Genomic DNA, 288,358 nt, shown 5'->3' with positions numbered 1-288,358 from the left:
TTTTGGTTATAAATTGGTACCCGAACACGTGGAGACACGTTCATTATATCGTTCTGAATGTCCAGGAATAGAACAGGTAATTCACAAAAAAGCACTCACCCACCCACACAAAAAGACACAAAAAAGTATCAATTATCGCCACTTATCTGTGGAGGCCAGCTACTCTTGACCAAAAAAAAAAAAAAAAAAACAATATTTAATTTGAAATGGAAACCAATTATTTTTTCTACTTTTCCTCTTCGTCGTTGCTTCATTTGTTTGCCAGGGCAAAATACAATTGTGGCTGGAATTATTCGATGCTAACCTCAATTTACCACCGGCCATTGATATTACACCGCAGCCCCCCGAATTATTTGAATTACGCGTGGTTATATTTGGTGTCAGCGATGTGGTCTTGGATGAACGGAATATCTTTGGCAATGCCATGAGCGATATCTATGTTAAGGGGTAAGTGGATTTGGATATATTTAATAACGTTGTCTGGACAGGGAAAGTAACTGCGAATTTGAGCCAAGAAATTAATATGTCGAAGATTAACCATCAAAAAATTTTAAGTAATGACCCAATTATTTTATATTTTATTTATAATTATATATGGGTATTTCAATGGTGCAGTGGGAATGGATAATTCGTTAAGAACGTAACATTGATTAAGAAATATTGGTATGATTCCAAGAGAAGGTGTTTCCTAGCTTCTTTACCAAAGAAAGAGTGCTTCCCTGATCTCGAGACACTTTCCATAGGAAAGGGCGCCTATTAAGACCCTATCCAAATGAAAAGGCGCCCCTTAAGACCCTTCCCAAAGAAAAGGGCGCCTTATAAGACCCTTTCCAAAGAAAATAGCGCCTCTTAAGACCCTCCTAAAGACCCATTCCAATTTTTTTACGAAAATTTTCATAGAAAAGAGTGCTTCTTAAGACCCTTTCCATAGGAAAGGGTGCTTCTTAAGACCCTTTTCATAGGAAAGGGTGCTTCTTAAGACCCTTTCCATAGGAAAGGTTGCTTCTTAAGACCCTTTCCATAGGAAGGGTACTTCTTAAAACCCCTTTCCAAAGGAATGGGTACTTCTTAAAACCCCTTTCCAAAGGAATGGGTACTTCTTAAAACCCCTTTCCAAAGGAATGGGTGCTTCTTAAGACCCCTTTTAGAAGGAATGGGTGCTTCTTAAGACCCCTTTCCAACGGAAAGGGTGCTTCTTTAGACCCCTTTCCAAAGGAAAGGGTGCGTCTTGAGACCCCTTCCCAAAGGAAAGGGTGCTTCTTAAAACCCCTTTCCAAAGGAAAGGGTGCCCCTTAAGATCCCTTTCCAAAGGAAAGGGTGCCTCTTAAGATCCCTTTCCAAAGGAAAGGGTGCCTCTTAAGACCCCTTTCCAAAGGAAAGGGTGCTTCTTAAGACCCCTTTCCAAACGAAAAGGTGCTTCTTAAGACCCCTTTCCAAAGGAAAGGGTGCTTCTTAAGACCCCTTTCCAAACGAAAAGGTGCTTCTTAAGACCCCTTTCCAAAGGAAGAGGTGCTTCTTAAGACCCCTTTTCAAAGGAAAGGGTGCTTCTTAAGACCCCTTTTCAAAGGAAAGGGTGCTTCTTAAGACTCCTTTTCAAAGGAAAGGGTGCTTCTTAAGACTCCTTTTCAAAGGAAAGGGTGCTTCTTAAGACCCCTTTCCGAAAGGGTCCATTTTGAGACCCCTTTCCAAAGGAAAGGGTGCTTCTTCGAACTTCTTTCCCAAGGAAAGGGTGCTTCTTAAGACCCCTTTTCAAAGGAAAGGGTGCTTCTTAAGACCCCTTTCCAAAGGAAAGGGTGCTTCTTAAGACCCCTTTCCAAAGGAAATGGTCCATCTTAAGACCCCTTTCAGAAAGGGTCCAACTTAAGACCCCTTTTCGAAAGGGTCCATCTTAAGACCCCTTTCCGAAAGGGTCCATCTTAAGACCCCTTTCCGAAAGGGTTCGTCTTAAGACCCCTTTCCGAAAGGGTCCATCTTAAGACCCCTTTTCGAATAGGTCCATCTTCCGAAAGGGTCCATCTTAAGACCCCTTTCCGAAAGGGTCCATCTTAAGACCCATTTCCGAAAGGGTCCATCTTAAGACCCTTTTCCAAAGGAAAGGGTGCTTCTTCGGACTCCTTTCCCAAGGAAAGGGTGCTTCTTAAGACCCCTTTCCAAAGGAAAGGGTGCTCTTTAAGGCCCCTTTCCAGAGGAAATGGTGCTTTTTAAGACCCCATTCCAAAGGTAAGGCTGCTTCTTAAGAACCCTTTCCAAAGGAATGGGTGCTTCTTAAGAACCCTTTCCAAAGGAAATAGTGTTTAAGACCCCTTTCCAAAGAAAAGAGTGTTTCTAAGACCACTTTCCAAAGAAAAGTGTGCCTCTTAAGACCCCTTTCCAAAGGAAAGGTTGCTTCTTAGGACCCCTTTCCAAGGGAAAGGGAAAGGGTGTTTCTTAAGATTCCTTTCCAAAGGAAACGGTGCTTTTTAAGACCCTTTTCCAAGAGAAAGTGTGCTTGTTAAGACCCTTTTCCAAGAGAAACTGCGCTTTTTAAAATCCCTTTTCCAAAGGGAAGGGTATTTCTAAGACCTCCTTCCAAAGGAAAGGGTATTTCTAAGACCCCTTTCCAAAGGAAAGGGTGTTTGTAAGACCCCTTTTCAAAGGAAAGGGTGCTTCTTAAGACCACTTTCCAAAGGAAATGATGCTTCTTAAAATCTTTTCCAAAGGAAAGGGTGCTTCTTAAGACCCCTTTCCAAGGGAATGGGTGCTTCTTCGAAAGGGTCCATCTTAAGACCCCTTTCCGAAAGGGTCCATCTTAAGACCCCTTTCCAAAGGAAAGGGTGCTTCTTAAGACCCTTTCCGAAAGGGTCCATCTTAAGACCCCTTTCCGAAAGGGTCCATCTTAAGACCCCTTTCCGAAAGGGTCCATCTTAAGACCCCTTTCCGAAAGGGTCCATCTTAAGACCCCTTTCCAAAGGAAAGGGTGCTTCTTCGGACTCCTTTCCCAAGAAAAGGGTGCTTCTTAAGACCTCTTTCCAAAGGAAAGGGTGCTTTTTACCACCCCTTTCCAAAGGAAAGGGTGCTTTTTAAGACCCCTTTCCAAAGAAAGGGTGCTTTTTAAGACCCCTTTCCAAAGGAAAGGGTGCTTTTTAGACCCCTTTCCAAAGGAAAGGGTGCTTCTTAAGACACTTTCCCAAGGAAAGGGTGATTCTTAAGACTCCTTTCCCAAGGCAAGGGTGATTCTTAAGACACCTTTCCAAAGGAAAGGGTGCTTTTTAAAACCTATTTCCAAAGGAAAGGGTGCTTTTTAAGACCACTTTCCAAAGGAAAGGGTGCTTTTTAAAACCCATTTCCAAAGGAAAGAGTGCTTTTTAAGACCCCTTTCCAAAGGAAAGGGTGCTTTTTAAGACCCCTTTCCAAAGGAAAGGGTGCTTTTTAAGACCCCTTTCCAAAGGAAAGGGTGCTTTTTAAGACCCCTTTCCAAAGGAAAGGGTGCTTTTTAAGACCCCTTTCCAAAGGAAAGGGTGCTTTTTAAGACCCCTTTCCAAAGGAAAGGGTGCTTTTTAAGACCCCTTTCCAAAGGAAGGGGTATTTCTAAGACCCCTTTCCAAAGGAAATAGTGCTTCTTAAGAGCGCTTTCCGAAGGGAAGAGTGCTTCTTAAGAGCGCTTTCCGAAGGGAAGAGTGCTTCTTAAGAGCGCTTTCCGAAGGGAAGAGTGCTTCTTAAGAGCGCTTTCCGAAGGGAAGAGTGCTTCTTAAAGTCCCAATCCAAAAGAAAGGGTGCTACTTAAGACCCCTTTCCAAAGGAAATGATGCTTCTTAAAATCATTTCCGTAGGAAAAGGTTCTTTAAGACCCCTTTCCAAAGGGTGCTTCTTAAGAACCCTTTCCAAAGGGTGCTTCTGAAGACCCCTTTCCAAAAGAGAGGGTGGTTCTTAAGACCCCTTTCCAAAGGAAGGGGTATTTCTAAGACCCCTTTCCAAAGGAAATAGTGCTTCTTAAGAGCGCTTTCCGAAGGGAAGAGTGCTTCTTAAAGTCCCAATCCAAAAGAAAGGGTGCTACTTAAGACCCCTTTCCAAAGGAAATGATGCTTCTTAAAATAATTTCCGTAGAAAAAGGTTCTTCTTAAGATAATTTCCAAATGATCGCTATTGCCTTCTCTGTAGGTTGACAGTTGAGGCTTTATATATGTAGGCATCACTAGCCTATGAATGACCCCATGGAAATACCCATAAGGTCATGCAAATTCAGTTCACTTTCAATAAAATTCTTGAAAATCGTATAAAATTTGTGGGGAGGAGATTGATTTCGTTATGATTGATTTTTGACATTATCTTTGTTTTACCTTTGTATCTATTTTTGTGTTTTTGTATGTGTATTTGTAAGTAAATATGTGTTTCATTGTTTGTTTGCCTATTCCTCCACAGCTGGTGTTCTAATCCAGATGAAGCCCAAACTACAGATATCCATTACCGATCACTGAATGGTGAGGGCAAATTTAATTGGCGCATGATATTCCCATTAAAATATTCAAGTATTGAAGATATGGTAAGTGTTTGTGTGTGTGTGGAGGAGGTCACCAAAATGAAGTTGATTATAATACAGTGGAATTAATCTATACTTAATAGGACAGAAAATTATTGTTGTTGTTTTATTCTTAGTGTTGACAAAAATGTATGTGAGAATGTAAGGGAAACTTAAAAGACAAAGGGTGGGTGTATTATTCTTTTGTTCCACTGTATTTTTTAATAAAATATTTTATTCGCTTTATTTTTGTATATATTTTTTGGTAAGGTAAAATTACAACAAATTAATGAGAACTAATTAAATTTAATTGTAATGTTGGGGGTGGTATTTAGCCAAGTACAAGTCGTAAAGGTGGGAGTTTTTAGATTTGAATTGGTAGTTCCAAAATGAGAATGAAGCAATAAAGCAAAGGATGTGATAATTAGTGCTAGGCAAGAAACTGAACAAAAAGGATCAAATAGCAAATATTTGAGCGGAATTTCAAATAATTAAAAACCGGTAAAAGATGAAACAAAATTATTTTTTCTTCTACAAAAAAAAAAAAAAAAAAAAACTAGGAATATCCCTTAAGCCTTGATGTCCTTACAAGCACAAGGATATGTTATGGTGACAAGAAGATATGAATTCTTTATAACAGAGATTAAATTTATTTTTCTTTTTTGGCTTGAATATAACAAAATAAAGGTAAGCAATAATTATTAGAATTAATGAGAAACCTTGAGCAGGTGAATGAAAGGAAATCACATTCTCTCTCTCCCCCCTTTTGGTGGCAAAGAATTTATCACATAATTATATTTATTGCTCAAAACAAAGTTAGGTTTACCCAACATGGATGCGTATATACATATGTATGTGTATAGATACATATGTATGTACATATAAATGAACATGATTATGAATTGCTTTTTGTTTATTTCTTTTTCTCCTCGCCTGTCTCTCTCTCTAGATGGTCGTCAAACGCAAGGCCGGTCTAATGGACGAGTATCTTGGCAAACAGCCACCCAAACTCTCTTTGCAAATCTGGGATGATGACATTATATCTCAGGATGATTTTCTTGGTTCTTTGGAAATTAATCTTTCGAATTTTCCTCAACCTTTTGACACAGCAAAGAAATGCCAATTAACTGAAAATTATAATTTGTCCGGCACATTAAATAGTCCACTAAAACCTGGCCAGCGAGCTTGTCCCAGAGGTTCTGGAAAGATGCTAAATCTTTTCCGTGAAAAGAAAGTTCGAGGTTGGTTTCCTGTACGTGGAATTATACCCGAATTGAATTATCAATTGGGTTTGGCGGGAAAAATTGAATTGGAAATGGAGCTGTTAAACGAAAAGGAAGCTGCAACATATCCTGTTGGTTTGGGTAGAAATCCACCAAATGCCTTACCAGAACCAAAGTGAGTATATTTGATTATAAAACAAAGTGGGATGTTTATTAGATAAATCGTCCGATTAGTAAACTTAACACATCCAACGTTTGAGTAAAGTGTTGGGCGTTGAGCAAAAAACAACAACAACAGGGCGACGCCGACACCAAAGTCCAGCGTTAATATATTTTCCGGCATATATTTCAAATGAATTTGAATTTTTCGGCATCATGCCGAACAGTCTAAAAACGGCTAAAACGACACATAGCTTTACCCAAACGTTGGATGTGTTTTTAGCTTTATATTCGCTCCAAGCAGAACACATCGTTGTACCACAAAAATAGTTTTAAAGGCTAGGTTTAAAGGCCCATCTGAGGTATAAATGTCTAACCTGGTCTGGCTGAATCTATAACAAAGACAGATAAGTGAGGTTAGATGAGCTGCTAAACAAAAGCGTCGTGGCATGTAGTGTGATCCCAATTCACATGGCGAGCATGTGTTTGGTATCGTGACATCAATTCGGGACCAATACGAATTAAGGCTGCGGCTTCGTCGGGATATTTTTAATTGAGCTAAAATCACTCGTGTTTACCTTGGCGACAGACGTTCTTCTTCTGCGATGGATGGAGGGTGGTCCCCAAGTACGGCATTCAGCCTGTACCTCTGTACTGCCTGCGCATCTTTACCAGTGTGAATGCTATCCAAGCCCGCCTGATTGACTCGCTGGTCTAGAGGTTCTCGTTTATACGTTTGGACCTCTCGTGTCTAGGTGGGGGAAGCCTGTCCATTAAATCGTGGTAGGGATGCTCACTGCGATAATACTCAAGCAGGCACTGAATCGACAGCATCATGTTGTGTTGATGCACCGGTAAAACCTTCACCCTCTCATGAAGATGGTCCACTGGTGTCATAGGGAGGCACCCTGTTACAGTCCTCAGGTCGGTATTCTGGCAGGTTTGAATATTCTTCCACTGTCTAGCGCTTAGACGTGGGCGATAGTCGTGTTCGTGGCACTAGAAACCTAAACCAAAGCTAAAGGGTTTAGTTCTTAGTCGTCGCTAAAGTGTTGTTATTGTTTATGTCCGTATTTGTTGTTGTTGTAACAGTGTTTGTTATTATGTTTGTTCTTCTGTTCAATCTGGCTCTGGGTCTATCTCTAGTTCCAGGATAGTGGCTGCTTTGATAGGATGTAACCACAGATCCACTGGAGTTAGATGAGTAGGTTTGGCTGGGCAGTTGAAAAGGTGTTTTGTGACGTGCGGGCCCATGCCGCATACTGGCCAGATGTCTTGCAGGGCGCGATCGATTTTACGCCCAATAAGAATTTAGGCGACTGAAATATCCCGAGCGTAGTTGAGCCAAAACTACTCTGGTTTGTCGTGGCAGCTGACGCTCCTCAGCTGCGATAGATGGGTGCTGTACTCCGAGTACTTTATTCACACTATAATTGCTTAAGACCTTGGCAAATGCGTCCGTGTGAATGCTATTCAAACCTGCTTGATATGCTTGTTGATCTAGGGGTTCTCTCCTGTATCGTTGGACCTCTCCCTCTAGAGCATGGATATCCTTCCTGATCTGCCTGAATGTGTCGGGCCTACCCACAGGATGGTGATTGGGATGGCTCACACGGTAACATTCAAGCAGGTACTGCAACGAAATCATCTCATTGTGTTGCTTTACTGGAAGAATCTTTGCCTCCTCATGTAGATGGTTCACTGCAGATTTGAGGAGGCAACCTGTTGCTGTTCTCAGGGCGGCATTCCGGCAAGTTTGAATAATTTTCCAATTCGTATCACACAATCTCGGGGACCAGATTATGCTCCGCATAGCTTACCACAGACAGACCTATCGCGTTATATGTGGTCAACAAAGTTTCCTTATCTGTACCCCAAGTGCTGCCGGCTAGGAACTTGAGGACCTTGTTCCTACTTTTCAGTTTGTCGCAGATAGCTGTGGCGTGCGCGCACGACGTGAAAGTAGTGTCAAATGTGACCCCTAAAATTTTGGGTCAGTTTGTGGTCGGAATTCTGCTACCGTCGACCACGACATTCAATTCTCTTCCAAACTGCGCTGTCCATGTGGTGAACAGAGTGGATTTTGATTTTGTGGCGGAAATCTGCATATTCCTCGAATGGAAAAAGCTACCCGCCGCCAGGATCGTCCAATCATCCGCATACGTTACGATTTCGATACCGTGTGGAGGGGGCGGAATACAGGAGAGGTAGAGGTTAAACAGGGGGAACTCCCTGTTTCACTCTACGGACTTCTTCCTGAATTCCACGTACGACTGGCGTCCACACATATAATTGACTATCCAACGTTTCAAACTTGGCCGGAGGGTTGTCTACTCAATGTCCTCAAACAGCGTGGAGTGCCGGACTGTATCAAAGGCTTTTGATAAGTCAAGCGCCCCCATCACTGTTCTATCGCACGGCCGTCTCTGATTGAGTCCTTGACAAATATGTGTGGTAATGGTGTGCAGCGCAGTTGTCGTGCTGTGCTGCTTACGGAATCCATGCTGATGATCGGCAACTTGATAGCTATTTCTGATACTGGGGAGGACTAAGGCCTCAAGGGTCTTTGCTACGGGCGACAAAAGCGAAATCGGTCTGTACGATTCACTTTTGCTGGCATCCTTGCCGGGCTTGCGTAGTGGGACCACCCTGCCCATTTTCCACACTTCGGGAACAATGAGGGTGGATAGCGACAGTTGAGAACTTTAGTGAGATACTCCACTCTCGGCTCATCCATCTGCTTCAGCATTACCATGCGTATTTGTTGTTGTGTCGTGTTTTCCAGTGTCACGAACACGACAATTGCCCACATCTGTTATCGCTAAAATTTGCATACCATGCTGGCGCCGCATATTTTACCACAGACCGGCCTATTGCTTTGTGAGTGGTTAACATGGTTTCTTTGTCAGCACCAGACAGCGACTTGAGGACTTTGTTCCTACTTCTGATCTTATCGCAAAATAGCTGTGTCTTGCGCGGACGACTTAAACATGCTATCGAACGTTAAATCCAAAATTGTTGGATTGTCGGAATCAGTGCAGCTTCGATCAATATGTTCATTGGGAGCCTCATTTCAGCCGCCCAAGTGGTGAACAGTGTGTCACTGGATGTAGCGGCAGATATTTTCATAGTCCTCAGATGGAAGAACTGCACTAGGTCAGCTATGTAGACATTTAACCTATCACATATATCATCAACGATAGGATCCGATGCTAAGATCGTACAATCATACGCATATATTACGATTTAAATCGTGTCTGAAGGGTGTGTAATTTCAGAAAGGTAGAGGTTAAATGGTTCCAGTTCATCAACAGGACTTCGATACCATCAACCATGCCAAGCCGTTCGAGGCGTGTTTAAAAAGTTGGATAATCAACTATATGCGCGGACGACAGTCGTTTGTGAAGTTCAGAAACAAAAAAGTCCAAATCCCGTAGAGTAAAACAACGAGTTCCCCATGGCAGTGGAGAAGTTTGAAAATGTTCTGAAAAATGTTATGCACGATAGCTCTTGAAGGCATACCAGGCAGGCATAGATGAGGTTCAAATATGGACTCTATCCTCCTTCGGGTATCTCCTACACAAAATTTCGGAAAAGTTCAGTTTAGCACCTGCTCGAGAATCGCTTTGATTTGTGTTGTAATAACTTTTAGACCCATACCTACATATACCTCCGTATACCCAGGACGTGTGTGGTGAAAAAAGTAGAACATGTATTCTTATGAAAACTACCGAAATACATCGAGCGTATACTTGCAAGTTGAACAAATTCAACTATGACAGAACGTTTTGTATGCATGTATGTGTGTGTTTTGTATTTTGAAATCAAAAGCCCAACAAAACCTGAAATCCAATTAATGGAAAATTGCAATGGAAAATTATTTATTATACGAACGAAAACATTTAAATAAGTTTTGGTCGCGGATTTGGTGTTTTAAATGTGATTTTGTACTCAACGTATTTAGGTAATACGGAAATATTTGTGTACGTCCCGTCGTTATTTAGGTTTAGCAGTTATTCGCTCCCACCATTACGACAGTATAAGTTATTTTTGGCCTACGTATTGTTATACCCTCAGCATTTATGCTAACGAGGGTATATACACTTTCATACGGGCAAAAAGTGCCTCACCGAAATAATGGTTTTAGACCCCAAGTATGTTTGGACGAAATGCGTTTCAGAAAATTTGGAGTCGATTTAGCAATGTCCGTCCGTCTGTCTGCCTGGCTAGTGCGCACGATAACTTTCGAACGGATTAACCTATTCGGTCCAAAATTTGGCTTTCGTAATATTTTGACCAAACTTAGTTTAAGTTCGAAGATGGGCCATATCGATCCACTTCTTCAGGTACCTCCCCCAAAAGTTCGAAAATGTTCGGAAAATTTGTGCGCACAATAACTCTTGAAGGGAGTAACCGATTTAGTCCATGCTTTGCACATCCTGAAATTTCTACCAGACTTAGATGAGGTTCCAATATGGACCCAATCAGTCCACTCCTTCGGGTACCTCCCACACAAAATTTTTGAAAAGTTCTGTTTAGGACCAGCTCTCGAATCACTTTAATTTTGGTTGTAACAGCTTGTATTCACTGCCCCCACACGACGGTACAAGTTTCATCAGGGCAAGCCCATAATTCCTGACAAAGTAGAGTTAAGGTTTAAAAAAAAACCTATGACACCGTGTGTAGTTGTTGGAGCACAATATAACTCTCGAACGGATCTGCCGATTCGGTCCAAAATTTGGCCTTCGTAATATTTTGTTTAAACTTAGTTTCAGTTCATAGATATAGCCTTATCTACCTACTCCTTCAGGTACCTCCCCCACAAAAGTTCAAAAATTTTCGGATAAATTGTGTGCACGGTAACTCTTGAAGGGAGTAATCGATTTGGTCCACACTTTACACATCCTAATATATCTACCAGGTATAGATGAGGTTCGAATATGGACTATATTTATCCACTCTCATGGGTACCTCCCACACGAAATTTGGGATAGGTTCACTTTAAGACCTGCTCTCGGATCACTTTGATTTTTGTTGAAGCAAATTGGAATACGATAGTACAAGTTTTTTCAGGGGCAAGAAAATACTTCCTGAGAAGACAGCCCAAAAGCTGTAAAAATCCCTATGGCACCGTATATAGTGGTTGAAGAGCACGTAAATCTCGAACTGGTCAACCGGTTTGGTCGGAAATTTGGCCTTCGACATATTTTGTCCAAACTTAGTTTCAGTTCAAAGATGGGCAATACTGGTCCACCACTTCCAATACCCTCCCCAAAATTTAAAAAATGGCACTAAAACTGTATGCACGATACACTTTTTTGAACGGGGTAACCAATTTGGTCCAAACTTTCGATCTTCTAATATGTTGTCCAAATTTAGTTTAACTTCCAAAACTGAGCCATATTGGTCCTCTCCTTAAGGTACCTTCCCTGCAAAAGTTCAACATTTTTATACCCTCAGCATTTATGCTAACGAGGGTATATACACTTTCATACGGGCAAAATGTGCCTCATCGAAATAATGGTTTTAGAACCCAAGTATGTTTGGACGAAATGTGTTTCAGACAATTTGGAGTCGATTGAGCAATGTCCGTCCGTCTGTCTGTCTGGCTGGAGCGCACGATAACTCTCGAACGGATGAACCGAATCGGTTGAAATTTTGGCTTTCGTAATATTTTGCCCAAACTTAGTTTAAGTTCGAAGATGGGCTATATCGGTCCACTCCTTCTTCGTACTTTGCCTATCGTGAAATGTGTACCAGACTTAGATGAGGTTTTAATATGGACTCAATCGGTCCACTCCTTCGGGTACCTCCCACACAAAATTTCGGAAAAGTTCAGTTTAGGGCCATCTCTCAAATCGCTTTGATTTTTGTTTTAGCAACTTGTATTCACTGCCCCCATACGACGGTACAAGTTTCATTAGGGGCAAGTCCATACTTCCTGAAAAAACAGCCTGAAAGTTGCACAAAACCCCTATGACGCCGTGTGAGGTGGTTGGAGCGCAAGATAACTCTAGAACGGATCTGCCGATTCGGTCCAAAATTTGGCCTAAGTAACATTTTGTCCAAACATAGTTTACGTTTGAAGATAAGCCATATCGGTCCACTCCTTCAGGTACCTCCCCCACAAAAGTTCAAAAATGTTCCGAAAATTTGTTCATACGGTAACTCTTGAAGAGGTACCTCCCACACAAAATTTCGGATAAGTTCACTTTAAGACCTGTTATCCAATCATTTTGATTTTTGTTGAATCAACTTGCATTCGCTGCCTCAAACACGATGGTAGGCGTTTTTTCAGGGGCAAGTCCATACTTCATGAGCAAACATTCCGAAGGCTGTAAAAAATCCCTATGGCACCATATGTAGTGGCTGGAGATCCACTTTATGGTCAATGTAAATCCATTCCTTTTTATATCTCCTCCGCAAAACTGTTCATCTCTAATCCTAATGAACATTTTTGTCGGTTCAAATTCCCAAAATTGTTAAACACTCCTAAATACATACGTTTTTTTGGATAAAAAATTGTTTCAATATATACAGGCTGAGGGTATATCTCTGTCGGCAAAACCCACTGATACTTTTTTACTTGTTGTTTAAGTGCCATTTAGGGTCTGTTCGAAGATCCTTCGGAAATGTTTACCGTTGCAATTCGTTGTGGTCCTGTTTACAGTGATATTATGTTTTCCGTGGACATGTTCATGCTTCCTGGCCAACTGGTCCAAATGTGGATGCGATATCTATCGAACAGATAAGACTCCCAAAATAAGATTCACTTTCATAATGGACTATGTCGGTCCATTCCTTCAAGTACCCCCTCCGCAACACTTTTGAACATTAATCCTAATCCACATTTTTGTCTGAAAGTGTTCAAAAAGGGTCTAAATACATTCGATCTGTCCGTAGATGAAATTTTCAATTCACATAGGCTGAGGGTATAGCTCTGTCGGCAAAGCAGACTGATACGTTTTTACTTGTTTTGTCTAAACTTAGTTAAAAATCAAAGATGGGCAATATCGGTTCAAGGCTTCCGGTACCTCCCTAATATTTGTTCCATATTTGAAAATGGTCTACATTCGTCTCCTCTTTAGGGTACCTCCCCCCACAAAAGTTCAAAATGTTTGTTTATGTGCTCAAAGTGTTTCGAGATCCTTTGGAGATTTATACTTATGCTACTCGTTGTGGTCCCGTTTACAGGGATATTATGTTTTTCGTGGGCAAGTCCATGCTTCCCAACATATTGGTCCAAACGCTTTAAGTTATATGTTATCCAACTGAAATGACTTAATTCATACGGTGTCCAACTGAAATGACTAATGGACGCGATACGTATCGAAAAGAAATGATTCCCAAAGTAAGATCCACTTCCAAAATGGACTATGTCGCCCAATCCGCTCAGACCTCCGCAACACTTTTGAGCATTATCCTTAATCGATTTTTTTGTCGCAAGATGTAATATCTAAAAAGGACCACACAATTCTGAAATCCTTGTTAATAAATATTTTTTGGCGACAAGAATTTTGGTTTTGTAGCCGATATTCGATCTGCACTTAGATGAAAGTTTCAATTCACACAAGCTGAGGGTATATATCTGTCGGCAAAGCCGACTGATACTTTTTTACTTGATTTTTTTTTTTAATTTGGAATCTATTCATAGGAACTTTAGGTCCACTGGACTTCTGTTAAATATTTTTTGTGTTCTCATTCCAGACGACCGCCCTCTTCCTTCAACCCCTTGACAAACCCCTGGAAAGGCTTCACAAGAATTGTTGCTCCAAATGTAATGAAATATTTAATTGTTATTGGACTCTTGGCCCTCTTGGGATTCTTTATATTTTTATTTATTGTGAATTTTCCTATGATTTTGGAGCAATGGACTTATTGATGTTGTTGTTGTTTATATTTGTGATTTTTAATATTATTAATAAATAAAAAAATATTAATAACAAATAATACTAATAAAAAATAATTATTAAAAATTTATGTTTGTTTTCAATTTTTTTGTATTAAAGTACATTTTTATAGATTATTAAATTTAAATGCCCATACAATTAACAATTTAAGTATTAAGTAAAAAAAGCAAATTTCCTTTCATGTCGAGGAAATAAATCCTTTAATATGTTTTTTAATGTTTTTTTCAAGGATGTAAAATCAAATTCAGTATTATACATTATAACTAATGATTTCCGATTTTGTTGCCTAAATAGCCATAGATTAAAATAACAAATAACTAACAGGTAAACATTTATATAATTTTGTAGCAAGGACATGTTGAATATTATTTAACATAGACATACATAACACATTATACACATACATACATAACACGCCGCACTTCAAACAACAAAACTGTGTGAAATATTTATTTACATGTAAATACAATTGTTATTCATTTTTATATGTAAATACCAATAGTGGTAGTTATAGAAGTGAATACCAACCGGTATCCTTGTTTATTTTTTCAATAGAAAAAAGTACAAAGTATAATAGGGTGTTACACATTGTACATGGATAAAATAAATGGACGCTTCTGCAAATCGAAGTTTTCTTATTGCACATAAAACCAAACTGGCTTCCTAAGTGGCCGGCATAATAAAGATAAACTTTTTTATTGTTCCGTTTAAAAATAAAACCATAGTTGCATTTTTAAAGAATAAAAAACAAAGGATATGCGGCTACACAGGTGTATACATATGAACTTGTGTGAGTGAGCATTCAATAGAAAAGCTATGAAAAGAAAACCAACAGACAAGAAACAAATAAAGAAAACTATAAGGGGCTTGCCGCCCTACACTCTGCATATACTTTTTACAAAAAAATATAATGTGACACCCGTGTGGGGTTTGCTAGATCCTCCATCGGGACCCTCCCATTGCCGAATTGGGGAACGTTCATCATAAATTTCTATGGCGGACATCGGGGAAATAAAATACCCGGGGGTGACCAAAATCTAGCCTAAGGGTCGGCAGCTGGTCCCTTAGTACAAATGGCAGGCAGAGGCTGAGACAGCTGGAATGGCTGCATTTGAAATACAGAAGGCGCTGTGGGATCCACAACTTCGGCTTCTGGACAGCGAAAAACTTACACAACAGCGACTGTATCCACATTGGGCGGCTGTAAGCAGCGTCTGACCCAAATCGAGCGGCTGAACACAGGAAAGGAAAACTACATATAAACCCTTCAGAAGGCAACGGGAAACCACTGAAGTACTCTTCCTTGAAAATCATACATTATGAAGCCTACAATAAATAACACACGGCCCTCAGTCTCCGGCCAAACGAGGGTGCTAAGAATCCCCGGAGGTAAAACCAAACATAACCTAAACAATCTGAACCTGGAATGTAAGGAGTCTTTTTGAAATCGGAAAGCTTAATAACACCATAAGTGAGATGAAAAGACTCAATATAGATATACTTGGAATAAGTGAAACATAGTGGGAAGAATGTGGAGATTTCAAGTCACAAAATACTCATGTAGTATACCACTCAGGGAATTTAGATGGACATCGCCGAAAAGGCGTTGCAGTAATTATGAAAGACGGTATAGCTGCATGTGTTGCTGGATATGTTCCGATGTCAGACAGAGCTATGCTTGTTAAAATTGATGCTAGCCCACTTAATATAAATATTATACAAGTTTATGCCCCAATAAGTGATTCAAGTTCGGAGGAAATTGAGCAATTCTACCAAAGACTAGAACAGCTATTAAAAATGACAAAACCTCACGAAATAACCATAATACAAGGTGATTTCAATGCAAAAGTCGGAAATGATGAAATACGTGGCATTAAAGGAAGATATGGACTGGGAAGAAGAAACGATTGAGGGGACAGACTAGTAGAATTCTGCCAAGAACACAAAATGACAGTAACAAATACCCTTTTTCACCTACATCCAAGAAGGCTATATACTTGGAAATCTCCAAGAGACAATAAGGACAACATTATACGGAATCAAATCGATTATATAATAATAAACAGCCGATATTGCACAAGTGTAACAAAATGCTCGACGTTCCCAGGAGCAGACGTTCCGTCTGACCACAAACTATTGTTGGCCAATTTAAAAATTAAAATCTCTGCCGTCCGAAAGACGAGAAAAAATCGAAGGCCAAAAATTAACGTAGAAAAACTTAAAGACCCCTTAATAAAAAGAGATATAAAAGAGCGGGTAAATTCCACACTGGAGAACATCGATAGAGGAGACCTTGAAAATATTTGGAATAATATAAAATGCAAAATTAATTCAATTACAAGAAATAATTTAGGAAATCAACCCCAACAAAAACAAGAAGAATGGATTACTGACGAAATTAGGGAGCTTCGTCTAGAACGTAGTAAATATCGAAATACTAATTTTGAAAAATACTGGGAAATTAATAAGGAAATTCGCAATGCAACCAGAACAGCAAAAAAATGCAATCTTACAACAGAAATGCCAAGAGATTGAAGTGCTACAAAACATGCACGATGACTTTAACTTACACAAAAAGTTAAAAAAAGCTGCTGGAATACACAGGAATTCATCATCAGGAGTATTATTAGATGAAAATAATGAAGCTGCATTTGAAATATCCGACAGAATGTTTACAGATGACGAGAGGTCCACATATGATTTTAATCAACCCGCTCTGACCGGAACTCATATAGAAAAGAACGAGGTCGAATACGCAATTGCTTCACTTAAAGATAGAAAAGCAGTTGGTCCCGACGAAATTCCTTCAGAAATTTTAAAGCTAATAGATGGAGAAAACATAGACATGTTAGTCACACTTTTTAACCACATATATGATAGTGGTCAATATCCACAAGACTGACTAAAATCGATTTTCATAACCATACCAAAGAAAAAGAATGCAAAGAAATGCGATGAATATAGGCTTATAAGTCTAATGAACCACGCCCTAAAAATTTTCCTGAGAATTATCCATAGAAGAATTTATGCAAAATGCGAACTTCATATGGGCAAGTCACAATTTGGTTTCAAAGAAGGAATGGGTACCAGAGAAGCGCTACTAAGCAAACATTCGCTGATCCAAAACTGTCGTGAAGTGCAAAAAGACATTTTTATATGTTTCGTAGATTATGCGAAAGCTTTCGATACTGTCCAGCACCACAAGTTAATCGATATACTACTATCAATTGGGATAGATGGGAAAGAAATTCAATGTATAAAAAATCTATACTGGAACCAAAATGCATGCATTGATGTTAACGGCGAACTCACCGACGAAATCGCAATATAAATGGGCGTCAGCCAGGTCTGTATATTATCGCCTCTTTTATTCAATATTTACTCCCAAAAAATATTCACGGAGGCCTTGCAAAATGAGAAAATGGGAATACGAACAAATGGTGTTCTTATAAATAACATACGATATGCAGACGACACGACAATTCTAGCAAGCAGTCTAAATGGCCTACAAAAAGCAATAGACAAACTTACAACGGTAAGCGAATTATATGGGCTTAAAATTAACATCACAAAAACAAAATACATGATTATCAGTAGAAAGAACACATATAATAACACATCGCTGACAATCCATAACACAGAAATTGAAAAAGTAACTACCTTCAAATATTGGGAGTATTGATAAATGACAAATGGGACATATCACATGAAATTCAATGTCGAATAGAGATGGCCAGAGGAGCATTTTATAAATACAATAAATTACTAACAAGTCATGATATGGGGCTTCAAACAAAAGTTAGATTTGTGAAATGTTACGTATGGTCTGTACTACTATATGCAGCAGAGACATGGACAATTAAAGCCAAAGATGAAAAAAACTAGAGGCATTTGAACTATGGATCTATAGAAGAATCTTAAAAATACCCTGGACGGATCGAGTAACTAACAATGAAGTTTTAAGAAGAATGAACGAGGATCGACAATTGATTAAAACGATAAAAAATAGGAAAATCTCATATTTCGGCCACATTATGAGAAATGATAAATACCAACTCATCCAAACAATTCTCAAAGGGAAAATTGAAGGAAGACCCAGTAGAGGAAGAAGAGAACTCTCCTGGCTTAAAAATATTCAAGATTGGACTGGCTACGATGACGAAAGGAACTTGTTTAGGGCGGCCAAAAATAGAGAACTGCCGACAATATAAATAACAAAAATATATATAAGAAAATATTTATATATTATGAAATCTATATATATAAAAATGGTGTAAAAAATGTATAGTAATTCATAAAATGAGAACGGCTAGGCCGATTTCTGTAAACATTTTTGTAAGTTATTCGTATTTTCGAGGAGAAGGTCTTTACTGAAGAAAATTTTGGAAAATCTCTCTGGAAAAGTCGGAAAATTGGAAAAATCGAAAATTGAGTTTTTGAATGAAATTTTATTCCTTAATAGCGAGACGAAGTTCGCCGGGTCCGCTAGTGTAATATAATTATTGTAAAACGATTTAATGTATGATCGCTTATATCCGAACAACGGATGGGCAAATAAAAGAAGAAGAAGATAATGTGACAATAAACAAGTAAAGAAGTATTAGCCGGCTTTGTCGACAGAGATATACCCTCAGCCTGTGTGGATTGAAACACTTTTTTTCCAAAAAAAAAAAACTATGAACCGACAAAAATATGGATTGGATTAACGTTCAAAAGTGTTGCAGGGCATATCGTTAGATATCGTGCCCATCTGTCATTTCGGTTGGTCAGCATATAATTTAGAGCTTTTCGTCCATTATATCAAGAACCATGTACTTGCCTACGAAAAAATAATATCGCTAGGAAAACCTTCGGTCAAAATTTCCAAAGGATGCTCAAACATACCCTTAACCACACAAAAATGTTGAACATTTGTGTGGGTGGTACCCAAGGAGTGCACCAATAGGACCCACTTTTGAACATAAACTAAGTTTGGACAAAATATTGACGTTTATGAGATATAGCGCATATCATTTTAGCGAATATTTCCGAACTTCTGTGGGGGAGGTACCGGAAGGAGTTTTCACAGCTTTTAACCCAGTCAAAATAGGGGGAAATAGCAAAAATTCCCCCAAAGCTGAATTTTGGTGGAGAGCTAGGGTTTACCATTAGAAGCAACTTCCTAAAAGTCCCCATCGATCCCATGTGTGCAAAAACAGTTATTCGGGTTCAAAGGTCATTTTTGGAGGCATTAATCAGTTTTTTTTTTGATTTTCCTCAAGAACGTTAAAGCTTAGCAAAAGCCGACTAAAGTAAAAGTTGTACATTCAACAATTGTTCTTTATGATTTTTTAAAAAAACTTACAATTTTCGCGATATCGCGATCTAAAGGTCAAATTAAAAATTAACCGCGTTAGTACATTATGAATCGGTTGAAATAACTACACTATGTGTTAGGTATTTCCAAAAGCTTTCAAACGATGTCCACTTTGCAGTAATCGGTTCAGTAGAACCGGGTCTAACCCGGTTTTTAAATCTGGCCTTTCGGGTCGAATAACCGGTGAACCGGATCCACCGCTCATGAACATAATACATTTCCGTAATCAGCGCATTAAACCATACCGGCCGACAAAACTTTAAAAAAATCGGGCAGTTTACATTGGGGTCATTCCAGTTGGGCTTTCGATTACGTATGTGGATTAAAAGGGGTATTTATACCCTCAGCCTTTAGGCTATGAAGGGTATATACACTTTCATACGGGCAAAATGTGCCTCATCGAAATAATGGTTTTAGACCCCAAGTATGTTTGGACGAAATGTGTTTCAGACAATTTGGAGTCGATTGAGCAATGTCCGTCCGTCTGTCTGTCTGTCTGTCTGGCTGGCTGGAGCGCACGATAACTCTCGAACGGATAAACCGATTCGGTTCAAATTTTGGCTTTCGTAATATTTTGCCCAAACTTAGTTTAAGTTCGAAGATGAGCTATATCGGTCCACTCCTTCCGGTACCTCCCCCACAAAAGTTCGGAAATGTTCGGAAAATTTGTGCGCACGATAACTCTTGAAGGGAGTAACCGATTTGGTCCATACTTTGCCCATCGTGGAGCCTGGTACACGCTTAGATCAGGTTTTAATATGGACTCAATCGGTCCACTCCGTCGGGTACCTCCCACACAAAATTTTGGAAAAGTTCAGTTTAGGACCATCTCTCGAATCGCTTTGATTTTTGCTTTAGCTACTTGTATTCACTGCCCTCCATACGACGGTAAAAGTTTCATCAGGGGCAAGTCCATACTTCCTGAGAAAATAGCCTGAAAGTTGCAAAAAACCCCTATGACACCGTGTGAGGAGGTTGGAGGGCAAAATAACTCTCGAACGGATCTGCCGATTCGGTCCAAAGTTTGGCCTTAGTAATATTTTGTCCAAACATAGTTTAAGTTCGAAGATAAGCCATATCGGTCCACTCCTTCAGGTACCTCCCCCACAAAAGTTCAAAAATGTTCGGAAAAATTGTGCGTACGATAACTCTTGAAGAGAGTGACCGAATTGGACCATACTTTACACATCCTAATATATCTAACAGATATAGATCAGGTTCAAATATGGACTATATTTGTCCACTCCATCCGATACCTCCCACACAAAATTTCGGATACATGTTCACTTTAAGACCTGCTTTCGAATCACTTTGATTTTTGTTGAAGCAACTTGCATTCGCTGCCTCAATTGCGATGGTAAAAGTTGTTTCAGGGGCAAGTCCATACTTCTTGAGCAAACAGCCCGAAGGGTGTAAAAACCCCCTATGGCACCATATGTAGTGGCTGGAGATCCACTTCCATAATGGTCAATGTCGATCAAACATTTTTGTCGGTTCAAACGCCCAAAATTTTTAAAACCCCCTAAATACATACGTTTTTTGGGAAAAAAAGTTTCAATATATTGAGGCTGAGGGTATATCTCTGTCGGCAAAGCCGACTGATACTTTTTTACTTGTTTTGCATAAAATGACTCTAACATGGAATAACTCTATTAATCACGCTCCGATTTTGTTGGAATTTTTATACCCTCAGCATTTATGCTAACGAGGGTATATACACTTTCATACGGGCAAAATGTGCCTCATCAAAATAACGGTTTTATACCCCAAGTCGGAGTCGATTTAGCAATGTCCGTCCGTCCGTCTGTCTGTCTGGCTGGCTGGCTGGTGCGCACGATAACTCTCGAACGGGTAAACCGATTTGGTCCAAAAGGTGGCTATCGCAATATTTTGTCCAAACTTAGTTTAAGTTCGAAGATGGGTTATATCTGTCCACTCCTTCCGGTACTTCCCCCACAAAAGTTTGAAAATGTTCGGAAAATTTGTGCGCACGATAACTCCTGAAGGGAATAACCGACTTGGTCCATACTTTGCACATCGTGATATTTCTACCAAGCTTAGATGAGATTCCAATATGGACATAATCGGTCCACGCCTTCGGGTACCTCCTACACAAACTTTCGGAAAAGTTCAGTTTAGGACCTGCTCTCGAATCGCTTTGATTTTTGTTGCAACAACTTGTATTCACTGCCCCCCATACGACGGTACCAATTTCATCAGGGGCAAGTCCATACTTCCTGAGAAATTAGCCTAAAAGTTGCAAAGAGCCCCTACGACACCGTGTGTAGCGGTTGGGGTGCAAGATAACCCTCGAACGGATCTGCACATCCGGTCCAAAATTTGGCCTTGGTAATATTTTGTCCAAACATAGTTTAAGTTCAAAGATAAGCCATATCGGTCCCCTCCTTCAGGTACCTCCCCCACAAAAGTTCAAAAGTGTTCGGAAAAATTGTGCGCACGATAATTCTGACCGATTTGGTCCATACTTTACACATCCTAATATATCTACCAGATATAGACAGGTTCGAATATGGACTATATTTGTACACTCCTTCGTGTACCTCCCACAGAAAATTTTGGATAAGTTCACTTTAGGACCTGGCCTTGAATCACTTTGATTTTTGTTGAAACGATTTACATTCGCTACCTCCATTACGACGGTAAAAGTTATTTTAGGGGCAAGTCCATATTTCTTGGAAAAACAGCCCGAAAGGTGTAAAAAACCCCAATGCCACGACAACTCTCGAACTGTTCAACCGATTTGGTCCAACATTTGGTCTTCGTCATTTTATATCCAGACATACATCCCCAATATTTCAAAAATGTCACTAAAATGCTAGGACGATATCACTTGAATGGGGCAACCAATTTGGTCCAAACTTTGGATCTTCAAATATTTTGTCAAAATTTAGTTTAACTTCGGTCCTCCCTAAGGGTACCTCCCCCACAAAGGTTCAACTTTTGTGTCTTTGTGCAGTTAATTCCTAATCCACATTTTTGTCGGCAAGTTCAAATGTCCAAAATGAGCCACAAAATTCTGAAGAGACCTTAAATACATTCGATCTGTCCGTGGTGAAAGTTTCACTTTACATTGGCTGAGGGTATATATCTGTCGGCAAAGCCGACTGACATTTTTTTATTTGTTTGCGGGGTGGAAAATTCCTTTTGGGGATGAAAGCCCTTGGTGAGTACATACAGAACCCCGAAGGACAGATCCGCCGTTGGGTCGAACTTCTGCGTTATAGCGTGATGAATATTTTGCTGGAGACCCTATGAGCCGTCCGGATCCAGCGTTATATCTTTGTTCGCTGCTGTTTAAGCTTATTTTTAAGATGACCTTTCTGCAGCCAAATCAAATGAGGATTTTTTCGTAGAGAATTTTGACCTCCTTACTCGCTTCCTTCAATGTCCTTTTCGTCCTTTATTTCAAGAACCGCAATAAAAGTACCACCAGATGACATTTTACAGCTAGAGTTAAGACAAAATTGATTTAAAATTTTAAATCACGAAAATTAAATCCAAGACCACTGTGCAAAATTGTTTTCTATTTTTTATTATATAGCTGACGTAGGGGATGAATGATACCAAGGAACGGTCTTGACTGGCTTTAACATGGCAAAGCCCAGGACTTATCTTGGTCCCTCATTCATCTTAAGAGGACATTGACCTCCCCGTGGTGTCACCTGGGGAGCTGCCTTTAACGCCCGCTAAAGGTAGTGAGCTAACATGTGCCGCGCGTTCACCTATAAGAACGATAAAAACTTGGGTTGGGCGTTGGGCTAGTAACTCACCCCGTCAAAACAGCTTACTATGGAAAAAAACAAAGAAAAAGAAGAAAAACAAACCCCTCTAAAGTTGACGACCCCCGCAAACGTATTAAGGACCATGATCAGCGAATCTGCACCTGGAATGTCAGGACTCTTTACAGAGTAGGTGCAGTTTAAGCATTGGCGGATGTACTTGACATGTACAATGCTGATATTATCGCCTTACAGGAAGTGCGATGGAATCGGGCAGACGTAAAGATCACAAAAGATTACGCAATGTATTATAGCTGCCATGAAACGAAGCATGAGCTAGGTGTTGGATTTATGGTAAACCGGAGGCTTAAAAGTCTTGTATCCAGTTTTACTCCGGTTGATGAGAGAATTGCCACAATCCGTATAAAAGCAAAGTTTTTTAACATCAGTCTCATCTGCGCCCATGCTCCGACCGAAGAGAAAGGCGAACAGACCAAGGATATATTCTACGAGCGCCTAGAGAGAGTGTACGATCGCTGCCCTGGCCACGACATTAAGATAGTTCTAGGAGATTTTAATGCTAAAATTGGAAGGGAAAATATATTCGGTCCCACGGTCGGCAAATTCAGTCTTCATGAGGTAACGTCCGACAACGGAATGAGGCTGATTGATTTAGCAGCGGAAAAGAACATGGTAGTGAGCAGCACCAGATTCCCACACCTCGACATACACAAGGCTACGTGGATATCCCCGGATGGGAAAACAAAAAATCAGATTGATCATGTTGTGGTAGATGGAAGCGTACTGAGGATCTGGAAGGAGCACTTTATGAAGCTTTTGATATCGAATATGGGTGGCGATGAAGATACCCCAGAACCAATCGTAAATGACAATGTTGAATGTCTACCACCTAGCCAAGGCGAGGTTACGACAGCCATCAATCGGCTGAAAAACAATAAGGCAGCAGGAACTGAGGGACTTCCCGCCGAATTGTTCAAGACCGGTGGCGAAATGCTGGTAAGGAGTATGCATCAGCTAATTTGCGAAATTTGGCAGGAAGAAAGCATACCCAACGATTGGAACCTCAGCCTACTATGCCCCGTACATAAGAAAGGAGACAAAACGGTTTGTGCAAATTACCGAGGTATAAGTCTCCTTCCCATCGCATATAAAGTGTTGTCGAGCATACTGTGTGAACGGTTAAAACCCATGGTCAATGAAATAATCGGGTCATACCAATGCGGTTTTAGACCTGGTAAGTCGACAATTGACCAAATCTTCACACTTCGCCAAATATTGGAGAAGACCCACGAAAGACATATCGACACATACCACCTATTCGTCGACTATAGGGCCGCGTTCGACAGCCCAATTAGAGCAAAGGCGTTTCAAGCCATGTCTGAGTTTGGCATCCCTGCAAAACTAATTCGACTATGCAGGATGACATTGGCTATCTTGTGTCAGCGGTTAAAATAGGAAAGAACCTCTCCGAGCCTTTCAACACAAAACGAGGTTTCAGACAAGGTGACAGTCTATCGTGTGACCTATTTAATATCCTACTGGAAAAGGTCACACGAGATGCGAATATATGTACATATACGGCCAGAGACAAAAACAGCACGATATACAATAAAGATGTAATGTTGCTTGCATACGCAGATGCCGTAACAGCCACCTTTGCAAAAATTGAAAAAGAGTCTGCCAAAGTGGGTCTGGCAGTCAACGGCGATAAGACGAAGTTTATGCTATCAACACGCAAGTCATCCAGTAGACTCGGACAAACTGTGGATGTTGATAATTATAAATTTGAGATAGTAAATGACTTTATCTACCTCGGCACCGCCATAAATAAAACCAACAATATAAGCCTTGAAATAAAGAGAAGAATAATCTTGGCCAACAGATGCTACTTTGGTCTAAATACACAGTTTAAAAGCAAAACCACCACTCGTCAAACAAGACTTACACTTTACCGGACACTGATACTACCCGTTCTTTTGTATGGATCTGAAGCATGGATACTTGCGAAAGCAGATGAGGCAGAACTTGGTGTGTTTGAGAGAAAAATTCTTCGAAAGATTTATGGACCAATATGCGTTGAAGGCGAATACCGACGTCCTATGAACCACGAGCTATACCAGCCGACCGACGAACGATTGCGTTGGTTTGGCCATGTCAGCAGGATGGATAAAGATGCCCCCGCCAAAAAGGCATTTGAATACGAGCCACTCGACGGTATACGCCCCAAGGGAAGGCCAAAACTCCAATGGAAAGACCAAATTGAAGAAGATATTACAAAACATGGCGTCCAAAATTGGAGAAGTAAGGCAAAAGATCGGTGCGTTTGGAAATCTATTCTTAGTTCGGCTTATGGAACAAGACGTTCTGTTTAGTATAAAAGCCATCTAAGTAAGTAAGCTGATAAAACAGCAAAAACTTCAAATGAAGATTATTTTCTATTTGGGTCAATATTAACGAAGTTATGAGTATTTCTTTGCGCATACTTTTTACAGAATTCGAGTTATTCAAGTCGCGATATCTCCGAAACCGTTAGTCACGGTTCCTTATATTCACTTTTAGAGTATTAATTGGATAGGGATAATTCGATCTGTTGCAACAGATTCTCTTCCCCTCTTAATAAACCCGGTAATCCTCTAGGAAATCATCTTCAGTTGTGGACTGCAGAGTCATTTCTAAGGACAGATACAAGAAGGATTGTATCTTCTCATGTGAGACATATCTGCCCACCTGTTATTTTGGCCTAAAAACGGACTACATTGATTTTATCAATTATCTATTATATTCTAAATGGGTCTAAATCTTGCCTTGGTGTCTGCTTCTCCCAAGGATGGCTGCTTAGCATTGAGTTCTCCTTCCATAAGAACAAACTTCACCCACTAAGCTCAATACAAATAAGGAATGAAAATCATACACCTGGCAGTTATTTTCAGGCCGACAATATAAGGTGCAAGGAATACCGCCCTAGAAAGTCTGACGACACAGGATTTCCGATCACCAGTGTTGATGAAGATGCGTATGGTAGTGATATTTATTTTTAACAAGTAAAAAAGTATCAGTCGGCTTTGCCGACAGAGGTATACCCTCAGCATGTGTATATTGAAAAAATTTTTTCCCAAAATACGTATGTATTTAGGGGGTTTTAAAAAATTTGGGCGTTTGTTGATTAGGATTAAAGATAAAAAGTTTTGAGGAGGAGATACTAAAAGGAATGGATCGACATTGACCATTATGAAAGTAGATCTACAGCCACAACATATGGTGTCATAAGGGGTTTTTACACTCTTCGGGGTGTTTGCTCAAGAAGTATGGACTTGCCCCTAAAAAAAACTTTTAATATCGTAATTGAGGCAGCGAATGCAAGTTGCTTCAACAAAAATCAAAGTGATTCGATATCAGGTCTTAAAGTGAACTTATCCGAAAATTTTGTGTGGGAGGTACCGGATGGAGTGGACAAATATAGTCCATATTTGACGCTGATCTATATCTGGTAGATATATTAGGATGTGTAAAGTATAGACCAATTCGGCCATTCCCTTCAAGAGTTACCGTACGAACAATTTTTCCGAATATTTTTGAACTTTTGTGGGGAAGGTACCCGAAGGAGTGGACCGATATGGGTTATCTTCAAACTTAAACTATGTTTGGACAAAATATTACTAAAGCCATATTTTGGACCGAATCGGCAGATCCGTTCGAGAGTTATCTTGCGCTCCATCCACCTCACACGGTGTCATAGGGGTTTTTCATCAACTTTCATGCTATTTTCTCAGGAAGTATGGACTTGCCCCTGATGAAACTTGTACCGTCGTATGTAGGGCAGTGAATACAAGTTGCTAAAACAAAAATCTAAGCGATTCGAGAGATGGCCCTAAACTGAACTTTTCCGAAATTTTGTGTGGGAAGCACCCGAAGGAGTGGACCTATTGAGACCGTATTGGAACCTCATATTACTCTGGTAGAAAGTTTACGTCATACATAGTATGGACCAAATCGGTCACTCGCTTCAAGAGTTATCGTGCGCACAAACTTTCCGAACATTTTCGAACTTTTGTGGGGGAGGTATCGGAAGGAGTGGACCGATGTAGCTCATCTTCGAACTTAAACTAAGTTTGGACAAAATATTACGAAAGCCAAAATTTGAACCGAATCGGTTCATCCGTTCGAGAGTTATCGCGCGCTCCAGCCAGCAGGACAGACAGACAGACGGACAGACAGACGGACGGACATGGCTAGATCGACTCCAAATTGTCTGAAACACATCTCGTCCAAACATACTTGGGGTCTAAAACCATTATTTCGATGAGGCACATTTTCATCGTATCAAAGTGTATATACCCTCCTTAGCCTAAAGGCTGAGGGTATAATAAGCATTGCAATCCCTCATACATCACCACCTACCCTGTATAGTATAGGAAGAGGCATTTGTCTATGGCATTTGTCTATGGTAAATTTCTTATGTTCAGCTTATGTTCGGCCACAGGAAGAACGTTTCCGTGCATGGCATTCACACTATACTTTAAATTACTTGTGAAATTGTATCAGTGTGAATGTCATTGATCTGTAGATCATGAATATCTTTCCTGACGTGTCCACAGGACTGTGATAGGTTCTGTAGGTAAACTTTTCGTCTCCTCATGTTACAGTCCTCACGTCAGCATTCTTGTAGGTTTAAATTTCTTCCACTGGATAGCGCCAAAGAGAGTAGTAGGATTCCTTCTTCTTATAACCTCTTCTTATAGCTCAGTCCGAAAGGTGTTTCGATACCTTTTATGTGACTGAAATTCTCACGTGTTTGGACGACTTTGAAGAATTTTGTATTGTCTTTTCGGAGATCTGAACTTGTAATGTATTAAATTTATTCTTCAATTCCAACGAAATTCCCAAATTCTTGATGCAGGGTATGTCTAGGCAAACAAACCATAAAATGTGAAACACCAAAAATATCCACTTATTCTCTTTTAAAAATAAACAAAGTGACAGCAAGTTGTTTACGTGTATGTACACAAATGTTTGTATGTGTTTGAGCTGTGTCCTGACCGGTATATTCACGGTTTGTTTTTATGTGGGAAAAGTCTATTTGCCACTTTATGTAAATGACTCTAAGAACCATTTTGGTGTGACAACGCACTAGCCAGCAAGTGGATGCACGCTGGCACAAATGAAATCCAAAGCAGAGGAGAAAAAACTGTCAACTATTAATTTCACAATAAAATGGCCCATCTCACTTTCCTCAAACGATTCACTTATATTCTTCATACACGTTCGTGTGTGTGTGCTTATGGTTGTCTACGTGTTAGTGTGTGCGATAGCCAGAACACACTTGAGAAATCTCTTGTGTGTGTGTGTATCTGTCTGTCAGCAGTCCAATGGGTGTCTCGTACGGTGAAAAATAATAAAAAAAAGCAACAGTCACAAATCGTTCGCATCAAATGGACTACAGCTGTGGGTTGGATGCGAGGGGCTATGAGAGAAGGAAAAAACTTTAGAGTAAAAAACAAGTGAGAAAGTATCAGTCAGCTGAGCCGACAGAAATATACCCTCAGCCTCGAACAATACTTCTAATGTCAAAAAGGGTTTTTTGAGTATTTCGACCAATGTTGCCAAAAATTTAAAAACTATCCCAGAGTCCTTAAACTTCACTCTTTCCTTACTTTGTGTGGCAGGTACCCCATGTAGACAATATTCGTACATTATTTAAGGATGTAAGATGTACGATGTACAACGTTTGGACTTAATCGATTTCTCCCTTCGAGGGTTATCTTACGTGCTATCCAGTGTAGCTGGCAGGGCTCTCTTAGGAAGTGCACTTTTTCCAAATTTTGTGTGGGAGGTACCCGAAGGAGTGGATCGATATCGTCCATATTCCAAACTGATACATGACTAGATGAAATAATAAGATGTGCAAAGTTTGGAGCAACCAGAAACCAGAGTTTAAAATAGCTCCGGAGATATATCTTCTCCTTAGTAAACTGCCTGCTGCTATCTACGGGGTTTGGACGTAATGTCCCTAAATTTCAGGTATGACTGACGGCCGCACATATACTTGGTGACCCAAAGTTTCAAACTAGATTGGAGGATTGTATTTTCGACATCCCCGAACAGTATAGCATGTCTGACCGTATCAAAGGTATTGGTCAGGTCCAATGCTAACATCACTGTTACGGCTTGTTCTGGTTAAGACCACGGCTTATATGTGTGAAAATGACCTGCATTGTTGTTGTACTACATTGCTTTCGGAACTCGTGTTGAAACTGGATAATACACTCTGATGTTGAGGATGAGTAATGCTTCAAGAATCCTCTCTACTGGTGACAAAAGTGAGATTGGCTTGTTTGTTTCAACTTTGGCGGCATTCTTGCATGGTTTCAGTAGTGGGACCACCCTGACCATTTTTCAGGCTTAGCGAACTATTAGGCTGGCTAAAGACAAGTTGAGGACTTTGCTCAAACACCAGACTTCTGGTTCATCCAACTGTTTTATCACTACCCTTGAAATTTCTTCAAGTCCAGGTGATTTAGTACCTCGCATAGCTTCGGCAACATAACTAATCGTAAGCTGTGGTGGTTCTTTCTAGACTGTAAGTCATCGTAAACTACGTAAAATACTCCTCGCCCGCTCGCTAGAGGCGTTATAAATAATTTGGCCATATCTCCGGATCCCTCACAACAATGCCGTTAAACATGCCAGAAGTCGGAACATAATTTTCCAAGGGTTTGATATCGCTTTAACCGTTGTCCACAATTACCTACCACCGCTAATGTAAATTCTCTGACTTTCTCTGACCGATTTTCGTGATTTTGAACGTCTTAGACGCATTATAACACCGAAATGGCTGAAATTAGGTATTTAGTCTTCGTTGTGACATGACATTAAAATTAGAAGAAGCATATGTTTGGCCCAACAGTTGGGAAATTCAGTCTCCAAAGTGAAACTTCTGACAACGGTATGAGGCTGATAAACTTTGCATGGACAAAAAATGGTAGTTAGCAGCACCAGATTTAAGCATCTCGACATTCATAAGGGCACCTGGCTGTCTCCGTATCAGAAAACAGGAAATCAAATTGATCACGTTGTGATATGTTGAGCAAACATAGACTCGGACCACTACCTTGTTGCAGCAAAGGTATGTACCCGGTTAAACGTAGCGAAAAAAGTACGGACAGACACAACACGAAAGTTAGACATCGGTAAACTGCAATCACAATAGATAGCCACAGTATATTCCTAAATCAAAGCACTCCTCGTCCCGATAATATATCAACACAATGGTAAAGTATTGTCCACTCCAGGCAAACAGCCGCAAAATCCATACCTGGATACCAGAGACCTCCACCAAGGAATCCATGGTATGACCAGGAGTGTCGTGCTGCTACCGAAAAGTAAAATGCGGCATATAGGGCTACTCTACAATAAGTAGCAATGTGCAGCGCACTAGAGAGGTAACGGGAGAAAAGGAGAGAGGACAAACGTTTTTTTCCGCAGGTCTGTAGAGACCAGCAAGGTATTTTTTTGTTATTGATACAGATAGCGTGCTCAGGATATTGAAAGAGCATTTTCCAAACTATTGGTATCAAATAGTAGCGAAGGCGAGTGATGGTATTGAATGTATACCACCCGGCCAAGATGAGGTAAAGACAGCAATAAACCGGCTGAAAAATAATAAGGCAGCACGAGCTGATGGCCTACCAGCCGAGCTGTTTAAAACCGGAGGCGACACGCTGCTAAAGTATATGCATCAGCTAGTTAGCACCATCTGGAAGGAAGACTGCGTACCCGACGATTGGAACCTGAGAATCTTGTGTCCTGTCAATGCAATAATTGGACCATACCAATGCGGCTTTAGACCTGGCAAGTCCACCATTGAACATATATTTGCCCTGCGCAAATCCTTGAGAAGTCCCAAGAGATGCAGATCTACACCTACCACCTTTTTGTCGATTACAAAGCAGCCTTTGACAGCCCCCTACGTTCAAAGGTATTCCAAGCCATGTCTGAATTTGGTATCTCCGCAATACTCATTCGGCTTTGTAAAATGACTTTACTTGACACTCGATCTTTAGTTAACATAGGAAAGAAACTCTACGAAGAGTTTAGTACCAAAGAGTTTAGTCGCCTTTCGTGCGATCTCTTCAATATTCTGCTAGAAAAGGTTATACGAGAGGCAAACGTTAAAAGAAATGGCACAATATACACCGATATCCACATGTTACTTGCTTATGCTGACGATATAGACATCATGGGTCGATCAGTAAAATAAATAACTGATACCTTTATGAAGGTCGAAAGAGAATCTGCTAAAGTGGGTCTGGCGGTAAACGGCGAGAAGACAAAGTTAATGGTGTCGTCGCGCAATGCGTCCAGAGAGCTCGGACCAACTGTTGAAGTTGGCTCCTATCATTTTGAGGTAGTAAAAGACTTCGTATACCTCGGCACCCCGGTAAACACAACAAACAACATCAGTTGTGAAATAAATCATTTTAAAAACTGAGAAGCCAATTGATAATTCCCTTCGCCGGGATGAAATCATGATATTGGTAGCGATCAGTAAAATTTTGCAACACTGTCAGTTCGTTTTGAAAAACACGACTCTCTGTAATAGAGGGTAATAAATGAAGTTGAGCCAATGGGGGAATACTCCACTCAAACAATAGAAAACTAAAATAACGCTTTACAAAACCCTGATACTACCTTGATGTATTGTTCCGAAGCCTGTGAACTTGTGCAAGCAGACAAGGCAGTATTTGGTGTGTTTGAGAGAAAAATTCTTCGAAATATCTACGGACCAATTTACGTTCACGGTGAATATCGACGTCGTATGAACCACGAGCTGTATCTGCTATACAACTACACATAGATAAACGTATCGAGATGCAACGATCGCGTTGGCTAGGCCATGTCATAAGAATCAACGATGATGTACCCGCTAAAAAGGCGTATAAACACGTCGCACATGGTGGTGCACGCAGAACTGGCAGGCCAAGGCTTCGAGGGAGCAAAAAAGTGGAAGAAGAGATGACAAGGCGAAGCAACAAATAGCGGGAATATGAGATCTTGTCTTAGTTCGGCTTATGAAACAAATGTTCTGTAATGGGCCAATTAAGTAAGTAAGTAAAGTAAGTAAGTACACCATAATATGGAGGGCATAATTAAATTTATCATTCCGTTAAAACCATTTAAAAATTGTTCGGAGACCCTATATATGATCAGCGTAAAATTAAGTCGATATAAAGATGACAGCCTGTCCGTCTGTTAAAATCAAGATTCGCAATTGTTATACCCTCAGCATTTATGCTAACTAGGGTATATACACTTTCCTACGGGCAAAATGTGCCTCATCGAAATAATGATTTTAGACCCCAAGTACGTTTGGACGAAATGTGTTTCAGACAATTTGGAGTCGATTGAGCAATGTCCGTCCGTCTGTCTGTCTGGCTGGCTGGTGCGCAAGATAACTTTCGTACGGATCAATGTATTCGGTCCAAAATATGGCTTTCGTAATATTTTGTCCAAACTTAGTTTAAGTTCGAAGATGGGTTATATCCATTCCTTCCGGTACCTACCTCACAAAAGTTCGAAATGTTCGGAAAATTTTTACTTACGATAACTCTTGAAGGAAGTAACCGATTTAGTCCATAATTTGCAACTCGTAAAATGTCTACCAGAGGTTCCAATATGGACTCAATCGGTCCACTACTTCGGGTACCTCCAACACAAAATTTCGGATAAGTTCAGTTTAGGACCTGCGCTCGAATCGCTTTGATTTTTGTTTTAGCAACTTGTATTCACTGCCCCCCCCCCCACACGACATTACAAGTTTCATCAGGGTCAAGTCCATACTTCCTGAGAAAATAGCCTGAAAGTTGCACAAGACCCCTATGACACCGTGTGAGGTGGTTGGAGCGCAAGATAACCCTCGAACGGATCTACAGATTGGGTCCAAAATTTGGCCTTTGTAATATTTTGTCCAAACATAGTTTAAGTTCGAAGATAAGCCATATCAGTCCACTCCTTCAGGTACCTCACCCACAAAATTTCAAAAATGTTCGGAACAATTGTTCGTACGGTAACTTTTGAAGGGAGTGGCCGAATTGGTCCATACTTTACACATCCTAATATATCTACCAGATATAGATCAGGTTCAAATATGGACTATATTTGTCCACATCATCCAGTACCTCCCAAACAAAATTTCGGATAAGTTCACTTTAAGACCTGCTATCGCATCACTTTGATTTTTGTTGAAGCAACTTGCATTCGCTGCCTCAATTACGATGGTAAAAGTTTTTTTCACGGGCAAATCCACACTTCGTGAGCAAACAGCCCGAAGGGTGTAAAAATCCCCTATGGCACCACATGTAGTGGCTGGAGATTCACTTCCATAATGGTCAATATCGATCCATTCCTTTAAGTATTTTCTCCGCAAAACTTTTGCTCTTTAATCCTAATCAACATTTTTGTCGGTTCATACACCCAACATTTTTAAAATCCTCTAAATACATACTTTTTTTGGCAAACAATTGTTTCAATATACACAGGCTGAGGATATATCTCTGTCAGCAGAGAGCTTTGTAATTTGGTATAGAAGTTTCTATTATTCGTAGGATGTTTGTTATTAAAAAATGGGCTCGGTATTTTGAAGGTCTTAGTCTCAGTACCTCCCGATTTTCTGTATTTTGAAGGTTTTGGCCTTATTAACACACCGGAATAGCTGAAATTAAGTATTTAGTCTTCATTGGGGGTGTAAAACTTTCCACCTGGAATTAATCGGTATAGGCCCATGTCTTCATATAGCCTCCATAGAATGGTATCTCCTGATTTTCTGTATTTTGAAGGTTTTAGCCTTATTAACACACCGGAATTATAGACATTTGGTATTTAGTCTTCGTTGGGGTGTAAAACTTTCCACCTGAAATATGTCGGCGTAGGTCCACGTTTTTATATACCCCTAGAGAACAGTACTTCCCGATTTTTGGTATTTTGAAGGTTTTAGCCTTATTAACACTCCGCAATAGCTGAAATTTGGTATTTAGTCTTCGTTGGAGGCTTAAAACTTTCCTACTGAAATATGTCGACGTAGGTCAACTTTTTATATAGTTCGCAGAGGACAGTACCTCCTGATTTTTGATATTTTGAAGGTATTAGCCTTATTAACACTCCGGAATAGCTGAAATTTGGTATTTAGTCTTCGTTAGGTGTACAAAACTTTCCACCTGAAATTTGTCGACATAGGTTCACGTTTTTATATATTCCCCATAGAACGGTACCTCCCGATTGTCTGTATTTTGAGGGCTTTAGCCTTATTAACACACCGGAATAGCTGAAATTTGGTATTTAGTCTTCGTGGGGGTGTAAAACTTTTCACCTAAAATTTGTCGGCATTGATCTACGTTTTCATTTAGCCCCCTTAGAAAAGTACTTCCCGATTTGCGGTATTTTTGAAGGTTGTGTCCTCGATATCCCACCGAAATTACTGAAATTTGGTAGTTAGTTTTCGTTAGCGGTACAAAATTTTCCACCTGAAATTTATCTGTATATGTCCACGCCTTCGTATAGCACCCATAGAACGGTACCTCCCGATTTTGTTTTTTGAAGTTTTTAGCCTTATTAACACACCGGAATAGCTGAAATTTGATATTTAGTCTTCGTTGGGGGTGTAAACCTTTCCACATGAAATTTGTCGGCATAGGTCCACGTCCCATAGCCCCACATCCTAGATGTTTTAAAACAAGAAATTTAATCTCTGGATTTCACTACAGATCAGTTTCTATAAAAACGTAAATATTCCAAGAAACTCCCATTTTGACCCCACGTTATTTTGTGTGTTCAACTTGTTATCAAAAGGATAAAATCCCCTTTCGTTTTTAATTATATTCATATTAAGTGGCAAGGGAGCGTGTCGAAATAGATACGACAATAGACTGACCATCCATTTCCCCCCTAGCCCCTTTAACCCATTAGCAGAGACTTTTCTATTATCAGTACGTGATAGCGAGAAAAACAAACACACACCGATACAAAGGAATGACAACTTGTTGCCTCTATTGTTGTTAGGAATGAACAACCGCAAATAATCAGTTACAAGTTTTCCATACTGGAGAACGCACCATAAGAATTTCGGCAAAAAAAGAAGATACGCACATCAAGTAAACTACACAAAAAACATATGTTAAAGTGAACGGAAACGGATATAAGAGATGTTTTGAAAAATTTATATTGTGTAAATAATGAAAAATTGCTTGGTTGTTTGAAAATAAAGGAGTTGAAAGCTACTTCTTCTCTCTTCTTTACATCGTGTGATGAAATTTGCATAAACAACATCATAAAGTGAAGTGTCAAGAAAACAAATTGAAGTCAGTGAAAAACGGGAAAATGTCAGTTATGTAGAAGGAAATGCGACATATTTGGGTGTATATATAAGTGTGTGTGTTTTTGGAATAAAGTAAAGGATCACACTTCCTTTTGTTCTTTTTGTTGAAAATCATGTCATCATCAGCATGCACTTGCCGTGAGCAAAACATGCCATATCATTCTTTGTGTGCCAAGTGACAAATGATTTTTAGCAACACCTTGACATTCAAAAAGGAGAAGTACTTCCCCAGTAAAATTAAAAGGGTTATACTACTGAACAAACGCTTGCATCACCTTTCTTAGATCGAGTGGCAATTTTTTAATTAAACTGTCTTTGATAAGAATTTTCCTTGGCAAGTTAATTAATTGAAGTTGTTTTCGGCCAAACAGAAATACTTAACATTTTAGTTTGTCCTTCTTCTTAGTCATGTTGAAGACTCAAGTAACAACGGATATTTAAATTCAGGAACAAATCCTAGAAACATATGCTGTGTTGTGCCTCATAAATATTTATAAATAAATTTAATTAATCAACCCCCCCAAATGATGAAATCGGAAGTCAAGAAAAGTGATTTTATAAAATAATCTTTTTTAATCAAACTCCAACAAAAGAAAGAATTCAAATTAAATTTTAAGAAAATCCCTTAAAAAAGAAAGATAGCAAAAAGGAAAGAAAATTAAACACACATTCATTTATGGGTTTTATTCAATGGAAAATCTATTCGTTGACCTCTCATGAAATTGTGTCAAATCAATCGCGTATATATCTGTTGTCTATGTAAGAGGCGTACAGTACATCCTTTGGCTGCTGGCATTGTTCTATTATATGACACATCACACACAAGGAATCCATAGAAAAAGCGTGTGATTTTTGGAAGGATGTTTTTCTCGTAAACGCCCACAGCGTCATTGGACAGAAAAAGGAACATTGTATTGTGAGTATAATTTATGTTTATTTAAATTACACATTTCTAAGTAATAATTGAAAACCGGGAAAATTATACATAAAATATACACCTCAGGTCGAATGTACTTAGGGTATTTTCAGAATTTTTGGTCCTTTTTGGACATTTAAACTTGCCAACAAAAATGTGGTTTGGGATTACATTTCAAAAATGTAGAGGAGGAGATACTTAAAGAAATGGATCGACATAGTCCATTATGGAAGACAGACGGACGGACATTGCTCAATCGACTCCAAATTGCCTGAAACACATTTCGTCAAAACATACTCGTACTTGGGGTCTTAAACCATTATTTCGATGAGGCACATTTTGCCCGTATGAAAGTGTATATACCCTCGTTAGCATAAATGCTGAGGGTATAAAAATGAAATATAAAATGTAAAATACAAAATACAATATATAGAATATAAAAATAAAATATGAATTTCAAAATATAAAATATGACATATAAAAATATAATATAGAAAATATAATACTTAAAAAATATAATAGAAAATATAAAATATAATACTTAAAATATAAATTATAAAATTTAAAACATAAAATATAAAATAAAAAATGTAAAATAGAAAATATAAAATACAAAATATAAATAGGAAATGTAAAATACAAAATATGAAATATAAAATACAAAAATAATAGCCGATAGCCCTAGTTGCTAGTGCTTTTTTTATAATTTTTTATTATGATTTTTAATTGTAATAAATATTTCGAAAAAAAGTAAAAATAAATAAAATAAAAAATAAAATATTAAATAAAATAAAAACAAAATTATTTTTTTAAATAGTCTGGATTAATCCCATTGTTTTAAAATATTTTTTTTATTATTTCCTTAAGTCTATAGATACAATAATCCTTACAGACTATATATATGTATGTATATATATATATATATATATATATATATATATATATTATTTACATTTTTACATTTCATATTTGAATGATCAATAACTATCAGTTGAGATACAATATTAACTTTCGTTTTACAGAAACTCGATTTTCAGAAAAGTCGATTAAGTTGTAGAATTTGTTAAATTGTACTGAGGCGGCATAAGGGGTCATTATTACCAAAATTTGATGTATAGTAATTAATTTTGAGTAACTGGTATTTACGCGTTTGTCTGACGCGAACATTTAGAAAAATTCGATCCATAATAAAATCTGATGATATTTTACCTTCGAAGATGTTTCACAAAAATGTTACATTGAGCATATTAAAACAACTAATTTGTTAGTGGAGAATGTTTGGCATTGTTCGCCAAGGGGTAAGGCAGGGAAGACACAGGCTCTCATCAGTTCGCTTGGATCTCTCACTTTCATACGGGCAAAATGTGCCTCATCGAAATAATGGTTTTAGACCCCAAGGAAAGAAGGAAACCGTTTCAGACAGTTTGGAGTTGATTTAGACATGTCCGTCCGTCTGTCTGTCCGGCTGGAGCGCACGATAACTCTCGAATGGATCAACCGTTTCGGTCAAAAATTTGGCTTTCGTAATTTTTTGTCCAAACTTAGTTTAAGTTCGAAGATAGGCTATATCGGCCAACTCCTTGCGGTACCTCCCCCACAAAAGTTCGGAAATATTCGGAAAATTTGTGCGCACCATAACTCTTGAAGGGAGGAACCGATTTGATCCAAACATTGCACATCGTGAAATTTCTATCACACTTAGATTAGGTTTCAATATGGACTCAATCGGTCCACTCCTTCGGGTACCTCCCACAAAAAATTTCGGATAAGTTCAGTTTAGGACCTGCTCTCGAATCGCTTTGATTTTTGTTGCAACAACTTGTATTCACTGTCCCCCATACGACGGTACAAGTTTCATCAGGGGCAAGTCCATACTTCCTGAAAAAATAGACTGAAAGTTGCAAAAAACCCCAATAAAAGAGTGTGTAGTTGTCGGAGCGCAAGATAAATCTCGAACGGATCTGCCGATTCGGTCTAAAATTTGGCCTTCGTAAAATTTTGTCCAAACATAGTTTATGTTCGAAGATAAGCCATATCGGTACACTCCTTCAGGTACCTCCCCCACAAATGTTCAAAAGTGTTCGGAAAAAATGTGCGCACAATAACTCTTGAAGGGAGTGACCGATTTGACCCATAATTTTTTTGTTCACTCCTTCTGGTACCAATCACACAAAATTTCGGATAAGTTCACTTTAAGACCTGCTTCCGAATCACTTTGATTTTTGTTGAATCAACTTGCATTCGCTGCCTCAATTACGACGGTAAAAGTTTTTTTTAGTGGCAAGTCCATACTTCTTGAGAAAACCGCCCGAACGGTGTGAAAAACCCTATGGCACCATTTATAGTGGCACGATAACTATCGAACTGATCAACCGATTTGGTCCAAAATTTGGCCTTCGTCCCATTTTGTCCAAACTTTAGTTTCAGTTCAAAGATGGGCAATATGGGTCCACAGCTTCCGGTACTTCCCCCCATAACTTAAAGAAATGTCACTGAAATGGTATGCACTATGTCTCTTGAACGGGTCGACCAAATTGGTAAAAACTTTGGATCTCCTAACATTTTGTCCAAATTAAAATGAACTTCTAAAATGGCCTATATCGTTCCTCTCCTTGGGATACCTCCCCCACAAGTTCAACAAGTTTTTCGTATGCTTCCTGGCATACTGATCCAAAAGTTATACGATGACCCACTGAAATGACTAGTGGGAGCGATATCTATCGAAAAGATATGACTCCCAAAATAAGATCCACTTCGATAATGGATTATGCCGGTCCATTGCTTTAAGTTCCTCCTCCAAACACTTTAATCCTAATCCACATTTTTGTCGGCAAGTTTAAACCAGGGTTTCGGAGTCGAGGTATTTTTGGCTCGACTCCGACTCCGACTCCAGACGAGTTTTTTTCACGACTCCGACTCCGACTCCGGGTCGACTCCGAGATTAAAATCCTATACCACCAAAAATGAATAAAATTTCCACAAATTGTTAACTGTTTCCTATATTTTGGCCTATATAGGCTAATGTGTTAGTTTTTCCTTAAATATACATTACAAAGGATATTCGTTCGAATATATTCGAACATATCAATATTGTTTCTGCCGAATCTTACATTGAAATATAGCAAAGTTAGAACGTTTTTGTCGGTTTTCCTTTTTTGCACGAGTATATTCTGGACGGAATTCTTCCGCGTGAGAAAATCGTTAATCTTTCAAAATAAGTGAAAATGAAGGAGCAATACAAATCATAAGGACTACATGCAAAACAATTATAGACAATTCATGGCCAAGTTTCAAACTGGATGTAAGCCAACATTTTAGTGTGCTTAGCCTCAAAAGGAGACCCCCACTTGTAAAGTTCAATAACAGCCATTTTTCTTCATTTTTTCGGATAAAACTACGTAACTTTTTGGCAGTTTTGTTTTCTTCATCTGAAAGAGAAATATATTACGAAGTTTTGAGGCCATCTACGAAACCCTGTTTTTATTTTTGGTGTTGATGGTTTGGCTAAAGGGTTGCCAACTTTAGCTCGAAAACAAATAAACCAATTGTCATATAGTTTTGTGGCCGATTTCGAGAAAAACGCAGTTTATGCTGCAAACAAAATAAAATAAATTGTTCCAAACCAACACTCACACTAAGGCAATATTGTTCTGATCGACTTAAAAATTTGACTACCTATTCTATGATATTTATACATTCTACTTTTTTCTGAAATTTATACACATTTTGAACATTGGTGTGGAAATATTTGAGATATAGTGTGTATTCTTAACAGCACGTAGGCAGATGGAAGTTTTCGGGAACTGAAAAATTAGCACACCATGAGATTTCGTGCATGAAAATATTCTACAAAAATTTTGCTAGGAAAATTTTATGTAGGGTCGGTCCACTAGGACAAGATATCGATATTGCCATGTTTTCACTTCTTTATCACTTTTACCCGATCCTTTCTATGATTATATATTTGAATTTTAAATTGAATTTCGTATGTGATTGTGTAGAACACTCGGATACATATATCTGTTCCTGGTGGACAGATCCGGTTATTTGAATGTCTACATCTAAAGCCCTCATCGAGTATATAGAAAGAAAGGTTCCTCACTGAAAACATGTCATCTAAAAATGATGAAACAATATCTCCAAACTGAGATATAAAGCTATTTTCTCAATGATGGATGGGGGTCAATGAAAAAATGCATTATGTCATAAGTCAGCTATGGGATCCTTTGGGGTTCTCAATTGGGGATTTCATTCCGAAAAGGAATTTTTCCACCACTAGATCTTGAATTCCATTTTGTGCCACAGGGTATTCAGTAAGATTTCCCATAGAGACCACACTGTCTTTAATAGAAGACAAGGATGACTTCTCATAAAAAACTGGATGAGAATACCAATAGACCTTTGTGAGAAGAGCAGTAAGACTTCTGACGAAAGAGGTTACAGGTCCAATCTTAATTCGATTGTCATAGAGCAATACTTATGTTTGCAAAAATGTAAAGAATCAATTGGATCAATGAAATAGGGATGAATAGACTACACTTCAGAGGACAGTAAATATCATGTGAATCGTCTCTTAACTTAGTATAATATACCGTTTACATATATGTTTTCTTATACATTTCTTTTAAAATAAAAAATGATTTTTAAAAAAATGTTCTTGTTCCAAATTTTATGTTAAACGTGGAAAAAATTTTGCCCGGAGTCGGAGTCGAGTTATTTTTTTCGACTCAGACTCCGACTCCGACTCCAGCAAAATTGCTCGACTCCGACTCGTAGACTCCGGCGGAGGGTATATCTCTGTCGGAAAAGCCGACTGATACTTTTTTACTTGTTCTTTGGCAACTTCACACAATACCGGCGAAAGTGTTTGCAAACACAAGACAAACCTTCAACACTGTTATGTGTCGTTGAATTACAACGAAGGCAACATAACAAAATCATGTTGGTATACTTGTTACAGCTATAACCAACCATACAAACCGTGCCTTATCCCTTGGTAAAATATAAGATATAAAGTATAATTCATAATATATAAAATAAGTAGTGTATAAAAAAATTTTGAAATATTTTGTATTAAAAAAATATATGTATAATATTAAATAAAACAAGTAAGAAAAGTCTATAGTCGGACGGAGCCGACCATGGGATACCCTATACCACTATCCCTGGACAATCGCTCTCCACGGAACTTCTTGTCAATGATTGTGAAGATTAGTGCTTTTTTTCCATATGTAGGCTACTTTGCCAAATGTATGTGTCCACAAGGAATTAAAATATCGACCAAATATAATTTTTTTATATTTTTCATACAAAAGTAATGGTCCATTTCACCCGCTAAAGAATATCAGATCATCATTCAAAATTGTAGGCATCTTTTTCGACCTATACTCTTACCCGGTGCACAATTTCGTGACTATATAATAATAATTGTTCCACAAACATCCCAGGCGGGACAGGGGAGACTTCTCTCATATCAATGAGTGCACCCCGATTCATATTAGCTCAATGATATGGGACCTACTGTTTATCGCCGAGTCCGAACGGCGTGTCTAAGACACCACTTGTAGAGAAGTTGTACAAGGCTGAAATACTCAGAAAATGTCGCCAACATTACTGAGGGGTATTTTGCCACCGTTGAAAAGTGTTTTATGTTGACTGGCCGGGGAATCGAACCCATAACCTTTAGCGTGCAAGGCGGGTGTGCATACCATTGCACCACGGTGGCACCCCAATTTCGTGACTATTGATGTATAATTGCGACTTCTAGCGAGTTTATTATTACACTACAAACAAATAACGGAATATATTAGACTGTAACTCGGTTATCTGATCATGCACACCAACATTATTGGCATCAATTGAAAGGTCAAGCATTCCACTTTCAAGTATATCTCACTTGTCCGGAATGTCACTTCCAGGAATTAAAATATAAGCTGTATATTAAAAATTTTAACAATTTTCACGCAAAAGTTTTGGTCCATTTAACCCTTTAAATATTATCCGATCGCCATCTCAAATTGGTATATTGGTATACCACATTGGGGGTCTCCGACGAATATTGGCGGTGTTACATGAATTTTTACCAAAACAAACTTATAATACCCTTTTCGACATTGTGGTATAGGGTATAAAAATAAAATAAATTTATTCTTAGTGCCGCTTATGGAACAAACAATTGTTGTTGTAACAGTGTTTATTATTATGTTTGCATGTTCGTTCTTCTGTTCAATCTGGATCTTGGTCTATCTCCAGTTCCAGGAAAGTGGCTGCTTCGACAGATCCACTGGAGTTAGATGAGTAAGTTTGGCTGGGCAGTTGAAAAGGTGTTTTGTGTCGTGCGGGCCCATCCGCATACTGGGTAGATGTCTTGCACGGCGCGGTCGATTTCCGCCCAATAAGAATTTAGGCGACTGCAATATCCCGAGCGTAGTTGAGCCAAAAATACTCTAGTTTGTCGTGGCAGCTGACGCTCCTGCGATAGATGGGGGATGTATTTCGAGGACTTCATTCACACTATATTTGCTTATGGCCTTAGCAACTGCATCCGTGTGAATACTATTTAAACTAGCTTGATATGCCTGTTGATATAGGGGTTCTCTCCTATATTGTTGGACCTCCCTCTCTAGTTCATGAATATCCTTCCTGATATGCCTAAATGTGTCGGGCCTAGCCAGCAGATGGTGATTGGGATGGCTCACACGGTAACACCCAAGCAAGTACTGCAACGAAAGCATCTCAATGTGTTGCTTTACTGGAAGAATCTTTGCCTCCTCATGTAGATGGTCCACTAAAGACTTGAGGAGGCACCCTGTTGCTGTTCTCAGGACGGCATTCTGGCAGGTTTAAATCTTTTTCCAATTAGTATCACATAATCCCAGGGACCAAACCGGCGTCACATAGCTTACCACAGACCGACCTAACGCGTTATATGTGTCAACAAAATTTCTTTATCTGCACCCCAAGTGCTGCCGGTTAGGAACTTGAGGACCTTGTTCCTACTTTTCAGTTTGTCGCAGATAGCTGTGGCATGGCGCGCACGACGTGAAAGTAGTGTCGAATGTGACCCCTAAAATTTTGGGGCAATTTGTGGTCGGAATGCTGCTACCGTCGACCACGACATTCAGTTCTCTTCCAAACTGCGCTGTCCAATTTTTGTCGCCATCGCTGTTTCATGTCAATGACTTTGACTTTATTTTTATTGATTTTTATTGACATTATTTCTTTTATTATTTAATTTTTCTAAGAAGCAATACACACTATCTTGAAAAACTTAATTAAAACAATGATTGTGCATATAGAGGAACTCATAGCCTAGTGAAATTAATAATAGTGATACATAAGTATATTAATGTATGTGTAGAAAGTGTTATTGGTTTTTCTTTTTTCTTTTTAAATTTTATACATTAAAAATATGAGCAAAATAAGTTATGAACATCTCGTCATTTTTTCATCCGCACATGTAGGCACTGTGAATTATAGTCTCTGATCTGGCATTCATAAAATATACTTTTATCGCAGAGAGGGAAAATTATGTTATGATATAATTAATTTTACCAAATTTTTGCTAAAGCCAAAATATATAAATAAATTTATTGTTTGTTTAAATTACAGCCAAATGAGAAATAATTAGAAATAAACACCTTTCATTAAAGTAAACAATTATTACTATGTATTTTGAACATTTGTTTATGAATTTTCCTCTCAATTTAAGTCAGTTGATCGCTAAACTTTGAACCGTAAAATTGTTTTTCGCGTATTTCAATTTATCAGTAATTGCGGAAAACGTATAGAAAAATATCGTTTAAAAAACTTAGAGGACCACCTCAATATTAATAGAAAAATATCAAAAAATTGTTCAAAATAAGTGTTTAAACATGGTAATTAGAGTAAGTTTATTCTAGAACTTATTACGATGATAAATGGCTCTATTTCCATTTATTGTTACCGCTAGCAGAATTCGGACTATCACATCGTTGTCAACGGCATAAGAAGGTAAAGTGTATACTCTGCCAACTCTATTCTCCTTAGTCTCATCTAGCAGCATACTGAAGAAATCATAATATGTTTCACATCAGATAAAGGCAAAGTTTGGACAAACAATGCACTAGGAATACTCAGAAACAATGTGAATCATCATCACCTAAATAAATTCCTATGACGTTAATAATCGAATTAGGAATTGGCCAACATTTTGCCTCAAAATTCCTTTCATTCTATTGCGCTTCTTCATAAAAAGTTGAAATATGCAAATTTCATGAACAGTAGACAAATCCATCAAAAAACAAGGTAGGAAATTCCCCCCTGAACGAAACTGAAAAATTGATTATAACGACCGGCCAAAGATTCCCAAAGGAGTAATTGGCATGCATGTTTGAAGTGTGTGAGTGTGTATGTATGGCACACATTGTGTGCACGTGTTCCTGTTTTTGTGTGTTTCGTGATAGATAGGTTGCAATGAGTGGGTGTCCGTCCTATCGCTTGGTTTAGTTGATTGGCTTAATGACAAAAAAAAACTGTCATAGTTGGAAAATAAAAACTTTATATTTAACCAATAAAAAAGTGTAAATGGCAAACTAAAATTAACTACTTAAGTCATAAAACCATAAATGTAATTACCAGCAACTACCCAAAGGTGTTAAATGCATAATTTCGCTTTTTTACAATGAAAGGCCAATGGACCCAATCAAGGTCATACGTTTGAAAATGTAATAATGTGGCCGATTATTTGATATGCTACAAAAATATATATAGGAGAGCAAGAAAAGAGTAACAGTAAGATTTGCTGGCAGAGATACATATGCCATCGGCCTGTGAATGCAAAAAATAATAATAACATGAGGGGTGGACCTACATCTCTTATAAACGCATCACTAATTTAAACAAGTAAAAAGTCTTTAAGTTCAGCCGGGCCGAACGTTTTATACCCTCCACCATAAAATAGTCTTAATAAAAATGGAATAATTAGGGTCCTTTCACAATTTTAGGGAGAACAACTTTTCAACAATGGATAGAATCCTACTGCCTCCCACTATTGCTTAAATTACACTGTGAACACAAATATTGGGGCAGAGATAATTCCTTTTGGAGATGAAAGCCCTTGGTGTGTGTATATTAAAAACCCCGAAGGACAGATGCGTTATGGCGTGATGAAGTTTTTGCAAGAGACCCTGTAAGCCATCATGAATTAGCATTATATCTTTGTTTGTTGTTTTTGTAGAGCACTTAAGCAACAGTGAACAAAGATATAACGCTAATTCCTGATGGCCCACATGGTCTCTAACAAAAATTTCATCACGCCATAACGCGGAAGGTCGACTCACGGCGGATCTGTCCTTCGGGGTTCATAATATACTCACCAAGGCCTTTCTTATCCAAGAGGAATTTTCCGTGCCCCAGACTTTCACCTCCATTTTGTTGCACACTGTTATCTAATCTAATCTAAAAAATGTGTTCAGCTAGGTGAAAGGTACCACCTACGGGGATATATCAAAGAGTCAACCTATCTTTAAATTTTTTGGCGGAAAAGTTTTATAGCTGCAGGGAACTTCAAGAGTCAAATTGAGGGTAGTTTCATCAAAACAATGTAGACCATCAAAAATGGACAAATGTTGACGAATTTTAGTGAAGAAATTTCGTGACCACTGAAAATTCCCGAAAATCGGGAGGTACCGTTTTATGGGGGCTATACCAAAGCATGGACCTATGTTGACGATGTTTGGTGGAGATGTTTCATGGCCACTGAGAACCTCAAATGGCAAATTACAGCTAGTTCGGTTACAAATTGTGACTATAATTCTCAAAATACCGACAATCGGGAGGTACCGTTATATGGGGGCTATACCAAAACATGGACCTATGTTGACGATGTTTCGTGGAGATGTTTCATAACCACTGAGAACCTCAAATGTCAAATTACTGCTAGTTCTGTTAAAAATTGTAACTAAAATGCTCAAAATACCGAAAATCGGGAGGTACGGTTATAAGGGGGCCATGCCAAAACATGAACCTATGTTGACGATATTTTGTGGAGATGTTTCATGACCACTGAGAACCTCAAATGTCAAATTACAGATAGTTTGGTTACAAATTGTGGCTATAATTCTCAAAATACCGAAAATCGGGAGGTACCGTTATATGGGGACTATACCAAAACACGGACCTATGTCCATATCCTTTGGGATATAAGTTTGTTGATCACTAGGAACCCTAAGTGCCAAATTATACCTAATTCGGTCGGCAAATGTGGCGAATAACATCAAAATACCTCAAAACCGGAGATACCGTTATATGGGGGCTATACCAAAGAGTGGACCGATATAGCCCATCTTCGAACTTGACCTGCCTATGGAAAAAGACCCTCGGGTGTAATATTTCAGCACTCTATCTCAATTATTGCGGACGCTAGAGTGATTACAACAGGCGGACAGACGGACGGATGGACAGACGGACATGGCTAGATCGTCTTAGAATTTTATCCTTATCAAGAATACATACTTTATAGGGTCGCAAATGATTAGTTCGATGTGTTACAAACGGAATGACAAGCTTAATATACCCTCCATACTATGGTGGAGGGTATAAAAAAACATTTAATGTGACAGAATAAATTGCACAAGCAGCGGTCCTAATTTCATTGACAGATCCATTCAGCACAGTCCACACGAGTAAAACCCATAATAGTTCCTAAACTAGAATGACACCTTTCGTATCATTATCGCGGGAAGTATAAAGAGTAAATGCTAACGTTGTAGCGGAGACCACAAAGACCAGGTAGGGGTTACCAACATTTACGGAGCCAGCATGGCCAATGTTAGCGCCACGCAGTGCCAGAATATTCAAACCTGCCAGAATACGGACCTGAGGACTGCAACAGGGTGCCTCCTCATGACACCAGTGGACCATCTTTATGAGGAGGCGAAGGTATGACCGGTTTTCGATTTAATGGGCAGGCTTCCCCCACCCAGGCACGTTAGAAGAATTCTTCATCGATCATGATCGAGAGATAGAGGTCCAAAGGTATAAATAAGAAACTCTAGAGTCTAGACCAATGAGTCTATCAGGCAGATTTGGATAGCATTCACACTGATGTAGTCGCGCAGGCAGTACAGAGGTACAGTCTGAATGCCGTAGTTAGGAACCCCCATCCATCGCAACGGAAGAACGCCAGCTGCCAAGGCAAACACGAGTGGTTTTAGCCCAGTTAAGATCCAGATGATGCAGCCGCCTCAATTCGTATCGGGCACGAATTGATGCGAAGATACCCAACACATGTAGCCATTGGATTTGGACCACAAGACATTCTGCATTTGTTTAGCTGCCAAGCTAGCCCTACTCACCTGTCTCCTGATGAACGCAACCGGTCCAAGATGTAGAATTTTTGAGTCTGAATACAAGATAAGACTTTGTAAAGTTTACTTTAGATAGCTTTCGCGGTTCTTATTATAAGAGGATAACATTGTTCTTGGGATTCTTACCAATATCACTGTCTTACAAAAGTTGATCAAAAATTATGGAAGCGTTCTGATGTAAAAATTCTGTCCACCATAGTATCGAGGGTATATTAAATTTGTTTTCCGTTTGTAATGCATTGAAATAATTATCTGTAACCCTATAATATATATGGGGATTTCTGAGTGAAATCGAACACTTTTTCAAGATGAGGTTTTTAATTTCCTTTATTTTTTGCTGTGGTGATGCTGCTCATCAGCAAAACATTTTAGTATATATTCAGATTTTTTTGACCAACGGTTTCGTAGATTGAAAAAGTAAAATTTTGTAAAAACTACACTCTAAACTTTCTGTTCAATTTCACAATGATAATGATAGGCAACAAGATACGACACACAAATGTGTAATTCTCAACAGCTTTGTTGTTGTACGATTTTACGTAAAATGTGTTTAAAATTTACATATTTTGATTTGCGATTTTAGACACAATTTATTGTAATTTTACGCACTTTTTTATATAAATGTATGCAAAAGAACACAAATAATTTCTGACTATTGAACACATTCAGAAATTATTCATTTTGAATATGGAGACAAATTTGTTTTATTTATATAACAAGTAAAAAAGTGTCAGTCGGCTTTGCCGACAGATATACCCTCAGTCAATGTGAAGTGAAACTTTCACCTAGGAACACATCGAATGTAATTAAGGTCTCCCCAAAATTTTGTTCACAAAAATGTGGATTAGGAGTAAACTGCACTAAGACACAAATTTTGAACTTTTGTGGGGGAGGTACCCTTAGGGAGGCCGATATGGGCCATTTTAGAAGTTAAACTAAATTTTGACAAAATATTAGGAGATCCAAAGTTTGGACCAAATTGGTTGCCCCATTCAAATGATCTCGTCCTAGCATTTTAGTGACATTTTTTAAATATTGGGGAGAAGTACCGGAAGTTGTGGACCGGTATTGACCTATGAAACTAAGTTTGGATATAATATGACGAAGACCAAATGTTGGACCAAATCGGTTGATCAGTTCGAGAGTTATCGTGCTCTCCGACAGCCACATATGGTGACATAGGGATTTTTTACACTTTCGGGCTGTTTTCCCAAGAAATATGAACTTGCCCCTGAAAAAACGTTTAATGTCGTAATGGAGGTAGCGAATGCAAATCGCTTTAACAAAAATCAAAGTGATTCGCGAGTAGGTCTTAAAGTGAACTTATCCGGAATTTTTTGTGAGAGTTACCAGAAGGAGTAGGCAAATATGCTATATTCGAACCTGACCTATACCTGGTAGATATATTAGGATGTGCAAAGTATGTACATCGGTCACTCCCTTCAGGAGTTATCGTGCGCACAATTTTTCCGAAAATTTTTGAATTTTTGTGGGGGAGGTACCTGAAGGAGTGGACCGATATGGCTTATATACCTTATACTAGCAAATGCCCGCTACTTCGTATGCGGAAAGGAAACGAAATATATATAAACAATATTTAATACCGGAATGGTGAATACTGCAGATTCTGTTGTACTAAGACCTATTTTTATTACCAATATTTTTTTCGATTGTGGTCAGAATTTACAAAAAAAAAAAAATCTGCCGTATCGCATCCCTACACAACTACCATATTTTTTATTTCGAATTTCCAAAACTAAGTATCATATTGCAAATTTCAGATTTGACTCCTGGTTTTAACCCTTCACTAACACAGCATTCCCTTCCAGTACGAATTTCCAAACACTAAACTTTATCTCACCCTTTCGCCCAGAACCCGAATAGGTCCGTTAAATTTTCGGCATTCAAAATGGTCATAAAAATCCACGTTTTCGTATATCCCCGTATAACGGTACCTCTCGACTTAGTGTATTTTAAAAGAAGAACAAATCTATATTGTCCAATTTTCTTTAAATTTGGACCTTGAATACTCAGAGGATATAAAAGTTTAATTTAAAAAATCTCCACTTCAATCCACGTTTATTAGAAAAGATATTTTGAAGATTTAGAGTATTTTGAAGATCTTCTGCACATTTTCCAACCGAAATTCGGAATTTGTGGCATGAAGGGCTAGAAAACTTCTTTACAAAAAATTGTAGTTAATGTGCACGGGTAAGTCAACCGTATATAACGGAAAATTTTTTGGAGGCATACCTTCTAGTTAACAAAATTGTCGCATTGGACCACGTTTTCAAATTTACATACCAAAGCGGTCAGAACAATAAACATTTTTTGAAAAGATACTTCACGTTTGGCTACTTAATCTCAGTACATTATTTAGAATCTCCTTGGCGTTAACATCAAATCAATGGAACAATATTCAGTACAATTTTTCAAACTCAGAACTTTGTCTCAAATTTTAGATTGACCTTCATAACAAATATTTTTCCATTTCGTATTTTTTGTACAAATAGGTACCCAACTTTTCGTACACATAGGTAAACGTTTCAAAAATTACTTCAACATATATCCTAACCCTAATTCACTTTTCCAGTCTTACCAGTTCCCCTGAAACCCATTTGAGGACTATTTAGTAGTTTTTGTATAAATAAGTACGAATTTTCAAAACGTCCTTTCTACCTCTACTCTAAACACCCTAATACCGAATTTCAAAATTCCAGTTCTACCCTTTACAAAATCACAAATTGTACAAAATTCTATACCATATAGCAACTACCAAAAGGTACCAAATGTTGTACCATTTAGCACTTTTCGTACACGATTTTCCAAAATGTATTTTCATATCTCAGCTATATCCGTTCACCTAAACGCAAATTATAGCCAATGTAGTTCCATTTAGCACTTTTCCATAAGTACGAATTTCCAAAACTACGTCAATCCTACACTCCAACAATAATCTGTTCACGCAAATACAAATTATAGCGAATTTCGTACCATTTAGTACTTCTTCGTGCACATTAGTACGATTTTCCAAAGCTACCTCTATATCTCAATTCTATATTCCAACAGTAATCTTAATTCCAAATTTCAGGATTCCAGCTCTTCAAATCCAAATCATACTAAACTCACTACCATTTACGACTTTTCGACCTTTGGCACATCTTTCTTACTATCCATCAGTGACCCTCATTAGAAAATTCAGGATTCCAGCTCAATCTATTCACCCAAATCCAAATTGTACTAAATTTAGTACCATTTAAAACTTTTCATGCACTTATAGTTCGAATTTCCAAAAACCTTTCTTTGTTACTCTCCACCAGTGACCCTAATTTCAAATTTCAGGATTCTAGCTCCATCCGTTCACCCAAATCAAAATTGTACTAAATTTAGTACCATTTAGTACTTTTCGTACCCTTGTAATTCGAATTTCCAAAAACCTTTCTTTTTTACTCTCCATCAGTGACCTTCATTCCAAATTTCAGGGTTCCAGCTCTGTTCGTTCACCAAAACCCAAATTGTACTAAATTTAGTACCATTTATTACTTTTTGTAACTTATAGTTCGAATTCCAAAAACCTTTTATTTTTACTCTTCATCAGTGATCCTCATTCCAAATTTCAGGATTCCAGCTCTATCCGTTCACCCAAATCCAAATTGTACTAAATTTAGTACCATTTAGTACTTTTCGTGCACTTATAGTTCAAATTTCTAAAAACCTTTTTTGTTACTCTCCATCAGTGACCCTCATTACAAATTTCAGGATTCAAGCTCAATCCGTTCACCCAAATCAAAATTGTACTAAATTTAGTACCATTTAGAACCTTTCGTGCAGTTTTAGTTCGAAATTCCAATAACCTTTCTTTGTAACTCTTCACCAGTGACCCTAATTTCAAATTTCAGGATTCCAGCTCTATCCGTTCACACAAATCCAAATTGTACTAAATTTAGTACCACTTAGTACTGTTCGTACCCTTATAATTCGAATTTACAAAAACTTTTCATTGTTAGTCTTCATCAGTGATCCTCATTCCAAATGTCTGTATTCCAGCTCAATCCCACCCAAATCAAAATTGTACTAAATTTAGTACCATTTAGTACTTTTCGTACCCTTATAGTTCGAATTTCCATAAACCTTTCATTGTTACTCTTCATCAGTGACCCTAATTCCAAATGTTTGTATTCCAGCTCTATCCGTTCATCCAAATCCAAATTGTACTGTATTTAGTACCATTTAGTACTTTTCGTATACTTTTAATTCGAATTTCCAAAAACCTTCCTTTTTTACACTCCATCAGTGACCTTAATTCCAAATTTCAGGATTCCAGCTCTATTCGTTCACCCAAACCCAAATTGTACTAAATTTAGTACCATTTATTACTTTTCGTACACTTATAGTTCGAGTTCCAAAAACCTTTCATTTTTACTCTTCATCAGTGATCCGCATTCCAAATTTCAGGATTCCAGCCCTATCCGTTCACCCAAATCCAAATTGTACTAAATTTAGTACCATTTAGTACTTTTCGTTCACTTATAGTTCGAATTTCTTAAAACCTTTCTTTTTTACTCTCCATCAGTGACCCTCATTCCAAATTTCAGGATTCCAGTCCTATCCGTTCACCCAAATCAAAATTGTACTAAATTTAGTACCATTTAGTACTATTCGTGCACTTATAGTTCGAATTTCCAAAAACCTTTTTTGTTACTCTTCATCAGTGACCCTAATTTCAAATTTCAGGATTCCAGCTCTATCCTTTCACACAAATCCAAATTGTACTAAAATTAGTACCATTTAGTACTTTTCGTACCGTTGTAGTTCGAATTTCCAAAAACCCTTTGGTACATCTTTCTAACTCTCCATCAGTGACCCTCATTCCAAATTTCAGAATTCTAGCTCTTACCGTTTGTCTAATACAAAGGGTACCATATTTAGTACCTTTTAGTACTTTTCGTACACTTCTAGGTCGAATTTCCAAAAACCCAGCCTTATCTCACCCCTACACACCAACAGCAACCTACACCCAAAATTTCAACTTTCTAGCTTCAGCGGTTTCGTCTGGGCGTTGATGAATCAGTCAGTCAATCAGTCAGTCAGTCAGTCACTCACCTCACTACTCTTTTATATATATAGACTAGCAAAGTGCCCGCCACTTCGTATGCGGAAAGGATATAAAAAACAAATAAACAGTATAAAATATGAAAATGGCGAACACTGAAAATTTTATTGCACTAATACCAATTTTAATCAATATTTATTTTTATTTTAGTTCTGTTCGAATCCTCTTTAGTTCGTTTTGCAAAAAGATCAGCAGTATCTCACCCTTACATATTAACAGCGAGACGAACTTTGAACACCAATACTCACCTTAAATCCAAAGAATACAGATTCCAGCACTGTCTCTACACCCAACAACAAATTTAATGCCATTAAGTACTCTTCGTACCCATAAGTACGATTTACCAAAACTACCTCAAACTTTCACTTCAACAGTAACCTTAATTCAAAAAACAGGATTTCAGCGCAATCCGTGCACTCAAATCCAAATTGTACCATTTGGTATATTTCGTGCCCATAAGTACGAATTTCAAAAACTACCTCCACGTCTCAATCCTACACTCCCACCGTAGTCATACCAAATTCCAGGATTTTCAGCTCTATCCGCTCCCTCATATACCCACTGTACCAAATTTGGTACCATTTAGTACTTTTCGTACCCATAAGTACGAATTTGCAAAACTACCTTAATCCTATACTCCAACAGTAATCTCAATTCCAAATTTAAGAATTTCAGGTCTATTCGTTCACTCAAATCCAAATTGTAAAAAATTTAATACCATTTAGTACTTTTCTTAACCATAAGTACGAATTTCCAAAACTACCTCAATCCTACTCTTCAACAATAATCTCAATTCCAAATTTTATGATTCCAGATTCCAAATCCCAATTGTCCGAAATTTAGTACTTTTCTTAACCATAAGTAAGCATTTTCAAAACTACCACAATCCTACAATCCAACAAAAATCTCAATTCCACATTTCAGGTTTCCAGTTTTATCCATTCACCCAAATCCCCATTGAACAAAATTTAGTACCATTTAGTACTTTTTGTACTCTAAGTACGAATTTCCAAAACTCCTTAGTTCTACACTCCAACAGTAATGTCAATTCTGAATTTCAGGATTCCAGCTCTATCCGTTCACCCAAATCCAATATGTACTATATATAGTACCATTTAGCACTGTTCGTACACATAAGTACGAATTTCCAAGACTACCTCAATTCTATACTTCAACAGTAATCTCAATTACGAATTCAGGATTCGTTCACTCAAATCCCCATCGAACCAAATTTTGTACCGTTTATTACTTTGGTCACTTCATTAGTGACCGTTAGTCCAAATTTGAGGAATCAAGCTCTATCCGTCCACCCAAATACAAATTGTACTAAATTTACTACCACTTAGTACTGTTCGTACACATAAGTACGAATTTCCAAAACTTCCTCAATCCTACACTCCACCAGTAGTCTCAACTCCAAATTTCGAGATTCCAACTCTATCCGTTCACCCAAATCGTAATTGTACCAAATTTAGTACCATTTTGTACTTTTCGTACCCATAAGTAGGAATATTCAAAACTACTTTCGTTCTACTCTCCATGAATAGCCTTAGTTCAAAATTTCAGGATTCCAGTTTCATCCGTCGGCCCAAATCGTAATTGTACCCAATTTAGTATCATTTAGTACCCATAAATACGAATTTTCGCTTCCGTTCTACTCTCTAACAGCAGCCTTAATTCAAATTTCAGGATTCCAGCTCTATCCGTTCGCTCAAATCGTAATTGTACGAAATTTAGTACCAATTAGTACGTTTCGTACCCATAGGTACGAATTTTCAAAACTACTTTCATGCTACTCTCCAACAGTAGCCTTAGTTCAAAATTTCAGGATTCCAGCTCTATCCGTTCGCCCAAATCGTAATTGTACCAAATTTAGTACCATTTAGTAATTTTCGTACCCATAAGTACGAATTTTCAAAACTACTTTCGTTCTACTCTCCAACAGCAGCCTATGTTCAAAATTTCAGGATTCCAGCTCCATCCGTTCGCCCAAATCGTAATTGTACCAAATTTAGAACAATTTAATACTTTTCGTACCCATAAGTACGAATTTTCAAAACTACTTCCATTACACCCTCAAACTGTATCTTTAATCCAAAATTTCAGGATTCCAGCACTACCCGTTCGCTTAAATCATAATTGTACCAAATTTAGTATCATTTAGTACATTACGTATCCATAAGTACGAATTTTCAAAACAACTTCCATTCTACTCTCCAACAGTAGCCTTAGTTCAAAATTTCAGGATTCCAGCTCTATCCGTTCGCCCAAATCGTAATTGTACCAAATTTAGTACCATTAGTACGTTTCAATTTTCAAAACTACTTCCATTTTACCCTCCAACTGCAGCCTTAATTCAAAATTTTAGGATTCCAGCTCTATCCGCTCAGCCTAAATCCAAATTGTACAAAATTTAGTACATGTCGTACGCATAAGTACGAATTTTCAAAACTGCTTCCATTCTACTCTCTAACAGCAGCCTTAATTCAAATTTCAGGATTCCAGCTCTATCCGTTCGCCCAAATCATAATTGTACCAAATTTAGTACCATTTAGTACTTTTCGTACCCATATGTACGAATTTTCAAAACTGCTTCCATTCTACTCTTTAACATCAGGATTCCAACTCTATCCGTTCGCCAGAATCATAATTGCACCAATTTTAGTATCATTTAGTACTTTTCGTACCCATACGTACGAGTTTTCAAAACTACTTCCATGCTACCCTCCAACTGTAGCCTTAATTCACAAATTTCAGAATTCCAGCTCTATCCGTTCAACCTATATCCAAATTGTACCAAATTTAGTACCATTTAGTACTTTTCGTACCCATAAGTACGAATTTTCAAAACTACACACTTCCATATTACTCTCCAACAGTAGCCTTCGTTCAAAATTTCAGGATTCCAACTCTATCCGTTTGCCCAAATCATAAGTGTACCAAATTTAGTACCATGTAGTACTTTTCCTACCCATAAGTACGAATTTTCAAAACTACGTCCATTATACTCTCCAACAGTAGCCTTAATTCAAAATTTCAGGATTCCAGCTCCATCCGTTCGCCCAAATCGTAATTGTACCAAATTTAGTACAATTTAGTACTTTTCGTACCCATAAGTACGAATTTTCAAAACTACTTCCATGCTACCCTCCAACTTTAGCCTTAATTCAAAAATTTCAGGATTCCAGCTCTATCTGTTCAACCTATATCCAAATTGTACCAAATTTAGTACCATTTAGTACTTTTCGTATCCATAAGTACGAATTTTTAAAACTACTTCCATATTACTCTCCAACAGTAGCCTTCGTTCAAAATTTCAGGATTCCAACTCTATCCGTTCGCACAAATCATAAGTGTACCAAATTTAGTACCATTTAGTACTCTCGTACACATTTGTACACTTTTCCTAAACCAGCGCCTTATGTCAACCGTACCTTTTAACCTTGATTCTCACACCAAATTTCAACCGTTAACCTTTATCCGTTCACAAAATACGAATTGGTACCAAATTTAGTACACTTTAGTACTTTTCGTACACTTATAGTTTGAATTTCTAAAAACCCTTTAGCACATCTTTCCTACACTCCATCAGTGACCTTCGTTCCAAATTTCAAAGTTCTAGCTCTACCGATTCGCCAAATACAAACGGTACCATATTTAGTACCTTTTAGTACTTTTCGTACCCTTCCAGTTCGAATTTCCAAAAACCCAGCCTTATCTGACCCCTTCGTACCAAGAGTGATCCACACCCAAAATTTCAGGATTCTAGCTTCAGCCGTTTCGTCTGGGCGTTGATGAATCAATCAGTCAATCAGTCAGTCAGTCAGTCAGTGACTGAGTCACTCTACTCTTTTATTAATATAGATACCCTCTTTAGCCTAAAGGCTGAGGGTATAAAAATAGTAATCATTCGAAACCCACTTTCCACAATAGTACTTAAAATTTTTGTAATTAATCGTAGTTTAATACACACAAATTTTGAACAAAATCGAAAAGTACAATCATTTATCAATGATTTTAATTTATTTTAATTTTTAAATCGTGCAAAATTCGTTACAATTTTTTTAGATAGCTGATAAAACGACAAAAAATACAAAAACAGATTTTTTCTGTTTGTACCAATATGTACCAAAATGAGTATTTCTTTGCACATATATGCAATACATACAACGTTGGTTGTGATTTCGAGTCTCCGACAACATTAAGCTTATTGTAAATAATAAATCGTATATATTTAGAAAAATGTGTATAAATAAAAACACCAAATTCATCTCTCTTGGATCGTTGGAATGGGTTCAGATGCTGATGAAATGATCGGATCTTTCACGACTTCCTTTGCATGGGTTCAAATGCTGATGAAAAGATCGGATCTGTCACGACTTCCTTTCCATTGGTTCAAATGCTAATAAAAAATCGGATCTTTCACAACATCGTTTAAACCAATGAAAAAGATGCCAGGAAATCACGTCATGGTATGGAACCCCTTCCTTCAAATTTTGCTGGGTTATTACACACCTCCTAAAAAATCAACAAAAAATCACAGTGATTTTCATTGCAATTTTCAACGAATAATTTAGAGTGTACCTTATAAAACAATGTCATACATGGTGCGCCTTAACTAACTTTAAATGAAAACCGCTTACACCTGGGAAGTTTTTGAGAATTTTCAAACAGCAATGTTTATAGGTGAGAAAAATCCAAAAACAAGAAAAAATCGCTGGAGGGTTTTTTAAATAAATCGCGGTCAAAATTCACATTTTTAAGTTTATTTTAAGTTTTCACCCTTTTGCTTAGAAACCGCAAGTCCTATCGAAATGGGGCTAAAGAAAATGTTGTAGGTGTGAAAATTCTCTAGAGGATTGAACGTTATGATTTGTTCTTAGGTTTTACCATTTTTGCCATAGATGTTCTGGTCACAAAACATAAAAAAACAAAAAAAGCAAAAGAAAAGAAAAACAAATCCCTCTAAAGTTGACGGCCCCCGCAAACGTTTTAAGGACCATGATCTGCGAATCTGCACCTGGAATGTTCGCAGTCTTTATAGAGAAGGTGCAGTTTACGCATTGGCAGATGTACTTGAAAAGTACAAGGCCGACTGCCATACAGGAAATACGATGGATTGGGAAAGGCGTCACAACAACACCTAAAGGTGACGCACTGTATTATAGCTGCCATGACACAAAGCATGAGTTTGGTTGCGGATTTGTAGTTGGTCGGAGGTATAAACATCTGGTCTCCAGCTTCACACCAGTGAATGAAAGACTTGCTACAATTCGAATAAAAGCAAAATTCTTCAACATCAGCTTTATTTGCGCTCATGCTCCCACTGAAGACAAGGACGAACTGACCAAAGATATATTTTATGAGCGCTTAGAAGAAACATGTGACCGTTATCCTGCCCATGACATTAAAATTATCCTAGGCGCTTTTAATGCCAAAATTGGAAAGAAAAATATCTTTGGCAAAACAGTCGGGAATTTCAGTCTCCGCAGTGAAACATCTGACAATGGTATGAGGCCGGTAAACTTTGCAGCTGCAAAAAACATGGTAGTTTGCAGTACCAGATTTCATCATCTCGATATTCATAAGGGCACCTGGCTGTCTCCAGATCAAAGAACAAGTAAACAAATTGATCATGTTGTGGTAGATGGAAGACATTCATCGAGCGTGTTGGATGTACGATCGTTCCGAGGCGCAAACATTGATTCGGACCACTACCTTGTTGCAGCAAAGGTACGTACCCGTCTAAACGTTGCAAATAAAGTAAGGCAGACACAACGCGGAAGTTGGACATCGATAGGCTGCAAACACAACATATATCCACAGCATATTCCACTCAACTAGCCCAATTGCTTAATGAAGGCGCTTCTCGTCCCGATAACATAACAACACAATGGCAAAATATTGCCCACTCCATGCAAACAGCCGCAAAATCCATACTTGGATACCAGAGACCTCCACCAAGGAATCCATGGTATGACCAGGAGTGTCGTGCTGCTACCGAAGAGAAAAAATGCGGCATATAGGGCTACTCTACAATCAGTAGCAACGTAGCGCACGAGAGAGATATCGGGAGAAACGTGTTTTTTCCGCAGAAAAAAGAGAGAGATGGAAAAGGGGAGTGTGAACAAATCGAGATAAACAGGAGACAGAATTAAGTCCGAAAATTCTACCAAAGAGTGAATCATCAAACTGGTGGCTTTGGAACTGGCACATCCTCCTGTAGAGACCAACAAGGTAATCTGGTAACTGATGCAGACAGTGTGCTAAGTATATGGAAAGAGCATTTTTCCAAACTGTTGGTATCCAATAGCAGCGAAGACGACGTAATTGTTTCCTATGTTGTACCATATTCTAGATATATAAGTTTAAGTTGGGAAATTGCAGTCATGACATTGTTGCATAAGGAGGCGATACATTCAATGCATTGTCCCAATTTGAACTTCTATATCTCAATAACGGTAAAACCTACGAAATTATCATAAATGTCAGTCTTGTAGAAACTCTTCATAGCTACAACATTTTCTTTCGTTCCATTTCGAAAGGACCTGCGGTTTCCATAAAAATTTGGCGAAAACCTAACAAACGCCTAAAAATGCCGACTTGAATCGCGTTTTATTTAAAAAGCGCTCCGGCGATTTTTTTTATTTTTCTCATCTATGAACATTGTAGTTTCAGAAACCGCAAAAACTTCTCATGTGTAAGTACCTTCCATTTAAAGTAGCTTCAAGAGCACTGTGAAGTGTATTGAACTTCTTCTAAGAGAATTAATTCAAAGCATTAGTTAATGTCGAAGTAAAACTTTCTGTTTCGAACTAAACTTTAGTTGCGTTTCAACCTCCAAATGCTAGAACGAACACAATTAATCAAACAATGTCCAAATATAGGGTATCTCATCCATTGATGTTTTTATTTCCATTCTCTCTAGGATTCCAATTGTTATTGATAGCAATTCAAACTTTATACATACACGTATATGTATGTTCATATACAGTACACAGTACGATTCTTCGTTGCAATAATGAAAGCCATGAAATTTGCTTATGACTAATAACTGCCTTTTTGGTTTTGTTGACACAGGGTTATCGCAAGTCATTCTATTTACATTTGCTGACTGAGTTCGGCAACAGCGAAAAGTGGAGATAACACGGACATACATAGTAGGCATCATAGACAACAAAGCACTGTTGACAGAGTTAATTCAAATTAATTGGCATTTAATACCAACTAATTAAAGTGTAATAATCACAGTTAGGTCTCTCTCACTCATGCGTCTCATTGTTTGATAACATTTCCCCTTGTATTCCATCAATATTGTAACCGTTTTTGTTTCTTTCCATTTCCTATTTACAGATTTATTACTTGATTTCCCCCAAAATAAGTGTCCATGTCGTTTAAAGAGTACACACCGTTGAAAATGCCAAACCTATTAAATCATTTGTATAACGGCAATGGTGCAATTGCACCGGAATTGGTGGAATCTCAACCACATTTAATGAAGAATGCTTTAAAAGCTAGAAGGCAGAGGAATAAGGTAAGTAGAGTTAGGAGAACGAAATATAAATTGTTTAATTGTTTTTAATTTTGTTTATAGTTTTGGTTGATATCCATGATCATTGAAAGAACTCGCCCTAAGGCAAGAACCACAGAATTGGAGGATGTGGAAACACCATTGGACTCAACATCACCAAATGAACAATCTTCAATTATGGATGAAGTTTGTCTATTGCGCGATAGTCCATTTCGTATATTGAGGGTAAGTGAAAGATGATTTCAAAAATAAAAAGAATTAAATTATTTATCTGTAATATTAAAATATGTTTGGATGAAGAAGGTTTGGGAAAAGCAGTAAAAGAGTATCAGTCGGCTTTGCCGAAAGAGATATACCCTCAGCCTGTGTAAATTGAAACACTTTTTCCCCGAAAAAAGTTATGTATTTAGGGGGTTTCACAATTTTGGGCGTATGAATCGACAAAAATGTTTATAAGGATTAAAGTTCAAAAGTTTTGCGGAGAAGTACTTAAAGGAATGGTCCGACATAGACCACGAGGGTGCCATAGGGAATTTTACACCCTTCGGGCTGTTTTCTCAAGAAGTATGGACTTGCCTCTGAAAAAACTTTTACCATTGTAATTGAGGCAGCGAATGTAAGTTGCTTCAGAAAAATCAAACTGATTCGATAGCAGTAGAGTTGTGTAGTTCCGGAACGAACTAGTTCCAAGGAACTATTGGAACTATATCGTTGTTGCTGTTTGTTCGCTTCAATTTAATTACTTGTATGTCAATTCATCCACTAAGCAATGAAAACATTTCGGTCTCGGAACTATTTGGAACGAAAAAAAAACAAAAAGAGCGACGAAAGAGAAAGATTCGTTAAACTATTTCGGTCTCGGAACTATTTGGAATGAAAAGAACGATGAAAGAGAAAAATTCATTGAACTATATCGATCTCGGAACTATTTGGAACTATGGAACTACTTTAAGGAACTAGTTCCTTTTGGGAAAAGTAATTAGAAAGATCGATCCGTTCCGGGAACTAGAATTCCCAACTCTAGATAGCAGGTCTTAAAGTGAACTTATCCGAAATTTTGTGTGGGAGGTACCGGATGGAGTGGTCAATTATAGTCCATATTCGAACCTGATCTTTATCTGGTACATTTATAAGGATGTGTAAAGTATGTACCAAATCGGCCACTTCTTTGAAGAAAGTTCCTTCAAGAGATATCGCACAAGTTTTCCGAACATTTTCGAACTTTTAAGGGGGAAGTACCTGAAGGAGTGGACCCTAAACAGAACTTTTCCGATTTTTTTGTGGGAGGTACCCGAAGGAGTGGACCGATTGGGTCCATATTGAAACCTTATCTTAGTCTGGTACGCATTTCACGATGTGGAAAGTTTTTTTCCGAACATTTTCGAACTTTTATGGGGGAGGTACCGGAAGGAATGGACCGATATAATCCATCTTCGAACTTGAACTAAGTTTGGACAAAATATTACAAAAGCCAAATTTTGGAGTTAACTTGCGCTCCAACCACTACACACGGTGTCAAAGGGGTTTTTTGTAACTTTCATGCTATTCTCTCAGGAAGTATGGACTTGTCCCTGATTAAACTTATAGCGTCGTATTGGGGGCAGTGAATACAGGTTGCTACAACAAAAATTAAAGCGATTCGAGAGCAGGCCCTAAACTTGAACTTTCCGAAATTTTGTGTGGGGGGTACCCGAAGGAGTGGACCGATATTGGAACCGTATCTAAGTCTGGTACACATTTCACGATGTGCAAAGTATGGACCCAATTGGTTACTCTCTACACGAGTTATCGTACATACAACTTTTCCGAACATTTTGAACTTTTGTGGGGGAGGTAACGGAAGGAGAGGCCCGATATAACCCATCTTCGAACTTAAACTAAGTTTGGACAAAATATTACAAAAGCCAAATTTTGGATCTAATCGGTTGATCCGTTCGAGAGTTATCGTGAGCTCCAGCCAGACAAACCGACACACGTACGGAAATGGCTTAATCTACTCCAAAATGTCTGAAACGGATTTCGTCCAAAAATACTTGGGGTCTTAAACCATTATTTCGATGAGGCACATCGTTAGCATAAATGCTGAGGGTATAAAAATGTGCCTCATAAAATATTGGTTTTAGACCACAAGTATATTTGGACGAAATTCGTTTCAGACAATGTGGAATCGAGTCGGTCCGCCTGTCTGATGCGCCCCATAACTCTCGAACGAATCAACCGTACCACATTTTGCCCACCGTAGTGCCACCGTAGTGCAATGGTATGCACACCCGCCTTGCACGCAGAAGGTCGTGGGTTCGATTACCAGGCCAGGCAACATCAAAATACCCCTCAGTAATGTTGGCGACATTTCCTGAGTATTTCAGCCATATAAACTTCTCTATAAAGTGGTGTCGTAAGACACGCCGTTCGGACTCGCTGATAAACAGTAGGTCCCAAATCACTGAGCTAATGTGAACCGGGGTGCACTCATTGATATGAAAGAAGTCTCCCTTGTCCCGTCTGAGATGTTTGTGGAACAATTATATATATATACTAGCCGGCCCGGCCCGCCTTGCTGGCCCCTGAAACAGTTTTATGTTACCTTTTCTTAAGTCGATTGTGTCGTCCTTGTACCTTTTTATAATGTATACCTGATAAAGCTATAGCTATCGATATGTTGCCTTCTAATTTAAAGCTATCGATATGTTGCGTTCTAAATTTCCAATAAGATCAAAGCTTCCTTATGCATAACATCTGGTATTTCCATTGATTTTTAGCATATTTCAGAAATTGGGAGTGATCGGGTCTTAATGCTAAAATATGTAACACGGGTTGGTAAAACGGACACGTTCGTAAGTTTATATAGCCTATTTCCGCCAGTGGCCAACCCTGTACATCGTCTGAAAATGAATTGGAAATTGGTTCAGAAGTTTTGGAGATATAACGTATTCAAAAAATGGGCATGCTAAAAGTGTTTTAAAATAAGAAGGGCATGGGGGAGGTACCCCGTCCCCTCCGATTAAAAAAAATTCAATCCAAAAAAATGTATAGCCTATTTTCACCACGGGTGTTCATGGGTCACTGTACATTCTCGGAAATTTTAAAGAAAATGGGCTCAGTACTTTCAGAGATATAACATACTTAACAAAGTGGGCATGGTCGGGTCCTCCCAGTAGATTCTCTGTCATTTTCAAGAAAATCGGTTAAGCAAATTTTGATATATAAGCTATTTAAAAAAGTGGGCGTGGTCGGGTCTTTAGGCCCCAAATCAGTACCTAGGGTCGGAGACAAAACAACCATTGACTCGCAAATTAATTTTCTCTCCGATACGTTCGTCAATATTGTAAAAATAGAGTTTTTAAAAAGTAGGGCATGGGGAGGTACCCCTCCCCCTCCGAAATTCAACAAAATATATACCCTAATTTCACCAAGGGTCCTCCCAGTAGATTCTCTGAAATTTTGAAGAAAATCGGTTAAGCAGTTTTTGATATATAAGCTATTTAAAAAAGTGGGCGTGGTCGGGTCTTTAGGCTCCAAATTAGTACCTAGGATCAGAGACACAACAACCGTTGTCTCGCAAATTAATTTTCTCTCCGATACGTTCGTCCGTTTTTCTAAAATAGCGTTTTTAAAAAAAATAGGGCATAGGGGAGGTACCCCGTCCCCTCCGAAATGCAAAAAATATATAGGCTATTTTCACTACCGGTGTTCCCTGTACATTCTCTGAAATTTTCAAGAAAATCGGTTCCGCCGTTTTTGAGTCTATACGGAACATACAAACATACACACATTGTCTTTTATATATAAGAAGATATATAATATTTTGCCCAAACTCAGTCGAAGTTCCCGCACAACATGTCAACAATTTTCAGTAAAATGGTGTGAACGATAACACTCGAAGGGATTCGAATCGATTTGGTCCATACTTTGCACATCATATTATTCTTTCCAGGTATAGAACGAGTTCGAATATAGACTTCACGTACCTCCCACACAAAAATTCTGAAATTTGAAATTTATGGCAGATTCAGCAGCTTTTCCTTGCGGCTCCTTTTACGTACTATTTTTTGTGCACGGCATGCACTGGCTGAACCCTGGACTAGTATGTGTGGAGATAGTGTACAGCGTTCTTGTAGTGCTGCATATTATGATGTTCAGCTGCTGAATAGTTATTTCTGATGAGAGGGCCAAAAGCGAATACAATTTACCTTTGCTGACATCCCTGCCTGCCTTCAGTAGCGGAACCACAGTACATATTTTCCAGACTTTGGATACGATGTTGGTGGCTAGCTACATATTGAGAACATTGGTAAGATCCTCAACACATCCTTCCGAATCTAACGTTTTAGAGAATTTGGCGTTCCTAATGCCATTTTTAACATCATCCATTGTATATTGTGGCGGTTCCTTCTCGGCAGGAAGAGATCTAATGCGACGTAGTACTATACTCTTCGTCCTGTCATTTCTGGGGTGTTCCACAAACGGTCGATTAAAAGAGGTAGCCACGTACCTCTTCGGATCAGTCAGCGTAACGTTGTCAAACGTGGCTGAGGTCTCATCTTCTTTTATCTCAGGATTTGTCTGGCCAGTAGAGCTAGCCTCTGGTTATCACCTAAAAACGATTGCCACAACTCCTGATGAGCATTAAAGTACCCTAAGACCAGTCGGTTGTGAACTTGCAAAATTGGGGTAATTTTGGATATACTACATGTAGAACGGGATGTATGCGGTAAGCAACTCTCCCTCGGCAGTTCCACACGTGACAGAGCCAGGCTCAAGCGAGATAGGTCTGTATTGATTTAAAAAAAAATCTGCCGTATCTCAACAGCGAGTCACATTTTTTGAGGCATATTAATTAGGTACTTTCAGTCATCAGAAGGTAAAACATGCTTGTAAACAAATAAACCCAAGACCAATTTTAGAACCATTTAGTATTTTTTGTAAAACTCCGTGCGGAGTTGTTTTTTTTTTCTCTTTTTTGTCTCCCATCGGACGCCTCCCCAGGTGGTGGATAGGGGAACGCTCAATATATGATGGGTACCGCAAAAATAAAATATGTGGGGCGAACCAAAAGAAAAAAGGAAAAAGCAGTGTCTGTTCCCATATTGGGCGACTGCAAACAGCGTCTGTACTCCAGTGGAGCGGCTGAATACCGAGAAGGAAAACTGTAAACCCTTCAGAAGGCAACGGGAAACCATTGAAGTAATATCCCATGAAAATCATGCAACTATGGACACACATGAACAACGGCCCTCAATCTCCGGTCATACGAGGGTGCTAAGAATCCCCGGAGGTAAAACAAAACACACTCTGAATATTGGTACATGGAACGTGCGAAGTCTTTATGAATCTGGAAAGTTTGCTAATACCGTGAATGAAATGAATAAATTGAAAATCGATATTTTAGGAGTCTGCGAAACCTGGTGGCCTGACAGTGGAGACTTTGTCTCTGAAAATGTTAAAATGTATTATTCAGGAAATATGAATAAAAATCACAGGAACGGCGTTGGAGTTATTGTTAAAAAACATATAGCAAAATGTGTATCAGGCTTTATTCCCAAATCTGATAGAACAATGCTTATACAATTGGAAGCAAGACCACTAAAAATTAATATTATACAAGTATATGCACCTACCGCTGATAAAAGCAAAGAAGAAGTCGAAGAGTTTTACGAAGATATTAAATACTTAATGAACATGACTAAACACCATGAAATAACAATAGTTCAAGGCGACTTTAATGCTAAAGTGGGCCAAGATATAGTGCCCGGGATTACGGGAAAACATGGCCTAGGAGAGAGGAATGAAAGAGGCAGCAGAATGATCCAATTCTGCCAGGAACATAACATGAAAATTACAAACACAATGTTCTCCCTTCCCCCTAGAAGACTGTATACCTGGAAGTCACCCCAGGATAAACCAACAAACATAGTGAGGAATCAAATCGATTATATATTAATTAACAAACGCTATTCTTCTTTTGTAACAAAAACCTCTACGTATCCAGGAGCGGACGTCCCATCCGATCATGTATTACTGATGACAAAGCTACAAACAAAGCTAAGGACAAATATGAAGAAAAAAATACGTAAGAGAATTAACGTTGAGAAACTTGATGAGCCATCGACAAAAACAGAAATAAAAGCCCTCATAGGGCAAGAATTTAGTAAAATTGAAGGAATGGACAGTGAAAGCATATGGAAGTCGGTAAAACAATCGCTAAAATCAATAGCAGATAATAATTTAGGAAGCAATCCAAGAAAACGGAAGAATGAATGGATGACTGCAGAAATACTGGGCCTAATGGAAGAACGTCGAAAATATAAGAATTCCAACTACGAATTATATCATGAATTAAATAAAGAAGTACAATCTGCAATCAGAGCAGCGAAAAATGACAATCTTAACAAACAATGCCAGGAGATCGAAAGATTACAAGAACTTCATGACGATTTTAATCTCCACAAAAAAATTAAGGAAGCAGCGGGAATATATCGTAAATCACTGCCAAAAGTTCTATACAACAGCAACAATGAAGCTGTTTTTGATATTACGGAGAAAAAGGCTATATGGCAGAATTACATAACCTCTCTTTATACAGATGAAAACAGATCAAACTACGACATAATGGAACCCGAGCCACAAGTAGGAACTCCGATAACTAAACAAGAAACTGAAGCTGCTATTAAATCTTTAAAAATGAAGAAAGCATGTGGTCCAGATGAAATCCCATCCGAAATTCTTAAACTGATTGAAGGCGATAATATCAACATACTTGTAAGGCTTTTTAATTGCATATATGAAACCGGTAAATATCCACAGGACTGGCTAAAATCTACGTTCATAGCTATTCCTAAAAAAGGACATCCAAAAGCATGCAACGATTATAGACTAATTAGTCTTATGAGCCATGCCCTTAAAATTTTTCTCAAGATAATTCATGGCAGGATATATAAAAGATGTGAAAATGTTATGGGATTCTCTCAATTCGGCTTTAAAGAAGGAATGGGAACACGTGAAGCGCTTTTTTCAATTGAAGTTCTTCTTCAAAAATGTAAAAATGCTCAAAAAGACGTTTATATTTGCTTTATAGACTATGAAAAAGCATTTGATACAGTCAAACACGATAAACTTGTAGAAATCCTTGCATCTATTGGTATCGAAGAAAAGGAAATTCGCTGCATAAAAAGTTTATATTGGCAACAGACAGCACAGGTTGATGTTGAAGGAGAGATGACTGAAGATATAATAATATCTAAAGGTGTTAGGCAAGGATGTATATTGTCGCCTTTACTATTCAATGTATACTCCGAAAAAATATTTCAGGAATCATTTAAAGATGTTCAGAAAGGAATATTTGTAAATGGCGCTTTCATCAACAATATAAGATATGCAGACGACACAACAATCTTAGCTGACAGCATGTCAGGTCTTCAATATCTCTTAAATAGGCTGGTAGCACAAAGCGAGTTGTATGGGTTAAAAATCAATATTAAGAAAACAAAATATATGATTGTGAGCAAAGAAAACCGCTGTCCCCCTTTCACATTAACAATAAAAGATACAGCAGTAGAGAGAGTATACAGCTTTAAATATCTCGGTGCAGTGATAAATGACAAGCTGGATAACTCATCCGAAATAAGATGCCGAATTGAAATGGCGAGGGAAGCATTTATCAAGTACAAGAAAATCTTTACCAGCCATGATATAAACATAAAAACCAAGCTGCGATACATGAAAACATATGTATGGTCAGTTCTGTTATACGCTGTCGAAGTTTGGACCTTAAAGGCAACAGATATTAAAAAACTAGAAGCTTTTGAAATGTGGACATACAGAAGAATATTGAAAATTCCATGGACGCAGTTTGTTTCAAACAGTGAGGTACTGCAAAGGCTACACCAGGAAAAGGAAATAATCCATATAATAAAAAAACGAAAAACAGCTTATCTTGGTCATATAATGCGAAACAACAAATATAAGCTACTCCAAAATATAATCCGAACAAAAATTGAAGGAAGACCCACTAGAGGAAGAAAGGAAATGATATGGATTAATAACATACAGGAGTGGACTGGTATCCAAGATGTTGGGAATCTTCTGAGCGAAAGCCGAAACAGAGAGTCATTTGCTGAGATAATAAGAAATTTATAAAAACCAAAATGAAATTTATAATGTAACATATGTAATATGTATGTATATAATTGCATTGATCGCCAAAATTCGAAAAACGAATAGGCAAATAAAGAAGAAGAATAGTAAATATTTCCAATTCAATTTTAGCCATCTGCGACCCGCACATCAAATTTCAAAATTTGTAAGCATTTCAAAAAAACTCCTTATATTATCGTTCACGCAATAACAAAATGGTACCAAATTTAGTACTTTTCATACACCTGGGTATAACCTTAAAAAATTACCTTCTTTTAGCAACCATTTATAACAACCGCGAATCTCTTTCCTAGCTCTATCAGTTTTTCCAAACCCAATAACAGTAATTTACATATAAATACACAACAATGAATTTCCGAAACCTCCGCCTAAAATTTTAAAAAATTCCTGCTAACCCTTGCACAATAACAAATGTTATCAAGTACTGTACCATTTAATATTTTTCAAAAACCATTTCCATATTCTAACTCCACATACCAACAGTTACTCTAAGAACAAATTTTAGAATTCCAGCTCTGTTCCTACAACCGACACAACATTTAGACCGCTTTAATACTTTTCGTAAATTTATGGTACGTTTTTCTTAAAACACGTCCATGTACCAACGTTACACACCAATAATCACCCTAACTCCAGAAAGTACAAATTCCAGCTCTGTCCATAAACCCAACATCAAATTGAGTACCATTTATTAATTATCGTATACTTACGTTACGTGTTTCGACAACCACGTATCTCAACCCTACACTGACATTAATACAAAATAATAACAGTAATCTTAGTTCCAAATCTGTATCCGTTCATCCAATACCAAATGGTACCAAACTTAATACCATTTAGTACTCTTCGTACCCATAAGTACGATTTTCCAAAACTACCTGAATCATACACATCGATAGTAATCTTAATTCCCAATTTCAGAATTGCAGCATTTTCAACCAAATCATATTGTACCAAATTTAGTACTTTTCGTACCATAAGTACCGATTTCCAAAACTAATCCTACGCTCCAAAGAAATCTTAATTCCAAATTTCAGGGTTCCAGCTTTATCCGTTCACTCAAATCCAAATTGTACCAAATTTATTACAATTCAGTACTTTCCGTCCCATAAGTACGAAACTTCCTCAATCTTACAGTCCAACAGCAATATTAATTCCAAATTTCAGGATTCGTTCACCCAAATCCAAATTGTACCAAATTTAGTACCCTTTGCCCTCTTTAGTACAAGTTTCCAAACGATCCTCAATCCTACACCCCAATAGCAATCTTAATTCCAGATAATTCCGTGTACGATTCGTAACCATAAGTACGAATTTCCGAAACAACCTCAATCCTATAGTCCAACAGTGATTTTAATTCCAAATTTCCGGATTCAAGTTCTATCCGTTCACCCAAATCCGAATTGAACCAAATTTATTACCATTTAGTACCACTTAGTACTTTCCGTACCCATAAGTAGGAACTTCCAAAACTACCTCAATCCTACACCCCAATATCAATCTTAGTTCCAAATTTCAGCTCTATTCGTTTACCCAAATCTGAATTATACCAAATTTAGTACACTTTGTCTTCTTTAGTACAATTTCCAAACCAACACTCCCACAGTAATCTTAATTCCAAATTTAAGGATTCGAGCTCTGTCAGTACCATTTAGTAATTTTCGTACCAATAAGTAAAACTTTCCAATCCTTCACCCCTATCCGTACCATTTAGTACTTTTCGTACCAATGCAATTGGATTTGGTTGAACGGATAGAGTTGGAATGTTGAAATTTGGAATTAAGATTACTGTTGAAGTGTAGGATTCAGATATGGAGGTAGCTTTGGGCAGTTGTACTTATGTGTACGAAAAGTACTAAATGGTTACTAAATTTAGTACAACTTGGATTTGGGTGAACTGATAGAACTAGAATCCTGAAATTTGGAATTAAGATTGGTATTGGGGTGTAGGCTTTAGGTAGTTATGGAAATTCGTACTTATGGGTACGGAAAATACTATATGGTACTAAATTTGGTACAATTTTGTTTTGGGTGAACGGATAAAGCTGGAAACCTGAAATTTGGAACTAAGATTGCTATTGGGGCGTAGGATTGAGGTAGTTTTGGAAAATTTACTAAATTTTGTAACCATTTAGTACTTTGCGTACACATAAGTACAACTTCCCAAAGCTACCTCCATATCTAAATCCTACACTTGATTCCAAATTTCAGGTTTGCAGCTCTATCCATTCACCCAAATCCAACCAGGGTTTCGGAGTCGAGGTATTTTTGGCTCGACTCCGACTCCGACTCCAGGCGAGTTTTTTTCACGACTCCGACTCAGACTCCGGGTCGACTCCGAGAGTGAATTCCTATACCACTAAAAATGTATAAAATGTGCACAAGTTTTTAACTTTTTCCTATATTTTGGCCTATATAGGCTAAAGTGTTAGTTTTTCCTTACTTATTCATTAGAAAGGGCATTGGTTCGAATAAATTCGAACATTTCTGCCGAATCTTACATTGAAAAATAGCAAAGTTAGAAAGTTTTTGTCGGTTTTCATTTTTTTGCACGAGTATATTCTGGACGGGTTTCTTCCGCGCGGGAAAATCTTTAAGCTTTCAAAATGATGGGACAATACAAATCGTAAGGACTACATGCAATAAAAACTATAAGCAATTTACGATTTAGTGTGCTTAGCCATAAAAGGAGACCAATTTTAAAGCTCATTAAAATCCATTTTTCATGATTTTTTTCCGAGAAAACTACGTAACTTTTTGGCAGAATTTTTTTTTTTTTTTCATCTGAAAGAGAAAAATATTACGAAGGTTTGAGGTCGTCTACGAAAATTTGTTTTCATTAAAGCATTTTGCGGTGCCAACTCTATCTCGAAAACTAATAAACCAATTGTCATATATTTTTGTGGCCGATTTCGAGAAAAACAAGGTTTATATGCTGCATACAAAATAAAATAAATTGTTCCCATCCAACGCTCATACTGAGGCAATATTGTTCCGGTCGACTTAAAAATTTGACCACATATTCTATGCTATTTATACTTTCTACCTTTTTCTGAAATTTTTAAATAGGGATCACCCCTTAAACTAAAATTCAGCGCTGACATTTTGACCTTTGGTGTGGAGTGGATAATTTTATTGAAATATTTGAGATATATTGCATTTCAGCACGAAGGCAGATGGGTGTTTTCTGGAACTGAAAATTAGAAAACGATGAGATTTCGTGCATGAAAATATACTACAAAAATGTTGCTAGGAAAATTTTATGTAGTGTCGCTTCACTAGGACAAGTAATCTATGTTGTCATGTTTTTATTGTCCTTTATCACTTTTACCCGATCCTTCCTTATGAAAACTCTATGATTATGTATTTCATTGAATTTCGTATATGCAATTGTATGTGCAGAAAACTCTGACAGATTCTGTTATTTGAATATCTACATCTAAAGCCCTCATTGAGTATTTAATGAATCCTAGATGAAAGATTCGCCGTTTGTGAGGCTTCTGTTAACCAACAACGAATTTATGATGCCTAATTCAGAAGCGTTACCATCCGAATTTGATATATATGTAGTTAATAGATTATGCGAAATTTACCGAAATACATAAACATACGTTTTTTTGAGAAAGTAACGGGTAAAACTGATAACGGACAATTAAAACGTGACAATATCGATTTCTTGGATATGGGAAACCTACATATAATTTTCGGTGGAACATTTTTGCAGAAAATTTCATTTTGTTTTACTTTATGAGTTCAAGAACAAAAAGGACATGGAAGAAACTAAGCTAGTAGGACAGCATATTTGACATAAAGGTTCGTCATTCCATTTAACTGAAAGCATGTAATCTAAAAATGATGAAACAATATCTCCAAATATAGATATAAAGCTATTTTATCAATGATTGATGAGGGTCAATCAAAAAAATCATTATGTCATGACTCAGAAATTTCAGCTATGGGATCCTTTGGGGTTCTCAATTGGGGCTTTCATTCCCAAAATAATTTTCCTCCCCCAGATCTTAACTTCCGCTTTGTGTCACAGTGTATTCATTAAGATTTCCCATAGAGACCACAATGTTTTTAATAGAAGATAATGATGACTTCTCATAAAAAAACAAGATGAGAATATCAATAGACCTTTGTGAGAAGACCAGTAAGACTTCTGACGAAAGAGGTTAAAGGTCCAATCTTAATTCGATTGATAGAACTTTACTATTGTTTGCAAAAATGTGAAGAATCAATTGGATCAACAAAATAGGAATGAATAGACTACACTTCAGAGGATAGTAAATATCCTGTGAATTGTCCTTTAACTTAGTATAATATATAATTTGCATATATATTTTCTTTTACCTTTCTTTTAAAATAAATAATCATTTTAAAGAAATGTTCTTGTTCCAAATTTAAGGTTATATACCTATAACGTAGAAAAAAATTTTGCCCGGAGTCGGAGTCGAGTTATTTTTTTCGACTCAGACTCCGACTCCGACTCCAGCAAAATTGCTCGACTCCGACTCGTAGACTCCGACTCCGAAACCCTGAATCCAACTTGTACTAATTTTAGTACCATTTAGTACTTTGTGTATACACAAGTACGAATTTCCAAAACCATTTCCTCATATCGATACCACTTCCTAAACTTGATATCCATACCAAATATAAAGAGTCTAGCTATATCCTTTAAAAATACACAATTTATACAAAATTTAGTAACTTTTCGTACACTTTTAGTTCGAATTTCCAAAGCCTCTTTGGTACATCTTTCTAACTCTCAACTAATGAACCTCATTCTAAATATCAGAATTTGCCTAATACAAATAATATTTAGCACCTTTTAGTACTTTTCGTATCCTTCCAGCTCGAATTTCCAAAAACCCAGCCATATCTCACCTCTACACACCAACAGCAACACACACTCAATATTTCTTCTAGCTTCAGCAGTTTCGTCTGGGCAATGATCTGTCAGTCACTCACTTATCGTAGCATTGGGTGGTAAAAAGTCAAGCTTTATTGACTTAAGACCGCATACATGACAGTCGTAATTCAGTTGCCTAACCCCGAACATGTTATGAAAAAAAAAACAAATATTGAGAAAACATTTTCTTCCTCGTATGGGTTGACGTTATAACCGGTAGCAAAATTCAAATATATCACAAAAATCCGACGTTACAACCGATATGACGCTATAAGCGATGACGTTATAAGCGATATTTATTTCTGTGGAATATAAATACGGTGACCAATATTTTTGGATGAAAATAGAGTACACATACGAGGGCTACTACATAAGTTTCTGGGTTTGACAACAATGCCAGGCGCCATTTACCATTTCCATTGGAAAGCTTAACATTTTCTAGCATAAGCGTACTCAGTACGGTTTGACGTACCACGTATTGCGTTTTTTACAGGACTTGAAGAATTAATTTGCAAAAAAAATGTGGAATTTACTTGTGAACATTTACGTCCAACCATTTTTCACAATTTTCTACGTTATGACGAGAGCGATGAAGCAACATCCTATAGTTAGTAGTCAATAGGGTTTCGTAGCCTGAGGTGGAGTCGAGTAATTATGCTGTAGTCGGAGACTGAGTCGAAAAATAACTTGGCTCCAACTCCGGGCAACAATTTTTTCTACATTTATCAAAAATGAATTTCAAGAACTTTATTGGTCCAATTAATACTCTAAAGCAAACTTAAAATTCCATGACAATCGAATTAGAGTTTCAACTTAAGCGTGAATTTGCAAGCTGGGTCGATTTGGGCTGGGACGATAAGAAATGTATAAATATTTTGGAATATTTGTTTTAGATCAAACACATTCTTTATCAAGATTATGATCAATGGTATTCCAAGAAGATAATGGTCTTAAACTGCTTATATTCCCGAGCGAAGTGGGCAGGCTACTTCAGAATCTCTTACACAGAGTTTCAAATTTCGGTCATCTTGTATTTTTGTTATAATTGTAGAAGTTTTAAACAAGGAAGTTTTGTAGTTGTGTATTATATTCTACAAAAGTTATTTTCAAGGAACACCGCAGAAAATGGCCTACATATAGGAAAAAATTGGAAACTTGTATATATTTTATTCATTGAGTGCTATTATAAATTATCCTCGGGGTCGACTCCGGAATCGAAGTCGAAACAAAAATGGCTCGACTCCGAAACTTTTGTAGTCACGCATAGAAGGTTTTCCGTAAAGTAAATTGAGTTTTTGTGAAATTGATTGTAGAGGACCTCTATCCTTCCCGCTCTCTACCAAACATTCAATATATTTTACGGCAAACTTTGTACGTCCAAGCGAAGCGACATCATTTGTCAGACCAGGTGACACGATGGTTAAGTCTGTGACACATGCCGCTAATTCATCGGCTTACATCCCATACTGCATGAAAACCTGGCCGTAAAAAGGTTTCTTATCGATGGATTCCTTACCGATTGGTGCAAGAAATTTAAAAAAATAGACCGCTGTATAAACCATATCGATGCGTATAAGCCCGAAACAAAACAGCAATCGTCAGAACATGCGGTTGACACGTTCAAAAACCACGTTTTGGAGGTGTTTCAATAATTGGTTTGAGCGCGTGCAGAAGTGTTTAAATCAATAAACAGTGATTTGAAACGACTGATTTCATTTCAACAACGACAATATTTGGTTAAATTTCTGCCTAGGTTTCTCGGATTTCATTGTATTACCTTTGTATTCACATGTATTTGTAAAACAAATCAAAAATAGAGCACATAGAGTACATATGATGAAAATAGAGGACAAATAGAGTACGTTGGAAAAATAGAGTACGGACACCTAAAATAGGGTACTGTCCTTTATAATAGAGTACGGTTGGTCACCGTAAATATAAAGGACAGCAATTCGGGACTTTTGGATTTCGTCGCGATATGACGTTATAAACGACGACGTTATAAGCGATTTCGACTGTACAGCTAGCCAGATATCGGTGCTAAATTTCTGTGCAAGATCATGAATGATTTGAAGTGTTTTAGTGCTTCATAAACTCAAAAAACTTTTTTGTTGAATTATGCCAAACTCGTAGTAAATGAACTGTAACTCGTTGATTGATATATGCATAAACATTTGGTACAAGGTAAAGGAGAAGTCGTCGAAAAATAGCATTTGCTAACTCAGAAAACGCTTTTTTTAATTTTTTGACCGTTGAATGGACTTATATTTTGAAAAAAGTCTGATTACATTTAAATTTTTGTCAATTTTTTGTAAATTCCGCGAATACTGAGTAACATTTCACAAATTTTATATAATCTACTCACAGACGTCCCTTCGTGATAATTTTTAGTGGCAATTGTGCTCATAATAAATATTTAGCGGTTTTATAACAATTTATTCTTAAAAGCAGAAGTAAAACCGCGATATCATTTTTTCTGCAAAAACCAAGAATTTGCTCGCGAGCGGATTTGTACTGGGGATTTTTTTAACTTATGCACAGTGGTCTGACTTGTATGGGAAGGTGCGACAAAAATATTTATAATCGTCGGATCAATCTGAATTTTTCAGTATATGCTAAAAATAAGTAAGAAATATTTTAGCCAAAAAATCATCAATACGGGTCCCGTTTTTCCATGTAGCGGTACCACCGGTCAACTTCTTCTGTTTTGTTTTGTTAAATACCGTTACAAATTTCAAAAACAGTGCTGGAATATTAAAATATGATATGTTTAGAGACATATCAAAGTGATTCGATATCAGGTCTTAAAGTGAACTTATCCGAAATTTTGTTTGGGAGGTACTGGATGAAGTGAACAACTATAGTCCATATTTGAACCTGATCTTTATCTGGTAGATGTATTAGGATGTGTAAAGTATGGATCAATTCGGTCACTCCCTTCAAAAGTTACTGTACGAACAATTTTTCCGAACATTTTTGACATTTGTGGGGGAGGTACTGAAGGAGTAGACCGATATGGCATATCTTCGAACTTAAACTATGTTTGGACAAAATATTCCTAAGACTAAATTTTGGACCCAATCGGCAGATCCGTTCGAGAAATATCTTGCGCTCCAACCACTTCACACGGTGTCATAGGTTTTTTTTTTTTTTTGCAATTTTCGGGCTATTTTCTCAGGAAGTATGGACTTGCCCTTAATGAAACTTGTACCGTCGTATGGAGGGCAGTGAATACAAGTGGCTTAAATAAAAATCAAAGCGATTCGAGAGATGGATCTAAACTAAACTTTTCCGAAATTTTGTGTGGGAGGTACCAGAAGGAGTAGACCGATTGAGTCCATATGGAAACCTTATCTAAGTCTGGTACACATTTCACGATGGGCTAAGTATGGACCATATCGGTTATTCCCTTCAAGAGTTATCGTGCGCACAAATTTTCCGAACATTTTGTAACTTTTGTGTGGGAGGTACCGGAAGGAGTGGACCAATATAGCCCATCTTCGAACTTAAACTAAGTTTGGGCAAAATATTACGAAAGCCAAAATTTGAACCGAATCGGTTATTCCCTTCAAGAGTTATCGTGCGCACAAATTTTCCGAACATTTTTGAACTTTTGTGTGGGAGGTACCGGAAGGAGTGGACCAATATAGCCCATCTTCGAACTTAAACTAAGTTTGGGCAAAATATTACAAAAGCCAAAATTTGAACCGAATCGGTTAATCCGTTAGAGAGTTATCGTGCGCTCCAGCCAGCCAGACGGACAGACAGACGGACGGACATTGCTCAATCGACTCCAAATTGTCTGAAACACATTTCATCCAAACATACTTGGGGTCTAAAACCATTATTTCGATGAGGCACAGTTTGCCCGTATGAAAGTGTATATACCCTCGTTAGCATAAATGCTGAGGGTATAAAAAGAGAACGAACTTGAGAGCATTTAGCAAACAAGAGAGGAAACATCAGAGCAAATAATGGGAATGTTGGGAGAAATAGAAAAAATAATCTGCATCTCATGAAAATCTTACATGTTTTTGAAAAAAATAGTGGCTTTCGGATGGATATAAGAAACTGCGGTACCTGTACAGTATGAAAGATCTACATCATGAACGCAAATATGTAAAAATTCATGAAATGTTTTTTTTTCTTCGTAAGTATGAGTACAGTGGTCGAAATCACTGATCTAGCGGCTCGAAATTAGTAACTTGTACACGAATGAATATATGTTTCTGAAATTTTGCAGACACTCAGTCTGTGTCCATGGGTAATAATGGACTAAATATTTACAAGATCGGCTAATATTTTGGTATAACCCCCATATAACGGTAACTCCTGATATTCGGTATTTTGAGGATTTAAGTCATCCTTTCCTTCCAAATTAGTTGTAATTTGGTACTTAGGGTTTCTAGTGCTTACTCAAATTTTCTACCAAAAATTGTGGACATAGGTCCACGTTTGGGTATACGAGTAGGCCCCTTTTCAGTTTCCTCCTGATTTTCAGTATTTTAGGTGATTTAAGCTACATTTTCAGACCAAATTTGGTGTAATTTGGTATTTGGTGTTTCCAGTGAACGCAAACATTCTCCATCAAAAATTTTTGAAATGGGTCTACGTTTTGGTATTGCCCCCATATACCGGTACCTCCCAATATTCGGTATTTTGTGGATTTTATACACATTTTCAGTCCAAATAGCTGAATTTTGGAGCTTCTCGTTGGTTATGCATCTTCTCCACCAAAAATTGCGAACATAATTCCACGTTTTGATATAGCCCCCATATAACTGTACCGCCCGATTTTTGTTATTTTAGGATTTAAGCTACATTTTCCATGCATTTATCAGCGACATTTGAAGCTATTTGCAGCCAAATTGATTATTCGGAATCTAGAAAGTCCAATTTTTTTTGTCGAATAAGAATTGGACTGGACATTAGAGAACTTTTGTAGTTACGTTCCATTTAACAAAAGTATATTACGCTAAAAACCACATGAAAAATAATAATTTTGAACATTTATTGCTATATAACTATGTACCTCCAGGCTCCTAACAATTTTATTTCATTTAATATATGGTAAATTTCAAATTTCCTTTACAATTCCATTGAAAAAAAATTAAATTTTTTTTTTGCGAGCACATCCCCAATTTTTGGTACATGGGTTACGAAAAAAATCGTGGTTTCCAATCTGTTCGCGTTCACAAAATTGGATGCTGCGCTCAAAAGTTATCGGGGGTTTTATTCCCTTATAAAGAACAAATATTTAAAAATTCCATTTCTGCTGTAATAAGAAAATGTATATATAAAGCGTTAACAGCATTTAATATCTATCCGCAGATGCCTAAATATTTACTAAATGTATTTCTATTTTCGCGGAAAATCAAGAAATGCTGAAAAATCTTGGAGTAAGTTTTATTTATTCTAATTTAGAGTCCAAATAAAACTCGAAAAAAATAAATTAAAAATACGTACAGATTCTAGACAACGCGTAGAAAAATATGAGACCAACATTTTAACGATAGGATTTATAACAGCCATATTACAGCAACAACAAAAGACGAAAACTTATTGTTGGAATATTATTTCAAAAATATATTTTTTTGTTTAATACGAAAAATAGAAAAAACATTTTTGGGAGTTATTCTAAATTTCGATGCAAGGACTGACGGACTTCGCTGAAACTTCTTCAGGGAAAATGCGATGACAAACCCGAACGTGTATTTGCTTACTTTGATAAACAATAGGATTACGAAATAGAAAGTAATATTGAAATTACAACCAAAGAAAAAACATAAAAGTTAAAAAACGTATAATTCGCGAATTCGTTAAAATCAGTTAAGGCGCATGCGCATTTCAGATACAGCGAGTGCATCTCTATCAATATGTAGCGATTTTTCCACTTTTCATTCAGCGGCCAAAGTGTGCTGTCAGCTACATCTTACTGTTCAAAAAACCTTTATGTGGGTAAAAATTGCGCGATGTACATAAGATTATAAGGCGCATCCGATTTCAGTGACCGCCTATAAAAAATACGTCATTATAACAAATATTAAACAAATTCGTAAAGAACCGCGGATGTGCTACCAAATTCTATTTTGTACGAAATACGAATATTACTCCAGAATCTCGGTAATTTATGCCACACGGTTTTGGAAAATAATATAATCGCGTATAAAGGATTCCATTAATGTAAAAATAAGCAACGAAAATCGCGGTTCAATGCGCGGAATCATCAAAATATAATTTTGCAAAATTTCCTACCTTCAAGGTATCTATAACCGCCGTTTTAGTGGATGGATTTGAAAGCGGAAGGGTTCATTATATGCGGCGCGTAAAAAAACTAAAATCACGCGGGGTTCAATGGTACCTGAGTCACAGTTGTAAATTTTGAAGCCAAAAAATAGGTTTTTAAAGAAAATTTACGAACCAAAATTTCGACTTTGGACTCCTATTACTAGGGAGCTGTATGAAGCACACTCATGAGATATACATCAAACGACGTGAAATCACGAGTTCTACAATCCAATAAATAGTTTGGGTAGTTATCTGGTTGCGCCCTCCAATTATAAAAAAAATTCTAAAAACCCAGATTTCAAAACTTCAAAATGTCAACATCGATTTTAGGGGGATGCAGTGTATATATCGAAAAGAAATACATTAGAACCATGTTACCCAAGGGATATTCTTCAATTCTTTCTTTGAGCTCAGGTCTGAATTTTCCGTGGTTTGACCAGAAATCAAGAAAGAACACAAAAAAACTTGTAAACTTCAACACATTTTCACCCATTTCTTAATATTACCACCAACACAGCTTCCACATAAATTATTTGTTACGGTTCATTTTATGCGACCCCGGCTAAAACACTTCAATTAATATAAATATATTCATATTGTATAAAATATATTGACAGTTCGCCACTTATGAAATGGTGAACCTCAACTTCAATGATTGTAAAACATTTTTGAATATTACCATATACCCTCCTCTATAAATTAAAAATAAACTATGTAAGAAGTTAGACATTTTGCAACAATTTTCTTAAAATCTTATGCAGCAAAGTCTCTTGCATTTACAGAATAAAGTCATGGTAATGACGTTTTTGCTGGGTATTTCAAATTAGAACATTAAATTCCACCACTCCCGTTACTATTTGATTGTGCAGTAATAGGCTGATGCTATTTAGATGTCACAAAAGCCGGCTGATTGTTTTGTACTTCTTGTTTTATTCTTTCAGAACTAAAAAGTTTTTAAAATTTTTACCACTTTTACACATTTTACCAGAAAACCCGTTGCCGTACACAAAAAACTTGTAAAATTGTCTTTTAACAAAAATGGTGCTAAATGAAGCTCTCTTTAAAAACTTTTTACACGAAAAATGTAAGCCTGTAAAAAGTAGTAATATGGTTGCCGCCTTCTGATTGGCCAGTAGGCCGACTTTGATATTTGTTCCAGTTTCTCATTTTTCACAGTTCGCTCTTTTACTACTTTTACCATTAAAAATGTACGGGAACACACATAATCCCCGTATTCATGCACTCCCACCATTATTTTTCAATTTCTGGGAATAGTTATGCCGCAGTAATAATTATAGAGTTGGGTCATCTAGTTCCTAGTTCCTGCTACTAGTTCCAAAGCGTATGAGTAACATCATTAAATATAACGTGTGATAGTAAGTATACGCTATTTGTTCAAAGAAAAAAGGTGGGCCATTGGAACTGCGAAGTGAACGAGATAGTTCCATATAGTTCCTTTGGCACAACTCTAAATAATTATTTTTGTGCTTCCTGACCCCCACAAAAACAATTTCATGATTGAAAGTCTCAAGTTTTCTTCTTCTCTAAATTAAATTAATAAAATAGAAGTCAAGGTACTCTAAAACGGAAATGCACTTAAACAATTATCCCATTCAATCATTACGTACATACAACCATTCATATTTCAATATCTTTAATGGCAAATTATTAGTTTTCCATCCATCTTGCCATTTGAATTGGAATCATTAGAATCAATTTAAAGTTTATTGGTCTTGCAACTTCCCCAAGGGAGCCGATCAAATAGCATGTGACAATAAAATTAATGGCAATAAAGTAAACAGCAATCGAGAGACCTACCAAATTCAATAGCGTGACATTGAAATGCTAGACCTTCTAGACAAAAAAACCTTTTGCCAATAGTTTAGTGTTTGATCAACCTGTCTATGGAAAATTTTCTATGACCACAGTTGAAGGACCTTTCCGCGTGTAATAAAAAAAATAATATTCCTTGAAACCTATTTGTTATTCAAATTTTGTTACAAAATACATGTAAACGTGTTGTAAATATATATATTGTTGTAACCGCATATTTACGCATGTGTTTGGTTCACCTCTAGAGCCAACCAAAAAAAAAAAAAAAAAACATACGTATGTTTTGTGTGTCAAGTGAAGTGGCAATAATGTTATCTGACATCGCACCATCCGTCATTGATATTCGACATATTGGCAACATAAATACGTGAAGGATTTGTGCATAATCTGGCCAGTGCGGTTCATAGATTAGAGAAAAATTCATTTTGTCTGCTTATCGCAACATCTAAACAGCGCATAACCCAGTAAACACCATTAATTTCCAAAATGATTACTGAATTGTTTAAGGTAAGTTATGTTTACAGTTCCAAATGGGGTAAATGGTCGCTCAAAAATATTCTCTAAAAAATCCACGCTTGTGTGCCAAACGTTCGCTCAAAAATATTCTTTAAAAAATCCACGCTTGTGTGGCAAATGTTCGCTCAAAAATATTCTTTAAAAAATCCACGCTTGTGTGGCAAATGTTCGCTCAAAAATATTCTTTAAAAAATCCACGCTTGTGTGGCAAATGTTCGCTCAAAAATATTCTTTAAAAAATCCACGCTTGTGTGGCAAATGTTCGCTCAAAAATATTCTTTAAAAAATCCACGCTTGTGTGGCAAATGTTCGCTCAAAAATATTCTTTAAAAAATCCACGCTTGTGTGGCAAATGTTCGCTCAAAAATATTCTTTAAAAAATCCACGCTTGTGTGGCAAATGTTCGCTCAAAAATATTCTTTAAAAAATCCACGCTTGTGTGGCAAATGTTCGCTCAAAAATATTCTTTAAAAAATCCACGCTTGTGTGGCAAATGTTCGCTCAAAAATATTCTTTAAAAAATCCACGCTTGTGGTTGAAATGGTGGCTCAAAAATATTCTTTAAAAAATCCACGCTTGTGGTTGAAATGGTGGCTCAAAAATATTCTTTAAAAAATCCACGCTTGTGGTTGAAATGGTGGCTCAAAAATATTCTTTAAAAAATCCACGCTTGTGGTTGAAATGGTGGCTCAAAAATATTCTTTAAAAAATCCACGCTTGTGGTTGAAATGGTGGCTCAAAAATATTCTTTAAAAAATCCACGCTTGTGGTTGAAATGGTGGCTCAAAAATATTCTTTAAAAAATCCACGCTTGTGGTTGAAATGGTGGCTCAAAAATATTCTTTAAAAAATCCACGCTTGTGGTTGAAATGGTGGCTCAAAAATATTCTTTAAAAAATCCACGCTTGTGGTTGAAATGGTGGCTCAAAAATATTCTTTAAAAAATCCACGCTTGTGGTTGAAATGGTGGCTCAAAAATATTCTTTAAGAAATCCACGCTTGTGGTTGAAATGGTGGCTCAAAAATATTCTTTAAAAAATCCACGCTTGTGGTTGAAATGGTGGCTCAAAAATATTCTTTAAAAAATCCACGCTTGTGGTTGAAATGGTGGCTCAAAAATATTCTTTAAAAAATCCACGCTTGTGGTTGAAATGGTGGCTCAAAAATATTCTTTAAAAAATCCACGCTTGTGGTTGAAATGGTGGCTCAAAAATATTCTTTAAAAAATCCACGCTTGTGGTTGAAATGGTGGCTCAAAAATATTCTTTAAAAAATCCACGCTTGTGGTTGAAATGGTGGCTCAAAAATATTCTTTAAAAAATCCACGCTTGTGGTTGAAATGGTGGCTCAAAAATATTCTTTAAAAAATCCACGCTTGTGGTTGAAATGGTGGCTCAAAAATATTCTTTAAAAAATCCACGCTTGTGGTTGAAATGGTGGCTCAAAAATATTCTTTAAAAAATCCACGCTTGTGGTTGAAATGGTGGCTCAAAAATATTCTTTAAAAAATCCACGCTTGTGGTTGAAATGGTGGCTCAAAAATATTCTTTAAAAAATCCACGCTTGTGGTTGAAATGGTGGCTCAAAAATATTCTTTAAAAAATCCACGCTTGTGGTTGAAATGGTGGCTCAAAAATATTCTTTAAAAAATCCACGCTTGTGGTTGAAATGGTGGCTCAAAAATATTCTTTAAAAAATCCACGCTTGTGGTTGAAATGGTGGCTCAAAAATATTCTTTAAAAAATCCACGCTTGTGGTTGAAATGGTGGCTCAAAAATATTCTTTAAAAAATCCACGCTTGTGGTTGAAATGGTGGCTCAAAAATATTCTTTAAAAAATCCACGCTTGTGGTTGAAATGGTGGCTCAAAAATATTCTTTAAAAAATCCACGCTTGTGGTTGAAATGGTGGCTCAAAAATATTCTTTAAAAAATCCACGCTTGTGGTTGAAATGGTGGCTCAAAAATATTCTTTAAAAAATCCACGCTTGTGGTTGAAATGGTGGCTCAAAAATATTCTTTAAAAAATCCACGCTTGTGGTTGAAATGGTGGCTCAAAAATATTCTTTAAAAAATCCACGCTTGTGGTTGAAATGGTGGCTCAAAAATATTCTTTAAAAAATCCACGCTTGTGGTTGAAATGGTGGCTCAAAAATATTCTTTAAAAAATCCACGCTTGTGGTTGAAATGGTGGCTCAAAAATATTCTTTAAAAAATCCACGCTTGTGGTTGAAATGGTGGCTCAAAAATATTCTTTAAAAAATCCACGCTTGTGGTTGAAATGGTGGCTCAAAAATATTCTTTAAAAAATCCACGCTTGTGGTTGAAATGGTGGCTCAAAAATATTCTTTAAAAAATCCACGCTTGTGGTTGAAATGGTGGCTCAAAAATATTCTTTAAAAAATCCACGCTTGTGGTTGAAATGGTGGCTCAAAAATATTCTTTAAAAAATCCACGCTTGTGGTTGAAATGGTGGCTCAAAAATATTCTTTAAAAAATCCACGCTTGTGGTTGAAATGGTGGCTCAAAAATATTCTTTAAAAAATCCACGCTTGTGGTTGAAATGGTGGCTCAAAAATATTCTTTAAAAAATCCACGCCTGTGGTTGAAATGGTGGCTCAAAAATATTCTTTAAAAAATCCACGCCTGTGGTTGAAATGGTGGCTCAAAAATATTCTTTAAAAAATCCACGCCTGTGGTTGAAATGGTGGCTCAAAAATATTCTTTAAAAAATCCACGCCTGTGGTTGAAATGGTGGCTCAAAAATATTCTTTAAAAAATCCACGCCTGTGGTTGAAATGGTGGCTCAAAAATATTCTTTAAAAAATCCACGCCTGTGGTTGAAATGGTGGCTCAAAAATATTCTTTAAAAAATCCACGCCTGTGGTTGAAATGGTGGCTCAAAAATATTCTTTAAAAAATCCACGCCTGTGGTTGAAATGGTGGCTCAAAAATATTCTTTAAAAAATCCACGCCTGTGGTTGAAATGGTGGCTCAAAAATATTCTTTAAAAAATCCACGCCTGTGGTTGAAATGGTGGCTCAAAAATATTCTTTAAAAAATCCACGCCTGTGGTTGAAATGGTGGCTCAAAAATATTCTTTAAAAAATCCACGCCTGTGGTTGAAATGGTGGCTCAAAAATATTCTTTAAAAAATCCACGCCTGTGGTTGAAATGGTGGCTCAAAAATATTCTTTAAAAAATCCACGCCTGTGGTTGAAATGGTGGCTCAAAAATATTCTTTAAAAAATCCACGCCTGTGGTTGAAATGGTGGCTCAAAAATATTCTTTAAAAAATCCACGCCTGTGGTTGAAATGGTGGCTCAAAAATATTCTTTAAAAAATCCACGCCTGTGGTTGAAATGGTGGCTCAAAAATATTCTTTAAAAAATCCACGCCTGTGGTTGAAATGGTGGCTCAAAAATATTCTTTAAAAAATCCACGCCTGTGGTTGAAATGGTGGCTCAAAAATATTCTTTAAAAAATCCACGCCTGTGGTTGAAATGGTGGCTCAAAAATATTCTTTAAAAAATCCACGCCTGTGGTTGAAATGGTGGCTCAAAAATATTCTTTAAAAAATCCACGCCTGTGGTTGAAATGGTGGCTCAAAAATATTCTTTAAAAAATCCACGCCTGTGGTTGAAATGGTGGCTCAAAAATATTCTTTAAAAAATCCACGCCTGTGGTTGAAATGGTGGCTCAAAAATATTCTTTAAAAAATCCACGCCTGTGGTTGAAATGGTGGCTCAAAAATATTCTTTAAAAAATCCACGCCTGTGGTTGAAATGGTGGCTCAAAAATATTCTTTAAAAAATCCACGCCTGTGGTTGAAATGGTGGCTCAAAAATGTTCTTTAAAAAATCCACGCCTGTGGTTGAAATGGTGGCTCAAAAATATTCTTTAAAAAATCCACGCCTGTGGTTGAAATGGTGGCTCAAAAATATTCTTTAAAAAATCCACGCCTGTGGTTGAAATGGTGGCTCAAAAATATTCTTTAAAAAATCCACGCCTGTGGTTGAAATGGTGGCTCAAAAATATTCTTTAAAAAATCCACGCCTGTGGTTGAAATGGTGGCTCAAAAATATTCTCTAAAAATTCCACGCTTGTGGTTGAAATGGTGGCTCAAAAATATTCTCTAAAAAATCCACGCTTTTGCGGCTGAAATGGTGGCTCAAAAATATTCTTTAAAAAATCCACGCTTGTGGTTGAAATGGTGGCTCAAAAATATTCTTTAAAAAATCCACGCTTGTGGTTGAAATGGTGGCTCAAAAATATTCTTTAAAAAATCCACGCTTGTGGTTGAAATGGTGGCTCAAAAATATTCTTTAAAAAATCCACGCTTGTGGTTGAAATGGTGGCTCAAAAATATTCTTTGAAAAATCCAAGCTTGTGGTTGAAATGGTGGCTCAAAAATATTCCTTAAAAAATCTACGCTTGTGGTTGAAATATTGGCTCAAAAATGTTGTTTAAAAAATCCACGCTTGTGGTTGCAATGTTGGCTCAAAAATATTCTTTAAAAAATCCACGCTTGTGGCTGAAATGGTGGCTCAAAAATATTCTTTAAAAAATCCACGCTTGTGGTTGAAATGGTGGCTCAAAAATATTCTCTAAAAAATCCACGCTTTTGCGGCTGAAATGGTGGCTCAAAAATATTCTTTAAAAAATCCACGCTTGTGGTTGAAATGGTGGCTCAAAAATATTCTTTAAAAAATCCACGCTTGTGGTTGAAATGGTGGCTCAAAAATATTCTTTAAAAAATCCACGCTTGTGGTTGAAATGGTGGCTCAAAAATATTCTTTAAAAAATCCACGCTTGTGGTTGAAATGGTGGCTCAAAAATATTCTTTAAAAAATCCACGCTTGTGATTGAAATGGTGGCTCAAAAATATTCTTTAAAAAATCCACGCTTGTGGTTGAAATGGTGGCTCAAAAATATTCTTTAAAAAATCCACGCTTGTGGTTGAAATGGTGGCTCAAAAATATTCTTTAAAAAATCCACGCCTGTGGTTGAAATGGTGGCTCAAAAATATTCTTTAAAAAATCCACGCCTGTGGTTGAAATGGTGGCTCAAAAATATTCTTTAAAAAATCCACGCCTGTGGTTGAAATGGTGGCTCAAAAATATTCTTTAAAAAATCCACGCCTGTGGTTGAAATGGTGGCTCAAAAATATTCTTTAAAAAATCCACGCCTGTGGTTGAAATGGTGGCTCAAAAATATTCTTTAAAAAATCCACGCCTGTGGTTGAAATGGTGGCTCAAAAATATTCTTTAAAAAATCCACGCCTGTGGTTGAAATGGTGGCTCAAAAATATTCTTTAAAAAATCCACGCCTGTGGTTGAAATGGTGGCTCAAAAATATTCTTTAAAAAATCCACGCCTGTGGTTGAAATGGTGGCTCAAAAATATTCTTTAAAAAATCCACGCCTGTGGTTGAAATGGTGGCTCAAAAATATTCTTTAAAAAATCCACGCCTGTGGTTGAAATGGTGGCTCAAAAATATTCTTTAAAAAATCCACGCCTGTGGTTGAAATGGTGGCTCAAAAATATTCTTTAAAAAATCCACGCCTGTGGTTGAAATGGTGGCTCAAAAATATTCTTTAAAAAATCCACGCCTGTGGTTGAAATGGTGGCTCAAAAATATTCTTTAAAAAATCCACGCCTGTGGTTGAAATGGTGGCTCAAAAATATTCTTTAAAAAATCCACGCCTGTGGTTGAAATGGTGGCTCAAAAATATTCTTTAAAAAATCCACGCCTGTGGTTGAAATGGTGGCTCAAAAATATTCTTTAAAAAATCCACGCCTGTGGTTGAAATGGTGGCTCAAAAATATTCTTTAAAAAATCCACGCCTGTGGTTGAAATGGTGGCTCAAAAATATTCTTTAAAAAATCCACGCCTGTGGTTGAAATGGTGGCTCAAAAATATTCTTTAAAAAATCCACGCCTGTGGTTGAAATGGTGGCTCAAAAATATTCTTTAAAAAATCCACGCCTGTGGTTGAAATGGTGGCTCAAAAATATTCTTTAAAAAATCCACGCCTGTGGTTGAAATGGTGGCTCAAAAATATTCTTTAAAAAATCCACGCCTGTGGTTGAAATGGTGGCTCAAAAATATTCTTTAAAAAATCCACGCCTGTGGTTGAAATGGTGGCTCAAAAATATTCTTTAAAAAATCCACGCCTGTGGTTGAAATGGTGGCTCAAAAATATTCTTTAAAAAATCCACGCCTGTGGTTGAAATGGTGGCTCAAAAATGTTCTTTAAAAAATCCACGCCTGTGGTTGAAATGGTGGCTCAAAAATATTCTTTAAAAAATCCACGCCTGTGGTTGAAATGGTGGCTCAAAAATATTCTTTAAAAAATCCACGCCTGTGGTTGAAATGGTGGCTCAAAAATATTCTTTAAAAAATCCACGCCTGTGGTTGAAATGGTGGCTCAAAAATATTCTTTAAAAAATCCACGCCTGTGGTTGAAATGGTGGCTCAAAAATATTCTCTAAAAATTCCACGCTTGTGGTTGAAATGGTGGCTCAAAAATATTCTCTAAAAAATCCACGCTTTTGCGGCTGAAATGGTGGCTCAAAAATATTCTTTAAAAAATCCACGCTTGTGGTTGAAATGGTGGCTCAAAAATATTCTTTAAAAAATCCACGCTTGTGGTTGAAATGGTGGCTCAAAAATATTCTTTAAAAAATCCACGCTTGTGGTTGAAATGGTGGCTCAAAAATATTCTTTAAAAAATCCACGCTTGTGGTTGAAATGGTGGCTCAAAAATATTCTTTGAAAAATCCAAGCTTGTGGTTGAAATGGTGGCTCAAAAATATTCCTTAAAAAATCTACGCTTGTGGTTGAAATATTGGCTCAAAAATGTTGTTTAAAAAATCCACGCTTGTGGTTGCAATGTTGGCTCAAAAATATTCTTTAAAAAATCCACGCTTGTGGCTGAAATGGTGGCTCAAAAATATTCTTTAAAAAATCCACGCTTGTGGTTGAAATGGTGGCTCAAAAATATTCTCTAAAAAATCCACGCTTTTGCGGCTGAAATGGTGGCTCAAAAATATTCTTTAAAAAATCCACGCTTGTGGTTGAAATGGTGGCTCAAAAATATTCTTTAAAAAATCCACGCTTGTGGTTGAAATGGTGGCTCAAAAATATTCTTTAAAAAATCCACGCTTGTGGTTGAAATGGTGGCTCAAAAATATTCTTTAAAAAATCCACGCTTGTGGTTGAAATGGTGGCTCAAAAATATTCTTTAAAAAATCCACGCTTGTGATTGAAATGGTGGCTCAAAAATATTCTTTAAAAAATCCACGCCAGCGAGGCAAGTGATTGCCCAACAAATTCAATAAATTGTGTTTGCTGGTCTTTGAATGTGATTTCGAAATTCATCAGAAACTTTTAGATTCTAAATTTTACTTCATGTATGCTACCAGAATATCAAATGTCCGATGCCACATACATACATATACACGTTGTCATGTCTAGCATCATAAATAACATTGGCGTTATCTTCACGTATGCATGTGTGGTGGTAGAATTGCAATCTATGTTACTTAAGAAGCGACTTTGGCGGCATAAACTCTGCAATTCAACATAATCAGTTGTTTACTTACACAAGGTCAGCGATACGCTCACATATAAACTTTAAACATAAACATTTCACAACAATAAGAAAATTTCACCTAAAAGGCAATGAAATATGAGATGTTATGTATACGCCACAGAGTTTCTTACACATATACACACTCACTCAAACACATTCTCAAGTAGGTACATATTATTCAAATAAGTTATTGGCATTCGTGTAATAACAAAACAAAAACTCGCTATATGGCAGCAACAAATGTCTTTGTTCTTGCTTCCTTTGATTCAGAATGCCAAAATCAAAACAGAAGACCGAAAAACACCGTATGAGCAAGCACTTGAAAGGTAAAAGGAGAAGAAAAATGCCAAACATTCTTTATTTACCAACATTCAAAAGCAGCATTATTTGTTGCTGCCACCGCTCCTACAAAACTAACAACAAAGTCGTAGTTAATGCCGACAATGTCTTCGTGATATTTTCGGTTGTATTTCTTCTTATATTCACCACAACGACTACGAGCGGCTAGAGTAAATTTGAAAGCACAGAAGAGTTCGGTTCATTTGGGCGAGAAATCACAACACAACAGTCGTCCACTCTGCTCTGAGAACAAAAAGTATCCGTTTTCATCTTCACCGTTTGGTTGTCAAGTGACAGCCTATAAAAGCCATCAACATCCTGAACACGGTTTTAGTCGTACGCTGGATAACGTGTCGTCAATTATGAATACGGAAACGGAAACTGAAATTGAAAGTGATTAATTGGAAATATTGAAAAATAATTAAAAAAATATTAAACAACAAGTCAATTATTGAAAGCTATTAGAAAATATATTTTATAGATAAATAAAAATATATCAAATTTGAAATTGTTATTAATTTGAAAAAAAAAGAAAACAAAATATTAATTAAAAATTTACAACAAATAAGTGTAATTAATATTTGCTGAATGTACAAAAAATACTTGAATTTTTTTTTTCATTAAAAATAGTGATTCAAATATATTTGAAAAAGAAAAATTAATAATCTGTGTTGTAATTTGTAATATTAAATTTTTGTATAATTTAAAATTGGTGTTGAAAAAAGAAAAATAAAGAAACAACTGTTAATAAAAACAACTGTTAATTATAAAAATATAAGAAATTTATTTTTAGAAGAAAAGAAAAAAGTAATTTTTTTTCAAATAATTTGAAAATTCAAAATTGGCTACAAAATATTTGCGCAACACTTGTTTCTTTTTATACCCTACACCACTATGTGGGGAAGGTATTATAAGTTGGTTTTGGCCCAAAAAGTTTGTAACACATCGAAATAATGGCCGTAGACCCATGTTTATATATAACAAATGAATGGCTCGACGCGCTGAGTCGACCTGACGGTGCTCTTGAAACAACTTTGAATGAAATGAGCTTACATCTGGAAAGTTTTGGCTGATTCTGAAACTAAAATATTCATAGATGAGAAAAATCAAAAAACAAAAAAAAAATGCAGGAGCGCTTTTGAAATAAATCGCGATAAAAGTTCACATATTTAGGTTTCTTTTTAGATTTTGGCGATTTTGCTTAGAAATCGCAAGTCCTATCGAAATGGGATTAGGGAAAATGTTGTAACTGTGAAAATTCTCTACCAGATTGACCTTTATTATGTTTTGTAGTTTTTACCATTTTTGAGATATAGACGTTTAAATTGGGACAATGTACTGACTGTATTGCCTCCTTATAAAACAATGTCAGCACCCTAAACCCACTTGAAATTCAGTTACGTAACTTTTTACGCTTGCAATAATGCACCCGCCATAACACAAAGGTTCGACTCACGGCGGATCTGCCCTTCAGGGTTCTGTATGTCCACACCAAAGGCTTTCAGCTCCAAAATGAATTTTCCACCCCCCAGGTCATGATCAGAATTTTTTCACGCACAGAAATGTATCCTCACAAACGTTAAGAAACGGTTCACAAAATACGTTTTTTTTTGTTCCAGCACCATAACCGCTTAAAATGTCTAATGCATATTGGTCATATCTGATTGACAATTTAATGATATACATATACGGTTAATCGGTTCATAAAAACCGGATAAAAATTCGGTTTTAATATCAGAATAACCGGTTCCATAATTCGGATATCGGGATCTTTATTCCAAAAAATATTGAAATTAACGTGCTTAGCCAAACGAGATACAACTGTTTTAATAGCTCTGAGAATTCTAGGTCATCAATAGGTTAAACATAATATATTGAAATAAATAGATATAGGTCTTCCTGACCAAGATTCGGGTAAGTTTGAAAAACGACCGCTTAAACAAGATTTTATCGATTTTATGTCTTTGGGAACCGTACCTAAAATCTTCCGAGCGACATTTTTGTAGAATATTCCGAAGCTGAAAAATGTCATCTTGTGCCACTTTTATTGCGGTTCTTGAAATGAAGGACGAAAAGGACATCGAAGGAAGCGAGTAAGAAGGTCGAAATGTTCTACGAAAAAAATCCTCATTTGATTTGACTGAAGACATGTCATCTTAAATATAAGCTTTAACAACAGCGAACAAAGATATAACGCTGATTCCAGACGACTTTTAGGGTCTCCAGCAAAATATTCATCACGCCGTATCGCGAAAGTTCGACTCACGGCGAATCTGTCCTTCGGGGTTCTGTATATACTCACCAAGGGCTGCCATCTCCAATAGGAATTGTCCACCCCCCAAAATTTCGGTTCACAGTGTTATTTGTGTAAAACCAAAATATTAAGAACTTTATTACATTAACACAAATTATGAAAATTCTCAATTGAATTCAATCGCAACCATGCGTGTTTCCTCCGCTCTCCATTTAATCCAAGCTGAACTGTTCTTGCTACATCTGCATGGTAGAATAAGAAAAGGTAGCAGCAATACACAGCTGACTGAACTGGGTTGTAACGTTAGTGCCAAATTTCATATGACATTTTATACATTTATTTCTATTTCGATGTACATTAGGGACATATATTTTTTGAGAAAAAAAAATATATCATTCGGAAAAAACCATTTCCCAGAAACACTTCTTCATATCAATGATATGTAACCTCCTCCAAATTCGAACGATAAGCCGCGCAGTAAATCCCCGCTTTTAGAGGCGATACAACGTTTCTTAATATGTGAGGTATTTTATTAAAATTTAAAAAAATAAAGCCCTAATAAACATGTGCTTCTTTGATTTCTAAAACAAAACATTGAAACAGCTTCTCCTTTTTCTATGAATTTCCAGCGACCCCAAACTTTTCTGCAAGAATTCTACTTTCTGCGAGAATTTATGCATTTAGTGGAATGATGTGGAAACATACAAATTGAAAATGTAACGAATTTTCATTCATGTTTTCCAAAATATTCAACCAAATGTGAAAAATTATTAGTTTTTTAAATTCCAATAATTTATAGACATTTCCTTGTTTTGTTTACAAATACAAGTGGCAGTAACGTTACAAACAAAAACAACTTCCTTTGTGGTTGTTGTTCGAGTTGTATTTGTTGTAGTATTAACTTTACCTTGTATTCATCTGCTAAATGAGTTTGATATTGTCTTCCCATCACCCGTTATGTTTTCGACATGTACTCCAACAGCACTGCATTGGGAAATGTTCTTACCGAAAAAAATGTTCGCAAATTAAATACTTTTTACTTTATATTGACAAATTTTTGGAAATGTTAACACGCTTATCTCGTTTTGGAAAATGCCGCTGCCTGTAGAAAACTGATTTATGTACATACTCTCTCTAATAACTGCTAATAAAATGAAGCGAACGGAGTGCCTCTTTCACGACTCCGTTTGGACTCCGTTTGCTGTTAAATTTTGAAGAATTGCAGTGCCTTTTTCACGACTCCGTTGAACTGCATCCGGATGTTGTTAAAATGTGACAAGTTGATGTGATTCTTTGGATTGCATCCAAATGCAGATAAAATGTGAGGAATGGAGTGCTTTTTCACGACTCCTTTTGAACTGCATCAAAACATGCCGTGAAAGAAATAGTCCACATTGCACTACTTCCAATTTATTTTGCTGGGTAAATATTAAAAAGAACTGGACATCACAACATTAATATAATAAATAATAAATAATTAAAATAAAATTAATAAAATTACAGTTAAAATTAAAGCTAAATCACAGAACTGTTCCCTGTTCCTAATTGCAATGGAATACTGAAGTTTCGTATTATCTTTGTTTTCTTTGGTATTTATACATCGGGCAAGTCTTTGTTGAATTCTTAAACTTTCGAGTGTATATCCTTTATATTCCATCTTCTCTCTGTCAAGTATTCTGACATTATCTGACATAAAAAAACTTATTATCATAATAATCATCTGACCAAACAAGCCCATCAGTAGACATCAATAGTAAGCTTCTTTCATTTAAAGTTGGTTCAAGAGCACCGTGTCTGGCTATCTGTAGCCGTTCGTCCGTCTGTTCATCTTAATTTTGTAATCACGCTAGAGGTCGCAATATAGATAGAACCGTCACGAAATATTGGGTGTTGATGGGGATCCATGAGAATTCAGGGAGCGGAATGGACAAAAAACGTTTTTGGAGAAAAGGTCAAAGTTTTATTCTTATGCAAATATCTATTAGGAGTAGTTTTCTAAAAGCAATGCCGACAAAGGGCAGGTCGGCGTAAGTGGTAAGAAAACGGAGATATCACAATAGTCGCTAATCAAACCAAATTTTTCAGTTTTGGGATTTGAATTGTAATGACGAATATCGCAGCTTTTGCTGATGGTCTTTCGAAAACAAAGTCTGACAACGAAAGTAGAAAATCTCACCTTTACAATACACAGTGGATCCACCCATTGGCCAAAAATAAAAAAATTAATGTCAAAATTTTGGTACAAGATCTGGCAACTCTGACAGCTATGACATTGACCATTTTAAAAATATATTAATTTTTGTTTCTTTCGAACGCGATCTTCCTAAGAAGAGCTTCAAAAGTCGGAACATTTGACTAATATTTTTTGTTTTGAGTACAACCTATATTTTAAGTGCAAGTAAATATATTCAAAATATCGCGAAACTAATACGTATAGCAAAATATTATAGTGGATTTTAGAGGAGAAGGTAATTGCTTAATTTTCATTAAAAAATAGTGTTTTAGCGTGTTGTGGAATTCTAGTTAGCTGCATATTTTTTTAGTGTATTTTGTAATGCAAATTCGATCATATACTTTAATTTGATCTAAGGTTTTAGTCATGATGCCCACCAGTGCCCACCTCGGGAATAATTTTCCCAAAGTAGTTCATGGGTTTAAGATTATTCAGTAATAAAATCAGCTGCCATCTCGTGCCAGACTATAAATGGTGGGCTGCTGACTAAAGCTTCCCTAGAATAGGGTTTCTATGGATATATTAGCGTATAACTCTGTTATATGACCACGTACAGTAACATAATTGGTATCAGTGGCAAGATGAAGAAATTTTCTTCCAAATTTGTATTACGTTGGCGGTACGTGCCTTCCAGGAAGAACGCTATAAGCTCTATATTAAAAATATTACCAATTTTCAGACAAAAATATTGATTTTTTTTAATCCGCTAAATCGGTTGGATTTTATGTTGTTTTGGAGATTGCTTTGTTTCCCCAAGCCTATTTTTGCATCATAAGATAATCGGGACCTTTGTTCATGTCATTTTGTATTGTGGTTTCTTAAAACACTCTTCGCAGCAGCACACAGCTGCAACCGGCGCATTGGCTTGATTTTTACACTCTAAATATTTTTGGCCACTTTCTCCATACTAATGGATCCATTGTGCAATGGTGCGAAGTTGGTAGGTGTAGGTGCCCAAACAACGGAGATATCGGAGGTAATAAATCCCATTTTTCCATGTTTTTATAATCACGCAATTTTGATAGGATCGCCATGAAAAATTTTGATGTTGATGGGGGTCCTAGAGGGGAAAAAATTCTATTGATTTTGGTGATGGTTGGATCACATTCAGGGGTCGCAATGAAAAAAAAAATTATGTGGAGAAAAGTAGAAATGGAAGTAGAAAAATTCAATAATGTAAAGTAGGTTGGAGTATGTGGTCAAACAACGGAGATATAGCAGTAGTGGGTAAGGCATCCCAGTTTTCCATTTTTATACTCTCAGTATTCATGCTAACGAGGGTATATCACCAATATTTTTGAAAATTTAACATAGCTGAAGCCATGGTTTATCCCTTTAGAATACGCGACCTGTTATTGTTTAACATACACATTAAATATTTTTGGATAAAATGATATGTTTTTGGACGTGGCAAAAAATATTGGCCTTAAAAGATAATTTGCGTGGAAGCTGGGGCTATTTATACCCTCAGCATTTATGATAACGAAGGTATATACACTTTCATACAGGCAAAATGTGCCTCATCGAAATAACGGTTTTAGACCCCAAGTATGTTTGGACGAAATGTGTTTCAGACAATTTGGAGTCGATTGAGCAATGTCCGTCCGTCTGTTTGTCTGGCTGGCTGATGCGCACGATAACTTTCGAACGGATGAACCAATTTAGTCCAAAAGTTGCCTATCGCAATATTTTGTCCAAATTTAGTTTAAGTCCGAGGATGGGTTATATCGGTCCACTCCTTCCGGTACATCCCCCACAAAAGTTCGAAAATGTTCGGAAAATGTGTGCGCACGATAACTCTTGAAGGGAATAACCGACTTGGTCTATACTTTGCACATCGTGATATTTCTACCAAACTTTTTGTTGCAACAGCTTGTATTCACTCCCCCCATACGACGGTACAAGTTTCATTAGGGGCAAGTGCATACTTCCTGAGAAAAAAGCCTAAAAGTTGCAAAGAGCCCCTATGACGCCGTGTGTAGTGGTTGGAGCGCTAGATAATACTGGAATGGATCTGCAGATTCGGTCCAAAATTAGGCCTTCGTAATATTTTGTCCAAACATAGTTTAAATTCGAAGATAAGCCATATCGGTCCACTCCTTCATGGGCAAGTCCATATTTCCAAGGAAAACAGCCCAAAAGGTGTAAAAAATCCCTATGTCACCATATGTGGCTGTCGGAGAGCACGATAACTCTCGAACTGTTCAACCGATTTGGTCCAACATTTGGTCTTCGTCATATTATATCAAAACTTAGTTTCATGGGGCAATACCGGTCCACAACTTCCGGTACTTCTCCCCAATATTTAAAAAATTTCACTAAAATGCTAGGACGATATCACTTGAATGGGGCCAAACAATTTGGTCCAAACTTTGGATCTCCAAATATTTTTTCAAAATTTAGTTTTACTTCTAAAATGGCTCATATCGGTCCTCCCCATGGGTACCACCCCCACAAACGTTCAACATTTGTGTCTTAGTGCAGTTAATTCCTAATCCACATTTTTGTCGGCAAGTTTAAATGTCCAAAAAGGGCCACAAAATTCGATCTGTCCGTAGGTGAAAGTTTCACTTCACATTGGCTGAGGGTATATATCTGTCGGCAAAGCCGACTAACATTTTTTTACTTGTTTTATGTTAAAAATTTTCTTTTTTTGTTTTCTCTCGATTTGTGAGTAAACCACACTTCTCACGATTTTCCTGTCAAAATAAAAGTAGAAGCCAACAACATAAGGATAATTTCACTTATATATTTTTTTTTTTCAAAATTTGAAGCCAGATTTACAGTGTTTTTTGACATTTTCTTCTAATTTCGTTCCGCAAACAGGTTTTTCAAAAAATCATTTCGGAGGAATATATCGTAGATGTGCTCCCAACATTTTTTTTAATTTTTTTAAATGGAATTGCAAAAGAAATTTTGTTATTATAAAAGGCAGAGGATATAAAAATGTAAAAATTATATGGTAAAAACAAAATTTTCATTGCAATCATATTTGAAAAGAACTAACAAAAAATTTGCGAGCACGTTTATGCAATATCAAATTTTATTTGGTGGAAGAAATGACGAAGGGTGCCGCTATCTCACGATATATAACATGACGATCTAGCATTATCCGTTCACGCATGGCTTAATTTTTTTCTGGCATAGCGGCCGATTTTGGTCGACCCTTACGACCTTCGTTTTTTGGCTAGTGTCAACCACGATTGAATTCATTAAACCAGTTTTTCATAGTGTTATATGCTATATCAACATACAAAAATTTAATCTGATCTTGCCGTGATTATCCATGTCGAAAGTGGTGAAAAACAATCGGACGAAAATGTTCACAAGTAAATTCCATTTTTTGCAATGTGATTTTTCAAGTCACTGTAAACAACATAGCACAAGGTCGTAAGACAAACTGTCCTGAGCACGTATAGGATAAAAACAGTCAAAATGTCCAAAAAATATTTCAAATGGCCCAACTGGCAACAAGCGGTGTTGCCTAGGCCAGATAGTTTTCGTACAGCCATCGTGAGATATAATTTTATTCCATATTCAATATTTAAATGGAATAAAAGTTTTTATGGTCAATAATAAGCAAAAGTTCATTCATTCGTGCAAAAGAAATATTGTTTTGAGGATTTTGTTATCCATTACATAGTATTTGTTCAAAAAAGTGGTTTGTGCTTGACAGTTTATAATACTTAAATGAAATAAACGTTATTTTAGTCATTAATGGACAAATGTTAATTAATTTTCACAACAGAAAATCACTTTTGAAAAAAAAGCTCAGAATGTCTTAACCCTAGTACCCACATTTCGTAGAAGGCTGATGTTTTAACCAGAATATGGATCTAATTTTTCCAAAGTAATTTCACATCCTTTACGGGCTTACTATCCTACATAAAAAGAAATTGTTCGAAATGATCTCAAGTGTAAAATTATATATGTTACCACTCCTCAGACTCCAAGAGCAGGTAGTAATTTCAATAATAATATTTCATTGTTATTTATTTTTCACCAAAAAACGTTGCCTTTTAATTTTATCTGTCACCAAAAACATTTGTTTTTTAAAGGCATTTCATTACAAAGACAGGTTCCGAAATGACCCAAATCAGAAATTAAAACAAAAAGTCATGTCAACACTTCGTGTAAACAACGTTTTACTCTGTCGTCGTTATTAGAAATTCACTTCTCAAAGCAAAGCAATTTGTATTTCCTCTTTCTGGAGAATAAAAAATACGAATGTAAGTCTGGCCAAATGAAATGCTTGACATTGATATGAATTGTCATGGGACCCAAAAGGTTAAGGTTAGGAATAACTTAAAATGTTAAGATACTTATTTGTTGTTGTTGTTTTGTTCTATGTTTTTCTCTGAAACAAATGTATGCTTCTTAATTACTTTTTCTTCGTATTTTTCATTGGTATTATTTTTTTGGACACATATTGAAGGATGCTTCTTTCGTTTTGGTGCTGGCTCAAAATTACACAGAATTGTTAAATGAAAATGGTCCATTTTGCAGTCTGCATTTTTGGTTGATATTCATTGACATGAAAAAATAATTCTATGAATTGCACAATTTGCTTTTGTTGCCTTTCTTGATTTATGATCGAAATTTCTGTCACCATGATTGACAAGTTGGTTGGAAGTATGAGTTTTAAACATGAATTTCGAAAACGTTTTTAAATTCAATAACCCCTACAAGGATGCTGTGTAAAATGCAGGACAATGAGTATTTAATTTTGATAATTATTTTTAATTGTTGTTAATATTTTAATAATTCTTTTTTAGACAGATATTACAATAATCTTTCAGATGAATTATAAGCGGTCAAATTCGGTCTTGTAGCTGCAGAGAAATTTAAGGTCAAAGTTAAACTTTTAATTTTTTTACTATTTTTAATCAAAATATGATTATTTTTGTGGTTTTTATATCTTCCTATGTATAAAAGATGGTCTGACACCAACCAACTAACTAACTATAAAATTGCCAAAAAACTAAAAAAAAAATCGGAAACAAAAAAATTTAAATTTTTGAAAAATTAAAAAAAATACTTCTTGGGTTTTCATAAAACTTATATAACTCGTATAAAAACTCATATACTCAAAAATAATATTAATTTGTGTCAAAAAGCTGTAATTCATATAGGAAACGGTATAGAAAAACACACATTTTTATACCCTTAACATTTATGCTAACGAGGGTATATACTAGGTCGGGGCGATTTGAAAACTCTAATGAGCCCTTCGCGTTTCTGATTCCTGGGATTGAACTGAGCAAAAAAGTCCACTAGACCATAGGTCTACCGCGAAAATCGAGCCTCCCGATTTTGACTTTAAGTTTTTTATCCACGTTTTTTGGACATTTTAGCATTTAACGGCCAAACCATTGAGATTTTCGATCCAATACAAAGACAAAAATTGTAGCCATGACAGTGATTAAGAACTCTCTAATACATGAGAAGGTGCAAACTTTTCGGAAAATGTCAATGTGTTACAAAAGTTGACCAGAAAAATATTAAAGCGTTCTGATGCAAAATTCTATCGTGTTGGGATCCATGGCCAACGAAAATGCTTTTAGTTCGTTTGGGTCACTTCGTTTTATTTTTATATAACGGTAAAAGTAGTGAAAATCTGGGTTTCTTAAATTTTAAAATTTTTTTCACAACGGATTTCTATTTATCCTTCTTCCTTTTATGCCCGTAATTTCTACGTGTAGTTATCTATGAGTTCATAGATATCCCCCATGTAAGCAAAATTTCATAATTTCAATCCATATGTAACGTTACCGGGTCGAAAACGGCCGTGTTACTTACACCAAGGATTTTGCCTGGTTGATCGTTGCCAATGTGTTAAAAATTTTAAAACACTTATATGTGGCAATGTTTTTACGAAATCATGAATGAAAATCACCAATGTTACCATGTGCTTTCAAAATATACACGCCTCGGTAAATGGCACGTAGAAATTACCAAACGCGTAGGTAAAGATAACTAATAGGTAGCTACCTACCCGGCTACCTAGGGCTAGAAATTACGGGCATTAAAGGGGTGAATAATATCTTTCGAACAAGTTATTATTTTTTTTAATCGGTTCACAAATGTCTGAAAACCCCCACAAAAAAAACTATAACTGAATTTCTCACAATTTTTGAACAAAACAAAAAAAAACATATTTTTGAAAATTATGAGAAATTCAGTTATAGTTTCTTCTTGTGGGGGGTTTCGGGCAGAAACCACTATAACTTAGCCATTTGTGAACCGATAAAAAAAATAATAACTTGTTCGAAAAATATTATTCACCCCTTTAAAAGGAAGAAGGATAAATAGAAATCCGTTGTGAAAAAAGAAGATATGCCCGTTTAAATTTGAAAATGTAAGAAACCCAGATTTTCACTACTTTTACCGTTATACAAAAATAAAACGAAGTGACCCAAACGAACTAAAAGCATTTTCGTTGTCCATGGATCCCAACACGATAGAATTTTGCATCAGAACGCTTGAATATTTTTCTGGTCAACTTTTGTAGCACAGTGTAATTTATCGACATTTTCCGAAAAGTTTGCACCTTCTCAAGGCCAAAACTGCTGAAGGAGCGTTCCAATGCTTTTGTGATGTATTAAAGAGTTCTTAATCACTGTCTTGGCTACAATTTTTGTCTTTGTATTGGATCGAAAATCTCAATGGTTTGGCTGTTATATGCCAAAATGTCCACAAAACGTGGATAAAAAACTTAAAGTCAAAATCGGGAGGCTCGATTTTCACGGTAGACCTATGGTCTAGTGGACTTTTTTGCTCAGTTCAATCCCAGGAATCAGAAACGCGAAGGGCCCATTAAGGTTTTTTTCCATCCATACAAATCACCCCGCCCTAGTATATATACCTTCATACGACCAAAAATGTGCCTCATCGAAATAATGGTTTTAGACACTAGGTATGTTTGGACGAAATGTGTTTCAGACAATTTGGAGTCGATTTAGCAATGTCCGTCCGTCGGTCTGTCTGTCTGGCTGATGCGCACGATAACTCTCGAACGGATGAACCGATTTGGTCCAAAATTGGGCTTTCGTAATATTTTGTCCAAACTTAGTTTAAGTTCGAAGATGGGATATATCGGTCCTTTCCTTCCGGTACCTCCCCCACAAAAGTTCGAAAATGTTCGGAAAATTTGAGCGCACGATAACTCTTGAAGGGAGTGACCGATTTGGTCCATACTTTGTATATCGTAAATTTTCTACCAGAGTTAGATGAGCTTCCAATATGGACTCTATCGGTCCACTCTTTCGGGTACCTCCCACACAAAATTTCGGAAAAGTTCGGTTTAAGACCTGCTCTCGAATCGTTTTGATTTTTGTTGTAACAACTTGTATTCACGGCAAGCCCATACTTCCTGAAAAAATAGACTGAATATTACAAACAACCCCTATGGCACCGTGTGCAGTTGTTGGAGCGTAATATTAATCTCGAACGGATCTGCCAATTCGGTCCAAAATTTGGTCTTCGAAAAATTTTGTCCAAACATAGTTTAAGTTCGAAGATAAGCCATATCGGTCTACTCCTACAGGTACCTCCCCCACAAAGGTTCAAAAATATTGTGCACACGATAAATCTTAAAGGGAGTGACCGATTTAGTCCATACTTTACACATTCTAATATATCTACCAGGTATAAATCAGGTTCGAATATGGACTATATTTGTCCTACCCTTCGGTTGCCTCCCACACTAAATTTCGGATAAGTTCACTTTAAGACCTGCTCTCCAATTCCTTTGATTTTTTGTTGAAAAAAATTGCATTCACGATGGTACAAGTTTTTTCAGAGGCAAGTAAATACTTTCTGAGAAAATAGCCCGAAATTTATAAACGGTCAACGGATTTGATCCGAAATTTGGCCTTTGTCATATTTTGTCCGAACTTAGTTTCAGTTCGAAGATCGACAATACCGGTCCACAACTTCCAGTACTTCCACCCCAAAATTTAAAAAAATTCTTGAACACGGTATCTAATTTGGTCCAAACTTGGAATCTTCTAATATTTTGTCCAAATTTAGTTTAACTTCTAAAATGGCTCCTCTCATTAAGTTACCTCCTCTGTTAAACTTCAACATTTTTGTTTGTTCGAAGATCCTTTGGAAATGTATACCGATGCTATTGGCTGTGGTTCTGTTTACAGCGATATTATGTTTTCCGTGGACAAGTTCATGCTTTCTGGCATACTGGTCCAAATGTTATACGAAGACCCACTGAAATTCACTGAAATGACTCTCAAAATAAGGCACACTTCTATAATGGGCTTCCTTCAAGTACAACTTTAATCCTAATCCACATTTTTGTCGGTTCAAAAGGACCGTCTTAAAAGACGGTAAATACATTGGATCTGCCCGTATATGAAAGATTCAATTCCCATAGGCTGAGGGTATATATCTGTCGGAAAAGCCGACTGATACTTTTTTACTTGTCTACCCTTAATTTGGATTTTCAGTATTCTGACACCTATAGTAAAATCTTATGGCGGACATTTTTGTGGAATATATGAACTCGCTGCGACCCACCGTTAAAGAAGATTTAAAACCTTTTTTAAAACGGGTCCAAAAAGACCCCTATAGCGAAACGTTAGAGGGTTAACCTATTCCACAAAAATGTTCCTCAGAGCATTCTCAGTAATATTGCCAAAGAAACTATATACCTAAAAGGATTACGAGGAATCTTACTTTACATATTTCCTAAAAAGTTCACAAAGCGAAATATCGGACCCCCTATTTAGGTAACCTCCCGAAGTAAACTTTCAAAATCCCCATACACGTGCCTTCTATTTTTCGGTACTCTTTCATAATCTGCCCGATTTTACCTATATTTATTTTTTGTGTTGTACAGTATTATTATCATTATTATTGTTATTATAATTGTTATAACGATATTATGCCAGGATACAAGTACATACTTGCCTACGAAAGAAAAGCTTTATATACCCTCGTTTGCCTAATCAGGGTATAGAAAGCGGAAGAGGAAGCAGTACACAGTACAGGAATATTATAGGGCCCAAATTACCTATAACTGACCATATATTCTTTTTGTAGCAATATCAAAATCTGGACCGATTTTCATAAATTTTGTTAGGATTCGTTTTTTAGCCTGGCCCAGCAAAAATCCCCCTTATAAAAATTTACTACTAACCGATTATTTTAACAAGGCCATGTCGCTCGAAATATGTGGATATTTTTTGACTACTAAAATAAGTAGTTGTTTAAAGTCGTAACTACTTATTTTAGTAGTCAAAAACAACCATTTTTTAAGCGACATGCCCTTGTTAAACTAATGGGTTAGTAGCGGGTTTTACCTTACCTTACCTTATGTATGTACATTAGGCTGAACCAAAAAAAAACAGAATTTTTTTGCAACTCCTATTGCGACTTCTAGAGAATTTTCGTGAAAATGCATCGTTAGGGTGGCACGGGTTAACACCCGAGCGATGCATTTTCACGAAAATTCTCTAAAATCCGCAATTATGGCCCAATCGATGAAAAACAGTTAAACCGATCGCATAAAAAGGTCATATATAAGGTTTTTGAATTAAATGTAGAAAATTTAGGACGTAGGAGTTGCAAAAAAATTATGTTTTTTTTTTTGGTCAGCCTAATGTACACACATAAGGTAATGCTGGTTTAGTAGCACCTGATCCCTTAATTATCATAATTTTACCATATATTTTATAATGTAGTATACAGCCCTTGAGGCATCGTTATGAATGAAATAAATAAATGAAATAGTTTTCCTCCGTAACTGCCACTACAAACTAGGAAACATTTTATATTCTGGAGTTTGTCATGCTTCACCAAATTAGGTCAACTTGTTCATACCACAAACAAACAAAAAACGCCTTCATGTTAATTCTTTACATCAGCAGATCTTAAAAATCTCAAAAATATAAAATATTAATACAAAGATTAAATAAACTGAACATTATTTAAGGGTGAAATAAGCGCAAATATTTCGTCAAAATGCTATTGAAATTTTGAATAAATTAAATAAATTAATTACAAACACAAATAACCTGCAGCCAAACTAAATTAAAAAATACTGAATTTTGTGTGCAAAACGAGTGCAATTAAATACAGAAATCAAACTCTTACCTAAACAAGAAAATTATTTGAAAATAAAATAAAAAAATAAATAACAACAAAAACTACAACAAACAAAAGTGTACAAAAAAATATTCACCACCACCACCATAACAACATCCTGTTTATCAAACCGTGACGCAGCCCCGCAAGGCTTACCCTTGCTATCATCCACTTATGGTCTTAACAACCAACACCAATCTAACGGGTAGAATTTCACCCAACAACAATTGCAACAATTGCAGTAACTCGACCAGTTTTACGACACTGTCCCTGCCAACACCAACAGCAACGACTTGCATCAATGCGGCGACGGCGACTATGAAAAATTCCTCCAAACGTGATGTTATTGTACGGCCCATTCGTTGTTTAATTAACGGCTGTGCTCGTGGTGCTGAGCTGACAGTGGCAGCTCCATTTAAAATACCCACACACTGGACGAGAATGTTACGCATGACAAGCAGTCCGAAAATTATGATTGATGATTTGTTACAGGTAACAGAATAAAAAACAAACTGATATTGATTATTTTTTATAGTATTGTAAAGAAAAGTTTACTAATATTGATTGTATTGATATTGTATTGAATGTTCTGTTCAAAACCACACCACATGAGCTAAGTAATAAACAACTACAAAAAAACTGATAATTAAAAATTTAATAAGAGGAGGGCATATGCCCATCTTATGAACAAATCACTAATTTAAAAATATTATTTGTGTGACCAAAGAACTTTTAGAAATTTTGGGCATTTGTGCTATTTTTAGCCATAAGAAAAATCGTATAAAAATTGGTTTCACTTCAAAATGAAAAATTCTAAGTTTTTTTTTGTAAATATTCAGCTAGAAACACGAAGACAAAGACGAACTGACCAAAGATATATTTTATGAGCGCTTAGAAGAAACATATGACCGTTGTCCTTCCCATGACATTAAAATTATTTAAGCGATTTTAATGCCAAAATTGGAAAGGAAAATCTTTGGCCCAACAGTCGGAAAATTCAGTCTCCACAGTGAAACATCTGACTATGGTATAAGGCTGATAGACTTCGCAGCGGCAAAAACATTGTAGTTAACAGCACCGGAATTCAACATCTTGACATCCATAAGGGCACCTGGCTGTCTCCAGATCAGAAAACAAGAAATCAAAATGATCACGTTGTGACAGATGGAAGACATTCATCGAGCGTGTTGGATGTGCGTTCGTTCCGAAGAGCAAACATAGACTAGGATCACAACTTTGTTGCAGCAAAGGTACGCACCCGGTTAAACGTAGCAAACAAAGTACGAACAGACACAACACGAAAGTTAGACATCGGTAAGCTGCAATCGCAATAGATAGCCACAGCCTATTCCACTCAACTAGCCCAATTGCTTAATCAAAGCACTCCTCATCCCGATAGCATATCAGCGCAATGGCAAAGTATTGCCCACTCCATGCAAACAGCCGCAAAATCCATACTTGGATACCAGAGACCTTCACCAAGGAATCCATGGTATGATCAGGGGTGTCGTGCTGCTACCGAAGAGAAAAATCCAGGATATAGGCCTACTTTACAATCCGTAGCACGAGAGAGATATCGGGAGAAAAGGAGAGAGGAGAAACGTCATTTCCGCAGAAAAAAGGGAGATAGAAAAGCGGGAGTGTGAAAAAATCGAGATGTACAGGAACTAGAATGAAGCCCGAAAATTCTACCAAAGAGTCAAGCATTAAGCTGATGGCTTTGGTACATGCACATCCTCCTGTAGAGTAGAGTTGGGCAATCTCGTTCAATTGAAAGATCCGGATCACCATCTCGTTCAATGGACACCGGTAATTTCTTTGACAAAACTGCGTATACTTATTTTCACACGTTGGTTTTTATGAAGTTACTCATTCGTCTTTGAATGAGGACGGTGATCCGGATCGTTCAATTGAACGAGATTGCCCAACTCTACTGTAGAGACAAGCAAGGTAATTTGGTAACTGATACAGATACTGCGCTCAGGATATGGAAAGAACATTTTTCAAAACTGTTTGTATCCAATAGCAGCGAAGACGACGAAGATACCACAGTCCCAATCCCAGAAGATGGTATTGAATGTATACCACCCGCCAAGGTGAGGTAAAGACAGCAATAAATCGGCTGAAGGATAATAAGGCAGCAGGAACCGATGGCTACCAACCGAGCTATTCAAAACCGGAGGCGACACGCTGACGACGACTGGAACCTGAGTATCCTGTGCCCCGTCCACAAGAAAGGAGATAAGGCTGTATGCTCTAACTATAGGGGCATAAGTCTACTCCCTATTGCCTACAAGATCGTGTCAGGTATATTGTGCGAACGACTAAAGCCTATGGTCAACGAGATAATTGGACCATACCAATGCGGCTTTAGATCTGCCAAGTCCACCATTGACCAGATATTTACTTACTTAGTTGGCCCATTACAGAACATTTGTTCCATAGACCGAACTAAGAAGAGATCTCCATTTCTCTCTGTTTTTCACTTGACTTTTTGGAATACCGCACCTTTTCATTTCTTCATCCACTTGTATGATCCATCGAAGCTTAGGTCTGCCGATTCTGCGTGCACCGCCATGTGGCATGTATTCATACGCCTTTTTAGCGGGTTCATCATCGCTCATTCTCATGATATGGCCTAGCCAACGCAATCGTTGCATCTGGATACGTCTAACTATATGCATGTCTTTGTATAGCTTATATAGCTCGTGGTTCATACGACGTCGATATTCACCGTCAACGCAAATCGGCCCGTAGATCTTTCGAAGAATTTTTCTCTCAAACACACCAAGCACTGCCTTATCTGCTTGCGCAAGTACCCATGCTTCGGAGCCATACATTAGCACGGGTAGTATCAGCGTTTTGTATAGTGTTATTTTTGTTTGACGAGATGTGGCTTTGTTTTTAAATTGCTTATTTAGACCATAGTAGCATTTGTTTGCCAATACAATTCTTCTTCTTATTTCACAACTGATGTTGTTTGTTGTGTTTATGGCAGTGCCGTGGTAGACGAAGTCTTTAACTACCTCAAAATTGTACGTACCAACTTCCACAGTTGGTCCGAGCTCTATGGACGCTTTGCGCGTCGACACCATCAATTTGGTCTTTTCGCCGTTTACCGCCAGACCCACTTTCGCAGATTCTGCTTCGACCTTCCTAAAGGTATCAGTTACTTCCTTTACCCATGATGTCTATGTCATCAGCATAGGCAAGTAACATGTGGCTATTGGTGTAAATTGTGCCATTTCGTTTGACATTTGCAACTCGTATTACCTTTTCCAGCAAAATGTTGAGTAGGTCACACGAAAGGCTGTCTCCTTGTCTGAAACCTCTTTTGGTACAAAATTCTTCGGAGAGGTTCTTTCCAATTTTAACTGAGGACCTAGTATCAGTTAAAGTCATCTTACCAAGCCGGATGAGCTTTGCGGGGATACCAAATTCAGACATTGCGTGGAATACCTTTGATCGGAGGGGACTGTCGAATGCCGCTTTATAATCACAAAAAGGTGAAATGTGTTGATCTGCACCTCTTGGTCTTCTCCAGGATTTGCCGCGGGGTTAATATCTGGTCAATGGTGGATTTGCCAGGTCTTAAGCCGCGTTTGTATGACACAATTATTTCATTGACCATAGGTTTTCGTCGTTCGCACATTATCCCTGACACTATCTTGTAGGCAATAGGGGGAAGACTTATGCCCCTATAGTTTGAGCATACAGTCTTATCTCCTTTCTTGTGGATAGGGCACAGGATGCTCAGGTTCCAATCGTCGGGTACTCGTTCTTCCTGCCAGATGGTGCTAACTAGCTGATGAATACACCTTATCAGCGTGTCGCCTCCGGTTTTAAACAGCTCGGCTGGTAAGCCATCGGCTCCTGCTGCTTTATTATTCTTCAGCCGGTTGATTGCTATTTTTACCTCATTTTGGCCGTGCGGTATACATTCTATACCATCTTTTGAGATTGGATCTGTGGTATCATCGTCTTCGCTAATATTTTATACCAGCAGATTGGAGCAATGTTCCTTCCATATCCTGAGCACGCTATCTGTATCAGTTACCACATTACCTTGCTGGTCTCTACAGGCGGATGTGCTGTACCAAAGCCGTCAGTTTGATCTTTCACTCTTTAGTAGGACTTTCGGATTTCATTCTGGCTCGTGTACATCTCGATTTTTGCACACTGCCGTCTTTCCATTTCTCTCTTTTTCCTGGAGAAAAGACGTTTCTCCCCTCTCAATTTCCTCCGATACCATTCTCGTGCGCTACGCGTTGCTACTGATTGTACAGTAGCCCTATATGCAGCATTTTTCTCTTCGGTAGCAGCCCGACACTCCTGGTCATACCAAGGATTCCTTGGTGGAGGTCTCTGGTATCAAGTATGGATTTTGCGGCTGTTTGCATGGAATGGGCAATATTTTGCCATTATGCTGGTAAGTTATCGGGACGAGTAGTGTTTTCATTAAGCAATTTGGCTGATTGAGTGGAATATGTTGTGGCTATCTGTTGTGTTTGCAGCTTTCCGATATCCAACTTCCGCCTTGTATCTGTTCTTGCTTTATTTGCAACGTTCGGGTACGTACCTTTACTGCAACAAGGTGGTGGTCCAAATCTATGTTTGCTCCTCGAAACGATCGAACATCCAACACGCTCGATGAATGTCTTCCATCTATCACAACATGATCAATTTGATTACTTGTTCTTCGATCTGGAGACAGCCAGGTGCCCTTATGAATGTTAATATGCTTAAATCTGGTACTTCTAACTACCATGTTTCTTGCAGCTGCAAAGTCTATCAGCCTCATACCATTGTCAGATGTTTCACTGTGGAGACTGAACTTCCCGACTGTTGGGCCAAAGATATTCCCCTTTCCAATTTTGGCATTAAAATCGCCTAGAATAACACTATGCAACACTGAAAATGCAAACAACTTCTCGTATGCATTTTTTGAAAGTACATATTTAGACTACAAAAAATCTAGTAGGGTTTTTTCCTGTCAGATCCAGTTCGGATTTTATGGTCTCATCTAAACCGAGCTAAATCTACACTTTTTTGCATTCATCAGGCCTTTATCTCAGAAACGAATAGGAATTTGGCCTTGCTGTCTTTAGCAATATTGTAGCCCTAATCTAGTAGAATTTATCTCTTGAAGAAACCACATAAGAAAAACTCCATCTAGGGCATCAAAACCAATAAAATTTAGAAAATTTTACATAATAGCTGAAATTCTGGTCAGTATCGGCTAAACCGTTTGCAAAAATCTTCCAAATAAAGTTCTCAACAATTCTTTAGGACATTCTGAAACTCTCAAATGCTTACTTCATGTTGTTTCAGCGGTATTTTGCATCATATCTTTTACAACACGTATTTCAAACACAGTTCACACCAACAGTTTATTCTCGCATTTCGGATTTCACTACATTATTGACATTTTTATTAAATCGTAGTTGAAAAATGTACTGAAAACAACGGCATAGAGACATTTTACAACAATGACATGTTCTGAAGAGATGTGTATTACATTCCAGGGAATATTTTGTCAAAAGAAAATATTCAGAAAAAATTAACGGTTTTGGAGATACGGTGCGAAATGTATAAGAATTGTGGAATTTGTGCATATATTTTGAAATTTGAGGCAATAAATGTAGTTTTTTGAGTTAATAATTTCTCCAAATATTTAATTCTTGTCCTTATCTACAAGTTTGCTTTAGAGGTCAGAAGAAGATTTGCGTTGGTTTCAGAGATATAGCCCCGAATTTCTTTAAAAACTCAATATTTAACCATGTTTAGATGGGGCCATAAAATCCGAGCTGGATCTGACACAACAAAACCCAACTAGGGTTTCTGGTCGTTTGGGTCTGTACTTTCAAAAAATCCTCAGTTCGAATTGTTTGCACAAGATCACCTAAAAATGTTGCACAGTGTAATTTTAATGTCATATATCTTTGGTCTGTTCGTCCTTTTCTTCAGTGGGAGTATGAGCGCAAATAAAGCTGATGTTGAAGACTTTTGCTTTTAATCGAATTGCTGCGAGTCTTTCATTCACTGGGGTGAAGCTGGAGACCAGATGTTTTAACCTCTGACCAACTACAAATCCGCAACCAAAGTCATGCTTTGTGTAATGGCAGCTATAATACAGTGCGTCACCTTTAGGCGTTGTTGTGACGCCTTTCCCGTTCCATCGTATTTCCTGTATGTTTTTCTTTTCTTTCGTTCTTTCATAGTAGGCTGCTTTTTCTAGGGGAGGGTTACTAACACGACGCCCAAACCCAAGTTATTAACGTTCTTATGGGTGAACGCGCGGCATATGTTAGCTCACTACCTTTAACGGGTGTTATAGGCAGCTCCCCAGGTGACACCACGGGGAGGTCAGTGTCCACTTGAGATGAAAGAGGGATCAAGATAAATCCTGGGCTTTGCCAGGTTAAAGCCGATCAGGATCGTTCTTTGGTATCTTCCATCCATTACGTCATTATAACAAACAGAATTAAATAATGCATTACTGAACTTCAATGCATTTGGTGCGGAAACTTTTTTCGCGATAGAGGCACCGTATTTCATAGTAGTTTTTCATGCTCTACATTGCCATGTGGTGGTATTTTTCCTATTTGAAAATATTGCAAAAAAAGTTAAAACCCTAATGCCCATCCTATGAACAAATCACTCATTTAAAAAAATATTATTTGTGTAACTACAGAACTTTTAGAAATGTCGGACGTCTGTGAAATGACAAATTTTAACATATTTTGTACATATTCAGCTAGAAACACGGTTTCATTTTTTATACTTGTTGAATTTTCACATTTTAAGGTGTCATTGTTTTGTCATGACCATGAACTTTAAATAGCTGTCAATTTGTAAAACATTGCCTTAGAGTATTTAACCTAATCTAGTTGGTTTCACTTACACTAAGACAACATTTATTTGCCTTACCCTTACTTTTTATCTTAATTGACCAACAATTTTCTATGAAGTTGTTATACTTTCGGTCAAGTTAACTATTTGGTCTGTTGATTGTTGGTTTTAATAATTACTGTAATTTGTTTGCGTGAAATTGAAGTTGAAGTTGTTTTAACCCTTATTTGTTGGAAAAAGCGGGCATGAAAACGCATCATTAGTGATGTCAATCAACGGCGAAAATATGTCTATGACGTCGGCTATTTTAAAGTGATGTATGGCATTTTTTAAAGTCTTGATCAGAGTCCCGTGGATGTTCAGGAATATTTGGAATATAATATCATCAATTTTTTGCAAACAATTTCTTAGCCGTCTTTCAATTTGATAGAACAAATCAAGACTTAAAAGCTTTTTGGTAACATTCCAATACTTTTCATTACATAGTAGCTTGTTGTTATTTGTCCTACAAAATCAATATGTAACTGTTTAAATTGCATTGGTGCAGTGTTGCGTATGAGAAATGTAAACACTTAAATCTCTCACAACTCATACGCATTGGCATGCATTGAGCAGTTGTGTGTGTGTGTGTGTGTGTGGTTGAAGGGCGGCAATACATCTGTAGCAAAAATCTTTTAAAATATTACCATTGGCAATCAACATTCTTGGCAAATGGTCAAACTTGTAAAAACTAAGAAAATTGTATGGAGTCTTCACTGCGAGGAACCACCGTTTAAACACGGGGATGACCACCATATGACATTTTGACAGAATTAAAATTAAAACGTTATATCTCAAACAAAAACAAGTTAAATTGTCTTATACTAAATTGTTCAATTTTTTGTTAAAATTCTGCACACTATAAAGTTCAAATTGGGTGACGTAGGAGATGAAAGATACCAAGGAATGACCGGCTTTAAAGGGTTAACCCTAGTTGTACAGGCCAAAAAAATTAATTTTTCATGATTTTTCCAAAGAAACTGCCAATATTTTAGATAGATATTTCTTGTACCTGAAAGAGCACATCTTGAACTACTTCTGGATATTTTGTTGTTGAAAACATTGCTTAGTCTTGTGGTAAATGGCTACCTGTGAAACCTTTTTTTATAAAAGCTTTTTGCGGTGCTAACGGTATCACGAAAACGGTTTGGCCGATCTTCGTATATTTTTATGGGCGTTTTAAGAACCTAATATTCATGTCTTTAAGCGAAACAGAATTTAAAAAATGGATTTAAACAAATATTGAGCTGTCAAAGTCAAAATTTGCTAATTTTAACGAAAAAAATTGGTAGTATCAGTCCAAAATTCGGGCAAAAAAATTAAAATTATCTGTCTCGCTTAAAGACAAGCTTTTTATGTATATAATAAGCTCACCAAGCCATATGAAGATCGGTCGATTCGTTTTCGAGCTATCGTTGGCATCGACTTCAAAAAAGCCATTTCGAGAAACACGCGTTTAAAGTTTCCACGCTACATATAAAGCACCAAAAATTGTGCCCTTCCAATGCTCATATCTCAAGCAATTTTGCTCCGATCGTGTTGAAATTTATTGTGGCATACTCTATACTAGCTGTACTTCCAAATAATCCAAAACTATTTTTTCGATTTTATGAAAGTGACTTGTAGAGGTAACCCCTTAACTTGACAAAACCCAAGACTCATCTTGGTCCCTCATTCATCTCAAGTGGACACCGATCTCCTCGTGGTGCCACCTGGGGCTGACTTTAACACACGTTAAAGCTCCTGTTGGGTGATCGGCTAGTAACACAACCCTTAAAAAAAAAAAAAAAAAAAACATCACACTATGAAAAAACAAAGAACAACAAATCCCTCTAAAGTTAACGACCCCCTGCAATTGTTTTAAGTACCATCATATGCGAATCTGTACCTGGAATATAGTGTCAATATTATTGCTACACTGGAAATATGATGGATTAGGAAAGGCGTCACAACATAACCTAAAGGCGACGCACTCTATTATAGCTAGCATGACATAAACCATGAGTTTGGTTGCGGATTTGTAGTTTGTCGGAGGTTAAAACATCCGGATAAACGCAAAATTTTTCAACATCTGCTTAATTTGTGCGCATGCTGCTACTGCAGACAAGAACGAACAGACCAAAAATATATTTTACGAGCGCTTAGGAAAAACAAATTTAATGCCAAAATTGAAAAGGAGAATATATTTAGCCCAACAGTCGGGGAATTCAGTATCCACAGTGAAACATTGGGCAAAGGTATGAGGTAGCATATTCTGTCTGGCTGGCTGATGCGCACGATAACTCTCGAACGGATGAACCGATTTGGTCCAGAATTTGGCTTTCGTAATATTTTGTCCAAACTTACATAGTTTAAGTTCGAAGATGGATTATATCGGTACCTCCTCTACAAAAGAATAAAGTACCCGATTTGGTACATACTTTGCACATCATCAAATTTCTACCAGACTTAGATGATGTTCCAATATGGACTCAATCGGTCCACTCCTTCGGGTACCTTCCACACAAAATGTCGGAAAAGTTTAGTTTAGGACCTCCCCTCGAATCGCTTTGATTTTTGTTGTAGCAACTTCCATTCACTGTCCTCTATACGACAGTACAAGTTTCATCAGGGGCAAGTCCATACTTTCTGGGAAAATAGCCCGAGAGGTGCCAAAAACACCTATGACACCGTGTGTGAACGGATCTGCCGATTCGGTCCAAAATTTGGCCTTCATAATATTTTGTCCAAACTTAGTTTAAGTTCGAAGATAAGCCATATCAGTCCACTCCTCCAGGTACCTCCTCCCAAGACTTCAAAAATGTTCGGAAAAATTGTGCGCACGATAACTCTTGATGGTAGTGACCGATTAGGTCCATACTTTACACATCCCAATATATCAAGCAAATATATATCAGGTTCGAATATGGACTATATTTGTCAACTCCTTCGGGTACCTCCCACACAAAATTTTGGATATGTTCACTTTAAGAACTGCTCTGGAATCACTTTGATTTTTGTTGAAGCAACTTTCATTCGCTGGGGCAAGTTTCGTTCAGGGGCAAGTAAATACTTCTTGAGAAAACAGCCCTTAACATTTAAAAACCCTCTATGGCACCATGTAGTGGCAAGAGAGCACGACAACTCTCGAACTAAATACTGAGTTGATCCACATTTTGCATATCGTAATATTTCTTCGATTATTAGATGAAATTCGAAGGTGGTATTTGTAGATCCACTCCTTCTGGCACCTCCCCAACTTCTTCTTCTTTTCCGTTTAACTCCTTGAGGAGCATAGGGCCTCTACAAACAACCTCCAGGATGTTCTGTCATTTGCTAGTGCTTTTATTTCGCTCCATGATTTTCCAGTGCTTTCTAACTCCTTCATAAGACTTCTTTTGCAGGAGTTTTTAGGTCTTCCTTTTTCTCTGCTCCCTTGGGGATTCCAATCTAGGGCTTGCCGGCATAGTTCTTCGTTATTTTTCCTCAACGTGTGCCCTATCCACTTCCATTTTCTCCTTTGTATGATGGTTGTTAATGGATCGATACTGCACCTTTGGTAGAGATCGGAATTGGTTATGACATTTGGCCACCAAATTTTTAATATGTATCGAAGACATCGATTTGTAAATGACTGTAGCTTCGAACTTAATGCTATTGTTGTCAATCAGGTTTCACATCCGTAAAGCAATACTGATAGAACGTTCGAATTGAATATAGTTATTTGGGTATTCGTAGATATAACTGAGGAGTTTCAGATACATCGTAATTGATTGAAAGCTCCGTTAGCTTTGCCAATTCTATTTGCGATGTCGGCTTCTGCTCCGCCTTCGATTGCAATTATACTTCCGAGATAACAGAATTTCTCCACGAATTCAATCGGTTCGTCTCCAATAAAAAAGGGGTTTGGGTTTATGGATTTCGTGTTTATTGCTTTTGTTTTACTTATATTGATCTTAAGTCATGCTTTAGCTGACTCTGTTACTAGGTCATTTATTTTTGACTGCATATCGCTCCCCAACAATAATGCAAGCAACCCGGTTAAGGGTCTGTGCGAGAATCCCTTGAAAATGTTTACCTAGTGGTCCTGTTTACAGCGATATCATGTTCTTCGTAGGCAAGTACATGCTTCCTGATATAATTGTTCATGAAAGCTGTTCATCGGCAAAGCTGCATCGGCAATCTTTTTTAATTGTTCATCATTTTTTTTTTTTTTTTTTGCTTTTACTCAATAGAGCGAAAACGCGTCAGCCACTTTTCGGAATGGAATTCTCGGAAAAATTAAATTTAATTCATATATGTATGTACCCGCCTTGCACGCTGAAGGTCGTGGGTTCGATTCCCCGGCCAAGCAAAATCAAACAATTTTCAACAGTAACAAACTATCCCTCAGTAATGTTGGCGACATTTCCTGAGTATTTCAGCCATGTAAAACTTCTTTACAAGAGGTGTCTTAAGACACGCCGTTTGGACTCGGCAATAAACTGTACGTCCCATATCATTGAGCTAATATGAATCGGGGTGCACTCATTGATATGAGAGAAGTCTCCCTTGTCCCATCTGGGATGTTTGTGGAACAATTCTAATCATGTACACGGTGCGACTTAAAAAAATTTAAATGACACCTCGGGAGTTTTTGCTGTTTCTGAAACTACAATGTTCATAGATGAGAAAAATCAAAGAAACAAAAAAAAAAATCGCCGGAGGGATTTTCAAATAAATCGCGGTCAAAGTTCACGTTTTTAGAGCTTTTTTAGGTTTTCACGATTTTGCTTGGAAAGCGCAAGCCATATCGAAATGCGAATAAAACAAGTAAAAAAGTATCAGTCGGCTTTGCCGACAGAGATATACCCTCAGCCTGTGTATTTTGAAACAAAACAAGTATGAATGTATCAGTCAGCTGAGCCGACAGGGATGGAAAGGGCCGCAAAAAACTACATGTTGCAACAAAATTCAGAATGATCCAAGACGAGTGCATTTTTTTCAAACTTTGGGTAGGGTGTACCCATAGGAGTGATCCGATGTAGTACATATCCGGACCTAATACAAATCTGTAGGAAATATTTTTTTCTTTATTAGTCTATGGATATTTTCCTTACAGACTATATAATTAAATATGTTGTACTTAATTTTCTGAATTTAAATATATTACAATTTTACTTTTCAATTTACAGAGTTTGGGCTAAATCGATTTCTCTCTTAAAGGGTTATTTTACACATTAGCCAGTTTAGGTGGTGCCGGTAGGATTTTCTGGATCTTTTTGGGTCATTATCTCAGGAAGTATGAACTTTCCCACGAAAAAAAAAATTACAACGTCGTAACAGGGGCCGCAAGTGCAACCTGCTGCGTCACAAATTAATAAGATCAGAGAGGAGTTGTTAAACTATACTTTTTCCAAATTTTGTGTGGGAGGTACTCAAATGAGTGGACCGATATAGTCCATATTAGAACTCGATCTATGCCTGAAAGTAATATTACCAATAGCAAAGTTTGGCTCAATTCGGTTATTACCTCCTAGAGTTATCATGCCCACAATCTTGGTGAAAAATTTTGAACCTTTGTGGGGGAGGTACCGGAAGGAGTGGACCGATATGGTCTATCTTCGAATTTAAACTAAGTTTGGACAAAATATTGAAAGACACAGAATTTTAACCAAATATGTTGATCCGTTCGAGAGTTATCGTGCACTCCAACTACGACACATGGTATTATGTATATGGGTTGTTTGCAGTTTTCGTGCTAATTTCTGAGGATATATGGACTTGCTCATGAAAAATATTATATCGTCGTAATGGGGGTAGTGAATACAAGTGGCTGCAACAAAAATCAAAGCGATTCGAGAGCAGGCCTTAAACTGCACTTAAGCAAAATTTTGTGTGGGAGGTACCCGAAAGAGTGAACCAATAGGGTCCATATTGGAACCTCATCTATGTCTGGTAGAAATGTTACGATGTGCAAAGTATGGACTAATTCGGTTACTCCCTTCAAGAGTTATCGTACGGACAATTTTTCCGAACATTTTTGAACTTTTGTGGGGGAGGTACCTGAAGGAGTAGACCGATATGGCCTATCTTCGAACTTAAATCAAATCTGGGCAAAATATTTCAATACCCAAAATTTGAACCGAATCGATTGATCCGTTCGAGAGTTATCGTGCGCACCAGCCAGCCAGACAGACAGACAGACGGACGGACATTGCTAGATCTACTCAAAATTGTCTGAAACGGATATCGTACAAACATACTTGGGGTCTAAAACCATTATTTCGACGAGGCACATTTTTGGCCGTATCAAAGTGTAAATACCCTCTTTAGCCTAAAAGCTGAGGGTATAAAAATGTGTGTATTAAGGGGGTTTTAAAAATGTGGGCGTTTGAGCTGACAAAAATGTTGATTAGGCTTAAAGATTAAAAGTCTTGCGAAGGAGATACTAAAAGGGATGGATCGACATTGACCATTATGGAAGTGGATCTCCAGCCACGACATATGGTGCCGTAGGAGGTTTTTACACATTTCGGGCTGTTTGCTCAAGAAGTATGGACTTGCCCCTGAAAAAAATTTTTACCATCGTAATTGAGGCAGCGAATGCAAGTTGCTTCAACAAAAATCCAAATGATTCGATATCAGGTCTTAAAGTCAACTTATCCGAAATTTTGTGTGGGAGGTACCGGATGGAGTGGACAAATATAGTCCATATTTGAACATGATCTATATCTGGTAGATATATTAGGATGTGTAAAGTATCGTGCGCACAATTTTTCCGAACATTTTTGAACTTTTGTGGGGGAGGTACCTGAAGGTATGGACCGATATAGCTTATCTTCGAACTTAAACTATGTTTGGACAAAATATTACTAAGCCCAAATTTTGGACCGAATCGGCAGATCCGTTCTAGAGTTATCTTGCGCTCCAACCACCTCACACGGTGCCATAGGGGTTTTTTGCAACTTTCATGCTATTTTCTTAAGAAGTATCGACTTGCCGCTAATAAAACTTGTACCGTCGTATGGGGGACAGTGAATGCGAGTTGCTAAAACACAAATCAAACCGATTCGAGAGATGGCCCTAAACTGAACTTTTCCGAAATTTTGTGTGGGAGGTACCCGAAGGAGTGGACCGATTGAGTCCATATTGAAACCATATCTAAGTCTGGTACAAGTGTCACGATCTGCAAAGTATGGACCAAATCGGTTACTCCCTTCAAGAGTTATCATGCGCACAAATTTTGCAACAATTTTTGAACATTTGTGGGGGAGGTACCTGAAGGAGTGGACCTATATGGCCCATCTTCGAACATAAATCGAATCTGGACAAAATATTTCGATAACCAAAATTTGAACCGAATCGATTAATCCGTTCGAGAGTTATCGTGCGCACCAGCCAGCCAGACAGACGGACAGACAGACAGACGGACGGACATTGCTAGATCGACTCAAAATTGTCTGAAACGGATATCGTTCAAACATACTTGGGGTCTAAAACCATTATTTCGATGAGGCACATTTTGGTCGTATCAAAGTGTAAATACCCTCTTTAGCCTAAAAGCTGAGGGTATAAAAAGAACCCCATAGGCACCCCAGAAATTTGTCGGTATATGTCCAAGTTTTCATATAGCTACGGTGACCAACCGTACTCTATTATAGAGTACAGTACTCTATTTTGGGTGTCCGTCCTCTATTTTTTTAACGTACTCTATTTGTACTCTATTTTCATTGGACGTACTCTATGTCCTCTTTTTATACCCTACACCTCAATGAAGAAAGGGTATAATTTTGTTTTTCCGAAAATGTATGTTACACCGCGAAATATTCGTCGTAGGCATCCCTTTTGGTATAGCAAAATTTATATAGACGATATAAAGCAATTTTGAGACGTGTGTCCGTCTGTCCATTAACAATTGTAATCAAACTCCAGACCTCAATTATGGATCGATCGTCACTAACTTTTGTATGGAGGTCGGATTCCCACCTGAACAGAAACGATTATTTTTTGGTAGTAATCGTGAAATATTTAGGGAGTGAAGTGGAACAAAAAACAAATTATCCGATTTTTAAGAGGCAGTGTAGGTCGCAATGATGATCGGATTGACGCAAAATTTTAAGTAAGGTTTTGGTTTACGACAAAGACGAAGCTTGCAAATTAACACGATGATCACATAATATTTAGCGGGTGAAATATACCAAAAGTTTTGTGTGGAAATTGGTGAAATTTTTAGTATAATGATTACATCTTTATTCCTGGAAGATATGTTTCACCACTGTAAGTTATATTTAGAATGGGAGCTATTGACCTTTCCATTGATGCCGACTATGATAATATACGTGGTCAGATAACATGCAGTTTAATTGTGTGTCGTGTAACCGTGATTACAGTTTTATTTTAATAAAGACAAATTTTTACACGAAGTAAGAGGTTTGGTCAAGGAAAATGCCAATAATTTTGAAAAATAATTGGTTGGTATTTGTCGTTTTAAATTGACCATATCCAAATTTTGGGGGAATATTCCGACAAATTGAAAACCAACTCTTGACAATCCTTTGATGCAAATTTTATCATTTATAAATGGAGAACCCTAGGCAGAAATTAAACAAAATATTGTCTTGGTTTAAACAAAATCACTAGTTTTTCCGTTGATTTTAAAACTTTGGAAGGTAAGTTTTTAATAGCAAAAGCATTTAAGTTAGTTGAATATTTTATTAAAACATTACAAAATACCCGTCTTCTTTTTTAGCCTTTAACTTTTCATCAATCTGTATGTACTCTATTTTCATCCGAAAACATTGGTCACCGTACATATAGCCCCCATGGAAGGGTATTCCAATATTTTTAATGTTTATGCCTCAATATTCCACCGAAATTAGTCTTGGTTGGAGATTAAAAACTTTCCACTGGAAATTTGTCGGCATATGTCTAAATTTTCATATAGCCGCCGTAGAAGGGTACCTCAGGATTTTCGGTATTTTGAAGGCTGTGGTCTCCATATTCCATCGAAATGGCTGAAATTTGGCAGTTAGTCTTTATTGGAGGTTAACAGCTTTCCACCTGAAGTATGTCGGTAAAGGTGTACGTCTTTATATAGCCCCCACAGAACGGTACATCCCGATTATCGGTATTTTTAACGTAGTGGCCTCATTATGCCACCAAAATGGCTGTAATTTGCTATTTACTCTTCGTTCGAGCTACAAAACTTGTCTCCAGAAAGTTGTTGGTATAGCTCCACGTCTTTATATATGGCCCCCTAGCCCTCAAAAACCGGTTTTGTCCCCTGGTTTAACTGAATAACCGAAATAACGAAAATTGCTTATTTAGTCTTCGCTAGGTGTACAAAATATTGTAACATCTCTTGCAAAGAAAATCAGATAGTACAGGTCAACGTTTTGGTATAGCATAGTACATACCAGCCGATTTAAGATATGTTAAAGATTTTAGTCAATTTTTTTACCGAATTGGTTGTTAGTTGGAATTTTGTGCTTCAAGAAGATAGAAAACTTATTCACAAAAAACTATGTATGTATATCCTGGTTGTAGTCTAGCCCGCAAGAACATGTTTAGGCCAATTTTATATATTTCGAGCCTTTTTTGTCAAAATTTCGAACCGAGATCGATAATACAAAAGCTCAAGGAATAAGCCTTAACGTAAAGGAAGAACTTAGTACTTTCATCAACGAAAGAAAACTAATTGGTCCTACTTACTTCTATACAGTTCGTGGTGGAGGGTATAACTTAACGCCGTTCTTACTTTTTTAAATAATAAAATGCTTTAAGCATTTTACCCAAAGGTGTTTTAACATTCACAATTTTCCTTTGTCCATTTTTTTGAGAATAAAAGTTTCCGTCATATTTCCATTAATCTATATATATATAAAAGAGCTTAGTGATGACTGAGTGAGTGAGTGAGTGAGTGAGTGAGTGAGTGACATGTATATCATCGCCCAGACGAAACCGCTGAAGCTAGAAAGCTGAAATTTTGACTGTGGGTTGGTGTTGGTGTGTAGGCGTGAGATAAGGCTGGGTTTTTGGAAATTCGAACTAGAAGGGTACGAAAAGTACTAAAAGGTACTAAATATGGTACCCTTTGTATTAGGCAAACGGGAAGAGCTAAAATTCTGAAATTTGGAATGAGGGTCACTGATGGAGAGTTAGAAAGATGTACCAAAGGGTTTTTGGAAATTCGACCTATAAGTGTACGAAAAGTACTAAATTTAGTACCAATTGTATATTTTGAACGGATTTAGCTAGAAACTTGGAATTTGTTATGGAAATGAAGGTTGGGAAGTGGTGTTTATAGAAGGAAATGGTTTGTGAAATGCGTACTCATGTGTACGAAAAGTACTAAATGGTACTAAATTTAGTGCAATTTGGATTTGGGTGAAAGGATATAGCTGGAAACCTGAAATTTGGAATTAAGATTATTGACGGAGTATAGGATTGAGATATGGGGGCAGTTTTGGAAATCCATACTAATGTGTACGAAAAGTACTAAATGGTACTAAATTTAGTATAACGTGTATTAGGCAAGCGTAAAGAGCTACAATTTTGAAATTTGGAACGAGGGTAACCAATGGATAGTTAGAAAGATGTACCAAAGGGTTTTTGGAAATTCGACCATAAGTGTACGAAAAGTACTAAATTTAGTACCAATTGTATATTTTGAACGAATGTAGCTAGAAACTTGAAATTTGTTATGGAAATGGCGGTTGGGAAGTGGTGTTTATAAAAACAAATGGTTTCTGAAATTCTTACTCATGTGTACGAAAAGTAATAAATCGTACTAAATTTAGTACAATTTGAATTTGGGTGAAAGGATAGAGCTGGAAATTTGAAATTTAGAATTGAGATTGCTGACGGAGTATAGGATTAAGATATGGGGGTAGTTTTGGAAATTCGTACTTATGTGTACGAAAAGGTACTAAATTTAGTACAACTTGGATTTGGGTGAACGGATAGAGCTAGAAATCTGAAATTTGGAATTAAGATTACTGCCGGAGTATAGGATTGCGATATGTGGATAGTTTTCGAAATTCGTATTTATGTGTACAACAAGTTCTAAATGGTACTAAATTTTGTACAACTTGGATTTGGGTGAACGGTGTTGAAGTGTAAGATTGAGATATATGTGTAGTTTTGAAAATTCGTACTTATGTGTACAAAAAGTACTAAATGGTACTAAATTTGGAACAATTTGGAAGTGATTGAACGGATAAGCCTGGAAACCTGAAATTTTGAGTTAAGGTTACTGTTGCAAAGTAGGATTGAAGAAGATTTGGAAATTCGTAATGATGGGTACGAAGAATACTAAATGGTACTAAATTTGGTACAATTTAGATTTGGGCGAACGGATAGCGCTGGAATCCTAAAATTTGGAATTAAGATTACTGTTGGAGTATAGGTTTGAGGCAGAATTAAGTTTGGTACAATTTGGACTTGGGTGAACGAATAGAGCTGGTATCCTGAAATTTGGAATAAAGAGCACTGTTGGAGTGTAGGATTGAAGTAGTTTTGGAAATTTGTACTTATGGGTACGGAAAGTTCTAAATGGCGCCACATTTGATACAATTTCGGTGAACGGATAGCGCTGGAATTCTGAAATTTGAAATTAAGATTACAGTTGGAGTGTAGGATTGAGGAAATTCGTACTTATGGGTACGAAAAATATTAAATTTCGAACAATTTATACTTGGTTGAAGGGTTAGAGCAGGAATCCTAAAATTTGGAATTAAAATTGCTGTTAAAGTAAAGAATTGAGGTAGTTTTGGAAAAGCATACTTATGGGTATGAAGAGTACTATATGTAACTAAGTTTGGTACAATTTGATATTGGACGAACAGATACTGCTGGAATCCTCAGATTTGGAGTTAAGATTACTGTTGTTATTTTGTAATTGTCAGTGTAGGTTTGAGAGATGTGGTTGCAAAATACGTACCATGGTACTCAATTTGTAGTTTTGTTTTTGTAGGGACAAAGCTGGAATCTGTACTTTTGGGGTAAGGGTGAGTATTGGGGTATATTTACGAAAAGTACTAAATAAGTCTAAATGTTGTATCGGTTGTAGGAACGGGTGGAATTCTAAAATTTGTTCTTAGAGTCACTGTTGGTATGTGGGGTTAAGATATGTAGATGGTTTTGGAAATACATACTATAAAAAGTACTAAATGGTACACAATTTGATAAAATTTGTTATTGTGTCAAGGGGTTAGCAGGAATTTTTGAAATTTTAGGAGGAAGTTTCGGAACTTCGTTGTTATGTATTTATATGTAAAAGTACTATAATTGGATTTGGGGGAACTGATAGAGCTGGAAATGAGAATCGCGGTTGGTATAAATGGTTGATATAAGAAGGTAATTTTTTGAGGTTTACCGATGTGTACTAAATTTGGTACGATTTTGTTATTGCATGAACGATAATATAAGGAGTTTTTTAATGTGTAAAAATTCTGAAATTTGGTATGAGGGTCGTTGATGACTGAAATGATATTGGAAATACTCACTGTTAGGTAACGAAAACTAAATGTACTAAATGGTACTGAAATTTGGAATTAAGAATACTGGATTTATGTAGCCTTTGAAATTAGTTCTTATGTTTATTAAAAGTACTAAATTGTATTTAATGTGATAAAATTTGGATTTAGTGAAAATTTTGGATAAGTACTAAATTTGGTACCGTTTTGGTGTTGCATAAAGGGATATAGCTGGAATTAAAATTTTTGTATTAGTGTTTAGATAAGGAATTGTTTTAAATGCATACAAATTGGGTATGGAGGTCGCTGAGGGCTCAGTTATTGAGCTGGTGTTGGAAATACGGAAATACATTTTGATTTCACAAATTCCGAAATTACAACTACTTCGGTTGGAAAACGGGGATACAATTTTTACCATTTTCATATTAAATATTGTTTATTTGTATATTCTTCCCTTTCCGCATACGAAGGAGCGGGCATTTTGCTAGTAATAAATATTTTCGTGGTCGTCGACCTACATTCTCGTACAAACATACTGAAATCTATTTTTCCAATACGTAAAATAGCATTTCCCAGAATTATTGAGTTATCGTAACTTTGGAGTCGTCTATATCAAAGCATGGAAATTGTGTGTGTGTCTGAACTTTTCATTGAAACTTTTTGTTCTGGAAAAAATTCTTCACTCACTTGCGTACATATTTAAGACAGACACCTCTTCGACAATCAATTGAAGTAGGGGGGACGGGGGGAGATATAGGATAAACCTGTAATCTCAATAAAATTTGAATTAATATGTGTGTAGCCCAACAAATAGCACAAATGCTTTGCTATGCCGACTAAAACTTTTGGCTTTAAGAGGCTGACCATTAACAACAGCAAACAAAAACAAAAAACTTTTGTAATGGAAGTGTATGGAACAAATGTAAACAAGAAAGTGTGTTTGGAGTTTTTAAACATACTGAACTGTGTTTAGCCTTGAGCAGGGAGGACGTAAAGTGTTGATGATAGAGCAAGGTATGACTTTATAACACTGTGCAACAAAATTCAATTTTTTCAGAATGGCGTGAAAAACGCGGTCGATTATAAAAGTATAGCTAAAAATATGAGACACGTGTAGCGGCCTTTTTAAAGTTTATGTCGGGGAAGTTCCGCACAATTTTAGTTTTTTTTCGAAATATTTGAATTAAGATATCTTGGAATTATTGCATTTTAGATATACATATAGTGTTTTTGGCGAATTTACTTAGGAGGATGTGGGGAATATTTCTATTAAAAAGATTAACCCTCATGTGGTTCATAACAGGGTTTTTTTTTGCCCTTTACTTGTTCTAGTACTTGGTCATAAAATTTTACTGTGGGTCCCTAAATACACCAAAGGGCTGCTAAACATGTCCTATTTTATGGCTACAGATTTCGTTTGTTCAGAAACTCATATTGAAATTAGATTTGAAACATAACTTCTTTTAACAATATCCTCAAAAAGTTAAGGATTTTGGAAGATTTTGACTCAATATTGAATCATGTAATTTAAACTGTCCAAAATTTAAACAAATAATTTTATCCAATAATTTATGTAATTTTCTTAAAAACTATAATTCCAAGATATATGATTTATTGTAAGAGTCATAGTGAAATTTTTTGTAGAACTTTTCTTCCATTGGCACTTTTCACCTATAACTAAGTTGCATGTTATTTTCATGCAACGACTCCAAAAAAGAAGGAAAAAATTTTCATGGAAAAAAATGGGAAATATTTTCGTGTTTTTGATACTGATATTTTCATGATATATAATGTTAATAGAGATTTCATTTCGTTGGTGACCTATAGTGACATTTGATAGAGAATATTTTTGTCCTTGACGTCATCCCTCCAAAATGATGCTTTGTGGGTCAATTCTAAATAAACTCATATGAAGTACGACTTTAACCCTAAAACGAGTTTTTAGAGATTCCTAGCGATTAGATAAGATTTACACACTTTGTATGTTCGGAGACTTGTAGTAAAATTGTATGGCAAACAATTTTGAAGAAAATTTAAATCCGATATGATCGCATTTTCAAGATGTTTTTGAAAGATTTTGGAAGAAAGGACTAAAAATACCCCTTGGGTGAACCGCATGAGAGTTAATGTTTTTATATTGTGCGCACGATAACTCTTGATGGGAGTGACCGATTTGGTCCATACTTTACACATCCTAATATATCTACCAGATATAGATCAGGTTCGAATATGGACTATATTTGTCTACTTCTTCGGGTACCTCCCACACAACATTTTGGATAAATTCACTATAAGACCTGCTCTCGAATCACTTTAGTTTTTGTTAAAGCAACTTGCATTCGCTGCCTCAATTACAACTGTGAAAGTTTTTTCAGAGGCAAATCCACACTTCTTGAGAAAACAGCCCGAAAGTTGTTAAAACCCCAATGGCACCATATGTAGTGGCTGGAGAGCTCGAACCGAATACTGCGTTCGTCCACACTCTGGATATGGTAATATTTCTTCAAATATTAGATGAAATTCGAAGGTGCTTATAAGTCCACACCTTCCGGTACCTCCCCCACAAAAGTTCGAAAATATTCGCTAAAATGGTACGCGCGATTTCTCATAGACGTAGCAACCGATTTGGTCCAAACTTTGGATCTCTAAATATTGTCGAAACAAATTTCAAATTTGGGTCGTATCTGTGCAATCCTTGTGGTACCACCCACACAAATGTTCAAAATTTTTGTGTGGTTAAGGGTCTGTTCGAGGATCCTTTGGATATCCTTTGGCGATATTATGATATCGATATACCCGCAAGTTTTTGAGCTTTAATCCTATCCATAATTTTGTCGGTTAATACGCCAAAATTTTCAAAACCCCCCTAAATACATAAGTTTTTTTGGGAAAAAAAAAATATCTCAATCCACAGGCTGAGGGTATATCTCCGTCGGCAAAGCCGACTGATACTTTTTTTACTTGTTAATAATAATATTCCCCACAACCTCCTGAGTAAAGTTGCCAAAGACACTATACCTAAAATGCAACAATTGGACGGAACTTGCCCCGCCTACTAAGGTTATTTCCTGGCCAACATCCCAATTTTTTGTCGTAACCGATTGTCAGTTTCCATATGGGATTCGATAGCAAACATGTTGAAACGTACTTACTAAGCTGGCCCATTACAAAGCATTAGTTCCATAAGCCGAACAAAGAAAATATCTCAATTTTTCTCTGTTTGTTCTTCGCTTTCTGAAATACCGCGTCTTTCCATCTCTTTTTCCACTTGTTTGCTCCATCGAAGCCCTGGTCTGCCAGTTCTGCGTGTACAGCCATGTGGCCCGTACTTATACGCCTTTTAAGCGGGCTCATCATCACTCATTCATATGATGTGGCCTAGCCAACGCAGTCGTTGCATCTCGATACGTTTATCTATACTGATGTCGTTGTATAGCAGATACAACTCGTGGTTCATACAACGTCGATATTCGCAGTCAACGCAGATTGGCCCGTAGATTTATCGAAGAATTTGTCTCTTAAACAGCACTGCACTTATCTGCTTGCCCAAGTGCCCAGCCTTCGCACGGGTTGGTTGGTTGGTTTACGTGGTGGCTATACTTTATAGCCTCAATTAGTATGTAAGAGATACCGTTTTGAAAACCACATCACTCGTTCAAAGATTGCTATATCGTTGTTGCGTGTTGGCAATTAAATCCAGCCTGATGAATTTAGGAATCGCAGAAGGTCTCCAGACCTACTTCTGTTATCTCTGTGATATCATGAAGGAACGGTTGTCCAAAAGCTTTAAATCGTCGTTGCATTTGTGCAGGGCAGGAACAGAGGAGGTGCTCTACAGTTTCCTCCTCTTCTTCATTCCCGCAGCTACGGCAGCGGTCATTGTGTGGTAGATTTAAGCGTTTTGCATGGTTACCAATTGTCCAGTGACCGGTTAACACTGCAATAAGTCGTGCATGGTTCCGTCGAGTTTGACTGATCAGGAAGCAGATCTTTGTATGCTATATAGTTTTTAAATGGCTTACTTAAGCTAAAGTAGAATCTGTTGGCTATTGGCCAACAGAATTCTTCTTTTATCTCAAAACTGATGTTGGTGCCGAGGTAGACGAAGTCTTTTACTACCTCAAAATTATAGGAACCAACTTTCACTGTTGGTCCGAGCTCTATGAACGGTTTGCGCGTCGACACCATCAACTTTGTTTTTTCGACGTTTACCGCCAGACCCACATTTGCTGATTCTCCTTCGACCTCCTCCTTCCCATGACGTAAATGCCATCAGCATAAGCAAGTAAAATGTGGCTGTTGCTGTAGATTGTACATTTCTTTTTACATTTGCATTTCGTATATCCTTTTCCAGCAGGATGTTGAACAGGTCAAACGAAAGGCTGTCTCCTTGTCTGAAACCTCTTTTCGTACTGAATTGTTCGGAGAGATTCTTTCCTATTTTAACTGAGGACCTAGCTTCGCGGGGATACCAAATTCAGACATAGCTTGGAATACCCTTGAACGGAGGGGGCTGTCGAAGGCTGCTTTATAATCAACAAAAAAGGTGGTAGGTGTCGATCTGCATATCTTCGGTCTTCTCCAGGATTTGTCGCAGGGTAAATACCGGGTCAATGATGGACTTGCCAGGTCAAAATCCGCATTGGTATGGTCCAACTAGTTCATTGACCATAGGATTTAGTCGTTCGCACAGTATCCCTGCAACTATCTTCTAGGCAATAGGGAGAAGACTTATGCCCCTATAGGTAGAACATACAGTCTTATCTCCTTTCTTGTGGACGAGACATAGGATACTCAGGTTCCAATCGTCGGGTACGCGTTCTTCCTACCAGATGGCGCTAACTAGTTGATGCATACACCTTATCAGCGTCTCGCCTTCGGTTTTAAAAAGCTCGGCTGGTAAGCCATCCGCTCTTGCTGCCTTATTATTCTTCAGCCGGTTTATTGTTGACTTTACCTCATCATGGCTGGGCGTTATACATTTAAAACCATCTTCTGGGATTGGATCTGTGGTATCTTCGTCGACTTCGCTACTATTGGATACCAACAGTTTGGAAAAATGCTCTTTCCATATCCTTAGCACACTATCTAGATCAGTTACCAGATTACCTTGCTGATCTCTGCAGGAGAATGTGCCAGTTCCAAAGCCATCAGTTTGATGTTTCACTCTTTGGTAGAACTTTCGAACTTTATTCTGACTCCTGTACATATCGATTTTTTGACACCCTCGCTTTTCCATTTCTCTCTTTTTCTTGCGGATAAGACGTTTCTCCTCTCTCTCCTTTTCCTCCGATACCTCTCTCGTGCCCTATATGCCGCATTTTTCTCTTCGGTAGCAGCACGACACTCCTGGTCGTACAATGGATTCCTTGGTGGACGTCTATACAAGTATGGATTTTGCGGCTGTTTGCATGAAGTGGGCAATACTTTGCCATTGTGCTGATATGTTATCGGGACCAGGAGTGCATTGATGGGGCAGTTGAGTGGAATATGCTGTGGGGCAGTTGAGTGGAATATGCTGTGGCTATCTGTTGTGATTGCAGCTTACCGATGTCTAACTTTCTTTTTGTGTCTGTTCGTATTTCATTCGCTATGTTTAACCGGGTATGTACCTTTGCTGCAACAAGGTAGTGGTCCGAGTCTATGTTTGCTCCTCGGAACGAACGTACATCCAACACACTCGATGAATGACCATTAATCATAAAATCGGTCTCTAAATTTAAAAATTCCGCAAAACTGGAATAACTGCTCCAATAAAGAATCGGGGGACGGGTCAGTAGATTTGTCTGGATTTGAACATTGAGATGCTTAAATCTGGTACTGCTAACTACCATGGTTTTTGCCGATGCGTAGTCTGTCAGCCTCATTCCATTGTCAGATGTTTCACTATTGAGACTGAATTTCCCGACTATTGGGCCAAAGATAGTCGCCTTTACGATTTTGGCATTAAAATCGCCTAGAATAATTTTAATGTCAGTGGCAGGACAACGGTCATATGTTTCTTCTAAGCGCTCTTAGAATATATCTTTGGTCTGTTCGTCCTTGTCTTCGGTTGGAGCATGAGCGCAGATAAAGCCGATGTTGAAGAATTTTGACTTTATCCGTATTGCAGCAAGTCTTTCATTGACTGGAGTGAAGATGGAGACCAGATGTTTTAACTTCCGACCAACTACAAATCCGCAGCCAAACTCATGCTTTGTGTCATCGAAGCTATAATGCGCATCCTTTAGGTGTTCTTATGACGCTTTTCCCAATCCATCGTATTTCCTGAAACTAAGGAAACCAAAAATTAGGTCAAAATATAGGAAGGTATGGGCGTGACGTGCTCCTAAAGACGAACACTTTTCGCAATTTTGGAAAATACGTCCTTTTTGCACATTTCTGGAGAAAGAGCTAGCTATTTCTTAGAAACTATAACAGATATTGTGTTCATTGTTTTTGTTTTTTTGTTAGGTATGTAGCATTGTTGTATTAAAGAACCGTTTCAATAAATTACCATAGCGTTTACGCGAAGTGAGTTATTTTATTTTTTTCTCAGGTACTAAGTTTTATTGAAATTCCAGCGTCATGGCTAACAAGTAAAAAACTATCAGCCGGCTTTGCCGACAGAGGTATACCCTCAGGACTGTGTGAGTTGAAACATATTTTTCCTCAAAAAAACCTATGTATTTAGGGGGTATTCAGAATTTTGGGCGTATGAACTTGCCGGCAAAGATATGGATTAGGATAAAATCTGAGGTACCTAAAGGAATGAACCAACATAGTCCATTTTAGAGGTGTGTCTTATTTTGGGAGTCACTCCTCAGGAAACATGGACTTGCCCACGAAAAACATCATATCGCTGTAAACAGGGCTACTAGGAGTAACTTGATTAAAAATTTCCAAAGGATTCTCGCACAGACCGTTAACTGCACTTAAAGAAAAATTTTGATAATTTATGTGGGTGGTACCGTAAGTAATGGACCGGTAAGGCCCACTTTTGAACATGAGAAAAGTTTTTACCAAATATTTCGAGATCAAAGTTTGGACCAAATCGGTTGCTCCGTTTATAAGTCAAGTCAAAATTTATTAATTTTCCATTTGAAAAAAATTAAAAAAAATTTTAACCTACATTTTCGGTATATGGATTACCATAACTTTAGGGAAAAAGTTGTAAATTGTCGCTGATATTAAGAAAGAATTGAAAAAATTGTGGTTTACAAATTGTTTTAATAGAATTCAATCTTTTTATGAATCTGAAAAATATTTAAAAAATATGTACGTAATCTAGACATTGCACAGTGTGTCCAAAATGGGTTTTTTGTGTCAAAAATCTATATTTTCTAAACGGATAAAGATAGAGCTATGAAATTTGGAGAAGATGTTTATCAGACATGGATCTTTTACTCCTTGTGGTTACAAGTCATTCGGTCGACGTCTTCTATAGAATTTTAATGAATAAAAAGGTTTTTCGAAATTTGAAAGTTTGTGTAATATAGATACATTAAAATAAGAATTGATAATTTCTTAGAGTTATTTAAAACACGTTTTGGAGTTATAGAAACATAAAACGCTATATTCTCAAATACAGACTTGTGTTTTAAGAACATAAAATAATTCAATTAATATGCATACTATAACAAAAATTTAACTAATTAAATTCATGGAGGAATGGGTGCTATTCAAAAGCGTGGGACTATGTTAACGACAGCTGATTCATATACCGCAGCTGATCGTCAGTATCACCAACTAAGGGCCATTATCAATGAATGGCAACGTCATTGTTGCTATAAAACAGTGAAACTATTTTCGTTATTTCATTTTGTTAAATATTAGCAAATTATATTTGTTAATATTAAACAATATATAATTCGGTCGGAAAATGTATCTTTCAACTCCAATATACCAAAAATCTGGGGTACCGTTATATGAGAGTTCTATCATAACTTCGTTCCGAAAATGTATTTAAAAACCCTAAAATACCTGAAATCGGGCGGTTCCCTTATAAGGGGGCTACATCAAAACGTGGACCTATACAATTTTTAGTAAGGAGATAGTTTACTCGTAGGAAACGTTATACTTAAATTTTTAGCTAGATCGGTTGATTATTGTAGGTAAAATCCTCAAAACACGTAAGATCGGGTGGTAACCTTATAAAGGGCCAATTTCCGGCGTCGCACTTGGTCGCAATTTCTCTATTGAAAAATTGATAGTTCGAGAGCTCCTCTATATTTGGGTACCATTACAACAGTGGAACCCCGTGGAACTTTTTAGTTATATCCTATTAAAAAAGAACCTTTTAAAAATATACACGTAAAAATGTTCAAAACAAATCAGGTTATTATACAGAACAGGAACGCAAATACATTTACTTCTAAGCACAGTTTAATACGTCAGGTTTCGTATTATCGGATAGCAAAAATAACTATTAAATAATTCCAATAACTCGTGATGATATGGTCCTCACAAAATCGACGAATTTCCTTGCGATTTTTAGTATTTGTTTTAACGAAAATAAGATCATGTTATAGGTACTGTTACTTCAATTATTACGGTACAACCAACGACATTTTTGTTTTTCTCTCTTAGCTACCATGTTTTCTATCCCTTCATATACAATTTTTGGAACAAAATATTGAATTTGGACACACTGTGCATTGCGAAGATTCAACTTAAAGCAAAACTATATTGAGGAAATTTATAAAAATTTTGTAAGAGAAAATATTTTTTGAAGCAAATTTAAATGAAAGGTGCTTAGACCTGGGAAGTTTTTGCGGATTCTGAAACTATAATTTTCATAGATAAGAAAAATCAAAAAAGAAAAAAAAATCGCAGGAGCGGTTTTTAAATAAATCGCGATACAAGTTGATATTTTTAGGGGTGTTCTAGGTTTTCACGATTTTGTTTGGAAACGCAAGTCGTATCGAAAGTGGACTAAAGAAAATGTTGTAGCTATTAAAATTTTCTACAAGGTTGAGCTTTATAATAATTTCATAGGTTTTACCGTTATTGAGAAATATAAGTTCAAATTGGGACAATGCATTATAAAACAAGTTCATACATGGTGCGCCTTAACTAACTATAAGTGAAAACCGCTTGCACCTAGGAAGTCTTTGCGGATTTTGAAACAGCAATGTTCTTAGGTGAGAAAAATCCAAAAACAAGAAAAAATAGCTGTAGGGATTTTTAAATAAATCGCGATCAAAATTCACATTTTTAGGTTTATTTTAGGTTATCGCGATTTTGCTTGCAAACCGCAAGTCCTATCGTATTGGGACTAAAGAAAATGTTCGAGCTGTGAAAACCTACGAAGTCATCAAAAAGGCCAATCATGTAGAGAATTTTCAAAGCTATAACATTTTCTTTAGTCCCATTTGGATAGGACGTGCGGTTTCTAAGCAAAATCTTGAAAATCTAAAAACCCCTAAAAATGTCAATTTGAATCAAGCGCTCCGGCGATTTTTTTGTTTTTTTTTTTTTTGATTTTTCTCATCTATGAACATTGTAGTTTTAGAATCCATAAAAACTTCCCAGGTGTAAGCACCTTCCATTTAAAGTTGCTTCAAGAGCACCGTGTTACGTTGTGAGTTAGTTGAAGGAATTGTAGGAAAAATAGGTCGGAATTTTTCTTCTATTTTTTCATTCAAAAAATACATTTCTTGTTCTATTCACTTCTCGAATACACGCTGACACCTAGGAGAAGATATGGAGAACGTTCAAGTAAATGTTGGGTTCCTTTATATGGGGTATAATCTTGAAATAAAACTGTATCAGGTAATGTTTATTTTGAAATGCGTTTAAATCGCGGTATCCTCAAAATCACTTGATGCGCATGCGGTTTACCTTCTCTTTTAATTTATACCCATTTGTCAGGATTTACTTTGTGTGCTAAGATGTAGCATCGTCTGCAGTTTAGTGTGCAAACAACTGTATAACGCTTATAAATTGCACAAACTGAAAACAATTTTTATGCGCATCCGATTACACTATCAACCATGAACAAATACATCAATCTAAACCTATTTCGATCAAATCCATCAAGAACTGTGGATGTAGCATCACAGACTATTTTTGGGATAAATCGGATACAGCCCACATGTCACTAAATTTTTTAAACCACTGTTTTCGTAAAAACACGATTGATGTGTCAGTTTTCTCATTGAAAAGGAAACGATACACAGAAAACGCGGTTATATCCGCGATATTTTCAAAAACATTTTTCGAATATTTTTCTGTTTTTACAGTAGCCGTTTCCGCCGTTCTAGTGGATTGATTTTCACGATCAATGATTTATACGATCCGGACCGCCAAAACTAAAATATCTTGGGGTTCCAGCACTCTCAAAAGGATATTGTAAATACTATACCCAAAAAATATTTTTTTTTAGAAAAAATATCGCACAAATGTTTGCTCTTTGGCCGTAGATCACAGTGATGCTGTATAGACTACATAGACAATATACACATCAAATTATGCGTAATCACGAGTTCTTCTAAATCAAAAATACAAAAAAAAACCTAAAATCTGGCTTCAAAAATTAAGTATCCATAAAATGTGGAAGCAGTGGAAATTTTTAAAAATTAAGACATTAGAAGTGTAGTCTTCATTTTGTATTCCTTCACTTGGGTCAGATATCCCCAATTTGAACGGTTTGACTGGCAATCGAATAACAAATTAAAAAAAACTAGTTTGCTTCAACGTGTTTTTACCTATTTTTATTCATTTACGCGGTCAAAGCTTCCACGCAAATTAATTTTTTTAGCCAAATTTTGTATCTTTGTTATAAAATACTACATTTGGTCCAGCTATAGTCATATTTTATGGTATACTGCAATAGTTCGCGTATTGCAATAGTGCAAACCTTGGCTTCAGCAATATTAAATTTTTTTACTTTTCGTCATATACCCTTGTTAGCATAAATGCTGAGGAGTATTTTTTTTTTAATTTTGGAACAAATTATAAATTTATTGAAAACAAAAAAATTAAAAAATATTTTTAATTTTTTTTACTTTTGTGTTTTTTATTTTTTTGTGTATTGGCGTTTGACTTTTTTTAATAGTTAGCACATATGAAAAACTCAAAAACACTCATATTTTGATGGAAAATATGAAAAAAACTCAACATTTTAACTTTATGTTTTTAATGCATTATGAAAATATCTCTATCCATTTAAAAGTTACAGAGTTTTGACCAGGAAACCACAATTCAGAACCACTGTGCGACGTAAACTTTAAACACGCCGATACACGTGTCTCATATTTTTAGCTCTACTTTCATAATCTGCTCAGTTATCCCTGTCATTTTTTTGTCGCACAGTGTAATCAACGGATGTTGGCTTACACACCATGTAATCTTTATGAGCTCTTTAGAAAGTATGTACTCGTATTTAGCCACCCTTAGAAAATATTAGTTATGCCAAAAACAAAATATGAAAGCCAACATTAATTAACATTTCACAACATCAGAAGGGGATTATCATGTGCCAAGGTCATGCTCGAATCAATTTAATCGTTATGATTCCTGTTCTTGTTTCATCTTTTATTTTTCCTCTTATTTTTGTTTTCTTTAATTGCCAAGCATACAAATAACATCATTATTTCTAACTTAAGCAAGGAATATTTAAAATAATATATATTTCAAAACAAACAAATGTGTAAAAACATACAAATGCACACACACACACATACTCAATTATGAGTGGTGCTCAGAATGCTTCCCAGAAGCCACTAAGCACCAGCAGCAAAAATGCAGGATAAAACACACAGCTGTTTTCAAAGGACTTCCAAAATAGAATTCTGTTAAAAATGGCTGAGCACTTCAAAGACTTCATTCAGTTTTCTCAACACCTACACATGAAATGTTTGATGTTGAAATTGACAAAAAATAAGTAGATCAGATTTTCACTTAAAATCATAGATTATCGATTTTAGGAAATTTTAATGAATCTATTTTTAGGCAAAAGCTGTCTAATGAGAAGGTTAAATGACTATCATATCGAAGGGTATAAATCAGCAGAATAAAAATATTCTTTAAAAAGTCCCCGTCTATGTGGCCAATGATTGGTGAGGAAAAATATTCTTTAAAATGCCTACAACTACTCGTAATTTGGTGCTCTATTGTTGGCCATACGATTCAATTTACTTCCATAGTCGTTTTGTAAACTCAATAACTCTACACACACATCTATACAGGATGGACTTCTTAAGTGTTCCATGATATTGACATAAAAGATTTCATTGAAGATTCCTCAATTCAATTGAGTAGCTATTTCAGTTCATTAGTAGCTGCTGTGTCACCCAGCTTATGATTTGTCTTCAAGATTACTTCCACCACCCAAATGACCATTTCCACTTTTGAAATGAAATAAAATCCATCAATCGTCTTCCATTGCTATTTTCTCCATTAAAAAAAGAACATTCTTGCCAATTTTTATACAAAAACAAATTTAATTCTTTCTTGGGAATTGATTGCCATAACACATCACGATTTGAGGTGGAAGATTTTTGACACATCTGTGACAGAGTAATGAGGCTTTTTGTTTTTAAAAGCCGCAGCTAAGGGAAAAGTGACTTTCATTATAAGACGATTTCGTCTTCATGTCACATTTTGGTATGAACGTTAAACCAACAAATCATGAGGCAATTTATTTTTGCACAACGGGAAAAGAAAAATATTTGCTCTCATCACCTGAAATGTCACATGAAAAAATATTTTCCTTTTTTACTTGGAATGAGGAAATGTTGGAAATAGTACCAAGACAACGGTGGAAGATTCAGTAAATTATTTTCAATAGAATTACGATGTGGTATTATGGTTTACGAATAAAGACTCGGTTGTCATGTTTATAGGAATATATTTGTAGGAATATATGTATGTATATACGAGGCACATTGGTTCAGAATCGTTTTTTCCTGGTCAAAACTCTTTAACTTTAGAACGGATACAGATATTTTCATTATTAATGCATTAAAAACATTCGAATTCGGTCTCGTAGTTACAGAGGAATTCAAGGTCGAAGTTAAAAAATTAGTTTATTCGTATTTTGCATCAAAATATGAGTGTTTTTGGGTTTTTTATATCGACGCCTCCAAACAATAATATACTACGTCGACTTAAATTCTTCAAATTTTGGTAATAATCGGACAATCCGAACAGAAGTTATAAACAAATATTTACTTAGCATAGTACTGAAGGTCAAAGAAATTTCCAAACTTTTAGAGCTTGTCCTGCAAAACTCGCTGTTCAGAATTAGCAAACTATTATTTGGAGGTGTCGAACGTCCTTTAACGTAAATTCTGTCAAATTTTGATAATGATCGGTCAATCCGAACAGAAGTTATAAACAAATATTGACTTAGCATAGTACTGAAGTTCAAAAAAATTTCCAAACTTTGAGAGCTTCTCCTGCAAAACTCACTTTTTAGACTTAGCATACTATTATTTGGAGGTGTCGATATGTTCTAACTATTTATAAATGGTCTAACACCAAAAGACAACCCATCAAAATACAAAAAATTAAAAAAAAAAATAGGAATTTAGAAAAAAATGAAAAAAATTAATTTGTTTCCAACATTTAAAAAATACTCCGTATTTTGCATCAAAATATGAGTGTTGTTGAGTTTTTTATATGTTCTAACTATTTAAAAAGGGTCTACCACCAAAAGACAACCCAAAACAAGTGTGAAAAGGAATAGTCGGTACGAGGCCGACTATGTGATACCCTACACCACTACCCCTGTGCATAATCTTTTCACTCGAAAACATTTCTTTTACGGAGGCGAACTGAACCAAAATAACTAATATTTAGTTGTATATTTGACTACTCTCGACATCACCAACATCAATAGGCTTCTATATCTGTGAGAAAATTTCGTGATGATCCGATCAAAATTCCGACCTGTAGTGTGATTGCAGAAAAAGTGGAAAAAAGGTATGCATTATCGACTATTGCGATATCTCTATTATTTGACCACCTACGCCAACCTAATTTGCATAGTTTTAAAGATGAGATTTTCTACTTTCTTAGTCAAGCTTTGCTTTTAGAAGATCCACAACCAAAGGTGTGACAAGTTTTGCTTTTTATATACCCCTTATAGACGCTGAGATATTTGCTTTGGAATAAAATGTAGACTTTTTCTCTAAATAACTTTTTTGCTCATTCCGACCCCTAATTATTATCCGACCATCACCAAAATCAATAGGTTTCTTCCCCTCCGGAACCCTCATCAACACACAAAATTTCGTGACGATCCGATCAAAATTGCGACCTGTAGCGTGATTTCCAAAAAAAAAAAATGGAAAAATGGGATCTATTACGACTATTGCGATATCTCCGTTAGTTGGTCATCTACGCCGACTTGGTTGCATCATTGTAAAGATGGGATCTTATACTTTCATAGTCAGGCTTTGCTTTTGGAAAGTCCCCAACCAAAGCTGTTATATGCTTCATTATAATTAAAATCGCAAGAATGAAAATTTGGGTTTTATTTGCGACTATTGCAATATCTTCCTTGGTTGATCACCTACGAAAATGAAAAAAAACTTACTTTACATGATTAGAAAGGTGATATTTTCTACTTTCATTGTCAGGTCTTGGTTTTGGGTATACCCCCTATAGAAACTGATATATTCGCTTTGGAAAAAACGTTGTCTTTTTATCCAAATACGTTTTTTGAACATTACGACCCCTAAATATTATCCGACCATCACCAAAATCAATAGGCTTCTTCCCCTCCGGGACCTTCATCAACATCCAAAATTTCGTGACGATCCGATCAAAATTGCGACCTGTAGCGCGATTTCCAAAAAAATGGAAAAATGAGATATATTACCGACTATTGCAATATATCCGTTATTTGGTCATCTACGCCGACCTAGTTTGCATCATTGTAAAGATGGGATGTTCTACTTTCACAGTCAGGCTTTGCTTTTGAAAAGTCCCCAACCAAAGCTTTGATATTCGTCATTATAATTAAAATCGCAAGAATGAAAATTTGGGTTTTATTTGCGACTATTGCAATATCTTCCTTGGTTGATCACCTACGAAAATGAAAAAAACTTACTTTACATGATTAGAAAGGTGATATTTTCTACTTTTATCGTCAGGTCTTGCTTTTGGTATACCCCATATAGAAGCTGAGATATTAGCTTTGGAAAAAACGTTGTCTTTTTATTCACATAAGTTTTTTAACCATTCTGACCCCTGAATATTATCCGACCATCACCAAAATCAATAGGCTTCTTCCCCTCCGGGACCCTCATCAACACCCAAAATTTCGTGACGATCCGATCAAAATTGCAACCTGCAGCGTGAGTACAGGGTTTAGATGAACAGACGGACAGACGGACGGACTGACGGAGGAACACACATAGCCAGATCGACTCAGCTCGTCGAGAGATTCATTTTGGTATATGTATATAAGTATGGGTCTACGGCCATTATTTCGATGCGTTACAAACTTTATGGGCAAAACAAACTTATAATACCCTCCCCACATAGTGGTGTAGGGTATAAATACACATTTATTGTCCTCCTTATATCCATCTAAAAATCTTTTAAAAATCACTATTATTGTCCACGTTTATTGTACCCCTTATGGCCAGCTAAACATCTTTACAAATCCACGTTTATCGTCCTGCTTAGGTCCACTTAAAAGTCATTAAAAATCCACTTTTAATGTGCTCCTTAAATCTACCTAAAAATGCTCAAAAAAAACACGTTTCGTTTATTGTCCTCCTTACGTCCTCCTAAAATCTTTAAAAAATCGACGTTTATTGTCCTCCTTAGGTCTACCTGAAAATCTTTCAAAAATCCTTGTTTATTTGTCCTTAAAATTCTTAAAAATTCACGTTTATTGTCCTCCTTAGGTCAACCTAAAAATCTTAAAAAATCCACGTGTATTATCACGTGGCTTTGTTTTTAAATTGCTTACTTAGACCATAGTAGCATCTGTTGGCCAATACAATTCTTCTTCTTAGTTCACAACTGATGTTGTTTGTTGTGTTTATGGCAGTGCTGAGGTAGACGAAGTCTTTAACTACCTCAAAATTGTAGGTACCAACTTCCACAGTTGGTCCGAGCTCTATGGACGCATTGCGCGTCGACACCATCAATTTGGTCTTTTCGCCGTTTACCGCCAAACCCACATTCGCAGATTCTGCTTCGACCTTCCTAAAGGTATCAGTTACTTCCTTTACTGATCGCCCCATGATGTCTATGTCATCAGCATAGGCAAGTAACATGTGACTATTGGTATAAATTGTGGCATTTCTTTTGACATTTGCATCTCGTATTACCTTTTCCAGCAAAATGTTGAAAAGATCACACGAAAGGCTGTCTCCTTGTCTGAAACCTCTTTTGGTACAAAATTCTTCGGAGAGGTTCTTTCCAATTTTAACTGAGGACCTAGTATCAGTTAATGTCATCTTACAAAGCCGGATGAGCTTTGCGGGGATACCAAATTCAGACATTGCGTGGAATACCTTTGATCGGAGGGGACTGTCGAATGCTGCTTTATAATCGACAAAAAAGTGATATGTATCGATCTGCATCTCTTGGGTGTTCTCCAGGATTTGCCGCAGGGTAAATATCTGGTCAATGGTGGACTTGCCAGGTCTAAAGCCACATTGGTATGGTCCAATTATTTCGTTGACCATTGGCTTTAGTCGTTCGCACAATATCCCTGACACTATCTTATAGGCAATAGGGAGAAGACTTATGCCCCTATAGTTTGAGCATACAGTCTTATCTCCTTTCTTGTGTACGGGACATAGGATGCTCAGGTTCCAATCGTCGGGTACGCGTTCTTCCTGCCAGATGGTGCTAACTAGCTGATGCATACACCTTATCAGCGCGTCGCCTCCGGTTTTAAGCAGCTCGTCTGGTAAGCCATCGGCTCCTGCTGCTCTATTATTCTTCAGCCGGTTGATTGCTGTTTTTGGAGAAATGTTTTTGTTTTGGAGAAATGTTCCTTCCATATCCTAAGCACGCTATCTGTATCTGTTACCAGATTACCTTGCTGATCTCTACAGGAGGATGTGCCTGTACCAAAGCCATCTGTTTGATGCTTCACTCTTTGGTAGAATTTTCGGACTTCATTCTGGCTCCTGTACATCTCGATTTTTCACACTCCCGCTATTAAATTTTTCTTCTTTTCCTGCGGAAAAGACGTTTCTCTTCTCTCCTTTTCTCCCGATACCTCTCTCGTGCGCTACGCATTGCTACTAATTGTATAGTAGCCCTATTTGCCGCATTTTCGCTTCGGTAGCAGCACTAAACTCCTGGTTATACCATGGATTCCTTGGTGGAGGTCTCTGGAATCCAAGTATGGATTTTGCGGCTGTTTGCATGGAGTGGGCAATATGCTGCCATTGTGTTGTTATGTTATCGGGACAAGGAGTGATCGCGTTAAGCAATTGGGCTAGTTGAGTGGAATATGCTGTGGCTATCTGTTGTGTTTGCAGCCTATCGATGTCCAACTTCCGCGTTGTGTCTGTTCGTTCTTTATTTGCAACGTTTAGACGGGTATGTACCTTTGCTGCAACAAGGTAGTGGTCCGAATCAATGTTTGCGCCTCGGAACGATCGTACACGCTGGATGAATGTCTTCCATCTATTACAACATGATCAATTTGATTACTTGTTCTTTGATCTGGAGACAGCCAGGTGCCCTTATGAATATCGAGATGATTAAATCTGGTACTGCTAACTACCATGTTTTCTGCAGCTGCAAAGTCTATCAGTCTCATACCATTGTCAGATGTTTCACCGTGGAGACTGAATTTCCCGACTGTTGGGCCAAAGATATTCTCCTTTCCAATTTCGGCATTAAAATCGCCTAGAATGATTTTAATGTCATAGGCAGGGCAACGGTCATATGTTTCTTCTAAGCGCTCGTAAAATATATCTTTGGCCTGTTCGTCCTTTTCTTCAGTGAGAGCATGAGCGCAAATAAAGCTGATGTTGAAGAATATAGCTTCTATTCGAATTGCAGCAAGACTTTCATTCACTGGGGTGAAGCTGGATACCAGATGTTTTAGTCTCCGACTAACTACGCAACCAAACTCATGCTTTACGTCATGGCAGCTATAATACAGTGCGTCACCTTTAGGTGTTGTTGTGACGCCTTTCCCAATCCATCGTATTTCCTGTATGGCAGTAATATCGGCCTTGTACTTTTCAAGTACGTCTGCCAATGCGAAGACTGCACCTTCTCTATAAAGAGTGCGAACATTCCAGGTGCAGATTCGCAGATCATGGTCTTTAAAACGTTTGCGGGGTTCGTCAACTTTAGAGGGGGTTGTTTTTCTTTTCTTTCGTTTTTTCATAGTAGGATGTTTTTTCTAGGGGAGGGTTACTAACCCGACGCCCAAACCCAAGTTTTTAACGTTCTTATGGGTGAACGCGCAGCACATGTTAGCTCACTACCTTTAACGGGTGTTAAAGGCAGTTCGCCAGGTGACACCACGGGGAGGTCAGTGTCCCTTTGAGATTAAAGAGGGACCAAGATAAATCCTGGGCTTTGCCATGTTAAAGCCGGTCATCCCCTACGTCACCTCCTTAAATCCACCTATAAATCCACGTTTAATGTCCTCCTTAAGTCCACCTAAAAATACTTAACAAATATTACGTTTAGGTCAACCTAAAAATCTTTAAAGATCCACTTTTATTGTAATCCTAAACACCTTAAAAAAAATCCACGTTTATTGTCCTCCTTAGGTCCACCTAAAAGTCTTTTAAAAGTCCACGTTTATTGTCCTCCTTAGTTCCACCTAAAAATCTTAAAAAAAAACACTTTTATTGTCCTCTTTAGGTCCACCTAAAAACCTTTAAAAAATCCTCGTTCCACTTAAAAATCCTTAAAAAATTCGCGTATATTATCCTCCTTAGGTCCACCTAAAACTCTTAAAAAATCCACGTTTATTATCCTCCTTAGGTCCACCAACAAATCTTTAAAAAATCTACGTTTATTGTCCTCCTTAGGTACACCTAAAAATCTTTACGAAATATCTTTAAAAACTCCATATTTATTGTCATCTTTAGATCCACCTGCAGATTTTTAAAAAATCCGCGTATATTATCCTATTTAGGTCCACCTAAAAATCCTTAAAATCCACGCTTATTATGCTCTTTAGGTCCACCTAAAAATCTTAAAAGATCCACGTTTATTATCCTCCTTAGGTCCAGCTACAAATCTTCAAAAAATCCACGTTTATTATCCTCCTTAGGTCCAGCTACAAATCTTAAAAATCCACGTTTACTATCCTCTTTAGGTCCACCTACAAATCTTCAAAAATCCACGTTTATTATCCTCCTTAGGTACACCTAAAAATCTTTACTAAATATCTTTAAAAATTCCACATTTATTGTCCTCCTTAGGTCCACCTAAAAATCTTAAAAAAATCCACGTTTATTATCCTCCTTAGATCCACCTATAAATCTTTAAATTCCACATTTTTATCCTCCTTAGGTCCACATATAAATCTTCAAATATTCTGCATTTATTGTCCTCCTTAGGTCCACCTAACAATTTTTAAAAATTCCACATTTATTGCTCTCATTAGGTCTACCTACAAATCTTTAAAAAATCCACTTTCATTTGTCCTCCTTAGGCTCACCTAAAAATCTTTAAGAAATCCATGTTTATTGTCATCATAGTTCCATCTAAAAACCTTAAAAAAAATCCACGTTTAGTGTCTTATAATTATATATAATTGTTCCACAAATATCCCAGAAGGGACAGAGGAGACTTCTACTTTATAGGACCACTTAAAAATCTTTAAAAACTACAGACTTTTTTGGTTGTTGGCTCAAATATATTTTAGTTTCCAATAAAATCGCCTAGAATAATTTTAATATCAAAATTTATTGTATTTTACAACGCAATATATATTTAAATTATAAACGTTGCTTTCAAACACCAAAATGTTCACATTTCCCAGCTTCATTTCTTCCACAGTAATAATAAGAATCACAAAATAAATAACATGTCTGTCTTTAAATGCTACCGTAACGTATGATTTATGACAGTAATTATACGCCTCTCAGCCCATCACCAATAAGCGAAACAATATAATTTAATTCAATTTAAATGAATTCATTACTTTGCAAATTTAATCATAAACCACAATGTAAAATTTTCACATGTCTACTGATAGAATACTCTGAGATGTTGCGAGTTCTTCGAATTTAATACATGGACCCACAAACAAACATTTCCAATGGAATTTAATTTCCATTAACAATACGATTAGCAATTATTGGAGCTGTCATTCACCACTCTATTTCACACATTGTTTTAGGGTTTCTTTCTGTTTTTGTTTTTTCCTTTTGACTTTTGTCTTTTTTATGTTCACACCTTCCTGCTCGTTTTTGAGATACACGTGTTACAAATTTTTGCATTTTTATTGGGAAAAATTAAAAAAGAAGAAAAAAATTTAGCATTTTCTGTCCACATGCAGAGAAATGTTGAGTTTTGTCCTCGTTAAAGAATTTTTGTTTTATTTGTGTTAAAAGGAATAAATCTTTTAACTCCCACTGGGGTATAGAATGACAAACAACCTGTAACGTAACGGGGTTAGAGTTACTTTTAAAGAAAAGCATCCCACCTTAATACTGATATAAAAATCTTTGTCGTAATTCCTTTTGTTAAAGTGATTTTATTAGCTGGTTAGTGCCACGTGGCCAGAATAACCCATACTCAATGATTGAAAGGTAAGCTTTATATGCCCCATTTACAAAGTAAAAACAAGCGAACCTGGGTTTTTTATACTAGGGTTATGACTTTTCCATGGGCACTGCAACGGTCAAAAGTTTCTTCTAAGCGCTCGTAAAATATATATATGGTCTGTTCGTCCTGTCTTAAGTAGGAGCATGAGCGCAAATAAAGCTGATGTTGAAGAATTTTGCTTTTATTTGAATTGTTGCAAGTCTTTCATTCACTGGTGTGAAGCTGGAGACCAGGTGTTTTAACCTATACCAAGTAAAAATCCGCAACCAAACTCATACCTTGTGTCATGGCAGCTATAATAAAGTGCGTCACCTTCAGGTGTAGTGGTGACGCCTTTCCCAATGAATCGTATTTACGTATGGCAGTAATGTCGGCCTTGTTTTTTTTTTCAAGTAAATCTGCACCTTCTCTAGAAACAGTGCGAACATTCTAGGTATAGATTCGCAGATCATGGTCCTTAAAACGTTGGCCGGATTCGTCTACTTTAGAGGGGTTTGTTTTTCTTATCTTTCGTCTTTTCATAAGAGGCTGCTTTTTTCTAGGGGAGGGTTACTAACCCGATAGCCAAACCCAAGTTTTTAACGTTCTTATGGGTGAATGAGCGGCACATTTTAGCTTGCTACCTTTAACAGGTGTTAAAGGCAGCTGCGCAGGTGACACCACGGGGAGGTCAGTGTCCACTTGAGATGAAATAGGGACCAAGATAAATGCTGGGCTTTGCCATGTTAATGCCGGTCAGGACCGTTCCTTGGTATCTTTCATTGTCTATATAATAATTTTTTCTTGTTAATAATTATTTCCGCATTTTGTACCATTTCACAATATAATCTCTTAAGATTTTCAAACAATTATACAAATGGTATGATTTCCTTTATCATTTGAGTTTACTTCCCATGTGGTTGCTCTTCAAATGTATGTATGCTTTTGCCAGCATTTTATCAATTACTTTTGCAGGTATTTCAATTACTTTAATTAAATATTTCAAATTTGGATAATAAAGTGTGTCAGGACTCTATTTGGCGTAAGATATAGAATCACTAAAACGCACTTGAACAAATTCCATTAAATTTTGCTGTTTATAAATGTATTCCAGGAGTAGTCACGGTGACGTATGAGTTGTGGCAACAATTACACGTCCAAAGGCACAATGGAAGAAAGTAAAAATTAATTTGTGGCATTTCTTTAGAATTCAAATATTAAACACGTTTAACATGCAAACCACGAAGTAAACTCGTATACAATGGTTAAATTAATTACTTTCTGTGTTACTAACTTTAAAATTGCAAAAAACTATATTTCTCAAAAATTTTTGCTATGAAATCTAATTTTGTAACAGCCCACATTTTTGCATGAGGTGTCAAGCACCATTCCATTATTTTCGGATATTGTTTCCAGTAAAGATTCTAACTTTTTGCACCCTATTTAATTTAACAAAGTTCTTCAACAGAAGTTAACAAATCATATCATGTGGATATATTCTACATCTATGTGATAAAACACCTTGAATTCAAAATATTCGGATTTCAATAAAATAAAAGGCTTTTGTTTCCTTGCCATTGCGACTAGCTAACACACACTCCCACATTGCTTTACAAATACCGCAAGGATTCTGTATTGTTCTCCTTGAAATTACTATTTATTTTAGGCTTTTCCAATAGAAATGACAATATTTGTAAAACACTCTAGTTTTTTATTTAAAATAGTTAAATATGGTAGGAAAACTAAAAATATATAAATAGAAATAAATTTTATACTACGTTGTGCGATATGCTGTAATATTAATTGCCACGACGCACAGCAGGGACGTCCGCAGAGGTTCATTTGGTGTGGGAGGGCCAACTTGACCAAAAATTATGAAAATTTCGTGTGTTTGACAGAAAAAATCTTCGAAAGATCTATGGACCAATATGCGTTGACGGTGAATACCGACGTTAACGAAGATATCACAAAACATACGTAAATTAATGGGAATTGGATAAGTAAAGCAATGGGGAAGTAAATGCAGGGGTTTACACCATGTTCTGCCTCATCTGTTTTTGCAAGTACTCATGATTCAGATCATACATAAGTACGGGTAGAATCAGTGTTTTGTAAAGTGTTACTTTTGTTTGACGAGATGTGACGTTGTTTTTAAATATAAAGCCAATATAATTCTTCTTTTTATTTCACAATTAATGTTGTTTGTTGTGTTTACGGCGGTGCCGAAGTCTTCTACTACCGCGAAATTGTAGGAGCCAACTTCAAAAGTTGGTCCGAGCTCTATGGGCGCATTGCGCTTGGATACCATCAACTTGGTCTCCGTTTGCCGCCAGACACACTTTAGCATATCCTCCTTCGATCTTCAAAAAGTTATCAGTTATTTATTTTTCTAATCGTCCTATGATGTCTATATCGTCAGCATAAGTACGAAACGCGACAAAATCGATTAGTTGTCAATGAGAGCCGTACCTAAAATTTTCTGAGCGACATTTTTGCTGAACATTTTGAAGCTGGAAAACTTCATCTTGTGGTACTTTTATAGCGGCTCTTAAAATAAAGGACGAAAAAGACATTGAAGTAAGCGAGTTAGAAGGTTAAAGAGCTCTACGAAAATAATCTTCATTCGATTTGACAGAAGACCTGTCATCTCAAAAATAAGCTAAATCAACAGTGAACAAATATATAACGCTAATTCCTGATGGCTTACAGGATCTCTAGCAAAAACTTCATCACGCCATAACGCGGAAGTTCGGCTCACGGCGGATCTGTCCTTCGAGGTTCTTAATCTGCCCCGAAATTTGTGTTCACAGTGTAATCAACAAATAGGTGATAGGTGTCGCAGGGTAAATATCTGGTCAATGGTGGACAGATCTAAAGCCGCATTGGTATAGTCCAATTATTTCGTTGACCATAGGCTTTAGTCGTTCGCACAATATCTCTGACACTATCTTGTAGGTTCGGGCCACCTGCGTACATCCCTGACGCACAGTGTGACCAAAATGGGTTTTTGTGACAAAACACAATATTTCTAAATGGATGATAGCAGATAGATCTCTCGGTAAAATTTTAACCTGGACCCATTTGGGCAATTTTTCATGGATGCTACTTACTCTATAAAATCTCAAAAACAAACATTTCAGCCAATGTAGTTCCAAAATGTGGCCTTAAAATGAAAGGTACCGTTATATATTTTGCAAAAAAAATTACTCCTAAAAAAGTTATATTTTAATTTTCAGGGTTAATAGGTTGTTTACTGTAGATAAAACTCTGAAAATACATAAAATCTGGTGGTACCGCGATAGGGCATCGATATCCCGGCATCGCAGCTTATAATTCAGAAACAAGAGTTTGAGCGCTTTTCTCTACATTTGTCCTATAAGCCAAACTAAGAAAAGCTTTCAATTCCTCTCTATTTGTTGCCTTATTTCTCAAATTTGTAATGCCGCGCTTTTTGATCTCGTCTTGCAATTCTTTACTCCATCGAAGTCTTGGCCTTCAATGTCTGTGTGTATGTGACCCGTATTTATACCAATTTTAGCGGGTTCATCATCGCTCATTCTTATGACATGGCCTAGCCAACGCAATCGTTGTATCTCGATATGTTTAACTATACTAATGTCGTTGTATAGCCGATACAGCGCAGATTGGCCCGTAGATCTTTTAAAGATTTGTTTTCTCTCAAACCACCAAGCACCGCCTAATCTGCTTGTGCATGTACCCACGTTTCGAAACCAAACATTGACGAGATGTGGCTTTGTTTTAAAAGTCCTCATTTAAGCGAAAGTAGCACATGCTAGCCAGTACTATTCTTCTTCTTATTTCACTATTAAGGTTGTTTTTGTGCATATGGAGGTGCCGGCGTAGACGAAGTATTGAACTATCTCAAAATTATATGAACTAACTTCCACATTTGGTTCTAGTTCTAGGGACGCATTTCGCGTTGAAACCATCAGCTTGGTCTTGTCGCCGTTAACTGCCATACCCACTGTAGCATTCGACCTTCTTAAAGGTATCAGTTATTTTTTTAATGATCGTCAGCATAAGCAAGTGACAGGTAGCTGTTGGTGTATATTGTGCCTTTTTATCGTATAACCTTTTCCAGGAGGATGCTGAATAGATTACACGAAAGGCTGTCTCCTTGTCTAAATCTTCTTTTGGTAGTGAACTGTTCCGAGAGGTTCTTTCCTATTTTAACTGAGGGCCGGACGTTAACGCCATCTTACAAAGCCGAATGAGCTTTGCGGGGATACCAAATTCAGGCATGACTTGGAACAGCATTGAACATAAGGAGCTATCGAAGCCTGCTCTATAATCGACAAAAATTGTAAATGTCGATCTGCATCCCTTGGTTATTCTCTAAGGTTTGCCGCAGAACAAATATCTGGTCAATGACGGACTTACCAGGTCTGAAGCCGCATTGGTATGGCCCAATTATTTCCATGATCATAGGCTTCAGTCGTTCGCACGATATCCCTGACAATATCCCAGCAAAATTTCAAGGAAGGGGTTCCATGCGATGACGTGATTTCATGGCATCTTTTGAATTGATTCAAACGAAGTCGTGAAAGATCCGATCTTTTCATTATCATTTGAACCAACGCAACGGAAGTCGTGAAAGATCCGATCTTTTCATCAGCTTTTGAACCCATGCAAAAGAAGTCGTGAAAGATCCGATCTTTTCATCAGCATTTGATCCCATTCCATCGATCCAATAGAGATAAATTTTGTGGTTTTATTTATAATTTTTTTCTAAATATGTAAGATTAATTATTTAGAATAGGCTTGATGTTGTCGGAGACTCGAAATCACAACTAACTTCGTTAAAACTCTCGTCGTAATGATATCATTGCAAAGGGTTGGTGAAAATGACATGCCAAAGCATTGGTGGAAATGACATGTCAAAGCATTGGTGTAAATGACATGCTTTGGATCCAAAAATGAATATCATCTTTTGGGGTCCACGCTCATACAAAATTCATCGATGAAGATGCTAAAAAGATGACATGCCAGCTTACTTGCACCCATGATTGAATGGCGAACATTTTGCTGGGATCTTATAAACAATAGGGGGCGGACTTATGCCCTTATAACACTGTGACACAAAATGGAGGTGAAAATCTGGGGCAGATAAAATTCCTTTTGGGGATGAAAGGCCTTGATGAGTATATTAAGAATCCCGAAGGACAGATCCGCCGTGAGTCGAACATCCGAGTTATGGCGTGATTAAGTTTCTGCTGAAGACCCTATAAGGCATCTGAAATTATCGTTATATCTTTGTCAACTGTTGTTCTAGCTTATTTATGAGAAACTCGATTGGTTGTCAATGAGAACTCTACCTAAGATTTTCTGAGCGACATTTTTGCAGAACATTTCGAAGCTGAAATACGTCATCTTGTGGTATTTTTATAGCAGTTTTTAAAATAAAGGACGAAAAGGACGTTGAAGGAAGCGAGTTAGAAGGTCGAAGTGCTCTAAGAAAATAATCCTCATTCGATTTGACTGAAGACATGTCATCTCATAAATAAGCTGAAACAACAGTTGAAAACGATATAACGCTAATTTCAGATGCCTCGGAAGTTCGACTCACGGCGCATCTGTCCTTCGGGATTCTTAATATACTCACCAAGGGCTTTCATTCCCAAAAGGAATTATCTCTGTCCCAAAATTTCTGTTCACAGTGTAATCAATGTGTGCCATAATTAAATCTCCTTTTTTTTGGGGACGGAACAGAAGATCCTCAGATTGCAATCGTCGAGTACGCGTTCTTGGTGTCAGGTGGTGCTAACTAGCTGATACATACACCTTATAAGCGTGTCTGTCGTCTCCGGCTTTAAACAGCTCGGCTGGAAAGCCATCAGCTCCTGCTGCCTTATTATTCTCCAGCCAGTTTATTGATGTCTTTATCTCGTATTTGCCGGGCGTTATACATTCAATATCATCTTCGGGGACTGGATCTTTTGTATCTTCATCGTCTTCGCTACTATTTAATACCAACAGTTTGCAAAATTTTCTTTCCATATCCTGAGCACGCTGTCTGTATGAGTTACCTAATACCTTGCTAGTCTCTACAGGAGCATGTACCTGTACCAAAGCTATTAACTTGATGTTTTACTCATGTATACCTCGATTTTTTCACACTACCGCTTTTCCATTTTTCTCTCCGCTACTATTGGATACCAACAGTTTGGAAAATGTTCTATCCTAAGCATACTATCTGAATCATTTACCAAATTACCTTGCCGGTCTCTACGGGAGGTTGTGCCTTTACCAAAGTCATCTGTTTGATGTTTCTCTCTTTGTAGAACTTTCGGACTTCATTTTGTCTACTGTAAATCTCGATTTTTTCCCACTCCCGCGTTTCCATTTTTTTCTTTCCATATCCTGAGCACGCTGTCTGTATGAGTCTCTTGGTAGTCTCTACAGGAGCATGTACCTGTACCAAAGCTATTAACTTGATGTTTTACTCATGTATATCTCAATTTTTTCACATTCCCGCTATTCCATTTTTCTCTTTTTCCTGCGGAAAAGACGTTTCTCTTCTCTCCTTTTCTCCCGATACCTTTCTCGTGCGCTACGCATTGCTACTAATTGTAGAGTAGCCCTATTTGCCGCATTTTCGCTTCGGTAGCCGCACTACACTCCTGGTCATACCATGGATTCCTTGGTGGAGGTCTCTGGTATCCACGTATGGATTTTACGGCTGTTTGCATGGAGTGGGCAATACTTTGCGCTGAAATGTTATCGGGACGAGGAGTGTTTTCATTAAGCAATTGGGCTAGTTGAGTGGAATATGATGTGGCTATCTGTTGTGTTTTCAGTCTACCGATGTCCAACTTCCGCATTGTAGCTGCTTTATTTGCAACATGATCAATTTGGTGTCTTGTTCTTCGATCTGGCGACAGCCAGTAGTGCGATTCTCTAACTCATTTTTTGAGTTACCGACAAAAGTCGGTAAAATTAAAAAGCAAAATTATGAATGAAAACTTAAAATAAAGGTTGATATCGCTAGAACTTTACGACTACTTTCTTCTGGTCGCTAACTTGCCGAATAATATCGTTAATTACCGAATTTATAAGCATTGTAATTTTACCGATTTTTGTCGGTAACACAAAAAATGTGTTTGAGAATCCACTACAGTGGTCCTCATGAATGTCGAGGTGTTTAAATCTGGTATTGCTAACTACCATGTTTCTTGCAGCTACAAAGTCTATCAGCTTCATTCCATTGTCAGATGTTTCAGATGTTGTTGGAGACTGAATTTCCCTGTTGACTGTTGAGCCGAAGATTTTCTCCTTTCTAATTTTGGCATTAAAATCGACTAGAATAATTGTAATGTCATGGGCAGGGCAATGATCCAATGTTTCTTCTAAGGGCTCGTAAAATATATAATTGGTCTCTTCACCCTTCTCTTTAGTGGGATCATGAGCGCAAATAAAGCTGATGTTGAAGAATTTTGCTCTTATTTGAATTGTAGCAAGTCTTTGATTCACTGGAGTGAAGCTGGAGACTAGGCTTTATTATTTTTTGTGTCATGACAGCTATAACACAGTGCGTCACCTGTAGTTGTTTTTGTGACGCCTTTCCCAATCCATCGTTGTAACCCGGGATCCGATATATAAAGTAAAGACACAAACGTCTTACTTTCATCAATGCTGAATGCGCGCTGATTTATTAAAAAAAGATATTCTTAATAACTAAATACAAAAATATGACTTAACCTACTTAAACTAGTGTGTAGAAAAAAGAGACATATGTACATATGTGTACGAACACATCTCTTTCACGGCCACCATGTGTTCTGATTGTTCTTTTGGGCTGTCCATCTTTTCCTTCTTCATATGCTCCATATTTATTACCAGAGTTATTGCCTCTGCCTCGTTTTTGGTCGGTGCCGAGCTGTTGCCTGATTCGTCTTCCTGGGAATATGGCCCTATAGCCTCATCCCTTCTGTCTGCAGCATCTTTGCTCAGATTTGAAGCCCCCTTGCCTTTGTTGCTCACCGTCACCACCATTTTCCATGCCACAGTCTCCTTCTGAGATCTGCAATTGATTACCCTTTGTAATCGATGCTTCCGTTGCTTTTATAGTTTGGAAAAGATTATCAGCTTCCTTAATATCTTCCATCACCAGTTGACAATCAGCTTCATGCTTAGCCGATAGTTGTGCCTCCAACTCATCACGTTTGGATTCAGCTGCATGTCGCGTTCTCTCTGCGCTAGCCAATTCTTTATTCAATTTTCTCACTTTTGCCTTCATAGGCGTCACCTCACAATTTCCCTCTTTGATAGCCGCTATTAATTCTTCCATAGCTATCCTCAATTCCTCAGCCTTACGCTTGAAATGCTCCTTTAGTGTCTTGGCAAGCTTGACTGCATCTTCCTTCTCCGATTGCCATGCGGTCATAGCAACTTCCATTGCCATGATCTCCCCTTTCATCATCTTCATAGCCTCTACAGCGGCCTTGCGTTGCATCCGCTCGTTGTCCTATTTTTTCTGCAGGCAACAGACTTCAATTTTGGCTTCTTCATCCCTCATGTGTAGGTCTCTTATCGCCTCACACTGAGCGCTCACTCTGGTTGCTTGCTTTAGCCTCTTCCGCTTTTTCAAGGTCAATTTCCAGAATCTTATTCTTGACTTTTAATTTCCCTTCTTCATACTCCGATATGTCGATATCTATGCGCAGGAGTTCTATTTCTTCCTCCAATGACAGAGGCCTAACAGGCATCAACATTACTGGCACCACTTCCTCTTTTTTTGGTAAACAATTGGAGGATTTTCTCGTTTACCATTTTATGTTTTGCTGCCAGTTTCGATCCTGTAGACCTCTGCTTATCTACGAACGTATAAATGGCCTCATTGTAATGCTTAGTCTGGAATTCATTGACTTCTTCAATCGCCCAGTTGATGAGAACAAGAAGCCTCCCCACATCATCAGCAATTTTTGCCACCGTTTCCATTTGGCTCAGCATGGTGAATGTCCCTTTCCCTACGGACAACATACCCACTTAGATATTAAGACTTCACCAGAGAGCTGACCCAACTTCCTCCCTGTGCGCAAATTGTTAGCTATCCAGCTCCTTTTGTGTTCGGCCACTGATCCGGCTCGAAGGACCAATGTAAACAAGGATCCAATACATAAAGTAAAGACACAAACTCCTATCTATTTTTATCTTATTCTATCGACCTCCTAGGATAAGGCGGTTCGCTTAGCACATTTTTACCCTTTTCAAGTGGACTGTAATAAAAGTAGATCCCTATTTAACAAAATTGTCTTCCTCTTCTACACACGCAACCCTCACCAAGCCATTCACTAGCTTTATTAGAAAATTATTTTTGTTTCCCGTGAACAATCGTATTTCAAGTATGGCAGTAATGTCGGCCTCGTACTTTTCAAGTACAAACTGCACCTTCTCTATAAAGAGTGCAAACATTCCAGATATAGATTCCCAGATCATGGTTCTTAAAACGGTTGCCGGATTCGACTACTTTAGAAGGGGGTTTGTTTTTCTTTTCTTCAGTTTATTTCATAGTAGGCTGCTTTTTCTAGGGGAGGGTTACTAAGTCGGCGGTAAAACACAAGTTTTTAACGTTCTAATGGTTGAACTAGCGGCACATGTTAGCTCACTATCTTTAAGGCGTGTTAAAGACAGTTTCCCAGGTAACACTACGGGGAGGTCAGTATCCACTTGAGATAAAAGAGGGGCCAAGATAAGTCTTAAGCTTTGCCATTTTAAATCCGATACTGGCCATTGTTTGGTATCTTTCATCCCCAACGTAACCCATCAGACCAATACTTTTTCCCAGAAATTTGAAGTGTTTTTTTACGAAATTTTTATATAATTCTAAAAGAAGACCTACAATGTGGGTAAATATTCTATAAATAAAATTTCCAGTTATTCGTCCTGTTAAATACATATGTAGACTCCTTATCATTTCTATTTCTTTTTGCAAACGTATGTATGTATATGAAACTTAACCAATTCTATTCGATAATAAAATGTGTGTGGCCAAAAGTAAATAAACAAAATATGAATGTATTGCATTTACGTATGTATATGTGTGTATACTTTGAAGTGACACTTAAGTAAAGGATGAGAAAGGATTTCACAAGGAAAAATATTTAAATTCTCAGACAAATTGAGAAAAAAATTAAATTTATAAAATGTCAAGCAATTTCAAGGGGTCATTTTATGAATGTGTTTGTGCAACAAAAAAATAGGCGTAACGAATTGACATCTTGAAATTTAATTTATTATATGTTTTGCCGCAAATTTACATATGTTAATGTCATTTTTTTAATAGTTAGGTTAGGTCATAGGAAAATGTGTTAACATTTAAAATGTGATTTTGAGTTGAAAACAACCTGGTAAACAATTGCAAGTTGTTAAACTTATAAAACTATGACATCCAAGTGTTGAATGAACTAAGTGAGCTAAGTAAAAATTAACTAAGTAAAAAAGAATCAGTCGGTCTGTTCCGACAACTAAATATCGAAAGGTGTGACTGACTAAGGTGCAACCTTGGCACATCGTAATAGTTTTCTTAACCTTAAATAGGATAACTCCCTTAGCTACCACCCCAAATTTCAACATTTTCTCTTGTAACGAGAGTTTCACTTTGATGCTGGGATAGGTTTCACTTTGATACTATCAATTTAAGAAATTTGCCACACTTTATGGTACTTAAAAATTTTTCCGATTGTTTCTCTTTTCAGGCGGCTGAAGCCGGTAATTTAGATGATTTTAAAAATCTTTATCAAGCCGATAATACACGTCTATCGCTACAGGATGGCAAAGGACGTACCGCAGCACATCAGGCAGCTTCACGTAATAGAGTAAATATCTTACGTTATATACAAGATCAGAATGGTGGTAAGTTCAATTTGGTTTCCTATGAAAATATTGAAAGAATTTCTTTTAGTTTCCCGTGAAAATATTTAATATATTTATATATATTTTATATATTTCTAATTTCCTTTATTACCCAAAATTAATTAATTAAATTTATTTTAATATATTTTTTAATTTACTTGATGCTCAATGGTTTTTTGTTATTGTTATCTACCCAAAGCAGATTTTAATATTAAAGATAATGCCGGCAATACACCCATACACATGGCTGTGGAATGTGATTCACGTGATGCCTTGGAATTTTTACTATCAATGTAAGTATGATGACAGCAAAGGGCAGCTGTGGAGATAGAAGATGTTGCACTGTAAAACTGAACATAACAATAGATTCATTAGACCCCCATAGCTCAACAAAAACCAACAATAACAATAGCAGCGGAAAATATCAGTATCATTATTGTCATCACATACAAAGATGTCAGTGCGCACATTGTTAGTAGCATCATCGTAATGGAGTCATTCATGCATTTTGACTCCGACAGCAAACGTTCATATTTCAGAAAGGTATCTTTTCAGATGATTGCCAGCACTTGTGGTGTGTTCACTCCTTCGTAAGATAGAGTTGCCACATAGGGTTTTAATTAAATTCTCTTAAAATGGTTACCACTTATCATATCTGGGGTATAAGTCCATAGGACTTTTTATACTCCTCACAACACATATGTATATGGCGAATTTAGTGGACCAAAATAGCCTCTGAATCCAAAAGTCCATTTTTTGTTTTTATCTCCTTCAAAGATAAAATTAATCTGAACAGAAAAAAAGAAAAAATTCAAAACAACATATCGTTCATTTACTCAAAGATTGACACATTTCAAAAAATCAAGTTTCGAGAATAACTCGTTTTAAGTTGTCGATTGTAATTTGACTCCCCAACTTAAAAAGATTGTTACACAAAAACTAAAATAACTAGTTGGACCATATTTTGCAGAGGACTAGCCAGATATCATTGCTAAATTTCTGTGCAAGATGAAGCACGACTTGAAGTGTTTTAGTGCTTCATAAATGCAAAACACTGTTTTGATGATTTATGCCAAACTCCTAGAAAATAAGCTGTAACTCGTTGAGTTTTCGAGATATCAACTTGAAAATTTGACACAAGATAAAGTAGAAGTCGTAGAAAAAACAGAAATTGCTAACTCAAAAAATCCATTTTTTGAGTTATGCCACTCTTTGAGTAAATGAGCGATATGTATATAGTATATAAAATATATCGTATAAAATACACAATATCAAATGTAAAGTATAAAATATAAGATATAAAATACAGAAAATGTAAGAAAAATAAAAATAGAAAATGTAAAATATAAGGTATAAAATACAAAATATAAAGTAAAATATTTAAAATAGAAAATAGAAAAGTGTAAAAATATACAATATAAAATATATAATATAAAATTTAAAATATAAAATATGAAATATAAAACATAAAATGTAAATATAAAAAATAATAAAATAAATTAATTTAAATAAAATAAAATAAAATACAATAAAATAAATTAAAATAAAATAAAATAAAATAAACTAAAATAAAATAAACTAAAATAAAATAAAATAAAATAAAATAAAATAAAATAAAATAAAATAAAATAAAATAAAATAAAATAAAATAAAATAAAATAAAATAAAATAAAATAAAATAAAATAAAATAAAATAAAATAAAATAAAATAAAATAAAATAAAATAAAATAAAATAAAATAAAATAAAATAAAATAAAATAAAATAAAATAAAATAAACTAAACTAAAATAAAATACAACAAAATAAAATAAATGATTAATATAAAATATATAATATAAAACATGAAATATAAAATAAATTTACTTCAATAAAATAAAATAAATAATTCTGTACTACATAAAATATAATTACAAGATAATTCGACCAGATTATGAAAGAGGCCGCAAAAAAAGACACGTGTATCGGCGTTTTGAAAGTTTACATCGGGAACTAACCTAAATAGGCGTGGCAAGTTCCGCCCATTTCTACCGGTTTTGAAATATTTGACAACAGATTCCTTGGAATATTTGCATTTTAGGTATAAAGTGTCTTTGGCAATATTACTAACAACAATACGGGGTATCTTTTAATGAAAAAAATTAACCCTCATGCGAGTCACTAAAGGGGTCTTTTTGGTTCCTTTTTTCAAAAACTTTTAAAAACTCCTTTAAAATGTGATCGTATCAGATCAAAATATTTTACAAAATTATTAGATTATCCCCGCATTTCCACATACAATATCAGGAACCTATGACTTATCCTGATGACGTTATTTTAGTTTATAATGCTAAAATACCTAATTTTACACAGTCCGATCTGGGTTATCAATATTTTCCCTATATATATTCACCACAGATATTTCAAAAACAGTTTGGATCGAGCACACATAATCTTCTGAAAGAATTTATTATCAAAAAAATGCAATAAAATATATTTTATGACATGAATCCATATGTAAACGTATATACTAATTTAAACACTAATGTGAACCTAGTTTAAGAAAATGCAACCCTGAATTGAATTACAAGTTAATTGATAAAATACAACTATGTCTAGACGAGTTTCTCGCTTCTCATAAGGAGCAGCTTAGTAGAATAAAATTTAAAGAATTCACTCACTCAGCAAAGTCCATTCAAACGCGTTACATAGTAACTATCTGATAACTTTGCTCCGAGTAATAATAAAAGTGTTATTTAAAAAAAATTCTTCGGCCTTTTCATTTAATGTACATTGAGAGGCAGAACTGTTTTATTGTCGCACCAACGTGGAGCAAAACAAGAAACAGTTTCATTGACGCCCAACGCAGTGGCAACTGACAACGACGTTAAAGCCTAGGAAGAACAAAAAGCCGATAGTGACGAGTACCTCTCTGGAGACGCAATTATGGCGCAGTTTACCGATGCACAATTCCAACAACTTATCCAGGCAATGCGTAGAATTGGCCGTGCTGGGTCATTTGCGAATTGCACTGCTCGCTTCAAGGGACAGCGAGACGCCGCCGTTGTTGAAGAATTTGTGACAGCGATAAGTGTGTACAAGGAAATTGAGTCAATACCAGATGTAGATGCTGTCAAAGGGCTACAGCTTTTATTTGAAGGTTATGCTGCCAACTGGTGGATTGGTGTGAAACATACAATCACCACATTTGATGCAGCCATACAACTGATCAAGAAAACATTTTCACCATCACTACCTGATTGGCGCATTTTCGCAAGCATTGTTGAGACGAAGCAACAACAAAACGAACCCACAGACTCTTTTGTGTGTAAGCAACGGTTGTTGTTTGCACAGCTGGCCGTTCCGGTGTCTGAAGAGGTTCAACTCAACATTGTTTTTGGATTGCTCAATACAAACATTAGAGAGCGTGTGCGTAGAGAAAATGTGAACACATTTGAGGATTTGCTGTCTACCTGCAGAGAAGCTGAGTTGACGCTGCTCGAAACACACAACAAGGGAAAACCAAAGTGTGCGACAGAGTTTGTGCGCGGTCGCTGCTGCCGCGAAACTAATCACAGCGAAGGTGTGTGCAAGAAACTGGAAAAACAAGTGGCACGCCAACAACAGCAGCAAGACGAACATGTGAACACCCAACTGAAGCAAGAACAAACGCATAATGTGAGTAAGACACAGCGACAAAGAACAAGAACAATAGCGTGCTATGGATGTGGAGCGCCCGGAGTTTTTAGAGCAAACTGCGCAACATGCAGCAGCACTAACAAAGAAAGACCTCAGCAGCTAAATTTTAATACAATTGCAACCGGAATGATGGGTCGAAATCTTCCAACGACGCATGTAGAAGTCTTTGGGTTACACCGTGAAGCAATATTTGACACTGGAGCGAAAATAAGTGTTTCCAGCCCAAGCCTTACAAATATTTTGAGAAGAAACGGATGCCATTTCCAAAAAGTAAATGCTGATGTGAGTCTGGCAGATGGTTCATCAAAAAAATCTGTCGTGGAATCAACAGTGTGTGACGTCGTAATTGGAAACAGAAGTCGTAAGATCCGATTGGTTTGTCTTCCATATGCCACCAATAATCACACTTTACTTGGAACAGACTTTTTGGAAGAATGTGGCATAGTCTTGAATATGGGAAAACGCTGTTGGTATTTTGAAGATGACCATAGCGTCAAGTATCCCTTCTCCAGTTCGATTAATATACCGATCCTTTCTGTTGATGACCGTATTCATAAAGATCCAATCAAAACTGAGAATATATCCAAGTTCGTGGAAGGTAACGAACCCAATGAACAACGTGCAAAGGAAGTTTCTCGTATCCACACAATTCCTCCAAACCGATCTTGTAAGCAGAAAAAAGAGACCAAAGCAGAAGTTCCTACTGCCGCCATTTCTAATACAACAAAGGTAACTTTACTCCAGAGGGAGGCTCAACAGAAGATATCATTGGGGCCACCTTCAAAGATGTCGCCACCTCCACTACTGCCGTTAGGTATCCAGGGGGAGATACAATAGAAGCAGCTGCTAACTACTCCAAAAGCCGCCGATTCCATTGCAGGTCCAAGACGATAGTATCTGGATTATCTACCTTTCATCCAGGGGGAGGTTCCACCGAATCAGCCGTTACATCCTGACAGAAATCCTAATCCAGTTTATTACTGATGCTTCGTCAGCATCCGAGGGGGAGACTGAAACGACCCATTCTATATTTTGTAAATATTTTATTTAGTATGTAAAGTTAAAACTCATGAATTCATACTAATTTAAACACTAATGCGAACCTAGTTTAAGAAAATGCAACTCTGAATTGAATTACAAGTTAATTGATAAAATACAACTACATATGTCTAGACGAGTTTCTCGCTTCACATAAAGAGCAGCTTTGTAGAATAAAATTTAAAGAATTCACTCATTCAGCAAATTCCATTCAAACGCGTTACGTAGTAACTATCTGATAACTTTGCTCCGAGTAATAATGAAAGTGTTCATTTGAAATTTAACTCTTCGGTGTTTTTATTTAATGTACCAGTTAAGAGGCAGAACTGTTTCAACATATAAAATATGAAATATAAAACATTAAACATAAAATATACAATAAATTAATTTAAATAAAATAAATTATTAACATAAAATATAAATAAACAAGTGGGAAAAGCGTTAAGTTCGGTCGGGCCGAACTTTTTATACCCTCCACCACAAACTTCAGCCATTTCGGTGGATTAATTTGGCCACAACATTCAAAAGACCGAAAATCGGAAGTTACCGTTCTATGGGGGCTATATGATGGCGCGGACCTATACCTACAAATTTCTGGGGGGAAGTTTTATATCCCCAACGAAGACTAAATACCGAATTTCAGCCATCTCGGTGTGATAATGAGGCCAAAACCTTCAAAATACCGAAAATCGGGAGGCTATATCAAAACGTGGACCTATATAAACATTTTATGGTCGAAATGTTTCTTAGCCTCTGGAAACACAAAATACAAAGTTGCAACCGATTCTGTTGTCAAATGGGACTAATACATTCAAAATATATTAAAATGACGCGTACTTTATATGGGGCGTTATATGGGGGCTATACCAAATCGTGGACCTATATAAACCAACTTTGGTAGGAATGTTTTTTGGCCTCTGGAGACACAAAATACCAAATTACAACCAATTCGGTGGTAAAATGGGACAAATATCTTAAAAATTCCTTAAAACGACGACGCGTCACGCGTCATTTTGTATGGGGGCTATACGAAAGCGTGGACCTACATAGCCCACTTTCAATACCAAAAGTCTTACGTACAAATAATAGATTTTCCCAAAATTTCATCCACCTACGTCAATCCGTTCGGACGCTAGAGTGATTTCCACAGACGGACAGACAGACAGATGGACGGACATGGCTATATCGATGTAGAATTGCACGCTGATCAAGAATATATATAGTTTGTGGGGTCTACAATTATTATTTCGAGTAGTTACAAACGTAGTGACAAACTTAATATACCCCCATCCTATGGTGGAGGGTATAAAAATATTAAATATAAAACATAAAACAAATTAATTTAAATAAAATTATATAAAATAAATAATTAATATAAAATATTAATTTTTGTATTGAGTTTAGTTGACCTTTGGACTCAGTATTCCTTTTTAGTTTAGTTTGGCTCGAGGTCAGTAGAATACAAAACAATTTTTGGTTTTTTTTTTTAAATATCATTTTATTTTCCAATATTTCGATCAACATCGTCGATCATCATTAGGGTCGGAAAATACTTGCGAATGGTGTGGAAGTAAACTTTGTTGTCCGAAATTAAAACGAAATCCCTGATGATGATCGACGATGTTGATCGGAATATTGGAAAATAAAATGATATTTAAAAAAAAAACCAAAAATTGTTTTGTATTCTACTGACCTCGAGCCAAACTAAAAAGGAAATAAAAGGAATATAAAATAATAATAAAAAAAGTAAAATAACATTAAATTAAATAAAATAAATAATTAACATAAAATATAAATATAAACTATAATATATAAAATGTAAAATATATAAAATATAAACTACAAAATATGAAATGCAAAATATAAAAATAAAAAAATATAAAATATATATTTTGACACATAACACTGTGCAACACGAAAATTATGAACCATATCCTGACACCGCAGCGTGATAGAAGACCAAAAAAGTGAGGACACGTGTCTCGCCGTTTTTTCGTATCTCATCAACTTTCGCGGTTATAGGCCACCAAAGGTTTGAGGCTTTGATGTAAAAAGGGTCATTTAGTCAGGACTATATCTTCCAAACCGTTAGGAAATTTGAATTCATCTCAGAGGCAAAGTTGTAGCTCTTGTCTTGAAGAACAAAAATTGTGAACACATACATATAATCCATCCATTGTTTCTTCAAATTTGATCGGTTTGTTAGCTGTATAACAAAACTTGAGAAAAAAATTTAAAAGAAATTTGACTATGGCGATTTTGACCTTGCAGATGAAGTTTGATAGATTATATGTGTTCACAATTTTTGTTCTCTAAAACAAGAGCTACAACTTCGCCTCTGAGATGAATTCAAATTTCCTAACGGTTTGGAAGATATAGTCCTGACTAAATGACCCTTTTTACATCAAAGCCTCAAACCTTTGGAGGCCTATTACCGCGAAAGTTGATGAGATACGAAAAAACGGCGAGATACGTGTCTTCTCGTTTTTTGTGTTCTATCACACTGTGGAGTCAGAATATGGTTAATAAAACATGACTCAAAAATTACACACAGTGAAATACACATAATAGAGACCTATAAAACAAGGCTTCTTAACAAACGAGTAAATAAACTTATAATCAGTTTCTTAATATTTGCATGTACCTTATCACATGCAGTTGACGCTAAAGCATTACTTGTCATTTAAAGGTTACTATAAATTTATGGGCGAAATATTTATTCACATACTGATAATCGTGGTAATCGCTTAAAAAACAGCCCGAAATTATTATGAGTAAGTCCACGGTATATGTATGTACATATAAAGTTAATTGAGAGAGTATAAAAAGAAGTATCTATTTCCGTTTGAAGTACAAATTTTACTTTCAGAAGCCTATATCTTCTGTGTTACTTCCAAGATCGTTATAAGGGTGTGATACAATACGCGGTGCCATTTTTTGTCGCTTTTATGGACCCACAAATATTTGGGGGCCTTTATAATAGTTTTGTCAGACGTATATCTTGTAGAGGGTTAAACTATGCCATTTTATTAGTACATCAGTACGTATTGTTGTTGATACAACGTATACGCCAACTCTTTTTGCTTCAATATTTTTCTTGTTTTTTTTAACTAAATTCCAAACCATTTAATTTTTGGTTAAATAAGAAATCATTATTTAAGTGTGTGGGATAAAGTGCATGGAACTTAAAGCAATCTTTCGTTTCAGAGGTTACTTTACTCGGAACTCCTATGAAATATGTTTTATTAATTTCTAATGAACAGTTTGGTCTTCCTACGTGTAAAAAACGTGTAAAACTCTTAAACAATAGTCCTTCCTCTATTAATTTTCTCACAACAATGGACGACAACTAACGCCAAAGAGTGGCAAATGTAATTGGCCAGTATTGACTTCCAGTATTTCACAGCTGTCTTAATTAACTTGTCAAAAAGAAAGAAAGAAAGTTAGCTGCATTTCTTTCTTGGAACCAATTAAACTGGGATGCATTAATTAATTTTACTTGTTTTCTTCTTTCTATTCTCTTTTTTTATTACCCCATATTTATGGCATCACTCTGCCTCTCTTTTTCTCGTTTGCAACACTGCCGCTCAAAAAGACCCGTGGACACAAGCATCCTAAATGAAAAGAAACAAGCACCTGTACATCTGGCCACAGAATTGAATCGTGTGGAAGCTTTACGCGTTATGGGCAAATATCGCAATGTCATCGACATTCAGCAAGGAGGTGAACACGGACGTACAGCACTGCACTTGGCCGCCATCTATGATCATGAGGAGTGTGCCAGAATTTTGGTATGGAAATGCAGGGTACATTATCTGGTTTTCTAATTTGCTTGGCTATAATTACTTTTTATTGTTTTTTGGTTTTCCTTATTATTTTCTGTTCGGTTCATTTGCAATGAATCCCCTGAACATTGAACGTTAATCAATCATCCTGATTTTTTTTATATTTTGTTATTAACTCCTCTGCGGCTCACCCTTTTCTCTTGAATTGATATGAACACATAACTACCTACCTGCCTACCTACCTACCAACTATCATGAAATTGTTTATGTTGTATTTGTGTGAAATTTGCCATGAATGTAAGGCATTATTGTTTTATCTACATGAAGAAAGTCGTGTGTAAGAGCGTCAAACCATTTGAAATTAAACAGCTCTTGTGTGTAATATATTGTTTTCATCTTTAACATTGGCACCGTATGCATATAAATATAATCACTTTTGTGTAATAATGTAAATGTATTTGTTTCTCTATGTGTGCGTTTGTCTTTCATATTTTTTAGTTACGCAATAAAATTAAAAAAAATCTAAGAATTTTGTTTCTTAATTAGTTAATTTAATGTTTTTATTGCACGATATTTGAAATAGAACTAATATGCGTATACATACTGTCAATACGTATACGCTATGGCACCCAACATGTTAAATTAATTTATATTAATGCCGTGTTTGAGACTATTTTTGCTGAATTAAATGGCTCTTTATAAATACCGAATAACCAAATTTTGGCTAAAGATATCTACCGATCTTCTGGCAAAATATATTTTAAAAGATCCGGTTTTGCTTCAAATTAGCTTGGAAATATATTTAAAAGGATAGTAGATACAGTGAGAACACGAATGAGAAATGCTGTCAAGACATTCAAAGGATACCCTAAATCTGGAGGTGCGGTTACATGGGGACTATATCAAAACTATAAACGTACCGAAAATTTTAAAACAAATTACATCGGATATTAGGTTTATGACTTTTTGAATTTTTTTCTAAAAAATGATTTCCTGCAGTGAAAATGAATGAACTTTAACCTATTAATGCCTAAAATAACAGTCATTCCACTTCATTATAAAAAAGGTCCCGCACAAACCACTTTTAATTTTTATGATATATGAAATAAAGTTATATATAATATAAAATTATATATATGTTATAATACGATGATAATTTTTTTTCCACAAAACGGTTATGTCAATTTGGTTATGTCATGTAGGGGTACACCTTTTTTCAGTTAAATATCAGCTTACTTATTTAGCTGGCCCATTACAGAACATTTGTTCCATAGGCCGAGCTAAGAAAATATCTCTATTTCTCCCTATTTGTTGCTTCGCACTCTGGAATACCACGCCTCATCTCATCATCCACTTGTTTGCGCCATCTATTCCTTGGCCTGCCAATTCTGCGTGCACCGCCAAGCGGTCCGTATTTATACGCCTTTTTAGTGGGTTCATCATCGCTCATTCTTATGATATGACCTAGCCAACACAATCGCTGCATCTCGATACGTTTAACTATATTGATGTCGTTGTATAGCAGATACAGCTCGTGGTTCATGCGACGTCGATATTCACCGTCAATGCAGATTGGTCCATAGGTCTTTCGAAGAATTTTTCTCTCAAACACACCAAGCACTGCCATGTCTGCTTGCGCAAGTACCCAGGCTTCGAAGCCATGCATCAGCACGGGTAGTATCAGTGTTGTGAAGAGAGTTATTTTTGTTTGACGAGATGTGGCTTTGTTTTTAAACTGCTTATTTAAACCAAAGTAGCATCTGTTGGCCAATATATTTCTTCTTTTTATTTCACAACTGATGTCGTCTGTTTTGTTTATGGAGGTGCCGAGGTAGACGAAGTCTTTTACTACCTCAATATTATAGGAACCACCTTCCACAGTCGGCCGAGCTCAATTGATGCATTGTGCGTCAACACCATCAACTTGGTCTTCTCACCATTTACCGCCAGACCCACTTTAGCAGATTCTCCTTCGACCTTCATAAATGTATCGGTTACTTCTTTTACTGATTGTCCCATGATGTCTATATCATCAGCATAAGCAAGTAACATTTGGCTATTGGTGTAGATTGTGCCGCTTCTTTTGACGTTTGCCTCTCGTATAACCTTTTCCAGCAGGATGTTGAAGAGATCACACGAAAGGTGCTCTCCTTGTTGAAACCTCTTTTGGTACCAAACTCTTTGAAGAGGTTCTTTCCTATTTTAACTGAGGACCTTGTGTCAGTTAAAATCATTTTACAAAGCCGGATGAGCTTTGCGGGGATACCAAATTCAGACATGGCTTGGAATACCTTTGAACGCAGTGGGCTGTCGAAGGCTGCTTTATAATCGACAAAAAGGTGGTAGGTGTCGATCCGCATCTCTTGGGTCTTCTCCAGGATTTGCCGCAGGGTAAATATCTGGTTAATGGTAGACTTGCCAGGTCTAAAGCCGCATTGGTATGGTCCAATTATCTCGTTGACCATAGGCTTTAGTCGTTCGCACAATAGCCCTGACACGATCTTGTAGGCAATAGGGAGTAGACTTATGCCCCTATAGTTAAAGCATACGGCCTTATCTCCCTTCTTGTGGACGGGGCACAGGATACTCAGGTTCCAATCGTCGGGTACTCGTTCCTCCTGCCAGATGGTGCTAACTAGCTGATGAATACACTTTATCAGCGTGTCGCCTCCGGTTTTGAACAGCTCGGCAGGTAAGCCATCGGCTCCAGCTACCTTATTAGTCTTCAGCCGATTTATTGCTGTCTTTACCTCATCTTGGCTGGGCGGTATACATTCAATACCATCTTCTGGGATTGGGTCTGTGGTATCTTCGTCGTCTTCGCTACTATTGGGTACCAACAGTTTGGAAAACTGCTCTTTCCATATCCTTAGCACGCTATCTGTATCAGTTACCAAATTACCTTGCTGGTCTCTACAGGAGGATGTGGCTGTACCAAAGCCATCAGTTTGATGCTTGACTCTTTGGTAGAATTTTCGGACTTCATTCTGGTTCCTGTACATCTCGATTATTTCACACTCCCGCTTTTCCAACACTCTCTTTTTCCAGCGGGAAAGGCGTTTCTTCTCTATCTCGTGCGCTACGCGTTGCTACGGATTGTAAAGTAGCCCTATATGCCGCATTTTTCTCTTCGGTGGCAGCACGGCACTCCTGATCATATCATGGATTCCCTGGTGGAGGTCTCTGGTATACAAGTATGGATTTTGCGGCTGTTTGCATGGAGTGGGCAATATGATATGTTATCGGGATAAGGAGTGATTTGATTAAGCAATTGGGCTAGTAGAGTGGAATATGCTGAGGCTAACTGTTGTGATTGCAGCTTACCGGTGTCTAACTTTCGTGTTGTGTCTGTTCGTACTTTGTTTGCTACGTTTAACCGGGTGCGTACCTTTGCTGCAACAAAGTAGTGGTCCGAATCAATATTTGCGCCTCGGAACGATCGTACATCCAACACGCTCGATGAATGTCTTCCATCCACAGCAAGGTTCCCTTATGGATGTCGAGATGTTGAAATCTGGTGCCGCTAACTACCATGTTTTTTTTTGCCGCTGCGAAGTCTATCAGCTTCATACCATTGTCAGATGTTTCACTGTGGAGACTGAATTTTCCGCCTGTTGGGCCAAAGATATTTTCCTTTCCAACTTTGGCATTAAAATCGCCTAGAATAATTTTAATGTCATGGTCAGGACAACGATCATATGTTTCTTCCAAGCGCTCATAAAATATATCTTCGGTCAGTTCGTCCTTGTCTTTAGTGGGAGCATGAGCGCAAATAAAGCTTATGTTGAAGAATTTTGCTTTTATTCGAATTGTAGCAAGTCTTTCATTCACTGGTGTGAAGCCGGAGACCAGGTGTTAAAACCTTCGACTAACTACAAATCCGCAACCAAACTCATGTTTTATGTCATGACAGCCATAATACAGAGCGTCACCTTTAGGTGTTGTTGTGACGCCTTTCCCATTTCATCGTATTTCCTGTGTGGCAGTAATGTCGGCGTTGTACTTTTGAAGTACATCTGCCAATGCGTAAACTGCACCTTCTCTATAAAGAGTGCGAACATTCCAGGTGCAGATTCGCAGATCATGGTCCTTAAAACGTGTGTGGGGGTCGTAAACTTTAGAGGGATTTGTTTTTCTTTTCTTTTGTTTTTTCATAGTAGGTTGTTTTTTCTAGGGGACGTTACTAACCCTGCGCCCAAACCCATGTTTTTAACGTTCTTATGGGTGAACACGCGGCACCTTTTAGCTCACTACCTTTAACGGATGTTAAAGGCTGCTACCCCAGGTGACGCCACGGGGAGGTCAGTGTCCACTTGAGATGAAAGAGGGTCCAAGATAAATCCTGGACTTTGCCATATTAAAGCCGGTCAGGACCGTTTCTTTGGTATCTTTCATCCCCTACGTCACCCGAAGAAATATTACAATTTGCAAAGTTCCACCCAAATCAGATACTCAATTCGAATGTTATGGTACTCATCCGTTATTGTTGTAGCAACGCAAATATGTTCGTTCGTGTATTATTTCATTTATCTGCTTCTGGTTCCTCTGTATCCACACTTAAAAATTCTGCACCCTGAATTGGTTGCCTCCATAAAGAACCAGAAAACAGGTGAGTGGGGTTAGCTGGACAGCTAAATAAATGCAGCGCGTCCACATGCCGCACATGTGTTGGATATCGTGGCATCAATTTGGGCCCAATACGATTTGAGGTGGCTGCATCGTCAGAATTTTAATTTGACTAAAACCAAACGTATTGGCCTTGGCAGATGCCATTCTTCACACAGTATTCAGTACGAACTGCGCGACTGCATCGGTGTGAATGATATCCAAGCCTGCCTGAGAGGCTCGTTGGTTTAGAGCTTTTCGTTTGTACCTTCGGACCTCTCTTTCTAGATCATGAAGTTCTATCCTGACGTGTCTAGATGGGGGAAGCCTCTCCGCTGCTCATGAGTAAGCACGTGTGGAATGCAGGGCTGCATTCTTGCAGGTTAAATATTCTTCCACTACATAACGCTAACACTTGCATATCACAGACCGGTCTATTGCTTTGTAAAATGTGAACAAGGTTTCTTTGTCAACACTGTCAGCAGCTGTGGCTTACACGGACGACATAAACATGCCTTACATCAACATTTTGGGGTAGTTAGTGGTCGTTATCAGGGCATCATTGACCAATATTATTTCAGGACACCATTTCAGTCGTCCATGGGGTGAACATTGTGGCAGTGGACTTACAAGGATATTTTTATATTTCTCAGATGGAAGAACTGTACTAAATCAGCTATGTAGACATTTAACCTATCACATATCGATGCTATACTTCCTAAACCTCGTATCTTAAAAATAATTTTTTTGAGGAGAGATAAAAAAAACTACCATTTTAGGTTACATGCAAATGCAATTTTTAGGGAATTAGATGTAACCAACTTTCTAATAATTTCGTTTAAACTTTTTCCAAAATGATCGTTTTTATCTCTCCTCAAAAAAAATTATTTTTTACGATACATGGTTGAGGAAGTAAGGCATCGGTACGTCATCGACGATAGGATCCGACACCAAGATCGTACAATCATCCGCATACATTACGTCTGAAGGCTGTGGAATTTTCAAAAGGTAGAGGTTCAACAGTTCCGAAGATATAACCCCACCTTGGGAAACTTCCTGTCTCATTCTACGGGATTTGGACTTCTTGTTTCTGAATTTCCCAAATGACTATGCATTTCCGGAATCCATGTTGATATGGGGCATCTGGAAATCTGATTCTCATCGTTGGGAGGAGTGGTGCCTCTAGAAAATTTGCTACTGGATGCAGGAATGAAATTGGCCTATACCATTCATCTCAGATAGCATTCTTGCCAGGCTTCAGTAGCGAGAACACCCTGCCAACTTTCCAGACTTCTGGTATAATATGGCAAAGACATAAATACAACAAGATAAGACATTTTTTTGTTATCATTCTTCAGTGAATAGCTTTTGAATTTGACATACTGTTATATTACGATATGGTGATATAACATTTTTTTCTTTTATACATTTTTACGTATTTAACCGATCCAATTGACATAGAATTATACTTGAATAGATCCCTGAATTCATAATTTTTTTTTCTGATACCATTACATAAAATGTTCCTCCTTGGTTGCGATTTTGAATTAACTGCAACCTGTTAAGGGTAATGTTTCTATACAAAGTTTCGTAAACATTTTTTGTTGCATGCATTTTGTCTAGTCTTAGTTGTATTTATATCTTTGAATATGGGTGGCTAACGATAGGTTGAGGATGTTTGTGGGGATGTTTTTATTTTTAAATTTATATCTGCTTAGAGTGACTTCAAAAATGTGTCCATAATTCTGGTAAATTCAAATTTTCAATTTCATTTTGTACATGTGGTTTTTTCTCAGAATCACCTTATAATTAAGATTTTATGTAATCTTATTCAGAAACTCATCACGCTATGATACAGGGAGAGATTGTAAAAAAATCATAACCCTAATGTACACATTAAACATTCCAACTATGGATCACTATAGTCCTCCTCCTCCGCTTCTTGTGCGATCCTTCCGCAGAATGTTGTAACATCGCAACGTTTCGCGGCGACCCTGATTTGCTAATTTTGCTGAAGCAAAATTGTAGGAATGAAGCAACAACTTGTGGGGGCGTCTCGTTTTCGTCGGCAAAGAAGTTGGAGACACACTGGTTCTGGTGCAAAAAGCAGCAACATACCTATCGCAGTAATCCTGGATACGATATAGGCCAGATCACCCTCGGAAGTGCATCTATTCACTACATCCAATCCATCTCACCATTACTGACATGTTGTGGATGCAAAGCAGGCATTCCGGGATAAATTACAGCTCCCATGTTGAAAAAAAAACTAACACAAACGCAGAATTGTTGAAGTAACGGCTTCTCATCAGTCATTTTGATTGGTGATGGCGGGAGTTTTTAGAGCCATCACCTCAGGCAAAAAAAATATATGATTCTAGTTAGCACCACAAGGAATGCTTTTCAGCAAAAATAAAAACAAAATCCAACATGCCTTAATTGACACTTAATTAAATATTTTGAAACCTTTATGGGTGAGATACCGGAAGGAGTGGACCGATATGGTCGATTTCCGAACCTTCGAGAGTTATCGTATTAACCGGCCGGTCATCCAGAAAGACGGATGGACGGACGGATGTGGCTATATTGACTCCAAACTATCTAAAATAGATACCCTAAAATATTTGGGGCTGAAAATGATTATTTGAAGGAGGCACTTTTCTGATCGTGATAAAGATTATATACCCTCTGTAGCCATAAGACTGTTGGTATAAATATCAATACTTGTATGTAAATAGTTTACTGTAAATAAATCTTTTATTTGTATGTATATATTTAATTAAAAATTTGTTTAATTTTTTGTTCAAAATATGTTTTAAAGCACATTTATATTTGTTTTAAATAAATGAGAGAGAACAAAAAATACATTTGGACAAACTGTGCACAGTTGCAGCAGTTGCATTAGTCTGTCAGTGACACTGCAGCAAACAAAAACGTATATTTTATATAAAAGAAATCACAAAAAACCTGTGGTATTGCAAAATTATACTTAAAGAGGTCTCACAAATCTTACTTACTTAGCCCAAAACACAACATTTGTCCTATGAGCCGAACTAAGAAAAGATTTCCATTCCACTCTGTTTATTGCTTTGCTTTTTGCAATAACGGGTCTTCCCATCTCTTCTTCCAATTTTTGCTCCATCGAAGCCTTGGCCTGCCAGCTCTGCGTGTACTGTAATGTGGCCTATATTTATACACCTTTTTAGCGAGCTAATCTTCGCGCTGACTTATAACATGGCTTAGCAAATACAATCGTTGTATCTCGTCAACGCAGATTGGACCTTAGATCTTTCGAAGATTTTTCTCTCAATACACACCAAGAACTGTCTTATCTGGTTGCGCAAGTATCCTACATTACGTACGGGTAGTATCAGTGTTTCTAAAGCATTGTTTTTGTTTGACGTGTGGCTTTGTTTTTAAACTGGTTACTTAAGCCAAAGTAGCATCTGTTGTAGAGCTGGCAAACTATCGATATTCCCAACATTAGATATTTGCGATATTTAATTTCAAAAAATTGATTGCTATCGATATTATCGTTAATTTGTCATCACCATTAATTTGGAAATGAAAATGGCGGAAATGTCTATTCTTTTGTTGACACTTTGCAGAAGTAGTCCACCGAAACAAATGCTTTTATTTTATAGAAATACATTTTACTTTTCGAAAAATGTCCACGTTTGACAAGGGACTTACATCCACAACACCGAAAACCGCGACATTTCTATTTATATCAATGAATTATAGGATAGGTATTTTTAATCCGATAATATCGATAGACAATACCATATATCGATATTGGAATTTTGCAAAATAATCAATATTATCGATAGTGTCATAGATTTTTTGCCAGCTCTAATCTGTTGGGCAATGTAATTCTTCTTCTTACTTCACTGATGTTGTTTGCTGTGTTTATGGAAGTGCCGAGGTAGACGAAATCTTTTTCTACCTCAAAATTATAGGAACCAACTTCTTAAAGGTATCTGTTACTTCGTTTACTGATCGGCCCATGACGTTTATATCGTCAGCATAAGCAAGTATCATGTGGCTATTGGTGTCAATTGTGCCATTTCTTTTAACATCTGCATCTCGTATAACCTTTTCCAGCTGAATGTTGAATCGGTTACACGAAAGGCTGCCTCCTTGTCTGAAACCTCATTTTGTACTAAACACCACGGAGAGTTTCTTCCCTATTTTAACTGAGGACTAACAATCAGTTAATGTAATTTTACAATGCCGAATTAGCTTTGCGGGGATACCAAATTCAGACATGGCTTAGAATACCTTTGAACGTAGAGGGCTGTCGAAGGCTGCTTTATAATCGACAAAAAGGTGGTAAGTGTCGATCTGCATCTCTTGGGTCTTCTTCCGGATTTTCCGCAGGGTAAATATCTGGTCAATGGTGTATTAGTCAGGTGTAAAGCCGCATTGGTATACTTACTTACTTAGCTGGTCCATTACAGAACATTTGTTCCGAACTAAGAAAAGATCTCCAATTCTCTCTGTTTAGTGCTTCGCTTTCTGGAATACCGTGCCTTGTCATCTCTTCATCTATTTGTTTGCGCCATCTGTTCTTTGGCCTGCCAATTCTGCCTGCAACGCCATGTGGTTCGAATTTATACACCTTTTTAGCGGGTTCATCATCGCTCATTCTTATGATATGGCCTAGCCAACGCAATCCTTACATCCAGATACCTTTATCTATACTGATGTCGTTGTATAGCAGATACAGCTTGTGGTTCATACGACGTAGATATTCACCGTCAACGCACATTGGTCCATAGATCTTTCGAAGAATTTTTCTCTCAAACATACCAAGCACTGTTTACCGCGGCGCCGTAACCCGACCCAATACCGCCAGACCCACTTTAGAAGATTCTCCTTCGACCTTCATAAAGGTATCGGTTACTTCTTTTACTGATCGTCCCATGATGTCTATATCATCAGCATAAGCAAGTAACATGTGGCTATTGGTGTAGATTGTGCCACTTCTTTTGACGTTTGCCTCTCGTATAACCTTTTCTAGCAGGATGTTGAAAAGATCACACGAAAGGCTGTCTCCTTGCCTGAAACCTCTGTTGGTACTAAATTGTTCGGAGAGGTTCTTTCCTATTTTAACTGAAGATCTTGTGTCAGTTAGAGTCATTTTACAAAGCTGAATGAGATTTTCGATTTTTTGTGGCAGTCGAAGGCTCCTTTATAATCGACAAAAAGGTGGTAGGTGTCGATCTGCATCTCTTGGGTCTTCTCCATGATTTTCCGCAGGGTAAATATCTGGTCAATGGTGTATTAGTCAGGTGTAAAGCCGCATTGGTATGATCCAATTATTTCGTTGACCACAGGCTTTAGTCGTTCTGGCACTATCTTGTAGGCAATAGGGAGAATACGTATTCCCCTATAGTTAGAGCATACAGGCTTATCTCCTTTCCTGTGGACAGGGCACAGGATGCTCAGGTTCCAATCGTGGGGTACTCGTTGTTCCTGCCAGATGCTGCTAACTAAACGATGAATACACCTTATCAGCGTATCGCTTTTGGTTATGAAAAGCTCGACTGGTAGGCCATCGGCTCCTGCTGACTTATTACTCTTCAACCAGTTTATTGTCGTCTTTATCTCGTCTTGGCTGGGCGGTATACATGCAATAGCATCTTCTGGGATAGCATCTGTGGTATCTTCGTCGTCTTCCCTAGTAATGGATACCAATAGTCTGGAAAAATACTCTTTCCATATTCCAGCACACTATCTGTATCAATTAACAAATTACCTTGATGGTCTCTACGGGAAGATGTGCCTGTACCAAAGCCGTCAGTTTGATCTTTCACTCTTTTGTAGAACTTTCGGACTTCATTCTGGCTTCTGTATATCTCGATTTTTCACTCTCCCGCTTTTCCATTTTTTTTTCTTTTTCCTACGGAAAAAAACGTTTCCCCTCTCTCCTTTTCTCACGATACCTCTCCCGATCGCTAGTGGTTGTAGTAGCCCTATATGCCGAATTTTTCTCTTCGGTAGCAGCAGGAGACTCCTGGTCATACCATTGCCTCCTTGGTGGAGGTTTCTGGTATCCAAGTACATATGGATTTTGCGGCTATTTGCATTGAGTGGGCAATACTTTGCCATTGTTCTGATATGTTATCGAGACGAAGAGTGATTTAGCTATACTGTTGTTGTTGTAGCAATGCATATATGTTCGTTCGTGTATTATTTCAGTTATCAAGTTCCTCTGCATCCCGACTCAAGAATTCTGCAACCTGGACTGGTTGCGCCCATAAAGAATGAGGAGACAGGTGAGTGGGGTAAACTGGGCAGTTGAATAAATGCACAGTATCGTGTGGTCCCAATCCACATGCTGGTATCGTGGCGTCAATTCTGGCACAATACGAATTGAGGCGGCTGCATCGTCCGGATTTTAACTGCGCTAAAACCACTCGTGTTTGCTTTGGCAGCTGACGTTCTTCTGCTGCGATGAATAGGGGATGGTCTCCAAGTACGGCATTCACACTGTATCTTCGTACAGCTTGGGCAACCATGTTGGTGTGAATGTGATTCAAGCCTGCCTGATACGCTTGTTGATCTAGCAGTTCTCTTTTATACCTTTGGACCTCTCTCTCTAGACCATGAAGGTCTCTCCTGACGTGCCTGGGTGGGGGAGCCTGTCCATTAAATCGTGACAGGGATGCTCACTGCGGTAACACCCAAGCAGGTACTGCATCGACAACAACTTATTGTGCTGACGCACCGGTAAAACCTTCGCCTCCTCATGAAGATGGTCCACTGGTGTCATGAGTAGGCACCCTGTTGCAGTCGTCAGGCGGCATTCTGGCAGGTTTGAATCTTCTTCCGCTGCGATGCGCTAACCTTAGCAGACCATGCTGGCGACGCATAACTTACCACAGACCGGCCTTTTGCATTGTAGGTGGTCAACAAGGTTTCTTTATCAGCACCCCAAGTGCTGCCGGCCAGCGACTTGAGAACCTTGTTTCTACTTCTGATCTTATTGCAAATAGCTGTGGCATGCGCGGACGACTTGAACATGCTATCGAACGTTACACCCAGTATTTTAGGGTAGTTAGTGGTCGGAATCAGTGCACCATCGGCCAATATGTTCAATGGGAGCCTCATCTCAGCCGCCCATGGGGTGAACAGTGTGGCAGTATATTTAGGGGCGCATATTTGCATATTCCTCAGATGGAAGAACTGCATTAGGTCAGCTATGTGGACATTTAACCTATCACATATGTCATCGATGATAGGACCCGACGCCAAGATCGTACAATCATCCGCATACATCACGATCTCTATACCGTCTGGAGGGTGTGGAATTTCAGAAAGGTAGAGGCTAAACAGTTCCGGAGATATCACCCATCCTTGGGGAACTCCCTGTTTCACTCTACGGGTTTTGGACTTCTTGTTTCTGAATTCTACAAACGACTTGCGTCCACACATATAGTTGATTACCCAACGTTTCAAACATGGCTGGAGATTAGTTTTCTCTATATCCTCGAACAGCTTGGTATGGTTGACGATATCGAAGGGCTTCGATAGGTCAAGAGCCACCATGACTGTTCGGTCGCACGGCCTTTTCTGATTCAGTCCTCTACTGATATGTGTGGATATGGGGCTAATGCTGTTGTAGTACTATGCATTTTCCGAAATCCATGTTGATATTGGGCAACTGGAAAACACCTTCGCATTGTGGGAAGGAATAGCGCCTCTAGGATCTTTGCCACTCGCGACAGGAGTGAAATCGGCCTGTACGATTCACCTCTGCTGGCATCCTTGCCAGGCTGCAGTAGCGGGACCACCCTGCCAACTTTCCAGGCATCTGGTACAACATAGGTGGCTAACGATAGGTTGAGAACATTTGTTAAATACTCAACCAGCTGCTTAAGTCCTTGGTCACACTAGAGGGTTTCATTGAAACATTTTCATGAAACCAAGGGTTACTAGGTTGAGTTCCATATTAGAGTAATATGATGAAGTTGCTGTAGTGGGGAACTCGATTTAAGAACACATAAAAATTTCAATGAAACCACTCTAGCATTACCACCGATACTCGGTGCGGGCCCAAAGCTTTGGATGCTTTAGCGTTTCGGATGGCATCTGGAACATCGCTCATCGTAAATTGTGCTGGTACCTCCTCGGCTGGAAGAGCTCTTCTTATACGCCCTATCACTCTCGGGGTGCTCTATGAACTGCTGGTTAAAATAAGACGCACACCTCTGTCACGCAGTTGAAAGTAACAGCCGTTCTGTCATCCTTCTTTTCCGGACTCGAGAGTGATTTAACCGTTGCCACAATTTGCTTATTCCTGTACCAATGTTGCATTGCTTCCGATGGTCTAGCCACTTTTTCCGCTAATGTTCGACTACCAGCCTGTTGACTTCAAGAGTAAGTTCTCTAACTCTTGGGTCTTCGGGGTTCGTACGACGAAGCTCATCACGTTCATTTGCTAGCAATATTGTTGTGAGTGCAGCTTACCGATGTCTAAATTTCGTGTTATGCCTATTCGTACTTCATTTGCTACGTTTAACTGGTTACGTACCTTTGTTGCAACAAAGTTTTGGTCCGAGTCTATGTTTGCTGCTCGGAAGGAACGTACATCCAACACGATCCTTGAATGTCTTCCATCTATCTCACACATCACCATCACCAATATACTTACATATGTCTATGGTGGATATTCGGCTCATAGGGAATATTCAATGTTATTGGCGAGATGAAGAGCTATTTTGGGATGTTGCATTTATTGGTACATTATACATTGGTGATTATACGTTGCGAATTACGATAACACTTTGTTCACCAAGTCGCTCCAGGCACTAAGGGCCTGTTTATGTATGTCGATAAGAAAATGAATACGTAAGAAAAACTACCAAATTTGAGAGTGCTTTTCAAATTTGATTTTTTGTTTTGAAGCAAAAGCAAAGGAAATAGTTTTCAAAAACTAAAGTTTGGGTGTGTTTCATGCGCACACATTTTCGTTTTACATGGAATTTGTAACCCTTCGTATAAATGTAACAACTTAATATTTATTGTACAATTATTTTCGGTACTTCAAATGACCGGTTTTCATACTAATGCATATGATTTTAACCATATTTCAGTGCACCTGTATCCGTATTTAAGATATTATAATTTGTTAAGTCAACTTCTTTTCCATTCTCTATGTATGTGTGTGTTTTTTTCTATGTGTTTCTGTAACTTCCTAGAAAAATCCAAAAATATACCTTATGTTAAATTTTGTTGTATTTATTTGTCTTCTTTTTTTTGTATCGTTCAATGGCCACTTCATTTTTAGATAACTGAATTTGATGCATGTCCACGTAAAGCCTGCAATAATGGTTACTATCCCATACACGAGGCGGCCAAAAATGCCAGCTCGAAAACTATGGAGGTCTTTTTACAGGCAAGTATCAAACGAAAAACGAAAAAAAAAATCACTAAATAAAAACAACAAATATAGCCACAAAATCAACAATATTTTTACTATAGCCACGAACTTGGCAAAAAAACACAATAAAGTAAGAGAATCTAAACGAACCAGGGTAGAGACGTGTCTCAAAGGGCAAATATTTTAGCTGATATATTTTGTTTGATGTATTTTCTTTTGTTTTTTGTGCGTAAATATTTTGTCTACAAAATCGATGGTTTGCAAAAATGATAGAAGAACATTTTGATGGGGTATGTGCAGGAATGAGGAGACAATATCTACGTTTCCATACAAAGTATATCTGCAGCCATAATCTATAACATATAACGAACTTATCCGATAGCAAAATTGTAAAGAAAATAAGTTGGGAAACGCTACGAATACTAAAAATTCGTATGAGAATAACTTGGGAAAAACCATTAAATAAGATCTCAGCAACAATGATAAGCTTCTTACCTTTTCTAAAAAATTAACAAACATTCCCTAAGGAAATGACAGTCAATCCACTGATGTAGCCAAAGGAGCTGAATTCTCTTCCAAAGATATTTTTAAATAAAAAATATTTTTTTATTTGACATACAATTTCTTTTTATAAAAATGTTCATACTTTGGAACAAATATTTATTATTTATTATTTTTAATATTCTACACTAGTTCCATGCGCAAGAAGGTATTTTTTCTGTAGCATACATATGTTTTATGGTTAAATCGTTAAACATTCACCCATATTTACTTCCAAGAATATATTATTTTGTTGTTATTTTATTGTAAGCAAAAAAAACATACATATTTATGTAAATAACCCATGACTCGGTGTCAAGAACAAAGGTTGCAAATAAAATTTATACAACAAACCAAAAAACAACAAATTCTATGGTCTGTTGTCAATTTTATGTTCTAGGAATTATCACATTAGTATCGATTTTCGGAATGTAAGAGGCATCTAAGGGAATTTAGTGTAAATGTATATGTGTGTGTGAACATATTTGGCACAAAGAAATGAAATCATATATCAGTGTGGGATCTGATCCTTATTTAATGATTCCCAGAACATAAACAGGACAATGATATGGAATTGCCTTTAAGTCACAATAAAAAGAAACAAAAATTGGGTCCAGTAGTAGACTCACCATGACCAACAAAAATAGACATGAAAGGAAATAAATTAATTATCATATTTATCGGCATAAACAAATGCTTAATATTATTTATTATGGTTTGGATTTTTCGAATGGATTTATAGTTTTCAGATTATTTTATTGTTGTAAAATAATTCAGCTAAATCTCGGGTTTTGTTGTTTTTAAATTTTAAAACAACAAGTTTTATTTAAAGTGAGATGTAGTTAAAATTGATTTAATTTCAGATTATGTTAAAGCTTAACTTCATCTTACATATAAATCTTAATCAAATGCTTAAATTTTCAAATGCTTCAAAGGCGTTTATATTACCCTTTAAAGTTAAATGCATTTTATAAATTTCAAATTTACTATGACAAACAAAAATATTTCATTTTAAAACAAAGCTACAAACGCAAAAACATAATCAATATTTCGCACTTTTTAAAAATCACAATTTTACCTATAAATTTATTGACCTTGTCCTTTTCAACGAATTTTTCATTTTCTTGTTTATGTTGACATTGAAACAGAACAAAAGAAACCATAAACCACAATGCTGCAAAAAAGTAACACACACAAAAAACCACGTTATCGTTCATTACCGTAAAACTTTTTTGCACATCAAAAAAAAACCAATGAACTTTTCATTCAATGTTCTTCTTGTCACAAGTTGTTCATTTTATTGTCCTTATTCCATGAACTGTTTGTTATCAACATGGAGAGAAGCTTAAATTGGTGTCATTAGGAAAAAAAATAACTTTCTTTTCACACTTCCTTTTTTGTGAAGAACATTATTAGAAATTTATTAATCTTTAATTCTTCTTTTGTCTCACATTCTTAACAACTTTTTGAAGTTCATGTTTTGTGTCTAGGAAGTTTTTGTGGTAAAAAATAAGTGAGTAAACACAATAGGCGGCGTGATTTACAGTAGGTATAAAATAAAACAAAAATATAAAATTTAAAATGTAGAGTATAAAATATAATAATAAACAAGTAAAAACGGTGTTAAGTTCGGCCGGGCCGAACTTGTTATACCCTCCACCACAAGTTGTACTGAAGTAAAATGGAATAATTAGTTTCCTTTCGTGTATGAAGAAGACTTAATACTAAATTTCAGCAATTTTGGTGAAACAATGTTAGGCACCATTCTATATGGGCTATTTCAAAACGTCGATCTATACCGACAAATTTCTGACGGACAGTTTTTAGGCTCAAAGAAGACTTAATACCAAATTTCCTATATTTCGGTAAGAGAATGTGACTAAAACTTAAAAAATACCGAAAATCAAGAAGTACGCTTCTAGTACTCTTCTGGAATATTTTATAACTCTTGGAAGACGAAATAACGAATTTCAGCCATTTCGGTTGGATATTGACGTCACAATCTTCAGTATTACGAAAATCGGGAGGTACCGTTCTATGGGGGCTATATCGAAACGTGGACCTATACCGACGAATGTTAGTCAGAAATGGGGCAATATGAATGCGTGGACCTGTACAGACATATTTCTGACGAACAGTTTTATATCACATTGAAGACTAAATACCAAATTTCAGCCATTTTGGTGAATATTGAAGACACAACCTTCAAAATATGAAAAATCGGGAGGTACCTTTCCATGGGGGCTATATGAAGGCGTGGACCTATACCGACAAATTTAAAGGGGAGTTTGAGTACCCATAACGAAGTCTAAATACCAAATTTCAGCCATTTCGGTGTGATAATGAAGCTAAAACCTTCAAAATACCGAAAATCGGGAGGTACCGTTCTATGGGGACTATATGAAGGTGTAGACCGATACCGACAAAATTCTGGGGGGAAGTTTTATACCCCTAAAGAAGACTACGTACCAAATTTCAGCCATTTTTAGGAAAGCTAAGGGGGCCACCGTGGTGCAATGGTTAGCACGTCCGCCTTGCACTCAGAAGGTCTGCGGTTCGAATCCCAGGCCAAGCAACATCAAATTTTCAACGGTGGCAAAATTCCCCCTCAGTAATGCCGGAGACATTTCCTGAGTATTTAAGCCATGAAAAACTTCTCTACAAGTGGTGTCGTAAGGCACGCCGTTCGGACTCGGCAATAAAAAGTAGGTCCCATATCATTGAGCCAATATGAATCGGCGTGCACTCATTGATATGAGAGAAGTCTCCCTTGTCCCATATGGGATGTTTGTGGAACAATTATATATATTATATATATATATATATATATATATATATATATATATATATATATATATATATATATATAAGGGAAAGTTTTATACCCCTAAAGAAGACTATGTACCAAATTTCAGCCATTTTGGTAGGATAATGAAGCTAAAACCTTCAAAATACCGAAAATAGGGAGGTACCGTTCTATGGGGTCTATATGAAGGTGTGGACCGATACCAACAAAATTCTGGGGGAAAGTTGTGTACCCCTAAAGAAGACTACGTACCAAATTTCAGCCATTTTGGTAGGATAATGAAGCTAAAACCTTAGAAATACCGAAAATCGGGAGGTACCGTCCTATGGGGGCTATATGAAGGTGTGGACCGATACCAACAAAATTCAGGGGGAAAGTTGTATACCCCTAAAGAAGACTATGTACCAAATTTCAGCCATTTTGGTAGGATAATGAAGCTAAAACCTTAAAAATACCGAAAATCGGGAGGTACCGTTCTATGGGGGCTGTATGAAGGTGTGGACCGATACCAACAAAATTCTGGGGGAAAGTTGTGTACCCCTAAAGAAGACTACGTACCAAATTTCAGCCATTTTGGTAGGATAATGAAGCTAAAACCTTAAAAATACCGAAAATCGGGAGGTACCGTTCTATGGGGGCTATATGAAGGTGTGGACCGATACCAACAAAATTCTAAGGGAAAGTTTTATACCCCTAAAAAAGACTACGTACCAAATTTCAGCCATTTTGGTAGGACAATGAAGCTAAAACCTTCAAAATACCGAAAATCGGGAGGTACCGTTCTATGGGGGCTATATGAAGGTGTGGACCGATACCAACAAAATTCAGGGGGAAAGTTGTATACCCCTAAAGAAGACTGCGTACCATATTTCAGCCATTTTGGTAGGATAATGAAGCTAAAACCTTAGAAATACCGAAAATCGGGAGGTACCGTCCTATGGGGGCTATATGAAGGTGTGGACCGATACCAACAAAATTCAGGGGGAAAGTTGTATACCCCTAAAGAAGACTATGTACCAAATTTCAGCCATTTTGGTAGGATAATGAAGCTAAAACCTTAAAAATACCGAAAATCGGGAGGTACCGTTCTATGGGGGCTGTATGAAGGTGTGGACCGATACCAACAAAATTCTGGGGGAAAGTTGTGTACCCCTAAAGAAGACTACGTACCAAATTTCAGCCATTTTGGTAGGATAATGAAGCTAAAACCTTAAAAATACCGAAAATCGGGAGGTACCGTTCTATGGGGGCTATATGAAGGTGTGGACAGATACCGACAAAATTCTGGGGGAACGTTTTGTACCCCTAAAGAAGACTACGTACCAAATTTCAGCCATTTTGGTAGGATAATGAAGCTAAAACCTTAAAAATACCGAAAATCGGGAGGTACCGTTCTATGGGGGCTATATGAAGGTGTGGACCGATACCAACAAAATTCAGGGGGAAAGTTGTATACCCCTAAAGAAGACTATGTACCAAATTTCAGCCATTTTGGTAGGATAATGAAGCTAAAACCTTAAAAATACCGAAAATCGGGAGGTACCGTTCTATGGGGGCTATATGAAGGTGTGGACCGATATCGACAAAATTCTGGGGGAAAGTTTTATACCCCTAAAGAAGACTACGTACCAAATTTCAGCCATTTTGGTAGGACAATGAAGCTAAAACCTTAAAAATACCGAAAATCGGGAGGTACCGTTCTATGGGGGCTATATGAAGGTGTGGACCGATATCGACAAAATTCTGGGGGAAAGTTTTATACCCCTAAAGAAGACTGCGTACCATATTTCAGCCATTTTGGTAGGATAATGAAGCTAAAACCTTAAAAATACCGAAAATCGGGAGGTACCGTTCTATGGGGGCTATATGAAGGTGTGGACCGATATCGACAAAATTCTGGGGGAAAGTTTTATACCCCTAAAGAAGACTGCGTACCATATTTCAGCCATTTTGGTAGGATAATGAAGCTAAAACCTTAAAAATACCGAAAATCGGGAGGTATCGTTCTATGGGGGCTATATGAAGGCGTGGACCTATACCGACAAATTCCTGGGGGAAAGTTCTATACCCCCAACGAAGACTAAGTACCTAATTTCAGCCATTTTAGTGGATTATTGTTGCCACAACCTTCAAAATACTGAAAATCGGGAGGTACCGTTCTATGGGGGCTATATGAAGGCGTGGACCTTAACCGACAAATTTCTGGGGGAAAGTTCTATAACCCCAACGAAGACTAAGTACTAAATTTCAGCCATTTTGGTGGATTATTGTGGCCACAACCTTCAGAATACCGAAAATCAGGAGGTACAGTTTTATGTGGGCTATATGAAGGCGTGGACCCATACCGACAAATTTCAGGTGGAAAGTTTTAAACGTCCAACGATGACTAAATACCAAATTTCAGCCATTTTGGTGGGATAGTGAAGGTAAAACCTTAAAAATACCGAAAATCGGGAGGTACCGTTCTATGCGGGCTATATCAAAACGTGGACCGATATATCCCATTTTCAATACCAACCATCCTGGAAGTAATAAAAACTTCTAAACCAAATTTTGACGCTCTATCTTAAAAATTGCGAGCTGTATCTTGATTTCAACAGACAGACAGACGGACAGGCGGACATGGTTAGATCGACTTAGAATTTTATGCTGATCAATAATATATATACTTTATAGGGTATCCGACGAACATTTCGATGTGTTACAAACGGAATGACAAATTTAATTATACCCTCCATATGGTGGAGGGTATAAAAATATAAAATAAAAAATATAACTTTTTTTTTTATTTTTTTTTATTTTTGCCTTATTAAGGCGAAGGCCGTTTATAGTGATATTTAATTAATTCTCTTTCGAGTTGAGCTGTTAGGCCTTTAGAGATACATTGAAAAATTAGGAGTCTACCGAAGTCCCACGCATCCAACCATTACACTACGTTTCACGGGTGGTAAATCCGATCTTCAGGTGTATTAGGATGTTGTTTTTGTGGCAGACGAAGGCAAAGCTTGGTAACTGGTATATATATCGAACTTCATTAGATAAATGTATATGCGAAATTATGTCAGTTAATTGAAACTCCAAACTTTTCCTATAGTCCTGCTTTGGTAATCCCATTTTTCAATGTTCACAAATACTATGGTAAGTTTTATTCCTACATCATTAGTAATTGCTCTTCTATATCAGAAGATTTTATTTTTTGATCATCAATTATTGTCTACTAAAGTTTTGACAAGTTGATGGTGGCTTAGAACGCTAAGACGCCGGCAACCTTGACACTCAGTTGTCGGAGACCCAGGTTCGAATCCCAGCCTGGCTCATGCTGAAATTATTTTTTATTTTTGCCTTATTAAGGCGAAGGCCATTTATAGTGATATTTAATTAATTCTCTTTCGAGTTGAGCTGTTAGGCCTTTAGAGATTCCTAATTTTTCAATGTATCTCTAAAGGCCTAACAGCTCAACTCGAAAGAGAATTAATTAAAAAATATAACATTTATATAAATAAAAACCAAATGTCGTTCATTGGTAATGGCATTAAAAAACAAAATACAAATTACAAAATACAAAATACAAAATACAAAATACAAAATACAAAATACAAAATACAAAATACAAAATACAAAATACAAAATACAAAATACAAAATACAAAATACAAAATACAAAATACAAAATACAAAATACAAAATACAAAATACAAAATACAAAATACAAAATACAAAATACAAAATACAAAATACAAAATACAAAATACAAAATACAAAATACAAAATACAAAATACAAAATACAAAATACAAAATACAAAATACAAAATACAAAATACAAAATACAAAATACAAAATACAAAATACAAAATACAAAATACAAAATACAAAATACAAAATACAAAATACAAAATACAAAATACAAAATACAAAATACAAAATACAAAATACAAAATACAAAATACAAAATACAAAATACAAAATACAAAATACAAAATACAAAATACAAAATACAAAATACAAAATACAAAATACAAAATACAAAATACAAAATACAAAATACAAAATACAAAATACAAAATACAAAATACAAAATACAAAATACAAAATACAAAATACAAAATACAAAATACAAAATACAAAATACAAAATACAAAATACAAAATACAAAATACAAAATACAAAATACAAAATACAAAATACAAAATACAAAATACAAAATACAAAATACAAAATACAAAATACAAAATACAAAATACAAAATACAAAATAAAAAAAAAACAAAATACAAAATACAAAATCTATATATATATATATAAAATTCTTCGAGACTGCCATGATGTTCGAAATTAAACTCCTCCGAAACGGCTGGACCGAATTCGATGAAATTTTGTATGTGGAGTTTTTAGGTCTGAGAATAGGTTTTTAGCTATTTTTTATACTGGTCAGTGGAGTGACCAGGGTACGTCCCCCACAAAATTTTTTAAGAAAACGTGAAATCAAAGAGATTTTTGAACGTATTGTTTAAAAATTTGTTGCAATACTATGGTAATAACTGTCTTGATCCTGAGTGGTCGTCTCGGAAGTGGAATATCGCGGTCAGCCCAATTTTTTAAAAATGTATAATTATAGGTAATATCCTTAATTTTAGTAAGCGTGACTACAAAAACGCTATAAACACTGGCTTCAAGAATTGGGAAAGCGTGATCAACCCCACATTTTGGAATACAGTACAACCCAAATAACGTTAAATGTCCCTTGACCGAAATTCCAAAAAATCGATTGAGAAATCAGGCAAAACATAATTTCAAAGATGGTTAAATAACAAGAACGTCTAAAAAATGTACATTGGTCACTAAAGCGATGGGCCAGCAATTCGGTGCATCTATAACCTATCTACATGTATATAAAGTTCTTTAAGACTGACATGATTTTCTAAATTAAACTTCCGAATCGGCTGGATGAAATTGTGTGTAGGTTCATAAGGTGGTAGAATACCGAAAATGGAGGGTGTGCGGGACTTCCCCAACAACGGGTTTTAACAAATCGCTAAATATCAGAGATTATTAGACGTATTGGTACTTAATAAAATTGCAGTTGTGGCCTCTGCCATTAATGGATGTTTTGGAAGCAGAATACCGCGATTGCGTCCAATTTTTGATTAGATTTACAAATTTAGTAAGTAAGACAGCAAACATGGCATGAACATTGACTTCAGTGCTTGGAATAACTCGATCAAGACCACGTTTTTTTAATACAGTAAAGTCTAGATAAACCCAATAGCATTTTGAAGTAATTTTTAGGAGTGTTTAGGAGTGCAAAATAATAACGTGTTCAATGAAACAGATCTCTGTTAACAAAAAGTAAAAACAACGTTAAGTTCGACAGTCCCCAACTTTTATGCACATCACCATAATTTATACTGAAATCAGGTTTAAGTCATTCCGGTTGAATAATGTGGCTAAAACATTCAAAATCCCCAAAAAATCGGTAGGTTTCGTTTTATGAATGAAAACATGGATTTATACCGACAATTCTCTGCTTAAATATTTGATACCTCCAAGGAAGACTAAATACCAACTACCAAACCTTGAAAATATTGAAAATCGGAAGGTATCGTTCAATGAAGGCTACATAAAAAACTTCTACCGAATATTCTATGCGGGAATGTTTTATACCCACAGTGAAGACAACACACAAATTACCATAGCCATTTCGGTGGGATAATAAGACTAAAACCTCTAAAATATCGAAACTCGGGAGGTACCGTTCTATACGCCGATAATTCTCTGCAGAATTGGTTTATACCCCCAAGGGAGACTAAGTACCAATTATAGCCATTTCGTATGAATAATTTGGCTATAAACTTGAAAATACCGAAGATCGAGAGGTACCGTTCAATGAAGACTATTTAGAAACCTGGACCTGTACCGAATATTCTATGTTTTATACCCACACTGAATACTAAATACCAAATTGCAGCCATTTCGGTGGGATAATGAGACTAAAACCTCCAAAATATCGACACTCGGGCGATACCGTTCTAGGGTAGTTTTATCAAAACCTGGACCTATGCTGATAATCCTTTGCAAAAATGCTTTATGCCTCTAAGGGAGACTAAATTCCAAAGTATTGTCATTTCGGTAGGATAATGCGGCTCAAACCTTGAAGATTCCGAAAATCGGGCTGTCAGTCGGTGCTATATCAAAATGTGGACTGATATAACCAATTTTCAATACCAAACATGCTACGAGAAAAAATAAAAACTTCTGTACCAATTTGAAAAGCTCTATGTTAAATATCGCGAGCTGTATCTTGATTTCAACAGATAAACGGACATCGTTATATTCACTTATTTTTTATGTTGATCACGAATATATACTTTATAGGTTCGCCGACGAATATTCCGATGTGTTAAAAACAGAATCATAAAGTTAATTATACCCTTCATATTATGGTGGAGGCTTTAATTAAACTCATTTTCTATTTTACATCTGAAGATACCATTGCATGAGGGTTATACCAAAACGTCGATTTATCGTCAATTCGGTTCGAATATCTAGAGGTATCAATATTAGATAGATACATTTTAGATAGATTTCTAAGCCTTACACGGAAATCCAAAACGACGGGCCAGCAACGCGGAACCGGGTAAGTTAGTATTAAATATAAAATAAAAACATAAAATGTAGAATATAAAATTTAAAATATAAAATAAAAACATAAAATGTAGGATATAAAATATAAAATTGATATAAATAAAAACCAAATGTCGTCCGTTGGTAATGGCAAATCGGCTGGACCGATTTGGATAATTCTTTCTGTGAAATGTTCGCCATAACTCGACTTAGGTTTTTATGCAAAGAATAATTCACCACACCCACTTTTACGCCCACTTTTTTCATTTTCAAGTTTTATCTTTTCTACAAAAACTACTGAACCGATTTTTCTGAAATTGTCAGGAAATGTACAGGGTTACAAATTTAGTTGAATTTCGGAAGGGGCGGGGAACTTCCCCTATACCCTATTTTTTAAAAATATTATATTTACAATAATTACGATTGTATCTATGTATTTGGAAGTTAATTTGCGAGACAATTGTGGTTGTGTCTCCGACCTTACCCACTTTTTTAGGACCCAAAGACTACTGAAAATTTCGAGGGATGTACAGGGATGGCTCCCGGTGAAAATAGTATGCATATTATGTTGAATTTTGAAGGGGACATATTTAAAAAAAACGCCTTATCTTTATGAAAATATCAAATGCTGTCATAACCCAACTTAGGTTTTTATGGAAAGAAAAGTTTACCACGCCCACTTTTTCCAACTTTCAATTTAAATCTTTTCTGCAAAAACTACTGAAATTGTCAGGGAAAGTACAGGGATGGCCTCCGAAAACAGGCTACGTATTTTATTGAATTTCAGAGGAGGAGGGGTGCCTCCCCTATGCGATATTTTAAATAACGTTATATTTGCAAACATTATGCATGTATCGGTTTAAAAATTTACGGATTAATCTACAATTTAGGTACTTCTTTATTTACCCGACCACGCCTATTTTTTTTAATATGTCATAACTCCAATACTACTGAAGGGGTACCTTCCCCATGCCTTTCTTTTAAACTCTATAGGTATAAGCAAAACTTATGATTATATCAGTTTCAGCATTAATTTTGGAAGGAAATGGGGTTGTGTGTACCCTAGGTACATATTTGGAGCCAAAATACCGGATACTTCCCACTTTTTTTTTAAATATCGTCTGCTCCGTCGGAAAAGGTCGTAAGTCCCTCTCAATAAATTTTTCAGGAGGAAGAAAAAACATTCCAGCGCTTTCTGTATTAAAGATTTTATTATGGTGGTAAAAGCAGCATTTTTCGTTTATTTATTCCGCTTCAATACCTGTACTTTGTTTGATAAAATTCCGTCGCGTTTGGGAGATAATTGGAGTTCTTTGGACTTACGACCTTTTCCTTGTACAGTTTTGTATTTTTGTAGGGACTTACGACCTTTTCCTACAATTTACGGACGTTTTTAAAATAAAATATTTATACTTTACAAAACAATGTGGAAAATGTACTATAAGTGTGTTTTGTCCAATATTCGTGTAACATCGCGAAGTATTCGTCGTAGACCCCCTCCGCTTGCCATTTGTTCATATCTTGACGAGATAAAGCGATCTAGCTATGTGTGTCCGTCCATCCATTATCAATTGTAATAAAACTCCAGGTCTCAATTTTGGACCGATTGTCACGAAATTTTGTGGAGAGGTCGGGTTCCGACCAGAAGTGACCCCATTAGATGTTGGTTATGATCGAAAGGTGTAAAATGGACCAAACCCACAATTTTTACCCGACTTTGTAGCTGTCCTGTAGATCGCAGTAATATTCCGATCGGAGCGAAATTTTAAGAATGATTTAAGACAAAGAATAAGCTTGGTGATGAGATCATTATTAGCGGGTTTAATGGACCAAAACTTTTGTGTGAACTCTTATATAAAAGACAATGTGTGTATGTTTGTATGTTCCGCATAGACTCAAAAACGGCTGAACTGTTTTTTTTTTTTGAAAATTTCAGAGAATATACAAGGAACAACCCAGGTGAAAATAGGCTTTATAGTTTTTGAATTTCGGAGGAGGCAGGCCCTATTTTTTAAAAAAGGCTTTTTTGCAAAAGTTATGAAAGTATCGGTCAGAAAATTAATTTGCGAGGCAACGGTTGTTGAATCTCCGACCCTAAATACTTATTCTATTTTCAGATTATGCACAGGGTGCACACGGTGCCTCCCGAATTTCGGTATTTTGAAGGTTAGCCACATTGTTTTACCGAAATTGCTGAAATTTGGTATTTAGTCTACCGAATTTAACGACGTTCTTACTTGTTATTAATATTCATATGCATATCTCAACTAACTTCCGATACAAAAACATTTAATTGACATAAGAAACTGTTTCAAGGGCCAGCAACGTGGACCGGTTCGGCTAATATTTAATATAAAACATGACACGGTGTAGTTATGACCTTGTATTTTTGCCTTACGACCTTTTCCTTCAATTAAATTTCATGATTAATTCCTTTAATGTACGTGGTTTCTTAGCTACATTATAATCCCAAATAGTATCCTTTTTTGTCCAAGTATTTCTGCCCCAACTCACTGCATCTTTTGTTTTTGTCTGCAAACCATGTAGAATCTTCAGCATGTAATGTCTTCCTACGTTTAGGAAGGTTATCATCAGAGCTTTAAGAATCACCATGAAAACCATATGGAACTAGACCCATGACAGCATCGTCTAATTCCATTCTAAATTCACACTGCTCTGTGTTAGCAAAAACCATGATGTCCTCTTAGTTTAATAACATTTCAATCAATTATTATTTTAGAATCATTTAATAATATAAACATTGCACTTACCCGTCCGTTAGAAGGTATTACTTTATTGAATTCAGAATACAAACTAATCTCGTTATGTGAATAAATGTCCCTAGAGAAACCACAACCATACGACAGAAAAAACAGTAAAAATTTTAATTTTTTTACAAATTTTTCAATACATGAGGTATTTGAACGCATACAGCATCCCAATTTGTATCAATGAAAAGGCCAGAAGTCCATCTTTCATAATCATTTCGCTTATAGGGGAAAATGGATTTCAAATGTAAATTTTCGTTGCAATATAGAAATTATCACATTTTTGTTCAAAAGTTTGGTCCACAGGCTCTGCCAAATATCATCCGATTATCATCCAAAGGTGTAGGCTAGTTCTTTACATTGTACCCCAATCATGTATGACGTTAATCATTATATCTGAACTACATTAGCTGTAGTATTCTTTTAAAGTATATATTTTCCTGTGGATTTACGACCTTTTCGTACTCAAATTTGTACGTTTTGTGGACTTACGACCTTTTCCGACAAGGGCAAAACGTATAGAAAAACGCGACATACTAGCATTTTCTTTGTATCATACGACGTGTTTTGACTTGTACTATCATCCTGTAGCAAAAACGCGATTTCCAAAAAAAGTGGACTTACGACCTTTTCCGACGGAGCAGACGATATGTTATATCTTTAAAACTGATGACAACGCCCTCTCTTTTCAATACATTATTTTTCCAAAACTAATGAACCTAATTTCATGCAATTTTCAGAAAATGTTCAGGAATATTCCGTGATCCAAAATGCTATTTATTTGTTGACGAGCTTCGGGAGCCTATTGTTTTATAATCGCTACATTTGCATAAATTATGAGTGCTTCGGCTTGCAAATTAATGTTCGAGACAACGGGGGTTGCGCCCCCGATCAAGAAAAAACGATATATTTACAAATTTCCTTAAATGATGAAGTTCAACGGTCCATCAGGTATGAAAAACTGAAACATATAAGTCTCAATAAGCGGAAGAATTCGACTGAACCATTTTTTTTTAACTTTTATAATTAGATCGCTTTAGGATAAGGATAGGGGACATGGGCGATCATAAATCCTAAACAGCATCAATGGACGAAAAAATCTGGCAAAGTCCGTAAGAGAAAAGAAAGGTTACAGACAAAATCTGTTGGTAAATTTAGAATCCTTCTCGGTTTGACAATGGACCGAAGAAGTGAGGTAGAAAATACCTATGCTTGAATTGTCAAGCATAAAGTCTATAAAACATTTTCATTAAACCTCATTACGACGGGCCAGCAACGCAGACCGGCTTCTGATATAAAAATATATAATAAAAAAACATAAAAAATATACAATTATTATTATTAATATCCAGGGCCATATTCCACGAAACAACTTATCAACTTTCCAAAAAATTGTTGCTCTCTTTTTGATTTCTGTTCCACAAACGTCCTCTTCTGCTAAGTTAAAAGTTGCAACTGCCAAGTGTATTTTAGCTAAGATTTCCACAAAAAACTTTGCATTTTGTTTTTTGCATATAAGTTTGCCTAAAATTTGCTCGGTAAACGTCTTCTTTGCCAATGTACATTGTTAAAATAGTAAACTTTTTAAAACGTTACGATGGGAGATTTTGTTCGGAAATATTGAAAACACGGTAATGACAATAAAGTAGAAGGATCGATTTAATTTTTACGAACTTCCACCCTCCGAACCACCCCTTCTGAACTTCCCTCTCCCATCGCCCTCAGAACTTCCACCCTGCGAACCACACCCTTCTGAACTTCCAACATGCGAACAACCACATTCCGAATTTCCAACCTCCCAACCAACCCGCTCTGAACCACCCTACGAACCCCCATTCCGAACTTCCAACCTCCGAACAACCCCCACCGAACCACCTCACAAATCAGTTAGACTAAACTCTATTTTAGAGTTTTTTATTTCATTTTACCCTCTGCCTTTAGGCTAGAAAGGGTATATACACTTTGATACGACCAAAAATGTGCCTCATTGAAAAAGCGGTTTTAGACCCCAAATATGTTTGGACGAAATTCGTGTCAGACAATTTGGATTTGATTTAGCCATGTCCGTCCGTCTGTCTGTCGGTCTGTCTGGCTGGTGCGCACGGTAACTCTCGAACGGATCAATCGATTCGAACCAAATTTTAGGTATCGTAATATTTTGTCCAAACTTATTTTAACTTCGAATATGGGTCATATCGGTCTCCTGCTTCGGGTACCTCCTTCCCACAAAAGTTCAAATTTTTTCTGTAAACTGGTGTGAACGATAACTCTCGAAGGGAGCAATCGAATTGCACATCGTGTTATTCCTTCCAGATATATATCGGGTTCGAATATGGACTATATCGGTCCACTCCTTCGGGTACCTCCCACACAAAATTCGGATAAAATGAAGTTTAAGAGCTCCCCTTGGATCGTTTTGAACTTTTCTTAACAAGGTTGTCCTCGCGGCCCCCTTTACGATGGTGCAATGTTTTCTTACACAAGCCCGTACTTCTTGAGATATTGGCCTAAAAGATCCAAGAAACCCACACAGCACCAACCAAAATGACAAATCCGCAAGATAGTTTCAGATTGGTACAGACTTTGCACGTCGTATTATTTCATCCAGTCATGTATCGGCTTGGAATATGGACCCTATCGGTACCGTTCTTCGGGTACCTCCGACACAAAATTTTGGAAAAGTGCAGTTTTAGGGATCGTCTCGGATTTATTTAAATTTTTTACAGAAGGTTGTTTTCACGGTCCCTATTGCAACGGTACAATTTTTTCCGCAGTAAGTCCATATTTCCTGCGATAATGACTCAATGTATCCAAAATACCCTGAAGGCACATACTAAAATTTATAGCGATCATGACAACTCTCAAACTTTTTCAAAAAATTTCTTCCAAACTTAGTTTAACTTAATTTAGTATTTCGAGTTCTACATGAAGTTTACTTACCAAAAATTTTTGGTATATGATTTGGAAGCCACACATTACGGTATCTACAGATTGCACGTATTTTGAATCAAACTCTTGACAGAAAATCAATATATTTTATATACGGCTTAATTATTATATTTGGTCAGCAAAGCTGACAGATACTTTCTTACTTGTTTTTATTTTATTTGTATCTTATTTTATTATACCCTATACCACAATGTGGAAAAGGGTATTATAAGTTAGTTTTGGTAAAAATTCATGTAACACCGCGAAATATTCGTCGGAGACCGCCAATGTGGTATACCAATCTTCATATCTCGACGAGATAAAGCGATTTTGAGATGTGTGTCCGTCCGTCCCTCCGTCCGTCCGTCCGTCTGTCCATTATAAATTGTAAACACGCTCCAGGCCGCAATTATGGACCGATCGTCACCAAATTTTGTATGGAGGTCGGGTTCTGATCAGAATAGATCCCTATTCTTATTGGTGATGATCGTGAAATATTTAGCGGGTGAAATGGACCAAAAACATAATATTTATCCAATTTTCTAGCGGCTCTGTAGGTCTCAATAATAGTCCGATCAACGCGTAATTTTAAATAAGGCAAGAGTATATCACAAAGGAGAAGCTTGCAATTTGAGATGGCGATCGGATAATATTTAGAGGGTTAAATGGACCAAAACTTTTGTGTGAAAATTGTGAAAAATTTTAATATACAGCTTATATCTTAATTCCTGGGAGTGACATTCCGGACAAGTGAGATATACTTGAAAGTGGAACGCTTGACCTTTCAATTGATGCCAATTATGTTGGTGTGCATGATCAGATAACAGAGTTACAGCCTAATATATTCCGTTATTTGTTTGTAGTGTAATAATAAACTCAATAGAAGTCGCAATTATACATCAATAGTCACGAAATTTTGCACCGGGTAAGAGTATAGGTTGAAAATGATGCCTTCAATTTTAAATGATGATCTGATATTCTTTTGCGGGTGAAATGGACCATTACTTTCGTAGAACAATATAAAAATTTTATTTTTGGTCGATATATATTTTAATTCCTTGAGGACATATATATTTCGCAAAGTAGCCTACATATGGAAAAAACTACTGACCTTTCCTCTGATGTAAATTGCAATAAAGTGTTTGCTAGATAACGGGCCTACTGCCTAATATATAATGGGTTCTGTGTAGAGAACCACATTTTTATCCCATGCTACTTATTGGCTCTCCAAAAGTTTATGTAACACCACGAAATATTCGTCCTAGACCCCTTATTTGGTATGCCGAAATTCATATCTCGACGAGATAAAGCGATTTAGCGGTGTGTGTCCGTCCATTAAAAATTGTAAACAAGCTTAAGGCCGCAATTATCGACCGATTGTAACGAATTTTTTAAGGAGGTTGGGTTCGGGCCAGAATAGAAATGATTAGTTTTTGGTGATGATCGTGAAATGTTCAGGGGATGAAATGGACCAAAAACAACATTTTAACCAATTTTGTAGGGGCTCTGTAGGTCAAAATAATAACCCGCAAAATTTTAAACAAAGTTAGAGTTTATGATGAAGAAGAAGCGTACAAATTAACTTGAAGATCAGATAATACCTAGCGTGTTAAATGGACTGTAACTTTTGTGTGCAATTGGTAAAAATTTCAATAACGTAGCGGTTAAACAACGGAAGTAGTAGTAGTGGGTTTCATTACATTTTAGTTTGTGTGAACTAAATTTTCCTTTCCTGTTACAAAAATGTCTTTGTCATGCTTGATAACTTTTTGGTTTTGGTCATAAGTATTATACATTACATCTCTGATATTTGATAATTAAATTTTCACAATCATTCATCAATCAAAAGAAGTTCCGTGGAGAGCTATAGCCCAGGGATAGTGGTATAGGGTATCCCATGGTCGGCTTCGTCCGACTATAGACTTTTCTTACTTGTTTTTATAATTATTTTTGTTTTTAATTAATTAATTCTCTTTCGAGTTGAGCTTTCACGACCTAAGAGATACATTGAAAAATTAGGAGTCTACCGAAGCTTTGCTTTCGTCTGCCACAAAAAACAACATCCCAATACGCCTGAAGATAGGCTTAACCACCCGTGAAACGTAGCGTAATGGTTGGATGCGTGGGACTTCGGTAGACTCCTAATTTTTCAATCTATGAAAAGCTCGACTCGAAGGAGAATTAATTAATTAAATAAAAAAATTCACTATAAATAAACTTCGCCTTAATAAGGCAAAAATACAATATTTGTGTTTTTTTATTTTATTTTTTTTTTATTTTTTAATTTTATTTATTTATATTTTTTAATTTTATTTATTTTTATTTTTTTATTTTATTTTTATTTCACTCTATTTTTATTTCCAATTATTTCGATTTAAACCTAAAGTTTCTATTTGATCCCATGATTTATGTGCCTTCCTCAGTTCTTCGAAAATAATAAAATATAATATATAAAATATTAAATATACAATATAGAATATAAAATAAAAATGTAAATATATATATTATGTGTTTGTGGAATTATGGTCTCTATTACAACTATAATTTTATTCTCCACATCATTAGATCTACTGGTTCTGATACCTGCCCCGACAAATTAGCGCTTGAGGTTATAATCGGATCTTGGATCGTTTGGGAACTTCCAACTTTATCCATCTACTAAAATGCTATTTTTTGAAAATTAGGGATCCGTTCATATAACATTTACGTCTATAATAGGCTGATACTATTTAGCTGTGGGCAAAGCCGACTGATTATTTTTGTATGTATGCTAAGTCTAAAAAGTGAGTTCTGCAGTAGAAGCTCTCAAAGTGTGGACATTTTTTTGAACTTCAGTACTATGCTAAGTCAATATTTGTTTATAACTTCTGTTCGGATTGACCGATCATTACCAAAATTTGACAGAATATAAGTTAAAGGACGTTCGACACCTCCAAATAATAGTTTGCTAATTCTGAACAGTGAGTTTTGCAGGACAAGCTCTAAAAGTTTGGAAATTTCTTTGACCTTCAGTACTATGCTAAGTAAATATTTGTTTATAACTCCTGTTCGCATTGTCCGATTATTACCAAAATTTGACAGAATTTAAGTTAAAGGACGTTAAATATAAAAATGTAAAGAACTTGAAAACATGCTAAGTCGACTTAGCATACTATTGTTTGAAGGCGTCGATATAGTCTTAAAATATATACTTTACTTTAAACTACGTAAGAAATAAGAATGCCTTAAGCTACAAGAAATCATTATTAAAATATTATATTATGGGCCATTATTTTATGTGTTCTTTTACTATCTGATGGATTTGAAAACGCAAAATAAACTAATTTGGAGACATTAAAAATATAATTTTTACATTGAAAGTTAATGCCAAGAAGCTCCTCCTTGAAATTCAATCATCACTTTCAACTTTAAGATAACCGGAACGCTATAAATTTGTTCGGTAAATCCAAACTATAACAAAAGAAGACTTACAATAATGGGGGTATGTTAACTAATTTCCCATGCCAACCAATAAACATTTAATATCAATTTGATACGAAACTCCATCTAATGTCATCAATGATATCCCCAGATACTTTCGACTTAAGAAATAATAAATTTAATAAACTCCATTACTACGGCAACCAATCATTGCTATAGTTTTTAGCATTAAGGATATTTAATAAAACAAATATTCTAATATGAAGAGGTCCATATGGATTGTTTTGTTTACCAACAACAAGAGGATTTACCTAAAAGTTGTAACTAATACACATGCATGTCATCATGTTTATGAAACAAAGCCATATAAGGTCACATGAAGTTGGGAATTTTCTTAGAGTAAACATAGCGTTTTTAGTATATGTATGTGCGTGCATTTTCGTCAAGCTTCCCAAAAATCTTAAGTGTTTATGAACCTTAAGATGTTCACTTTGACTTTGTTGGTATTATTAATGTCAAATAAAAGGGATGGCAAAACGTTTAGCTTGTCGTTTTTAGTTTGTCGGACATGAAATGTATTAAAACATTTTATGTAAATGATTATGGCTTCCTTGCAGACTGGAAATGTAGTTTCATCTAATAGACTACAATTAATATAACAGAGAATTTGCTTCTTTACCACAGGACCCAAGGAGAAGCATTACAGGTATTGTTTATAATGATATCGTCCTACTAGCAACATTTTAGTGTTTAGTGCCATTGTTTAAACCCCAACAATTTCGCAAAAAATAGGAGTAAATGGGGTGAACAAAACATTTTAGGCGTGAAGTGAGAGGTGAAGTGTGCCTAAGAATATACCCGATAAATTAGTGTGTGGTCTTCAAATTAAATAAACAAAAATTAAATTTAATAGAGGACTTTTTTTGAGCCTGTAATTTTTCTGAGAAGAGAAAAATACCAAAATATTTGTACAGATGTGTTAACGATATACATACGAATCATTGTCAATATTGTTTATTGCAATAGGGGGTTTAATTCGATTATCATGTTGTTATGCTGTTGTGTAGAAACTTTAAAGGATATTTTTTTTCTTACTCTCTAATATACCAATGGGGGAACTGCTACGAAATTCTACTGCTGTATATAAATATTCATTGTTATACCAATTTCCCAAATTTTCAACATTATTTTTACGGGTTAATGAAGTTAGCTACTAAAAGAAAAGTTCCTTTAGTTACAAAATATTTGTATTATTGTTTGTACATAAATGACAAGTTTTCTAATACCTTCCTTGGGGATGTCAACCCCAAGTTGATTCGTAGTTAAGAACTTTTCAATAATAAATTAAAATCCATCACCACGCCATCGGACCATTGCTATTGATTTCGATTAAGAAATTTTAATAAAACAAATATTTGAATACTTGAATAACTGTACAAGATTAGGAAGTGAAAGAATAGTGATATAAAATACTATGTTTACCTCTTTGAGTGTCAGTATATCCAAGAAATATTAACAGTTGTACATACATAAGTACATGCATGTACGATGTCACTTGAAGCTGACAAAATTATTATTATGAACTGTGTGCCTTTTCGTCCAGTATCCTACAATAGTTGATATTGGTTGCAGCTGAGTAACAAACAATTTAAAATGTTATACGAATGTACATAAAATAAAGACTTAATGCAATATTTTAAAATTTCCAACGGTCCGGGAAGAAAATATTTCTTTTCAGATCAATGAGCATAATTATTTTTTAAAACAAAGTATCAATAAAACAAACGCTATTTTCAACAATTGTCCTGTTTCAGAACCTGCAAAGAAAGAAAAAATTGTCAAAATTTCTAAAATAGTAGACTCTTGCAGATTCTGAAATAGAACAATTAATACTAATGGGACTGTACAAGGATATCCTTTGTTGGTGGTTCAACTAGCGTCCGGAATTTCTAAATTCTCCCTTATCTTAATACAGTTAATCACGTTTCCTTATTGATGTAAAAAAAAAACAAAAAATATATTTTTATACCCACAGCATTTATGCTAACGGGGATTTCTGAGTGAAATCGGTCACTTTTTCAAAAAAAATGGTTTTTGATTTGCTTTATTTTATTTATTTTTTCTTTTTTTGTGGTAGTGCTGCTCATCATCGAAACATTTTAGTATATTTTAAGATTCCAGAGATTTCGCGCATTGAAAAAGTCAAATACTGTAAAACCTATATGCAAAGTAATACTTGAAACTTCTTTAATATTGGTCCAATATGAAAAATTCTTTTTTTTATTGACAAATTTTGAAAAATGAAGAAAAAACAGTAATCACTCGAATCCTACAACCAAATATGACTTAAATTTTTTCTAATTGAGCGTAGTTTAAACCCATACTTTGCAGACCGTGGAATTTCTACAAGACATAGATGAGGTTCCAATATGGACTCTATTGGTCCACACCTGTGGGTACCTCCCATACAAAATTTTGGAAAAGTTGAGTTTAAAACCTGCTTTTCGCATTGCTTTGATTTTTATCGCAGCTACTTGTATTCGCTGCCCCCATTACAACGATGGAAGTTTTTTCAGAGGCAAGTCCTACTTCCTGAGAAAGGCTGTAAACAACCCCTAAGTTAACATGTGTAGTGGTTGAAGAGCACTATATCTCTCAAACGGAGCAGCCGATTCAGTTGAACATTTTTCCTTATTAATATTTTGCACATCGTAATATTTCTACAAGATATAGACGAGGTTATAATATGGACTATATATATCAATTCCTTCGTGTACCTCCCATACCAAAAAGTGCAGGTTAGGACCTCCTCCCGAATCATTTAGATTTTTCTTGCAACAGGTTTCCCTCAAGGCCCCTATTACGACGAAACAAGTTTTTTCAGGGGCAAGTCCATAATTCCTGAGAAAAAAGACCAACAGCTGTAAAAAAACCCCTGCGGCACCATGTGTAATGGCTGGAGCGCACGATAACTCTCGAACGGATAAACCGATTGGGTCCAAAATTTGGCTTTCCTAATATTTTGTCCAAACTTAGTTTAAATTCGAAGATTGGTTATATCGGTCAACTCCTTCAGGTACTTCCTTCACAAAAGTTCAAAAATATTCGGAAAATTGTACGCATGATAACTCTTGAAGAGATTTGGTCTATACTTTGCACATCGTGAAATTTCTACCAGACATAGATAAGGTAATAATATGGATTATATAGGTTCATTCCTTCGGGTACCTCCCACACAAAATTTGGGAAAAGTTCAGTTTAACACCTTCTCTCGCATCGCTTTGATTTTTGTACTCAAGTCCCCTATTACGATGGTACAAGTTTTTTGAGTGGCAAGTCCACACTTCTTTAGAAAATGACCCCAAAGATTTAAAAACCCTACCGCCAGCATGTGTAGTGACTGGTGTGCGCACTTCAACTCCCGAGCCGTATTGGTCCACAGTTTGACTAATCAATTTGGTCCCAACCTTGGATCTGGAAATATTTTGTTCAAACTAAGAATAAGTTCAAAAGTGGTCCCTATCGGCCAATTCCTTAGGGTACCACCCACACAAATGTTCAACGTTTTCGTTTAAGTACGGTTAATGGTGGGTTCGAGTTACTCCTAGCGGCCCTGTTTAGAGCGATATTATGTTTTTCGGGCAAGTCCATGTTTCCTGATATAATTGTCCGCGATATCTATCATGAGGAATGATTCCCAAAATAAGACACACTTCCCAAATTGACTGTGTCGGTCCATTCCCTTAGGTAACTAGTATGTCGTTCGAAATAAGTAGTTATTTCTGACCAGTTAAATAAGTAATTAAATAATTAGTCGCGATTTTAAGTAACTACCTATATAAGTGGTCAAAAAATAACTAAATATTTCGAGCGACATGCCCTTGTTAAAATAATGGGTTAGTAGGGGGTTTTATAATGAGTATTTTTGCTGGGAGGTACGCAACACTTTTGAGCTTTAATCCAAATCCATATTTTTGTTGGCCCAAATTTCTGGGGAAACAAGTAAAAAAGTATCCGTCGGCTTGGTCAACAGAGATATACCCACAGCCTGTGTACATTGAAACAATTTTTCCCACAAAACGTATGTATTTAGAAGGATTTAAAAATTTTGGGCGTATGAAACGACAAAAATGTTGATAAGGATTAAAGAGCAAAAGTTTTGCGGAGGAAATACTTAAAGGAATGGATATTGACCATTATTGATGTGGATCTCCAGCCACTACATATGGTGCCATATGGTTTTTTACACCTTTCGGACTGTTTTCTCAAGAAGTGTGGATTTGCCCCTGAAAAAACGTTTACCTTCGCAATTGAGGCAGCGAATGCAAGTTGCTTCAACAAAAATCAAAGTGATTCGATAGCAGGACTTAAAGTGAACTTATCCGAAATTTTGTTTGGGGGTACTGGATGAAGTGGACAAATATAGTCCATATTTGAATCTGATCTATATCTGGTAGATATATTAGGATGTGTAAAGTATGGACCAATTCGGCCACTCCCTTCAAAAGTTACCGTACGAACAATTTTTCCGAAATTTTTTAAATTTATGCTAACAAGGGTATTTACACTTTCATACGGGCAAAATGTGCCTCATCCACTCCTTCCGGTACCTCCCCCACAAAAGTTCGAAAATGTTCGGAAAATTTGTGCGCACGATAACTCTTAAAGGGAGTAACCGATTTGGTCCAAAGTTTTGACATCGTGGAATTTCTACCAAACTTAGATGAGGTTCCAATATGGACTTAAACGGTCCACGCCTTCGGGTACCTCCCACACAAAATTTCGGAAAAGTATAGTTTAGGGCCTGCTCTCGAATCGTTTTGGTTTTTGTTGAAGTATCTTGTATTTACGGCCCCCATACGACGGTACAAGTTTCATCAGGGGGAAAACCCTACTTTCTGAGAAAATAGCCTGAAGGGTTCAAAAAACCCCTTTGACACTGTGTGTGGTGGTTGCAATGCAAGATAACTCTCGAACGGATCTGCCGATTCGATCCAAAATTTGGCCTTCATAATATTTTGTTCAAATTAGTTTAAGCTCGAAGATAACTCACATCGGTCTACTCCTTCAGGTACCTCCAAAACAAATGTTCAAAAAAGGTTCGGAAAAATTTTGCGCACCATAACTCTTGAAGGTAGTGACCAATTTGGTCCATATTTTACAAATTCAAATATATCTCCCAGATATAGATCAGGTGCGAATATGGACTTTATTTGTCCACTACTTCGGGTAGCTATCACACAAAATTTCGCATAAGTTCACTTTAAGACCTGCTTCCGAATCGCTTTGATTTTTGTTGAAGTAACTTACATTCGCCGCCTCAATTACGAAGGTAAAAGTTTTTTAGGCGCAAGTCTATACTTCTTGAGAAAACAACTCGAAAGGTGTAAAAACCCCTATGGTACCATATGTATTGGCTGAAGAGCACCATAACTCTCGAACTGATCAACCTATTTGGTCCAAAATTTGGCCTTCGTCATATTTTGTCTAAACTCCAGTTTCAGTTCGAAGATGGGCAATACCGGTCCACAGCTTCCGGTACTTCCCCCAATGTTTAAAAATGTCACTAAAATGGTATGCACTATATCTCTTGAACGGATCAACCAATTTGGTCCAAACTTTGGATCTCCTAACATTTTGTCCAAATTTAGTTAAACTTCTTAAATGGTCCATACCGGTCCTCTCCTTAGGATACCTCCCCCACAAAAGTTCAACATTTGTGTTCAAGTGCAGTTTAGGGTCTGTTCGAAAATCCTTTGGAAATGCATACTGATGCTGTTCGATATGGTCCTGTTTATAGCGATATTATGTTTTCTGTGGACAAATCCATGCTTAATGCCATACTGGTCCAAAAGTTATACAATGACCCACTGAAATGCCTAGTTGGCGCGATATCTATCGAAAAGATGTGTCTCCCAAAATAAGATCCACTTCGATAATGGACTATATCGGTCCATTCCATTAAGAACCTCCTCTGCAACACTTTTGAACTTTAATCCTAATCCACATTTTTGTCGGCAAGTTCACATATCCAAAAAGTGTTTCAATTCACATGGGCTGAGGGTATATCTCTGCCGGCAAAGCAAACTGATACTTTTTTACTTGTTTACATGTTTATTACTAAAAACCATGAAGGATCCGAAAGCTTCTATAGGCACCTACGAAACTGGTGTCTTTATTTAAATAAATAAATTAAGGATTCGTGGCTGGTATTGGATCTTTCATGCACCATTTTGTTCTATTTCTCCTAGTATTGGTTTTTGTCTTCTTTTCAAAGCTCAATGGTATATAACTTACCATGTTTTTTAGTTATAAATGTTATAAAATTTGCTTCACAGATATAACGGTTTTAGACCCCAAGTATGTTTGGACGAAATTCATTTCAAACAATTTGGAGTAGATTTAGCCATGTCCGTCTGTCTGGCTGGTGCGCACTATAACTCTAGAACGGATCAACCGATCCGAACCGAATTTTGAGTATCGTAATATTTTGTCAAACTTAGTTTAAGTTCGAAGAAGGGCCATGTTCAAAATTTTTATGTAAAATGGTTTTAACGATAACTCTAGAAGGGAGCAATCGATTTGGTCCAAACTATGCACATCGTATTATTCCTTTCAGGTATAGACCGGTTTCGAATGTGGACTATACCGGTCTACTCCTTCGGGTACCTCCCACACCAAATTCGGATAAAGTGAAGAATAAGAGCTCCTCGCGGATCATTTTTGAAAATTTTTTCTGTAGGTTCCCTTTACGGCTCCCTTTACGACGTTACAATTTTTTTTCTTGCGCAAGTCCATACTTCCTGATATATTGACCCAAAAACTCCAAAACCCTGACGGCACATACTAAAATGGCTACTGTGCAAGATAACTCTAAAACTAAAACCTTTTCAAAAATTTCTTGCAAACTTAGCTTAACGTAATTTAATATTTCGAGTCCTTTATAAAGAAGTTTGGTTACTAAAATGTTTGGTATGTGTCAATGATTTGGTATAGCCCCACATTACGGTACATACAGATTTTAAAGCTAACTCGTGATACAAAATCAATATATTTTATATACTGCATAATTATTGTGTTTGGTTTGGTTTTATTGTTTTTTGTTTTATTATTTTTGGTCAGTGGCTGAGGGTATATCTCCGTCAGCACAGCTAACTGATACTTTTTTACTTGTTCATGCGTCATTTTGGTCCATTTCTCCTCGTATTGGTTTTTGTCTTCTTTTCAAAGCTCAGTGGTATATAACTGACAATGCTGTTTTTACTTGTTTAAATGTTAACATCGATAAGCCATGTAAAACCACTACCCATACTTCCTACAAATTTCGTATAAACTCTGTGAATATGTGCTAAATATCCTTGAAATAATCGAAATAACTACATAGAAATTTTCAAAGAGGTTGCACAAAATTTTCCAATAGATTAATGAAACAATGTGGCCAGAAATTAGTAAGAAATTATTCAAGGAGTTAAAATTCTTTGAAAGATTAAAACATCTAGAATGTCGTATAAAATAGCAGAAGATAAATCAATCAAAACTCGGAAAATTCAATTTATTGAAATACATCAATCAGGAATTATCGAAATACATCAATCAGTTAAATAAACAAAATAGACAAAGTTTGAACGTTAGCCAAAAACGTTTAATTTTCATTGTAAGCAAATTTCTGTTTATATTTTTGTAAACGACCTTGAAATCCACGCCCTGGCACCTACCTATCTCTCTCCCCCTCTCCGTCTTATCGAATTACAAAGGAAACTCAAACAAAACGACAACATAAAATAAAGTGTCAGCAATTATTCGTCTATATGTTGCACTGCCAATAAACGTAACTGTTTGACTAAGTGTCAAGAGTGTGACCAGACCCCTCCCAAAAAAGTACAAAGTAGAATATCCCATCGTATTAATAATCGTGTCCCTAGTAATATTGTGTCATTTGTTTTTGGTAATTCCCCTCCTTAGGTATTTGTAAAAACTATTTGCCACCACAAACATTTAAAAATAAACTAAATTTAAATTTCCAAGAAAAATATATCACTTAAATTTTGTACTTACTTGAATTTTTGTTTTCTTTTTCCTGCTGCTGCTTCTTATGATATTTTCCTGCATTTGTAGTGGGGTGAACAACAAAATTGTCCCCGCGAAGAGATGATTTCATTCTATGATTCGGAGGGTAATGTTCCATTGCATTCTGCTGTCCACGGTGGTGATATCAAAGCTGTCGAATTGTGTTTGAAATCTGGTGCGAAAATATCAACACAACAGCATGACTTGTCAACGCCGGTACATTTGGCCTGTGCACAGGTGAGTAATATGAAAGATTTAAATAATAAGGGTAAAATTACAAATTTAAAAGTAAATTTGATTTAATCGTAAACGTAAATGTATTTAAATTTGACTCTTAACTAAAGGAGCAAGAAGTCATATCTTCTTCTATAACGGGTCAAGGACCGATTTAGATGCGGATCGAATAATAGACCAATGTGTGAATTATCTATTGATCAATTGCTATTTTAACTATTTACAATTAATCAATTGACTACTCGCAAATGACTTAATTAACAATTGACCAATTAGTAAATTAACCAATTTCTTAATCAATAGATTTCTTAATCACTGATCAATATCCAATACCCCTAGCTATGAATTCAATAACTATTCATCAATTAACTTTTGACCAAAGGATCAAAAATGTAATTAATTGCAAATGAGTCAACAACCACTGATAAAGTAATAAAATAACCATTGGCCAATACTTCAATTAAACATTGATCAATTCGTCAATGAACTACTTACTTACATAGCTGGCACATTACAGAACATTTGTTCTATAGGCCGAACTAAGAAAATATCTCCATTTCTCTCTGTCTATTGCTTCTCTTTCTGGAATACCGCGCCTTGTCATCTCTTCATCCACTTGTTTGCGCCATCTATTCTTTGACCTGCCAATTCTGCGTTCACCTATAGAAAATGAATGTGGAGGCACGAGGATCGTTTTCTATTTTATAATTCAGTTCTTTATTGAAGGAAAGATGTAAGACAACTAACTAAACGTTACAAAAGTAAATTATGTATTATGTACAATGATGGATGATATGTGTGACACATGTAATATGGCAGACAATATAAAATGCAATAAATAAGAGAAGAGAGAACATAAATGAGTATGCGAGAATACTGTTGCATTTGTATATAAGAACAATGTTGCCACACATAATATTATTGTTATTTATCTAGGTATTCTCATAGCAGGGTTACCAAGCACATATGATGTACAATTGGAAATATCAGCACTCCTCCTCAATTGTACACGACTTGTGCCAATGTTCTAAATTTCTCCAGCTTTGACAAAGGTAGTGGTTTAGTCAGCATATCTGCAAGCATTTCTTCGGACTGGCAATAATTACAATCGATGACCTTTTTATCAATATAATCTTTTCTTGCGAAGGACAACTTATTTTCTTTGATAAAATGGATATACTTGCCGCAATATCTGGACGGGTGTTAACGGCAACATACAGCAAGTGACCCAACAGACTTTGATATACATTATTTCTTAACAACGGATCAGAATTTATTTTCCATATGATGGTTCTAACGGATACTTTGCAATTTTAGAATCTTGAAGTCCAAATTTGTTAATTACCTCATTGATGTACGTTTTCTGGCCAATTAGAAATTCACCTCTGCTTGTCCTCTTGACTTCAATTCCCACAAATTTTGACACTGGACCGAGATTCTTGATTTCAAAATGATTACTCAACATTTTACCAACATCCGCAATCAAATTTTCATTTCTCGAAGCCACCAACAAATCATCAACATACAGCAATATAAATAATTCTTCCCCATTGATGATTTTGGTATAACAGCAGGAATCAGCCTTACTTCTCGAAAAACCATTATTAATCAAAATATCATTAATAGCATTGTTCCAAACATTTGCTGCTTGCTTCAAACCGTAAATGCTTTTCTTCAGCTTACAAACCTTGTTTGAATCGCCTTCCACAAAACCAGGTGGTTGCGCCATATAAATGGTCTCCTTCAGTTTTCCATTTAGGAATGCACACTTTACGTCCATATGGTGAATTTGCATGTTCTTTTGTCCAGTAATAGAAAGTAATATACGAAACGTTGATTGCCGTGTTACAGGTGCGAATACTTCATCATAATCAGTTCCGTATTTCTGATTGAATCCCTTTGCAACAAGGCGAGCTTATAGCGTTGCCATCGCTATTAGTTTTTAATTTGTAAATCCATTTACATCCAATCACATTAGCCTTTTCAGGTTTAGTAACCAACTCCCAAGTATCATTTTTTAACATAGAATCCATCTCCTCCTGCATCGCAGCAGACCACTTTTCTTTTTGTTTCGACAATACGGCTTCCTTATAAGTCTTTGGTTCGATAATTGATTCGGATTCCATGACACATGCTGAGTATCGAGCAGGACGAACACCTTTATTTCTTCTTGATGATCTACGTAGACATTTTCGTTTTGATTAACATTACTTGTAGTAGGCACCTCTTTTTCTTCATTATCAGAAAAATATTCCAAATCGCTGCTCAAACTACAGTACGAATCACCTCGAGAGTTCATGACGTCATCAGAATCTATTTCACCTATTTCCCTTTTTGACAAAACGCTGATTTCTAGTTGACTGGGTTGTTTGACTTTATCGCCTTTGGCCTCAACACTTTCATTTGAATTCACAAATCTAAAATCTCTGCTTATTGTCACTTTATTTGTAGCAGTATCAACAAACCGCAATCCTCTGCTTTCTTCGTCATATCCCATGAAGGTTAACAGCTTTGATTTATTATCCAAATTCTTTCTTTGTACATGGGGTATCAAAACATAAGCCTTTGTTCCAAAAATATTTAAATTTTCAATATTTGGTTTTGAACCTTCCCACCTTTCATACGGTGTACACGGAACGGAATTTGAAATCAATCTATTTTGCAGATAATATGCACACATGACTGCTTCACCCCAATACTGTTTTGGTAATTCAGCTTCTTCCAGAAGACATCGGGCCATTTCCATCAAATACCGATTTTTTCGTTCAGCCACGCCATTTTGTTGTGGGCAATAGGGGACAGTGAACTGAGATTTTATGCCACGACTACTAAGAAAATCAACCATTTGTTTGGATTTATATTCCCCACCGTTATCCGATCTAAAACATTTGGGATACCTTCCAAATTTATTTTTTACCATTTCAACAAACTCCTTCAATTTTGGGAATACTTCAGATTTTTCATGTAACAGGTATACAACGGTGTAACAGCTATAATCATCAATAAATGTCAACACATATTTCTTCTTTCCAGGTGTTATTGTTTGCATGGGTCCACAAACGTCTGTGTGGATAACTTCCAACACTTCCCCAGTTTTTGACTTTGACATTTTTGGAAAGGGTTTTTGAGTCAATTTACATTTGGTGCATACCTCACAAGTCTTTCTTACTCCGCAATCCACAATATTAAAATTATTTTCCAGCATACCAACTTGCATAGATTTAACAGCACTGATGTCTCGGTGTCCAAATAATTTATGGTAATAATTTTGGCGACGATCCATTTTGCACGTAACAACATTTGCCTTTTCGGTACGTTTACAACGCAATTGGTACAAATTGTTGACCAAATCTGCCAAACCGATTTGCACGCCCTTATCGTCGCTTAATTTGCAAATATTACCAGTAAATGTAAAGGTATAGCCCCTAGTCGACAATCTCTTCACTGAAAGTAGATTTCCTTAAAATGATGGAATGAAGAGAACATCTTCAACAGTGATGATCACTTCAGCGCCTTTATTATTCATCATTTTAATTTTGCACACTCCTTTACCACTCGAATAAACAGCATCACCATTTGCAATTGTAACCTTTTCACGCCATGATGTATCCAGTTCCATAAATTGATCTTTTGCACTGCAAATATGGCACGTCGCTCCAGAATCAACAACCCATTCACTTTCAGCACCGCTCATAATGAAACACGTATTCTTCATATCCAAATTTTCTTGTGCAATTTTTGCTTTGTGTTCATCCGATTGCTTATTTTTTAACTTCCAGCAATTTCTCCTTATGTGCCCAACACCGTGGCAATGGTGACAAATAATTTTCTTTTTGTTTACACCTTTATTCGTTGTTTTCAATACAGAGTCTTCACCGGCTTGCCTTTTCTTTAATTTATCATGCTCTTCCAATAATTTATTCTCCACAACAGTCATTGTAAGATCTTTCTCATCTCTAACTTCAAGAGCAGTTATAAGTGTGTCATATGTAGCAGGCAGGCTACTCAATAGCATAGAAATAATCCACGACTCTGACAAATTTTCACCCAACGATTGCAACTTTGAAAACAATCATGGTTATCATGAATATTTCCCGCGGAATTTTCCGCAAGGAAAATAATTTTGAAAAGAGAAATTCTTTTAAAATCGATATTTTAAAATATTTAAATCTGCTAGGATCACTTAATTATGCAATATTCTAGCCGAATCGACAAAAATATCCCCTTTATGAACATAAATATGGAAATAAAAAATTGTAAAATTGGGGAAAGGGAAAAATTCCGCACGGAATTTTTATTCATGATTGCCCTGATTATCTTCATTTTTGTTGTGTGGGAATCCATATCTTCCCCAGGTTGTAATTTGAGTTCACAAATATATCTCATAAGTTTCACCTTATTACTCAATGAAGATTTTTCGTGATACGATTTAAGTGTGTCCCAAGCTGTTTTTGCATTTGCACAATTTGCAATACGATGAACTTCACTTTCTTCAACAGCTAATCCAATCAGAATTGTTGCCTCAGTGTCACGCTCCTTCCACTTTTCATCAGGAGTCACCGGAACAGGTTCACTGACAACATCCCATACCTTTTCCTTCTTTAACAACAGCTGCATTCTATATTTCCACAACTCATAATTATCTCTGTTCAACTTTGTGAACAACAATTTTGAGTCAGCCATGATTCTCACCAATCGAGTAAATTTCGACGATAAATTTCACAATAAAAAAAAAATGCCAATTGTGAACAAATTTGTAGAATCCAGGCTCCAAGAATATTTAATTCTTCAAGAAACAGCGACAATAAATCCTCTTTAAATGCGAACGCATAGGCCCATAACCATAGAAAATGAATGTGGAGGCACGAGGATCGTTTTCTATTTTATAATTCAGTTCTTTATTGAAGGAAAGATGTAAGACAACTAACTAAACGTTACAAAATTAAATTATGTATTATGTACAATGATGGATGATATGTGTGACACATGTAATATGGCAGACAATATAAAATGCAATAAATAAGAGAAGAGAGAACATAAATGAGTATGCGAGAATACTGTTGCATTTGTATATAAAGTAGTGTCCAATGTGACCCCTAAAAATTTGGGGCAGTTTGTGGTCGGAATTCTGCTATCGTCGACCACGACATTCAATTCTCTTCCAAACTGCGCTATCCATGTGGTGAACAGAGTGGGTGTTGATTTTGTGGCGGAAATCTGCACATTCCTCGAATGGAAAAAGGTGGTTTGATCGGTTTATTAGTTGTTCAGTCTCTCACAGATGTCATCAGGATAGGTACCCGACGCCAGGATCGTGCAATCATCCGCATACGTTATGATCTCCATGCCGTCTGGAGGGGGCGGAATACAGGAGATGTAGAGGTTAAACAGTTCCGGAGATATCACCCCACCTTGGGGAACTCCCTGTTTCACTCTACGGGGTTTAGACTTCTTGTTCCTGAATTCCACATTCGACTGGCTTCCACACACATAATTGACTATCCAACGTTTCAAGCTTGACCGGAGGGTTGTCTGCTCAATGTCCTCAGAGAGCGTGAAGTGCCTGACTGTATCAAAGGCTTTTTATAATTCAAGCGCAACCATCACTGTTCTATTGCACGGCCGTCTCTGGTTGAGTCCTTGACAAATATGTGGTAATGGCGTGCAGAGCAGTTGTCGTGCTGTGCTGCTTACGGAATCCATGCTGATGATCGACAACATGATAGCTATTTCTGATACTGGGGAGGACTAAGGCCTCAAGGGTCTTTGCTATGGGCGACAAAAGCGAAATCGGCCTGTACGATTCACTTTTTCTGGCATCCTTGCCGGGCTTCCGTAGTGGGACCACCCCGCCCATTTTCCAGACTTCGGGAACAATGAGGGTGGATAGCGACATGATGAGAACTCCCGGCTCATCCAGCTGCTTCAGCATTACCATGGAGATTCCATCAGGGCCCTACGCTTTGGATGATTTAGCGTTCCTGATGACATTGGCAACATCTGGAGTGGTGGTTCCTCCTCGGCAGGAAGAGATCTGATGCGACGTAATACTCTTCACTTCGCCCTGTCACTCTCGGGGTGCTCGACAAACTGTCGATTGAAATAACTTGCGCACCACTTCGGGTCAGTCAACGTAACGTCGCCAAACGTGACTGAGGTCCTATCTTACCTTCATCCAGGGTTCGAGAGTTACTTAACCGTTGCCCACAATTCACCTATACCGGCTCCAATATTGCAACTCTTCAGATGATTTAACTTCCACTGTCAGTTCCCTGACTCTTGGGTTATTCCACTGTAAACTGTGGTGGTTCCTCCTCGGCTGGAAGAGATCTGATGCGACGTAATACTCTTCACTTCGCCCTGTCCCTCTTGGGGTGCTCGACAAACTGTCGATTGAAATAACTTGCGCACCACTTCGGGTCAGTCAACGTAACGTCGCCAAACGTGACTGAGGTCCTATCTTCCCTTCATCCAGGGTTCGAGAGTTACTTAACCGTTGCCCATAATTCACCTATACCGGCTCCAATGTTGCAACTCTTCAGATGATTTAACTTCCACTGTCAGCTCCCTGACTCTGGGGTCATTGGGGTTGGTTCGGCGAAGCTCATCACGCTCATTTGCTAATCCCGTCGCCTCTGCTGGGAAGTTTGGTCCTACTTCGGGTATTCGACCAGCAGTGATATGGCGAGCGGCTGCAGCAGTGATGATGTCTCGGAACGTCCTTTCCGCTACCCAAACATCAGAAGGATTGGGCAGTTCTCTGAAGCGGTGATTGGTGAACTCTCTGAAACGCGGCCAACCAGATTTTTAATGACTGACGTTCAGAGGTAATGAAATCGGGTGGTCTGCCGATGGAGACAATTATGGGGAGATGGTCTGATCCATGGGTCGCCAGGTAACGTCATTTGTCAGACCAGATGACACGATGGTTGTCTGGCGAGCTGTGACACTCTCCTCTAATTCTGGTAGGGGCGTCCTCATTTACCGTGCAACCCGTAGAGCTGTCAATCTGCTCAGCCAGCGCTGTACCTCTCTGGTCGTTTCCGAGGGCCGAATGCCACATCTCATGATGCGCATTAAAGTCCCCCAGTACCAGACCTTCCAAAAGCGGGCTAATGTTAGGTACGTAATCTGAGATATAGCTATTTCTCAGCGGGATGTATACGTTCAGCAACTCTATCTCGGCAGTTCCACACCTGACTGCTACCCCCATACATTCCATGTACGGGACATTAGAGACAGGCTCAAGCGAGATAGGTCTGTATTGGACAGACTGGTGCAATAGGAAAGCTAATCCCCCACCTCCACTTCTGGTGCGATCCTTCCTTAGCACGTTGTAACCATCGCAACGTTGTAAGCTACAGTTGTTGTTGAGCTTGGTTTCTTGCACCGCAACGACCTTGATATTCCTCCTACTCATGAAATCTACTATTTCCTCGATCTTACCTCGGAGTCCATTGCAATTAAACTGCAAAAAGGAGTCATTTTCCGGGATTGGGACAACAACGGCTGGTGTTAAAGGCTGCATGTGCGGTTGTTGTCGAGGGGACCGCGGGGGAGTCTCATAATCAGACGAAGAGGGAGTTTCGTAATCCGATGACGACTCACTGGGGACTGTATTCACACAGCATGCAGCAACATAGAGCATCCCCTTAGATGTACCCACTCCTGACATATATTGCACTTTCCGAAGGCTGGATGTGGGTGAAGATGCGGATGTGACAAACCGATCACAAATATATTGGTCCTGGGTTTTCCTCCGTCCCGGCACGGACCAAAAGGATTCGGAGCACGCATTCCGGGATATGCTGCTCCCAACACAGAAAAACGAAACAAATACAAACAAATGTACACTGAGGTGACAGCCGCTGACCGGAACAATGATGTTGTGCAGTTCCGGGTCAATCCGGTACAAAGAACCCGTTGCCATGGGATTGCGCATTGCGCGTCGACACCATCAACTTAGCCTTCCCGCCGTTTACCGCCAGACCCACTGTAGCAGATTCTCCTTCGACCTTCATAAAAGTATCTGTTACTTCTTTTACTGATCGTCCCACGATGTCTATATCATCAGCATAAACAAGTAACATGTGGCTATTGGTGTTGAATGTGCCACTTCTTTTGACGTTTGCCTCTCGTATAACCTTTTCCAGCTGGATGTTGAAGAGATCACACGAAAGGCTGTCTCCTTGTCTGAAACCTTTTTTGGTACCAAACTCTTCGGTGAGGTTCTTTCCTATTTTAACTGAGGACCTCGTATCAGTTAAAGTCATTTTGCAAAGCCGGATGAGATTTGCGGGGATACCAAATTCAGATATGGCCTGGAATACCTTTGAACGTAGTGGGCTGTCAAAGGCTGCTTTATAATCGACAAAAAGGTGGTAGGTGTCGATCTGCATCTTTTGGGTCTTCTCCACGATTTGCCGCAGGGTAAATATCTGGTCAATGGTGGACTTGCCAGGTCTAAAGCCGCATTGGTATGGTCCAATTATCTCGTTGACCATAGGCTTTAGTCGTTCGCATAATATCCCTGACCGGTCTTGTAGGCAATAGGGAGTAGACGTATGCCCCTATAGTTTGAACATACAGTCTTATCTCATTTTTTATGGACGGGGCACAGGATACTTAGGTGCCAATTGTCGGGTACTCGTTCTTCCTGCCTGATGGTGATAACTAGCTGATGAATACACCTTATCAGCGTGTCGCCTCCGGTTTTGAACAGCTCGGCTAATAAGCCAGCGGCTCCTGCTGCCGGCTTATTGCTGTTTTTACCTCATCTTGGCCGGGCGGTATACATCCTATACCATCTTCTGTGATTGGATCTGTGGTATCTTCGTCGTCTTCGCTGGATACCAACAGGTTTGAAAAACCTCTTTCCATATCCTGAGCACGCTATCTGTATCAGTTACCAAATTACCTTGCTGGTCTCTACAGGAGGAGGTGCCTTGACCGAAGCCATCATTTTGATGCTTCACACTTTGGTAGAATTTTCGGACTTCATTCTGTCTCCTGTACATCTCGATTTTTTCACACTCCCGCTTTTCCATCGCCCTCTTTTCCTGCGGAAAATGCGGAATATGCTGTGGCTATCTGTTGTGATTGCAGCTTATCGATGTCTAACTTTCATGTTGTGTCTGTTCGTACTTTGTTTGCTACGTTTAACCGGGTGCGTACCTTTGCTGCAACTAGGTAGTGGTCCGAGTCTATGTTTGCTCCTCGGAACGAGCGCACATCCAACACGCTCGATGAATGTCTTCCATCTATCACACCGTGATCAATTTGATTTCTTGTTTTCTGATCTGGAGACAGCCAGGTGCCCTTATGGATGTCGAGATGTTGAAATCTGGTGCTGCTAATTACCATGTTTTTTGCCGCTGCGAAGTCTATTAGCCTCATGCCATTGTCAGTTGTTTCATTGTGGAGACTGAATTTTCCGACTGTTGGGCCAAAGATATTTTCCTTTCCAATTTTGACATTAAAATCGCCTAGAATAATTTTAATGTCATGGGCAGGGCATCGGTCATAAGTTTCTTCTAAGCGTTCATAAAATATAACTTTGGTCAGTTCGTCCTTGTCTTAAGTGGGAGCATGAGAATTTGCTTTTATTCGAATTGTAGCAAGTCTTTCATTCCCGGGTGTGAAGCTGGAGACCAGGTGTTTTAACCTCCGACCAACTACAAATCCGCAACCAAATTCATGCTTTATGTCATGGCAGCTATAATACAGTGCGTAACCTTTAGGTGTTTTTGTGACGCCTTTCCCGTTCTAACATATTTCCTGTATGGCAGTAATGTCGGCCTTGTACTTTTCAAGTACATCTGCCAATGCGTAAACTGCACCTTCTCTATAAAGAGTGCGAACATTCCAGGTGCAGATTCGTAGATCATGGTCCTTAAAACGTTTGCGTAGGTGGTCAACTTTAGAGGGATTTGTTTTTTCATAGTATCCTGAATTTTCTAGGGGAGGGTTACTAACCCGGCGCCCAAACCCAAGTTTTTAACGCTCTTATTGGTGAACCGCGGCACATGTTACCTCACTACCTTTAACGGGTCTTAAAGGCAGCACGGTCACACCAGGTCACACCACGGGGAGGTCAGTGTCCACTTAAGATGAAGAAGGGACCAAGATAAATCCTGGGTTTTGCCATGTTAAAGCCGGTCCGGACCGTTCCTTGGTATCTCCCCTACGTCATCCCCTACGTCACCCACCAATATTAAAGATGTTACGGGTATTTCTTTGGGTGACGTAGGGGATGAATGATACCAAGCAACGGTCTTGACCGGCTTTTAACACCCGTTAAAGGTAGTGAACTAACATGTGCCGCGCGTTCACCCATAAGAACGTTAAAAACTTGGGTTTGGACGTAACCCTCCCCTAGAAAAAACAAAAAACAAACCGCTCTAAAGTTGACGACCCCCGCAAACGTTTTAAGGACCATGATCTGCGAATCTGCACCTGGAATGTTCGCACTCTTTATAGAGAAGGTGCAGTCTTCGCATTGGCAGACGTACTTGAAAAGTACAAGGCCGATATTACTGCCATACAGGAAATACGATGGATTGGGAAAGGCGTCACAACAACACCTAAAGGTGACGCACTGTATTATAGCTGCCATGACGTAAAGCATGAGTTTGGTTGCGGATTCGTAGTTAGTCGGAGACTAAATCATCTGGTATCCAGCTTCACCCCCAGTGAATGAAACACTTGCTGCAATTCGAATAAATGCTAAATCCTTCAACATCAGATTTATTTGTGCTCATGCTCCCACTGAAGAAAAGGACGAACAGACCAAAGATATATTTTACGAGCGCTTAGAAGAAACATATCGTCGGTGTCATGCTTAAGTGTTCCATACGCCATTTGCCTGTTTTGAAATAATCGCATTTTAATGTCTTGCGTCACAACTGTGTGGAGCTGGCTAAAGCAAATATTTATATTTTTGACTTGAAATATTAATAATAGTATATAGAACATATTTGCAAAAATTTAGAGGAATATGCATTGGAATATAAAAGTTATAGGGATTTCTTTAAAAAAATAATTTTTGTCGATTTGTTCCATATCCGCACTTATGACACAAATGTGAAATATTGTAAATCACATGGAACAAATTGACAAAAAAATTTTCCATCTTTGCCTCAATAAATTAAATACTTCTAAATCGAAAATTAAAATTCTGATTTTTGAAATGTGTTTTTAAACATTTAAGTTTTTAAAATATTAATTTCATAACTGAATAAAGTTTATGCTTTCCCATCGAGGCGTGGATATCTCGGAAACTATAGCAGATAGAAGAAAGCCGACTAGAAATTCAGAAAGAGCATGCCGGAAAACCCTAGAAACCACCTGTATCTCAAAAAGTCAAAAATGGCGTATGGAACACTTAAGCATGACACCGACGATATGACCGTTGCCCTGCCCTTGACATTAAAATCATTCTAGGCGATTTTAATGCCAAAATTGGAAAGGAGAATATCTTTGGCCCAACAGTCGGGAAATTCAGTCTCCATAGTGAAACATCTGGCAATGGTATGAGGCTGATAGACTTTGCAGCTGCAAAAAACATGGAAGTTAGCAGTCCCAGATTTAATCATCTCGATATTCATAAGGGCACCTGGCTGTCTCCAGATCAAAGAACAAGTAATCAAATTGATCATGTTGTAATAGATGAAAGACATTCATCCAGCGTGTTGGATGTACGTTCGTTCCGAGGCGCAAACATTGATTCGGACCACTACCTTGTTGCAGCAAAGGTACGTACCCGTCTAAACGTTGCAAATAAAGCACGAACAGACTCAACGCGGAAGTTGGACATCGATAGGCTGCAAACACAACAGATGGCCACAGCATATTCCACTCAACTAGCCCACTTGCTTAACGCGAGAACTCCTTGTCCCGATAACATATCAACACAATGGCAACATATTGCCCACTCCATGCAAACAGCCGCAAAATCCATACTTGGATTCCAGAGACCTCCACAAAGGAATTCATGGTATGACCAGGAGTGTCGTGCTGCTACCGAAGATAAAAATGCGGCATATAGAGCTACTTTACAATCAGTAGCAAAGCGTAGCGCGCGAGAGAGATATCGGGAGAAAGGGAGAAACGGCTTTTCCGCAAAAAAAAGAGAGAAATGGAAAAGCGGGAGTGTGAAAAAATCGAGATGTACGGGAGACAGAATGAAGTCCGAAAATTCTACCAAAGAGTGAAACATCAAACAGATGGCTTTGGTACAGGCACATCCTCCTGTAGAGACCAGCAAGGTAATCTGGTAACAGATACAGATAGCGTGCTCAGGATATGGAAGGAACATTTCTCCAATCTGCTGGTATCCAATAGTAGCGAAGACGATGATACCACAGATCCAATCCCAGAAGATGGTATAGGATGTATACCGCCCGGCCAAGATGAGGTAAAAACAGCATTCAACCGGCTGAAGAATAATAAAGCAGCAGGAGCCGATGTCTTACCAGCCGAGCTGTTTAAAACCGGAGGCGACGCGCTGATAAGGTTTATGCATCAGCTAGTTAGCACCATCTGGCAGGAAGAACGCGTACCCGACGATTGGAACCTGAGCATCCTATGTCCCGTCCACAAGAAAGGAGATAAGACTGTATGCTCAAACTATAGGGGCATAAGTCTTCTCCCTATTGCCTATAAGATAGTGTCAGGGATATTACGGATACGACTAAAGCCAATGGTCAACGAAATAATTGGACCATAGCAATGTGGCTTTAGGCCTGGCAAGTCCACCAATGACCAGATATTTACCCTGCGGCAAATCCTAGAGAAGGCCCAAGAGATGCAGATCGACATATTTCACCTTTTTTGTCGATTATAAAGCAGCATTCGACAGTCCCCTCCGATCAAAGGTATTCCACGCAATGTCTGAATTTGGTATCCCCGCAAAGCTCATCCGGCTTTGTAAGATGACTTTAACTGATACTAGGTCCTCAGTTAAAATTGGAAAGAACCTCTCCGAAGAATTTTGTACCAAAAGAGGTTTCAGACAAGGAGACAGCCTTTCGTGTGACCTATTCAACATTTTGCTGGAAAAGGTAATACGAGATGCAAATGTCAAAAGAAATGGCACAATCTACACCAATTGTCACATGTTACTTGCCTATGCTGATGACTAGACATCATGGGACGATCAGTAAAGGAAGTAACTGATACCTTTAGGAAGGTCGAAGCAGAATCTGCGAAAGGGGGTCTGGCGGTAAACGGCGAAAAGACCAAATTGATGGTTTCGACGCGCAATGCGTCCATAGAGCTTGGACCAACTGTGGAAGTTGGTACCTACAATTTTGAGGTAGTTAAAGACTTCGTCTACCTCGCACAGTGGATCCACCCATTGGCCAAAAATAAAAAAATGAATGTCAAAATTTTGGTACAACATCTGGCACCACTGACAGCTATGACATGGACCTTTTTAAAAATATATTAATGTTTCTTTCATTCGAACGCGATCTTCTTAAGAATAGCTTCAAAAGTCAGAACATTTGACTAATATTTTTTGTTGTGAGTACAACCTATATTTTAAGTGCAAGTAAATATATTCAAAATATCGCGAAACTAATACGTATAGCAAAATATTATAGTGCATTTTGTAGGAGAAGGTAATAGCTTCATTTTCATTAAAAAATAGTGTTTTAGCGTGTTGTGGAATTCTAGTTAGGTGCATATTTTCTTGGTGTATTTTGTTATGCCAATTCGATCATATACTTAAATTTGACCTAAGGTTTTAGTCATGATGCCCACCAGTGCCCATCTCGGGAATAATTTTCCAAAGTAGTTCATGGGTTTAGGGTTATTCAGTATTAAAATCAGCTGCCATCTAGTGCCAGACTATAAATGGTGGGCTGCTGATTAAAGCTGCTCTAGAATAGGGTTTCTATGGATATATTAGCGTATAACTCTGTTATCTGACCACGTACATTAACATAATTGGTATCAGTGGCAAGATGAAGAAATCTTCTTTCAAATTTGTCTTAAGTTGGCGGTACGTGCCTTCCAGGAATAACGCTATAAGGTCTATATTAAATTTTTTACCAATTTTCAGACAAAAATTTTGATTTTTTTAATCGGCTAAATTGGTTGGATTTTATGTTGTTTTGGAGATTGTTTTGTTTCCTCAAGCCTATTTTCGCATCATAAGATAATCGGGACCTTTGTTCATGCCATTTTGTATTAACAGCATAAAACAATTCTTACCGTATACCCCCTCCAGAGGGGAAAGGGGGGGAGAATGTTACGTTCGTGGTTTCTTAAAACACTCTTCGCAGCAGCACAAAGCTGTAACGGGCGCATTGGTTTGATTTTTACACTCTAAATATTTTTGGCCACTTTCTCCATACAAGTGGATCCACTGTGCCTCGGCACTGCCATAAACACAACAAACAACATCAGTTGTGAAATAAGAAGAAGAATTGTATTGGCCAACAGATGTTACTATGGTCTAAGTAAGCAATTTAAAAACAAAGCCACATCTCGTCAAACAAAAATAACACTATACAAAACGCTGATACTACCCGTGCTAATGTATGGCTCCGAAGCATGGGTACTTGCGCAAGCAGATAAGGCAGTGCTTGGTGTGTTTGAGAGGAAAATTCTTCGAAAGATCTACGGGCCAATTTGCGTTGACGGTGAATATCGACGTCGTATGAACCACGAGCTATATAAGCTATACAAAGAAATGAATATAGTTAAACGTATCGAGATGCAACGATTGCGTTGGCTAGGCCATATCATGAGAATGAGCGATGATGAACCCGCTAAAAAGGCGTATGAATACATGCCACATGGCGGTGCACGCAGAATCGGCAGGCCTAAGCTTCGATGGAGCAAACAAGTGGATGAAGAAATGGAAAGGCGCGGTATTCCAAAAAGTCAAGCGAAAAACAGAGAGGAATGGAGATCTTTTCTAAGTTCGGTCTATGGAACAAATGTTCTGTAATGGGCCAACTAAGTAAGTAAGTACGGGTATTTCTTTGCATATTGTTTTTACAGAATTCAAGGCGCGATTTCTCTGCAGACATTAGTCAAAAGAAAAATATTAAATGTTTTGCTGATGAGCAGCATAATAATATAATTGTTCCACAAACATCCCAGATGGGACAAGGGAGACTTCTCTCATATCAATGAGTGCACCCCGATTCATATAAGACCAATGATATGGGACCTACTGTTTATCGCCGAGTCCGAATGGCGTATCTTAAGACACCACTTGTAGAGAAGTTTTACATGGCTGAAATACTCAGGAAATGTCGCCAACATTACTGAGGGGTATTTTGACACCGTTGAAAATTGTTTGATGTTGCTTGGCCGGGGAATCGAACCCCCGACCTTCAGTGTGCAAGGCGGGTGTGCATACCATTGCACCGCGGTGGCACGGTGAGCAGCATCACCACAGCAAAACATAAAGGAAATCAAAAACCTCATTTTGAAAAAGTGTCCGATTTCACTCAGCAATCCCCAAATATTTTAAAAATTCAATTATTTTATGTAGCCTTTAATTTTGTTTTCTTTTAATTGTTTCTATTTTCACGGCTTGTAAATTAATAATCTCAAACGAAGCTCCTTGGCAATGTTCAGGTTATAAGCTAAATCTATCTTCAAAGGTTTTTCCAACAACTACAGCATTTGCTGTCGTGGACGTTTTACTCCTCCAACTATTTGTTAATATGGCAACAAGGCAAATATTGAATTTCTATTGCCCTCTTGTCTTAATATATTTTGTAAATTCTTTAGGCAATTATATTTCAACGAAATATTCTAATAAACCGACTACCAACATTTTTACCAACCAAATGTTTGTATGTATGTATGTCCATGTACAGCAGCATTTCATAACAAAACTTAAATGCTAAATATGGCACCGGCGTTCATTGATTTTCATTTCTAATGTCATGACAATATACAAAGTTTCATTTTGATTTGACTAGACATGTTGTATGTTGGTTAGAAGTCAATGTGGTACTACAAATACAGTCGAAACACCCTACAAGGAAGTTATTTAGAACGATTAAATCTCTATAACAAATTGTTTTATAAACCATGATACGAATTCTCACACAAAACAGTGTCTTTCTAAGTCCTTGGTCACACTAGCGAGTTTCTTGAAACGAATAATAGAAAGAGGCAACATCGCAAACACAGAAAACCATGTACAGCCATTTCATTACTAGAGTTGGGCAATTGAACGACCAAGTTCATCGTCATAGTTCAAAAACGTATGAGTAACATTATACAAACTAATGTAAGTATACACATTTTGTTTAAAGGAACGACCGGAGTCCATTGAACTACATAGATAGTGAACTAGGTAGTTCAATATAATTCAATTTGCACAACTCTACTCATTACCTCATACTCCTCGCCAATAACTCGAAGTGGCCATGTTAAAATAGTGCTAGTGTGACCTTCGTCTTATGAATTTTATCTATAATATAGTGATTCTCCGTACCCAGCAGCTACATTTTAAATAAGTTCGACTGTTCCTTGTATGCCTTTGCAGGAACTCAACAATACACTAACATATTTATGTTTACAACTAAAAACAGCATTAAAATATGCAAATATTGATTACAAATTCTGTCAAAAGAGCATCAACGAGTATATTAAAACAATAAACACAAAATGGAATGAATAATTTATTTTCCAAATATCCTATGACTTTGCTATTAAATTATATCAATAAATAATTTTTAGTGGACAATTGCCAATTAACAATTATTAGCCAATGACTTAATTAGGCACTATTTTGATCGACCAATTATTCATTTATGAATCTCAATTAAATATTAAAATAATGAATAATCAAATTTAACCAACGGTTTAGATATCATTGACCAATGGATCAAACAAGAAAGGTCCGCCAACATTGATCAAAGAGTTAATTATACACTGAAAAATCTTCAATTAACTACTGATCAATCGGGCAATTAACTATTTAACAAAAAGTCGAATAACATATGCCCAATGGTTCAAATGACTTTTGACCGCTAGGTCAGATAACATTGATCAATAGGTCAAGTAATCATTGACTGATGCATCAATTACCTTTTCAAAAGAAGGTCAAATCATCCTTGACCTGGCCCGTTAATAACTATTCACCGACCCATTGGACTCAATTTATCATTGACCCAAGTGTCAAAACTACATTGGCCGATGGGTCAACTTACAATAACCACTGACCAATGTACTCTTGAACAATGTACGATATCCAATGGATCAATAATTAATCATTGCATCTATTAGCTTTTGACAACTGTGTAAATTAATCCTTTACCAATGAGTCAATTAACTGTCGAATAACTGTTGAGCAATGGTTAAATTAGCTTGGGCCAAAGGGTCAATTAACTATTGGCATATATGTAAACTAACCACTGACCAATAATTTAACCATTGACCAATGGACTGATCAATAAATCTAAATATTAACAATTTATAAGTACCAGTTAGATCTCAATAGGTTAACTGCCAAACCAATGGACAAATCAACTATTAATAAATGGGTCAATTATCTAACTATTAAACAAAAGTGGCAATTAACCACTGACCCATGAGTTAATTAGCCATTCATCGAGGGATCAACTAATAATAGAGGATTTAAATGACTATTGGGCTGAGGATCAGCAAATCATTGACTAATGCATCAACAATATTTAACAATAGGTCAATTAGCCATTGACCAATAGGTTATTTATCCATCAATCAATGGATTAATGAACCTAGACTAATTGGAAAATTAACCATTGTTCAATGAGCCAATTAGCATTTGTTTAATTGACTAATATTTAATGGATCAATTAATATATAACCTTTTGTCAATTAACTAACTATTGTCTAAAGGAACAATGAACCACTGACCGATGGATGAGTCAATTAGCCATTGACTGAAGAATATTGTATTAATCAATGATCAATGGCTGAAATAATTATTGGACAATGGTGTCAAAATTGAATAATAAAACAATTAGCCATAGAACAATATGTCAATAAATCTAGACCAGTGGGTCAAATGTCAATTGGGCAATGGAAGGAATTGAGCAAAGCATTGAGCAATGAAATAGCTAAACACTTTATAATGGGTCAGTTAGTCAACGACATACAGATTAATTAACAATATAGAACAATGTAATAATAAACCATTGATCAATGCGTCACCATTGAGCTAATTGCCTATTTGCTAATTAAATTATCAATTAACCAAAGATCATGGAGTCATCTTTAGTTCAAATATTTGATTACCATTTGAAAAAAATTTCAGCCGATTGCAAAATCAATGTGCAAAGGATCATTAGACTAATTGCACAATTAAATATTGTTCAATGAAACAATTAGCCATTGACCCATGGGTCAATTGATTGCAAAATCAATTTAAACAGCTGATTGCAAAATCAATTTAAACAATTGGTCAATTTTGTGCAATGGATCATTAGACTAATTGCACAATTAAATATTGTTCAATGAAACAATTAGCCATTGACGCATGGGTCAATTGACTAATGTTCAATGAATCAATTAATATGTAACCTATGAGTCAATTAACTGACTATTGCCCAAATGAGCAAATGAACCACTGATCAATGAGTCAATTAGCCACTGGATGAGGGGTCAATTCATCAATGGCTCAAAGGTGGGGACAAAGACGTCAGCTCATCATTGACAAATAGATCAACAAAATTGAATAATAGGACAAATTGCCATCGATCAATGTGTCAATTAAGCATTGACTAATGGATTAATTAACCATTAAACACTGGGTCAATAGACATATGTTAATAAATCTCGACCAGTGGGCCAAATATCAATAGGGTATTGGAAAGAATTTAGCAAAGCATTGACCAATGGAATAGTTAACCATTTTATAATGGGTCAGTTAGTCAACGACCTACGGCTTAATTGACAATTAATGATGGAATAATAAACCATTGGTCAATGCGTTAATGAGCTAATGACCAATTTGCCAATTAGCTTATCAATTAACCAATGTCCAGTGGGTCATCGTTTGTTCAACAATTTAGTTTCCAGTTGATAATTTTCAACTGATTGCAGAATAAAGTAAATTTTTCCCACTATATTATTAGAGTAATTGGGCAATTAGCCATTGTTCAATGAGCTAATTAGCCATTGTCCAACGGGTCAATTGACTAATATTCCATGGATCAATTAACATATTTATGAATCAATTAACTAACTATTGTCCATCGGGCAAATGAGCCATTAAATGAGGGGTCAATGGCTCAAAGGTGGGGACAAAGACGTCAGCTCATCATTGACGAATAGATCAATAAAATTGAACAATACGACAATTTGCCATCGACCGATGTGTAGCAAAGCATTGACCAATGGAATAGTTAACCACTTTATAATGGGTCAGTTAGTCAACGACACACAGCTTAATTAACAATATAGAATAAAGGAAAAATAAACCATTGGCCAACGCGTCAAAGAGCTAATGACCAATTTTCCAATTAATTTATCAACTAACTAAAGGCCAGTGGGTCATCCTTTGTTCAAGAATTTAGTTTCCAGTTGATAATTTTCAACTGATTGTAGAATCAATTAAAACAATTAGTAAATTTTTTCCCATGGATCATAAGACTAATTGGACAATTAACCATTGTTCAATGAACCAATTAGCCATTGACCAATGGACTAATGTTCCATTGGACAAATAAACATATAACCTATAAGTCAATTAACCCAATTAACCAACTATTGTCCAAAGAGCAAATGAACCACTGACCGATGAGTCAATTAGCCATTGACTGAAGGATCAATTCACTCATGATCCATAACTCAAATAATATTTGAATAATGGTATCAGCTCATCATTGACGAAAAGATCAACAAAATTAAATAATAGGACAATTCGGCATATGCCAATTAGTCAATTAAGCATTGACTAATCGATAATTTAACAATTAAACATTGGGTCGATTGGACTTGGTCTATGTCAATAAATCTAGACCAGTGGGTCAAATATGAATTGGGAAATGTTCAACAATTTAATTATAGTTGACAAAATTGACTATATTTGTAAACTAACCACTGACCAATAATGTAACCATTGACCAATGGATTGATCAATAAATCTTAATATTAACAATTTAAAAGTACCAGTTAACCCTCAATAGGATAACTGCCAAACCAATTAACTATTAATAAATGGGTCAATTATCTAACTATTAAACAAAAGTGGCAATTAACCACTGACCCATAAGTAAATTAGCCATTGACCGAGGGATCAATAAATAATTGACGCCTTAAATGACTATTGGGCTGAGGATCAGCAAAACATTGACCAATGAATCCACAATATTTAACAATAGTCCAAATAGTCAATAAACCTAGACTAATTGGACAATTAATCATTGTTCAATGAACCAATTACCATTTGTTCAATTGGTCAATTGACTAATATTCAATGGATCAATTAATATATAACCTGTTAGTCAATTAACTAACTATTGTCCAAAGGACAAATGAACCACTGATCGATGAAGTCAATTTGCCATTGACTGAAGGGTCAATTCATCCACGATCAATGGCTCAAATAATATTTGATTAAGGGTATCAACTCATCATTGACGAAACCGTCAACAAAATTAAATATTTAAATAAATTAAAAATAAGTCAACTTTTTCCAATGGATCAATTTTTCCAATGGATTATTAGACTACTTGGACAATTAACCATTGTTCAATGAACCAATTAACCATTGGGCCAATTGATTAATGTTCAATGCATCAATTCATATATATATAACCTATGAGCCAATTAACTAACTATTTTCCAACGGGCAGATAAACCAATTTGCTAATTTACTTATCTATTTAACCAAAGGCCAGTCGGACTTCTTTCGTTCAACAATTTAATTACAAGTTGACAAATTTTAGCTGATTGCAGAATCAATTAAAACAATTGGTCAATTGTTCCCAATGGATTGTTAAGCATTTATGTAGGTACTTAATTAAATATGTTTTCATTGGGCAATATCAATTGATCAAGGATCAATTGACAACTAAATCACTTGTGAATAAATAAAATGTTTTAATCATTGATAACGTATGCAGTTAACATTGAGACACCTTCCGATTACTGAAGGTTCAGTTAACCAATGAGTCCATTAGCCACTGAACAATGAGATAACTAGCAATTGGTCATTAATACATTGGCCAATGGTTTAGATAATGAATAAATTCATTAGCCATAGACAAATTGCATGAGTAACAATTAAAATTCAATCATTGATTAAAGGTGGACCTACCATTAAACAATATGTCAATTAGATATTGACCAATGCGTTAAGTAAACATTGTCTAATAGATTATTAAACCCTTGACCGTTAGGTTGACCTATGGGACATTAAGACCTAATTTGACAGAAAGAATTTTAAATGTTAAGCAATTAAAAATACTGGAAAAATTAGGGTAAAAATGGCCTATAAAATAGTATCAATTATCCAATGAAATAATTCACGACACTAACCGAGAAATAAATTTATAAATAGTCAATTGATCAATTGAAAACTATTTTAGTGAACAAGTTAACATTGACCAATGAATCAATTAGAACAGTGGACCAATTTCAACTTACTAAAGAATCATTGCTACTTAAAAAAGTAAAGTATCAATTAACCATTGAAATAATTCACAGGATTGACCGAGAAAGAATCAAAAATTGTCAATTGGTCAAGGCTCAATTGTCAACTAAATCACATGCGAAAAGGGGGTCAATAATGAAGTCAGCTAATGGATCTAAGTCAGTCAGACTTTACACAATGAATTAATTGCACGTGTTTAATTCTCTGTAAATAACAACGGAATTGATCAAGAAATCAATTTACATAAAAATGTTTTAATCATTGATAAGGTATGCAATTAACAATGAGTAACCTTCCGATTACCGATGGTTCAGTCAACCATTGAAACCATTAGGCACTGACCAATGATATAACTAAAGGCCTGGTACACAAGCTACTCTGTCTGATTGCCTTGCTTTCCCAGTTCATTTCTGGCATAATAAAAATAAAAGAATAAAGACGGCCGAGGAAATTTCGAATTGGGTTCCCCTTTTCTTTTTTATTCTTTTATCAGAAGTAAGCAAGGTAAGCAAGGCCGGCCTTAACAACGGGTCAATTATACATTGGCCAATGTTTTGGTAAGTCCATTAGCCATTGACGAATTGCACGACTAACAAATAAAATTCAATCATTGATCAAAGAATCGACCTACCATTCAACAATGTGTCAATTAGATATTGACAAATACGTTAAGTAATCATTGCCTCACAGGTCATTAAACCATTAATCGTTAGATTGATCTATGGGACATTGAGACCTAATTTGACAGAAAGAACTTTAAATGTTAACCAATTAAAATTTTTTGAAAAACTGTAGGGTAAAAATGGTCTATAAAATAGTATCAATTATCCAATGAAATAATTCACGGCATTGACCGAGAAATAAATTTACAAATTGCCAATTGATCAATTAACTACTATTTCAGTGAACAAGTTAACATTGAGCAATGAATCAATTTGAACAGTCAACCTACTACAGAATCATTGTTAATTAAAATTTGGCATTGATTTCACATTAACTACGAAATAAACTTTTAAGCAATGTCCACTTTCAAATTAATCTTATAAACCGTTATCAATTCAAGAGAATGGTACATTTTGTCAATTGATCATTGAACAATTATCTAATGGTGAATATATCAATTATATATTGATGAAGGAATGACTTTGCAGAATTAACTACTAATGAATAAAAGATATATTAATTGTTAATTGATCACAAATAAGTAATAAACAGTGCGACAATGAACCTAATGGTTCAATTGGCTAAATAACAGCTAATAAAATATTAAAGAGGTACAAATATTAACAAATGTCATTGACTAATGAGTAGGAAACCCATTGACAAAGGAGTCATTTGACCTAATTACTTCAATAACAAATATTTTGAGAACTTTTTGGATAAATTCCAAATATTTTTTCCACAAATCATTGTCTTCAGTGACATAACTCTATTAGTTTAAGTACAATGCTTTACATACCTACCACAAACAATCTGGTTATTGTGCAATCCTGTCTAATTGCCTTTGAATTTGACATAATTGTCAACAACTTGTGCCACAAATAAACCCACATTAAACATGCCCTAATTTGAATGGAAGGAAAAAGACCAACATCAACAAATATTTTAAAACAATAACAACAAAGATACTTGTTACAGCAGACATTTTTTATTACAGACTTAACAGGATTTTTATCAGCTTGTCTGGTGGTTGGCTGTCTTGTTATTTATGGTCTGGACAAAATATTTATGTATGTGTATACCTTATAAATGGGTATGAGTTTTTATTTTATTTAAAAAAGTAAAGCCCGAAGATTTATTTAAATTTGCAAAACATATTTAACAACAAAAAGGAAGATGTTTATCAACGGCATAAAAATAATCGGAATTCCTTAAATATCATTTTTAAATAAGCTAACAGAAAACAATGTTGGCAGTTTTGTAACCACAACAACACGTGCCGAAGGACAATTTTAAGTTATTTTTCTGCGATAAACCACATAAATTATAAAGCAGCTTAATGGAAAGCTTATTATTCGATTATCAAACCAAAGAAAAAAATGTTTGATGTTGAAAATAAAAATGTATTTCCCTGGCAAAATTCATTTTAAAATATTAATGGAAATTTAAGAACATAGTTGGTTTAGATTAAATCATAGGTCTGGTTAATTTAAGTAATTAATTAGAATAATATGAACTGTGGCAATTGCTCACAAAATAAGTCGTCGACGAAAGCTTAGCAGCATTTTTCTGTTAAATATTGGAATAATTAAAAAAACAAAGTGTGTTGGCTATGGCGTAATTTATTATTTGGATAACGGTTAATTTGAACTGAATTAGATAATTAGCCAACAATATATAGGTAGGCAATTTAATAAGTTCCCATTGGCCAGGATCGGGTAGAACCGTTAATCAATTGGAAACTAAGTCATTTGCTAATCGGTCAATTATAAGTAAGTCAATTAGACTTGAAACAAGGAATTGACTGCTTGTGCTAATTTCCCTCTATGAATAATTGGCAAGTTATTTATCCATTGATTGATGAGGCAACCGACAAAGAAATCAATTGACAAATAAAATATTTTAATCATTGACAAATGGGTAGGTTCACAATTAGCAATGAGTCAGTGCATAAATTTAATGTTGAATTAACAATACCAATGCATCAATTGACCACTTGGCAAGTAATCCAAAAATTAAAATCCACAATTAAGCAAGCGAAAAATATTTACCGACCATAATTAAAGGTTAATCAATTAGTCACTTACAATTATGTGGTCATTATTTCGGAATACTATAAACCTAGACCAGTGGGTGCTCTTGAACCAACTTTAAATGGAAGGACATTACAACTGGGAAGTTTTTGCGGATTCTGAAGCTACAATGTTCATAGATAATCAATAAAGAAAAAATCGCCGGAGCGTTTTTTAAATAAACCGCGGTTAAAGTTCACATTTTTAGAGTATTTTAGGTTTTCACATTTTCGCTGGAAACCGCAAGTCCTATCGAAATGGGATTAAAGTAAATATTGTAGCTGTAAAAATTCTCTACAAGAATGACCTTTATGATATTTTCGTAGGTTTTACAATTTTTGAGATATAGAAGTTCAAATTGGTACAATTCACTGACTGTACCGTCTCCTTATAGAACAATGTCAGGACTGCAATTTCCTAACTTAAACTTATATATCTCAAAAATGATACAACCTAGGAAAAAATTGCGAAAGCCAATCTTGTAGTGAGTTTTAACAGCTGTAATACTTTCTCAAGTCCCATTTCGATAAGACTTGCCGGTTTCAAGCAAATAGTGAAAAACTAACAAAAAAACCTAAATATGTGACCCGAACTTCTATATCTCAAAAATGGTAAAACCTAGGAACAAAACATAACAGTCAATCCTTTAGAGAATTTTCACAGCTACAAAATTTTCTTTAGCTCCATTTCCATAGACTTGCGGTTTCCAAGCAAAATCGCGAAAACCTAAAATAAACCTAAAAATGTGAACTTTGACCGCGATTTATTTAAAAAGCGCTCTGGCGATTTCTTGGTTTTTAATTCTTCTCATCTATGAACATTGCTCTTTCAGAATGCGGAAAACTTCCGAGGTGTAGCGGGTTTTTATTTAAAGTTAGTAAAGGCGCACCGTACATGAAATTGTTTTATAAGGAGGCGATACAGTCAGTACATTGTCCCAATTTGAACTTCTATATGTCAAAACCGGTAAAACTTACGATCAACATACATTTTATTTAATCCCATTTCGATTGGACTTGCGGTTTCGCAGCAAAATCGTGAAAAACCTAAAAAACCCTAAAAATGTGAACATTGAGCGCGATTTTTTTAAAAAGCGCTCCGGGGATTTTTTGGATTTTTGATTTTTCTCATCTATGAACAAATTAATTTCAGAACCCGCAAAAACTTTCCAGGTGTAAGCTCCTTTCATTTAAAGTTGCTTTAAGAGCACCGTGCCAATGGATCAACAATAGTGAGCAAACCATTGATCCACGCAATAGTTAACTATTATCTAATAGGTTAATTAGACTTAGCTCAATCGTCCAATTAACAATTGGTCAATGGATCCATTAGTTAATGAACAATGGGTTAACTAGATAGAAAAATACAATAATAATACATTGATAAAGGAATGAACGTACCATAAAACAATTTGTTAATTTGTAATTGGCCAATGATCAATGAATCAATTAGCATAATATAATTGGTCAATTAACTTTTGTTCAATGCGTAAATGCCCTTTAACCAATGTGAACAATGATTCACCATAAAAATGGAGTTTAAATCATTACGCGATTCATTGCAACATTAATCAATGGTGAAATTAACATTGACACTTAACCAATGTTAGGAAACAATGACCCAATTAACTGCGGAATAATTAGCCAATTAACAATAGTTCTGTTAACATTTAAAGCATTGATGGATGGATTCGATGGTCTTACCCATTGACCATTGAATCAACTTGTCATTACTCAATGGGTGAATTAACCTTTAAAAATGGTGCGATTAGTCCTTGACCCATGGCCGAATGAAGCAATGATCTAACTACTGAACTTTGGACCAGTTAAAAATTGACCAATGTGTTACTTAATTAAGCGTCATATTATCTACAAAAAGTACAGAAGTCTTTGAAAAATATATTCTAACTACTGATCGGCCTTTAACCTAGTGAGGACCTATTTATTGGAAGATGTCTGTTATCTAAAGAAGTCTTATATCTATAAAATACCCTTGTAAAAACTATTTTATCTAAGAGATTTTCTATTTATAGAAGATCCTCGCAAATGTTCTTGTGTAAAGACGCTTGTTAAAGATATGTTATTTATTGACGATGTTCATTAGAAGTCTCCCATTTAGAGAGGACAAAGAATCTCTGTAAGAATCTCTATGGAAGACCATTGTAAGAAGTGTTCTATCTATAGAATCTCTTGTGAGCCGCATTCTACCTTCTATCTAATGGAGATCCAAGTGTGAAGTCTTTTACCTATAGGAAACCACTGTAAGAGGCCTTATATCTATAGAAGAGGAGGTATAAGAGGTATTATAAGCCGTATTCTATCCATGCAAGACACTTGTAAGAGGTATTGTATCTAATGGAGATCCTTGTGTGAACTACTTAAACTAGAGGAAACCCCTGTAAGATACCTTATATCTATAGGAGACCCTTGATGGAGGTATTCTATCTATATACACGCAGAGAAAAAATATTTTTCGCTTTTGTTGGAACAAAAATATATGTTTTGGTTCCAAAAATGTATTTGTTTTGTTCAAACATTGTAATCCAAATCCAAAAATACCATCTTTTGTTCCAAACATAGAAAACAAAAACAACTTTCGAATTTCCGCGATATTGTTAAAATCGTTAACAATACCGATTGTAGGAACTATCATAATCTAATTTTGTTTACAAAAAGTATTGTCAATACAGAAAACCAGCCCAGAAATTTTTGATTTGAGTGCATATACTTCTCATATACACTTTTCGCATAACTTGGATATAAATGTCGCGTATAATATTGCAATCATTGATGAACACAATACATGGTTTGCTGCATTGGCTGACAACAAAGACAAACAAAAAGCCACAAGAACCCACCACAACATAAGGAATAATTAAACACCATAACAAACATGAAAAGGAAAGAAGAATGAAACAAAACAGAAACAAATAAAAACAAGAGTCTCACAAGTACATACACACAAAAACAAAGGTAAAGGCAGCATATCATACAAACACACCACAACTCACCAAAATTGTTTTTTCAACACGGCATCGAATAGCGAGAGAAGAGCAAAAACTTTCGAAGAAAAGAGAGAAATATTGTTCAGTTGACACAAACTATTTTTGGATTCACAATACTACATAAGGAATCCAACAATATGTTAACAATACATATTTTGCTCTTGGAATATTGTTGGATCAAACATATTTTTTTCTCTGCGTGTAAGACCGTTACAAGGCGTATTTATACCCTACACCACTATGTGGTAAGGGGTATTATGTGTTAGTGCATTTGTATGTAACATAAAAAAAGAAGCGAGATAGACCCATAGTTCCTTCTAGGGATATACATAGAATCACTTTCTGAGTCGATTTATGCATGTCCGTCCGTCCGCAACATACAGGTCGCATTTGTTGACCGATTTCCCTGAAAATTGGGGAATACCATTTTTTTAGCCGTCGGAAGATCAAGTTCGAAGATGAGCTATATCGGTCCAAGTTTTTGTATAGCCCCCATATAACGGTACCTCCCGATTTAAGGTATTTTAAGGATCTTAGCCGCATTTGTTGTCCAAACCAGCTGAAATTTTATATTTGAGGTTCCCAATGGCCGCGAAATTGCTCCACTAAAAATTGTCAAGATAGGTCTACTGTTCGGTATAGTCCCTATATAACGATACCTCCCGATTTAAGGTATTTTATGGATCTGAGCCACATTTTTTGCCCAAACTAGCTGAAATTTTACATTTGAGGTTCTCAATGGCCGCGAAATTGCTCCACTAAAAATTGTCAAGATAGGTCCACGGTTCGGTATAGACCCCATATAACGATACCTCCCGATTTAAGGTATTTTAGGGATCTTAGCCACATTTTTTGCTTGAACTAGCTGAAATTTTACATATGTGGTTCCCAGTGGCCACGAAATTTCGCCACTTAAATTGAGCCAAATTATATCGAAATCGGTTCAGATTTGGATATAGCTCCCATATATATGTTCGCCCGATTTCACGTATTTGCTGCACCAAACACGCTATATACGTCCGATTTTGATGAAATTTGGAATGTTTGACTGAATTCGATCTAGAAATAAGTGTGCCAAATTATATCGAAATCGGTTCCAATTTGGATATAGCTCCCATATATATTTTCGGCCGATTTCACGTATTTTCTGTACCAAACACGCTATATATTTCCGATTTCGATGAAATTTGGAATGTGTGACCGAATTCAGTCTAGAAATAAATGTGCCAAATTATATCGAAATCGGTTCAGATTTGGATATAGCACCCATATATATTTTCGGCCGATTTCGTGAATTTTCAGCTCCAAACACGATATATAAGTCCGATTTTAATGATATTTGGAATGTGTGACTGAATTCGGTCTGGAAATAAATGTGCCAAATTATATCAAAATCGGTTAAGATCTGGATATAGCTCCGATTTATATTTTACATATTCACAGTGGCAGGGACGTACGCAGGGGGGGGGGCACGGGGGGCCCGGGCCCCCCCCGAAACGGTTTGGTCGAACAAAATTTTTTAAGCTACTGTAACTAGTTATTATATTTTTTCTCATAAAAATTTTTGTTTATTTGAAGATTTCAAATTAAAACTTATATTTTCTTAAGTTTCTGAACAGAAAATGTACATCGTTAAGAAGTTTTGTAAGAAAATATTTTACAAATTTTTGTTTGTAAGCTGTTTTTGAGAGAAACTTCCAATAAAATTTGAATTACTTCTTCATGTCATATCATACCACTATCAAAAGCTAATTCCTTAATGAATATACCCCATGTCTATTATTTATTCGAACTGTATAGAGCTCTCGAGGCTTAAAACTCATCCGGTTATAACAAAAATAACGAGTTCAGTATTATGGGAATGGAAATATATAAAAAAATCTATTGAATAAAATGTATGAAGGGTCGGTCCTTCGTGGACTACATATTGAAAGCCAATTAGAAATTTGTTTTTCTGCCATCGCCAAAATTTTGTTATTCTGTTTTAGACAAATTTGCTGCTAAACAGTATGAGAAAATAATGAAGACAAATGAATTTTTGTGCGTCACTTGATTTTTACTTATCATTACCGAAGTATAATTGTAACCTCAGACTTTAGATTACGAGATTATATACACTAGGATTGTATAGATTTCATCAAAATAATGATTTGAGACTTCACATATGTTTGGACGATATTCGTTTCAGCCAAGATGGAAGTACTTACCACCGTCCGTCCGTCTGTATCACTGTTTGTCTGGCAGGTTGGAACTCATGATAACTCTCGGTCCAAGTTATGGATCTCGTAATGTTTTGTCCAAATTAAATTTAAGTCATATCGGTACCTCCGCCATAAAAGTTCAAAAATGTTCACTAAAATGGTCGAAGGGACTAACCGATTCGGTCTAAAATCGAACCTAATATGGTTCGCAAGATTACTTCCAAAAGTACATCAAGGTCCAAGAGAATATGTTTGGACAACATCTTCAGGTCTCTTATACAAGTCTAACATAACTGCAGTTTAAAGACTGTTCGATGATTCTTTGGACATTTTGTAGTCTTGTTTACAGCGATATCCTACTTTTCGTGGACAAGTTTATGCTTCCTGACAAAGCTCTAAATACTACGGTGGCCAACTAAAAAGCTTATGGGCGCGGTAACTTTTGAGAGGAGTGTCTCTCAAATAATTATTAGTGAATAATTATGTGGGGTTCATTAAGGAGCGATTGTTATTTGTCAAAACTATATAGAACTAAGTCCATCAAAGTATGACAAACACACGAGTCCAAAAACTTCTAACCGTACAATTAAGAAAACAAATTATAACGCTTCTTTTGTAACATAATATTAAAAGTAAAAATAATCCTGGTATCAGAATCTATCTCTTTCGGTAAATAACACTGTGCAACATTTTTAAGGTAATCTTGTGCAAATAATTTGAAGTGAGGATTTTTTGAAAGTACAGACCCAAAGTACAAAAGCCCTAGTTCCGCTTTGTTGAGTCAGATACAGCTTGGATTTTATGGCCCCATCTAAACATTGTTAAATATCGTCTTTTTAAACAACTCGGGGCTATATCTCTGAAACCAATGCAAATCTTCTTCTCACTTTTGCAGCAAATTTGTAGATAAGGGCCAAAATAAAATATTTGGAGAAATGAAAAAAAAAAATAAATTTTATAATATATCTAAAAATTCGATAATTTGTATACATTTCGCACCATATTTCCAAAACTGTTAAATTTTTCTTAATGTTTTCATTTGAAAACATATCAACGACAGCCGATATTCTTAAAAATTGGGCTAAGATCATCGAAATAGTGAAAATCTTGATATAGCATAGACAACGGCAATTCTTTGTTGTTGTAAAATTCTGCGATAAACCATAACGTGGACCTGTATGATTAAAAACTTCAATATACTTCAATAAATTTTACATGGCGATATTACCGAACGTGGCCCGATATCCGTGATATCCTACTCTGTAAATATGTGCCAAGATTTCCAGTCCATCGGACAAAAATTTACGGAGATATCGCCCATTTACTCAAAGAGTGGCATAACTCAAAAAATGGGTTTTTTGAGTTAGCAATTTTTATTTTTTCTACGACTTCTACTTTAGTTTGTGTCAAAATTTCAAGTTGATATCTCTAAAACTCAACAAATTGCAGCTTATTTTTAGGAGCTTGGCATAAATCATCAAAAAAGTTTTTTGCATTTATGAAGCACTAAAACACTTCAAGTCATGCTTGAACTTGCACAGAAATTTAGCACTGATATCTGGCTAGTTCTCTGCAAAATATGGTCCAACTAGTTACTTTAGTTTTTGTGTAATAATCTTTTTAAGTTGGGAAGTCAAATTTCAATCGACAACTTAAAAAGCGTTTTTCTCGAAACTTGATTTTTTGAAATGTGTCACTCTTTGAGTAAATGAGCGATATGAGCTTTCGAAGGGAAACATTTACTGTGTTTTGTATGTAGCATAGAAACTAAAAACGTCTTTTCCTCGAAGTGGCACTTAATATGTTTTTGTGGGACTATTGTACATATAAATCATGTGCTTAACCGAGAGAGTCTTAAAAAAAAACTGCTGACGGAGTCAGAAAAAATATCAATTTTGTACAGTGTTTTGTTTTTGTTAAAATCGAAATTTTGATTTTAACTGTTCAAAATTTTTAAAAATTGATTTTTTTGATTCCTTTTCGATAATGGACAAGATTATTAGGTTCGTAATGACCCCACAAAAATATATGCTGATCGGTTTATTCTGTTTCAAACTACAGTGGGTACCGCAAACTGCTTTAGTAAAAACAGTGCTTTATAAGCGGGCATTTGAATGTAAGACTTTAAAAAAAAAATAGAAGGTAACATAAGGTTTAATAGATTTTTTATAAAAAATGCATGAAAATGGCTTTTCTCATGCTTATAAGTGGCCATAACCCCTTAAAATAGCTTTACGTAACGCTACACAACATTTGAATTTTTCATGATTTTTGGTCAAGTGTGCCCCCCCCCCGAAATGAAATCCTGCGTACGTCCCTGCACAGTGGTGTAGGGTATTATATAGTCGGCCCCGCCCGACTTTGATCCTTTCCTTACTGGTTTTATATTGACGATCCTTGTCTATGGTCTTCTATCTAGTGAAGACCCTTGTAAGAGGTATTCTACCTATATAAGGACCTTATAAGTAGTGCTCTGTCTCTAAAATCTCTTATAAGCCGTATTTTATCCATTGAAGACGTTTGTACGTGGTCTTCTATCTAATGGAGATTCTTGTGTGAAGTCTTTAATCTATAGGAAACCACTGTAAGAGGCCTTATATCTATAGAAGAGAAGGTATAAGAGGTATTATATTTATGGAAGAACCTTGTGAGAAGTATTATTTCTATATAATCCCTTATAAGCTGTATTCTATGCATTGAAGGCACTTGTAAGACCTCTTAAAATCTTACTATCTAATGGAGATCCTTGTGTGAACTACTTAAACTAGATGAAACCCCTGTCAGAGGTCTTTTTTATATAAAAGTCCATTGTAGGAAGTATCCTTGTCTAAGGTCTTCTATCTAGTGAACACCATTGTAAGAGTTATTATATCTATAGAAGACCCTTGTAAGACATAGTTATTATATTTATTGAATGCCCTTATTAGAAGTGACGTAGGGGGTGAACGATACCAAGGAACGGTCCTGACGGGCTTTAACATGGCAAAGTCCAGGATTTAGTTTGGTCCCTCTTTTATCTCAAGTGGACACTGACCTCCCGGTGGTGTAACCTGGGGTAGCTGCCTTTAACACCCGTTAAAGGTAGTGAGCTAAATGTGCCGCGCGTTCACCCATAAGAACGTTAAAAGCGTGGGTTTAGGCGCAGGGTTAGTAGCCCTCCCCTAGAGAAAGCAGGCTGATATGATAAAATGGAAGAAAAGCAAAATAAATCCCTCAAAAGTTGACGACCCTGCAAATCTGCACCTGGAATGTTCACACTCTTTATAGAGAAGGTGCAGTTTACGCATTGGCAGATGTACTTGAAAAGTACAAGGGCGACATTACTGCCATACAGGAAATACGATGGAATGGGAAAGGCGTCACAGCAACACCTTAAGGTGACGCACTGTATTATAGCTGCCATGACATAAAGCATGAGTTTGGTTGCGGATTTTTAGTTGGTCGGAGGTTAAAACACCTGGTCTCCAGCTCCACACCAGTGAATGAAAGACTTGCTACAATTCGAATAAAAGCAAAATTCGTCAACATCAGCTTTATTTGCGCTCATGCTCCCACTGAAGACAAGGACGAACTGACCAAAGATATATTTTGTGAGATTATGATAGAGAGACATATGACCGCTGTCCTGTCCATGACATTAAAATTATTCTAGGCGATTTTAATGCCAAAATTGGAAAGGAAAATATCTTTGGCCCAACAGTCTGAAAATTCAGTCTCCTCAGTGAAACATCTGACAATGGTATGAGGCTGATAGACTTCGCAGCGGCAAAAAGCATGGTAGTTAGCAGCACCAGATTTCAACATCTCGACATCCATAAGGGCACCTGGCTGTCTCCAGATCAGAAAACAAGAAATCAAATTGATCACGTTGTAATAGATGGAAGACATTTATCGAACGTGTTGGATGTGCGTTCGTTCCGAGGAGCAAACATAGACTCGGACTACTAACTGTTGCAGCAAAGGTAAGCACCCGGTTAAACGTAGCAAACAAAGCACGAACAGACACAACACTAAAGTTAGACATCGGTAAGCTGCAATCACAACAGATAGCCACATCATATTCCACTCAACTAACCCAATTGCTTAATCAAAGCACTCCACATCCAGATAACACATCAGCGCAATGGCAAAGTATTGCCCACTCCATGCAAACAGCCTCAAATTCCATACTTATATACCAGAGACCTCCCCCAAGGAATCGATATGATCAGGAGTGTCGTTCTGCTACCGAAGGGAAAAAATCGGCATAAAGGGCTACTTTACAATCCGTAGCAACACGTAGCGCACGAGAGCGATATCAGGAGAAAAGGAGAGAGGAGAAACGTCTTTTCCGCAGGAAAAAGAGGGAGATGGAAAAGCGGGAGTGTGAAAAAATCGAGATATAGAGGAATCAGAATGAAGTCCGAAAATTCTACCAAAGAGTAAAACATCAAACTGATGGCTTTGGTACAGGCACATCCTCCTGTAGAGACCAGCAAGGTAATTTGGTAACTGATGCAGATAGTGTACTCAGGATATGGAAAGACCAGTTTTCCAAACTTTTGGTACCCAATAGTAGCGATGACGACGAAAATACCACAAACCCAATCCCAGAAGATGGTATTGAATATATACCGCCCAGCCAAGAAGAGATAAAGACAGCAATAAATCGGCTGAAGAATAATAAGGCAGCAGGAGCCGTTGGCTTACCAGCCGAGCTGTTTAAAACCGGAGGCGACATGCAGATAAGGTGTATTCATCGTCTAATTAACACCATCTGGCAGGAAGAACGAGTACCCGACGATTGGAACCTGAGTATCTTGTGCCCCATCCACAAGCTCTAACTATAGGGGCATAAGTCTATACCATATTGCCTACCAGATCAGGGATATTGTCCGAACGACTAAAAAAGCCTATGGTCAACGACATGCAGATAAGGTGTATTCATCGTCTAATTAACACCATCTGGCAGGAAGAACGAGTACCCGACGATTGGAACCTGAGTATCTTGTGCCCCATCCACAAGCTCTAACTATAGGGGCATAAGTCTATACCATATTGCCTACCAGATCGTGTCAGGGATATTGTCCGAACGACTAAAAAAGCCTATGGTCAACGAGATAATTGGACCATACCAATGCGGCTTTAGACCTGGCAAGTCCACAATGACCAGATATTTACCCTGCGGCAAATCCTGGAGAAGACCCAATAGATGCAGATCGACACCTACCACCTTTTTGCCGATTATAAAGCGGTTCGACAGGCCGCTGCGTTCAAAGGTGTTCCAAGCCAAGTCTGAATTTGGTATCCCCGCAAAGCTCATCCGGCTTTGTAAAATGACTTTAACTAACACGATGTCCTCAGTAGAAATAGTAAAGAACCTCTCCGAAGAGTTTTGTACCAAAAGAGGTTTCAGACTAGGAGACAGCCTTTCGTGTGATCTCTTCAACATCCTGCTGGAAAAGGTTTTACGAGAGGCAAATGTCAAAAGAAGTGGCACAATCTACATCTACGATCAGTAGAAGAAGTAAGTGATACCTTTTTGAAGATCGAAGAAGAATCTGCTAAACTGTCGACGCGCAATGCGTTCATTGAGCTCGGACCAACTGTTGAAGTTGCTTCCTATAATTTTGCGATAGTAAAAGACTTCGTCTACCTCGGCACCTCCGTAAACACAACAAACGACATCCGTTGTGAAATAAAAATATGAATTGTATTGGCCGACAGATGCTACTTTGGTTTAAGTAAGCAGTTTAAAAACAAAAAACCACATCTCGTCAAACAAAAACAACGCTCTAAAAAACACTGATACTACGCGTGCTGATGTATGGCTTCGAAGCCTGGCAAGCAGACAGTGTTTGGTATGTTTCAGAGAAAATTTCTTCGAAATATCTACGGACCTATCTGCGTTGACGGTGAATATCGACGTCGCATGAACCACGAGCTGTATCTGCTAGACATATAATAATAATAATTATTCCACAAACATCCCAGACGGGACAGGGGAGACTTCTCTCATATCAATGAGTGCACCCCGATTCATATTAGCTCAATGATATGGGACCTACTGTTTATCGCCGAGTCCGAACGGCGTGCCTTAAGACACCACTTGTAGAGAAGTTTTACATGGCTGAAATACTCAGGAAATGTCGCCAACATTACTGAGGGGTATTTTGCCACCGTTGAAATTTTTGATGTTGCCTGGCCGGGGAATCGAACCCACGACCTTCTGCGGAGCACCACGGTTGCTCCTGCTAGACAACGACATCAATATACTTAAACGTATCGAAATGCACTTGGCGGTGCACGCAGAATTGGCAGGCCAAGGATTATATGGCGCAAACAAGTGGATGAAGAGATGAATAGGCGCGGTATTGCAGAGCGCGAAGCAACCAATAGAGAAAATTGGAGTTCTTTTCTTAGTTCGGCCTATGGAATCTTTTGAATACACCTGTAAGAAGACTTCTTTCTATAGAAGACTCTTGTAATCGATATTCTCCCCAAGGAAAACACATGTGAGATGTCTGCTGTCTATTGAAGATTCTTGGATAAGTCTGTCACCCCTGTAAGAGGTATTGCATCTATAAAAGACCCATGAAAGAGGTATTTTTTGTATTTAAGACCCTTATAAGAGGTATTCTATCTATAGAAGACCCTTGCAAAAGGTATTTTAAGTACTGAAGATCCTTGTAAGAGGTCCTATATCTACTTAAGACCCTTATAAGGCGTCTTCTATTGAAAATCCTCGTAAGAGGACATCTCTCTATTGAAGACATTTATCAGAAGTGTTCTCTATATTAATGACTCTTTTAAGAGGTCTTCTTTCTGTTAGAGACCTTTATTATGAGTCTTCTATTTTTTGAAAGCCCTTGTAGACTTCCAACAACACAGAAAAAAAAATCCTGCGATAAAAAAAAATTGTCATATTGACAAAATTCGATAAAATTATTTGATTACAAAGTAAAAATACAACTGATAAAATATTTCACATATTGACTAAAATATTTATCGTTTTTTTATACAATTGTTTTCATCAAGAAAATATTTTTTTTTTCCAGCAAAATGCGAAATATGTTGATAAATATTTTTGTCAATATGTGAAATACTTTATCAGTTGTATTTTTACATTGTGATCAAATCATTTTATCGAATTTTGTCAATATGAAAATTTTTTATCGCCGCAAATCAATACATTTTTGATTGAATCTTTGAATTTTTTTATCAAATGACTAAAAATTTTTCTGTGTATAGAGGAGCTCTCTAGAGGTCTTCTGCAGACGCTTGTAAGAGTTCTCCTGTCTATTGAAGATCCTTTAAGAGGTATTCTATCTATAGAAGACCCTTGTGATGGCTTTTCTATCTAAAGATGAACCTTGCAGAAGTCTTGTTTCTCCTTGTTAGAGTTTTTCTATCTATAGAAGATCCTTACAAGAGGTCTTCTATCTACTGCAGACCCTTGTAAGAGTTCTTCCATCTGTTGATGGCCCTAACAAGTGGTCCTTGCAAGACCCTTGCAAGACGGCTTCTATCTGTTAAAGACCCTTGTACATGTTTTTTCTATATATTGAAAATCTTTATAACAGGTTTTCTATATTGTATAGAAGACACTTGCATGAGGTCATATATCCTTAAAGCCCATTGTAAGAAGTCTTATATGTATAAAGGATTATTTTACAAGACCTTATATCAGTAGTAAATACTGTGTCTATAAACGAAGATATTTATATATAAAGGCCCCTTTTGAAGTTCCTCTATCTATAGAAAACACTTATAAATGGATTTTTTGAAGATCATTTTAAGAGGTCTTGTATTTACACAGGTTATCTCTATGTGGAAGAATATTTATTATGTAGTTTTCTCTATTTCTTGCTTTAATGAATTCCTCTTATTAATGTTTTTTTAGCAGTTTATATTTTTGTCTTACTTAATTTTTCTTCACTTCATTTTCTTCAGAAATAACACCAAAAATCCACCCATTTCCTAACTATTTTCTTTTCTTTTTGTTTCCATCCAGGGTGCCATTGAAATTGTCAAGCTAATGTTTGCAATGCAACCGAAAGAGAAAGCCGTATGTCTCAGCCGCACCGATGTCCAGAAAATGACCCCCTTGCATTGTGCCTCAATGTTTGATCATCCCGATATTGTGGAATATCTGGTGGATGAGGGTGCCGACATTAATGCCTTAGATAAGGAACATCGAACGCCGCTAATGCTGGCCGCCTCGCGGGCCGGTTGGAAAACAGTTCACGTTCTGATACGTCGTGGAGCCAACATCAGCATTAAAGATGCCTGTTTGCGGAATGTCCTTCACTTGGTGATCATGAATGGTGGCCGTTTGCAGGAATTTGCCGAAGTTTGTAAGACACAGTCACAAGCTCAATTGGAACAGTTGCTTAACGAGAAAGACAATACAGGGTGTTCACCGTTGCACTATGCCAGTCGGGATGGTCACATACGTTCGCTGGAGAATCTAATACGCTTGGGCGCCTGTATAAATCTCAAGAACAACAACAACGAGAGTCCATTGCATTTTGCCGCCCGTTATGGTCGTTATAATACCGTCAAACAGTTACTGGATTCGGAAAAGGGTTCATTCATAATTAACGAAAGTGATGGTGAGGGTTTGACACCTCTGCATATTGCTTCGCAGCAGGGTCATACCAGAGTTGTCCAGTTATTACTGAATCGTGGTGCTCTGCTACACAAGGATCATAATGGCCGGAATCCTCTGCAGTTGGCGGCAATGTCGGGTTATACCGAGACAATTGGCTTATTGCATTCGGTGCATTCCCACTTATTGGATCAAGAGGATAAAGATGGGGTAAATATTCAAACACCAAACAATATTTTTCTTTCTTTTTTACACCCTCACATAATACTTGTTTTTATTTGTTATTTACAGAACACTGCTCTCCACTTGGCCACCATGGAAAATAAGCCTCGTGCCATTTCAGTATTACTCTCCATGGGCTGTAAACTGCTGTACAATCGCATGGATCTAAGTGCCATTGACTATGCTATCTACTATAAATATCCCGAAGCTGCATTGGCCATGGTAACACATGAAGAGCGAGCCAACGAGGTGATGGCATTGAAATCTGACAAACACCCGTGCGTGACATTGGCATTGATAGCATCGATGCCAAAAGTATTCGAAGCCGTTCAAGATAAGTGCATAACGAAGGCAAATTGTAAAAAGGATTCGAAAAGTTTTTACGTGAGTACAAAGTGGGAAAAAGTGAAATATCCTTCATATGAATTTTGGGTATAGAAGACTTTTGCAAGGGGTCGTCTATCTATTGAAGACAAGTATAAGAAGCCTTATATATATAGAAGACCTTTGTAAGAAGTTCTCTATCTATTGTATTCTCTTGTCAGAGGTCTTTTAGCCATAGAAGACCGTTGTAAGAGGGCTTTTATCTATATAAGACTCTTGTAAGAAGAAGGTAGAAGGCCTCTTAAAGGATATTGAATATATAAAAGGCCTCTCACAGGGTTCTTCGGTAGACAGGAGATCATTTATGAAGGTCTTCTATCTATAGAAGACCTTCATAGATGATCTCCTGTCCACAAGATTCTTGTAAGCAGTCTTTTATCTATAAAAGAGCTTTATAAATGATATCCTGTCTACAGAAGACTCCTGTGAGAGGCTTTCTATATATTTAAGACGCCTGTAAGATGTCTTATATTAATAGAAGACCTTTGCAGGAAGTCTTACATCTATAAGAGATCTAATATCATTAGAGATGCTTGGTCAGAGGTCTTCTATTATTAGAGGAGCCTTTTAAGAAGTCGCCTATCTATAGGGGGCCCTTGTAGAATGTATTAATAACGCTTGTGAGAGGTCTTCAATGTGTAGAGAACCCTTATGAGAGGCATTGTATCTATGGAGGATCCTTGTAAGATTTTTCCTTTCTATAGAGAACTCTTGTAAGAGGTCCTTTAAATGACCATTAAGAGGTCATCTTTATATAGAGGACCCTCGTAATAGGTCTTCTAAATATTAAAGACCCTTATATATATTGAAGAGGTTTTGTAAGAGGTACCAATATAGAACCCTTGAAACAGGCCTTCTGTCTATAGAGAACATTTGTAACAGGTCTGTTATCTATGGAGGGCCTTTGCAAGAAGTCTTTTGTTCATATAGGGCCATTCTAAGAGATCTTATATCTATAGAGGACTAGTGTAAGAGGTTTTCTATCAATAGAGTACTTTTGTTAGGAGACTTCTATCAAGACAGGGTCCTTGAAAGAGGACGTTTGTAGAAGGTTTGATTTCTATAGAGAACCAATGTAAGAGGTCCTCAATTTATATCTATTGAAGATACTTGTTAGAGGTCTTCTATGTATGAGAGATCTTCTATATAGAGAGGGCTTTTGTAAGAGGTCTTCTATCTACAGAGGATCTTTGTGAGAGGTCTTCCATCTACTGAAAACCTTTGTAAAAGGTCTTCTATCTATTGAAGATCCTTGTGAGAGGTCTAAAATTCCTTCTATCAAATATTATTCTGAAAGGTTTTTTCTATCCTCGATGTCTTCTATCAACAGAACCCATGTAAGAGGTCCTCTGTATAATATATAGGACTTTTGTAAGACATTTTCTATCTATTGAAGGTATAGTTATTCTATCTATAGAGGACCCTTTCTATTAAAGACATTTCTAAGAGGTCTTCTATCTATTGAAGACCCTTCTTAGAGGTCTTTTATCTGTTGAAGACCATTGTAAGAGGACTTCTTTCGACCCTAGATGTCAAATATCTACATAACCCACTTTTCAGATGACCTCCAGAGAGCCTGTAAGAGGTCTTCTGCCCATAGAGGTGTCTTGTAAGAGGTCTTCTATCTTTAGAGGGCCCTTGTAAGAGGTGTTTACCATTATGGAGCACCCTTGTAAGAGCTCTTCAATCTATGGAGGACCCTTGTAAGAGGTTCTCTATCTATACAAGAAGGACCTTGTTAGAAGTCTTCTATGTATAGAAGACCCTTGTAAGAGGCCTTCTATCTATAGAGGACTCTCATAAGAGATCTTCTTTCTGTTAAAACCCCATCTGAGAGGTCTTCTATCTATTGATGACACTTGTAAGATGTTCTCTATCTATAGAGGACCCTTGTGAGTGGTCTTCTATTTATTGAAGACCCCTTTGAGAGGTCTTCTATCTATAAAGCACCCTCAGAAAGGAACTTCTTTATGTTAAAGAACCTTCGGAGAGGTCTTCTACCTATTGAAGAACCTTCTAAGAAGTCTTCTATCTATTAAAGACCCTTGTGAGATGCATTCTATCTACAGAGGACTCTCATAGGAGGTCTGCTATCTATTAAAGACTCTTTTAAGAGGCCTTCTTTCTATTGAACACCCTCGTAAAAGGACATCTTTTTGTCGAAAACCATTCTGAGAGGTCGCCTTTCTGTTCTCGATATCGCCTATCAGCAGAAACCCCGTCTCTCTAGATAGGACCTTTGTGAGAGGGCCTTTGTAAGAGGTATTTTATCTTTAGAGAGCCCTTATGGGGGACCCTTGTAAGAGGGTTCAATCTATGGAGGACCCTTGTAAGAGGTCCTCTATCTATACAAGAAGGACTTTGTGAGAAGTCTTCTATGTATTGAAGACCCTTGTAAGAGGCCTTCTATCTATATAGGACTCTCATAAGAGATCTTTTTTCTGTTAAAACCCCATCTGGGGGTCTTCTATCTAGTGATGACACTTGTAAGAGGTCCTCTATCTATAGAGGGCCCTAGTGAGTGGTCTTCTATTTATTGAAGACCCCTGTGAGAGGTCTTCTACCTATAAAGCACCCTCAGAAAGGAACTTCTTTATGTTAAAGAACCTTCGGAGAGGTCTTCTACCTATTGAAGAACCTTCTAAGAGGTCTTCTATCTCTTAAAGACCCTTGTGAGATGCCTTCTACCTACAGATGACTCTCATAGGAGGTCTTCTATCTATTGAAGACTCTTCTAAGAGGTCTTCTTTCTATTGAACACCCTTGTAAAATTACATCTTTTTGTCGAAAACCATTCTGAGAGGTCGCCTTTCTGTTTTTGATGTCGCCTATCAACAGAAACCCCCGTCTCTCTAGATAGGACCTTTGTGAGAGGGCCCTTGTAAGAGGTCCTCTGTCTAGAGAGGACCTATGTGAGAGTTTTTTTCTATAGAGGGCTCATGTAAGAGGCCTTCTATTTATTGAAGACCGCCTATCTATAGAGATCTAAAATGTCTTCTATATATTGAGAACCTCTATAAGAGGTCTTCTTTCTTCCCTTGATGTCCGCTATCTATAGAACCCGCATCTAAGAACTCCTCTATCTATAGAGGACCTTGTAAGAGGTATTCCATCTATAGAGGAGTCTTGTGAGAGTTTTTCTATCTATAGAGGGCCCTTTGGGAAAGAACTTCTTTCTATTAAAGACCCTTCGGAGAGGTCTTCTATTTATTGAAGGCCCTTCAAGAGGACTTCTATCTATTGAAGACCCTTGTAAGAAGTTTTTTTTCTTACCCTTAACGTCTCATATCTATTGAACCCCCTTCTAAGATGACCAATATATATAGAGGACGCTTGTAAGAGGTCTGACCCTTGCGAGAATGCTTCTATCTATGGAGGACCTTTGTGAAAAGTCTTCTATTTATAGAGGAGTCTGGTGAGAGGTTTTCTATCCGCAGATTTTCTATTGATTGAAGACCCTTCTAAGAGGTCTAATTTCTACCCTGGATGTCTCCTATTTACACAATCCCATAGTAAGAGGTCCTAAAATTGTAGTTGTGGACCTTCGTAAGTGGTATTCTGTCTATGGAGGACCCTTGTGAGAGAGCTTTTATGTATAGAGGACGTTTGTAAGAGAGGTCCTCTATCTGGAGAAGACCACTGTGAGAGGTCTCCTATCTCTAGAGCGCCCTTCTAAAAGGCCCTCTATCTATAGAGGTCTTCTATTTATACAGAACACTTGTAAGAGGACTTCTTTATATCGCAGGCTATTTGGAGAGGTCTTCTATATAGTGAGGGCCCTTGCCTGATGTCTGCTATCTTAAGAAGCTTTTATGTATAGAGGACGCTTGAAAGGGGTCCTCTATCTGGAGAAGACCACTGTGAGAGGACTTCTATCTATAGAGCACCCTTCTAAGAGGCCCTTTATCTATAGGGGTCTTCTATCTATAGAGAACCCTTGTTGAAGGACTTTTTTCTGTTGCAGGCCATTCGGAGAGGTCTTCTATATATTGAGGACCCTTGCAAAGGGGTTCTTTCTGCCCCTGATATCTGCTATCTTTAGAAGCCCATTCTAAGAAGTCCCCAATCTGTAGATGACCCTTGGGATAATTCTTCTATATATGGAGGACCTTGTGAAAAGTCTTCTATCTACAGAGTAGTCTGGTGAGAGGTTTTCTATCCGTAGATTTTCTATTGATTGAAGACCCTTCTTAGAGGTCTTCTTTCTATCCTAGATGTCTCCTATTTATACAATCCCATTCTAAGAGGTCCTCAATCTATAGTGGACCCTCGAGAGTGGTATTCTGTCTATAGAGGACCCTTGTGAGAGAGCTTTTATGTATAGAGGACGCTTGTAAGGGGTCCTCTATCTGGAGAAGACCACTGTGAGAGGTCTTCTATCTATAGAGCGCCCTTCCAAGAAGCCCTCTATCTATAGGTGTCTTCTATCTATAGAGAACCCTTGTTGGAGGACTTCTTTCTATTGCAGGCCATTCGTAGATGTCTTCTATATATATAGGACCCTTGCAAGAGGCCTTCTTTCTACCCCTGCTGTCTGCTATCTTTAGAAGCCCATTCTAAGAAGTCCTCCATCTGTAGATGACCCTTGCGAGAATTCTTCTATCTATGGAGAAACCTTGTGAAAAATCTTCTATCTACAGAGGAGTCTGGTGAGAGGTTTTCTATCCGTAGATTTTCTATTGATTGAAAACCCTTCTAAGAAGTCTTCTTTGTACCCTAGATGTCTCCTATTTATACAATCCCATTCTAAGAGGTCCTCAATTTATAGTGGATCCTCGTGAGTGGTATTCTGTCTATAGAGGGCCCTTGTGAGAGAGCTTTTATGTATAAAGGACCCTTTTAAGTCTATCTATAGGAGTCAGGAGGAGTCATGTGAGAGGTTTTCTATCCGTTGAGGGTCGACGTAGCAGGTCTTTTATTAATAGAGGAACTTTGTAGTGATCTTCTATCTATGGAGGACTCTTATATGGTGTGCTCTTTTCTTCTTCTATCTATTGAAGACGCTTTTAAGACACCTTCTATCTATATAGGAACTTTGTAGGAGTTATTGTATCTATTGAAACGCTGATAAGAGGTGCTCTATTAATTGAGCCTTTTAGAGGTCTTCTATATATTGGTGGTCTTTTGGGACTACATCATTACACACTATAAAATTTATTTACACCTCTTTTGTGTGTCGTCTCTTGAAAAGTTATTTCCCATTTTTATAACAAATGTTGTTTTTGTATTTATCTTTTTTTATTTTCAGATAAAATATTCATTTTCCTTTTTGCAATGTCCATTCATGTATGCTGAAATGGATGAGAAAAGCGGTGAAAATGCCATACCATTACCAGCCTTAAATGTAAGATAACCTACTTTTTGAGTGAATGAATGACAACTTGGTATTATTCTTAAGCTTTATCTTGGAGTTTTTAGTTAATTAGTTCCAAGTTCACTTCCGGGTGGTTTGCTGTTATTTTCTTTCATCCTTTACAGTTGTTATTGTTTTTTTTTTTATTTATGAAAGAGTTAATTGTCGTTGCCACTGAGGGTTGGAAAGTGACAAGAAAAAGAATTTAAGCTTTTACGGATGTCTTTCTTGTAAAAATATTGAGGTTTGTGGGCAGTTTCACTCGTCTAGAGAAAACCAGGGACTTGTCCAAATTGACTTCATTAAAGAGAAAGGAACGATTTTGTGTGTAAATGCGGACAAATGACAAAACTTTGGACCCAAGTTTTCATCATTAACAAGTGACCATATTTCTTTGTATATTCCATCGTATCTTTGAGGTTTGAAAAACTTTTCCTCTTATCCCCAAAAAACAAACGAAAAATTGCTCTATTAATTAAATTAATTAAAAAACTGGGAGGTTTGGCAGACCATACAACAGTATACAAATGTTATAGCTCCGAAAAAAATTGAATTGTATTTGTCCATTTAATAGGCTTTTAAGGGAAACTAATAAAAATAAAACTGGAGAAAAGTTTCAGGTACTGGTCTATTAATATAAAAAATACAAAACAAATATTCTTCCAAAATATAATTTTTAAACAAATTTTAAAATTTGCAAGACTTTACTTAAAAATTTTAAGGATTTCTTCCATTATTGTTACTTACGACAAGCGTAATTTCTTCCGCAGAGTAACAGCTAGTAGGCTTTTAAGGGAACTAATAAAAGTAAAACTGGAGAAAAGTTGCAGATGCTGGTCTATTAATATAAAAAAACACAAAACAATTATTCTTCCAGAATATTATCTTTAAACAAATTTTAAAATTTAAAAGACTTTGCTTAAAAATTTTAAGGATTATTGTTATTTTCGACATAAACGAAGAGGAATTTCTTCCGCAGAGTGACAGCTATTCATCATTGCCAGCAAGCATCTATACCCCATCCATCCGTCCTGAACAATAAAATTGTCCATTTGCAGCAATTGCCAGTTACTTGTGAAACCATTTCTTTGCCACAGTTCTGTCCAAAATGTCATCAATTTAAAGTATGCCCTTCAACCGGAATTGCAGCAAAAAAACCAAAATTGTTCCCAAAAGAAAAAAGAACCACCCAACAAAGAAAAACACTCGAAAGTAAAAGTATACATAGACAAACACTTCAGATGGTAGTAGTAACATGCACTTGAACTTCAATGGCTATGGAAATTTATGCAAAATGGAATTCATAAAAATCTAGGCGATGTAAACTATAAAGCTTAGGATATCCTTGCCACTGACCACTGCAACCAAGACATCCATCTCAGGAAAAGAAAGAATACCATTGCATCAATTTGGCGACAATTTCCTTTAGTGTGTGCGTGTATTGAGATCCTGTGCTGTGAGAAAAAAAAACAAATTTGTTTTTGGGCCATCTCTGTTCTCCCTCTTAAATAAAGTTGAATAAGTGTCAAAGTCTTAAAAGTTAGTTTCCTTGACCAGCATCAATGTTCTTTTCTTCTCATGTCGAGTGCCAGTAATCCAATGTTGTTGGCAATCATTTCCATTTATCCAATGGTCCTTCAACTACACATGTTGTACATATGTATGTATGTACTTGATTGTGGTATTGATGTTGTGGTTTTGGTTGAACACATTCTGTCCATTCGTTTCTTCTTGATATCTATCGTATAGATTATATGCTGTGCGATTATAATTATTTGTGATATAAAGTGGAAATTGTAATTTTCTATATAAGACACCACTAAAATGGAATGTGGTTGAATACTAATTTTTAAAAATAATATTACACATTACACTCTAACATAGCTGGTCCCCATGAGCTGTATTGTATTCGTCGAAGTGAATTTTACTGTGGGTGTGTAGTTATACAGAGACGAGGGTTTTCTTATCAAGGGCTGAGGTTACCTCAGCCGTTACCAGTGCCGAGGACCCGCAAACCTTAAGTAAAAACAAGTTAAAACGAAGTTAAGTTCGGCAGAATTTGTAATACCATCCACCTTAAACTATTGTTACGGTATTAGGATTTAGGATACGATTTGTACCAAATAAAACTAGGGTTCGCTTTAGATTACGATTCTGCAATGCCATATTAACGTTATTCACTTATTCACGCAAAAATTTATTTCTCTACTAGCACACAGCTAACTCTAGTAACTAGTAAGCACACAGCTTTTCTCTATTCAGGTTACTCTCTTAAGATACACTGACGTTTTTAAGCCGCGGTATGATTTATAATTTCACTCGCCCAATTGTTGGGCGAAATTATAAGTCATACCGTGATTTAAAACGTCAGTTTATCTTAAGAGAGTAACCTGAATGGAGAAAAGCTGTGTGCTTACTAGTTACTAGAGTTAGCTGTGTGCTAGTAGAGAAATAAAGTCTTGCATGAAAAAGTGAAAACACCCGCGCCTTTATACCCGTTCGCCGATGCATATGTGGTTCTAGCGTCATTCATGTAGAATTTTCCAAAATGATTACCAGATATGCTAGTGGGTTCGCAACACATACTCGTATACAACCAGAAGAATGAACGTAAACAACTAACGGGGAAGCGGTAATTAATACGAGGGAGTAGAGGCAGTTACAATGAATGACGTCCCAAAGTAAGCTACAACTGAATGCTCAAAACAAATGTAGATAGAGAGAACTGAAGGCGTACAACAAGAACAATAGATTCAAAGATTCAACAACAATTTATCGATTTTCCGGCGATAAAAAAGTTGTCATATTGACAAAATTCAATAAAATTATTTGATCACAAAGTAAAAATACAACTGATAAAATATTTCACATATTGACACAAATATTTTTCAAAATATTCCACATTGTGCTTGATAAAACAAAATATTTTCTTGATGAAACAATTTTTTGAATACATTTTTTTCAATCGATAAAAAAAATTTCATATTTACAATTATTTTGTTGTTGTTTTATTAAGTACAACCCCAAAAGCCAAATTGGTCGAGAATGGTTCGATAGTGATTTTAAATTAGATTAAACCTACATATTAATAAGTTATTACGGAAGGGGTATATGTCATTTTAACAAATAAAATTAAATAATGCATTACTGAACTTCAATGCATTTGGTGTGGAAACTTTTTACAACTGATAAAATATTTCACATATTGACACAAATATTTTTCAAAATATTCCACATTGTGCTTGATAAAACAAATGGTTTGTTCCAGTACTGCAAGAATCTACTAATTTTTACTATTTTCTTCGATAACATAAAGGAAAAAATGTTATCGTAGTAAAAAATAGTAGCTTCTTTCAGGTTCTGGAACAGAGCAAAAATATTTTCTTGATGAAACAATTTTTTCAATCAAAAATTTATCGAATTTCCGGCGATAAAAAATTGTCATATTGACAAAATTCGATAAAATTATTATTATAAAAATATAACTGATAAAATATTTCACATATTGACAAAAATATCTATTAAAATATTCCATATTGTCAATATGTAAAATATTTTATCAGTTCAATATAAAAAATCGATAAATATTTTAGTCAATATGTGAAATATTTTATCAGTTGTATTTTTACTTTGTGGTCAAATAATTTTATCGAATTTCGTCAATATGACAATTTTTTTATCGCCGAATTTTTTCTGTGTACTGTTCTATTCGTGTTGCACTAAAACGCGGATCTATACCGACAATTCTGTTCAATATGTTATAGCTCCAACGGAGACTATAAAATGGGTTTTGTAACGACACATGTTCTCTCTAATTGCTGGGATAGCTCTCGGGGGCCAGAGTCTTTCACAGAAATGTATAAGAGTGATTGAGAGAGTGATAACACAGGTTGTCTTCGGTTTTAACCAATTGCTGGCTTTATTGGATTTATTGTCGTTAAGTTAAATCGAATCTGTATTGTTAAAAGGACACGTATTAATAACTAGGTAACTGCTGTGTCCTCTAACTCCGCACTATCGAGGCGACCTGGATAAGTACACCCAGCAGTTTGTCCTCTTGTCGTTTCCGGTCGTCGTGGGAGACCTGGGTAAATACTCCTGTAGGTTTTCCAAAGTAAACCTGGACAAGTGCTCCGGTAGGCTGTCCATAGGAGGCCTGGATAAGTACTCCTTGCTAAGACGTTTCGTTTCCTGACTCTGTAGTGGAATTCTGTAAAACGCAAAATTCTGAACGAAAAGTTCAAATAAAAGTTGCCAACACTCTTGCTATCGTTAGAACTTTACGACTACTTTTTATTGGTCGTTAACCGAATAATATCGTTAATTACCGAAATTATAAGCATTTTAATTTTACCGATTTTTGTCGGTAACTCAAAAAATGTGTAGAGAATCCCACTACTGATGGAGACTTGGATAAGCGGTGACCGGAGGGTGGGATAAGAGAGACCTAAGAGTTACGGACACAACTCAGGCCTGTAACGGCGGTCCAGAGGATTAAAAAAGGGAGACCTTCGAGTTATGGACACAACATAGACTTATCGCGACGATCCAGAGGGTTAAACAATGTTGCGAACACAATTTAGGGTTGTCACGGCGATCCTATGTCCACCGGACATAGGATAAGGAAGTCCTAAAAGTTATGGACACAACTTAGGCTTATCGCGACGATCCAGAGGGTTAAACAAGGGGGACCTAAGAGGCACAATTTAGGTTTGTCACGGCAGCTCTGCGGTCACCGGAGGCTTATGTTAGTGTGACCTATGAGTTACGGACACAACTTTGACTTATCGCGACAATCCAGAGGGTTAAACGAGGGATACCTAAGAGTTGCGAACATAAATTAGGCTTGTCACGGCGGTCTTGCGGTCACCGGAGGCTTATGTAAGTGCGACCTAAGCGTTACAGACACAACTTAGACTTATCGCTACGATCCAGAAGATTAAACGAGGGAGACCTGAGAGTTACGAGCACAATTTAGGTTTGTCACGGCGGTTCTGCGATCACCGGAGGCTTATGTAAGTGCGACCTAAGAGTTACGGACACAACTTAGACTTATCGCGACGATCCAGAAGGTTAAACGAGGGAGACCTGAGAGTTACGAACATAAATTTGGCTTGTCACGGCGGTCCCATGGTCACCGGGGGGTTAAATAAGGTAATCCTAAGAATTACGGGCACAACTTAGGCTTGTCACGACGGTCCAGATGGTTAAACAAGGGAGACCTAAGTGTTACAGGGGAAGCCTAAGAGTTACGGACACTACTTAAGTTGGCGCGGGGGAAGCCTAAGAGTTACGGACACCACTTAGATTGACACGAGGAAGGCTTAAGAGTTACGGACACTACTTAGGTTGACGCGACTCTGTAAAGGATAAAGCACCACTCTGACTCACCTTTATTACAATGTCCGGATACTCGGATTTAACTCACGCACTGGTACTTCCTTTAGGTAGTTTACCTGTTCGTCGACTGATCCCCCTTCTAATTTCTCAGGCACCAGGAAAACCTGGTGGTAACTATTACCCCTTAAATTAATTCAAATTAGGCTTTTGTTGGTAGGGATAACCGTGGTAATAGGTATCACCTATTACCAGTTGGTCGAAAACCCTCAAAATACGTAAAATCGGGAGTTACGCTTATATGGGGCTATAATAACACACGGACCCATGCGAACATTTTGCGGCTAGAAGTTTTGTGGCCGCTAGAAAGCTCAAATGTCAAATTACAACTAGTTCGAAAAAAAAATTCAGCTAAAATCCAAAAAAAAATATCTAAAATCCAGAGGTTCGCGTTTTCATTATTAGACCCGAAAGTTATATAGTAGTGAGTTAGAATCTCCGTAATGGTCATAAAATTTTGCAAGATGAATTGACTCAAGACCTCACAAAATCAGACATCACCAATAAGTTTTCTTAACATTGCTTTTCCGATCCCTGAAATTGGATTTTAATTCCAATGTACTGAGGTATAGTATCGAGGAAATAGTGCACTTTATTTTACGGTGGTACGGAAGGGTACTAGGGTGGGGAATTCAATGTTCATTATGAGTTGTGGCATTCGCTCCAAGGCAATGACTAGAGGGTATAGCGCTGGCTGAGCAGATTGATAGTTCCACGTTTTGCATGACCCCTGTCGGAAATATCGGCGGGTGCCATAATCCTCTATAATCATCTCCATCAACTTTCATCAATCATGGGAAACTGATGTTCGGGTTGCAGAAAGGATGTTCCTCAATCAACAGTCCGGCCGACTCAGCATCTCTAAATTGGCCTGGCTTTTGAGAGTTCGCCAATCACTGCTTCAAGCCTTCTGATGTTTGGTTTACAGGAAGGATGTTTCGAGACACCGTCACAGCTACAGCCGCTCGTTATATACCTGCTGGTCGAATACCCAAAACGAGGGTGCTGACACTGAAAGTAAAGCAGGTTGGTCGGTAGGCATAAGCGGGACAATTGGATCATCTAAAAAGTTCAAATTCCAACAGTGGAGCCGGAATTACGGAATTGCGAGCAACGGTGAAGTCACTCTCAAACCCTGAAAAAATCCAAGATAGGACCTCAGTTACAGTGTTAAGGCGTTTGACGACGTTTTGCTGACTGATCTGAAGAGATGTGCAAGCTATTTTAATCGACAATTTTTCGAGCACCCCGTGGTTGGCAATACGAAGAGAGGAGTAACCTGTCGCATTAGATCTCTTCCCGCCGAGTAGCAACCACCACGATTTACAATTGATGATATTGGAAATACCACTAGAAACCGTATATCATTCAAATCGTTAGGCCCCGACCATGGTAATGCTTAAACAGCTGGATGAGCCGGGAGTCGCATATTTCACCAAAGTTCTCATCTTGTAGCTAGCCAACTAGTCTGCAAAATTGGCAGGATGGTCTCGCTACTAAAATCAAAAGGAATGCCAGCAAAGGTGTATCGTACAGACCTACTTCTCTTAGTCGATCATCGTTACGTAAGCAGCACAAGACTACTTGAGCTCTGCACGCCTTCTCCACGCATACTAGCCGAGAACTCAACGGGAACATGTCGTTCGATAGGACAGTGTTGGTGGCGCTCAACTTATCAAAAGCCTTCCATATTGTCAAGCACTCCACTCTGTTTGAGGTGCCGTGGTGCAATTGTATGTACACCCACCTTACACATTGAATTCCCAGGTTCGATTCCCAGGCCAAGTAAACATCAAATTTTCAACGGCGACAATATAAACCTCAGTGTAATGTTGGCGACATTTCCTGAGTATTTCTCTACAAGTCGGGTCTTAAAACACTTTGTTCGGACTCGCCGATAAACAATAGGTCCATCTCATTGAGTTACTATGCATCTGGGTGCACTCATTGATATGAGAGAAGTCTACCTTTGCGCCTTCTGCGATGTTTGTGGAGCAATTATAGAATTTTAATTGCATTTGAGGACATCAACCAGACTACCCTTCGGCCAAGTTAAACACGTTAGATAATCAATTATATGTGTGGACCGTAGCAGGGCATGAAATTCAGGAACTATAAATCAATGTCCAGTAGAGCGAATCAGTCGTAAAACTCTACCTTTCCTGTATTCCACCGCTTCCAGACAGCATTTAGATCGTTACGATTATGGATGGTTGTACGATCTTGGTGTCGAATTCCGGAACTCCTATTTGATGGATCTGACCATTTTTTTCCACGAGAGATATATGTAAATTTGCGCCACTAAGCCTAAGGCCCCTCTGTTCACCACATGGACTATGGAGATGAGCACAGGACTGAATGTGCTGGTCGATGATCACCAACTACACCAAGATTCTAAGGGTAACATTCGACAGCATGTTCGCGTCGTTCGGACACAACTCTCTGCAAGAATGTAAGTTGTCGGAACAAGGTCCTCAATTCATGGGCGTAGCCAGGCAAAACCTAGTTTTTTCGTAATATTTATAATTTTTTAAATACAAATGTTTTCTAGGATGTAGAGGGGGGCAGCTGCCCCTCCCTAGCTATTCCTGGCTACGCCCATGCCTCAAGTCCCTAGCCGGCATCACTTGGGTTGCAGACAAAGAAACCTAGTTGACAACATATAAAACGATATGTCGGTCTGCGGTATGCTATGCGTTCCAGGAACCTACGTGAAACGCAATGGACGTCCTTAGAAAGGTGCGTCCTTTGGAAGGTGCCTCCTCATGTCATCTGCCGACGAAGATCTGCCATTCACAGTACCCGTCGCATCCGCAGTACTAGATCAATTGTTACCGTGACCTTGATCACCGCGGTTTGTCTTGGCAGCTGATGTTCTTCAGATGCAATAGATGGGGAATGTACCATCAGGACCGCATTGACACGATAATTGTTTATGGCATCTGCGCCTGCATCAGTGTGAATGCTATCCAAACCGGTTTTATAGGCTTCCCAACGTTGTACCTCTCTCTCTCTCACGAAGATCCCTCCTGACATGACTACGGCCGGCAAAAGCGACATCGGTATGTACGATTCACGTTTGCTGGCATCCAAGCCTGTCTTCAGTAGAGGGACCACCCCGTCCATTTTCCAGACCTCTTGAACGATGTGGCTGGTTAATGTTAGTTTGAGAACTTTGGTGAGATACTCGACTCCCGGCTTATCCAACTGTTTCAACATTACCGTGGAGATAACATCAAGGCAAAACGCTTTGGATGATTTGGCGTTCCGGAAGGCATTCGCAACATCATCCATTGTATATAGCGATGGTTCATCCTCACCAGAAAGAGAATTCGACGTAGTACTCTTCTCTCCGCACTGTCACTGCCGGGGCGCTCGACAAACTGTCTATTAAAACAAGTAAGAACGGCGTTAAGTTCGGCCGGGCCGAACTTGTTATACCCTCCACCACAAGTTGTATTGAAGTAAAATGGAATAATTAGATTCCTTTCGTGTATGAAGAAGACTTAATACTAAATTTCAGCAATTTCGGTAAAACAATGTGAGGCACCATTCCATGGGGGCTATTTGAAAAAGTCGATCTATACCGATAAATTTCTGACGGAAAGTTTTTAGGCTCAAAGAAGACTAAATACCAAATTCCTATATTTCGGTAAGATAATGTGGCTAAAACTTAAAAAATACCAAAAATCAAGAAGTACGCTTCTATGGGGATATAGAAAGACGTGGACCTATACTGATAATACTCTTCTGGAATATTTTATAACTCTTGGAAGACGAAATAATGAATTTCAGCCATTTCGGTTGGATATTGACGTCAGAATCTTCAGTATTACGAAAATCGGGAGGTACCGTTCTATGGGGGCTATATAGAAACGTGGACCTATACCGACGAATTTTAGTCAGAAATGGGGCAATATGAAAGCGTGTACCTGTATAGACATATTTCTGGATAACAGTTTTATATCACATTGAAGACTAAATACCAAATTTCAGCCATTTTGGTGGAATATTGAAGACACAACCTTCAAAATACGAAAAATCGGGAGGTACCTTTCCATGGGGGCTATATGAAGGCGTGGACCTATACCGACAAATTTAAAGGGGAAATTTGAGTACCCCCAACGAAGTCTAAATACCAAATTTCAGCCATTTCGGTGGAATATTGAGGCCACAACGTTCAAAATACCGAAAATCGGGAGGTACCGTTCTATGGGGGCTATATGAAGGTGTGGAGCGATACCGACAAAATTCTGGGGGAAAGTTTGATACCACCAACGTAGACTAAGTACCAAATTTCAGCCATTTCGGTGTGATAATGAAGATAAAACCTTCAAAATACCGAAAATCGGGAGGTACCGTTCTATGGGGGCTATATGAAGGTGTGGAGCGATACCGACAAAATTCTGGGGGAAAGTTTTATACCAATAAAGAAGACTACGTACCAAATTTCAGCCATTTTGGTAGAATAATTAAGCTAAAACCTTAAAAATACCGAAAATCGGGAGGTACCGTTCTATGGGGGCTATATGAAGGTGTGGAGCGATACCGACAAAATTCTGGGGAAAGTTTTATACCCCTAAGGAAGACTACGTACCAAATTTCAGCCATTTTGGTAGAATAATTAAGCTAAAACTTTAAAAATACCGAAAATCGGGAGGTACCGTTCTATGGGGGCTATATGAAGGTGTGGACCGATACCGACAAAATTCGGGGGGAAAGTTTTATACCCCTAAGGAAGACTACGTACCAAATTTCAGCCATTTTGGTAGAATAATTAAGCTAAAACCTTAAAAATACCGAAAATCGGGAGGTACCGTTCTATGGGGGCTATATGAAGGTGTGGAGCGATACCGACAAAATTCTGGGGGAAAGTTTTATACCCCTAAAGAAGACTACGTACCAAATTTCAGCCATTTTGGTAGAATAATTAAGCTAAAACCTTAAAAATAAAACCGATATATCCCATTTTCAATACCAACCATCCTGCACGTAATAAAAACTTCTGTACCAAATTTTGGCTCTCTATCTTTAAAATTGCGAGCTGTTTCTTGATTTCAACAGACAGACGGACGGACATGGTCAAATCGACATAGAATTTTATGCTGATCAATAATATATACTTTATAGGGTCTCCGACTAATATTTCGATGTGTTACAAACGGAATGACAAATTTAATTATACGCTCCATATGGTGGAGGGTATAATAACTTGCGAGCCTCTTCGGCGCGTAACCTCTCCAAACGTGACTGAGGTCCTATCTCCCTTCATTCCAGGGTTCGAGAGTGACTAACCGTTGCCCACAATTCACTGGTTCCGGATCCAATGTTGGAACTCTTCAGATGATTTAACCACTTGTTACGCTTATGCTCACCGACCAGCCTGTTAACTTCCCATGTCAGATCCCTGACTCTTGCGTAACTGGAGTTGACACTACGAAGTTGATCATGCTCATTTGCTTATCCCGTCGTATCTCCTGGGAAATTTGGTCTCACTTCGGGTATTCGACCAGGTATTTTTTGAGAGGTTGTAGCACTGATTATGCCTCTAAACGTCGTTTCTGCTACCCGAACATCAGAAGGGTTGGACAGATCTCTGAAGCGATGATTAGTGAACTCTCTTTCCCGTGAATGCTAAAAGTGCGGCGTTTAGCGGCGATTAAATCTGGCGGCGGTATGACCCAAAAGAAATGACGGGTTGTCAGGAGAAGTTATTTGTCTCGGCGATGAAATCTGGCGGCGGTCTGATTCAAAAGAAACGACGGGTTGTCAGTAGAAGTTATTTGTCAGACCTTTCTCCGCTAATTCTGGTAGGGGTATCCTCATTGACCGTGTAAAACGTAGGGCTATCCATCTGCTCAGCCAGCACTCTGGTCGTTTCCGTGGACCAAATGGAACAACTCATGAGGAGAATTTAGTTCTCCAAGACCAGATGGAGACAATAGTGGTGAGATGGTCTGACCCAAGAGAAACAATGGGTTGCCAGGAGACGTCATTTGTCAGACCAGCTAACACGATCGATATGCCAGGCGAACTGTGACACTTTCCGCTAATTTTGCTAGGGGCGTCCACAATGTCCGTGCAAAACGTAGAGCTATCAATCTGCTCATCCAGCACTATATACCTCTGGTCGTTTCCGGGGACCGACTGCAACAGCTGATGATGAGCATTAACGGTATAGAAAAACTCGCCTCCGTGGGATTGACTGCCTTTTTTAAACTGCCCTGCAAACCTGCTCAACTAACTCAAGTAGCTTTGTTATTACAACCAATCAATCAGCCACATTCTAAGATCTGGAGATAGAGCCAGGGACGGATTAAGTAGGAAAACGAACATACAATCAGATCATATACTGTTACAACAATAACAACATCACCGCAATATATTACATAAATACCACTTGGGCAGGGTTTTTGGAACTTTCGAGCTATTATCGAGACCACAAAGACAACCTTCGATAATAATTTTGTACCGAACATTAAACAGTTCTGCGCTTCATTAAACAATGTTTAGCATTTGTGGGGAAGATACCCGAAAGAGTGGACCGATAGATTCCATCTCTGATAGTCACCTAAGTTAGGAAGGAATGTGACGAAAAACAAAACACCAAATCGGTTTGTTCCTTCGAGAATTACTGTGTTGACCATACAAATGGATATTATCTGAACGGTCTCAACATACATATTTCAAAGAGGCACATTTCTGATCGTGGCAAAGTTATATACCAATCTCTGTAGCCATACATTTTTCAAAAACATTTTCCGGAAATAAGTGTGTCTTTTTTCGAATAACCAGAGTTATTTTTTTATATTTTTCACAATTTCTTTGTTTCATAATTTCCTGATTTTAGACAATGGTAAATCATGGACGTGTTGAACTACTGGCCCATCCGCTGAGTCAGAAATATCTACAAATGAAATGGAACTCCTATGGTAAATATGTACACTTGGCCAATTTGTTGATCTATTCGATATTCTTGCTATTTGTAACGATTTATTCTTCACTTATGATGAACGGTGTCAATGTACAAAATCGACCAAGCGGAGAGGGTTACAACTACAGCAGCAGCTATGAGTGAGTATTGAAAATTGCCAATCTTAAACATTTTTTTTAATTTAACTCCCTCTTTACTCCGTAGCTGTTCAGTGAATTTTACCGGACGACCGGCCAACGAAAGTTGGTATGAGAACTGTTACGAAAGCATTGACCAATCGCCGGCAATTGTTTTCTGTGCTTTTGTCATTGTGGCCTACATCATTGGTTTCTCTCTCAAAGATTTATTTCAAATCTATCAACAACGTCTGCACTATTTTGTCGAAACCATTAACATTATCCAATGGATCCTCTACATATCAACGCTGATTATGATATTGCCCATATTCAAAGCGGATAGTGGCATAACAAATGTTCACTATTCGGCTGCCTCCATATCGGTGTTCTTTTCATGGTTTCGTTTGCTGCTATTTTTACAACGTTTTGATCAGGTAAGTTGTCAAAGTTATTTGCTTTTGGCCTTTATTAATTAATTAATTTTTCATTCCAAATTTCAAGGTGGGGATCTATGTGGTCATGTTTTTGGAGATCCTCCAAACATTGATCAAGGTCCTGTTGGTATTTTCAATACTAATAATTGCCTTTGGTTTGGCCTTTTATATCCTGCTATCAAAGGTATGCTGAGAATACAAATTTTACTGGGGCTAAAAAACTAATATTCGAACTATTTTTAGATCATAGATCCTCAACCGAATCACTTGAGTTTCTCCAATATACCCATGTCTTTGCTGAGAACATTCTCAATGATGTTGGGTGAATTGGATTTTGTGGGAACCTATGTCAATACCTATTACCGTGATCAATTAAAAGTTCCTGTAACATCATTTTTAATATTAGGTGAGTATCAATAGAATATCAAACCCCAAAACGTGGATTTTTAAAAATGTTTTTCACGGAATGTCAACCCTCAAAACATGGATTTTTTAAACAATATTTTTCACGGAATGTCAAAATGTGGATTTTTTAAACAATATTTTTCATGGAATAACAAAACGTGGATTTTTAAACAATTTTTTTCACGGAATGTCAAAATGTGGATTTTTTAAACAATATTTTTCACGGAATATAAACCCTCAAAATGTTGATTTTTAAACAATATTTTTCACGGAATATCAGCCCTCAAAACGTTGATTATTTAAACAATATTTTTCAGGGGATATCAACCATCAAAACGTGGATTTTCTTAAATAATATTTTTGAGGGAATATCAACCCTTATTTGAGGGAATTTCAAGGCTTAAAACGTGGATTTTCTTAAACAATATTTTTTAAGGGATTACTTACTTACTTACTTAGCTGGCCCATTACAGAACATTTGTTCTATAGGCCGAACTAAGAAAAGATCTCCAATTATCTCTGTTTCGTGCTTCGCTTTTTGGAATACCGCGCCTTGTCATCGCTTCATCCACTTGTTTGCGCCATCTATTCTTTGGCCTGCCAATTCTGCGTGCAACGCCAAGCGGTCCGTGTTTATATACCTTTTTAGCGGGGTCATCATCGCTCATTCTTATGATATGGCCTAGCCAACGCAATCGCTGCATCTCGATACGTTTAACAATATTGATGTCGTTGTACAGCAGGTACAGCTCGTGGTTCATGCGACGTCGATATTCACCGTCAACGCAGATTGGTCCGTAGATCTTTCGAAGAATTTTTCTCTCAAACACACCAAGCACTGCCATGTCTGCTTGCGCAAGTACCCAGGCTTCGGAGCCATACATCAGCACGGGTAGTATCAGTGTTTTGTAGAGCGTTATTTTTGTTTGACGAGATGTGGCTTCGTTTTTAAACTGCTTACTTAAACCAAAGTAGCATCTGTTGGCCAATACAATTCTTCTTTTTATTTCACAACTGATGTCGTTTGTTGTGTTTACGGAGGTGCCGAGGTAGACGAAGTCTTTTATTACCTCAATATTATAGGAACCAACTTCCACAGTCGGTCCGAGCTCAATGGACGCATTGCGCGTCGACACCATCAACTTGGTCTTTTCACCGTTTACCGCCAGACCCACTTTAGCAGATTCTCCTTCGACCTTCATAAAGGTATCAGTTACTTCTTTTACTGATCGGCCTATGATGTCTATATCATCAGCATAAGCAAGTAACATGTGACTATTGGTGTAGATTGTGCCACTTCATTTGACGTTTGCCTCTCGTATAACCTTTTCCAGCAGGATGTTAAAGAGATTACACAAAAGGCTGTCTCCTTGTCTGAAACCTCTTTTGGTACCAAACTCTTCGGAGAGGTTCTTTCCTATTTTAACTGAGGACCTCGTGTCAGTTAAAGTCATTGTGCAAAGCCGGATGAGCTTTGCGGGGATACCAAATTCAGACATGGCTTGGAATACCTTTGAACGCAGCGGGCTGTCGAAGGCTGCTTTATAATCGACAAAAAGGTGGTAGGTGTCGATCTGCATCTCTAGGGTCTTCTTCAGGATTTGCCGCAGGGTAAATATTTGGTCAATGGTGGACTTGCCAGGTCTAAAGCCGCATTGGTATGGTCCAATTATCTCGTTGACCATTGACTTTAGTCGTTCGCACAATATCCCTGACACGATCTTGTAGGCAATAGGAAGTAGACTTATGCCCTTATAGTTAGAGCATACAGTCTTATCTCCCTTCTTGTGGACGGGGCACAGGATACTCAGGTTCCAATCGTCGGGTACTCGTTCTTCCTGCCAGATGGTGCTAACTAGCTGATGAATACACCTTATCAGCGTGTCGCCTCCGGTTTTGAACAGCTCGGCTGGTAAGCCATCGGCTCCTGCTGCCTTATTTTTCTTCAGCCGATTTATTGCTGTCTTTACCTCATCTTGGCTGGGCGGTATACATTCAATACCATCTTCTGGGATTGGGACTGTGGTATCTTCGTCGTCTTCGTTGCTATTGGATACCAACAGATTTGAAAAATGTTCTTTCCATATCCTGAGTACACTATCTGTATCAGTTACCAAATTACCTTGCTGGTCTCTACAGGAGGATGTGCCTGTACCAAAGCCATCAGTTTGATGATTGACTCTTTGGTAGAATTTTCGGACCTCATTCTGGCTCCTGTACATCTCGAGTTTTTCACACTCCCGCTTTTCCATCTCTCTCTTTTTCCTGCGGAAAAGACGTTTCTCCTCTCTCCTTTACTCCCTGTATCTCTCTCGTGCGCTACGCGTTGCTACGGATTGTAAAGTAGCCCTATATGCCGCATTTTTCTCTTCGGTGGTAGCACGACACTCCTGATCATACCATGGATTCCTTGGTGGAGGCCTCTGGTATCCAAGTATGGATTTTGCGGCTGTCTGCATGGAGTGGACAATGCTTTGCCATTGCGCTTATATGTTATCGGGGTGAGGAGTGCTTTGATTAAACAATTGGGCTAGTTGAGTGGAATATGCTGTGGCTATCTGTTGTGATTGCAGCTTACCGATGTCTAACTTTCGTGTTGTGTCTATTCGTACTTTGTTTGCTATGTTTAAGCGGGTGTGTACCTTTGCTGCAACAAGGTAGTGGTCCGAATCTATGTTTGCGCCTCAGAACGATCGTACATCCAACACGCTTGATGCATGACTTCCATCTATCACAACGTGATCAATTTGATTTCTTGTTTTCTGATCTGGAGACAGCCAGGTGCCCTTATGAATATCGAGATGCTTAAATCTGGTACTGCTAACTACCACGTTTCTTGCAGCTGCAAAGTCTATCAGCCTCATACCATTGTCAGATGTTTCACTGTGGAGGCTGAATTTCCCGACTGTTGGGCCAAAGATATTCTCCTTTCCAATTTTGGCATTAAAATCGCCTAGAATGATTTTAATGTCATGGGCAGGGCAACGGTCATATGTTTCTTCTAAGGATTAACAACCCTCAAAACGTGGATTTTTAAGTTATATTTTTTCGGATCTTTAATTATGTAAAAATCTTTAATTTTAGGCATCTTCATGATTTTAATGCCAATATTGCTCATGAATTTACTCATCGGTTTGGCTGTTGGTGATATTGAGTCTGTGCGTCGCAATGCCCAATTAAAGAGGTTGGCAATGCAGGTTAGTATACATCCCTTAAATTACATTTTATATGCCTTTTGATAAAATCAATTCTTTCTTTATGTTTATCTAGGTGGTCCTTCACACCGAATTGGAAAGGAAACTACCCAAGAGATGGTTACAGAAAATCGATAAAATGGAATTGATTGAATATCCAAATGAAACTAAAGGCAAACTGACTTTCTTCGATTTTATATTGAGGAAATGGTTTTCAAATCCCTTCACCGATGACAGTAAGTACAATTTTCTTCAAACATTTGATAGATTAGGTCTTAATTTTTTTTACTGACAAAAACTGCAAAATGGCGCCCAACGTAAAGTTGAAGGAAGGTGGCCTGAAAAATTAAAAAAATATGTATATAATTCAAGTCCTATATTTCCATTTCTGTTTTTTTTCAAAATTTTGACGATTTTTTTATATGTCTCTTTCCTTTCTCCCATAGGCTCCATGGAGAGTTTACAATTCGACAATAGTGAAGATTATCTCAACAACGAATTGGAAAAACATCGACGTAAATTACGTGAAATAACACGAATCCTCGATCAACAGCATCAATTGTTGCGTTTGATTGTGCAAAAAATGGAAATTAAAACCGAAGCCGATGATGTGGACGAAGGTGTTTCACCCAATGATTTGCGTGATAGTAATGGTCGCAGCAGCAACAACAGTGGCTCACGTTGGACATCACCACGTATACGAAATAAGCTTAGAGCAGCATTAAGTTTCAATAAGGGAATATAGGAATTAAGGAAACGAAGAATAACAATGGAAATTGTTTAGCATTAAGAGCGAAACGAATGAATTTTAGATAAATGAAATATTTTTTTTAACGCGAACAGAAAGTTACAGTTTTTGTGACCCCAAGAATCCGAGCTAAAACAAATCTACATAAAAATCTTGTTATAAGAATCCAAAAGAAAAAAAAACTATTTTTGCTATTGAAATGTTAACAAAAATGAGAGGAAAATTTCAAACAAAAAAGAAAAATAGAATATATGCATAAGTAAATATTTGTAAGGATTTTACTAAAAGTTACCTTAAAATTATTTGGTTAGGTTTCATAACAAACGTTGAGGAAAAAATTGAGTTTCAAGAAAAGCATAAAACAGAAAGTATAAACATTTTCTTATTTAAGTTAGAAAAGTTTAAATTTAAAGCAGACTAGCATGTCTTGTATTATACCGACACCGACTTGTATGTATGGCTAACACAACTGACCAAATTTAATTAAAAAATTTAAAAACGCTGGGCCACCTTGTCAAAATTCGTGTTCATGTTAGTCTTGAGATCATTCCATTTCGCTATTTTTACTTACTCACTTACATGGGTGTATACTGCCCATCGAAGTTTTGTCCTTTTTCCTACTGTGTAACAGGAACAGCTTAGTAGTCTGGTCCCAAATCCAACTTTTTTTGCCAGAGCTATCGATTTTGTATTGAATGTAAGGTTTGTCGTTTAATTCTTGTTTTTGACTAGGCATTTGTGTTTGTATTAATAAAAAGATCAGCCTGTGCGGTTGGTTTTTGGCTTTTTTGCAGGCACAACTAGCTTCCAATGCAAATCCTTGTCGGCTCAAAATAAAAGATCTTTACATGAATTTTAGAAGTGCTAAAACCGGTTAAAACTCCTTTTAACTTCTGACATTGTTTGCATAATCATCGTCCTTATATATTAGATATAACAATACTTAATCCTTGATTTTGTTTGCTTAATGAAATTAACAATAGGTTTGTCTGGTTACCCCAAAAATTTGTACCAATTTGTACAAATTGTACAGAGAGCAAATTCTTGCTGGACAAATTTCTTCTTGCAACCACTTGCAACTCTTCTTCTTCCTCCTGAAAACAATCAGGCATATATTTTTAATTTTTCGGTGATTTATGTTTGGGCAAATTGAAAGCAATTTTACTGTGGAAGTAGCAAGTCAATTGTTTAGTTTTTTTGAGAATAAAGTTGTAAAATGTTTTGGTTCCTTTAATGATGGACAAATTGTTCTATTTTAGAAATTAAGCTGATTGCAGTTTTCGTGCAAAAAAAATCAAAACTCTTAGGTCATGTTTACATAATAGACTTTTGCAGGGTTAACCTTCTTCATGAGGATTTGTTTGACGTATATTTAATGGAATTGACATTTAAAACCCAGTGGGTTTGTTAAATCCGGTTATATATGTTTAAACGTACTATTACTCTCTGAAAAAGTTCTTGTTGGGAAAGTAACCAGACAGACCTAAGCTTTGTTTCTTTACTTTTTTAATAAGGCCTGTTCGATAACTTCGTAAGTAAATAGAATTTGCAAGTTCCTGCAACTACTTGCAAGTAATTCTCTTCTACTGAACAAGTTTGTTATCGAACAGCATTTTGTAAAAGTTTGTACAAATTTTTGGGTTATTGAACATACCTATAGTAAAAGCAAAAGTTTCGAACAAAAGTTCGAACTGTCAAAATTGATCTCACGTAACAAGCTTTGCACAAAATAAAGGAACGGAAAAATAGTAGATCTGACATCAATGTGAAAAAAACAAACATGGCCGACTATATACAATAACAACAAACAAATTAAAATTCACATTTGTTATTTTTTTATATTTACGAAATCGAGTGAATTTCAACTGTCAATCCCTTTGCGTATACGTCAAATGAAAACTCATCTGGAATACCTTGGATTTCATTTGACGTTTAAGCAAATGATTAATTTTTTATTATCTATATTTACGAACTCGAGTGGATTTCAACTGTCAATTCCTTTGTGTATACGTCAAATGAAATCTCATCTGAAATTGGATTTCATTTGACGTTTAAGCAATTGAAGTGAAAGTTGATTACGAGTGGATTTCGTAAATGTGAACTTAGCATTATTTTATTTATTTTTATTTTGCTTTGACGGTGCGCGTTGTTTTCTCTTTTTATGTCTTTTGCTTTAATTGTAAAATAAATGTCAAATCAACAGTTTGACAGATTTTCCACTTGTTACACCACAAAATTTGTGGAGCAGAAAGTAGTAAAAGAGAAAGCCATTTTGGCATGCTCTCTCTTACATGTTGCTTCAAGTTTTACTCCTTTTTGAGGTTAAGGAACGCTTTCCGCGTTAAAAATGGTAAAACTGGTAAAACTTTAACGTAAAAGAAACAAAGCTCTAAAGGTGTGAACAGAATGAAATACGCCGCTTTTTTCAAGCTCAATTTCATGGCAAAGATTAAAGGCCAAGTACTACCTAATGAATTAGGTAGTACTTTGCCTTTAGTCTTTTACAAGAAACTGAGCGTGATAAGTCCCGGTCCACACTAGAGTAAATTTCATTAAAAAATTTCATGAAATTAGGTGTTCTGAGGCCGAATTCCCCATTACAGCAATTTCATGATTTTACTCTACTATGGAATTCGATCTAGAGACGCATAATTTCATGTTAAAATTTCAGTGAAATTATTATCTAGTGTGGCCCGGGACTAAAGCGGCGTATTTCATTGTGTTTCTACCTTAATAGCAATCCATTAAACTACAGCTGGTAATCAGCTGATCTATTTAACCCGCTTAACAGGTGATCAATATTATAGTACGTTTATATATAACCGGATTTAACAAACTCACTGGGTTTCAAATGTCAATTCCTTTGGGTATACGTCAAATAAATCCTCATTAAGAAGGTTAACCCTGCAAAAGCCTATAATATAAACATGGCCTTAAGGTAATTCAGATTTAAAGATTTACAGCCTCTTTCTGTATTGCTTGGTTTACATTTACGAAATCCACTTGATTTCAACTGTCAAATCCATAGGTTAAACGTCAAATGAAATCCAATGGATTTCAGATGAGATCTCATTTGACGTTTGAGCTATGGAATTGACAGTTGAAATCGAGAGGATTTCGTAAATGTAAACTTAGCATATGTCGAAAAGAAAATGTATGCGAATGAAACACGCCCAAACTTTTCGTTTTTTGTTTTAAAGCAAAAGCAAATCGCTCATTTACTGAAAGAGTGACACATCTAAAGAAATCAAGTTTCGAGAAAAACGCATTTTAAGTTGTCGATTGAAATTTGACTTCTCATCTTAAAAAAAATTATTACACAAAAAATAACTAATTGGACCATCTTTTGTAAAGAGCTAGCCAGATATAAGTGCTAAATTTATGTGCAAGATCAAGCATGATTTGAAGTGCTTAAGTGCATCATAACCTCAAAAAACTGTTTTGATGATTTATGCCAAACTCCCAGCAAATAAGCAGTAACTCATTGAGTTTTAGAGATATCAACTTGGAAATTTGACACAATAGTAGAAGTCGTAAAAGAAACAAAGTAGAACAAAGTAGAAGTCGTAGAAAAAATAGAAATTGCTAACTAAATTTGGATTTACGATCTGCATTTAATTTTAACTTTGACAGACGACAGTTTCTGCATTTACGAAACATCTGGTTGCTGTTTTGTTGTTGTTTTGCACTTTAGTTTTTTGTTTTCCTTGGGTCTCAGAGCATGAAAATGCTCTCTCCATTATATGAAGATGGGCTCTCTTTTACTGTATTGTCATATTGAAATACTTAAATTCGCTTTAAATTCAGATGTTGATGAATTTTGCCTTTATCCGTATTGGGGTAAGTCTTTCATTCACTGGGGTGGAGCTGGAGGCCATATGTTTTAACCTTCGACCAAATTCACATCCGCAACCAAAATCATGATTTATGTCTTACTTACTTAGTTGGCCCATTACAGAACAGTTGTTCCATAGACCGAACTAAGTAAAGATCTCCATTTCTCTCTGTTATTCTCTTGACTTTTTGGAATACCGCGCCTTTTCATTTCTTCGTCCGCTTGTATGCTCCATCGAAGCTTAGGCCTGCCGATCCTGCGTGCACCGCAGGTATTCATACGCCTTTTTAGCGGGTTCATCATCGCTCATTCTTATGATATGACCTAGCCAACGCAATCGTTGCATCTCGATACGTTTAACTATATTCATGTCTTTGTATAGCTGATATAGCTCGTGGTTCATACGACGCCGATATTCACCGTCAACGCAAATCGGCCCGTAGATCTTTCGAAGAATTTTCCTCTCAAACACACCAAGCTTTGTTTTTAAATTGCTTATTTAAACCATAGTAGCATCTGTTGGCCAATACAATTCTTCTTCTTATTTCACAACATTATGTTGTTTGTTGTGTTTATGGCAGTGCCGAGGTAGACGAAGTCTTCAACTACCTCGAAATTGTAGGTACCAACTTCCACAGTTGGTTCGAGCTCTATGGACGCTTTGCGGGTCGACACCATCAATTTGGTCTTTTCGCCGTTTACCGCCAGACCCACTTTCGCAGATTCTGCTTCGACCTTTCTAAAGGTATCAGTTCCAGGTTCCAATCGTCGGGTACGCGTTCTTCCTGCCAGATGGTGCTAACTAGCTGATGCATACACCTTATCAGCGTGTCGCCTCCGATTTTAAACAGCTCGGCTGGTAAGCCATCGGCTCCTGCTGCTTTATTATTCTTCAGCCGGTTGATTGCTGTTTTTACCTCATCTTGGCCGGGCGGTATTCATTCTATACCATCTTCTGGGATTGGATCTGTGATATCATCGTCTTCGCTACTATTGGATACCAGCAGATTGGAGAAATGTTCCTTCCATATCCTGAGCACGCTATCTGTATCTGTTACCAGATTACCTTGCTGGTCTCTACAGGAGGATCTGTTTGATGTTTCACTCTTTGGTGGAATTTTCGGACTTCATTCTGGCTCCTGTACATCTCGATTTTTTCACACTCCCGCCTTTCCATTTCTCTCTTTTTCTTGCGGAAAAGTCGTTTCTCTTCTCTCCTTTTCTCCCGATATCTCTCTCGTGCGCTACGCGTTGCTACTGATTGTAAAGTAGCTCTATATGCCGCATTTTTCTCTTCGGTAGCCGCACGACACTCCTGGTCATTCCATGAATTCCTTTGTGGACGTCTCTGGAATCCAAGTATGGATTTTGCGGCTGTTTGCATGGAGTGGGCAATATTTTGCCATTGTGTTGTTATGTTATCGGGGCAGAAGTGCTCGCGTTAAGCAATTGGGCTAGTTGAGTGGAATATGCTGTGGCTATTTGTTGTGTTTGCAGCCTATCGATGTCCAGCTTCCGCGTTGTGTCTGTTCGTGCTTTCGTGTATGATTTATGTCACGGCAGCTATAATACAGTGCGTCATTTTTAAGTGTTGTTGTGATGCCTTTTCCAGTCCATTGTATTTCCTGTAAGCAGTTATGTTGGCCTTGTACTTTTCAAGTACATCTGCCAATGCGTAAACTGCGCCTTTTCTATAAAGAGTGCAAACATTCCAGGTGTAGTTTCGCAGATCATGGTCCATAAAACGTTTGCGGGGATCGTCAACTTTAGTAGTAGTAGTTTTTTTAGGGGGGGTGGTTACTAACGCTTCACTTCTCCCAATATTTTTCCTTGGCGTTTCATGTTGCTACTGATTGTAGAGTTGCCTTGCGTTATTCTCTTCTGTCATCTTGTCATTGATTATGTAGAGGTTTTTGATTACGTAGAGGTGCCATCATTCTGTTGTCGGATATTACCATGGATTTTAATCCAAAGACATTTTTCCTCCAAATTTAAGCAATAAAATCTTTTGGATAAGACGGATACAGAACAACTTTGCTTTTATGTGGATTGTTGTGACTCTTTTATCAATTGAACTGAATCTGGAGATAAGGGGTAGTTTACACTATATGTAAATGTCATATGACATGAAATTTTCCATCGTTAAATATTAACTAATACGCCATTTATTCTGTGCGTCCACCCCAACAAAAATATAATAAAATTACGTCTCCACATTGCCTTCGTGGGTAGATATGGAATGTTTTTATTTCGTGTCATATTACATTGATAGATAGTGTAAACTACCTCTAACCATTCAAAAAGGGATTATTTTTGTTGATAGGCGACATAGTAATTAGGTGATTCTAGTTGTTTTCCACGTTTTAAAATATTTATTTTCAAAGAATTTCACCTTTTAAAATTATTTTCCCGAGGGAAATATTCATGATTGCCCTGAACATCTTTTATTCTCCGATTTATCTTAAATTCAAAACATAACTAATGTCTCATTTCATGGCAGCTACAACACAGTAAAATCTTCTTTGGCTGTCTGATTTTTCGAAATTTTTTCAGCTTAATTGCTGCAAGGCAATAATATCAATTTTTTACATTTTCCGGTACAACCGCCAGTGTGCGAACTGCACCTTTCTGTTTAGAGTTCAAACAGTCCTTAGAACGTTTGCGGACTTATAACTATCTAAACGTGAAAATGAATTATTTTCCCTAACATGGAACACAAACACAGATCCGAGGATTTTAGACCATTTTTGCTAATATGAATCACCATGGGTGCAATAATTATGTTACACATTTTCTTCATCTAATAGTTTTGGCTATTAGTGTAGACCTGACGAGACTTCTCCGATATCTCGTCAGGACCACACTTTTTTTGTATCTCAGAGAATTTTTGTTAGTCTGTTTGGTTTCCATTTTTATGACGAATGTACAAACTAGGGTTAAGTGTACTGCAAAAGTTGAACGATAAATCTCTTGAATAAATCGCACAAATCCATGCAACATGGAAAAGCGGCACTGTTGTTGGTTTATGTCCATGCTATGTTCAATACATTCGCTGCAGGCAATTATCTTCATCTCTCAACAGATGTCGCCATAGATTGTCATTATTTATTCTTTTCACATTTCCCCTTTACCGCACTTTCAGACAACACATTTTCACCATCATTATTTGAAAATGTATGTACGTATGTACAGTATCGGCCAAAACTAAAGCACCCCCTCAGTAAATTTTTTTGAAATGATAATTTTTTTATGAAAACTAAATTATAAATTTATTTTTTATTTTTCTTTTTATTTATTTATATCTTTATAATTGAAAAATACAAAAATAAGGAGATCAGAATTTAATAAACAAAAGTTAAAATTCAAAAAACATTTTAGGTCGCAAATATAAGCGGACAAAACTAAAGCACCCCCCCATTTGAGGTACAGCAAACACTATTGAAATCAATATTTCGTTGCTTATCCTCTATTCTGGATGACTTAATCACATCTTTTAGGCATAAAGGATACTAAATTATTAATTAGTGTAGGCGAAATAATTGATTTTCGGAAAATTTAGCTTAAATCCTCAAAATACTGAAAATCGGAAGGTACCGTTATATGGAGGCTATACCCAAACGTGGACCCAGGTCCACGATTTTTGGTGGATATGTTTTGTGGCCACTAAGAACCCTAAGTACCAAATTACAGCTAATTTAGTAGGAAAATGTGGCTTAAATATCCGAAATACCGAAGATTGAAAGGTACCGCTATAAGGGGGCTATACCAAAACATTAGCCGATATTGTTCATATTCATCCAAAAATGATGCTACAGCATCCACTAGTCAAATACAATACGCTAACGTTTAAAAATTAGCAAAAGAACGAATTGCAGAAGAACGATAGACGCAGGCTTATTCAGTCGACGACCAGCAAAAAAACCTTTCATATCGACTAAAAATGAAGGAGCCAGACTGGCATTCGCCAGACCCATTTGAACTGTTTTCCGATGAATCTATGTTTAATTTAAAGTATTCAGATGGTAAAACGCTTGAACCAAATGGACAACCGTTAAATCCTAAATATTGCAAAGACGCTGTAAAGGAAGGTTTTTTGCTGGTCGTCGACTAAATAAGCCGGTGTCTACCGTTCTTTTGCAATTCGTTCTTTTGCTAATTTTTAAACATAAGGGATTTAGTATTTGACCAGAGAATTCTGTAGCATTATTTTTGGATTAATATGAACAATATCGGCTAATGTTTTGGTATAGCCTTCTTATAGCGGTACCTTCCGATCTTCGGTATTTCGGATATTTAAGCCACATTTTCCTACTAAATTAGCTGTAATTTGGTACTTAGGGTTCTTAGTGGCCACAAAACATATCCACCAAAAATCGTGGACCTGGGTCCACGTTTGGGTATAGCCTCCATATAACGGTACCTTCCGATTTTCAGTATTTTGAGGATTTAAGCTAAATTTTCCGAAAATCAATTATTTCGCCTACACTAATTAATAATTTAGTATCCTTTATGCCTAAAAGATGTGATTAAGTCATCCAGAATAGAGGATAAGCAACGAAATATTGATTTCAATAGTGTTTGCTGTACCTCAAATGGGGGGGTGCTTTAGTTTTGTCCGCTTATATTTGCGACCTAAAATGTTTTTTGAATTTTAACTTTTGTTTATTAAATTCTGATCTCCTTATTTTTGTATTTTTCAATTATAAAGATATAAATAAATAAAAAGAAAAATAAAAAATAAATTTATAATTTAGTTTTCATAAAAAAATTATCATTTCAAAAAAATTTACTGAGGGGGTGCTTTAGTTTTGGCCGATACTGTACATTGTATGTTTATTTATTAAAATCGTGTCGTTAACCCCCCACCATATGTATAATTTAGAGCGTCCACTCATCTACATTGAACTTTCATCCCTTTCCTGTGATGTTTTGATTTTTCTTACAAAATGTAGTTCACTGCCTTTTAGACTTTGTTTGGCATCCCCCAAAAATGCACCCTTCACTCATGCATAACACACCGAAATTGCATAATTCCTGGTTATTCTTTGTATCAAGGAAATAACTAAAATGTGGTGGATATAATGATTGAAGGGAGGGAGGGTTTCTTTTAACGCACCCTTCATACCTTCATAATAGTGGTGCTTTAAGCGAGATGAATGGAAATTACAGTGGTTAGAGAGCTGGTTACGACCTTATACCTTAATACTCAGGTATAAGGTCTTGTTGTTCTTAAAGAGAAAAGTTTTAAATAATTTTTTCTTTTTTTTTTTTGAAAATTTCCTAGGACAAAATATTCAGCCCTAAAATAGACAGAGGACAGGAAATTTTTAGAAATTATGTTCAAATCTGGGTACATAAGCGACTAAATTTCTTGCTTAAGTTATTTCAGGTAAAAGATAAAAAGTTAAGGGCAACCTAATTAAAATTTGGCTAGGCAGTTGTTAAAAAACAGAGGCCTCTTTAGTCAATAGCTTTTCCCTTCATTGAAATATTGTTAATAAACGTTTATAGTAAAAACTTCATATTTATTCATGGGAATTTTTGAAAATTCACTTCATTTTAAGAACTTTGTGAACCACTGTATATTATTAAAACTGCTAGAAAGCTTTATATTTTCTCATCCCCTGGAGTAGATCACAGATGTTAGTTTTTTTTTTTTTTTGCTTTCAAGTGGATTAAGGGAAGATGCTTTGTTTGCATTCAACCCCCTCACCCCTGCAGGTTTTTCATCAGGTTATAAAAATCAAAACCAAATTTCAGGTTTTTCGTTTCTATAAAAACTAATTCATAATCGGTAAGAAATTGTTGTGAATAACTTTATTTGGAAAATTAGCATCATATATGTAGGTATCAACAGCGAAGTCTATGTCCGTAGGATACCAATGAAGGTCCAATCCCTAATTGCTCTACTATTCTTAAAGATGTTAATAATTTATTTCAAATTGTTTTTCTGCATAAGTGCAGTATATGAACAATTCGAGGATAGTTTTGACATTTTTACCGAATATTTTTTTTTCTAAGGATCCGCGAACAGGTTTTAAACTGCTCTTAAACAAAAATGTTGAACATTTGTGAGGGAGGTACCTTAAGGAGTGGACCGATAAAGTCCATTTTGGAACTTAAACTAAGTGTGGACAAAATATTACGAGATCCAAAGTTTGGACCAAATCAGTTGTTTCGTTGCTGGCCGTAGGGGATTTTTTAAACTTTTGGGCAATTTCCTCAGAATGTATGGACTTGCGCCCTAAACTTGTACCGTCACAATAGAGATAGCGAATACTAGTAGTTGCAATAAAAAACAAAGCGATTCGAGAGGTGATATTAAATTACACTTTTCCGAAATTTCGTGTACCCGGAGAAGTGGACCGATGTAGTCCATATTCGAAACTGTTGTATATCTGTTTGAAATATTACAAAGTCCAAAGAATGGACCAAATCGATTATTTCCTTCGATTTCTGCGGGAAGTATGAAGACGCGGAAAAAATTTAGAACTTTTTGGAATTTTGGGGCCTTTGTCTAGACAATAGTGGAAGTTGCGAATAAATGTAGACCTATGGCAACAAATTTAATAGGGATATTCTCTGTCCACAAGGGACTCGAAGAGTTCCAGATTCGGTTGGCAACTTATCTAATTGGGGCTCTACCAAAACATTGTCCAATTAACTGCTAATTCCCGTGAAAAATATCTCTGAAATCATCAAAATATGTGAAATCGATAGGTTCCGTTATGTGAGATTTGTGTCAAAATGTGGACCAATATGGTACATCTTCTAAATTAAACTATAGGTCTCATTTTAGGTCTCATTGTTCTGAATACAACAATATATGTATATTTTATCTATAGGAGATATGGGTCTTCAAATTAAAAGAAAATTGCGTCAGAAATCCTGCTTTTGGGACAAGCTTATGCAGGGCAATCATGAATATGTATATCCCTCGGAATTTTCCGCACGGATAATTTTAAAAAGTAGAACTCTTTTGAAATCAATATTTTAAAACTTTGAAAACTAGTAGAAAAACTTAATTATGGAACTTCTAATCGTCTAATCGACAAAAAAATGGATAGAAATGTGGAAATAAAAATTGTGAAATTGGGGAAAGGGAACAAATTCCCTGATAATTTATAAGAAAAAATCGTTCACTAAGCTGACTTTTGGATAGGTAAAAGATTTAAATCAATGGCCGAATGTCGTATTTTTTTGTAAAAACAATTGAACTACTCTATAACGAATAATTTTCTATAATGAAGTTGTTTTTAGAGCACAATAACAAATTGTTTTCTATAACGTAGTAATTAATCGGTCTCCAAGTGCTACCTTATAGAGAAGTTCGACTGTGTAACAATTTATATGAAAATGTTGGGGTTTCAGGCGCGGACCTGCGATTTCTTTGAAATTTGCACAAATTTGGTGCGCCTAAACTAACATTAAATGAAAGGAGCGAATCCTGAAACTACAATGTTCATTGATAAGAAAAATTAAACAAACAACAAAAATCGCAGGAGGGATTGTTTAACTAAATCGCGGTCACAAGTCACATTTTTAGGATGTTTTTAGGTTTTGAGGATTTTACTTATGTAGAAACCGCACGTCAAGAAAATTTTGTTGCTGTAAAAATTCTCTACAAGATTGACCTCTATTACTTTTTCCTAGGCTTTACCATTCCTGAAATATAGAAGTTCAAACTAAGACGATGCACGTAGTGTATCGACTCCTTATAAAACAATTGGTATGTTCCAGACTGCAAAAATCTACTAATTTTTACTATTTTTTCCGATAACATAAAGGAAAAAATGTTATCGTAGTAAAAAATAGTAGCTTCTTGCAGGTTCTGGAACAGAGCAAATGTTAAGTTCTTATACCTAAAAAGTAGCTGTGTTCCTTTACTAACTTGAGGTTACCATTTGTTACCATTTTTAACCTGCAAAGCGTTCCTTAACCGCAAAAAGTAAGTAAGAGAGTGAGAGAGGAGAGAGATCAAAAATGCCTTTCTCTTCTACCACAGGCTACCAGAAGAATTTCTTCAGGTAAAAATGGCAGAACTGTTTTTTCGATATTTTTGACGATTATTTGACAATGAAGAAAAAAATGAACAAAAAACAGAAGAAAAAGGCGAACGCTGACAAAACAAAATTAAAAACTGTTAAATAAATAAGAAAATTGAATTTTTATGTTTCTTTTTGACATTGCTACCAGATCTACCATATTTTCGTTCCTTTACTTTTCTGGTAAACCCGTTCATGAGAGACCAATTTTGAGCAATTTTGACAGTTTTCTCCTTTACCATTGAAAAAGTAAGGGAACAAAGCAAGTGTTTGCGAAGTAAACTCTTTTCATTTAACTAGGCGTTTACACCAGGCAATTTGTCTTCAAATACAACTCTGATTTACTAACACATACATACATTTGTCGTTTGTCTTCCAGCTGTCCATCATTTTTTCACAGACAGAAGGGAAGACAAATTTTTGACATTTTTGTGTTGAAAACAAAAGAACATGAACAAAAACTAAATATGTGAACGGAAAACAAAAAAGAAAAAAATATGATTTTCATTCAAAATTTTACAACTGATTTTGCGTCACACAGGCAAGTTGTGGGATTTTGACAATCAATACATGAAGTCAACTGTCCTGTCATTTGTAAACGCAGGGTTAGGCAATGGTAGGCAACATATTATTCTATTGCATACTTTAGGGGGTGTCATTGTGTAAGTGCTATGTTTTTTCAATTAGTTGAATTTTTCCCATTTTTTTCAAATTCGGAACAAAACTTCCCAGCTAACAATGTTTTCCGAGGGCTCTGATATCAGATTTTTTCTGAATATTTTTTAGAAATGTGGCCGATTTGTCTAATATTTTCCGATTTTTGTCCGATTTTCTATAAGTTTATTTTAAGAATCTCTGCACATTTTCTAAAGAATCTTAAGAATCGTCATTCCGAATTCGTTCCGATTTCTAATGGATTTTCTAAGGAATTTTTTTTTTTTTTTTTTTGATGTCGAAGAACAAAATGACTGGTCATAAAATTCGCATATACAATTTTAATTTTTTTTTCAATATAAATGCAACATATTATAAATGGTCTGTTCCTTTAATTTTGAAAATGGTAAAACCGGCAAAAGTTGTCAACGGCTACCATATGAAACGTATGGTGTCTGAAGTAAAGGAACGCTTTTCGAGTAAAAAGTGGCAAAACTTGAAGATTCTTGCACGTAAAGGAACAGAGCTAATTCAAGCTAGTGTTGATAGCTTCAACATGCTTCTGCACATTGTTCTACTGTTAATCATAAAATGATAACAACAGGCACAATCATTAGAAAGTTTGAAATTAGAATCTTCTATAAATAGCACATTAAAAGAAAATTTTCTCTGAGTGGCGTTTGTTCTGTACAGTACGACACGTGTTGTGTTTATATCAAAGGCATCAGTGTCAGAATTGTTTCCGATTTTTTTCAGAAAATCTGAACTTTTCTCCTAATTTTTCCAAAATTTATTTCCGAATTCGGCCGGATTTCTTAAGAAAATCTAAATTTTTCATCGAATTTTCCAAAATTCAAAAAATCTAAATTTTTCTCCGAATTTTACTTCCGAACACGGACCGAATTCGTCGCGAAACTCTTATATTTTTTAAGAATTTCCTTAGAAAATTATTTCCGAATTCGGTTAACACGTCCATATAACTTTCGTACCGAATTCGGTACGAATTCGGCATGAGAATCGGATATTTTTTCAGAAATTCTGTCCGAATTCGGAACAAATTTTACTTTTTCAGAATAACAAATTCCGATGTTTGAACCGAAAATTGGAAAATTATCGGATGTTTTATCCGATATTCGGAAAATTATCGGACGTTTGATCCGATATTCGGCAAAAAATCGGAATATTTTCGAAAGTTTTATCCGAAAATCGGAACAAATTCTGTTGATTTATACGAAATTCGGAAAATTTTCGGATGTTTGATGCGAACTTCTTTACGAACTTTACACACACAACTACAAATGGGAGCCTACCCTGCGGGGAAATAAATTAGTTTAAAAATAGTTTATAACTATTTTAAAAATATCCACAAATTGTTATTTTTCGATTATTTTCCATTACGCCAACTAACTATTTGAACATGCGGATGAGCTAGGCAGTGGACAATTGTCCATCTCTCCATTACTTTTAACTAGTTATAAATCAACTATTTTTAACTAATTTATATCTAACCATTTTTTGACTTTTTATAGTCAGTTTAAAAATGTTGTTTTTGTCTTAAAGAGAGAGAAAAAAGTATTTTTTTATTTATTATATTTTATTTATTGTTTATTTTAATTCTCTCTTTTGCTCTTATCTTTGACTTTTTATTTTGACATCAGTTGTTTCTCAGTTATGTTCCCTTTGTTGTTCCTCTTTTGTTATGTACTCGACATATCAAAACTAGCTTGTATATTTGTATGTTGCATTTATACCGAAGTAATTACGAAAGTGTTCATGAGAATTATTTGCGTCGAAAACACACTATTGAACATTCAACGTTTTCAACTGGTTGATCTCTAGATGACTTTTCCACTAATTTATAGCTGCTTGTAGAAAAATTGCTTTGTAACCGACTATTTTTCAACTGGTTAATAACTAGTTGAAAAGTAATGCAGAGATAGTCACTTCTTCATTTTTTTATTTTTCAATCTGGTTGATCTATAGATGACTTTTCAACCAATTTGTAGTTAGAATAATGCATTTATAACTAACTATTTTGCAAACCGGTTGGGTACCTATTTAAGGTTAGGTTCAACACACCGTGAGGTCTTATTGTCTGTCCTAAACGCAATAAAAAATAATTAAAAAAATTATGTTACAGTGTTTTAATTATAATTTCACTAAAACATTCTTCTTCCTTATAGACTGTAATACCCCGTTTATATATAACCGGATTTAACAAACCGACTGGTTTTAAATGTCAATTCCATTGCTTATAATTCAAATAAATCCTTATAAAGAAGGTTAACCCTGCAAAAAGCTCTAATATAAACAGCATATATTTTAATTATATTTTATTTATTTTTAAATTAGTAAATCAAATTTTTTACTAAATAAAGTTTTTTGACCTCTGAGAAATGCCTGAAATCGGGTCGTACTATTGTATAGGGACTATGACACAATTTTTGGTGGGAAATTTCGGTACCATTGAGAACTCCAAATGCCAAGATTCAGCCAATTTGGGCTATGTCCAACATTTTTGTTAGGCAAGTTTCCGTACCATTGGGACCTCCAAATGCCAAGTGACAATGAAGATAAAATCCTCAAAATATCTGAAATCGGGTAGTACCATTATATGGGGGCTATACCAAAACCTGGACCCAATTTTCTGCACCATTGTGAACTCCAAATGCCAAGCTACAGCCAATTCGGGCTATACTTGAAATTGGGCGGTATGGGGGCTATACCAAAACCTGGACCACAATTTTGGTGGGGAATTTTCTGTACCATTGGGAACTCCAATGCCAAGTTACAGCCAATTCAGGCTAAAAAATGAGGATAAAATCCTGAAAATAGCCGAAAACGGGTGGTACCGCAATAGGGGGCTGTAGGGAAAAATAGACCCATATTGGTTGTGCTTTCATATATTCATGTATTGTCATCTTATTCTGAAAAGTGCGCAAAGTTGTAGTTCGATTGGTCAACTGTAACTGTGTTGAAAATGAGTTACTAGATTTAGACTAGACAGACACCAAAGCAAGTTAAATAAATCACTGTAAAAATAATTTGTTTATCCATTTTTATCCATACTTCCCGATATAGGCGCTCTGAATGCACAAAAAACGGCAGGTCGCGCGTTAATCCAACTTGTTCCATCCATTATTTTGATACGGTATATTTTTACATTTCTTATCGTTTCAAAGCGTACCAAAAAAACGCCCGTACCACAAAAATATAATGAAATTGGTTCATTCGTTTTCGAGCTAAAATGAACTCCGACTTCTATAATGCCATTTTGAGAAAAACACATTCAAAATTTTTGTCCATACAAAACAACAGAGTATTCCCTTTCAACTCTCAAATTTAAGTCAATTTTGTTCCGATCGACTTAAATATACTTCAAAATAAGGTAATTAATTTTTTTTTTTGAAATATAAAAGTGGTGATAGTCCTCTTGCTGATTCTACGAATTAAGTCATTTCACGATTTCATTGCATACGATGAAAAATACGCCGCTTGTTTGTTAAGAAACCCCAGTTTATATATTCTGAGAATTAATAGATTTAATGTGTAACTACAGTTGAGCTCCAAAGGCGCTAGTCAAGCGTTTGAAATAAAGAAAACCATAAACTTGTCATATCTGATAGTCGACCGACCATAGAAAAAATGTAGCTTGCAGCTGGAATATTGCATAAGCTCTGTTCCAGAACTAAAAAGTTTTTACAATTGTTACCACTTTTACACATTTTGCGTTCCCGTACACAAAATTTATATGAATATCGTTTACGACTTTTACAACTTTTACGACTTTTACCACTTTATAAAGTACGGGAACAGGCCAATAGTATGTATTGAAAATTATACTGAACTAGGTACTATGTTTTGATGTTTGTCCCAATTTACATTAGGCGAGTTTACTTGCGGCAATTGTCAGTTTGATGGAGAGAGAGGTGAGGCATATGGTAACCCTTTGCCTCTCAGCCCCCTCTCTCACCTACAAACTGACAATTGCCGCAAGTAAACTCGCCTAATGTAAATTGGGAATTTCATCATAACATTTTCTTAACTTCAAAGAAAACACATAAAATCTCAAGGATAGCCGATAAAATTCAGTTGACCTTCACACCATTATTTTAGGCTGTTTATGACTGTACCACACACACACGTGCGCACAGAAAGGCATAAAAAGGAACAGAACAGATAATTAAATCGCCTACAAAACGGTATTTCAAAAATATTTCCGTTCTAGGTAGTCGTCGCAGTTGGAAACCTTTGCAGTTGAAAACATTTCTATAAACAAGAAATGGTACATGGAAGACTACTTAAAAGGCAGGCAAACAAAAAAAAACAACGGCAAACCCTTATGATTTGAACACACACACAATCGAACTCCTTTTTCCTCACAACCACCACTCTGAAATAAGAAAACAAAAAAATGTGTATTAGTTAATACAAAGCACTTGGAAATGTCTGGCCTAAACATACACACAGTTTTTTTCTGGAAACATTTGCAAGAAGCCAAAAAAGAACGCCCTTGGTACCTGTAGGCAAACCCAAACACCCAACAATAAGAATTACAGCATCTGCTGACTTCTGACGATTGGACAGCCATCATAAACAATGTGTTTCCTATTGTCAAACTTACCCTTCTTATTTTTTCTGAAAAGAAAAACCTTAAGAGAAAATTAAAACAATATAATATTTCTAAAAACAGGCAGAAAATAAGAAAATCTAAGGGTCCATGCTTGATTATAACAAAAATGTGACATACATATTTGTTTACTTATTTCGAAAAAAACTTAAAACATTACTTAAGCGAATTTATCTAAAAAAAGGAATACAAATCTTGAAAAGAACAAAAATTGTATGAGATTTTTTAAAGAAATTAAAAAAGAATTTATACTAAAATTAGGTAAAGTTTTAAAGAATCAAAGATCTTTATCGTTTTTTATCATTATCATTATTATTAATGTATGTATACGTATGTGTGTACTTGTTTTTTGTATGTTGTTGTTGTTTTATTAGCTATAATTGAAATAAATATTTGTGTGATTTACTGCAGAAATATACATAATTAAAAAGTAGTTAAAATAAATTTTTTTAACTCAAAATTTTAAATTGCTATTAAAAATTTTTGTATTGAAAAGCACAAGGAAAAGAGAAGAAAACATTATTTATTCTGACAAAATTATTATTTTGTCAACAACTCTTTAAATTATATAAATGTATGTACTATAAAAAAGAAACTGAATTTGTTGTTATAAAATAAGTAATATATATTTATGATTACAACAAATATATTTTCAAAATAAACTCAATTATTTGTAATTGCAAATAAAAAACAAAACGTTGTTTTAATTATTTACATTTCATATTCAATATTATTTATTATTTCTAGAGATGGGAAATGGGTTTGGAACAGACCCTAAACTGCACTTAGACACAAATGTTGAACTTTTGTAGGGGGAACCTAAGGAGAGGACCGATATGGACCATTTTAGAAGTTAAACTAAATTTGGACAAAATATTAGTAGATCCGACTGAACTGAGCTGAAACTAAGTTTGGACAAAATACGACGAAGGCCATTACATATGGTGCCATAGGGGTTTTTTACACCTTTCGGACTGTTTTCTCAAGAAGTATGGACTTGCCCCTAAAAAACTTTTGCCGTCGTAATTGAGGCAGCGAATGCACTTTGCTTTAACAAAAATCAAAGTGATTCGAGAGTAGGTCTTAAAGTGAATTTATCCGAAATTTTGTGTGGGAGGTACCCGAAGGAGTGGACAAACATAAACCATATTCGAACCTGATCTATATCTGGTAGAAATATTAGGATGTGTAAAGTATGGACCAAATCGGTCACTCCCTTCAAGAGTTAAGGCCTCTGCACATACGGCGCGTTGAGCGTCGCGTTACAACAACCACACGAAAACTTAAAGAACAAACTTGGCATCACTAACACATTTTTCATATGGTTGTTGTTTTCAACGCGCAACGCGTCACACAACGGACCGTATGTGCCGCGGCCTTTAGAGTGCGCACAATTTTTCCTAACATTTTTGAACTTTTGTGGGGGAGGTACCTGAAAGATTGGACCGATATGACTTATCTTCTAACTTAAACTAAGTTTGTACAAAATATTACGAAGGCCAAATTTTGGACCGAATCGTCAGATCCGTTCGAGAGTTATCATGCGCTCCAATCACTACACACGGTGTCATAGGTTTTTTTTGCAACTTTCAGGCTATTTTCGCAGGAAATATGGACTTCCCCCCGATGAAACTTATAGCGTCATATGGGGGACAGAGAATACCAGATGTAACAACAGAAATCAAAGCGATTCGAGAGCAGGTCCTAAACCGAACTTTTACGAAATTTTGTGTGGGAGGTAGCCGATATAACTTAAACTAATAGTAAGTTTACATTTACGAAATCCACTCGATTTCAACTGTCAATTCCTTTGCTTAAACGTCAAATGAAATCCAGTCGATTTCAGACGAGTTTTCATTTGACGTATACGCAAAGGAATTGACAGTTGAAATCGAGTGGATTTCGTAATGTAAACCAAGCATAAGTTTGGACAAAATATTTCGAAGGCCAAATTTTGGACCGAATCGGTTGATCCGTTCGAGAGTTATCGTGCGCACCAGGCAGACAGACAGACATACGGACGGATATGGTGTATGAAAGTGTATATACCCTCGTTAGCATAAAATCTGAGGGTATAAACACTAAATCCAGTTTAAGGTCTGTAGTGCGATACTTTAACAAATTTTTTGAGTTACCGACAAAAATCGGTGAAATTAAAACGCAAAATTATGAATGAAAATTTCAAATAAAAGCTGACAGCACTCTTGCTATCGGTAGAACTTTACGAATGCTTTTTATTCGTCGCTAACTTACCGGAAAACATCGGTAATTACCGAAAGTATAAGCATTTAAATTTTACCGACAATTGTCGGTAACTAAAAAAATGAGTAATGGGTACTTTACACGATATGTTTTTTACATATGAGCTGTCACTTTGCATATATATTTTGTATGGGAGAAGTGACAACTCATATGTAAAAAACATATCGTGTAAAGTACCCATTAGAGAATTGCACTACTGGGTCGAGAATCCTTTTGGGTATTTTTACAAGCACACCTTTTTTGGTGAACAAGTACACACTTCGAGATAATGATGAACATGTCAGGATCTAACTTACGTATTGAGTATCCGGTTTGACCGGAACTTTGGACATTGTAAATTTTCAAATTCCAAGGCAAGATCAAATATTACATTTTTACACAGGAACCAAGTTTCTATTCCCATTTAGGGTCTGTTTCACTATGTGGAAGAAAATGAATGCGAACGAAAAACACCCAAACTTTGCTTTTCATGGTAATATTGACTTTGTTTTTTATTCGAAACAACTACAAAATTTGAAAATCATGCACGAGTTAAGTAGTTTTTCTTTCGTTTTCATTTTCGTTCAACATAGTGAAACAGTCTGTAATTAAATTTAATAATAATAATATTGCCGACAAAAGATCGATAATGACTTGTTATTTGGCAAAATTTTTAACAAACGTTAAAAACCGAATATTTTTGACTCGTAGAAGACACGGTTAGCAAACTTTTGGTCTGTTCCTTTACTTTTGAAAATGGTAAAACCGGCAAAAGTAGCAAAAGTTATAAAATGCTCCAATATGAATTGTATTGTGTCTGAAGTAAAGGAACGCTTTTCGAGTAAAAAGTGGTAAAAGTTGAAGATTCTTGAACGTAAAGGAACAGAGCTTTTTATTCATCATTCTCGCTTACAGGGTTGCCGTGGATCGATGTTATATGCAATTTTTAATTGAACAATATAAGGTATCAGCAATACCCAGCTGACTGAACTTGGCTGTAATGTTAGTGTCAAATTCCATACGCCATTTTATATATTTATTTCTATTTTCGATCTCTATTAGGGATATATATTTTATGAGAAAATATATATCATTCAGAAAAAATATTTCCCATAATAGGTCTGTACGATAACTTCGCAAGTGAAAAGTACTTGCAAGTACTCAGCAAGTTCTCAGTAACGTCTCTCCACCAATTTTGCTCTCTCGAAGCTAAGAATTTGAGGATTGTTATCGAACAGCAATTTGCAAAAACTTGCAAGAAGTCAGGTGATTTGAAGAAGAAGAAGAAGAAGTTGGCGGAAAAGATTAAATAAATAATAAAATAAAAAAGTAGTCACCACAAACTACAAAATTAGTTATTTAATTTACATTATCGTTTTCCATAATTTATTTAATAATTTTTTCCTTTTTTATTTCTATTTATTTTAATAACCAAACGTTTGTTTATGTTTTTGCCAAGAAGTCCGCCACAACACATTCGAATTTAAATCAGCTGATCAAACTTGCAAGTTCTTACAAGAAAAATTTTCCTTGCAAAAACTTGTAAACAAAACTCTTACTATTGCCTCCAAATTCGCTCTCTTTTACTTTACAAGTTTGTTATCGAACAGCATTTTTTAATGTCATGTTCACACGAGCGTTTCAATTACATTGTTCGCCTGTCGAACGACGTACACGAATTAACCCGTTTCCACGACACCATTCGTAATTAACAGAAACATGAACAAAATTTCCTTCATTTTTGTTTCCTTGTTTTCACGAAAATTTGAACCGAAAACACGTAAAATATACATTAAATGAATAGGAAAAGCAATAGACTTTCCTTCAAATGTATCTTCTATATTTAACTACACACATTTCATTCATTTTGTTCATAAATCCTGAATAATTTTGTATTTTCAATATATTTTTATATGTTTCTATTTTCAAAATTAAAGAGAGAGAAACATGTCAAAACAATATTTTGCTCTGTTCCTTTACGTGCCTGAGGTTACCATTTCTTACCATTTTTAACCTGTAAAGTGTTCCCTTACTTTTAATAGCATACAATTTATATGATAGCAGTTTACCACTTTTACCATTTTCTGCCACTGTTACCACTTTTAAAAGTAAAGGAACAGACCATTTGTGTATACAGACTTTCAGGTTGTTGTTTAATTTTTGTTTATGATTTTTTACGCGATTTTGAACTAATGGACAAGAAATGTGTGTGGAATTAAGAAGGAAACACAACCATCTTTCTTCAGCATCTATATAAAATGTTTAGTTCATTAATTTTCATTCGTCTTTTTCCTTTTTTCTAAAAATGTTTGTGTTTTCAACAAATTTTTTAATTCTGAATTTAGACACGTTATAATTAATTTTTTCGATAAATTCTCTCATTTGTTAGGGATGGGACATACTTATTCGTCGTTCAGAGAGTATTTCTAATCGAACAACGTAGAAAAATCATCGTTC

The 288,358-nt window shown here is 36.8% G+C and overlaps 3 protein-coding genes across 4 annotated transcripts in view; all 3 read left to right on the top strand.

Moving 5' to 3' along the window:
- The window catches only part of mfr (ferlin family C2 domain-containing myoferlin misfire), a 70,732-nt gene extending 10,572 nt beyond the window's left edge, over nt 1–60,160 (top strand). The window contains exons 13-17 of the mRNA XM_073983840.1: nt 1–76; nt 266–447; nt 4,399–4,519; nt 5,445–5,893; nt 60,002–60,160. The exon at nt 1–76 is cut by the window's left edge and continues 61 nt beyond it. Coding sequence (XP_073839941.1) covers nt 1–76; nt 266–447; nt 4,399–4,519; nt 5,445–5,893; nt 60,002–60,014 — 841 coding nt within the window. The 3' untranslated portion in view covers nt 60,015–60,160. The remainder of the gene's footprint in view (nt 77–265; nt 448–4,398; nt 4,520–5,444; nt 5,894–60,001) is intronic.
- Nucleotides 60,161–65,735: 5,575 nt separating this feature from the next.
- Nucleotides 65,736–68,653, top strand: LOC141401892 (uncharacterized). Its single transcript, XM_073982444.1, has 2 exons — nt 65,736–66,938; nt 68,627–68,653. The coding sequence occupies exons 1-2, from the start codon at nt 65,736–65,738 to the stop codon at nt 68,651–68,653; spliced, it is 1,230 nt and encodes a 409-aa protein (XP_073838545.1).
- Nucleotides 68,654–90,150: 21,497 nt separating this feature from the next.
- Nucleotides 90,151–266,739, top strand: TrpA1 (Transient receptor potential cation channel A1). Of its 2 annotated transcripts, XM_073983842.1 has the most exons (17): nt 90,151–90,388; nt 104,343–104,898; nt 155,135–155,291; nt 155,494–155,584; nt 163,601–163,796; nt 177,691–177,798; nt 204,981–205,169; nt 242,713–243,519; nt 243,601–243,915; nt 249,164–249,259; nt 261,516–261,739; nt 261,804–262,149; nt 262,217–262,333; nt 262,393–262,555; nt 265,639–265,751; nt 265,825–265,984; nt 266,195–266,739. In XM_073983842.1, exons 2-17 carry the CDS (start codon nt 104,581–104,583, stop codon nt 266,491–266,493), a joined length of 3,699 nt encoding a protein of 1,232 aa, XP_073839943.1. In that variant the 5' UTR covers nt 90,151–90,388; nt 104,343–104,580; the 3' UTR covers nt 266,494–266,739. The 2 variants fall into 2 exon arrangements, with proteins under 2 accessions (XP_073839943.1, XP_073839942.1); XM_073983841.1 differs by lacking the exon at nt 90,151–90,388 and having other exon boundaries at nt 155,491–155,584.
- The last annotated feature ends 21,619 nt before the right edge of the window (nt 266,740–288,358 follow it).

This window comes from Musca autumnalis, unplaced genomic scaffold (assembly GCF_047663935.1).
Source record: "Musca autumnalis isolate F117 unplaced genomic scaffold, ASM4766393v1 scaffold_4, whole genome shotgun sequence".
NCBI lineage: Eukaryota > Metazoa > Arthropoda > Insecta > Diptera > Muscidae > Musca > Musca autumnalis.
This window is presented reverse-complemented; position numbering and strand designations above follow the sequence as displayed.

Bases quoted from the DNA above. Each gene is read 5' to 3' on its own strand.
- LOC141401892 (XM_073982444.1), top strand. From the start codon at position 65,736: ATGCTTATACAATTGGAAGCAAGACCACTAAAAATTAATATTATACAA. The intron at 66,939-68,626 runs GTAAGGCTTTTT...TCTCTTTCCTAG, and splicing joins GCGATAATATCAACATACTT to CTCTATCAGTTTTTCCAAAC.
- TrpA1 (XM_073983841.1), top strand. From the start codon at position 104,581: ATGGTCTTAACAACCAACACCAATCTAACGGGTAGAATTTCACCCAAC. The intron at 205,170-242,712 runs GTGAGTAATATG...GTTTCCATCCAG, and splicing joins TACATTTGGCCTGTGCACAG to GGTGCCATTGAAATTGTCAA. The intron at 261,740-261,803 runs GTGAGTATTGAA...TTTACTCCGTAG, and splicing joins AACTACAGCAGCAGCTATGA to CTGTTCAGTGAATTTTACCG.